The sequence below is a fragment of the Cervus elaphus genome, chromosome 26 (genome assembly GCF_910594005.1).
Source record: "Cervus elaphus chromosome 26, mCerEla1.1, whole genome shotgun sequence".
NCBI lineage: Eukaryota > Metazoa > Chordata > Mammalia > Artiodactyla > Cervidae > Cervus > Cervus elaphus.
In genome coordinates, this window is record NC_057840.1 from 21,491,374 (window position 1) to 21,733,781 (window position 242,408).

The 242,408-nt window shown below is 40.4% G+C and overlaps 1 protein-coding gene and 1 pseudogene across 1 annotated transcript; both read right to left on the reverse strand.

The window, feature by feature from the left end:
• Positions 1-5,545: 5,545 nt before the first annotated feature.
• Positions 5,546-218,890, reverse strand: MAP3K5 (mitogen-activated protein kinase kinase kinase 5). The gene is made up of 30 exons (XM_043888113.1): positions 217,702-218,890; positions 158,207-158,346; positions 140,835-140,858; positions 134,953-135,146; positions 133,554-133,722; positions 132,056-132,162; positions 129,595-129,765; positions 107,854-107,966; positions 97,020-97,179; positions 94,259-94,412; positions 88,277-88,384; positions 82,260-82,309; positions 79,816-79,911; positions 75,188-75,269; positions 58,575-58,708; positions 55,130-55,257; positions 53,933-54,069; positions 52,895-53,000; positions 45,789-45,946; positions 43,323-43,500; positions 42,572-42,592; positions 37,056-37,233; positions 36,797-36,965; positions 29,735-29,920; positions 25,684-25,789; positions 16,444-16,687; positions 9,840-9,952; positions 8,745-8,857; positions 7,159-7,235; positions 5,546-6,442 (listed from the first exon to the last, which is right to left on the reverse strand). Exons 1-30 carry the CDS (start codon positions 218,123-218,125, stop codon positions 6,382-6,384), a joined length of 4,101 nt encoding a protein of 1,366 aa, XP_043744048.1. The 5' UTR covers positions 218,126-218,890; the 3' UTR covers positions 5,546-6,381.
• On the reverse strand, positions 48,670-49,283 carry LOC122684169 (annotated as a pseudogene).
• Positions 218,891-242,408: the final 23,518 nt, after the last annotated feature.

Sequence of the window (242,408 nt, forward strand, 5' to 3'; positions counted from 1 at the left end):
TAGGAACTGGGACGCTGTGAGGATCCGTGGAAGTGAGGCGAGAGCATCCGGAAAGCTCTATTCCCCTCTGAGCTCCGAGGCAGTCTGATCAATGTTAGACTCGCCAGGGCTGGGGTTCCTGGTGACAGCCGCCGGAGACTGATGCCACGTGGAAAGCCGAACTACACGGGCTGGATTCGACTCAGCGGTCCAGTCTTCACATGCGTTTTAGCACATGGTTGCCGACGACCTGTCTTTTCACCAGGCTTCTGTATCTGATGTTCCCCAGGGCACACAACTTTGTGCCCGATGATGTAACTTTTCTTATTCTTGACTTCTGATTAGCAGCTTAGGTTGTGACTCGTGGCTGGCTCCGGAAGACCAGGGGAAAAAGCAGTAGGCAACAATTTCTTTCTTTCTTTTTAAAGAAACAGATTATTAGCTGCAGAGACATCAATTTCTGCGCTAACAAGCAAATAAACGTTAAGCAACAAATGCTGAGACGAAAAAAACAAGTAGCCTGTATAAATGGAAACATAAAGGAAAGAAATGGAGCAGAGATCAGTTCTGCCTCGTTACACAGAGATGGAGTCCCACAGCCTTGGTTGGCTGAACACAAGTCACAAGCTCCCAACAGTTTAAAATCCTCTCAAGGACTTCAGCAGAATCTAGGGGAGCCCAAGCGTGTCTGAGAACAGTGTTGGATTTCTTGGTAGGGTGACAACTCTCACCATCCATGCATGAACATCCTGCCACTCTGAGCCCAGGAATGGACTGGTTTTATTTGGTTTACTGGGTCATTGGCTGATTAGATAGAGGTTTTCATTAAGGGACACATGCTGCGATGTGTTGTTATGGATTTTCCCTCGGTGCTATTTCTATAGTAGACTAGGCAAACTGATCATCTGGCAATGTGACCTTCCTAAATCACATTCAGATCACTCTTATAACCTTTCTAATCAATAAAAATAAAGCATCAGGTGGATGGAGGTAGTTTCAGACCTCAGCTTGGGTCCAACCAAAGGTATTTTTTAATACATTAAGTCACCAGGGTTTAAGACACTTTCCTTTGAACATCAGAAAGACTCTGAATTCTCTGAAAGAAAAAGAATCAAGAATGCTCCTTAGGAAAAGGAGGCCACTTGTTTTCAATCTTCTGCTATACTATTTACTTAAGTGAACCAATGAGTTCTTCCTTTGACTTCGTTCCCTCCCAAAAGTGAAGGCTTACTGGTGTGTCTGTTTGTATGTGTGTTTGGTTTTTGTCTGTCTGTGCTCACCCCGTCTCCCCTTCTTTCGATAACTTACATTTCAGTTTGTCACAAGTTACAAAAAAATTAATGCAACAAGAAACACACCAAAATTCTGCCCTTAGACCCTGTACAGACTGTATTCCAGACCCCATGCAGTGTCTGAACAGAGTGGACGGTTGGGTGACTGCGGGGATGGGTGACATCTGTTAAATGTCGCAGCACCACGCTGTATTTCATGTTGCACTTTACTGAGAACGCGGAAGCCATCTGTCCTGAGTGCCCACATCCAACTCAAAAACCTTGCCGAATCATCATACTCCCTTTTCCAGGGGAGGAGCTGGATGTCCTCAGGCCACCCACTCCCCCTCCTGCCTCCTCTGAAACCTCATCTCTCCCTTATCCCTACTCCCTAAACGCCTCCATTCAAGGGGCTCTGCCCCAACAAATACATTCAGGACTCTCTGATTCTGAAAAGTTTATCCTTTGACTCCCTACCCTGCCAAATCTCATGATCTATTTTGTTCACCAAAGGGAATGAATTTGTGGACCTTATGCCGCCATCAGTGTATCATCTTTGTTTAACCGGCTGTGGTCTTTCTTACCTGTCTGTAAAAGCTTTCCCGCTCACAAAATCAAATTCCATTATTAATTTTTGACTTGTGTTCCCTTAGACTTTCTGCAGCACTAGAGCCTGACTGTTTTCCTCTTGGCTTACCCCACTGGCCTGATGTTTCTCACTCCTCTGTGGTCAGTTCTTTTGTCTGTTTTGTGGACTTAAATTCTTCCTCCTTCTCAGCTTGTCCCCAAACCTGCCTCCTCCCCAAATCTTAGGCCATAACCTTTCTATCTCTATTCTATTTCTGACAGCCCTCATCTACTGTTATCTCCATCCAAGTGACTCCTAAATCGAGACTCTATATCCTGACTTCAGTCCTGACTTCCACCAATACATCCTCAAGGGTCTCTGGACATTCTAGCATGTTCTCATTCATGCACATTCTAGCAGGATGCCCTGACATTAATTCAACAGGTCCCCACACCAGCACCACCCGCCCCCCCCCCCACAACATGCCTATTTTTGAATTCTCTTATCTAAGTTCAAAATCTTCATCACTGCCCAAACCAGGTTTCCAAAATTTTGTCAATTCATTGTCTTAATTCTACCCTCTCACATCATATCGCTCTGTAGCTTCCACTAGACCCTCATTCACATCTTAAACAGTTTCTCAACTGCTCTGTCCAATTTCCATTCCTTCTAATTTACCCAACACAACGTTACCAAGTTAATCTTCTAACACACACACACCTTGCTCAGAAAATTTAGATTCCCCATTTCTACATAATTAAATACTAACTCCACTTCCCTCCTTGACCATCCCCCAATTACATCCTGAGCTCTCCTATCCCATTTCCACTTTTCATCTCTATAATTCATATTTCCAGCCAAGTAAGAAGTGGCAACCCACTCCAGTATTCTGGCCTGGAGAATCCCATGGAGGGAGGAGCCTGGTAGGCTACAGTCCATGGGGTCGCAAAGAGTCGGACATGACTGAGCGAACGACTTCACTTCTTCAATAGTTAAAATGAGTTAAGATTTGTGTATACTTTAGTGCAATATGAAAGTTGTTCACTTTCTCTAGAACACCTTGAAAATCTCTTTCTGCCTTTGTTCTTGGAGCTGTTTGCCAAAGTGACTTCTCCAGTCCTAAATAATTTAATACTTCCTTTCTTCCAAGGCCCAGGTTGAGGTCCACCAACTCAGTGAGATTTATTCCACCTCCCCTGGGTCTCTTGGCAAGCTGGTCCTCTGAACATCTCCATGGTCTTCTGTACTTGTAACCTGTGCCGTCTTTAACACAGACCAGATGTGGTTTGTTACTGCACATCTGCCTCTTCAATCTGATATGAATGACTTGGTAGCAGGGGCTTCGTCTTATCTTTCTCTGTAGGTGTCCATAATGTCTGGAGCCATCAATTATTTGATTTGTTGACAGGCTGCAGATGTCCTCAGTGACCCACGTGCCTGCATTCTGAACCTGATGGGCTGCGCGTCTATCTCTCCTGCTGCTACAGCACCTCACACACAGTAGGCCTTCCAGTGGGTTCGCAGTTAATTCCTCTTTGCCAAACTGTGTCATGTGATAGCTTGGGAATGAAAGAAACACAGTATGCAATAACAGAACTAGGAAAAAGAGGTCAAACTGTGGTTTGAAAGAAACATTGGATCTATTTCTGAGTCTGCCCCTGGCACCCATGTGAATCTATTTTGTTACAAAAATCTTTCTAGGCTCAGCTCTGGACCTTCACTTTGCTGTAAAGCCTCTGTTGACCCTCTCTGGCAGTTCGATGCAACTATAGCGCTTACTGCATGTACTGTTGTTTCTATTGTCTTGATTCCACCTCTGAAAGTGAGCTTCAGGAAAAAGAACTGTGTCTTCTTCATGCACAGGATCCAGTACTCAGTACATATTTAAGAAGTACTTTGGAATGAATGATCATAATAGCAGGCAGCATGGCAGTGCTATCCATCTGCTAAGTATTGTACTAAGCAGATCCACACCTATAGGTTTAAAACAATTACTTAAATCTTACAACAACCCCATGTACTTTCCCCCGTTTCAAATGAGGAAACTGAGAGTGGGAGAGGTGAATTAGCTTGCCCAAGGTCACTAGGGAGGTGGTAGTTTTGCTCCAGGCCTCTGTGCCTGGGCTCTTTCTGCACTAAATGAACAGTGAATAGTAACCATCTTACTGCCACGTTAATGGAAAGGGCTGTCCGTGTATCTCTCCAGGTGTCACCTGGCATTAGGAGGTGGGACCTGACAGTGTTATATTATCTGTTGTTGTTTAGTTGCTAAGTCATATCTGATTCTTTTGCAACCCCATGACTGTAGCCTGCCAGGCTCCTCTGTCCATGGGATTTACCAGGCAAGAATACTGGAGCAGATTGCCATTTCCTTCTCCAGGGGATCTTCCCCTCCCAGGAATTGAACTTGCATCTCCTGCACTGAAGGCAGATTCTTTACCACTGAGCCACCTGGGAAGCCTTAAATTATCTGTAGAGCTTTGTAAAAAGATCTCTGGGCCCTACCCCAAACCAGTAACAACAGTTTCTCTGAGGTGGTGGTATCAATATATTTTTTTAAGTGTCCAGATCATGTTAACATGAAGCTGGGTTGAGAATCACGGGCCTTGATGGATGCCAAAGGCCTTTCAGTGCAAAACTTTCATGGAAATTGAGCTATAATGCAATTGCCTTCTTTTGTGACTAAGGCCCAGAATTCTGAAAAAACCCCAAGGATGCTAGTCTGGGAGTATATTATGAACCATGTAGGGATAGAGAAACATTTGCCCATAGATACAGGGGAGGAGGAGGAGGAGGAAATGCCAACCCACTCCAGTATTCTATTCTTGCTGGGATAATCCCATGGACAGAAGAGCGTGTGGCCTGCGGTTTATGGGGTCACAGAAGAGTTGGACATGGCTGAGCTACTGAGTACTACTACTACATAGGGTAGGAGGGAGATCCCAAGAGGAGATTACATCATTAAAGAGTTGACTCAAGATAGGTAGCTTGATGTGTATATACATATATGGTTTTAAAAGAAGCACCTAACCATTACAGGTGGGGATATGAACTGTGGCTTGATAAACAAGTTATCCTGTCTTTAAGTGTGAGTGAGATGATTTATGATTTCATTTACACCTCACCTCCTTCGAGATTTCGCTGCAGGACACAGCAGTGCTCTCAGGATTGGGATGGAAGAAAAAAATGCAGCTGGGCTGTTGCAGGTATCAAAGAGGAACATACTGGTGAGAACTTTTTGCACACTCTAATGCAATATGTAAAAGGTATATTGTATGTTGATTTTCACATAGAAATAAAGATGACTCCTGTTTTATTAAAGACTGTTCTGTATGGATCAAGTCATGATACAAGATCAGCTCTGTTATTTCTATATTGCATAATAAACAAGTTCCTCTGTATTTAAGACATTTGTTTATGTCATTCATCCATCTAGGAGCTTCAGATTTTATCCTATTCATATGGGCAGTCTTATAAAATATAATACATATCCAGCTTAATATAAAAATATTTACCTCAAATATGAGAACTAAAATTAAGGAGACAGAAAATGCAGTGTTCCCCAGTGGGGTGCTCTTTGCAGACCCGTTGAGATACACAGTAGTCATCCAAGGTAACTTGGGGTCTTGAGAAAAATACACTGAGTTTCTTTTATTCTGTTTTCCATGTCCTTCCTCTCTTCCCACTCAGTATCTCCAAGGAATGACTTGGACATCAGTTCTTTGAGTACTTGAAGAGAAGACAGATTCTATTTAATGTCAGAGGTGAAGGAACAGTTAGAATTTTGACACAGTAATTATCTAGATTGCCAAAACAAAATACAAATTCTTTAGAATTTATCAAAACAGTATTTTGAGAGTCTTTTTACTTTTTAGAGTAAATATGACACAAGGGATAGCTTTAGAACAAGCTAACATTACTAGGATTCAGGCTGGTGCAACTGGTACAGTTCAGTAGTACATAAATGACTCAAACGAATGTACTCTAGACCAGAAACTTAAGTTACAAAATAGAGTTAATATTACAATTAATACAGGTAAGTAAAAACCACTGCTCTCAGATTCTACACACTTAAAAAAAAAAACCCATAAACTTTATACAATAATCCAAATCACGCACTTCTACTCAAATGATCAGGGTATAATACAAACACACATAAGCCTAAAAAGTTATGGTCACATTTTGGTTTTGTTCCAGTGATGCACAATCACATGAAATGTTCTATCTGTTTCTTGTGAAATAAACATTTGGCTGAGTTATTATAGCTGCTGAATTAAAAATATTTCCATAAAAATGTTCGGACCAAAATAATCCCAAACATCACGGTGTTTGGCATTATTTTGAGAGTCCTTATAAAGAGTCCTTATGAATCATAGAAACAGAAGCAGTTAGGAAATTTCAGTGTATTTTGTCTATTCTTTTTTTAACACGAGTAAACAAATACTGGATTTAAAGTGCAGCTTCTTTCTCCTGTCCCTTCGATTCTCCCTCCCCTAGAAGAAGATCAGGTCTATATTCATTTTGAGAATCTCCACGGAAAGCTGGAAGCAAGCTGAGCGACAGTCAAGCCTGTTTGTCTCGGAAGTCGGTGATGGCTTTCCACAGTGCGCACAGCATCCCGCCCCTGTGTAAAGACACAAGAACACGGTGAAGAGATGGCCACTTGAAACAGCACCCTTGAAATATGAAAGTGACTTCTTAGTTTTCAGTGGCTCTGATCAGAACATGAAGATCCCAAAGGCTTGTCAGTCCTGGTGTATTCTTTTTGTAGATATTTTCTCCTCACCCCTCCACGCCTTTCCTCTCCACTCCCACAGACAACCAGAGCCCAAAGCATCATTTTAGATTTTCAGCACTTTTGAAATGCGTCTTTCTAGAGGCGGATAGGAACAATAATTATGTCTGTGCTTGGCCTGATGGAGACAACAAATTATTGTAAGGAACTGTGTTCAGATTATATCATGTTATTTGGATGGCAAATCAGCACCTCATCATGGTATTTTTAATAAGTATGATATGATCATGAACCAAATTAGAGCATTTGGTTTAAAATATCAGCTTTAAGATATCTGCACGGTCTTAATCTCATATGTTATCAAGAAATTCTTCTGGCTGATTTGCATTTCCTAATATGGACACATTGGTTATTAGTGCTCCCAATAATAGCCTGGTCTAAGCAACTCAGGTTACTCAGAGCAGCTGAGAACTCAAGCACTCTACCCAAGACTGGAGAGCTAGTTAGAGCTAGTTAGCAATCGGCTGGGAAGGGGCCCAGGCTTCTTGATCTCAGCCCAGTGCTCTTTCCATCATGATGAGACTGAACAGAAAGAAAAGTGGTACCTTAGTCTCAGGCATTTTAAATCATCACGTGTAACATAGTAGAGAACATCCATTAATGAATACTCCTCAGCCAAAAACTGTGGAGAAAGTAAAATATGCACAAAAGTAAGATGTCTTACGCACTTCCATAAGTAACAAACTATCCACAATGTAAACATTGGCAGTAATGAAAAATAAATCTAAAAGGAAATTCACTAAAGACAGAATCATTTGGAATTATTAGAAAACAGTCCCCCCTATTACAAAATAATTCCAAAGAATTACATCCATACGACTACTAGGAGTAGAAAGATGATAAGGAACACGGTACTTTTGATTGGTCTTCTGATGAATAGATAAGACTTGCTTGTAATTACATCTGCTGCTTATAAGATAATGTTTGTATTTAAAAGGTTTAGTGCTTTGTAACTTTATTTTTTCCCAGTGGGTAAAATATGTTGTTTACACTTAATTTCGGAAAACTTACTGATACTTACTACAAAATCAGAGTCCTGAATTTAAGTGAAGCTTTTAATTTTAAATCTTTCAAAAAGGTCAGTGACTTAGTGGGTCATCAATGACTACTCCTTAGTTTTTATTTGAGTCTAAGTTAGAGGGGAAAATATTTTGGAACATTTGATTGGATAAATTTTTCCCATAGGTGAGAAAATCCCTTAAATTTTTGTAATTTGTTTGCAGATTTCTAAGGAGACTCTTAAATTTTATTAAGTAATCTAATAAATTATCAAGCCAAGAGAAATTCATCTTTTTTCTTAGTCATTGAAAAAATTTAAATATAAAACTGAAATCAACATAATATTGTATTAAAATAAATAATGTAATATTTCCTATTTATATAAACTATTATTTCTATAAAATAATAAAAATATAACCTCTTACTGCACATATATGTGATCTTACAACATAAAGAAATCTATTCATGCTAACTACAAAAGTTCCCTATATAATATAGTTTGTATAGAAAGTGTTTCTGATATAAGTTCACTAACTTGTCTATTTTATTAAGTAGCAATAAATAGCTGCTGCCCAGTAGAGTCTAAGAATGTCACATGAGAATTTAAGAGTTAAAGAAACGAGAGAAAGAATGAGAAGCAGAAGAACTTTTTCCTTTTAGTTCTTGTCTTGATTTTTCCTATTCTTCTTTATTTTCAATTAAACAGCATAAAAATCCTTACGGGTTCTGGACCACAGAGCTTTTGTCTGCCTCACTGTCTCTGTCCTCTGCCCCGAATGGTTTTCCCTTTTTGCCTTTCCCCCATCCCAGAACAGACATACAGTTTATTCCTAAGTATTCCTTTAGACTCCAGCTCGCCAATCATCTTTTCCAAGAACCTTCCCCAACTTCTCCCTCCCTCTGTCTCCTAACACCTGATAACCTTTCCTTTACAGACTTGACCAGGACATAATTACATTTGTACACGTGGAATTCTTTGATTATGGTCTGCCTACCCTAGTCTGTGAGCCTCAGGAGGGCAGGGCTGGGTCAGAGTTTCTCACCAGTGTATCCCCTGTGCCTGGCACATAGGAGGCTCTCAGCATTAGGAAAGAAGTGAAAAAACGTTTGTCTCGTAGAACATTTTCTTTACCCGACTTATAGTGTCTTCATCGGCTCCATTCTCTCTCAGCCAGTCACTAAGTGCAGAATCTTCAGTGTTTGTGCCAGGGGAATTGGAGTGACTCAGAGGCAACCCAGGAATATCTAGAACAGAATTGGGGTGGGGGGATAAGGAGGGACATTCTTAGCTTCAGAGGTCATTTGATAATCAACATTTATTGACGCTTTAACAGACTTTTCTCCATCACAGTATAATCAATAGAAACCATTGAGATTGGCAGTCTACAAGATAATATAAATCAAACTCTTTAAGACTGCTTAATATACTAGTAAATGGAGAGTCACGAACAATAATTAATGGAACTTCTACGTTGTAGTTTCGTATCAATTTTATAGCTTCTTAGAATAAAATGATGCATCAAAATCATACTGTGTGTTTTTCAGGCAACAAAAATGAGCATAATTAGCAGAGAACCATATAATTATAATAATCTCTATTTCTCCTATTCGCAATAATATGGAAGGACCATATATCTGAACAAAAAATAATGACTTTTATTTTCCTCTAAATGGTCTAAATAAGATTGCCTAAAGATTATCTTTCATCCCCAATTTCTCACAGAATAGATTTCTTTAAAGTTCCAATCTGTGACTCAAAAAAATAAAAAAACTGAGATATAATTGACAAAACATTTTATTAAAGTATATTCAACTTATGACTTGCTATTGCTTTATCTTTATTCCACTTAAGCCTTATCAAATTATAAAACACTAGAACACACAGAATACAAATGCAAAATGACAAAAATAGTATCATATCATTCTAGTAATTTCTTTGTGAAATCCTTAAAAAGAAATAAAGACAAAAAAATTGGAGAGCCCTATTTACCTCAATAATATATAATCTCGGGAAAAGATAATTATGAATCATTTTTACTGTACTTGTAAGAAATAATAGTTTGCTACAATTAAGAATTGGATATTTTTGTACAGCAATCTCTGCTTGTAGTTGAGGTACAAGTGACGGATGCTGAATAAGCCATGACATAAAGTTTGCCTGTTGGCTTTCTAGTTTTCTGTGGCAGTCTGGTTGAACAGTATTACTTTAAAATTTTCTGCTATTCACCTATTGGCTGGGACTTCAGCTTCAGGTGTTTAATTTCTTGGTCTTTCTCTTCAATTGCTTGATGAAGGAGTGCTTGTAATTCTTTCTCTTTCTGAACCAATTCTTCCAGTAATCTGCAGAAGGAAATTATATTGGTTGACAGGATAATGAAGCGGGAGCAGCCACAGAATGACCTTCTAGACAAGGGTTCTCAAGCTAAAATGAACACAGACATCCTGGGGTTTTATTGAAATGCAGATTCTGATCCAGCAGCTGGCTGGGGAGCAGGGGTGGGTTGGGAGCTCTGAGTTTCTGCATATGTAATAAGCTCCCACATCCACAGACATCCAAGTTGAGTAACAAAGCTCTAGAAAGTGTGTTTCCAGACAAGAATTTAAAACTTGCACCCCTAATTGGCTGACAGACTCTTCAGAGATGTTGTTCTGTTTTCTTTAATGATCATAATGGCAAACAAATTTATATATGGCGTTTACCTGCAGAGCCCCTCATCAAAAAAAGTTGGTCAACATGGGTAATACAATAGGCAATGAATGCAAAGAAGAAAGGTACTCTCTCTCTTTTAAACTATGAAAATTTGAGAAGTAACTCTTCCCTGGTGGTTCAGACAGTAAAGAATCCGCCTGCAATGCAGGAGACCCGGGTTTGATCCCTGGGTCAGGAAGATCCCCTGGAGAAGGGAATGACAACCCACTCCAGTATTCTTGCGTGGAGAATTCCATGGATGGAGAAGCCTGGCGGGTTACAGTCCATGGGGTCGCAAAGCATCAGATATGACTAAGCGACTAACACTTTGACTTCACAACTACAGGGGAGGTCACCAACAGTACCTGGCACATAATCAGTCCCCAGTAAATGTTAATGAAGATTGCTTGGGTTGTTGTGTTTGTTACTGTTATTTTTCTGCCTTCTAAGGGGAGCAATGAACTGAGTAAAAGGACAGCTGTGTTCCTGGTACATTCAGTTCCCCATTGGTACCTGATACATTCTCCAAAGAAATAAGGAGAAGTATTCTTTTACATGGTTCTTACCCATGAAATGTTCATTGCATAGCTGACAGCCAAGTGGTAACCCACTCACCATTCCCACTACTGGGAAAATACTCCAAGTTGTGAAGAAAGAGGTTCTGAGTTTTTAGAAAACTATCTGAGTAACAAATTCAGAATTGCAATACTTCAAGATAGATGGGGAAACAATGGAAACAGTGACAGACTATTTTCTTGGGCTCCAAAAATCACTGCAGATAGTAACTGCAGCCATGAAGTTAAAAGATGCTTGCTCCTTGGAAGAAAAACTTGACAAATCTAGCCAGCATATTAAAAAGCAGAGACATTACTTTGCTGACAAAGTGAAAGTGAAGTTGATCAGTCGTGTCCAATTCTTTGTGACCCCATGGACTGTAGCCCGCCAGGCTCCTCTGTCCATGGGATTCTCTAGGCAAGAATACTGGAGTGGGTTGCCATTTCCTTCTCCAGGAGATCTTCCCGACCCAGGGATTGAACTTGGGTCTCCTGCATTGCAGGCAGACTTTACCATTTGAGCCACCAAAAGAATCCATATAGTCGAAGCTATGGTTTTTCCAGTAGTCATGTATGGATGTGAGAGTTGGACCATAAAGAACACTGAGCACCAAAGAATTGATGCTTTTGAACTGTGGTGACTCTTGAGCATCCCTTGGACTGCATGGAAATCAAACCAGTCAATCCTAAAGGAAATCAACCCTGAATATTCATTGGAAGGACTGATCCTGAAGCTGAAGCTCCAATACTTTGGACACCTGATGCAAAGAGCTGACTCATTTGAAAATACTCTGATGCTGGGAATAATTGAAGGCGGGAGGAGAAGGGGATGCCAGAGGATGAGATGGTTGGATGGCATCACTGACTCAATGGACATGAGTTTGAGTAAGCTCCAGGAGATGGTGAAGGACAGGGAAGCCTGGCGTGCTGCAATCCATGGGGTTGCAAAGAGTAGGACATGACTGAGTGACTGAACAACAAATATAATTATGTATAAGATCATCAAGGTACATTGTTTCATGGCTCTTAACAAGCTCTACTTGTTTTACTTTCTGAGTATTGATAGATTTAACTCAGGACCAGATTCCATTCCAAAAGTTTGTTTTTGTTTCAGCTGACATGGATTGAAGGCAGCAGAGCCCAACTGAAGACAACCCTGGGCTTGTATCCTGGTTCAGCCATAAACTTTCTGTGTTAACCTTGACAAATGACTGAATGCCTCTGGGCTTCCAGTCTCTCATTTGTAAAAAGGAAGAGTAGAACTTCCTGAGAGAATGACTGTAATCATTGATGAGAATCATCATAGGTAGAATGCCAAGCACAGAGTCTGGCCTTTAAGAAGGGCTGTCTGCTCTCTGCTGCAGCCTCAGGCCCTGGACAAAAGGCCTCCCAGGGTTCACGAGGGTTTGTCTCCCCGACCTCCAGGTTCCACCCCTTTCCCACAGGACAGAGACATGGGAGGCTATCAGGTAGAAAAAAGGGTTGTAGTAGAGTTCAGTTCAATTCAGTTCAGTTGCTCAGTCATGTCCGACTCTTTGTGACCCCATGAGACTGCAGCATGCCAGGCCTCCCTGTCCATCACCAACTCCTGGAGTTTACTCAAACTCATGTCCATTGAGTCGGTGATACCATCCAACCATCTCATCCTCTGTTGTCCCCTTCTCCTCCCACCTTCAATCTTTCCCAACATCAGGGTATTTTCCAGTGAGTCAGCTCTTCGCATCAGGTGGCCAAAGTATTAGAGTTTCAGCTTCAGCATCAGTCCTTCCAGTGAATATTCAGGACTGATTTCCTTTCTCCTCCAACACCACAGTTCAAAAACATAAATTCTTTGGCATTCAGCTTTTTCTATAGTCCAACTTTCACATCCATACATGACTACTGGAAAAACTATAGGACTAGATGGACCTTTGTTGGCAAAGTAGGTGAGTAGGTGAGACAAAAAGAAAACAATGGGAGACAGAGACAGTGGTTACAGGAAGACAGCTTGTGGAGTAAACAGCACACGCTTAAATGGATTAAGCAGTAGGAAATGAAAGAAGGAAGGAAGGAGAGGATTAAGGGAGACTTACCTACTCCAACACAAACGGTATTCAGAGAAAGTTTCGGCAGGCTCAGTATGAACTTTTAATTTGGCAATTTTTGGTCTGGCATATATTTTTGTTTTTCATACTAATCTACAGTATGAATAGCGATAGTATATTCTTACTGTTTTTCTCAAAGAACACACAGTGAAATTTTCTAGAATTTAACTGCATCTATCTAGATTATGGGCTTCCCCGGTGGCTCAGCCATAAAGAGTCTGCCTGCAATGCAGGAGCCGCAGGAGACCGTGGGTCAGAAAGATCCCCTAGAAGAGGGCATGGCAACCCACTCCAATATTCTTCCTGGAGAATTCCATGGACAGTGAGAGGAGCCTGGCGGGCTATGGTCCATAGGGTCACAGAGAGTTGGACATGATGAAGCAACTTAGCATGCACACATTTAGACTATTTATTTCCTTTTAATCCTAAAAGCCAGAACTTAATGCTGGAAGCAAAGTACTGACAGGCCACCTCATTTGTCCCAAATCCAGCCCTCAAAACTATTTTTAGGACATATCCAGTCCATCAGTTTTGTTTTTACTTTGTCTTCTGTTAGTAGGGAAATCCTTTGAAACCAAGGCAATTGACTGCCTCTCTGTGCCAGACAAATTTGGCAAGGATCAGCCGTGAGGTCAATTTTTTAACTCAAATAGGTGAGGGTGGGGAGCTGGGTTGGTGGGTAATTCCAGAATTGCAGGAAAGGGAAATCAGATAATCAGTCAGCTCCTCCTGAGTTAGATTTTAACTACCTCTGCATTTTTGTCCCAATTCCTTATGTTAAGTGAATTATTTTCAGAACATTTTAGGTAAGCATATACTTTATATTTAAGTAAAACATGCTTCCTAAAGCTATTTTGTTACTTTGTGCTATTTAATATTATTGATGATCTAATAATCAAGAGCTGGATAGATATTCATCAGTGATTATCCTAAATATAAGCTTACGATTTCTAACCTGAGGATTACACCCTTTCCTAAAAACACATTAACATTTCCTCAAGCTTATTTTGCAGTATATGTACATCTGTATATCAAGTAATATTCAACTGAAAATTACAAGGACCGGTTGTAGACATGACCAGCCCCTCGTTGGCACCTGTCCTAACACAGTTGCCCTTTCTTTAGATCCCTCCGTGAAGTGAATGTTGTACCTTGTCTCACTTTTCTAGGGCTGGGAGGAGCTGTGGGAGATTCTACTAGGAAAAGAAAAAAAGGAGGCCAGTAACCACAGAGATTTCACACATGTGAGTGTAAATACATAGAAAACATAAATGAGTGGGCTTTGTAAGAACTGCAACAGCATCCTAAAGTAATAAAGACATGGTCGTTCATGTGGGGAGCAGGCCCTCAGCTGTCTGATACCCTCAGAAAAGGGATGTGAAGAAAGCAGGCGGGGAAGGGCAGCGCCCAGGGCCCACGGGTGGAGCAAGCATGGTGGGGACCGTGGGGGTGGTGAGTCAGGGTGATGCAGATGGGCTGAGGAGAGGAGGAAGACACTGCGCTTGGGAGAGGCATATTCTGTTGACATAAGCCAGGGTAGGTACACAGAAGCTTCAGGAGCCAGGGGAGCAAATGTACTGGCTCACTGGTAAATAAAGTAGCTTTACTGTCTGGAAGCCGTGGGCAGGGCCGGGTGGGTGGTGGGACCTAAACAGTCCTGAGTGCACGCCCCTCCTCCAGAAGTCAGAGAAGGGTATGAAAACACAACTCCATTCAGGACTGGGTGCCAGAGAGTAAGCTAAAGAGAAGTGACTAAACTCAACAGCTGCTCTATGCTCTATGGAGAGTCATAATGGGACTATTGCTTGAGTGAAACTGAAAGCTGCTCAGTCATGTCCGACTCTTTGCAGTCCGTGGAATTCTCCAGGCCAGAATACTGGAGTGGGTAGCCTTTCCTTCTCCAGGGGATCTTCCCAACCCAGGGATGGAACCCAGGTCTCCCACATTGCAGGCAGATTCTTTACCAGCTGAGCCACAAGGGAAGCCCAAGAATACTGGAGTGGTAGCCTATCCCTTCTCCAGTGGATCTTCCCGACCCAGGAATTGAGCCAGGGTCTCCTGCATTGCAGGTGGACTCTTTACCAACTGAGCTATGAGGGAAGCCCATATTGCTTGAGAAGAGGAGGAAATGAAGGACATGAAGATTTAAATGAAGTCTTAGGAAAGACTCCAATTCTTTCTCACTAAGTAACAGAGGTGGGAAGTAAAGAGGTGGGTTTCAGAGGACAAGACTGGGATAAGGAAACTTCGCTGTTGGTCCAGTGGTTAAGAGTCTGCTTGCAATGCAGGGGACATGGGTTTGATTCCTGGTGAGGGAACTAAGACCCCACATGCAGTGGGGCTACTAAGCTAGAGAGTCTGCTCACCACAACTACTGAGGCCGTGCATTGCAACGAGAGATCCCGTGTGACCCAGCAAAGATCCCATATGCAGCAACTGAGACCTGATGTTGCCAAATAAATAAATCAGTATTTTTTTTTTTTAAATCCAGGATACAGAAACAAGAAAGTCACTTTCCCTTTATTCAGAAAGATTTCTGTATGTAAACTGTAGAAGCTAAGTATGGATTTACTGAATCGTGCAACTAAAATTCAAGTTTCTAAATATAGGATGAGGTTGGTTGGTACTACTCATACAAGCTTGGTATTCAAGCTTATTAAGAACCCAAACTTACGACTAGAAATAAAATATTTTTATCTCCCCGGTGAATAACTTGGATTTTCAACTAAGGTTTCTAAATATTTGAGCAATGTTTATTGATTCACTCCAAAAATATAAATAATAAAAAGGTTTTCCCTGTCAACCCAAAGTCATAATGTCAGTTGCCCACATGTCAACGGTAACCAGCACAGGAAGCTATAAATCATAAACATTCAGACCTTGAACTGTGTCAACATCTTGTGAAGCACAGGGACATATTTCCTGTTCCCTCAATAACCTGATCATGTGAGTTCTGTGTTATCAAATTCACAAAGAAAAATTAAACTCCAGATATGATACAGCATATTAAAAATAAAATCATAAATGTGGTCAATGGATCATCATTTCAAGTTTCTAAAACGAAAAACTTTTGAACCATTAGTTTTATCTCCTTAAGAACAGAGCTCTTCCTCTCCTGAAAGAACCTGATATTCCAAGTCATGGGTCTCAAGATCACAGACTCTCTGCTTGTCTTTCAGCTATCTACTGGATGGTACATGATGCTCTGAGCCTGCATCCCAAACAGTCTGTGAGGTTACAACTAAGTTATTCTGAAAATCTTAGTGCAGTGATCAAAGAAGAGATGCTGAAGGACTGAATTGGGAGAAGCAGAAAACATATTTGACTAAAGAGGCTAAAATAAATCTCTCATTTTAATAAAGAATTAAATCAAGGTTATATGAATGGGAAAAAGGAATTACCTTACGTATACTCTGTGGACCAATCTTTAAAGTAGACTCCAAACACATGCATTTATATAAAAGAAAGAAAAAAGAAACCCAACCATATTGGAATAGGCCTTACCTATTTGTTTCTATTTTCATCCTTCCAAGTTGTACATTCAGCGATCGGTGAGCACTCTGGGAGTCATGGGATACAGTAGAACTGAGCGTGCTCACCCCTGAGGTGGCCACCGCATCTTCAAGGACTGCATGAGGTCTTCGGACAGTTTGATTTGAAGGCCGTTCATCATGGTCACCTTCTGCATCCAAGTCTTCTTGATCGGCAGTATCACTCTCAGATGCAAGGCTGAAATGTGGCCTCAGTTCTGTTAAGCATATGATCAACAACAATCTTAATGAAATAAGAATGACTGCCTTAATTTCTTAAGACATGTCATCTCCCCTGCTATCAATAAGAGATGTATTCCCAACTGCTTTTCCAAAAGTGAGGATGGATTTCTGCACATTACTTCAGATTTGTTCTTCCAGTAAATTTGCAAAATTCATAAGATATGTAAACTCAGAATGATCTAACAAACAGAAGAGAAATTTTCACACAGCACATAAGATACGTGGGAAATCTGTTAAAATCAGATAGGCAATTGTGTAAAAAACCTGTTAAGAATATGAAAATTTGTTTATACAATTGAAATTTATAGTTTTGATTCTGTCAACTATTAACTCACTTAGAAATGAGGAAAGTGAGATATAGAGAGATTGTATAAACAAAAGTAAGAAGACAGAATGCTTTTTGCTTGTAATATTCAAAATGTCTGGGGGTGGGAGGGGCAAGTACTGAAAATACACACACATTCTTATATTCACTCTAGTAGGCCTATCTGCTTTTGACTTTTTGACTATTAGGTTAATTTTTAGTGTGTGTCCTACCCTAACCTACTGACTCACCACTAAGATTTAAAGTGCAGAAGTTACAAGTCTCCAGTTTAAACAGACTGCAGGCCAAGAGCTCATCTGCGGGTCACTTCAGAATTGGGATGATACCTTCTGATGGGAAAAACTATTATACATTGTGATTAGGTTCTCAAAATGGCCCCCCCAAAAGGAATTACATTCATAATTTAAGTAAAATCAGGGTAACAGAAATATTGGATCTTGGCTCCATATGCTATGATACATGAAACTTTTTTTTTTTTTTTTTGAAACTTTTATTTTCAAAGAAACATTCTTTAAATTCTTTACAATTTTCAAAAGTTTCACACATATGATTTCATATAATCCTAGAATGACCCTTATTTTCCCTGTACCCCGTATGGCCCCTTTCCCATCCCCTCTCCCCACCGGTAAACACTGATTTGTTCTCTGTATCAGTGTTAAATTCACTAGTTTATTGTCTTTTTTAGATTCCACATATAAATGATATCATACAGTATTTGTCTTTCTCGTCTGACTTTTTCACCTCAGCATAATGTTCTTCAAGTCCATTCATGTCATGTTGCTGCAAAGAGCAAAATTTCATTCCTTTTTATGGCTGAGTAGTATTCCATCACATACACACATTTACACACACACACACACACACACACCACATCTTCTTTACCCATTTATGTGTTGGACACTTAGGTGGTTTCCATAATTTGGCAACTGTAAATAATGCCGCTATGAACATTGGAAAAAATGTATTTTTTCAAATTAGTGCTTTTGTTTCTTTCCGATATATACCCAGGAGTGAAGCTGCTGGGTCATATGATATTTTTAGTTTTTTGAGCCACCTCTATATGGTTTTCTACAGTAGCTGCAACAGTTTACGTTCCCACTAGCAGTGTAGGAGGGTTCTTTTTCCTCCACATCCTTGCCAACATTTGTTATTTGTATTCTTTTTAATGATAGCCATTCCCACAAGTCTGGGGTGATATCTCACTGTGGGCATGTGGAGCTTTCATTATATCACAGAACCCAGCGAGAATCTGATGAGAGCCATATGGATTCTCCCCAGAAGAGCAGCACATTCAGACAGCATTTTCCCTGTTTCTTGGGGGCTCACTGACTCCCTGGAGCCATATGGATTCTCCCCAGAAGAGCAGCACATTCAGACAGCATTTTCCCTGTTTCTTGGGGGCTCACTGACTCCCTGGAAGCCAATTCTGAGAGTCCATGAACCACAGTTTAAGAGCCCCTGTGTTGGGGGAGGGCACCAGTGGGAGTGATGGAAGACCCCTTCCACTACGCTAACATCGCTGCTACAGCAATGCAGCCAAAGGGCCAATTCATTGCCAAGTCCTCCAGGGAACTGTTCGGTCTTTGCTTATTGACCTGTGTATGGTATAATGTCCTTAAATTTCAAGCATGCTGTTGCATGTGTCAGACTTTCCTTCCTTTTGAAGGCTGTATAGTACTCCATTGTTTGCACATACCACACTTTGTTTATCCATTCATCTGTCAATGGACACTTGTGTTGCTTCTACTTCTTTGCTACTGTGAATAACGCTGCTGTGAACTTGGGTGTGCAGTTATCCATTTGAGATCCTGCTTTCAATTCTTTTGAATATATACCCAGAAGAACATACGGTGATTTTTATTTTTTTGAGGAGCCACATATTGTTTTCCATAGTGGCTGCACCATTTTATAGTCTCACCAATAGTGCACAAAGGTTCTGATCTCTCCACATCCTTATCCTTTATCTCTTAAGGTTAGCCAAACTCCACCTCTATTCTGCTGTCTGCATTATTGCCTGCTCCTTCCAAAATTATATTTCCTACTTCATCTATGGTATTCTCTGTGTTAGTCGCTCAGTTGTGTCTTGACCCTTTGTGACAATAGACCATAGCCTGCCAGGCTCTTCCGTCCATGGGATTTCCCAGGTAAGAACACTGGAGTGGGTTGCCATTTCCTTCTCCAGGGGATCTAGAACCCGGGTTTCCCGCATTGCGGGCAGACTCTTTACTGTCTGAGCAACCAGGGAAGCCCTTTTGTCTTCATTCTGTGTGTTAGTTGTAGGTATAACTCAAGATCAGGTGTTTTTAAGTTACGTAAATCTGCTACAGGGGCTGAGCCATATTAGCTTCATAAAAAGTGTTGGCAGAATGGAAGTTACCTTACTACAATTATTTAAAAGGGAACAAAATAGTGAAAAAAAATCTTTAAAAATAAGAGGACTTCCCTGGTGATCCAGTGGCTAAGACAGCACTCCCAATGCAGGGCGCCCGAGTTTAATACCTGGTTGGAGAACTAGATCCCCTGTGCTGTGCAACTAAGACCTGGCATTGCCAAATAAATAATTTTTAAAAACATATGAGAATTCGATCTATATTAAATTAAAGCAAGAATAGGCCTTTTTAAATTTTCTAAATTTTTTTCTTATGGTCTCTAAACTGAAATTTTAAAGCTAATTTTAAAGGTTTATTGTCTTGTTGAATATAATCTCACTTTAGGAGAGGGAAAATTTCTAATACTTATTATTACATTATTACATTTAAATGTTCCCTTACATTCCTCTAACTCTGTACACTTTAAATGATCATATGTCATCATTTTACTTATGTGCCAATGACTAAGAGTTTTTCTCAATAATTCGAAGAAAGTAGAAAACTATAAGTGAATGCAATACTTTGTTATTTTGATCTTTCATGATGGCTCCCTGAGGACACATCATCAAATTAGATATTGTAAAACATGCAAATAAGAGAGAGCATCTGGTCTTGATCCTCCAAAAGAAACAACCTGAAGGAGAACTAGGGCAAATATACACAAGAGTCATAAAGCATATGCGAAGATAACATGGAATTACAAGTACAAATAAATTCAGCTTGAATATCTTAGATGCTTTCAGTTATATACCTACCTACATATATAATTCACAGGTACATACAATAAGAGTGCTAAGGGGTAAGTAAAGTATATTTGCAATGACTAAACCTAGTGTGGGGTTTACTCATTGATGGATTCAAGGAGATGGAAGGGCCCAGGCAGGTTCTGGAGGAGGGGAAAGCCTTGGGGTGGAGAAAGGAGAAGAGGTACTTGAGAGAAATGAAATGTTAGTTGCTCAGTCATGCCCAGCCCTTTGCAACCCGAAGGACTGTAGCCTGCCAGGCTCCTCTGTCCATGGAGTTCTCCAGGCACGAATACTAGAGTAGGTAGCCATTCCGTTCTCCAAGGGATCTTCCCAACCCAGAGATCGAACCTGGGTCTCCTGCATTGCAGGTGGATTCTTCACTGTCTTAAGAGAAGGAAGGACAAATGAGCCCTCCGAGGAGAATGGAAAGCAGAGGGAACTGTCCGGACACAGCCAAGTGTCATAAGAAAGGCAGGGACTCAGGGGAGCCTGGAATGAATGGACAACATTTAAGCCCATGTGTGGGAAACTCAAGGGAGTGCATGTTTCCAAAACACAAGACAGGGTCACACAGCAATGCTATCCCCACCTCCCCTCACTCCCACTCCACCCCAACTGGCAGCCTCATCAGAGGAAAATAACCAGACCAAGCTTCTCTAACACACGGTAGGATCACAATACTTGTCAGAGCGGTGCACGATCCCTGCATTAAACACTGCATGTAGTTTGGGGTGCTGGTCATTTTATATTGATGTGGACATGGGGCACAGGACTGATTCAGCTTAACAACTGGGAGTGACACCAAGGCCTCTAGCAGCTTAAACGACTGGAGTTCCCATCAGAAGTGTGCCTGCACTGTGCATCCTCTCTTCCTTCGCTGGGCCAACGCAGTCTCATGCTCAGAATTTTGCCATCTGGTCACCCACAGCCAGCCTGTACTTGAAGAGTAATGAAAGATACTCAGTGTTACCAATAGTTCACAGGCTGATCCTTGAAGATAAGTGGGAAAAGAGTCTGAGGGGAAAAAAAAGAAACTCATATGGGATTTACACAGTACTCTCTGTTCTGTGCCTTCTTTTTCGGAAGAAAGAAGATGGAACATTTTCTTATTTTTTCCTTTTCATTTTGAAATAACTTTAGACTAACAGAAAAGTTGCAAAAAACAGTCAGAGAGTTCCTTGTACACCCAGTATCAGCTTGCCCTAAATATTTGTAACAGCTTACACAGCTTTGGCACTATTACCAAAGCCAGCAAATTCACATGGATACAATACTATCAACCTAATCTACAGTCCTTACTTGATTTCACGGTTTTCCCAAGGATGTCCTTTTTCTGATCTAGGATCCCACACCACATTATTTGTCATGTGTCTCTCAGTCTTTGCCAATCTGTGATGGTACCTTCGTATTTCTCTATCCCCCAAGACCTCCGTACTTTTGAGAAGTCCTGATCAGCTATGTTGTACTGTGTCCCTCATTTTTGGATCACTTATGTCCTGTCAAGATTGGGTTGAGGCTCTTGCCTTTTTGGCTCCTATACCACAAAGGCGATGTTGTGTCCTTCTCAGAGCATCATATCAGGAGGTACCCGATGCTGCAGTGTCTTATGTGAGTGATGTTTACCTTGAGCTTTTGGTAAAGGAACCGTCACTGTTTCTTCTTTGTGGTTAGTAGATATCTTGTCGGGAGAGTCCCTGAGACCATTCAAATACCTCGTTTCTCAGCATTATTTTTCCTGCTTACCTCAGCAGCTATTAATGGTTCTTGCTGTATTAATTATTACTGTGGTGTTTGCCTAATGGTGATTTTCTATTTCCCTCATCCCTTCTACATGTATTAATTGGAATTCTACTAAGACAAATAATTGTCCTTTTTCCTCCATATACGTATTTATTCAATTACTTATATCAGTATGGACTCGTGGCTATTTAGTTTACTCTATGCATATAATCCAATATTATTTTTATTGATTTTTTGTTTAATTTGTTCTGGCTTAGACTTTTGGAAAGTCCTTCAAGCTGTCTCCAGGATCCTTTGCATCAGCTTCCATCCTTTTGGGGCACTTCCTTACTTTTTGCCATCACAGTAAGTTACAGGTTCATCTTGTATTTTCTCTGTCCCAGGCAGGCCTGGAAATCAACCATTTCTGCAAGGAGCTCTGATTCCTTTTATTAGAGAATATTTAAAAGCCAGCATCTGGGTCCTCTCAGCAAACACATCTAGGAAATGTGTGTACTGATGATGGTATACTTTTAAATTTGTTGGTTTCTTTAGCAAGTCTTAAAATTTTGGTAGGTTAATTGCAGTATTTGGTCATCTAAAAGGAATTTTTATCAAGAGACTAAAAAGACAGGCATTTTTAGTGTAGTTTCTTTGAATCTTAATTGTATAACAAAATCTTTAGGGACATTTGGAAATCAATGGAATTGTCAAATGCTTGAAATTGGTTGCCCTTGTTCATATATTTCAACATATACATATTGATGTACAGTGTATATTGTATTCCTGCATCCTGAGAGGAATATTAAAAAATATTTTCTTAATGTAATTCTCTGAAATTTCTACTTATTACTATTATTCTTGGCCACGCCATGCAGCTTTTAGGATCTTAGTTTCCTGACCAGGTATTGGACCCGTGCCCCCTGCAGTAGAAGCGTGGAATTCTAACCACTGGACCGCAAGGGAAGTCCTGTTTTTTTTGCTCACTTTTTAAAATGCTTTCAAAGAATCATTTCAGTTGTCATCAGAGACCCCTAGTGGCCTCAAAGAAACCCATTTCACAGTGGAAGGACAGAAAACTTGCTTAGCAAACTGTTTTCATAGAGTGTGCCTTCTTCTGCACACGAGCTGGGTTAGAGCAATGCCCATCACGGGAACACTCATGTGAGGAGACATGCCTCCCTGTGTTGTCCCTTGTCCCCGTCTCTCCCTCTAAGCTTAAAGTGTTTCATCTACAGCATGATAATCAGGGTGCTTTATAAACTATATTTTGGAAGAATTTTAGATTTACAGAAATACTATAAAGATAATACAGAGAACTCCATATACCTTCCACCCAGTTCACCTAGTACATCTTATGTAGCTATGGTACTTCAGTCAAAACTAAGAAATTAACATTGGTATAGTATCAGCTGTATTAAGGAAACTGGGGTACTTTCAGATTATGCTCGTTTTCCTGATGTTCTTTTTTCTATTTCAGGGTACAATCCATTGCATTTAGGTAATCCATTTTAAAAGAAGTTATTACAAATTAGATTAACAGATCATTTATATATTATTTAAATTATTTCAAAGTATAATCCCTTTCTCTTCTCCTCATTTAGACATTCTCAATTTAGGTTACTACTGGGTGTAACTTGGGGCTTCCCCAGTGGCTTAGCGGTAAAGAAGCTGCCTGTAATGCAGGAGTGGCAGAAGATGCAGGTTCGATCCCGGAGTCAGGAAGATCCCCTGGAGAAGAGCGTGGCAATCCACTCCAGTATTCTTGCCTGGAGAATCCCATGGACAGAAGAGCCTGACAGGTTAGTCCACAGAGTCACAAAGAGTTAGACACAACTGAAGTGACTTTGCACACATGGCACACGGTGTAACTCATGGCCTACACCTATACTACTCACTGACACACACTTACTTCCTTCCACCCCTTATGTCTTTTGGGTTTATAACCCCTCTTTGGTACACTTCCCACACCGAAGCTCATTTCCCTGATCAACCATCTAAACATAAGTGCATGCTGACTTCCTTAAAGCCTCACACTAGGTCTCCATCAGCTTTACATTCTTCAGGTTCACATCCAACTGCCAGCCGTTTGTTTCAAAGCCTCACTAGGGTTTCTTCTAAGTGATGCAAAGTTTTTACCCTAATTTGTTATAACCAGGTAAAACTCATCTACTGATTGCTTCAACCAATATTTATTGGAAATCTGTTAATTTCCAGGCAACATGCTGGACAACGTGTTTGACACAGAATAAAAGACATAGCTACCCTCTGGTAAGGGAAACAGCCATTAGACAAGAAAATAAAAGTAGTTTCTGACTGGGCAAATGTCACCAATGGGAAAACCATTTCCAAGGAGAGAGAGAGACAGGGAGTCTACTGTAGACTTTGGGGGTCCGTCAGGACTCTCTGAGAGGGCATCTCGTAAACTGAGACCTGAAGAAGGCAAACTTACAAGAACACAAGAGAAAAAAAAAAACAAAAACAAGAATACAAGGGGAGGTGGCCAGAGGGATGGGGGTGGGGGACGGTGGGGGCGGTGAGGTATGCACCACATAGACGAACGACCCATTCAGGGATGTTAGAACTTCTTCTATTTCCTCGTTTTATAAGAAAGAAATGTTAATCCCTCACTCTGAAACCAGCCAAGGCATTCTGAAAGAAGAGAAGGAACTCCACAACTCAGAAGGGCTTATGATAACTTGAAAGTTTGTGGTACCATTTATAAATAACATAAAATTTGAAATGTTTCATATGTATATTTACCTTATCTTTTTCGATTTCTGTTTTAGAGTACTTTATAATACATGTACAAATTAGTACAACAGAACATGTTTCTTTTATTTTAGAACACGTTTCTAATTCATATACCTCAATCAGTCTATTTCTCTATCTATACACACACAAACACACACAATGCAAGCTGGAATAGCTCCGCTTAAAATTTCTATAACGGGTACACTATCAAAACACTTTGGAAGCTTATCTTAGAACATGAGTGCATCTGTCCCTTTCTCCATAACAGGCTTCCCAGGTGGTGCTAGTGGTCAAGAACTCTCCTTGCCAATACAGGAGAGGTAAGAGATGTGGGTTCAATCCCTGGGTCGAGACAATCCCCTGGAGGAAGGCATGGTAACCCACTCCAGTATTGATGCCTGGAGAATCCCATGGACAGAGGACCCTGGCAGGGTCCGTGGGGTTACACAGAGTCATACACGACTAAAGCGACTTAGCACACATGCTTACTCCCATAACCTGGTTGCATTCATTGAGATACCCTTTGGTATAATATCTTAGTGCAAACATAGCTGGAATCTATTTAGACCCGTGATTTCCAAACCTGGCTGTATATAAAAATGACCTGGAAAATCAGATTCCTGAGCTTTATCCTCAGCAGATTCTCACTCAGTCTGGGATGGAGCTCTCAAAGCTGTAATTTTAAAAAGCTCCTGACATCACTCGATGCACTGGCAGCTATGAGAACCACTGGTAACAGATGACATGGGAGGGTGTTTTGTGGGTACAGATATCTAAATATTGAAATGCATATGTATTTGGAGCTCCTGTATCATTTTCTCTTTGTCTTTATATCCAATGATGCTCTTTAAAGACAAGGAAACAAGACTTCCTCACTCATAGTAAACATTTTGCTCAGAGTACACACACTAGATAAATATTATTTGGTGGTTTTGAAAGATGAAAAAAAAAAGGCTAAGTTGTCTTAAAAGCAGTGAGGAGACATCATAAATGATAGATAAACAGTAATTGAAAATACCAAACTCTAAATATCGGCAAAGTAGTTAAGTATTTCTGACCTGGAACCAGAATGGTAATAGCCGTCTGTACCGCCTTTCGGATGATACTGTCTAAAGCAAACATCCAGTGTGGCTTGATGTTATGATTCCGAAGAACTTTATTGACCTGGAGAAAGAGAGTGATATATGGTTTACTTTAATATTTAATTGCAAATAACCTAGCTGATGCATGCATTCGGATGATATTCTACCAATAATAATAACTAAAAGGCTTCTTCACTCTGAATTGTGAATAATTTATTTATGTCACCAGAAAACAAATGAAAAATTGCCACTTCAAAATGAAGTCTGGTGCTCCCCATGTAAGCAAGTGAGATATACCACTTCAATGAAAGGCAATCTAGTTGAAAGGGAATGTTGCCTCTTTGGGACTTGGTATCTGCAACTTCTGCCTTTTATGATGTCAGCAGATTGGATGGTGGGGGTGATAAAAGAAGGGAAAAAAAAGAGTCCACGGGGTTTAAAATGGTTGCACTAGCAGTAAAGAATCCACCTGCCAACGCAGGAGACATGAGACACTGGTTCGATCCCTGGGTTGGGAAGATCCCTCGGAGGAGGGCTTGGCAACCTACTCTAGTGTTCTTGCCTGGAGAACCCCATGGACAGAGGAGCCTGGTGGGCTACAGTCCATGAGGTCGCAAAGAGGTGAACATGAATTAAGTGATTCAGCATACACACGTGCATCGAGACTATGTATTTCCTTTTTATTCTTAAATGTTATGGTTGCTGTTCAACACAACCAAGCACTTCAGCATAATGTGACGACTTGAAAGTGCCAGTCACCGCTTAAAGGGGGAGCATGAGAACACGCGTGCTACCTACAGACCTGCCATGGTGCATGCCTTGTTTTCTACCCCACAACAGCCTCTATCTTTTTAAAAGGGGAATAAAGTGTTGAACTATTCCAATCTGTTCACATTAAAAATCTCTGTTGTAAGACTGTCTTTTTAAAGTGACTAGTAATGTTTCACTTATTTACACAGACACTGACACAGATAAATGCATTACCTTTCTTTTGAAAAATTATGCTAAAATATGCGTTCCATCAAATTTACCATCTCAACTATTTTTAAGTGTACAGTTAAAGTGGCATTTTTAAGTGGCATCGAGCACATTGACACTGTTGTGTTAGTGTGAAATGAAACATTTCCTGCTGTATCAGTGGGCAAGACATGTCACAGCCGTCAGCGATTTCAGGCCTCCTAATGTGAACGAGGGCTCCCCAAAGTGTCATCCAGCAGATGCCACCGCCCCCAACCATGGCAATTGCTGGTGGGGTGAAGAGATGGGATGCCAGAAGCAGCCATCCGCCACACCTGCCACCCCTTGAGGTAAAAAAGGAATTAAGGATCTAAAGCATCTAGAAACAGTTTTGGCCCCTGACAGCTGAGGTGCCTATGAAAGGAATGAATTCAGAGAGCCCAGAGGTTTGCATCTTTCCATACACAGAAAACACTAAATTCCTTAGCTTGAAATCTGGTTTTCCTTACTACTTAACAATGATCTTTGATGTTCAGGTTGCCTGCCCTCTTTGTTGCAAACTTGTCTATAGCCTGACTCCCTCTCCTGCCTCCTCTGAGCAGATTTCACAGAGCTACTGAGATGCTGTCTCCTGGGCTTGGAGTCCTTAACGTTCCCACCAAATAAAGTAACTCTCTACTTTCAGGCTGCGGCTCATTTTGTAGTCAACACTACCATCGCCATCAGAAGGCCCTGATGCTGGGAGGGATTGGGGGCAGGAGGAGAAGGGGACGACAGAGGATGAGATGGCTGGATGGCGTCACTGACTCGATGGACATGAGTTTGAGTAAACTCCAGGAGTTGGTGATGGACAGGGAGGCCTGGCGTGCTGCGATTCATGGGGTCGCAAAGAGTCGGACACGATTGAGCGACTGAACTGAACTGAACTAAACTGAACTGAACCATTGCTCATCTCCAGAACTCTTTTCATCCTGCAAAACTGAAACGCTACACCCATTAAACAATGATTCCCCCCTGCCCTCTCCTCCCAGTCCCTGACAACAACCATTCTACTTTCTGTTTATGAATCTGACTACTCTAAGTGTCTCACACAATCGAAATCATAGTCTTTTTGTGTCTGGCTCATTTCACTTAGTGTAATGTATCAGAACTTCGTTCCTTTTTTCAGGTTGATAATATTCCATTGTAGGGGTAAGCCATTACCTTTTTATAAATGACTTTTATCATAAGGCTAAGAGAGGTTTATTCAAAATTAGGTTTAACTCCACTAATTTCTGGTTGACATGAGTCTTTAATAAAAGACGCTATTTTTCCCAACAGCACTCTGACTAGAGATCTTAGAGGAAGCTGGGGAGAAGGTGACCTAGCTGCAACCTCACACCAGAAGCTAGAGTTCCAGTGGCTCATTCCTGCCCTTGATCCATCTTCATCAAAATCCACCAGTGTCAATGGCAGTCTGTCTGAGGAATTCCTCAGAATGGTTGTTCCCAAGGAAGTGGACCATTGCTAGGTTCCCACTTGATCTAGGAAACCCCTTCAGAATAATTTTGTCCTGGCACTTTCTTAAAGGACTCACCTGATTATTTGACTAATGTGGGTACAACATTTAGTAACTAATACTCTTTCTCTCAAGGGTCCCAAACAGAAAATGGAGACGGGGTCCCCTACCATGACCAGCTCCTCACAACCCCTCATTAAACAGTATATTACATCTGGGCCATTCTTTGGGTTCATTCCCATCCTGGACAGTGCAAGTCCATTCTGGACGTCTCTAGTCAGAGCAAGAGCAGGTAGGGGTGTGTGTGGGTGTGTGTGTGACTTGGTCTGTGGCCCAGGGTTACCACTAACCCACTCTCAATCTGAATTCTACTTGCCTATTTGCTTTCCAACCTCTAGACTGGAAGCCAAATGTGTGAGCAAGTTGCAAACTCACTGAGTTATGTGATTCTATTTGTAGATGGCTGGGGTTCCCTAGTCACAGAGTAAGTGTGCCTTTAGCATTATATTAATGACAGGCCTGGCCAGTTGCTCTCATTTCCCATGACGTCAATCGAGTCAGGAGCGTTGCCCTGCCCAGGATACAGCCCAAGACTGAGCGGCTTGCACAGAGTTCCAGGGAGCAAGAGCTCACTGAAGGATTACAGTTTAGTTTTAAATCTGGGATCTTTTGATGCACCAAATGCAACTGCCAAGACATCTTCTAGGGAGCAGCAATAAACTCATTAGGACTGAGGCAATTTGGGGAGTTTACCTAAAATGATGCAAAGTGCTTCCCTATTCACAGGGCCAGCACCTTGGGAACTCTCTTATTTCTGTCTCCCGCAGTCACTTGTAAGGGCTTCTGGGAGGGACTTTAGGCTTTTTTTGGTACAAGTTCCACAGGCAAGTCTCATGCAAGGATATCACATATGGTTTGAATCAGGCTTCTGGAAAACTGGCTTCAAGTTTGTGTTGCGTAGCAACTCGCTGTGAGAGCAAGGCACGGTCAGTGATCTCTCACCAGAGCCTGTGGATTAACTTTTATCCAGTGAAGCCCTGTACTCCAAAGTATATTGCTGGCTAGGAAGTAGTGAATATTTATTAAACAAGCATGTCAAAAATGTTCTGTTTGGAAAACAGAGCAAGGGGGGAAAAATTTGATCATTCTGATCAGTACGGTTACATTTTTCCGAGTGACCACTAGATGGCATTTTTCATATATAATAGAAAGTGCAGGACTGAAGAGTGCTCTGTTGCTAAAATCATCAAAATAAATAGTGACCAACTACATGATTTCATAAGAACAAAGTGCAGCCATGGGAGATGTCTGTGAGTGTTGTTATTTTCCACGGTGTTCCATTTTATGTGTATCTAACCTGGGGGAGATACCAGATTATATAACAAACAAAGCTAGTGTTTCGAGGCACACAGAGAGGCAACCATCTCATACTTACTCATGTTCTAAAGAGAAGAGAACTCATGGCAATGATTAAATAAAGAAAAGGCAACAGAGCTTATGTTTTTATCCTGTTTTTTCTGACTAATTTTAGCTGAAGTGCCTGGGAAAACATGGGCAAAGCATCATACTTACAGCATCTTGAAAACCAAAGAGCACCACCTGGACCTGACTGATACCGTGGCTGTCGAAGTCCAGCTCCAGCTTCAGCTTGGACAGGGTGGTGGCTATGATCTTCCGGTCCGTGGACCTCACGAATTCTCTGAGGCTTGCGACGAGAGTTGTGATGTGCTCCCATTTTAGTTTAGGTTCTTCAGCCCCCTGTGAATAGTAACCAACAGTCTATCAGTCGGTCAGATATTTCTGTACTGGATGTTTCAGCCACGGGCCTGCCGCCCTCATAGCCCCTGTTGAGAAGAACTGGACTTTTTTTATACATGGTATCAATAGCCCCCTGCTAAGGGGGAACAGCCATATTTAAACTATGGCTTGTCCCCCTGCAAAAAAAAAAAAAAAAAAAGAAAGGAAAGAGAAGTCCTTGGGAAGGAAAGAAACCCACCGCATACACTGTCCAACAGTCGTGATGTAGTCAGATGGACAAACAGGGACAGGCAGAGACTGAAATTCCACTTTCAGAAATTTTAATTGGGAGCTAAAGAGAGATTCAGGCAACAAGCCATAGGATCTCAGGCTCAAAGTCTGCCCAGAGAGAGAAGTCATAAAACAGGGTGAGAGTACATCGAGTTATAAGGAAGCACAAGGAACAGAGGTGAGAAGGACGATTGGTGGAGAGAGAAGCAGACGGAAACGGGTGCCAGCAGCAACCAAGCCAGAGAAGCACAGACTGAGGGCCTTGAAGGCCTTGGAATTACACTCCAGTTTCTGTCTCTGTGAGGCTCCGCGAGACGCTGAGAATCCATGTGTCTGCCAACATGTTCCTAGTCCATCAAGGGCCCTTTCAGTTAGGTTCAGTTCAGTCTCTCAGTCGTGTCCGACTCTTTGCGACCCCATGAATCGCAGCACGCCAGGCTTCCCTGTCCATCACCAACTCCTGGAGTTTACTCAAACTCATGTCCATCAAGTCAGTGATGCCATCCAGCCATCTCATCCTCTGTCATCCCCTTCTCCTCCTGCCCCCAATCCCTCCAAGCATCAGGGTCTTTTCCAATGAGTCAACTCTTTGCATGAGGGGCCAAAGTACTGGAGTTTCAGCTTCAGGATCAGTCCTTCCAATGCACACCCAGGACTGATCTCCTTTATGATGGACTGGTTGGATCTCCTTGCAGTCCATCAAGTGCCCTTAAAACACATCAATTCTTTGCAATCAAAAGCAGCTAGCATCAGTTGTCTATATCAATATAGATATATTGATTGATTGACAAGCATCAGTTGTCAGTATCAATAGTGTATATGTATCAATCCCAATCTCCCAATTCATACCAACCCTGCCTACCCCTCAGTATCCATACATTTGCTCTCCAAGTCTTTGTCTCTATTTCTGCTTTGCAAATGAGGTCATCTATACCATGTTTTAGATATATTCATTAATATATGATATTTGTTTTTCTTTTTCTGACCTACTTCACTCACGGTATCCTAAATGGGAGGGAAACTCAAAACGAAGGGAAAATATGTATATGTGGGCTTCCCAGGTGGCACAGGAGTAAAGACTCCACCTGCCTATGCAGGAGATGCAAGAGACGTGGGTTTGATCCCTGGGTTGGGAAGATCCCCTTGAGTAGGAAGTGACAACCCAACCCAGCATTCTTGCCTGGAGAATCCCATAGACAGAGGAGCCAGGCGGGCGATAGTCCATGGGGTCACAAAGAATCAGACGCGACTGAGCATGCACACGTATGTATATGTATAGCTGATTGATTCTGCTGTGCAGTAGAAGCTAACATAATATTGTAAAGATACTATACTCCAATAAAAATTAATTAACAATAAAAACATATAAAACATTTTGCTATTAAAAGGAGCTTGCTTCAAACTTTATCCTGGAAACCATTCCTTACACACCAATAAGGCAATCAGTAATAAGAATGGACCAAATGGATGACTTCACATATTAAAAATTAAATATTTAAACAAATTCCCTTCTTCAAGTTGAACTTCTCCTTTGAGCAAGAAACGTTATTACTTAAAGGAAACACAGTAGAATGCTACTGATCCTCATCTAACTTTAAGAAAGAAAGGGATTTTTATTATCCTCATTTCTAGCTTGTATTGTGTATTTTGTTACTGCATCATTAAAATCAAATTCCTCAACTGGGCTTTGAAAATGACAATTTCTAGGAGCCTGTTAAAATAAAAGAGAAATGCCCCATCAAGTTCGTTCTCTCAATCTACTTTCATTTGGGAGCGCCCTCTCATGCTTATGCTTTGATGAGAAAAGATTATATTGAAAAGCTTGAAAGCTATCATTAAGGGAATATTTGAAAATCAGACAGGGAACAGTTTTAAACTTTGTTTCTTTTCTTGCCACAAACTAAATTACACTCAAAGTAAAGATTCACAGGCAATATCATAAAAACATGAAAATATGTTTGAGAAGAAAAATGTGTGCTATTTAGGAATTGGAAGCTTATCTTAGTGAAAAATCAGTTACATGTTTGCCAGCAGTTTAAACAGCAAACATTCTTTTGGACATTTGCTTTGTTTTCTCAACAGAAAAACAGGCTCCTGCTGGGTTTTTGATGTCACTGTCCCTGTCCTACAAAGGAACACTATCTACCCTGGGAAATGTTTTTCATCTGGGGAATTTCATCACCTACATAATAGTCATAATAATGGTTGTTTCTGTTCTCAAGCCTGCCTCCCCACGTGTACTCATTAACATGCCTTTATGATTCAGTATCAGAAGGTAGCATCTGACAGGGTGCCTTTCCTGAACATTCAAGAGGACCATCCTAGATTCTCTGGCAAAGGGGCTCTGCCTTCTTTGTCCTTAAACTCCTTCAAAGTGATGAGTGGGTTTCAGAAGGATGTTACAGATTGAAAGTGCTTTCATGGGCCACACTTTGAGGATCTACACTTCAGCCTTGTCATAAAGGGGCAGGCTTAAATGTAAAGATGTATCTAGAAATATTTAATACAATGAAAATACATTTCCATCTGGTCATTGAAAAAAATCAGATACTAGATAACTTCTTGATGATGATGATATCAACAATAATAGTTAACATTTATGGAATTCTCCCTATTATTGTCTCATGATTCATGATCTTAGTTACTCCCCGTAGCAACCCTTTGCTACGGTGACTAACTCCATTGTTTCCTCAATTTTATGGATTAGGAAATTCAGCCTCAGAGAGGTTAACTAACTTGTTCAAATCACATAGCCTTTAAGTGGTAGAATCAGGCCTCAGAGTCAAGTTGAGGCTGAACCCAAGCTCCTAATCATTACCTTCTACTGCCTCAATTAGCTGTCTGAACCAGCAGTAAACCTGGGTGGGGACCTGCTCTATTACAAGATCACCATGGGATGCCCCAGGAAAGGATTCACAGCATCTGCAGCAGTCACCGTCAGAAGGACCCTATATCTCACTTGACAATTCTGGATTTACTAAGCAACTGTGACCAGCAGTTTCTGGTCAGAATCATACTGGTCACTTCATACTGGTGCACTGAGGCAAGCCTTCTGGCAGTCACTTTTAGGCTTTTCTTTCCTTTTCTCTTTTTTACAGAACGTTCAAGCATTCTTAAAACACTAGGAAGTCACAAACACTTGAATAGGATTGAAGTGAAGGGAAGTGAAGTCGCTCGGTCGTGTCCTACTCTTTGCAACCCCAAAGACGGCAGCCCAGCAGGCTCCGCCGTCCCTGGGATTTTCCAGGCAAGAACACTGGAGTGGATTGTCATTTCCTTCTCCAGAGGACCTTCCCCACCCAGGGATCTAACCCGGGGCTTCCCACATGGTAGGCAGACACTTTACCGTCTGAGCCACCAGGGAAGCCTTGAATAGGATTAACCAACTCCAAAATTTAGGAATTTCAGCACAGTCATGGAAGCACAGTCTCCTGCTAGGCTCTCTGCTGAGGGCTGAGACCATGACATGAATCAAAGCAGACACTTTTCTGTGTTAGGAGAGCACACCCACGGGGGATGATCGTGAGATTTAAGCATCACTGGGTTCCGTGTACTGACCTAAAACAGAAGCCTTCACGCCACAGCAGCTACTGGCGATTCCTTCTCCCAAACCCAAACCCCGTCCCCTCCTCTGCTGCATGTGTTTCTCCCAGGACCTGCCACCCTCTGGTGGAGCAGGAGGGACAGCAGTGTGGTTCTAGACAGCACAGTCCCTGGAGCCAGACTGCCTGGGTCCAAATCCCAATTCCATCATTTAGGGCTGTGTGGCTTCTGTGAGTTACTCAACGCCTCTGTACCTCCTCTGTGCAAAATGAGGAGACTAACAGAACTTTTGCGGCAGGACTGTGGTCACAAGGAGCTGAGTGAGTAGAGACACAGGAACTACTAAGAACAATATCTGGCCCACAGAAAGTATTTGCTATTATTACTATATATTTGGGTTTCCCTGGTGTCTCAGACAGTAAAGAATCCGCCTGCAATGTGGGAGACCTGGGTTCGATCCCTGGGTTGGGAAGTTCCCCTGGAGGAGGGCATGGCAACCCACTCCAGTATTCTTGCCTGGAGAATCCCATGGACAGAAGAGCCTGGCGGGCTACAGTCCATGGGGTTGCAAAGAGTCGGACACAACTAAGCAACTAAGCAGACACACACACATGATATATTTAACATATATAGTAACATATATGTAACATACATAGTATATAATAACACTTAACTATATATTTAACTATGATATATTCAACTATGCACTTAGTACATTTTTATTGCTTTTCTTGCTCTACAAGAATGTCAGCTTCAATGGGATGCATCTATTTTTTCTCATTTTGTTCACTATGGTGTCCTAGCATACCCAGCACATAGATGGGGGGATGCCTGGCATCTAGTAGATGCTCAATAAATATTTGTTGAATGAATGACCTCCAATTACTGCACAGTTGCTCCTTCCTTCTAAACTTGGTTCTGCTTCTTTATCTTACATCATCTGATTCTCAGTCCTTGAATGACCACAGTGAGCAGATGGAAAGACATGAGTGACAGCTACAGGTTCCAGACTACTCCCATCTCAGCCACATCTCCAGATTCCTCTGTGGCATGCTTAGCACTCATTCCACTTCCAATTCAGAACTTGGCTGTCCCTCACCCAGAGCACCTCCTTTCAGGGCCTCAGACTCCCTGCTCACTCCATGCAGCTTCCCTTTAGGACTCATCAGAAGTTTTCCCAGAACACATAGATGTCAGTTTTCCCTGTACCCAGAGACCCTGATGACACACACATGGTGTTTCAGCTCTTCCTATGGAATCTAAAGACGTGAATAATAGAGAATTCCTGAGGTGGTGGAATCGGCAGAGAAATTTCAGGGGCTTCTCAAGATAAAGACAAGCAAGGGCTATATAGCAAGAGCTGAGAAAGAGACAGCCTGGCTTCATTTACATTCTAATAAAAGCTGAGACCAGGTAAAGTACTGGACTGAGATGAAAACTTGACCTGATCCCTCCAGCTTCACCCTTTTTGCAGCTGTTCTCCTAGGACAGAAGCGAGGAGAGAAATTACATGTCATCATGGTGATCATGGAAGACAGCTGGTGACCACAGGTGCTGAAGCAGGTTCACAAGTCCCTGACACCCATAGAACTGAGAGAGGATGCAAGTGTGATGTCTGGGCCAGGTATGTCTGGGGAGTTTTATACTCAGAGGAGGCCTGAGCTCTGCTCCAGGCAAGCAAGCATCACCTGCAGTGTAGAGGTGGTGGACACCCTGCCTCCACTAGGACAGGGTTAGGAGGGCATTCTTCCGCATTTCTATAAGCAGAATCCCAGGGAATACATTTCTCCAGGTATTAGGATGAAACTGTGCCATTTCCCCCATCCCCCAATTCATGTGTTGAAGTCCTAATCCCTCAAGGTGACTGTATTTGGAGACAGGGTATTTAGGAGATAACTAAGGTTGAGATCATAAGGGTGGGGCCCTAATCCAACAGGATTAGTGCTCTTGTAAGAGGAAGAAGAGACACTCCCGGCACACAGAGAAAAAAGGGCAGGTGAGGACACAGAAAGTGGCCGCCTGCAAGCCTAGCAGAGAAGCCTCAGGAGAAACCAAACCTGCCAACACCCCAGTTTTAGACTTTCAGCTTCCAGAACCGTGAGAGAGAAAAATTCCCTGATGTTCAAGCTACTGAGTCTAACGTATTTTATTATGGCAGCTCAGCAAACAAATACACCAGGGAACAGAGTTTGCCCAGCTTTGGTTTTTTTGGTAGCATGTATGGCCTCTTACCACCCTAGATCATTTACTTATTATTGCCTATCTCCCTATTCTTGACTGGAGCCCTCCAAGCACAGGGGTCTCTGTTGAGTAAGTGAGGTTTCCCAAATGCTCAGAGGAGCCAATGGCAGGTGGTCTCATGCTAACGGCGGGAAGCAATTCACGTGTCTCAGTGGATGTTTATTGTCTAAATGAATAAATGAATGAAGGGTGAAAAGATTTGCAGGGACCCGCCAGAACTTCATCAACATTTTGCTTCTGACTTAAAAATAAGTGGAAAGTGAGTGTCAGTCGCTCAATTGTGTCTGACTCTTTGCAGTCCCATGGACTGCAGCCCATCAGGCTCCTCTGTCCAAGTAATTCTCCAGGCAAGAATACTGGAGTGGGTACCATTCCCCTCTCCTGGGGATTGTCCCAACCTAGAGACGGAACCAGGTCTCCAACATTGCAGGTGGATTCTTTCCCGTCTGAGCCACCAGGGAAGCCTGATGCAAAAACAACCTATGTTCTAAAACACAGTTTCTGCGTTAGGGATTCTGCCTACCCCCCGTGGTAGGTTTGTTTTGTCATCAGGAGGTGGAAACTTCTTCATGTCTTCACATCATCTGAGACAGGTCCAAGTGGACTTCTCGGTGGTCCAGTGGCTAGGACTCCACCTTCCAGGTCAGGGGACGTGGGTTCGATCCCTGGTTGGGTAACTAAAATTCCACATGCTGAGGGGCAACTAAGCCCATGTACCACAACTAAAAAAAAAAGCCCCAGCGCCATAGCAAAGAGTCAGCAGAGTCAAGAAAAGAAAAAGTCAACTCTGGGGAAATGAAGTCTCCATATAACGGCTTTTACCTGAGCCAGGGATTCCATCAAGTTTCTCACAACTTTGTCTTGGTCTTCGGTCAGAATCCTGTGAAGTGTGGCCCGTCTCTCACTGTCCTTCCTCAGCATGAAGAAGCCGGAATCTTTTTCCTCTGGAGAAGGCGGAGCACTGTGGTCTTCAAAATTTTCATCAGGGATGCTGCAATAATTCAGGCAGCACATGTTACCATCCCTGTTATCAAATGACACCCCACATACGTCCCTCACCCCAGCGAAGTCAGGTCTTTACCCCAGAAACAGCGTCCGTATGCCTTTGACGTCCTTCTCTCCACAGGACTTGGCTCTTGTTTTGAAGGAGAAGGGGTCCACCTTTAACTCCGTGTCGGGGGAGACGGAGCCGTATTCGCTGCTGCTGCTTGTGTCCTCCACCAGGACAGGCACTGGCAAGGAGATACTCCGGAGGTACTCTGCGTGTCAGAGGGGGCATGAGACAGTGAGGCTCCCAGAGACGTGCGCACCCAACACGAGACAGCAGGATGCTTGTCAAGGGCCTCATCCCAGCGAGCAGCCGCGCTATGCAACATCACGGGCTGGCCTTGGGACCACGGTTCCCCAGAGGAATCCCTGCAGGAGGTCGGTGAGGAAAGGGCCTCCTAGACCCTGCAAGAACTATCTCAGGGGCATGAAACTGGAGGAGGCACCAGGCCCAGCAGGTCTGGGTTCTCAGCCCTTTTTTTTTTAAGATATTTATTTATGTATTTGACTGTTCTGGGTCTTAGTTGCAGCAAATGGGATCTTTAGTTGCTGCATGAAAACTCTTTTTTTTTTTCCCATTTATTTTTATTAGTTGGAGGCTAATTACTTTACAATATTGTTGTGGTTTTTGCCATACATTGACATGAATCAGCCATGGAGTTACATGTGTTCCCCATCCTGATCCCCCCTCCCGCCTCCCTCTCCATCCCATCCCTCTGGGTCTTCCCAGTGCACCAGCCCTGAGCACTTGTCTCATGCATCCAACCTGGGCTGGTGATCTGTTTCACCCTTGATAGTATACTTGTTTCAATGATGCTCTCTCAGAACATTTGTTTTTATCGTCCACCTATTAGACTTCAGGAGCTTCCCAGGTGGTGCAGTGCTAAACGATCTGCTTGCCAACGTGGGACATGCAAGAGATGCTGGTTCGATCCTGGGATGGGGAAGATCCCCTGGAGGAGGGCATGGCAACCCACTCCAGTATTCTTGCCTGGAGAACCCCAGGGACACAGGAGCCTGGCGGGCTACAGTCTAAAGAGTTGGACACGTCAGCACACACAGACCCACTAGAATTTAGGAAGGTCATTTCTGAGTCTTAGTTTTTCACATGTATAAAATAAAGGACCAGATTCATAACCGATAAACTGTGCTCCTTAGAAGTTTAAGGTCCACCTATTTCTCAGGGCTGCCTTGGATGGGGTGAGTGGGTAGATTTCTGTGATCCTAGAACACAGGTTCCAACCCTGTTTTACCTAAAACAACCATGCTCCTTCAGTCATATATCAGAGCTCTGCTTCAGTTCAGTTCAGTCACTCAGTCATGTACAACTGAGTCAGACCCCATGGACTGTAGCACACAAGGCCTCCCTGTCCATCACCAACTCCCAGAGCGTGCTCAAACTCATGTCCAGCAAGTCAGTGATGCCACCCAACCATCTTATCCTCTGTTGTCCCCTTTTCTGCCTGCCTTCGATCTTTCCATCAGGGTCTTTTCCAATGAGTTAGTTCTTCACATCAAGTGGCCAAAATATTGGAGCTTCAGCTTCAGCATCAGTCCTCCAATGAATATTCAGGACTGATTTCTTTTAGGATTGACTGGTTTGATCTCCTCGCAGTCCAATTTGCTAACATTAGGAATTCAGTTCAGTTCAGTTGCTCAGTCGTGTCTGACTCTTTGAGACCCCATGGACTGCAGCACACCAGGCTTCCCTGTCCATCACCAACTCCTGGAGCTTACTCAAACTCATGTCCATCAAGTCAGTGATGGCGTCCAACCATCTCATCCTCTGTTGTCCCCTTCTCCTCCCATCTTCAACCTTTCCCAGCATCAGGGTCTTTTCCAGTGAGTCAGTTCTTCGAGTCAGATGGCCAAAGTATTGGAATTTCAGCTTCAGCATTAGTCCTTCCAATGAATATTTAGGACTGATTTCCTTAAGGGTTGACTGGTTGGATCTTCTTGCAGTTCAAAGAACTCTCAAGAGTCTTCTTCAACACCACTGTTCAAAGACATCAATTCTTCAGCACTCAGCTTTCTTTATAGTCCAATTCTCATATCCATACATGACTACTGGAAAAAAGTACTGCATGATGTACTCTGCATATAAGTTAAATAAGCAGGGTGACAATATACAGCCTTGACGTACTCCTTTCCTGGTTTGGAACCAGTCTGTTGTTCCATGTCTGGTTCTGACTGTTGTTTCTTGACCTGCATACAGGTTTTTCAGGAGGCAGGTCAGGTGACCTGGTATTCCTGTCTCTTTCAGAATTTTCCACAGTTTGTTGTGATCCACGTAGTCAAAGGCTTTGGCATAGTCAATAAAGCAGATGTTTTTCTGGAACTCTCTTCCTATTTTGATGATCCAGTGGTTGTTGGCAAATTGATCCCTGGTTCCTCTGCCTTTTCTAAATCCATCTTCAACATCTGGAAGTTCATAATTCATGTACTGTTAAAGCCTGGCTTGGAGAATTTTTAGCATTACTTTGCTAGCATGTGAGATGAGTGAAATTGTGCAGTAGTTTGAATATTCTTCAGCATTGCCTTTCTTTGGGATTGGAATGAAAACTGACCTTTTCCAGTCCTGTGGCCACTGCTGAGTTTTTCAAATTTGCTGGCATATTGATTGCAGCTCTTTCACAGCGTCATTTTTTAGGATTTGAAATAGCTCAACTGGAATTCCATCACCTCCACTGGCTTTGTTTGTAGTGATGCTTCCTAAGGCCCACTTGACTTCACATTTCAGGATATCTGGCTCTAAGTGAGTAATCACACCATCATGGTTATCTGTGTCATGAAGATCTTTTTTGTGTAGTTCTGTGTATTCTTGCCAACTCTTCTTAATATCTTCTGCTTCTGTTAGGTCCATACCATTTCTGTCCTTTATTATGCCCATCTTTGCATGACATTTTCCCTTGGTATCTCTAATTTTCTTGAAGAGATCTCTAGTCTTTCCCATTCTATTGTTTTCCTCTATTTATTTGCAGTAATCACTGAGGAAGGCTTTCTTATCTCTCCTTGCTAGTCTTTGGAACTATGCATTCAAATGGGTATATCTTTCCTTCTCTCCTTTGCCTTTAGCTTCTCTTCTTTTCTCAGATATTTGTAAGGCCTGCTCAGACAACCATTCTGCCTTTTTGCAATTCTTTTTCTTGGGGATGGTCTTGATCACTGCCTCCTGCACAATGTCATGAACCTCCGTCCATAGTTCTTCAGGCACTCTATCAGATCTAATCCCTTGAATCTATTTGTTACTTTAAGCTCTGCTTAAGAATTCATAATTTTTTAAAAAGCAGTTCTTTGCTAAACACATATTTTGGAAACCAATAGAGCAGATGAACTCTTAGGCCTTTCCCAGTTCTCAGAAGTTATAATTCTATAACAAACATAAGCTTTTATTTTATTTTGATGGAGTCTGAACTGACACAATAGGAGGTGCCTAGTTCTCATCAAATACTGGTTTTAAAATAAGTAATTTTGTCAGAAACATCTCTATCAAGCAGATCAATGTCTCAGGCCAAGGAGGCAGAACAGAAATGGATAAGTTACTGCAAAATTAAAAAGATCCAGAGAACTGAAGAGGCCTGGGAGATGTTCTGAGCGAGGAAGGTAGGGAGTTTTTAGGGAAAGAATAGGGGACTTCTGGACTGTGGTCTACAATACTAAACAAGCCACTGGGCATGGGCAGGCCACAGCAAGAAAAGCCCCACAGTAATAGTCATAATAACCACCTTAGGCAGTTGCTAAGCATGTCACATGTGTGACTGTATTTTAATTGTCACAAAGCCCCATGGGCAGTTTGTCTAACTGAACTCACTGGACAGATGAGGTGACTAAGGGTAAGTCATTTCCAGGGTCACCCAGTTAAGGCATGAACCCAGCTCTGACTCCAATGCCCATTCTCTTAATGCTGACTCTACAAAATCATAAGATTCTAAAATACCTTAAGTAAAAGACTCTAAAGCCAGAGCTGAGTCCCAGATGCTCTTGAGTCACCCTGAGTGCGGAGTGGGGAGGGTGTGTGGGAAAGGTGACCGAGCGGTCAGCAGATGGACACCTTCCACCTCAGGCTCGCTCTAAGGCACATGCTCACTGAGAGGGCTTGTGGGCAGAACTGTCAGCTTACATTCCCTCTCACCAGTTGTCTCTTGCCAAGTGTGTATAGTTGAGTTCACAGAATTTAAATGTGCGCCTGATGAGACTCTGCTTCCTGCAACAAAAACCTACCCATGTGGAAGGGATGAAGCAATCATGGATTGAGCTTCTGGGCATGGCTCCAGCTTCTTTTGGTATATATTTTTTATTTTGTTCTCAGAAGCAAATCTGTGCAGTAGGTATTGTTCCCAGCACAGAATGCCTGATGAAACAAGTAAATTGCTGCATTGTCATGCTTTTAGAGAGTGGCTCAGCTGGGATCAGAATTGGCTTCCACCTAAGTGCAAAGTGCATCGACTTCCGCTGGAGTCCAAAGTCAGGGCCCATTTTATGACATCAAAACCCAGCTGCCGGGGAGGCTGCTGAGTGCCCCGGGGTCCTCCTTGTGAAATGCAGTGACTGTGGAGAAGGGAGGAAAAGAGGGGCTCCTCTTCACAGAGTTCTTCTTGACTCTAAGAATTGAGGGGGGAAAACTGGAGAGGCTGTGGCCAAGAAACCCTGATTATTGGGCTTCTTCTCTGGGCTAACTTTGAGGCACGTAAGGAACTTGCAAAAATCTACCCCCAGCCAGTGGAAGAACTCACAGGATGCTCACAATGAACACCGAGCCCCATGTCTATTTGATCAACAACTCATCCAACTTAGGAAAATCCCAAATCATGGTCATTTCTTTCCTGTGCCTTGAAATGCATCACTTGATCTTCCTAGAGCAGATTAACCTTCCTAGTTATGATCTGCAAAGCCTAATACTGAAAATCAAAACCACATCTAGTCCTGACCAGCTAAAGTCAGAGGAAAATAGGACACCAAAGATGACAGGGAAAGGTGTCCAGCACTGAAATTTTCCCCAAGAAATGAGTTAGGTGGCCAGCTAGCTCTCAGATAAGAAAGCATGTGGGCATGCTAATTGCTTCAGTTGTGTCCAACTGTTTGCAACCTTATGGACTATAGCCCCCCAGGCTCCTCTGTCTATGGGATTCTCTAGGCAAGAATATTGGAGTGGGTTGCCATGCCCTCCTCCAGGGATCTTCCCGACCCAGGGATGGAACCCGCGTCTCTTTGGTCTCTTGCATTGGCAGGGGTTCTTTACCAGTAGCACCACCTGGGAAGCCCCTAAGAAAGCATGGACTCCTCTCACATTGAAGATTTCAAAAACAGAGTCACCATCCTGCATTTAGGAAGGATCAAAAGAAGCCTGTCTTATGACAGAGAAAGTTGAGGGGTTTCTGAAAGAATGAACCCAGCCAGGCTTGCAACCACACATCCTTTGTACCCAGGAGCCTCCTACCCTCACCCCATGTAAGCAAAGAGCAGAGGATGAGGCTCTCCAATAAGAAATCTAGAGCTTATTTCATGATGTACCAAGCTTCAGCCCAAAGGACAACATAAAAATAAACTTACCATTTGATCCAGCTGAAAGAGCTGTGGAAAGAAAAGTAAACACAGCAAAATAAGCATGCATTTGGTTTGTTATTAAACTGAGAAATCAACAAAAAGTGAAGTGAATGCTGGAAATGGGATTGATGTCCTTTCCAAACATTCATTCTGCCCATCTCATCCCACATAGACACCAAAAATGCTAACAATAAGTGAATCACTTACTTTTTCCCTTTCTGAAATGAGTTATGGAAATTATTGCAAAAAGCCAATTTATATTTTTACAGTGCTATTTTATTATAACTGGAAATCTTCTCTTTCTTTTTTTTTGGCCGGGGTGGGGGGGGTGGGGCGTTAATTATTTGGAATGATAGTCTCTAAAAGGAAATTGGTGTTTTGGACAATCTAAAATTAAAAGAACATATTATCCGGATGGTTTGGAAGCTTAACAGTCCTCTAATAACTCTGTAGTCAATCAATGGTAATTTGGAATTTCAGTTTGAAAAAACTACCTTCTACCCCTTCTGTCCTTTAATCTTTGTATCAGCAATGCTAACATATAGATGCTGGTATACTAATCCCCTACTAGCCATGTGATGGAAGATCATTATGTGTGAGGCCCTAGTATTTGTGAATTTCCTGCTAACACAGCTTCAAGATGCCAGTTTTCGGTGGTACCTTTAAACAAATTAGCTCACCTCTGGAAAAATCTTCCATCTTAAAAGTTTAGCATTTAGAGACTCTGACCTACACCCCCTTTGATGCAACCACATACCTGAAAGCTTAGGTTGTGTCTTTTTCTTTTTGCTGGAAACTTTTAAGAACTCATCCATAAGCAAGTCGTTAGCACAGTCTCTCTTGTCAGGGTCTGGTTCGAAACACTTCAATATGAACGCCTTGGCCTCTGCTGACATGGACTCTGGGATCTCTGGGTGGACTTTAAACATCCCCACCTAAGACACAGGACAACATGGCTTCTGAATAACCATCTCATCCCATAACTCGGTCCCCTAATGAGACAAGCTCCTTCATCAAAAGCTACAAACGTGTGGCTTTTTTCAAAGTGAGACAGGACCTGTTTTCTGTAGGGTATGGAAAGTTTTCAGTGTTTTTGTAACTTTATCAATGACACAGGCACAGTAATTAGCTTAAGATAGTAGACAGCGCTGCTGCTGCTGCTAAGTCGCTTCAGTCGTGTCCGACTCTGTGCGACCCCATAGACGGCAGCCCACCAGGCTCCCCTGTCCCTGGGATTCTCCAGGCAAGAACACTGGAGTGGGCTGCCATTTCCTTCTCCAATGCATGAAAGTGAAAAGGGAAAGTGAAGTCGCTCAGTCGTCTCTGACTCTTTGTGGCCGCGTGGACTGCAGCCTACCAGGCTCTTCGTCCATGGGCCTCTCCAGGCAAGAGTACTGGAGTGAGGTGCCATTGCCTTCTCCAGTAGACTGCGCTATGAAATAATAATTCAGTCCTCAGAGCTTCGTGCTTGTTTTCTTTCATTTATGAGATCTCATCAAATCCTCCTAGCAACCCAGTGGCTTAAATATGATCCCAGTTACAGCAATGAGAAAAATGAGGCTCACAGGGGTGAGGTTACATGCATATGAAAGGGCAGAGCTGGGATTTTGAACCTTCATTTGTTTGGCTTAAAGACGGTATTGTTTCTCCTGTGCCGTGATTTGTGAATGTTTTTCCCTGTCTCAAATTGCCTACCTTAAAAGAGATATTTAAAAATACTTAAAATTAAACAAACAGTATTTTTATAACAATGAGAACGTTTTCCTCATTGCTGTCATTCTAATGTCTTTCAGCGATGTTTCATGTATTTAGTACAGAGAAAATTTCCTAAGGAAATGTTTTGTTATTAAATAGCTTATATTAACTTATTATATAGATAAGATACATTTGTACTAATTATAAAGCCTTTATTATGTATCAGACATTGTTTTAAGTGCTTTTCACATATTATCTCATTCACTCCTCAAAAACCTTCATTAGATAGGTACTATTTTTCTACCCATTTTATAGATGAGGAAACCAATGCACAAGAAGGTTAAGTAATTTACTCAAAGCCAGTAAATAGCTTGACTGTGTTGGAGCCTGGATTAAAATGTTGCAAGTCAGTGCCAGAGCATGCTATCTCCTCTAAAGCATGTTGCTTAATAATCCCGCACTGATGTGTAACAGAGGAACATTTCAGAGTGAAGTCCCAGAGATTGGTAAGAACTTGAAAGACTGGCCAAGAAGAGAAAGACATCCATTCATGCCCAGAAAGGCAGATCTCTGAGACACTCTCATTGTTTTTTTCAGGTGTGGTTACACTACTCATTTCTGTATCAGCAGCAGCCCATCAGCTCGTCTCCAAGCTTCAGGTAAACCAAGTTCGGTCCAAACATAGCAGGGACATGACATGGCCCCTCATAAGAGAGGCCATTCACAAATGGAGTAAGTGCTAGAAACATGGTCAGGGGCAGGGAAAGGAATAATAAATTACAATCAAAAGTCCGATGCCTCAGAGAATAGCAGAGATGGGAGCTTCACTTCCCGGGAGACAGGGCTTCAGTTTAATATTCCTCCGGCTCAGTGGAGTGGCAGGAGCGGACTGCAGGGATTCAGGGGCCGGTCACTGTCCGGGCCCCGGATGCTGACGCTGTGCCCCCCAGGTTCTCTCAGGGCTGTTTCCATTTCACATGCTCCCTATTTTGAGAGCTGGAGCTGCTTCCTTTCCCAGCCCCCAGAAGAGTTACTAATGGGCAGAGTAACAGGCTGGAAGAGTAGACAGATGTACTAAGGCTGATGTACTTAAAACAACTATACCCTTTTATCTATGGAAACTTCAAACTACAATGATAGAGGAGAAAAGGAAAACATGTCTTTAATACCTAAATGGATAAAAAGTGTTTTCATATGTCCCTCAGTGGAAGATTTTTCAGACTGTGTTTCCCAAAGGGCTTAAATCATCTTCTGTGGAGTGGCGTGTTACTTATACTGCATCGTGAAAAGGTGGTCAAAAGGCCTTACACTGAGTCTCACTTGGTAGCTGAGAAAACGAAATGTGGAGAGAGACCCTCCACGTGAGGCTGACTGAGGGGAGTGAAACTTTAACTTTAGATCTTACATTGTGCTAGCTCAGGCTCCTTTCCTTTTGCTTAAAAAAATATGACATACACACATGGAACTCCAAGAGCTGTAAAGAGATTTAACCACTGATTTTTAGGACATTTAAGATATGAAATATGACCTTGAACATAGCCGCTTGTGGTTCCCCCAGTTCATAAAAGGGTGGTTTTCCAGTGGCCATTTCAATGATCGTGCAGCCCAGAGACCAAATGTCTGCTGCCTTCCCATAGCCTCTTGGTCCTTTATCTATTATTTCTGGTGCCATATACTGGAGGGTACCTGGATAGAATTCAAACACAGTTAGAATTTAAAAAGAGAAAACAGATGCACTAACGATGGTTTCAAGTTATTTACATAAATAAGACAATTTAAAAGCATGATTCAGGTTTTAGTATCTCATCTTCTTTAAGTCCCAGTTTTCTCTGCTGCTAATAAAAGGGGAAATAGTAGTTGTCATAATGGATTTCACTAGTGATATAAATATATCTTACTAATATTATCTGTTTATGAATAGATACTTCCTCATTTCCTAGACAGTAGAGTGTAATTGAGGCATCATTTCCCTGGGACCTCTTCAAAACTTCTAATAGTCATTTGAGAATAACAGAAAATACATCAACACACATTTTCTGTGATCAGTTTTTCAAATACATGGAGATTCCCTTTACGTATACTTCCAATCTTTTGCAGGAAAAATCTGGGTCATTCATCCATTTCCTTAGTCTGTAATTTCTCAATTCCTGATTGAATGCTCAGTTCTTCTGTTTTCATGTTTATTTCTTAAACATGAAAACATGAAGATTTCTGAAAGCCATTGTTTAAAATAATGTAAATAATTTTGGTTGTACTTTACTCTGTTAATCTAACATACATGGCTTCTGCTATGAGCCTGTGGTCCACAGAATAACAGATTTAATGGGTTAAAGTCGAGTCATGAGCCATCTGTATAAACAAGTAACTGGAGTGAAGAAGAATAGAATGAAAAAGAGAGGAAATTTAAAAGGCTTCATGGAATCAAGGAGTTGAAAAGCGTGGTATGATGCAAAGAGCACCACATGGGGGCCGAGAACCCGTGGTTTTAGTTCCGGTCTCCTACTTCCCAAGTGGACACTAACTTGCAATTGTCTTATTGGCTACAACTAGAGGCCAAATTTATATATCTAGTTTGGAGTGATTTCTCAAAATCCGGCAATTAGTCAGGAGTACAAATAGGAACAGATAATTGCCATGTCCCCAGCTTCTGATATACTCATAAATGATGTAATCAGCAAACAGGATCCAAGATGCCATAATAAATTATTTCAAATACTGAAGCATTTGCCAAAAGAGCCACTTGAGCATTTTCTTATTCATAAACAATAAGAGACACTTTGATAAATACAAGGAACACTTTCTACGAATGCTCTGTGCTTAATTTATAGGTGAAAACTGCTACACAAATTTCCTCTAAACAGTTCCTACAAAACCCATGATTAAAGGCTAGAAACTGGCTGTAATTTTTTTTAAGTGAAAGTATATTATTTTTGTCAAGTTTTGTCATCTTACCAGGCTTATCTTTGAGATCTCATCATTACATGAGAATGGCTCATGCTCATGGTCACATACAACTTCACCTGTCTGTTCTCAGCTTAAACCAGTCATATTTTTGAAAGAAAGCATTTCACCTGGTGAAGGATAAGGTAACCATGCTCCTCAAATTGTTACCCTTAGTAGAAAACTGTTACAATTTCTCTTCATTGACAGTTTCCTCCAAAGTGGTCATTTTTTACAAAGTAAACAAAATCAAGTGATCATTGAGAAAATATGAGCTGAAGCCTACCACTCTTTTATTATCTGTGGATCTAAAATGGATTTAAAGGAAGAATTTAAGTTGTTCTAATATCTCAGCAGGAATGACAACTGACCAAAAATATAATGAATTTTAAAAATTGGATAATTCAAGTAATATCTTAACAATAAATTAGTGTTTTGATTCATTAGATAATACTTCAAAGAGTGATATTTGATGACTGTGTTTAATTATCCCCCACAGATCAAGTACCAAAATGGCACGTTTAACCATGTGTTCATATCTGCTCTATTTACTCCACAAGCACATGATACAGTATTTTATATAAAGAGATTTACAGAGCTGGATAGTGAAGATCAAACCAGTGTGAACATTAACCCAAAGAGAACAAGTGAGAGTATTAACTCTAAAACCCATACCTCAAATACCTTCATTAGAATAAACAAATTACTTTATTATTTTTTATTTTTTTTACAAAACCAGAATATTTATATTACAGAAAAAAAAAAAAAGTTAAAATGCACAAGATACGTCATTCGCACACAGCTAGTGCAGTTGGCATCCTGGAGAAAGTGGGACCCAAGGTACAGTCACCCAAGGCAGCAAATAAATAAAATTGAGTTGGCCCAGAATGGGGTGAGAGTGAGCTTAGAAGCAGCAAGTCTGCAGCTGTTTCCTCAATCACCCCTTTATCTGTCATCATAATCCATTACTTGGGACAGTTCTTAGCATTCTGTCCCAAGAGGGGGTTATGAGAAGAGAAGAGGAAAACCCTGCTACCCCCCTGAGATGTTTCCTCCCATGGAATGTAGTGGCTTGTTGGTTGGGTCCATCAATCTGTTCTTCTTAATCTTCACACTCTGATATGGGAAATATTATTCCATGTTCTTCTTTAAGAGCAAAACAACTTCCGTACCCAGGCCACTTTCAAAAGCTGGAGATTCTGGGGGTGGAGACTCATATAAAGCATGCAGGGAGGGTTAACCCCCAAAGCCCTCACATGCATTTGGAAAGAGCTAACTGGAGTTTCTTTGCCTCACCCCTTCTTCCCACCAAGAGGGAAGAGGGGGTGATGCAGTGGGCTCCAGCCTCAGATATATGGCAGTGCCAGCTGCCCCCTGCCCACCCTGTCCCCACTTTCTCCACTCTGCCGATTGATGCCTGCTCCTCAAAGCTTTCTGATCACAAAAGGATAGCCCCCACCCACTGTGGCTCAATTCTGGGCCTCTGGGAGCAGGGCAGAGCTATGGATCTCTTCCTCCTCCTCCGGAAAGTAGGCTGGCTTTCCTGGGGGCTGGGAGCTTGCTGGGCCTTCAGCGGGCACGAGGCTACCATATGGTTGATGCTGGCACGAAGTGGCATTTCTTGGGCTGGGGTGGCATTTGCATTCCTTGGCATGATGGTCTAGACCGCCACAGTTGTAGCACCTGTCTCCCTTTGATCTGCGTTTCTGCATATTCTTCCCTTTGGGCCGCCTTTCACTCCCAATACAGAACACCCCACCAGGGCCGGTGACTCGGATAGATTCCAGGCCCTTGGCGGACTTCTTAAAGGTGAGCTCCACGGCCTCACCCTCCTTCAGGCCCCGGAAGCCCTCCATGTGCAGCTTACTCTGGCGCACAAAGACATCCGCCGGGGGGTCGAGCGGGACCCCTGCGCGGGCGGTCATGGACCGGAAGCCGAACCCCATGCGCACGTTGAACCACTCACAGAGCCGGCACCAGGCAGCAGCTGCGGCTCCTCCGCCGCGCGGGCCGCGTCCTCCGGCGCCTCCTCCGGCGCCTTGGCGCAGCCACCTGGGAACTGCTGGTTTGACACCGAGCCCATGGTAGTCGGCTGAGCCCGCGGCCCCGGGTCCCTGCTTGGGCGGCTGCTGGCCTCAGAGAAGTCCGGAGGCCAACAAATTACTTTAAAATCACCTATTTTAGAATATCTTTACCACTACAACCACCTGGGGAGTACAAGAGTAGCTAAAAGCTTAAACCTTGGTGTCACATCACATTCACCCATGCATTTAGTTGGCGAAGGAAATTGCAACCCACTCCAGTGTTCTTGCCTGGAGAATCCCAGGGACCGGGGAGCCTGGTGGGCTGCCGTCTATGGGGTCGCACAGAGTTGGACACGACTGAAGTGACTTAGCAGCAGCAGCAGCATGCATTTAGTGGCTTAATACTGCCCGAAGGGCTTCCCAGGTGGCTCAGTGGTAAAGAATCCTCCTGCCAGTGCAGGAGACGCAGGTTTGATCCCTGGGTTGGGAAGAGCCCCTGGAGAAGGAAATGGCAACCCACTCCAGTACCCTTGCCTGGAGAATTCCATGGACAGAGGAGCCTAGCAGGCTGCAGTCCATGCGGTCACAAAGAGCGGGAAAAGATGGAGCATCTGAGCACAGCACGGTTCTATGGGCCAGGCACTGAGAATGAAGGAGTGGCCAAAATAGACAGAAATCCCAGGGCTTGTGCAGCTTACATTGTTGCGGTGGAAGACAGACAACAAACTATAGTAAAACACGTAAGTACATGACAGAGTATGTTAGAAAGTGATGTGTTAAGGATAAAATAAGAAAAAGGCAGGAGAAGGGGATCAGAAGTGTCTGGGGAGGGCTGCCATGTAAACAGGGCAATCACAGGCCTCACTGGCATGACCTGTGAGTTAAGATTTGAAGAACGTGAGGGACTTCGCCATGCAGATAGCCGGGAGAAGAGTGCCATGGAAGGAAAAGGGTGTGCAAATACCCTGCAGCAGGATCCCGCCTGGCGGAATGAAGGAAGTGCAAGAAGGCCTGTGCAAGGTGGGAAGGGTAACAGACTAAAAGGTAACAGACTCTGAGAAGGTCTGAGCTTTGTCCATCATTGTAAGGACTGTGGTGTTTGTTGACTCCAAAAACAGAAAGCCATCGAAGTCTCTGAGTGATAGGGCTCGATTTATGTCTATACGGGATTGCTCTGGCTGTCGAGTTGAGGGGAGACAGTAGTGGAAGCAGGAAAAAAGGCTATTGAGATCATTATTGTGAGAGGCGAGGGCAGGAGCCAGGGAGACGGAGAGGAACCGGTCCAGATTTGGACACGTTTTGAAGACAGAGTTGATAGGTTTCCTTGGCTGACTGAGCTGAGTGTGAGAAAAGAGAGGCGCAGTGGATAACTCTAAGGCTGGAGTGCCCAAACGAGACAGAGGAGAGTGTGGGTGGAACAGGTTTGGGGAAAAGCTAATTCATTCCATTTGGCGTGTTAAGTCTAGTTGAATTGCAGCTCTTTGACTTACTAGCTTTGCGACCTCAGGCAAACTATTTAACCTCTTTGAACCTTAATTTTCTCACCATAAACTGGGGTAATAATATGTAAGGATTAAGGCTCAATATATGAATTTCGATGCAATAACATGTAAAGCACTTAACACAATCTGGATGCAGTAAGCGCTCCATAAAGAACAGTTGGGGCTGCCTGCCCTCTCATCAAATCACGAAGAAGTCACACAGGCCACTGTCTTTTGACTCAGCTCATCAGAGGCTGCCTGCACCCATGACGTGACCAGCGCTGAGTTAGCGCCGGGAGGCCCGCACGCCCCAGGTCCCCACGATCAGTGCTGGGGACAGACCCACGCGTGTGTCACGTATGGCACACCACGTGAGGCCAGTGTGAGAAGTCCAAGCAAAGGGCTCCTGGAGGACTGCTTGACTACAGCTTCTCTGGGGATTAAAGAAAATGTTTAAGATAAGCAGCAGATATTAAAGTGACATCTTCCCCAGATCAAGTGTCTGAAAGTCAGGATTTTCCTCACAGAAGTTCCTGAGACTTGGCAGTATTTAAAGGGTCTCCTGCCAAATGGAGGGAGTATGAGGAAAAGAAATATAAATATATTTAAAGTTACTAGAAGGCTGGAATTCATTTTGTTTAAAAAATGCATTCTAAATGGGTTTGATTGTGTCCCGAAATCCCCACTGCCGTGAGAGCAGGAATTGGATCAGAGACTTTGCTGATTGAATGTTCTGAGACTTCAGACTATCTCTTTCTCTGCCTTTCCCCTTTCCAAGCTGCCACTAGAGACACTTCAGGAAGGTGGAGAGAAAGATGGACTGGAGCAAGAAGCTCAAAGCAAAGCTCAAAGGGTGGATTAAAAATCAGTTCTATCATTTATAAACTCTTGTGACTTTCAGCTGTGATGTCCCTTCTCTCTCTCTCAATTTCTTCATTTGCAAAATGGAAGTACTGCCATCATGTCACAGAAATCAGAAATGAGGGCATTTGGACAATCTTGTTTTATATTAGACCAAAGATTATCCATTACAGTATCTTTTTTTTTTTTTCTAAATCTCTCTCTCTCTGATGATAATAAGAATTTAATTTTTACTATTATTATTTTTTGCTGCACTGCAAGACTTGTGGGATTTTAGTTCCCTGACCAGAGATTGAACCCGAGCCGAGGCAGTGAGAGCAGAGTCTTACCTGCTGGACCACCAGCGTGCACGTGCTGTGACTTTAGTCATGCAACCACATGGACCGAAACCTGCCAGGCTTCTCTGTCCACAGGATTCTCCAGCAAGAATACTGGAGTGGGTGGCCATGCCCTCCTCCAGGGGATCTTCCTGACCCAGGGATTGAACCCACTTTAAGTGGGTTTTAAGTATTAAGCAGGCTCCTGCATTACAGGTGGATTCTTTACCACCAGGGACCACCAGGGAAGTCACAATAACAGGAACTTAACACTTCATGAGAATCAGCAGAGTGGATGATGAAAACTTGGAGGGGAGAGCAGGGCTGGACTTCCAGATGTCCTCCCTATAACTGTTGGGCGGTCATTAATCTCTCCAAGCCTTGGTTTCCTCTTGGCTACTGTTACCTTTTTGGAAGTCACGTTGTCTCCACCCTCTCAGGATTTTGGTCCAGAGGGAGCTTAGTAGCTGCATTGCCTAATTTCTCAGCAAAGCTTTCTCTCCACCCTACTTCTGAGTTAGTGAGTCACTTCCTTTTTTTGAATTGAAATCTTAGTTATTTAGGTTGTGAGTAGGGGAATAGACCACAGGCAGTAAACAGATTAGGAAAGAAAGAACTCGTAGTCCAAATGGGAAGTGATTAAAGTATGAGTAAGAATCACTGAGAGGCTGGGCTAAAGAAATGTTAAAAAAAGAAATGTTGTCAGGATTATAGTGGTTGTAGACCAACCAGGAGAGAAGTAATGACATGAAAAGAAAAACAAATATCAAATTGAGAGTTAAAAAAATATATATCTTCAGCAGTATTAAGCAGGAGACTGAGTGAGTTATATAAATACAAGGTAAGAAATGGTCAGATGAAATTCTGTATAGCATTTTTCAGTGAGCATCAAAAGATATCAATATGAATGTTGGTAAGAACCCAGACTAAATTTCTCTCTCACATCATGCTCAAACACAGCAATTATTTCTTTAATTACATAAGATCTGTATCATCACTGCAAAAACATACCAGTAAAAGTTTCAGTACATGGATTGATGCCAGCAAGCCTCTTTGATGTTCCGAAATCAGAAATCTTGAGAACACCACTATAGGTATTAATCAACACATTGTCACCCTAGAGAAGAAGGAACTTCAATCAGAAATGTTATCTTTCTCCCAATACTGTTTGTTATTGGCTTGAAAATCTAATAAGAAAAAGTGTCCTTACAGCAAAAAGGATACTATTTCTATATTCTTCCTTAACAGTAACATCAGTAGTGAGTTATTGACACCATTTTTGTTTACATACTATCAGTTCACAATCTGCTACTCAGGTCACAAGATGAAACAAGGTTTATAGATAGTAGGGCTATTTGTGTTTGATATGAGTATGATTAGTTAAATTATGATATTAATACCTTCCTAGTACTTGACTTATTCTATGTTGTTTTACTTCTTTTCCTAGAATATTTAGGGGCAGCACAAATAAATGGACATTCGTGTTAGTTTTAGGGTAGTAATATTAACTTGCTTTCAATAGTCCAATTTTGTTATAAATTTATTAGTTCTAAATTTTCCCTTTTTAAGGAGAATTTAACAGATTATCTAATTTCAGTTCAACCCAGGAGTATATGATAAGTGTGAGAAGTGGGGATTTTACTTTTTTCCTTCTAACTATTCATCCATTAATTGAACAAGTATTTATTGAGTAGCTACTACGGGCAAGGATACAAAGATTAACCAGCCTTCAAGCCTCTTGGGAGCAGAGACCATATCCTTGTTAACTTTGCTCTGTTGAGCTTCCAGCCCCATGGCGCACCTCAAACAGTACCAGCCATGAAGTGGAAACTCAATCTTTGTTGGCTGAACATGATTAAGGAGTTTATTCCTTGAGTAAAAGCGATAAGACAGGACTATCAATAACTGACTCAGGGCAGAGTGATATGTATCTGCTGTTTCTATGCTTTATTTATCATTCCAAATTAGTTCTCATAAGAAAAACAATTTTTACAAATAAAACAATTACCCATCAAAGACCTTACAAGAATGAATCCTAGTGCAACCTACCTTTATATCCCGGTGAACTATTTGATTGTCATGGAGGTATTTTAATCCTTCCAGTATTTGCTTTGTATAGAAGCCAATTGTTTGCTCATTGTCCTTCAGTGGGCCCCATTTGGAACGAAGGAGAGCAGAAAGACTTCCTGTAAGTAGGGAGAAACAGTGGATAAAATCTTATTTGAATGAATTCTTTAAAACATGTTAGTATTACAACATTAAGCTAACATTTATTGGTTATTAACAGTGGCCCAGGTAATATACTAGACAGAGTACTTGGGTTCAAATATAAATAGGAAAGTCCCTGCTCTGTTGATGGTCTTTATCAAATACGGTTGAAAAGACCACACGGGGCTTCCCAGGTGGCTCAGTGGGTAAAGAATCTGACTTCAGTGCAGGAAATGCAGGTTTGATCCCTGGGTTGGGAAGATCCCCTGGAGAAGGGAATGGCAACTGATACCAGTATTCTTGCCTAGAGAATCCCATGGACAGAGGGGGCTGGCAGGCTATGTAGTCCTTAGAGTGGCAGAGTTGGACACGACGGAAGCAACTTAGCACACACACACAAAAGACCACTCAGTTTGTAAACCTTAATTCAAGACATAATGATTGATACAAGAACAGCTCTGATATTTATTTATTATCTCCCGATAAACTGGAGGGGCTTTCCTGATAACTCAGTTGGTAAAGAATCTATCTGGGTTTGATCCCTGGGTTGAGATGATCTCCTGGAGAAGGGAAAGGCTACCCATTCCAGTATTCTCTCCTAGAGAATTCCATAGACTCTGTAGTCCATGGGATCACAAACAGTCAGACATGACTGAGCAGCTTTCACTTTCACTAAACTGTAATGTAATGACATATGTCAAAATTTTATTTACATTTACACAAATTAAGACCTGTAAACTAGTAAATTCCATTCAGTTTTACTCTTCAAGACCCTAGAAACATACTTTTTTAAAAAGTTAGTTTTTTTTCCCGAGGTTTTCCTAAACTTTATTTATTATTTTTATTGAGGTATAGTTGATGTACAGTATTATATGTTTCAGGTATATAACATCTGAAGTTTTTAAAGGTTATTTTCCATTTATAGTTATGAGCAAACATTGGCTATGATCCCTGGGTTGTGCAATATATCCTTGTAGCTTCTTAATTTTATATATAGTAGAAACCTATACTTTTTTAAGAAAGAAAACCATCTCTTACCTCCTGGGACCTGCTCCATGAAGATTTTAATGAAACCATTTTCACTGAAAGAGCCCAGATACTGGACAATATTTTTGTGCTTCAGATGCTTATGCAAGGCTATTTCTTCATGCAGGGGCTGGGAGTATCTGAAAGACATGCAAATGTCAATGAGCTAATTATATCAGACGTTCTTGTATAAATTTAAGCAATACAAATGGGAAATTCCAGCTAAATGAATTCACCCATATATGAAATAAAATATGACCATCTAAGGTCTTTATTTCTCATCACATAAATTCTGTGAAGCTGGGGCCCTGGTAGGGTTTGAGGGGAACTGTGTCAGATACTAGTCTAGGTCTTTGTATATATTAGCTCATTTCGCACAACAACTCCATGAGAAGGTATTACTAAGATGCCCATGTTACAGATAAGGAAATTGATTCACAGAACTAACCTATCCAAGATTTCCAAGCTAGTGAGTAACAGAACTAAGATCTACCCAAGAGAACGGAAATCACCCACACAGCTCACTGTTACATTCATATAACCTTCTATTCCATTAGCTTCGTAAGTTTATTATTTCAGGAGATTCTTTCCCAGGAAGACAAAATTGCAAATAATTTTAATATTCATTCCAGAACTTACTGAAAAGAACAACTCTTCAGTAAAAAAATATAAAACCATTTATATGCCAAGTCTCCTTGATTCTATTCTATCCAGTTCTACTCTATCATAATTACTTTTTACTCACTCCTAGCTGAGCCTCCATATTGAAAGACCCCCTGACAACCTATTAAATATCAATCATAAATGTTTAAACATAAGATCATGAAGAAATAAATATACAACACACACTTCTTATGTAACCAAAGGATAGCTCAAAAGTTACAATAATAGAATTCATCCTAGCTGAGAATAAGGACTCTTCTCTAATGTGGAAACGATTAGTAACACCTAGCAATTCTCGCTAAATGTAAGTGAAAGTGTAAGTACCGCACACTGAATAAGCATGGAATTATAATTTGTTCAGGTCAATAAGCAATGCTTGTCTGTGGGAATTACAAGAAAATCCCATTTCTTCTCAATTACCTGTGACAACAGAAAGAAAAATGGTATAGATATTCAAAGATACTTAAATATGCACTTAGCCTTGAAAAATTAATATATCATACATGTCTCCAGAGCACCCCTCCTGAGTCAAATTCCCTCTACAACCATCCAAAGCAGTGAAGTTCCCAACCTTGGCTGGCCATTCTGCATCTCCTGGAAGGATTTTTTAAAATATCAATGTCTATGACCTACCCCAGAATTTTGGGGGTTATGGCCTGAGCATCAGTATTTTTTAAAAGTTCCCCAGGTTCCTCTAACACACAGCTGGGTAGAAATACCTGACCTAGGAAAATAGTTGACGAATGGGTAGAATGTTAGCAGAAGCCAACTCGAGATGTACAACTAGTTGGGACAAATTATGAGAGGGTCCTTAGAATCCAGCAGCTTGCTTTTATGACTAGTCTGATGCTCTAACGAAGTGTTTTTAGAGTGTAAGGGAACCATGGAAGGAGCTGCTTTTGTTGCTGTGATCCTTCACTACAGATGGCAGTGTTTAGTGTATGCTGGATTATGCATTATTCACAACCATCCTACCATCTGAGCAATTATCCTTTGTAACTGCTACCTTTTTAAAAGCCACCCTAAAACTCTCCAGGTCACAAAGGTGGAAATACTTTCTGTGTTGTATCTCACAATAACATGATAGACTTCACCTTAATCTTCTCTTAGAGGTAACAAAAAGATGCCCCACAGCAGCTGTTCAAGAGAAGAGCTTGTCATGTAAGTGTTTTCAAACAAACCACATTATGGCAAACGGATCTTCGCTGGTGTTGGTGTACTCTGTGTATACACAGTGGCAGCTGAATAAACTTAAGCTACAAAGACAGTTTTCAAAGTGGTTTTCTTCCAAGTGACTAGTTAAATTTATCTGGTGGTGGGGAGGAAGGTGATGTTGCTAAAGACAATCCTTTAAAATTTTATATAGCTTAAAAATCCACTCTATCAATGTATAATACTTAAGAACCTATAGGAATATTTGATGAAATTTTTAATATAACACACACATGCACACACACACACACACACATATCTATTCCCTTATGTATCTAGTGAATAGTTTCTATCACCATCCCAGAAGAATTCATACTTATGTCTCATGAGTTAACCAAGGAGAAATTGCAAAAATACCATAGAAAACCTAAAACTGAATTTACTGTCTACCTGCCTAATATCTGTTCCTCCCTCTTTCTGTGATTTTGTTTAGAGAAACAACTAGCCAACTTAAAAACTACTGAGTTTCTAACCTCCTTTGTAGTCAGAAGTGGTCACTTTTGGCCAATGAAACAAGAGGCGAAAATAGGCTGGACATTTCTGAGAAAGTTCATTTTCCTTTTCCCTCTCCCTGTCTGGAATGCAGAGAAGGCAGAGTGACCACCCGTCAGAAAGTCATGTACCAAGGACGGAGACTAAGGAGGGCAAGGCAGAAAGAGAACTGAGGCCTGGGACAGGCCTGACTCCCCCTGGTTACAGGGGAAAGAAGGGTGTCTTTTTGAGCTTGTGGTAATCAGAGAAGGCATCTCTGAGGGCTTGAGAACTGAACTGGGACCTAGTTGATGACAACGAGGCAATCCCGCCAATATGTGGTGTTGGTGGGCCTGATGAAAACAGGTCAGCGTGGCTGCCGCTGGAGAGGCGAGGCCACAGAGGCAGGCGGGTGTCTGTGTTAAGGTTCCCGGGTTTTGTGTTGTAAGAACTCATAGTCATAGTTGTAAGAACTACATAGTTTTAAGTAGTAATGACATGATGTGATTTCAACTTGAGAAAGAGCTCTGTGCAGTCTCTGAGGAAGGGATTTCTCTAACAGTCTTTGCGAGGATCAAAGGCTCACAAGAGTACGGGACGGCCCTACGTCTGTCTCTCCAATGTTGGGGGACAGCGGTTTTGCCCTGTGACATCACTTTTCTGATGGCTCCAAGAAGAGTCGTTGATTTCTCAGTTGGTCCAACTTTCCACCTGCAGTTTAGGATGGGGTGCTGACTTCCAATGTCCTTAACACACCGGACTGGAAACTGGAACTTCTGGTTCAAACCATTTTAGCTGGTGCTTATTCCCCATGTATCCATATAATAAACCAATCATGATGAAACATAACCTGAGCCCAACACACACAGGGCCATTCCCTTTGCTACTCTTTGAAAGTCCCAGTTGCCATGGAGATGTCATGCTTCCCCAACAGTCTTGGGCTTGAATCACTGAGTGAGTTGCAGCAGCTAAACCTCAGAGGGAGCTAATTAAAGCCATGGAGTTTTCAGACAGAGTTTCATTAATTAGAATATCACCAAAATATTTTGTAAATGCTATTAACAACTGAAATACCTTAGAAAGCAGCTTTGATTAGTCACAATTACTGTACCTGCTGTCTCTCTCTGGGATTTCCTTAATGGCGATTCTGACTTGGTTGCTCAGATCGCGACCTGCATAAACTATCCCATAAGTGCCTTTTCCTAAAACGACTCTGTCACCATTTTCGTCGTATTCATAGTCATACTACAGAAGGACAAAGGGGGAGAGAAGATTGAAACATTAGCTACAGTCCACATTTTAAACATCAACTTTTTCCAAGAGCATTTTTCCTTATTTTATCAAATGGTTTTAACAAGGGAAACAATAAGATGAGGTTCTAATGAACAGTTTCAAGAACCAAAGAATAAATTTAACACAGAGCATCGTGTGTTCATGTTTTCCCAGCTGTGACAAACGCTGGGCTGGGGTGGGGGTGCAGAGAGGGACTATGTATTAAAATCCATAAAAGCGCTTCTCCAAAAGCCCACTTGGATTCTTTACCCACTGAATCCTGTTTTTCATTGATTCTGAAGATGAGTATGATTAGCATCAATGTCTCTCAATAGCTATTACACTGAATTAACTGTTCTTTTGTTTTTCAGCTTTTGGTACCATCAAAGCATTTCTCACTCTGCCAGGAGAAGAAAATCACTGAACGGCTTTGAGTAAGAAGAAACTTTGAGGTCTTACTAGCTGACAATAATAAGCAAGGATTATTTGTACTTTACCCCTGTTCCCAGTTCCCCAAGACTAAAAAACATTTTAAAAATGAAAAATGGGGACTTCTCTGGAAGTTTGGTGGTTAGAACCCTATGCTTCCACTGCAGGGGCCACGGGTTCTATGTCTGGTCTGGGAACTAAGATCCCACATGCCTCGTGGCATGACTAAAAAAAAATAGAATAAATGTAAAATTTTAAAAATTTTTAAAAATTAAAAAAAAATTTAAAAAGGAAAAACTTCAAAATGAAGGAAAAGCTTCATTTTTGATGCAAAAAAGGAAATATCTACAGCCCTAAACCCAAAGTGGCAAGCATGTCAGTCGAATACGGAAAACAGCATCAAATCAATGAAAGGGGGTATAGTGGCTTTTAGAACTTCCCAGGTGGCTCAGTGGAAAAGAATCTGCCTGCCACGCAGAAGACACGGGTTCGATCCCTGGGTCAGAAAGATCCCCTGGAGAAGGAAACGTCAACCCACTCCAGTATTCTTGCCTGGAGAACCCCATGGACAGAGAAGCCCGGCAGGCTACAGTCCACAGGTCACAAAGGAGTGGGAAAGAGCTTAGCTGCTAAACAACAGCAACATGTGACATGTGGCAGACATCGTCTAAGACCTGGAGGCGTCACCGACACGGCATCTTTCGTTGTGGACTTAAACTACAGGACTCACAGTCATCAAATGAGCAAGCCATGTCTACGTACAAACCCAATGTAAAACTACAGACCAGCAGGAGAGACCCTAAAAACAAGCTCCTTCTTTTGTCTGTGTTTTGCTAGGGTATCAAACTAGCAGCACATAGGTAGGTTCAACTCACAGAGGGTTTGGGTTAGCCGTTTAATAAAAAAAAACCAAAAAACTGATTTCTAACATTCGTATATCAGCAAATTTAATACTAACACACAAAATAATCCAAAAGAGGATAATGATCATGGATGTTTACACTCAGCTAACATTGCCTCAAAATATATAGAGCTGATAAAATTACAAAGAAAAATATACGATATAAACCATAATAAGTTCTAAATAAAACTCTTTAGAAACCAATATATCTAGCAGACAAATTCAAAGTAGAGACCCTAATGGCACAAATACAAGTTTGGTATGGTAAATACAGAGATAGCCCTGTACCCAGCTACAAATTCCTTTCATGCATATATGAAAAATATAAAATAATTAGTCACATATTAGGCCACAAAGAAAATTTCAACAAATTTCAAAGAACAGCTATGATAAAAGACCATGATCTTTGACCACAAGATACTAAAAATAAGACAGCCAAAAACTGTATTTGAAAACTGAGCACTGCAATTTAAAATTATCAAGGATTAAAAAATAAATGATCATGGGAATTACAAAGTAGTTGAAAAAGAATGACGAGAGCATTTCATATCAAAAATTACAAATTTAGAACTATGTAGATAAAAATTTTCAGAGTTTTAAAGAATTACATTAGAAAACAGAAAACTTTTAAATGATCAAGTTAAATGATCAGGAAAATACAAAAAGAAGAATATATTACTATCCAAAGAGAATAGAAGAGTTTCTGGTTTGGGCAATATGGTAGGCTACGTACATGAAAATATTCCCACCAAAACAACCTAGACAAAATTAAATAGACATACTTTAAATGTCTAGTGTGTGTGCTCAGTCATGCCCAACTCTTTGCTGCCCACCAGGCTCCTCTGTTAATGGGATTTTTCCAGGCAAGAATACTGAAGTGGGTTACCACTTCCTACTCCATTAAACGCCTACCTGGGCTTATAAAAAAGTAAAGAAGGCTTCTAGGAACTAGAAATTAAAAGGAAAAGGGACACTAAAGGGATAATCACAAGAACTGATGACCATGCAAGCCCAAGTTCTGGGGATGAAGTCTTTTAATTTATAAATCTAGGGCAGAGGCTGGCAAACAGCTTCAGCCAAGGGACAGATATTGATTATTTTCAGCTTTGTGAGCCACACGATCTCTATGGCAGCAACTCAACCCTGCCATTGTCAGTAGCTCAGTCAACACAGAAGCAAATGGGCATGGTTGTGTTCCAATAAGACTTTATTTACCAAGAGAAGTGGTAGGCTGGTTTTGGTGTCTGGGCTACAGTTCATCAATTCCTTATCTGAGACTTTGGCCTTGGTGCTCACTGGGGATAGGAAATGAAGCCTTGTGCCTATGGAAGGTGAAGAGATGGAACACACAAAACCAGGGTCCTTGAAGGACTATAATTTGAAAGGATGGATTAGAAAAAAGTCAGCCCACTGCACTAGGAAACAAGAAAACTTTGTCTTAGATTAAGCTCTGAGTGGACAAACTCTCCTCTGAATACTTTTGACCACTGGCTGACAACTCATGCTGTCTGGAGCTCAAATGGACACTTGTCATTAAAACCCATAATCTGTATCGAGCCTGGAAAATTCCTGGCGTGACAACAGAAACAAAGCAAAACATTTAAAAGGAAGACTTCCTTAACACAGGCTATAAAGGATCCACCAGTGAAATTAAGCTCATAATCCAAAATTTTAAAATATATAACAAAATAATTCACCATCAGTGAGAATCGGTTGATTGACAAATATCACTCTAAAATAAGTACATTTAACATAAAGACATAAAATATGAAATCCAAAATATGAGGAAAGGATGAAAAGTGAAAGTGAAAGTGACTCAGTCATGTCCAACTCTTTGGGATCCCATGGACTGTATAGTCCATGGAATTCTCCAGGCCAGAACACTGGAGTGGGTAGCCTTTCCCTTCTCCAGGGAATCTTCCCAACCCAGGGATCAAACCCAGGTCTCCTGCATTGCAGGCAGATTCTTTATCAGCTGAGCCACACAGGAAGCCCTAGAATACTGGAGTGGGTAGCCTATCCTGTCTCCAGGGAATCTTCCCGACCCAGGAATCGAATCAGGGTCTCCTGCATTGCAGGCGAATTCTTTACCAACTGAGCTATCAGGGAAGCCCTGGAGAAAAGGAAAAAGACACTCTAAAAAGGGCCAGACAGACTTGAGACAGTCTGGTCTAACCTCCAGAAGTTGAACCCTAAATAGGAAAAGATAAAAATAAAATTCCCACTCAGATACGATATAGGGAAACTACAAAATATCAAAGGCAAAGAGAGGATGATAAAAGGAAGCAGAGAATTTTTTTTTAAAAAAAAGAACAAATAACCCACAAAGGCAGGTGATCTGGTTACTCTGCAAATTCTCTGGGGTACACATTCTCAACTTGAGAGACTGCTGTCACAAAGGATGAGGAAGATGGGGGGCATATTGTTACCAGCTTTATTTGCTTCCAAGAGGTTTCCAAGCCTTGAGAGAGACAATCAGGTTGTATTCTTTTGAGAACGTTATTCCCACTACCATGGCAGGACTCGGTAAACATGGATCTCCCTATCACGGACCCTTCTCTGCCAGAGGAAAGAGGCCAAGCTCTGGAAAAGCGATGTCTACTTTCCCAGTGGCAATACTTTACCCAATGTACATTAGAGAATACTCCTATTCTAGCAATCTGACATATGGCTGAAGATTGTCCTTAGACCAGAGGAGAAAAACAGTTACGTTTACAGAATGGGAGAACAGGAAACAGGGATTGTTTAGCAAATTCCCCAGACTGGAAGATACTCCAGCAAAGAGGCAGTACACACAGTCCAAAATTTCCACTCGAAGGAGCCCAAGTCTCTATACCCAACTCCTGGTCCAGACTTTCACAAAGCTATACCACGCATGCTGGAAATCTACCAGCCCGGACCCAGGCTGGCAGGAGGCAGGACAGGGACCATCATCAAAGTCCTGTAACTCATCTTTGCCAGCGTGGTCTATCAAAGGGAGGGAAACCTACCCACTGAACCCAGTACTACCACCGCCTCACATTATTGTAATGCACTGGTGGGTGTAGTCGCCAAGTTGTGTCAGGCTCTTGCAACACCATGGATTGTCAGGCTATAGTCCATGCCAGGCTTCTCTGATCATGGATTCTCCAGGCAAGAATACTGGAGTGAATTGCCATTTCCTTCTCCAGGGGATCTTCCTGACCCAGGAACTGAACTTGGGTCTCCTGCATTGAAGGCAGATTTTGAACTGACTGAGCTATGAGGGAAGCCCCTTTTATAATGCACTATATAATTTTAATTATTATAATTAAAAGAAAAAATATCAGCCTTCAATAACCTACCACATTGGATGGTCATAATAAGCTTGTGTCATAGCAGGAAAGGTCTATGATTAGCTCCAGTTTACAAATGATCAAAAATATCTTCCACTCAAAATATGTCAAAATGGTGGTTGAAACCTAGCTCACCAGATCCTACCAGTGCCGAGGACAATCTTTTCTACAGTTATCAACATTCAAAAAACTAAGATCATGGCATCCAGTCCTACCACTTCATGGCAAATAGATGGGGGAAAATGGAAACAGTGGCAGATATTTTCTTGGGGTCCAAAATCACTGCGGACAGTGACAGCAGCCACAAAATTAAAAGATGCTTGCCCCTTGGAAGAAAAGCTATGACAAACCTAGACAATGTATTAAAAAGCAGAGACATTGCTTTCCCAACAAAGATCCATATAGTCAAAGCTATGGCTTTTTCAGTAGTCATGTATGGAAGTGAGAGTGGACCACAAAGGCTGAACAATGAAGAACTGATGCTTTTGCATTGTGGTGCTGGAAAAGACTCTTGAGAGTCCCTTAGACAGCAAGGAGATTAAACCAGTCAATGCTAAAGGAAATCAATCCTGAATATTCATTGGAAAGACTGATGCTGAAGCTCCAATACTTTGGTCACCTGATGCAGAGAGCCAACTCATTGGAAAGACCCTGATGCTGAGAAAGATTGAAGGCAAGAGGAGAAGGGGGTGACAGAGGATGAGACGGTTAGATGGCATCATCGACTCAATGGGCATGACTTTGAGTAAACTCGGGGAGATGGTGAAGGACATGGAAGCCTGGTGTGCTGCAGTCTATGGGTCACAAAGAATCAGACACAACTGAGGGACCGAATAACAATAACATCAGATTCTAGATTTTCTATTCTTCATACTACCAATGCTGCAGGAAAATCTTTTTTACAGTATAAGAACTTATAAGATACATCTCAGTTCTGTTTCCAAATGCCAGTATTGTAAGGATGTTCCAGCATATTCTTGGTATCCACTGAATACCCATATATATTCAAGCAGATATAGGGCAGACATCTGTTGGCCATCTTAGATTCCATGCTTCCCTTTCTCCCCAGGTCACAATGACTGCCAGATGCCACCAGGCTGATCCTCATGGCTCTTGCCTCAGATCAGGCCCTCCTTGCTTCTGTGTGTGTGCGTGCTCAGTCACTTCAGTTGTGTCCATCTCTTTGCAACACTACAGACTGTAGCCCACCTGGATCCTCTGCCCATGGAATTCTCCAGGCAAGAATACTGGAGTGGGTTGCCATGCCCTCCTCCAGGGGATCTTCATGACCCAGGGATTGAACCTGCATGTCTTACATCTCCTGCATTGGCAGGCAGGTTCTTTACCACTAGCACCACCTAGGAAGCCCCCTTGCTTCTATTATTCTACAAATCTTCAACGGGCCTTCCTGCTACCTCCTACCCTGTTTCTGTGTTCCAACTCACCCTCCAAAAAGCTAGCAGTGAACTTCCGAAAGTCTAAGGTTCCAAAGTGAACTTTCCACATTCATACCACTGCTTCTGCTTTATGTGTTGCTCAACACTTTCAGGATCAAATTCAAACTCCTTAGCCTGGAGTCAATACCCTTCAGAATCTCTTTGCTGCCACTCTGTCCAGCTGCTATCTCATCAACGTCCTCCAAAAACTCCCAGTGAAGTTCCCCAGATCTTTGTGCCTTGACACTAAGTGTTTTCTACCTAAGGAGTTCTGCCTCATCCTTCAAAATAAGGACGCTTTCTTGAACTGTCCACCTAATCCTCAAAGCTGGGTTAGATTCTGGTCTGATAGGCTTCCAAGGCCTTTTGCCCTCATTCGCACAGGCATTTTTCACTCTTCTCTTAGCCCATCTGCATTCCAGTCTCTACTCTGAGATCTCTGAGAACCAGAACTTCATCGTGAATTGGTCTGTCCTGAGTCTTAGCCATATCTGGATTGTAGTAGAGGTTCAGTGAATATTTGCTTAATCAATCGGGCTGTAGAAAATTCAATGGGAATCTTTTCTTAGTTTGTTTTTCCACTGTGGAGCCCTAACCACTGAACCATCAGAGAATTCCCTTGATAACAACCAGGTGCCAAAACAAAACATTTGCCATCAGTATCCGTTTATTTTTCATTGAAAGGAGTTTTGCCACAGGAATACTTACTTAGCATAGTGAAGAATATACAAGCCTCAGTGAAACTGCTCAAAGTTTGCTGTCCCTCAGGAATGCAAAGCATCAAAAGACTGTTCTTTTTTTAAAAAGAATATTAACTATAGAAATTGCCTCCTGTTAGACGAAGTGGTCATAGTGACACTCAAAAGGGCTTTTAAAAAAACTAAAAACCATTCCAATGCATGATTGCTGCTTGGTTGCTTTTTTCTTCTTTAATTAAATTAATTAATTTATTTTGGTTGTGCTAGGTTCGTAGTTGTGGCTCATGGGATCTTTGCAGCAGCGTGCGGGCTTCTGAATTGTGCATGGGAACTCTTATTTGCAGCATGCCAGCTCTAGTTCTCCAAACAGGGATTGAACTAGGGCTTCCTGCACTGTCAGCGTGGAGTCCTACCAACTGGATCACCACAGAAGTCCCTTTCTTCTTCTTTTTCTTTCTAATCCCTTCTTCTTTTTCTTACAATATAGAGATATAATTTAAAAAGGCAGGCTTGAGAAAACTTCCCAGACCTTTAAGGACACAGAATTATCTCTGTGATGACCAGAAGAAGTAGAAAGACGTCCTGACCAAAGCCAAGGGTGTGTTAAATAACGAAAATGGAGGAAAAAAGGCAGGGGCTGAGGGAATCGAGTGTTTTTAAAAATAAGAATAAAATTACACTGCTTATATAGTTTGCATTCTATTTCTATGGCAATGGGTTAACAAACCAGGTGTTGCTAAGGGAGACAACTGCATTTTGAAGCAACGAAGGGAATGCTTCGAGAATCAGCCTCTCTTGTTGCCTGCCCAGAACTGTCTCAACTGGCGCGCGTAGGAAGACAATCTTGACAAGGCCAAACACCACAGTGGTGACTCACTTGGTCCTTGCACTGTCAAGGGGCTCACAGTAAAACAGCCACCTTCTAAAAAGCCATGCACTGTGGGAGAAGGTGAGGGTGGGATGTTTCGAAAGAACAGCATGTATATTATCTATGGTGAAACAGATCACCAGCCCAGGTGGGATGCATGAGACAAGTGCTCGGGCCTGGGGCACTGGGAAGACCCAGAGGAATCGGGTGGAGAGGGAGGTGGGAGGGGGGATCGGGATGGGGAATACATGTAACTCCATGGCTGATTCATATCAATGTATGACAAAACCCACTGAAATGTTGTGAAGTAATTAGCCTCCAACTAATAAGAAATAAAAAAATAAAAATAAATAAATAAAAAGTCATGCGCTGTCCTGGTATTAATGACCTCAGCTGAGTGGTCACCTCAAGGACTCAAGTCGTAGCTTTGCTGCTTTTCCAGTTATAAAGCCTTAGTAAGATGTAAATGCTAAAAGCATTAATAACTAATAATAGCATTAAGAGAAGAGTCAAAATGCAGTAGGTGCAAATATCTAATTCTATAGCTCTCTCTTTTCTCAGATCTCTACTCCCATCTTCCCTCCTCAAGGTTTCCTTGTGTAAAATCACACACCTGTTTCACTATAACTTCCTAAATCCTTCCCCGCTTAATTTTTCTCCTTTATGTTGATCATTACTCAAACATAGCATGCATTTTACTTACTTCCTGTCAGTCTCCCACTAGAGTGTAAGCTCAGTGAAGGCAGGGATTTCCTCTATTTTGCTCTCTGCTAGATCCCCAGCACCTAGAAGAGTGTCTTCCTCACAGCAGGTATCCAATCCATATTTGGTGAATGAATTGATGGGATCCACTGGGACCCCCTAATGTGGTATAAAGATTATTTTAAGATGAAAACAACTCAAGAAAGAGCTGCAGATAAAACCTAATCTAAACATATTTTGCTGACTGAAGCAAAGCCTCTTGAAAATATAGATGCCACCATCTCCTCTCCAGGAGGTTTGGGACCTTTTACACCTGGATGAGAAGTTACTAAACAAAACCTTTTTCAAAACTTTCCATACTTTCCATTTGTTTCTCGTTAGTTTCCCACCATGTTGCTTCCCCTTGAAGTCCTTCTAAAAACTTCTCTTTGAAAAATTTTTTACTGTGCTTTTTTTTTTTTCCTTGATGTGGACCATTTTTTAAAGTTTTTATTGAACATGTTACAATGTTACTTCTGTTTTGTGTTTTGGATTTTTAGACATGAGGCATGTGGGATCTTAGTTCCCTGACCAGGAATTGAACCCACATCCTTTGCATTAGAAGGTGAAGTCTCAACCACTGGACTGCCAGGGAAGTCCCAAAGACTTTTCCTATTAAGATAAATAAACTTTTAAATCTGGCTATGCAGGAATCACTTCTTTTCAGGGTCTCTAAACCTCTTGTCTTTTCTCCTGTTAATCTTTCTTTTGTCAGTTAATTTGCAGGCCCCCAATTACTGAACATGAGTTGATAGAGGAAAAAAGTTTCTTTTTCTTGCAACGGAACAAATGAATGAGTAACAAACATATTCTTATCATACAACACCATAGTGACAGCTATTCTGTGGGTGATCAGCTTCAGATCTGGTGGTTGTGGTTTAGTCACTAAGTCTTGTCCAACTCTTTTGTAACCCCATGGACTGTAGCCCGCCAGCCTCCTCTGTCCATGGGATTTCCCAGGCAAGAATACTGGAGTGGGTAGCCATTTCCTTCTCCAGGGCATCTTCCCAACCCAGGGGTTGAACCCGCCTTTCCTGCATTGGCAGGCAGGTTCTTTACCGCTGAGCCAGATCTGTACAAAAATAGAAACATGAGGCCAAAGAAAAACAAACCAGTGTGCTACTGGATGACTCTGAATTGATTTAAATGAATTCTAAACCATAATTCACTGTTAACGTTTGTGAGGCAAATCATCAAAAAAAGAAATGGTAAGGCTGCATCATCCAGCAGATGTTTGAGTGAAAGGAAAACATTTCATTTATCTTACTTGTTCCTAATCCATCACACAGGGGGCAACTTCCTCTCTAAGCAGCCTGGAAACTACATAGAAACAGGTTCACAGGGCCAGCTGCTATGATTACTTGAGGCTTGTGTCAATTGTTTGCCCATTTTGAGAAAACAGTGAGGTATAAATGCATAAAAGAAAAAGGGGCAGGACGGGACAAGGGAGGGGGAATATATGTATGTTTGGAAGAGGCATGAGGAGGAAGACAGCATACTCTGTACTGAACACCAAAGGAACTCAGTAATTTACGGTTTCTTCCAAAAAACTTAAAGAGAGGGAGAGATGAAGCAAATGGGCGGAGAGTGGCTTGATTGTGGTATTCAGCTTGATTATGATATTCATTCTTTCATTGACTTCACATTGATTAAACAGTCATCAAGCTCATTTCCCAGCATTTACTCTGCCCTCCTCCAATCTATATGCCTTTCCTCCCAGTTTGAGATATTGTTTAAACAACTCTGGTTTTGTCACTCCTCAGCTTCAAACCCTTCTAAGCCTTCTGAATGAACTGCTTGGAGGCCTGATCCCTGCAAGACGATGGGGTGAAAAGGGAAAGAGAGCCACAGTCCCGCCTCGGGATGAAAAGAGTCCAGGGCAGGCTACTGAATTACAGGGAAAGGAGAAGAGTCAGGGCAGAGGACGGGGCAAAAATGCTGTAAGGGCAGAGAAAAGTGAAAAGTTGTGGTGAAAACGGTTCAAAGCAAAAAGCACCCTTGAGTTGGATCTCAAAAACTTAAGAGTAGAGTCTCACCAAGTAGGACAAAGCAGAACAAGCATGTGGGGCTGGGCATCCGCATGCCAAGTCCAGAGGCTGGACCAGCGTGGCTGATGGAATAATGGAGAGGAGTCTGGCACTGGAGGATCACAGGCTGGAAAGGAAGGGTAGGTTACAGCCAGAGAGATGAGAACATTGTGTGGTGCAGAAATCTTCTTCTAGAAAGAAGAGCATCAAAGATTTTTATTTTTGTTTTGTAAAATGCCCTTTGCAGTGGCATGGATGGACCTAGAGATGGTCATACTGAGTGAATTAAGTCAGACAGAGAAAGACAAATATCATAGGCTTATGTGAAATCTAAAGAGGTGGTGCAAATGAGCCTGTTTACAAAACAGAAGTTGAGTCACAGATGTAGAAAAACTTGCGCGGAACTGACATATATACACCACTATATGCAGAATAGACAACGAATAAGAACCTACTGAATAGCACAGAGAACTCTATTCATTCCTCTGTAACAACCCACATGGGAACAGAATCTAAAAAAGAGTGGATACATGTCCATGTATAACTGACTTTGCTGGGTGGCAGAAACTAACATAACACTGTAAATCAACTATACTCTTATTAAAAAAAAAACTTAAGGAAATAAAAAAGCTTTTTAATTAGGGAAGTCACAGGATTAAATCTGCCTGAGAGATCTCTCCAGTGACAGCAGGGCCAGTGTTATTGATGGCAGGAGAGACAACAGGCCATATGAGAGAGGATGAGGACCTGAGATAGAGGAGTGATTGAATGGAAGGAAGGGGCTGGAAGAAACACTGGCCATAGACTGGAGCAGAGATTCTCTGAGGTATCTGGCTTGGGTAACTGTGTAGATGCCCTTGTTCTAAGTATAGACATGAAAGGCTGGGAGAACAAAAACAGGGACCACAGATGATAAGTGTTCAAACCCTTACAGTTGACTATAATCAATTGTTCAATGAGTTCAGTGTAAATTTATTAATATAATAAATTCTTTAAGCTATGGGTTCATAACTCTTCCATTTCAAAAGATAGCCCTGAATAAAAAACATGGCCTTGAATCAAAAGAAGTTGTTTCTCTCTCTGTTTAAAAACAGAGAAGTCCTCCGAAAGTGGTATTGAGCTATATTTAAGAAACCTTGTACAGTTTGTACTAATTTTCAAATTTTTTTTGAAGAAGCTAGGAGCTAGGAAAGGACATGTAAGATCTTCCTGTTCAACTCTCATTTAAGGAATGATATCATCCCAGTCCAGCAGGAGTAAGAATTATGTCCAAAGTTATAAAACTGGTTATTGGCAAAGTCAGAGCCAAAACCCAAGGCCCCTGACCCCAGCACAGGGATCTTACTAGAGTCAGGTATGATCAATTGGAAGAAGGGTCTGACCATGACCCAAACAAGGCTGAATCCCTCCCACAATTGTATCGCTCAGAGAAACAGCATTCGAAATCAGAAAGAAAAGCAAATCTTAACTTGGACTTCAGGTACGTTTTTCAAACACCAGGAAGTCTAAGGTTTAGTTCAAATTTGTGGTTTATGGAACCACATTAATACCTAATGTCTGCCAAATGCTGACACTACCCCATGAAAAGTTAAAAAACATTTAAAAAGCACATCTGATCTTTCTAACATTTTAATTTTCTTTTGGGCCAATTTGAATTCTATCTCAAATGGAGGTGAAGATCAGAAAATAATTATTCTGCATACAAAATTTTAAACACCAAAGTAATCCTTCTCGCTTATACTGTCAAGAATAGGAAGAGGAGGAATTATTTTCAGCATGTCATTCACAGCCCAAAGTTTGAGTTCAGTTTGCAGTAATGAAATTAAGGAACAAATTTTAATCAAATATTTAGAATACTAAAAATCTGATGTTAAGGCACTAGTGGTAAAGAACCCACCTGCCAATGCAGGAGACATAATCCTGGGTCCAGAAGATCCCCTGGATGAGGGCATAGCAACCCACTCCAGTATTCTTGCCTGGAGAAACCCATGGACAGAAGAGCCTGGCAGGCTACAGTCCATGGGGTCACAAAGAGTTGGACACAACTTAAGCGACTTGGCAGATGCACACACAATGTTAGTTATGAATACTGAAAATATCTAAGAAATGTGATCAAGGGTATAATGGAGTTATCATAAGTTGTACAAAAATGTAAGTTAAAGTTATTTAACAACTCATATTGTATAGGTGCTCTGGCCATGAAGGGACTGGGAGAGCCAAGATGGACATCATCATCTTCACAGCCCAGAACATCACTGTGTCCATTCATTCACGTCATGCTACCAGAACACCCAAGACTACAACATAGCAACGTCACTAGTTGTAGCAATAATAGCAAACTAAGCCAAAATACTTAAAACAAGTATGCTTGAATTCACTGTATAGACTATACAATCCACTGGGAATACTGCAGAAGCCATTCTAAGTCAGAGATTTTAAATTATTCTGATAGAACACAAATGACGTATAAAAAGTATGAGTGTTTTTCTAACATTAAAAGAATAGTGTCCCTGCACTTTCTTGAGAAGGCCTCCCAGGTGGCTCAGTGGTAAAGAATCCATCCGTCTGCCAATGTAGGAGACTTGGGTTCGATCCCTGAATCGGGAAGATCCCCTGGAGGAGGAAATGACAACCCACTCCAGTATTCTTGTTGGGAAAATCCATGGACAGAGGAGCCTGGTGGGCTACAGTCTATAGGGTTGCAAAGAGTTGGACATGACTGAGCAACTGAGCATGCACACACTTTCTTGAGAAGAGTGGGTTAGGAGCACTTTGATAAATCAGAGAGCTCTGTGGTATGAGTTGTTTTTTGTGAGGTCAGCAGACCTACTAAAATGTCTGGACATTCCTAGAAAGAAAAACTGAATGTTTCCCTCCTTATCTGGCTGGTGAGTGTTCTCAGCACTTGCAAGAGAACTGTCTAATCAGGAAGGGTATCTCACAGACCCACCCCATTGATTACCACTGCATACAGATCGAGAGATCCTGACCCTGGGTCTTCTTGAGAGCTATCTGAAAAGCAATCTGCCTATCCCTCTAACAGTATAGGAGACCTAGTCTTAGAAAAATTAGCCAGTGTAATTCACCACAAATTCTAAGGGAATTCAAGCTGTGTTATGCTGTGCCTATAGTTAAAGGAGTTTCTAGAGCAGAATCTCTGAACTGATGATTCGATCAGTTTATGAAGACCAAGCTTGCCCAACCTGGCTATCAGTCTGGCTATGCTATGTATGTTTATCATAAGATGGATTGTTTTTCAAAGAAGGATAATAAAGAATAGATATCGCTGGTTTTTTTTTTAAGTCAGCAATTTATGATATTGTAAAATAACTTCTGGGGTTTTCCAATCTATCCACTGCATAATTTATTATTAATGGAACTGTTTCATTTTCATTGTTAACTTTTACCCTGGCAGTTGCTATGTATCAAGTAATGCTAAATTTAACCCAAATAAAAATAGAGATAATGAAGTACAGTCAAAAGAGCACTGATGTGGAAGTCAAGATATCTAGTTTCTAACATAATCACTTAAATAAGAAAATATAATATTGCAAAATATTAAGCATAACAAAATACTGTCTATTACTTCTATAGACAGCAAGCTAGTACATTGGCAAGATTATTTAGTTCCAAAGTAGCTCTATCACCTTTTTATAACTTAAATGAAAAAGACTTAGGCTTATTCAGGAATAATAAAGCTATACTACTGCCGGGCTTTCCTAGGTGGTGCTAGTGGTAAAGAATCTGCCTGCCAATGGGAGACAAGGATGCGGGTTCGATCTCTGGGTTGGGAAGATTCCCTGGACGAGGATATGGCAACCCACTCCAGTATTCTTATCTGGAGAATCCCATGGACAGAGGAGCCAGGTGGGCTACATTCCATATGAGGTCGCAAAGGGTCAGACATGACTGAAACAGTTTAGCATACACACACATGCATATAACTGCTAAAGAATTACAGAATTTAATTCTAGACATAATTAACAATTGGTTATTATGTTTAAATTTCCTTCGATTGTTACCCTACCACTATGCTTACATAAGAGTATACATAAAATGTGCACTTCTAGTATACAAGATGACATTATTAAGGTGATCTAAAACATAAGTATACCAGTCAGACTGGTGCTGTAGTTCAATTTCACATTAACATTAGCAATGTAAATTTCAATATTGTTTGAATTTAGAATTCTCTCCCAAGTCATAAAATGGGAAGGGCTTGGAGGAAACAGAGGCCCATGCCATGCCTGGGGAAGTGTCACCTTTCAGACACTGAAGATGCCCCAGTGTGAGAGTCAGCACTCTTGAACCTCCCCAGGACTGGTCCTCACTGTGGTAGAACACTCTTCTACATACAGTAGACAGACAGGATGGAGAAGATGGACACAGTTGAAAAACAGGGGTCTGCAGTGTACTATATCCAGGAGGCACCAGAAACAGGCGATGGAGACGAATAGCATCGGGGTGAGTGCTATCACCTGCTCTCTTTATTCTGTTTATCTTCCATTGTTTCAGGTTCTCCACGGAAGCATACGAATGAGGGCTGCAAATGGCTCTATCATTCAGATTTTTCACGGAATTTTGCTGGTCTGAATTGCAGGATATCTCAGAGGAGGAGAAAAACGTGCAAGGGCTCTGGGACTCTTGCATTGAGGGTTATCAACACCCTCAGAGATAAAAGCACAGTTACTCTCTGTAAGTAAGACAAAAACGTGGTAGTCCTAAGAGTTCTCTCATATTTGCTTTTCAGCCCTTGTGTGTGTGTGTGGATCACAATAAACTGTGGAAAATTCTGAAGGAGATGGGAATACCAGACCACCTGACCCACCTCTTGAGAAACCTGTGTGCAGGTCAGGAAGTAACAGTTAGAACAGGACATGGAACAACAGACTGGTTCCAAATAGGAAAAGGAGTACGTCAAGGCTGTATATTGTCACCCTGCTTGTTTAACTTATATGCAGAGTACATCATGAGAAACGCTGGGCTGGAGGAAGCACAAGCTGGAATCAAGATTGCTGGGAGAAATATCAATAACCTCAGAAATGCAGACAACACCACCCTTATGGCAGAAAGTGAAGAGGAACTAAAAAGCCTCTTGATGAAAGTGAAGGAGGAGAGTGAAAAAGTTGGCTTAAAGCTCAACATTCAGAAAACTAAGATCATGGCATCTGGTCCCATTACTTCATGGCAAATAGATGGGGAGACAGTGGAAACAGTGACAGACTTTATTTTGGGGGGCTCCAAAATCACTGCAGATGGTGATTGCAGCCATGAAATTAAGACTCTTACTCCTTGGAAGGAAAGTTATGACCAACCTGGATAGCATATTTAAAAGCAGAGACATTGCTTTGCCAACAAAGGTCCGTCTGGTCAAGGCTATGGTTTTTCCAGTAGCTATGTATGGATGTGAGAGTTGGACTGTGAAGAAAGCTGAGCACCAAAAAATTGATGTTTTTGAACTGTGGTGTTTGCAAAGACTCTTGAGAGTCCCTTGGACTGCAAGGAGATCCAACCAGTCCATCCTAAAGGAGATCAGTCCTGGGTGTTCATTGGAAGGACTGATGTTGAAGCTGAAACTCCAATACTTTGGCCATCTCATGCGAAGAGCTGACTCACTAGAAAAGACCCTGATGTTGGGAGGGATTGGGGGCAGGAGGAGAAGGGGACAACAGAGGAATGAGATGGCTGGATGGCATCTCATGGACTCGATGGACATGAGTTTGGGTGGACTCCGGGAGCTGGTGATGGACAGAGAGGCCTGGCGTGCTGCGATTCATGGGGTTGCAAAGAGTCGGACACGACTGAGCGACTGAACTGAACTGAACTGAACCAAAGGGATTCTCAAAGCTGTTTTTAACATCAAGGAACAGCTGATAGACTCTAGACCCTCTATTCCTCACCACTAGTCACGTAACATGCCTGCTCTCTCTCTCTCTCTCTCTCTCACACACACACACATAGACACCTTTCCTTCAGTAAAACTTTAAATAGTTCATTTAAAAAAAAGTTAGCCACAAGAGACATTTTGTAAAAATTACCTCCAGGGAGTCACCTTCACAATCTCCTTCCTCCGTGTTTTTCCCCTTCTCTTCAGTAATGGTGTTCACCATTTCAAAAAACCTACAAAGAAAATAGGTATGTAGTCACTCATAATAGCTAACATATTAAATATATGCAAGCACATTTTAAAGTGACTTTAGAGCAAAAACTGGGACCTAGAGGAGTCAGGCAATAAAGGATGAGCTTCAGTGCGAAAAATAAGGTTTTCCAAAAAGAAAACACAGGTTGGTATAATTTGACAGAAATTTCAGACAATGTCTAACACTTCAGATAATAGTAACATGATATGTTACACAATCAGAATGGTAAGGCTAGACAAGGACAGAGAAATGTAAAGAATGTGGACTTGTGTATAAGACCAAGATTGGGAGTATTTACACGATTTGGGACAAACTCAAGAATGAGACTCATTCTTTAACTATAAGTGGGGAATGCATGAAGATGACTTGTAAAGTGCTCAAGGCAGTGCACTCCTCATTAAATATTAACTATTATTTGCTGCTATTATTTTAAATGGGACATAACAGAAACGTCCACCTTCTGAAGTAGTGTCTCTAACTCCTGAGCTGACTCTCTGACAGTGTTGGCCACTACATTTGATCTCAGTTCCTGAAACTTCTGCCTGAGCACCTCAGTATCCTTGTGGGGTCCCCTATACACAGTCTGCAAAATACTGATGTGAACCAGGAATGGCTAACTTTTACGCTTGTGACAGAAGCCACCTCTCTTTTGGTGATAAACATTTTCTTCAGTAACTGTTCTTGTTTTGTTTTCTGGAGATCATTGCAGAGCTTAAAAAAAAAAATTATGGCAAGAAACGGATTTTCCCTCTGCGCACTAGCTGAGTCTGCCCCTCCAGAGGGGATGCTAATGGTTTCTCGTCCAGACATGGAGTAAGGGAGGCGCTCTGAACAGGGGCTGATGATCTCACGGGGAGGTCATGCTGTCAGCCCAAGGAAAGAACAGGCTACTGTGTGGCAAGAAAAGCTTCCTACCACAACTCAGAACTTTTCTGTTATCTCTATACCTATGAAAGCATAGAAAACAAATATACTGGCCTCTGCCCCAGGTCCTGGGCACAGAGATCCTAAAATCCTTGTAATTTTCTGAGTGATAAGAATATGAGGAGCATCTTGTATTCTGATATTTGTCTTAGACCTCATCCCTGATAACAGGGCTCCTAAGACCTTCGTAAGTTCCTCACTGATAGAGAACCAGGAGCATCTTGTGTTCTAATGAGGCGATTCTAAGCGGGCTTCTGGATGATTCCTGGATGGGAACTGATCACCATAAATACCAAAACATGATTAAAAGCCTGGAATTTTCAATCTTACCTCCCATCCTTCAGAGATGGGAGAGAGGCTGGAAGTGGAGTTATTACCTGTTCATGCCTACTTGAGGAATGGGGCTTCCCAGGCGGTTCAGTGGTAAAGAATCTGCTTGTCAATGCAGGAGACACGGGTTTGACCCTAGGTGGGGAAGATCCCCTGGAGGAAATGGCAACCTACGCCAGTACTCTTGTCTGGAAAATCCCATGGACAGAGGAGCCTGGCAGGCTACAGTCCATGGGTTGCAAAGAGTTGGACACAACTGAGCAACTGACCACACGCACACGTGAGGAAGCGTCCACAAAATACCAATAGTAAGGGATTCAGAGAGCTTCCAGGTTGGTGCAAACATTCACACAGGGAGGGAGACCCACCCCAACTCCACAGGGACAGAAGCTCCTGCACTCAGGACCCTCCCAGACCTTCACTTCATCTGGCTGTTCATCTGTATTAGGTCCTTTAATGATCTGGTAAACATTAAGTGCTTTCCTGAGTTCTGTGAGCCTCTCTAGCAAATTAATCAAACCCAAGAAGGGTGTCACCAGGACCTCTGAGCTATAACTGGTTCGTCTAAAACACAGGTGATAACCTGGGCTTGCAACTGGCACCGGAAGTCTTACGGGACTGAGCCCTTAGCCTGGGGGATCTCTCTGCCTCCAGGTAGACGGAGTTCAATGGCAGGTGTCACACAGAATTGTTGTGGGGGAAAATCTCCACACATCTGGGGACAAGAAATATCAGAAATGAGGTGTTTTGTGAGGAATAAAGGAGACACACAGAAAAGAAACACAGTAAGGAAGAATTGGGGTTTTCCCTATATAGGAAGGAAAACAATTTTTTTCTTATACAGTGCTTTTTTTTTTTTTAATCCATCCATCCAACAAATACTCATCGAGTGTCTAATGGAATAAAACACTGTTCTGGCCTTTGGAAACATGACAATGAGCAAAATAGGTAATGCCCATTTTATTTTGTTTTTTAATACATGCGCTGAAGGACAAAGGACTCAGTGCCCAAGAGAACAGCACCCAGGGACCTTATTTAATTAATTAATTTTACATTTTGGCCGTGCAGCATGTGGGATCTTAGTTCCCTGACCAGGGGTCGAACTCACACCCCCTACAGTGGAAGTGCAGAGTCTTAACCACTGGACCACCAGGGAAGTCCCCGACAATGTCCATTTTGGAGTTGGGAGCCTCTCTCTGGAGTTTGCTTGTGACGCTAAGTTCTTCACTCTTCCTTTCTTTATGACTTCCTCCAAGAAATACATACATTTCTTGGAGGTTAATGACATGGAAAAAAAAGATCCCAAACCTGATCAGAATGACAGTATGCTCTGATGAAGATGACAGATCTTGATGAGTTAAAGACACAAGTAAATTTAACCAAAAGGAAGAAGAACGTGAAAGACCTAAACAAATTCTAAAGATCTGGGGTAAAGATTTCCATCAGCTACTCACACAAAATTTTCTAACATGAACATTCTAAGTAGAAAATAATACTTCTGGTGGGATGGGAGCACAGGTAATTTTTAGATGCTTGGATTCTGGAGTTGCACGTGCCTCGTTCAAATCCCAAATTTTATGCTTTTTGGCTATACATGATTATAGGCTAGTTAAACTCTCCAGTTCAGTTCAGTTGCTCAGTCATATTTGACTCTTTGTAACCCCATGGACTGCAGCATGCCAGGCTTCCCTGTCCATCACCAACTCCTGGAGCTTGCTCAAACTCATGTCCATCAGGTCGGTGATGCCATCCAACCATCTCATTCTCTGTCGTCCCCTTTGCCTCCTGCCTTCAATCTTTCCCAGTATCAGGGTCTTTTCTAATGAGTCAGGTGGCCAAATTATTGGAGCTTCATCTTCAGCATCAGTCCTTCCAATGAATATTCAGGACTGGTTTCCTTTAGGATTGACTGGTTTGGTCTCCTTGCAGTCTAAGAGACTCTCAAGAGTGTTCTCTAACCACACAGTTCAAAAGCATAAACTCTCCAAGACTCTACTTTTTTCTTTAACTCTTTTCAACAAAACTATTAATGTTACCTACCTAATAAAGTTTATTTGAAGATTAAAATAGATATAGGCCTATAAGATTTATATAGTACTCCATAAATCTTAGCTATAATTATCATTGAAATAAATGAATAGCCTTGAGAATTCAAGTGTAAGTAGAAAAGTCAACCATACATGTGCTAGGAATTTTTTCTTATTTCCAAGTCTTTTTTACTATATGTTTTACAATAGTAAAGATAAAACTTTAGCTAAGAATCATAAACTAAGCATACATATTTTTGGTACAAAGATAAAAAGATTGAGTGTATATTGTAGCTAGTATATCAATCATTTATAATGGGGTCAAATCGTGATTATTTGAATAAGAAAAACTCCCAACAAAATTTTCAGTCCAAGCTGGCTTTTCCTGCACTTTGGTGTCCCCACTGTAACTCACTTCTACTTGTTTAGTTGCTAAGTCACATTCAGCTCTTTGCGACGCCATGGACTGTAGCCAGTCAGGCTCCTCTGTCCATGGGATTTCCCTGGCAAGGATACTGGAGTGGGTTGCCATTTCCTTCTCCAGGGCATGTTCCTGACCCAGGGATCAAACCCACATCTCCTGCCTGCCAGGTGGATCCTGCACTGCTGAGCCCCCTTGGAAGACCCACTCATTTCTACAGGTCCCCACAATTAGGGACCGGGAAGAACTCAGTTATTAGCCCAAAAGAAATATACCCAAGGAGGTTAACACAAACATACAAAGCAGTTCATAGATTTATGGATTATCTTTTATTGGTGTAAATCAGATCACTGGTTTTTAACTCAATTTGGTCCTCCACCTAAAAATCCAATATAATTAGTCCAGGGTGCAGCTCAAGCACTTTCTAGCGCCCACCCGTTGACTCTAACATGAACCAGAGTTAGGCGTCACTGTTGTAGATAATGGTGAGAATTTCATTCAAGAATGAAAATTTTGGTAATCATAGAATACATGAGCTCTTTAAAAATGAGACCTAAGACTTGGCAATTAACTGGTAAATTTGGTTCAAGTTTTGTCTGTGGAAAAGTAAGTTATGACTAAGAAAAAGGTTGATTTATTAAAGAGAGGTCCCAAATTTCTCAGTTAAACAAGCCACATAATTATAAAATACCAACCCAAATGAAATATTTATATAAGCACATGGCCATGAATTCTCTACAGGAGCTACATGTTCATTCACTAATTAAAAATAATGATCAGGTAAGAACAGTCCTTTTCACGCATCAACAATGACTAATACGTACTTTTTACAGTGAAGTTCTGTACAGAAATAGATTTGGAAATCGTCAGAATTGTGAAGCACATACAGAAAACAGCACCGTTCTTCAAATTTAGAAATACTGAAACAAACAAAAGAGAATTATTCACAGTAATCTCAATACCTTCCATGAATTGTGATGAAAAAGGAATGCTTTTCTATTCAGTCCCAAGTATGATATCAATGCTGTTTATACCAAAATGTTATAAATAGCACTTCAAAAGTGACATTCCCTGTACCACAGTGCTAAAATTATTTAATATTCTGAGAATTGTCTTCCTACTTGTATCTACAGATAAGCCTGCTCAGGGTGCTTCAGGCACATAACCTACGTGTCCTACAACTTAGCGTGGGGACCAGGTCTTGCCTGTTGTAGCGCTAAATTGTGCACTGGGAAGAAAAACACACATATCAACTGGCTTACGGACCCTGATGATTCTGGTTCTATAAGATCTGTTGAACAATAAAATTCTTCCAAAGCTAGGAAGGCAATGTGTGGAAGCAGTAAAAGCAGCTCATTACCGTAGACAGCATACAGGAGTGAAGAAATATGAAATAGCACTTGGTTTGGACTCAGCAAGTTGTTTAGTTTACAGCAATTGAAACAATTTTGAGTTTACAGTCAGGCCATGCTCCTTTATGCCCAGGGTTGGCAAATATTTTCTGTAATGAGCCAGAGAGTAAATATATCAAGGTTTGCAGGCCAAACTACTCAGTTTTGCTGTTGGAGCAGCCTTAGGCAATACACAATGAATGGATATGGCTGAGTTCCAATAAAACTTTATTTACAAAAACAGGCAGCAGGTCATATTTGGTCTGTGGGCTATTGTTCTCCAATCCCTATTTTATGCCTTTGCATCTGCTGTTCCTTCCATTTGGAATGCACATCATTTTTCACTTCTTGCAGCAATTCTATTCATCATTGAAGGCCCAGCTTAGACCTTACTCCATCTTACTTCGCTGCTTCTACCTGAAACAGAAAGATTTCCTCTTGTCTCTCTGGTCTTTGAACATACTTCTGCTAATTTCACACTGTACTGTCATTAGCTTTTAAATGTCTATTGGCCTGCTGGGTTGTGAGTGCTTCAAGGGAAGAGTTCAGGTCTTAGTCATTTTTGTATCCTTAGCAGAACAGGACTCAACATTTGACAAATAGCTGGCGTTCAATAAATGCCAAATGAGCTGATGCAAGATAAACTGCTGACAGCTGGATTTTTTTCTATAGTTTGTCTTCTATTTATAGAGGAGGAGGCCAAGAAAAGTTAGATCTCTTTGAAGCCACGCACTGGAACTCAAGTTTCTCAACACACAAGTCGGCAGGAGCCACAAATAATCATTCCAAGTTGATACCGTCAGTCACAACAAAGGCTGTGGAGTGATGCCATACCTCGTTAGAGAAAATTAACTCATTGGAAAATAAATATGACAAAGAGAAATTTATATTTACCATACTTTCCCAGATGGATGGCTTAAAAAAGGCAGCAATAAACAGTGTCTTGCTAATGACTGGTCTTAAAAATTAAATATTAGGAGAGTAATGCTTTATCTGAAAAGGCATGGACTGGAAAAATATATAATGAGTCAGTCTGGCCTGTCTCTGTTCACATCATTCACAAGGTAACAGGTGGTTTTGCCAGGCAAACTCCAATTATCAGTGACTCAGACAACTCCACCAGTTCATGCTCCAACAAAACCAATTACCATTATGCCAAAAGCAACAAAGTATTGCATAACTGGTCTGCAGGATTTTTATTTATATGGGACAAACAGAAGTAAATGCAACTAATTTGGTTTGAAATGGGCAAGAGTTGGTTTCTCATAAACTTCTGTAAACACTTAACCACGGGCTCTTGACTCTGAAAAAGTCTCATTTCTAAATGCCAGGCATGGGCATTATGATGGCAATGTCCAAACTGAAGGAAGCCACAGTAACCTCAAGAACATGTGATGAACAAACATCTCAGGAAAAGTCATTTAAAAATGAATTCCTATAATCTCACCATGGTAGTATTAGCTAGAGGACCCAATCCAGTAGATGGTACATGTGTTTTCAATACATCTAAAGAGAGAGTAGTTACTGGTATATCAAAAAAACCCCAGAAAAATCATCCTCTAACATAAACCATCAGCTCCCCCAGCTGGAGGGGACCTCCAACAGCTCGCTTCTCTCCTTACCTTGACTCTGGTCCACAATCACACTTATCTCTCGGTCACTGTATTTTAAGTAGGTGACAAGTTACAGAGTCCATGAAGCTTTTGTTGCAAATCTTTTTGTAACGAAGATAGTGAGTCTGCAGAAGGCTGAGCATTTTCATCAACAGGAGGGTGCTTGAAGTTCTTGGCGTTTTTAAATCATGACTATGAGTCCTATTCAAGACATTCAGGCTCTAGAAAAATGTTTTCTAAGTAAACGAAATGAAGAAGACTTACCTCACACCCCTGACAGAAGAAGCACTGAAATTCCACTCGTGTATACCTTTCTAGAACACAAGGACAGAACAACAACAAAGGCTGAGTCATCCAAATGGAAATAACATAACAGTAATTTAATTATTAATAATATACTCAGAGTAATTTTTCCCAGCCCATAATTCTGCAAGGACAAACTATCCAGACGGAAACTGTAGTTCATTTTCAAGGCACAAGGGTGATGTTTACTGTACTTGATAATTTCTGTACTCCAATAAAACAGCTTCCAAGAGAATCTAGGAGAATTAGTCTCATTAAATTCTAAAACTTGACTTTTAGCAGATTAACCTATTAACTGTTGTGCCTTTCCTCTTTAGAGTGAAAAAACCCCTGATCAAAATAATTTAATTACTACAGTTGAGTGATATTTCTTTTCTGAGAAAGAAAAACATTAATTTGAACAAAATCTCTGCAAGGTTTTAAAGATAATTACTTCTGAATTATCTTTAGTTATACTTTCTAACTAAAATGGTGCTTTTATTTCTTCAGAAAATAGCACAGCAAGTAGGTATGTGTATGTGTGGTTAGTCGCTCAGTCATGTCTGACTCTGCAGCCCCATGGACTTAGCCTGCCAGGCCCCTCTGTCCATGGAATTCTCCAGGCCAGAACAGTGGAGTGGGTAGCCATGCCTTCCTCCAGGAGATCTTCCCAACCCAGGGATCGAACCCAGGTCTCCCACATTGCAGGCGGGTTCTTTATAGTCTGAACCACCAGGGAAGCCCATGTATGTGTAAAGACACATGTATACAGTGTCCATCGTTGCTATAAAGTGTGACCTAATTTATGCAAAATTCAATATACTAATAAAGTTTGAGCATAAGAAATTTGATGACCATTTGATAAGCATGAATGATTTGCAGGGCCAAGATGAAAACTAAATGTGGGAATTTATTTCCTGAGTTTATTACTAAAGCTGAGTTAAAATCAGTATTAAATTCATATGTATCAAAATTAAATAAATGACAAGATAGATGGCATTCCCTATAAAGATATAAAATATAAAAATATTTTATATTTCCTATAAAAATATTATTGTCAACAATATAGAAGTAACAACATAAATATTTTTATTGAAATAAAGCAGTTGATATATGTGTCTAAATTTATCAAGTACTATACTGTAGTCAATTCTGATTGCAATCCAATTCTGTAAATGTAAAAGAACCAGAGAAACAAGTTCTTACCCACCCACTTAAAATACTGCCAGAGGCTGAGGTCTTGGCTGGGCTAGTGAAGTGAGTAACGAAGCCTGAGACTCTGAGGTGGTCCAGAACTTTCCTTTGGGCCAAAGCAACTTGAAGAGTCACAATTTATCTCCACAACACCTGGTCCTCTGCTAGGACCGTGCATCTTAAAAACAGATCCTCTCAAACTCAGAGCTGATGTACTAAAAAACTACTTTCAGTGCACATCAGTCGGGTAACGGGGATATGACCTGAGTTAACACAGAGCAAATGTTGCTATATGTGAGGTCCAGAGAGGGAGGGGACCACAGAAAGGTACTCCTGGAACTCCGCTTTCTTAACCAGAGTACAGAAGGACTTAAATTAAAATAGCAGCCTGCAGCTTCAGCTGGTAATTTGGAAAGTGGCTTCTAAATCCTGTTGGCCTCAGGTGACCTTCTAAAAATATGTGAGCCAAGAGCTGCAGCTGTTACCTGCACACTCCTTGCACACAATGCAGCCTTATCCTCGGAGCCTGCAACTGAGCTGCTTTCTGAGGCCAAGCCCGGATCACAAGGGGGGCGCTCAGCGCGGAGCCGGCTGAGCAGGGTGTCAACCTGCGATGGGACACAGCCACTGCCGAGCACCGACCAGACAGCTCTGGTAAAATCTATCCTCCATCAGCCCCGTTCTGGGAGCAGCCAAAGAGAGATTTCCCAGATTGCCTGGGCTGGTTCTGTAGGAAAGAAGTAGAGCATTTCCAGAATGTTAGGTTCCTGGAAGGCCCTGAGTGCTGCCAGGGAATGTTCCATTTCGGTGGTGCAAAGCCCAGGGCCCGAGATGGGAGTGATGTGGGATGAGGAGTCCTCTCTCCTCACCTCCCTTGCTATGGGGACTCACCACACAGAGGCGCCGGTGAGCCATAAAGCCAACAGGTGAGGTAAACGTTTCCTGGCTCCTCTGGGAGTCTGGGGAAAGGGGCAGAGCAGAGGCCGTGCTGGAGTGATAATTAATTCCCCAAAGCCCCAAACCAACACTCAACCTGATCTGCACAAGCACCATTTTCTTGGAAATGGTTAGCCTCAGATGCTGTGCCCCAGCTAGGGCAAGGCTGAAGACAAAGTGTCAATACTGAGCTAACACGGCAGCTTCCCTGGTGATCAGCTGGTAAAGAATCTGCCTACAATGTGGGAGACCTGGGTTCGATCCCTGGGTTGGGAAGATCCCCTGGAGAAGGGTAAGGCTACTCCAGTTTTCTGGCCTGGAGAACTGTCCATGGGGCTGCAAAGATCGGACACGAATGAGTGACTTTTTTCTTTGTTTACCACGGCAGCAATTCTACTGTGGCAGACGCTGTTGGTTCCCCAGGCGACAGCCATTCCCTTCCGTCTTTGCTAAGAAAAAGCGTTTGTTGGTCCGGTGCAGGTGGCAATGTTTAGAGATGGTGAAACAGATTCCCTAAATTAGCCATGGTAAACCCATTTCCCTTGCTGGTGATTGGTTTAGGCATGGACACATGATGTAACTTTTGGTCCCGGGGAAAGGCCCTGACCTCCTTTGCATGCTATCTGTATGGAGTGATGCTTGGTGCTGCTATTTAAGACTATGAGAGAAAAAACAAGAGCACATAGAGAAGCCAGCCAGAAATCTGACACTGCTAAGCCACTGAAAGTAGCCCCCAATGACCCACCTCAGAAGTTCTTGTAATAGGAGACAATATTTCCTTATTATTTAAGCGATTTTTAGTTGGGAGTTTTGTAGTCAAAAACTTCCTTGATTGGTGAGAGCATCATATTATCAAAATATAGAACCTAGGGTAAATACATCCCCCTAATATGTTTCCTGGGTCTCCTCTGAGTGGCCACTGGTCGGAGCTGGACTAAGGGAAGTGGGGTGACACTTACTTCTCCACTGGGACCCTGCACCAGATAGACCAGAAATTCTTAGCTTCAAATTTCAAAGGACGGGAATTCTAAATAACAATGATTTTAAATATCTTGCAAATAACTTCTCTCTTCCACAATCTAGGTTTTTCTTTCATGTACACATGCAGACTTTCTTCAAGCACTAATTTTTTAAAGCAGCAACCAGGAAGAACTGTTAAAAGACTGGGACTTCAATTAATTTGTCCCTGACCACAGGGTCCCTAACTCTTGGGACTTGGTATAATGATCTTAAAGTTTTGAAAGTAGCAATATAAATTATACACTAGCTCATAAAACTATTCACCCCACATTTTAGAATGAAAGGACTGGGAGAGGGAGTAAAGGAATAAATATAATCAACAAAAAGCAACACTATGTTGTTCTACTTTTAAAGGAAAAATTTAAACATTTTATGACACCCTTCCAAGAAAAATCTACTTCTTATTTACCATTAAAACCTATTAAACCTGTTGCTTATTTGATTTAATTATAGCTATTACAGTTGCTTAAAACTAGTAAAATAGTAACAAAGTAATCTTCATTGCTTGTCCTCATTCCATTTGTATCACTTCTATTTAAGGTGAAAGTGGAATGATCTGAGAGAGTAGCATTGAAACATGTATATTATCAAGGGTGAAACAGATCGCCAGCCCAGGTTGGATGCATGAGACAAGTGCTCGGGGCTGGTGCACTGGGAAGACCCAGAGGGATGGGATGGGGAGGGAGGTGGGAGGGGGGATCGGGATGGGGAACACATGTAAATCCATGGCTGATTCATGTCCATGTATGGCAAAAACCACTACAATATTGTAACGTAATTAGCCTCCAACTAATAAAAATAAATGAAATAAATAAAACAATAGAGAAAATGGCAGTGGTAATGAACACACTATGGATAGAACTAGGGATAATGAATATAGACATTTATGTATAGAACAACAAATAAATTGACATTAATTTAAAATGGAAACAGATCAATTTTTAAAAAGCTTAAATTTTTAACAAGGGACATATTTAACACTGAAGGTAATAAGCAGTGGGGACAAAGCAAATGTAATATTTCTTGATCAAAAGATAGTAAAAATGGAAGCAGGACAATTCACAGCCTATGTCTATAACTACTTAAGACAATGATTTATGTCCTAATATATTTATTTCTTAGCATAACATAAAAATGGTCTCTACAGTTGTCACAAACATAAAAGAATCAACACAAGGCTAACTACTGAACACAGAACCTCCAGAAAAAGAAAAATAATGACAACTGGAAATAGTATTCATTTTCCAAAAATTCCTGGCTTACTTTCTGTTCTTTTTCTGTCTTCCAAGTAACTTCTGGCTCTCTACTCATTCTCTGGGACTTGCTAATCACTCATTCCTTTAGCCCCGGTCTGTTCTAAGTGTCCTTGGATAACCCTGCTCTTTCTAATCAAGCTTTTGAAAATCTCCTCTCCCAGATAACAATTTTCATGTCTCTAATCTCTTAGATTCTGTAGTTTCAACTGGATGACTACTCTACTTCTGCGTATGCATATACTTTAAAACAATGTAAAGAAAACACTTTACATTGCTGGTAAGGGATTCACCTGCAATGCAGGAGTTCAGTTCAGTTCAGTCGCTCAGTCCTGTCTGACTTTTGCGACCCCATGGACTGCAGCACGCCAGGCTTCCCTGTCCATTGCCAATTCCCGGAGTTTACTCAAACTCATGTCCACTGAGTTGCTAATGGAGACCTGGGTTCGAACCCTGGGTTGGGAGGATCCCCTGGAGGAGGGCACAGCAACCCACACCAGTATTCTTGCCCGGAAAATCCTCATAGACAGAGGAGCCTGGTGGGCTCCAGTCCATGGGGTCGCAAAGAGGACACGACTGAGCAACTCAGCACAGCAGAGAGAAAACTGCGCTTTATAAAAACAAGGTTAATAAGATGTATATAGAAAGTTATATTAGTTATGATCAATTTCGTCATGATGCCACGACTCCAAGCGGAGTACGGGTTGGAGGTTAGTTCAATCAACTTACTGGAGCAGCTCACAGAACTCAGAGAAACATTTTACTTACTAGATTACCAGCTTATTATACATGAATATGATTAAGGAACACTCAGATGAAAGAGATGCACAGGGCAAGGTATGGAGAAAGGTCTTGGAGCTTTCGTGCCTTTTCCACATATACCCATCTTTCCAAATCCCCAAGTATTCACCAACCCAGAAGTTCTCTGAACCCCATCCTTTTGGGTTTTTCTGGAGCCTTCATTACATAGGCATGTTTGATTAAATCATTGGTCACTGGTCAATGACTCAACCTCCAGCCCTTCTCCCTTCCCAGAGGTCAGGATATGGGAATGACAGTTTCAATCCTCCAAACTACTGGCTGGTTTCCCTGGCAACCAGGCTCCATCCTTAGGTGTTTTCGGGGTACTACCTCAGCAACATAACATAACAAAAGTCATCTCAGCATTCAGGAAATTTCAAGGGTTTTAGGAACTCTGTGCCAGAAATAGGGACCAGATCAAAAACATATTTCTTACTATAAACTGCAAAATCACAATTCCCTAATATAACACGAACAACCTCCCAAGTAATTGCTGCCAAAAATAAATAAATAAATAAAATTATTATTTTTTAAAAAATAGTGCCATTTTGAGTGCCCTTTGGATGGCTATGCCATCTATAATAAAAATCCAAACAGCAGAATTATATTTTATTGGGTGAAATCCATAACCAAAATTTAACAAATTTTATATTACTAAATACATCTATGCCAAAATAAATACACAGGAAGCTACTTCTTCTAAACTAACACAGACATTTGCTGGAATATATAAATGCCAAAAGGTATAAGATCTTTCACTACTAATGCTCTTGTCTTAATAACTGCACAATTTACCTTGTCATCAGGAAGCACATGCCAAATAGATATTGTCTTTTCCTCAACTTCATTGTTGATAGACAAATACGAAGGTTGATAGATTTTGGTTGGTTCTAATATTAATACCTTCAAAACATAAGGCAAAGAAATTAGTATTATTGACTTAAGATTTAAGCCATTTAGAGTTGTTATAACAACCCTGCACTGACACAAGAGGTTAACACATAAGGCTTAGTCCAAAGCTGGAGTAAAACTGTTTTAACTTCGGATTCTTGCTATCCTATGAGGCCTCTGAGCAATTCATGGTGTTAAACAGTTACCATAAGTTCCAATAATGCATCACTTTTCACTGCTAAAGAAACTGGAAATAAATTTTTGAAGTCCTTATGTTGGTTACGCTATTCCCAGGGACTCTACTAATTTTATATATATATATATATATATATACACATACACACACACACACACATTTAAAAGCTTTTATTTTATTTACAATCAATACAGAATGTATTTCTCTTTTTTAATTTTTTTTATGTTAATTTTTTTATTGAAGTATAGTTGATTTACATTTCAGGTGTATAGCAAAGTGATTCAGTTATACATATACATATTCTTTTTCAGATTTTTTTCTCATAATCAATTTCTATAAATGTAAATGTGTCAAAGCAAGGCAGCAGTGTGGTAGAAGAACAAATAATTCTATGTACATAAGATTCCATTTATAGACTATCACATGTTTATTTTACATTTTTTTGTGGCCACACCTTATCAGAAAGATGTAGTAGTATGGTTTTCATACCCTTGTAAATGGATTGAGAAAAGATTTTTACTATTATTAAAGGAGTTTTATATATGAGCCAAAGAAATGGACATAATTGTATGAAATAATAAAAATGTTTTTGCACTGCCTCCAAGATAAAACTAGTATCTTCAATAATGATATATTTAGCTTTGTGAGAGAAAAAGAGAGAAATAAAACTAGCTCCTACTTTGGAGAGTATCTGAGGATATATGATAAGTGGGATGAGAGTCTCCATCAAAGGACTGGACAATGTTTACATTATTACTAGCATATCATATTAGGAGCAAATAACACTGAAATGCCACACCTACCTTGATTTCAAAGGTGCTACAGATATTACCTTTTTGTACAGACACTTAAAGGCACCTACTCAGCTCAAATTTCCTGTGAGGTCTTAAGTAGGAATATTTGGGAAGAAAATAAAATACCAGAGAAAATGGAACAGCTCTTTTTATTCAAGTTAAGGTACAGAGAATTAGAAAAAGGGGATGAGAAAGACAACATTTTCTTTAATCAAGGGTAAAAAAACCTTAAGGGCATAAAGAATTCTTGGTCAGGCTCTGGTGATGAAAATAAGATAGCATATGCCACAAATAAACAGTAAGAGCTCGCTGGGGAACACAGTCTGATTCAGAAACATGCTGGGTGAATCAAGGTCCAAATTCCTATCAACAGAGAACTAAGTGGCACTGATTAATATGAAAATCATTACTTTTCAATCTTAGTTTGGTAAAAACAGTGCTTTCAAATGTGAGTATCCCAGTGTTTGTGAAATCAAAATAAATAATAGGGAATAAAATAGTTTCCCAAAACAGCACCCAAGACACTCCACTGAGGACTAGAACTTTCCTTGTCCCCTAAAGAAGTGAGCATGCTATCTAACGTTAGAAAAACACAGCACAGGTTATCTCCTATCTTCTTAAATGATGGCGTTACTGTTGTCTCAAATAGTTCTAACAGATAAAATCGAAACTATGCATTACCTATCTTGAGATAAGGAAAAAAAACTGGTTGCAATTATTATTGTCTAATGATTGCTTCAACAGTATGTGAACCGAGAACTTACAGATGTTCAAGCTGGATTTAGAAAAGGCAGAGGAACCAGAGATCAAATTGCCAACATCAGTTGGATCACAGAAAAAGCAAGGAAATTCCAGAAAAACATCTATTTCTGCTTCATCGGCTACGCTAAAGCCTTTGACTGTGTGGATCACAACAAACTGTGGAAAATTCTTAAAGAGTTGGGAATACCAGGCCACCTTACCTGCCAGCTGAGAAACCTGTATGCAGGTCAAGAAGCAACAGTTAGAACCGAGTATGAACAGTGGACTGGTTCCAAATTGGGAAAGGAGTACGTTGAGGCTGCATATTGTCACCCTGCTTATTTAGCTTATATGCAGAGTACCTCAAGGTACTCAAGGGAAATGCTTAGATGGATGAATCACAAGCTGAACTCAAGACTGCCAGGAGAAATATCAATAACCTCAGATACACAGATGACACCACCCTTATGGCAGAAAGCAAAGAGGAACTAAAGAGCCTCTTGATGAAAGTGAAAGAGGAGAGTGAAAAAGCTGGCTTAAAACTCAACATTCAAAAAACAAAGATCACGGCATCCAGTCCCAACACTTCATAGCAAATAGATGGGGAAACAATGGAAACAGTGACAGACTTTATTTTCTTGGGCTCCAAAATCACTGCAGATGCTGACTGCAGCCATGAAATGAAAAGACACTTGTTCCTTGGAAGAAAAGCTACGACAAACCTAGACAATGTATTAAAAGCAGGGACACTACTTTGCTGATAAACGTCTGTCTAGTCAAGGCTATGGTTTTTCCAGTAGTCATGTATGGATGTGACAGTTGGACCATAAAGAAGGCTGAGCTCCAAAGAATTGATGCTTTTGAACTGTGGTGTTGGAGAAGACTCTTGAGAGTCCCTTGAACTGCAAGGAGATCCAACCAGTCAATCCCACAGGATATCAACCCTGAATATTCATCAGAAGGACTGATGCTGAAGTTGAAGCTCCAATATTTTGGCCACTCTTCCGCAGTTCATTAGAAAAGACCCCGATGCTGGGAAAGATTGAAGGTAGGAGGAGAAGGGGACAACAGAGGATGAGATGGTTGGAGGTCATCACTGACTCAATGGACATGAGTTTGAGCAAGCTCTGGGAGATGAAGGACAGGGAAGCCTGGTGTGCTGCATTCCATGGGATTGCAGAGTTGGACATGAGTGAGCGAACGAACAACAACAAATGCTTGCTGAGCCCTCTGAACTGCTGTTGAAATGGCAAAATGTGAGGAATTTGTAGCATGCCTTGTGGATCTCACAGAAAGGCTGTTTAAAGACAAGAAAAGGATGCAATTTGATGAAACCAGCTAAATACAACTCGCTTGGGAGTATATGTTTTCTTGCTTTCAGTTTCTTGTCTTTTATATCAATTAACATTACAATTAACTGATAAATTCTGAAGTATAAAGGAAGACAGCAAGGCCTGCAGACTCTAAGAGGAGACAGTAAGCAGAGGCACATACTAAGCTCCTATAGAAACCGTGAAAGTACCACTTCCTCTTCCTCTCACCTGACATTATCAGATGGGTTGATGGTCTCCTAGCTTTTCAAAGTAGGAAGGAAAGAAAACGTACACTGAAGAGAGGTGAGGAGAAAGAATGAATCAAACTGAACCCAAATAATAATAAATGATGGTAGGATCCTTCATTTTCCAAAGAAACTTTGGTCTGTTTTCTTTTGCCCAGAGTCATCACTATTTCTTGGAAGCATGAGAATGGATGTGATAGTGAGCTAAAGGGAACCAATTAAATAATATTTTCTAATATAAGCTACCTGGTCAACCCATTTCCAATGAAGGACAAGGTAATCACCCCAATCAAGACCTAATGCAGCCTTCACAAGTGTGGGCTATAGAAGACGCTACTGTAAGGACATGAATAGTTACAGTGACTGACATAGGCCCACAGGTTCTAGAAGCTTGCCTTTCTCTACGCAATAGAAGGTGGGCAACAAACTCCCTGGTTGGAGTGAGTGGGCTGGGTAAGAAAGGGCAGTGAGTGAAGCAGAATGAATGGGATTGAAACTGACATCTTAAATGGTAGCCTCCAGTTGGCTCAGGAGATTACTGTTTTTGAAAGAAGGCAGTTATGAATTGTCCATCCTTTTCATTGTTCAAGAGCGGTTAAAACTATGGATTATGACCATTTTTCTGTTCCTTTTGCTTATCAGTTTGTGGGAGCTGTTTTGTTTGTTTGTTTGTTTTTGCATATTGGGTGCATTGATCCTTTTGCAGCGTTAGTGTTAGATATTCTCTCCCTTTCTAGCATTTGCCATATTTAGGGTGGGTTTTTTTTTTTTTTAAGATGACCAAAAATTTGAACTTTTAATTGAATCAAATTAGTTAATATTTGCCTGGGGAGCTTATAGTCCCTTTCTTGCTTAAGAGAGCCTCTCTTTCCTGGAGTATACACCTATATTCTAGCTTACCTGGTGGCTCAGGCAGTAAAGAATCTGCCTGCAATGCAGGAGACATGGGTTCAGTCCCTGGGTTGGGACGATCCCCTGAAGAAGGGAATGGCAGCCCACTCCAGTATTCTGGCCTGGAGAAGTCCAGGGACAGAGAGGTCTGGTAGGCTACAGTCCATGGGGCTGCAAAGAGTCGGACATGACTGAACAACTAACACACACACACACCCCCCTATATTCTCCTAAATTCTCTCTCACTATTTTCTGGATTTTTTTTTTTTTACATTCACATTATGACAAACTAATTCATATTAAAGTAATTTAAATTAGCTCAGAATCGCTAATATAAGTGGTTTCCTCTCATAGCCAACTTTCTTAGTCCATCAAATACTTCAGCTTTGTGTTGTCTTCTTTCACGACCACATTTACTATCATCAAAGCACCAGCTAAAGGCCAGCTGCCAGCTCATTCTGAGAGAAGTATTTTCCTAGGCTACACATTATCCAGGATAGAAAACAGAGTGAAGTGTTATAGTTTGAAAGGCTTTTCAACGAAAGATCCTGCTGAGCTATGGCATCCTCTGGAAGCAAGAGCAAAAGAAATGTGTTAATGCCAGGGATAGATTTAATTAAATGAAACATTTGATCCTACCAATGAGCACTAGAAAACAAGCTTTTATAAAAAGAATTAAGAGTTGCCACCACCGCTGAGTATGAAGGATTGAGTCTTACAGAGCTCAAACAGATTTCTGGCATCACTTTGACGTGGGAAGAAGTCTGTGTATACAGTCTGTTGCCAGTAATTCTTGAATTGGATGCTATAGCTACATCGCTTTGGATGATTTTCCAAGAACTATCAGGATGGGTGTGGAACCAGTTAAGGTGGACAATGTATTTTTAAAGTGTGTGTATGTGTGTTATACATTTAAATATCGCAATCTGATAGAAACTAGGCATAGTGAGTTGCAGACCAGAACCTGTGAAGTATTATTTCCCATCCTCTAGAGCAGCGGTCCCCAACCTTTTTGGCACCAGGGACCAATTTCATGGAAGACACATTTTCCATGGATGAAGTGGTAGGGCGGGGGGTGGAGGGGGGGAGCTTTCAGGATGATTCAAGTACATTTACATCTATCGTGCACTTTATTTCTATGATTATTACATCAGCTCCACCTCAGATCATCAGGCATTAGATCCCAGAGGTTGGGGATCCCTGCTCTAAAGCACTGTAAAAAGCAACACCACATCTAACTCTGACCCACATGGGTAGTAAGGGGTAGTGATGGAGTAACAATGCAGGGGAGCCTGACACTTTTCATCACAATAATGTTGATGGTATTGATGGTGACAAAGTTAGCAAAACTGTAGTATGAATTAAAAGCACCCATTCATCTGATCTGAAGAGATATCTTGACTTCTTGAGCTAAGAGATAATCTTTTCCTGGGAAAGCACACATCATAGATTATCAAAGGAAATTACCAAGTGTCATGGCAAAAACATGAAAACGCATCTTATTTCTCTGACTGTGACCGTTATTTTTCAAAGTAAGGTAAAGCAAACCAATTTGTTGAAAGTAAGTATTTTAACCAGATGACCATCTTCACTTGCTGTGCATGAAAAGGAGCACATTAATACCGTTACAATCACAAGTGCAAGATGTTCTTTAAATAAAGGAAACAAAACATAAACGTCCTTAGAGTTAAGTGAAGAGTACTTACTGGAAACCTAACTACGGTGACATCTGTCTTTGTGGCCTCAACCAGGAAATCCATCCAGAAGTCCACAAGTTCCTGTTTGGCCACAGGCTGTTCTGAAGTCATTTTCACAAAATGCTTATATATCAAAATTGTCTCTACGATAGACTTCAGGTACCTAAAAATTAAACGATATAAAACTTGTAATAGGCAAATTTAGAACTACCTATTCCCACATATCCCAGTCTTACTCTGTAAATGTAATTTAAACATGGCATTAATAATTATACCAGCCAAGTCACCAAACTTTATTCATTTTTTGTTACATGTCATGTAGTATCACGTTATCTCATTTAAAACTCACAAAAATGCAATAAAGTAGGCCATTTTTTCCCCATTATAAAGATGAGGAAACTAAGGCTTAGACAGCTTACATAACTTGGACTGAACAAAACATCTACTTAAAACATGACTTTTAAAGTAATGTCTAGTGACTTCTCTGGTGGTCCAGTGGCTAAGACACTGCACTTACAATGCAGGGGGCCTAATAAATAAACAATAATAAATATCTTAAAAATTAAAAAAATAAATAAAGTAATGCCTATATTCTACTCAAGAAAGTGTTAATGCATTTGCTTTAAAATATGTTCCCTTGGGAAATCTTTCTAAATAGACCCATCATAAGAAATATTATTTTGCTCTGAAGTAACTCAACTCATATGCATTATATGAACATCCTTAAATTGCAAGACAGATGGTGCCTCGAAGGAAGAAGTCAGGAAAATATGAGGAGTAAGATAATTACATGAGATAATGGGCATGCAAGCACTTTGTAAACTATAAACTACACACATGGAATTAACACTAAATTAATGGGAACAAAACATTGTTTTGTGGTTGTTTTCACTACTGCACAAAATAATGCCTGTTTTCTTGTTAACAAAGGCCAAGAGACCTCTAACTGAAACTCTTTGTATCTGCGCTCCAGCCTCCTCCTCATATCAGGATGGTCGTCATAAAGAAACAACCGATTTGACTGCATGGGATGTGTGTGCATTTACTGGTTCATTGATTTTCATGTCATTTGCTGAATGCCTGCTGTCAGCATGCTCCTGACAGGACAACCCTGTCCTCAAGCTGCACGCAGGGCCAAGGAGACAGAAATGTAAAAGGCGTTGAGCACCATTAAATAAATGCCCATGGAGCTTTAACTCACGGAGATAAAACTGACAAAAGTCATAGAGTAGTATCAGCAGACATATGACTAAACACGGAAGAAGAAAGTTTCAGGAGATGAGTGGGTCACACACAGAAGTGTATGTAACAACATCCACCATCTTCTGTCTGGCTGAGGGGCAGGGTCTTAGGTTGGCGTGGGATTTAGGAGCAGACATGACCCACCAATGCTCCCCAGGTGGAGGAGAGGGCTGGAAGACGATGCCCATCGTGTGGTGAGATGCAGCAGCACAAAGCCAGAATCTTGCATGTTCAGTGTAAACAGACGGCAGTGTAAACCCAGGGGTGTGACAAGGACTGAGGTTTAATGACTGAGGGCAAACCTTCTTTGCCACACCAAGGAGGTGGACTTTATCCCTTAGGCTGTGAAGAGTCATTAAAGTATGCTGATTTAAAGATTTCAGTGGAGGGGAAGGCTCAGACATGCATTTTAGAAAGATCATTATGAGAGTGATACTGGGAAGCATTTGCTAATGAGGGAGACCTGAATGTGACCAAACGATGTAAGAGGCCACGAACGTCTACTGTGGTGGACAAAACATCAGTGGCCTGAGTCCAGAGATGCTTTGAGCCTTTCTTGATATCACAGGTAAGCTTTATTTTTCTTATTTTTTATTGGAGTATAGTTGCTTTATAATGTTGTGGCAGTTTCTGTCATACAGCAAAGTGAATCAGCTACACATACACAAATACTCCTCTTTTTTGGATTTCCTTCCCATTTAGGTTACCACAGAGCATTAAGTAGAGTTCTCTATGCTATACAGTAGGTTCTCATTCATTATCTGTTTTATACACGGTATTAATAGCGTACATATGTCAATTCCAATCTCCCAATTTACCCCACTCCTTTTTCCCCCCTGGTGTCCATATGTTTGTTCCCTATATCTCACAGTTAACCTTTAAAAATCTTTAAAGCTAATAGTCAATCATTACATGAGATGCATAATAAAATTAGCACTAAAAATAGTCTCAAATGCAGATGGAATTTTGTTTTCATCTTTCCAGTTACTTACATCCATAGTGATGAGACTTGGGTGCATCCCAAGAACTATTTGAAAGTAGAAAAACACACATAATATATGAAACATCTAAAAGTGTCAGGAAACTCTAAGTAACAAAGAAGTGCAACTCAAGAATATGAGTCCTAAGAGGGAGGTTAGATCATGAAGGGCACATGTTTGGAGCAGAGACCGGGAAGCTGAGATAGAAGCTTGTGAATCTGCTGATCAGAGCCGCACATGTAACATTGGAGGCCTGTGTATGATCAAGTAGGAGATACTGGCCAACTTGAGCTGGTGGGTTGGTCAGTGTGACGGAAAGGCTGAGCTTGACGGCCATCGGATACCACCTGTGTCTAAAGTTATCAGAACCTACAATCAAAACATTTTGTTTATGAGCATCAGTCACTTTTTCCTCTAGATTGTGCATTTCAGTCTCTAAGCAAATAAAACCATCTAGTTGTCAGTCCAACATATTTAACCATTTAGAAACAAGTGATAGGAGCTTTTATAAAAAATAATTCTATAAACACCTAACAGGTTACTATTACCATGCAGGTGTCTTCAGTTTAAAAAGCTTTTCAGATGCTTGAATGACTCTCAAGTGGTCGTTGGCCAGGACACTGGCCCCCAGGAAAAATCCAACTTCCCAGTAGCTCTGGAGTTTTTCCAAGTTTCCCTTTTTACCAAGAAGGCTACTTAGCTTCACCCCTAGAAGATGAATAGGAAAAAAGAACATTACAAACACACCACAGTCAGGCAGAGCTGACTTCTTTATTAAAAAGCAAGCTTTCATTTTTCCTTTCAGATTAAAATACCTTTGTTAAGTTTCTGATTCTTAAAAGGGCTTAAGTTCATTGTAAAAGAAAAGAAAAAAAGACTAATCAGAAAGGTACACAGAAAAAGACTGATAAGTTCCCTTCAATTTGAAAAGCTCCAAATAACTGCCAACTTCACATTGATGTACATCATTCCAGAGTTATTATATATGTTGGTATATGGGCTTCCTTGGTGGCTCAGTAGTAAAGAATCCACCTGCTGATGTAGGAGATGCAGGTTTCTTCCGTGGGTCAGAAGATTGCCTAAAGAAGGAAATGGCAACTCACTCCAGTATTCTTGCCTGGGGAACCCCATGACAGAGAAGCCTGGTGGGCTACAAGGCATGGGGCCGCAAAAGAGTTGGTCACGACTTAGCCACTAAACAACAACAATAAATGATCTCAGACTTAGAGAAGTTTACTTGTGAATTTGTGTTTTGCTCAGTAGATATCCAAATAATTTCTGTCTAGTGAAACAATATCTAATATTTATAACCGGCTGGTCATAAACTAGCTTTTAAAAAAATCAAACTCAGAAATCTGATTGTAAGATTTCTTTGTTAAATTATGATTACCTCATCTCCAAGGAAGATCCCCTGGAGAAGGGAATGGCTACCTACTCCAGCATGCTTGCCTGGAGAATTCCATGGACAGAGGAGCCTGGCAGGCTACAGTCCACGGGGTCACACGCTATCAGACGTGACTGAATGACTCACATCAGCTTCTTAAACGCACTTTAAACAGGACATAGTTACTGTTTCCATGTTCACTGAATTAAATAGAATCTTTTATATTTTCTGAGAGTCATGAATTTACCTTTTTTTTTTTTGCTTTAATGAAACGAAACAACCTTTAAAAAGTCTTATGCTGCTTTTTATTATATAATTCCACTTAAGCCATGAGTATTTTAGGAAAAAGTCCATTTGGGAATTCTTCACATTTTGTGATGATAATTTAAAAAGAGAACAGCTTTGCCACCTTAAAATTTCATGACATGGAAAAAAACTGCACGTGTATGCAACAACATCTACGATATCCTATCTGAACAGAAAAAAAACAACAAATATAAATGGAAGAAGAAAGTGTAGGGGGGAAATTAGATACTAAAAATGTGTGTCTCTGTCAACCTCAGTTGAAAATGAGTATTTCTTTTTTTTGTTTCATACTTTCAGAACAAAGAATGTAGGACTAAGGTAGCATCAGACCATTTAAACATTTAAAGAGGGACTATGAAAGTGTTTAACAGTAAAATTATATTAGCTTTAAAATTAAAATTTAGATTTATTCTTGCATGCCAGAAGTTTACTCTATGAGGGTCATCTTAACTTTGGCCTTAGCATAATTTGGTCACATGATGCGACTCTGAATCATTCAGCATTTGGACAAAATGTATTTTTTGTTGAATGGCAAATAGTATTTTAGTATACAGATGGGTCATGGTTTGTTTACCCAAATGCAGATGGTAGCTGCTTTTTATTACTATAAATACTCTTGTACACATAGCTTTGTGCACTTGTTCAATTATTTCTTTGTAATAAAATCCTCAACTTGGACTTGTTGGGGATAGAGATATGCTCATTTTAGTGTTGATATTATGGGTAGTGGGCTTCCCAGGTTGCACAGTGGTAAAGAATCTGCTAGTCAATGCAGGAGACACAAGATATGTGGGTTTGATCCCTGGGTGGGGACTATCCTTTGGAATAGGAAATGGCAACCCACTCCAGTATTATTGCCTGGAAAATTGCATGGACAGAGGAGCCTGGCAGGCTACAGTCCACGGGGTCGAAACGAGTCGGACAGGACTGAGTGGCTGAGCACACATTATAGATAATATTACATCCTTTCATCTTTGCCAGTGTAATGGAGAACAAAAGGAAACATGCTTTTTTTTAAACCTTTAAGATTGACTCTCTTCATATTTTATATATCTTTTATGAATTAACATTTATGTTTTTTCCACATGATGTATGAAACGTGTTTCTACATGAGATAGTACTCTTTTGAGTTTGGAGTTAAGAATATGGCTCTAATTTTCTATATTTAGGATCTCCAAGCCCTCTCCACCCACACATCCAAGGAAGAGAGGAATAAGTATCTTAGTACATAATATTTGTTTCATAACTAGGATTATCTCCACTGGATAGAGTCTCAGAGGTAGTATGATGCTTGGTCCCAGGCTATAGCACTTTTAAGGTTTTTGATCACTAGAGCCAAATTATTAAAGCACTATTGCTGATGGATGATTCTATCTTTTTACCAAGTCCTTGCTATCCGGCTATTTTTCACTATTTAAAAAAATTTGGCAAAATTTATAAGCAATTAACAGCATGTCATTGCTGTTTTAAATACCAGTTCTTTGATTCAATCATCTGTTCAGGCAAGTTAAATGTTGACAATGCTCTAATTAGACCTGGTTGACTTCTAAGAATTGAAGATTTTTTTTAATAGTTTAGTTTCTATCATAGTTTTTATATTTTGCAGCAGCTATTTAACAGAGAAAGGTAGGACCTTTTTATTGAACTCTCATTATATGCCTAGCACTAGTAATGCACACTGAGAAGGTAACTCTTTCCAACCCAGACAACAGCACAAGTTAGAGATGCCAAGGGAACATTTCATGCAGAGATGGGCACAATAAAGGACAGGAACAGTATGGACCTAACAGAAACACAAGATACTAAGAACAGGTGGCAAGAATACACAGAACTAGACAGAAAAGGTCTTCATGACCCAGATAATCACGATGGTGTGATCACTCACTTAGAAGCAGGCATCCTGGAGTGTGAAGTCAAGTGGGCCTTAGGAAGCATCACTATGAACAAAGCCAGTGGAGGTGATGGAATTCCAGCTGAGCTCTTTCAAATCCTAAAAGATGAGGCTGTGAAAGTGCTGCACTCAATATGCCAGCAGATTTGGAAAACTCAGCAGCGGCCACAGGACTGGGAAAGGTCAGTTTTCATTCCAATCCCAAAGAAAGGCAACGTCAAAGAATATTCAAACTACCACACAATTGCACTCATTTCGCATGCTAGCAAGGTAATGCTCAAAATTCCCCAAGCTAAGCTTCAACAGTACATGAACCAAGAACTTCCAGATGTTCAAGCTGGATTTAGAAAACACAGACGAACCAGAGAACAAGTTGCCAACATCTGTTGGATCATAGAAAAAGCAAGGGAATTCCAGAAAAACATCTACTTCTGCTTCATTGACTACACTAAAGCCTTTGACTGTGTGGATCACAACAAACTGTAGAAAATTCTGAGACGGGAATACCAGACCACCTTACCTGCTATCTGAGAAACCTGTATCCAGGTCAAGAAACAACAGTTAGAACTGGATATGGAATAATGGACTAGCTCAAAATTGGGAAAGGATTATATCAAGGCTGTATATTGTCACCCTGCTTATTTAGCTTATACACAGAGTATATCATGGGAAATGCTGAGCTGGATGAAGCACAAGCTGAACTCAAGATTGCCAAGAGAAATATCAATAACCTCAGTTATGCAGATGACACTACCCTAATGGCAGAAAGCAAAGAGGAACTAAAGAGCCTCTTGATGAAAGTGAAAGAAGAGAGTGAAAAAGCTGGCTTAAAGCTCAACATATAAAAACCGAAGGTCATGGCATCCAGTCCCATCACTTCATGGCAAATAGATGGGGAAACAATGGAAACAGTGACAGACTTTATTTTCTTGGGCTCCAAAATCACTGCGGATGGTGACCACAGTCATGAAATTAAAAAACACTTGCTTCTTGGAAGAAGCTATGACAAACCTAGACAATGTATTAAAAGAAGGGACACTGCTTTGCTGACAAACGTCTGTATAGTCAAAGCTATGGTTTTTCCAGTAGTCATGTATGGATGTGACAGTTGGATCATAAAGAAGGCTGAGCACCAAAGAACTGATGCTTTTGAACTGTAGTGTTGCAGAAGACTCTTGAGAGTCCCTTGGACTGCAAGGAGATCCAACCAGTCAATCCTAAAGGATATCAACCCTGAATATTCATTGGAAGGACTGATGTTGAAGCTGAAGCTCCAATACTTCAGCCACCTGATGGGAAGAGCCAATTCATTAGAAAAGACCCTGATGCCTGGAAAGATTGAAGCCAGGAGGAGAAGGGGATGACAGAGGATGAGATGGTTGGATGGCATTACCGACTCAATGGACATGAGTTTGAGCAAGCTCTGGGAGATGGTGAAGGACAGGGAAGCCTGGCGTGCTGCAGTCGATGGGGTCGCAAAGAGTCAGACTCACCTGAGTGACTGAAAATAACACCACCACAATCAGTTAAAGATTAGTCCCTTTGGCAATGATGGAAAAAAAATGCTGAGAGATGTTGAGCAACTTGTTGAAGGTCGCACAGCCCCGGTGGAGGTTAGATTGTTACCAGTATAACTTTCCATTGTGATGAATTCCAAGCATACATCAAAGTAGAAAAATACCATAATGATCACACTTTCAACAGCTGCTAGCATTTTGCTATTGCCTCATCTCCCTGAATACTTCGGCTGAACCATTTCAAATAAACTTACATATTTCACCCTTAAATATTGTGTCATAGTAGAAGAATTCTCCTACTCATTCTACTTGATCATTTTTTTGAACACATGTCAGCAACTGAACAAGGGCATCTGACATCTGCCTCTGTGGAGTCTGAAGCCTGTGCTGCTGAGCTTCAACACCCCCTGAGGGGAATTCAGGGTGGACAGTGAGGCACCTGTGCTCCAGGGAAATTGGTGGAACAGGTCTTCAGATAGTTAGATATTTTTAGTAACTGATTTCATGTTCCCAAATCCTTGGTGGTGGCGGTTTAGTCGGTTTAGTTGTGTCCAACTCCTGCGACCCCATGGACTATAGTCCTCCAGGTTCCTTTGTTCATGGGATTCTCCAGGCAAGAATATTGGAGTGGGTTGCCATTTCCTTCTCCAGGGGATCTCCCCAACCCAGGAATCGAACCTGAATCTCCTACATTGCAGGCAGATTCTTTACTGACTGAGCTACAAGGGAAGCCGCATTTGATTATTGCACCTAATAAAAATAATAATAATTCTCTCATATTATTTTTTTTCATATTATTTAATATCTGGTCCTGATTCAAATTCCCTGATCATTCCCCAAATTTCTTTGGCCACCTGACACAAAGAACTGATTCACTGGAAAAGACTGATGCTGGGAAAGATTGAAGGCAGGAGGAGAAGGGGACGACAGAGGATGAGATGGTTGGATGGCATCACTGACGCGACAGACATGAGTTTGAGCAAGTTCTGGGAGTTGGTGATGGACAGAGAAGCCTGGCATGCTGCAGTCCATGGGGTTGCAAAGAGTTAGACACGACTGAGCGACTGAACTGAATAGCTTTTTGTTGTTGTTGTTCTCTGTTTTTTCAAACTGGAATCCAAACGGGGATCATTAATTGCATTTTTTTTTTAATGTCTCTAATGAGCTGACTCATTTGAAAAGACTCTAATGCTGGGAAAGATTGAGGCAGGAGGAGAAGGGGACAACACAGGATGAGATGGTTGGATGGCATCACCAACTCAGTGGTCATGGGTTTGGGTGGACTCCGGGAGTTGGTGATGGACAGGGAGGCCTGGTGTGCTGTGGTTCATGGGATCGCAAAGAGTCAGACACAACTGAGTGACTGAACTGAACTGAAATGTCTTTTAACCTAACCAATCCACCCACACTTTTCTCCATGACATTGACTTTTTGAAGAGACCAGGCAGGGAGTCCTGTAGAATGTTTTCACCTTCTGGATCTGGCTGATAGCATTTCTTGGTGTTGTCTGACTTATTTCTCTATCCAACTGTGGTTCTATTAACTGACTGTTAAATCTTAAGGCTTGGGTTAAACATTTTTAGTGAGACTATTTCACAGGACTGAGGGCAGGAGGAGAAGGGGGTGACAGAGGATGAGATTGTTGTATGGCATTACTGATTCAATGGACATGACTTTGAGCAAACTCCTGTAGATAGTGAAGGACAGGGAAGCCTGGCATGCAGCAGTCCGTAGAGTCGCAAAGAGTTGGACATGCCTGGGCGACTGAACACAGCAACATTTCACAGGAGATGCTGCTTATTTCACATTCTCTGTATCAGCTGGCAAATGTCCAGCCATCAAGCCATGCTGGGAGGATCACCGACGCCTGGACCCCTGGAGGGGATATATACAATGAATTGTACGGGTGCATTGTTCCTTTGTGATTGATAAGCAATTTGTGGGTGAACCTGGGTTTCATGTAAATATGGCAAATGAAAATTTAAAAAAAAAATCCTAATGGTGTTAGTTCTATTGATGATCCTTGTCAGAATTATTATTTTAGCATCACTATCATTATCAGTTTTATCAGTCCTTCTACTTTATCAGCTAGCATTCTTTTGAAGAATACATTCTTAAGATTATACAGTTAGTATGTAGCATATCTTAAGAAGAGCTTTACCTCCTCAACTGGCTGATCTATGCTCTACTCAATCAGGTCTGACTCTGCGACCCCATGGACTGTAGCCCACCAGGCTCCTCTGTCCATGGGATTCTCCAGGCAAGAATACTGGAGTGGGTTGCCATTTCCTTCTCCAGGGATGAACTATAGTATTGCTTTAAAAGGAAGGAAAAGTACTGTACTTTATTCCCTATCATTTTAAATTTTCTGAGAATTTGGTCACCTCCATAGACGGCAAATGAATTGTTTTGTGGTTGGTGATGGATTTTATTTTTGTTTTGATTTCTTTTTCTTGATTATCCTTTTAGAGTCATGAATTTTTATATTCAGTAACACAAATTTTATTTTCATGGCTCCCTGAATATAAGATTCAAATAGTGGTTTGTCTCAATTCCAATCACACTGTTCTCTTACTACATCATCATCTCATAGTGTCTCATTGCTGAAAATTCCACAGAACACAGGAGAAACATCTTTTATTTAACTAAAGCTTGATTATTAATTTTAAGTCTTGTGAAGCTGAAAAAAGGATAAAGATAAAAGATGCGATTGTTTCCAAATCCTAGCTCTAAACAGTAGAAACACCAATGATTATTCAAAAACTGGGATACTGAAAACACACATCATGAAACAATTAGCCATAACCTCAAACAAACACACAACTAGAATTAACAGTCTTTGGTTAACAGATTACAACAGTTAAGAACTATTCTTAACATTAGAATTCTTAAACTTAAGATAATATGTTTGAAAAGCTTCAGGCTTAATAATCATCTTATGACATCTTAATTATTGTTGTTTACCCTTTATAAGTGTAAATTTCAAAATACATCTAAAGAAAAGATTTCATAAAGAAAAATGAATACTATCAGAACTTAAGAACTGAGTTATGATTTAAAAAAGAATGCAACTACATATCTTTAAAATTATCTCAAATATGTTGTTAATTAGTAAGTTAAATACTTTAATTAATGCAATTATTATGTTACAATATTCATTTATTTAATCAACCTGTTTCTCCCTGAAAATCCCTTTAATCCTATTTTACCATATAAACGCTAACTTTAGGTCAACCTATATTTATTAGCATAATTTACGAGTAGAATCTAAGTTAGTGAGCTTTAACTGCCTTTTAGTATTGTCGTTGTTTAGTCGTTAAGTTGTGTCTGCCTCTTTTGCGAGCCCATGGACTTTAGCCCTTCAGGCTCCTCTGTCCATGGGATTTCCCAGGCAAGAATACTGGAGTGAACTGGTCTTTATCTTTCTGGCTTACTTCACTCTGTATAATGGGCTCCAGTTTCATCCATCTCATTAGAACTGATTCAAATGAATTCTTTTTAGTGGCTGAGTCATATTCCATAGTGTATATGTACCACAACTTCCTTATCCATTTGTCTGCTGATGGGCATCTAGGTTGCTTCCATGTCCTGGCTATTATAAACAGTGCTGCGATGAACACTGGGGTACACATGTCTCTTTCAGATCTGGTTTCCTCAGTGTGTATGCCCAGGCTCAGGGCTGGTGCACTGGGAAGACCCAGAGGAATGGGATGGAGAGGGAGGCGGGAGGGGGGATCAGGATGGGGAACACATGTAAATCCATGGCTGATTCATGTCAATGTATGGCAAAAACCACTACAATACTGTAAAGTAATTAGCCTCCAACTAATAAAAATAAATGGGGGAAAAAAAAAGAAAAGAATACTGGAGTGAGATGCCATTTCCTTCTCCAGAGGATGACCCAGGGATAGAACCCACGTCTCCTGCATTGGCAGGCGAATTCTTTACCACTGAGCCACCTGGGAAGCCCCCTTTCAGTTACTTAAGGACATACGTTTTATAGTATATATCACAGTATTTTAGAAGCCTAAAATTTAGCTTTTATGGGAAATAAAAATTCATTGTCAAGTCATATTTTAAGTCTGTGCAAGTTTTGCAATTTCCAAATTAAAAATTCAACTTCCTATGCTTTCAAATACTTGTTCAACATGTATTATGAATGAGCTCTTCCTGGAAAAAGCTGAAGTGTGTTTCCTTTACAAAGTTCCATTAATCACAGTTCCTCAAACCTCAGAGTGCTGACCATCCTTTTTTCCCTCCAGTTCTTCAAAGACATAATTGACAGAACATTATATAAGTTTAAGATATGCAGTGTGTTGATTTGATACACTTGTATCTGGCAAAATGATCACCACTATAGCATTAGCTAACACCTCCATCATGTCATATAATTTCCATTTCTTTTAGTCGTGAGAACATTTAAGATCTACTCCCTTAGAAGAGTGCTGACCATCTTAATCTACATTTAACTTAAAAAAGAGAGTTTAGAACAGGTACATTTCAAACCACTATGTTACTGCTCTACCTACACATGCAAATCAATGTCAATTTCTGTAATGATCTGGAGGCTTCAACCTCAAGTTCAAGAACAGAGTAATACAAGTCATTTTAGATCACTAATACAGTGACCCCATGGTCTGCAGCCCACCAGGCTCCTCTGTCCATGGTATTTCCCAGGCAAGAATACTGGAGTGGGTTGCCATTTCCTTCTCCAGGGGATCTCTCCCAACCCAGGGATTGAATTTGGTCTCCTGCATTGCACGAAGATTCTTTACCAACTGAGCTACCAGGGAAGCTCAATATGTAAAGATCAGTACAGAGTTTTAAAAATAACGTTAGATGGAGAATTTTATTATGATGATAATTTCTGGAAAGTACACAGTGCAGTGTATTTTTTCTGATTTCATTTTCCAGCTAAAAAAAAATGAATTCAAATAAAACTTTGTGCATTGAATACCACTGCAATCCAGCAGCGACAAACATTGTATCATTCTTTTAGTCTGGGCTTTTAAAAAGAATTTAATACTCAAACTTTACTTGCCTTCAAAGATTTCCCAGAATATCACATACGGTTATTTAATTAGTGCTTCCCAAATAGTGTAAAAAAACAGCCAGGGCTCATTTTTTCTTTATGAAAGATTAAAAACATTCTCCAGTTAGAAATCTTGAAGGAAAAGTTTCATCTACATAGAATTCACAGCTTTACTAAGATCATTTTTTTTTTCCTCTACAAAAACCATGGAAAAATATTTCTGTGTCTGTAGTAAAAATTCCTATGAGAGTTAGAAAGGTTCTCTGCAATAAGACAGTTCAACATTCAAGAGAGAAAAATTTGACTACCTTACACAGTATTCAGTATCTAGAACCTTAAAAACATTATCAAAGCAAGAACTAAGGAAATCACACAAAAGTTATTCACTTAAGATGTCCTAATCTTTAAAAATTCCAAAGAAGGGTCAGCATCTGAGACGATGTCCACTGATAAAAGGGACAAAAGCACGTTCTATCAATGGCTACAATTCAGAGATGGTCTCTGAGGAGACCAGTCACTGCCAAGTCTCCATCTGCTTGACCTGTTGTTCTAGGGTCTTGGGAGGCTCCACCAGTAACATGCTGAAGTCGTAGGGCAGGTGTGCATGAAAAACAGAAACAGGGAGGATCAGAAGTCTTTCTTTCCCTCTTTTTTCTTAAGCATCAGGAAAACAAAATTAATCTAAAATAGGAAACTTTCCTGATGTTCCAAAGAACACTACTTTATTTGGGAGTTGTGGGCTAAATGCAGAGCCCCTATTTCTAATATGAGTTTGAGAAGGAATGGGCTTCCCTGGTGACTTAGCAGGCAAAGACTGTCTGCCTACGGTGCAGGAGACCCGGGTTGGATCCCTGGGTCTGGAAAAACCCCTGGAGAAGGAAATGGCAATGCACTCCAGTATTCTTATCTGGAGAATCCCATGGATAGAAGAGCCTGGCGGGCTACAATATATGTGGTCGCCAAGAGTTGGACAGGACTGAAAGACTAACACACACACTGGGAGGGAATAAAAAAATATCAACTAGGGGATTTTTAGAATCAGGTGAAATAAATTAAAAACCTAATTACATCCCAATATTAAGATACTGCACAGTAGCATGAAACATTAAATAGGGAGATATAATTGTTTTTTTTTTCTTCAGGAAGTCAGATGAGACAGAAAGCAAAGGAGCTATCTATGAAAGATCCTTTTTCTTTGCACTGAGTTGGATCCACTTTCTTGATTCCGTGTAAAACATCAAGCTGTAATTACCAACTTTTCGGAGCTCAAAGGAAGATTCAAACTGGTGCCCAGATGCCAGGAGGAGGACCGCATAATTAATTCCTGACTGTAGTGTTGGCTCTGATTCAAATGCCTTTTTGAACCTATAAAAAAAAAAAAACCATAAATGTACAAGTTTACTTTCTCAATCATGAAACTCTGAGTTTGCAATAGCTTCTGTTTGCATAACTCCAAGGCCTGAGCAAGTAAAAATATTCCACTGGCCTTCACCCCAGAATCTAGTGTGCTATTAGGATTTAATGCTTAAGTAACTGCATATCCTCACCCTCAGCAACATGGCATTCCCCCCACTTAACTCAGCCTCACCATAGCAGCCCCAGTCTTTAAAAAAATCCTCTCTTCAACAGTCTTCCCGAAATGTGAGAGAATGTATGTGTGTGTGTGCAAGCATTTATAAACAGTGAAAATTTAAAGATAAGAACCCTGTGCCTATTTGTTAAGTGGTTTTTTGAAAAGTTTTATAAGTAAACAAAGTAAAAACAATACACAAAGCAGTCAGGAATATTATCTACATAACATACTGAAACAATCACTTTCATAAGAGTGATATAGAAACACAATAAAGAATGTCAATTGCAATAAGAAATTAGGAAAACAGAGATGGTGCTTGTGCATACTAGTTTTCGCTCAAAGAGAATGAGAACCATTTTCTGGATGTGCGTGAATCTATCTACCTTTAAAAATACTTCAACATTTGAAAAGTCTTCAGCGCTTGTGCATCCACTATATTTTCAAGGTAACACTTCATAGGTTCTGTTCAAGGGTCCCCTCATATACATCATTTAACAGGCAATAATACTCAGTATTATTTCATTTAAGAGCATGAAGAAGAACAAAATTAACATAAATGGCCTAGTAACTAATAAAAACTGAGACAAACATGAAAAATCAAATCTCTACTTTAAAAAACCAGATTGAGAAAAAGATAAGACTAAATACCTAGTGAATAAACATTTAATGATACAATAAAGAGATACTTAGGGAAAAACATTAAAATTTCAAGACAAAAGCATTTTTATTAAAATCATTAACTAAAAATGAAAGATGGGAATTGCAAAAATGGCCACGGGCACAATGGTGTACATTAGAGTATATTCTCGGCTATTATACATACTTGAAATTTTCTGTACTTTAAAATGGTAAGGTAAACTTCAAAGGAAAAGGATAAGTACATATTTTCTGAATACTGAGAATCATGTGCCCTTTTAAGGGTCTTACTTTTTAATCAGGAAAAGTATCTCTGAGAAGAAACAAAACCCAAACAAGTATTAACTTTAACTAGTTGGCTTGAACAGTTTTGCATGTGGAATAAGAAAAAAATATTTTCAACTGCATCACTGATGATGATTAAGAATTTCTCTTCTCTCCAGAAGTACAGGAGTTTACCAAATCTAAAACGGAAAAACCATGTAACCCAGATTGCTGATATCCAAAGCAGGTCATATCAAGGAAAGACATGATTTATAAGTTTTAGACTCATACAAAATCCAAAGGTCTTTGTGTTTTCTCAGAGGCAAGTAGAAAGTCCAAATAAAAAAGATATAGCAGAAGAAAGGAGTTAATACCTTTCTTTCTACCAGTAATTTATACTTTCTGCCAATTCATATCAATATATGAAATATCTTTCAACAAATAAATTTTTCATTTTTACTGAAAGAAAAAACCATGGAAAAATTCTCTTAATATATTCAAAGGAAGATGCAAAAAGCAAGATAATCCTAAATCATTCAATAAATACTGGTAAGTACTTCCTATGTGCCAAACTAACCAAACTGAAAAAATTAAATGGGCTTAGATCTGTTTTTCTGTTACCAAAAACAATACAATTTAAAACATTTTAAGCAAAATATAGATGCCAATAAATTAATAATTTACATTTTCTATGGCTCAGAACACTTCATAATAGGATGCATATTGAGGAGAAAGTCTTAAGGAAGTAGGAATTCTCACACATTGAAAAGTAAATTAATATACTATTTCTTGGTAGAAATTTTTGAATATCTATCAAAAATGGTAAAATGTCAATAAAAAGCAATGCATACCTATTGACACAATATTTCCATATCTATGGATTTACACTAAGAAAAAGCATTAAATATGAATACCAGACCACCTAATCTGTCTCCTGAGAAACCTGCATGCAAGACAAAAAGCAACAGTTAGAATCAGACATGGAACAACTGACTGGTTCAAAATTGGAAAAACTGTCACCCTTCTTATTTAACTTATATGCAGAGTATATCATGAGAAATGCCAGTCTGGATGAATCACATGCTGGACTCAAGATTGCCAGAAGAAATATCAACAGCCTCAGATATGCAGATGATACCACTCTAATGGCAGAAAGCAAAGAGGAACTAAACAGCCTCTTTCTTGATGAGGGTGAAAGAGGAGACTGAAAAACCTGGTTTGAAAGTCAGCATTAAAAAAACAAAGATCATGACATCTAGTTCCATTGCTTCGTGGCAAATAAAAGGGGAAAAAGTAGAAGCAGTGACAGATTTTATTTTCTTGGGCTCCAAAATCACTGTGGACGGTGCCTGCAGCCATGAAATTAAAAGATGCTTGCTCCTTGGAAGGAAAGCTCTAACAAACCTAGACAGTGTATTAAAAAGCAGAGACATCACTTTGCCAACAAAGGTCCATATAGTCAAAGCTGTGGTTTTTCCAGTAGTCATGTACGGATGTGAGAGCTGGACCATAAAGAAGGCTGAGTGCTGAAGAACTGATGCTTTTGAACTGTGGCGTTGGAGAAGGCTCTTGAGAGTCCCTTGGACTGCAGGGAGATCAAACCAGCAAATCCTAAAGGAAACCAACCCTGAATATTCATTGGAAGGACTAGTGCTGAAGCTGAAGCTCCAAAACTTTGGTCACCTGATACAAACAGCAGAATCGCTGGAAAACACCCTGATGCTGGGAGAGATCAAAGGCAAAATGAAAAGGGGGTGACAGAGGATGAGATGGTTAGATGGCAACACCGACTCAATGGACATGAATCTGAGCAAACTCTGGGAGACAGTGAAGGACAGAGGAGCCTGGCATGCCACAGTGCATGTGGTCACAAAGAGTTGGACACGACTTGGTGACTAATCAACAACAACAAAATGTAACCAGACATTTGGTTATAAGAATATTTGTTACAAGATGAAAAACTACTTCCTAAATTTCCAAAAATATTAGAAAATAAAACATGGAACAAAATGTATTCTAATTGTTGGAAAGCTATGTAACCATTTAAATTGTAGAAGAATATTCAATGTCAGGGGAAACTTGAACTTCCAAGTAAGATGCAATAGTCTACTAGGGAGCCATCCCTCCTGCTACAACAACTAGGTGGGGAAAAGGATACACATCAAGAACATATTTTTATAGTCATTGGAGATCTATGGAAGCAACAACATCTCATTGAAATAAAACTCCAAGGAGGGAAGTGTCTTTCCAAGATGAAGCACTTTCGTCTCTATAGGGGCTTTTGCTGATTCTGACCATAAGATTAAGCATAGGCTTGGTATAGGCAGAGAAACTCTACCTATTTGAAACTTTACCAGGGAAAAGAGAAACAAGTGGATTTCCTGATAGTTGCATGAGCTGGCATGACAAGCTGAAACCCTGAGGGACCCCAAACATGTAGCCGATTTTCTCCAAAGGACATTTGCTTAACACTGGCTGTATGGACAGCTGGGGATGAGGTATGGCTGGAATGGCAGTGAAATCTGAAGTTTGGCGGTGCTTAGAAGTAAATACGAGAGGGAGGAGACTACAACGAATAGCTGACAATCTCCTCCAAAGTCTGGAGCTATATAATGTAAGAGAATAAAGACTCAAACTCAAAACTCCAAAGGGCAGTTATAAAATCCTCCACATTCAAGGGATAAGAAGATAGAACCCTGCCTGGCTCTCAGTCAAAAGCTGAGGGTGGTCATATCAGGAAGCAGGGACAAAAACAGAGATAGACGGGTCAATAAAACTGAAACCGAGACCAACCCAACTCAACTGCAGTTTTTGAGGTAATCAGCGCCTCACCATGTCTGGCTAACAAAGGGAAGTGAGAGCCATCTATGAGGGAAAATAATATCATTCTTAATCTCAATAATTCTTATATATAAAATGTATGGCATACAGTAAGGAATTATGAGAACTTCAGAATCAGGAAAAAATGACCAATAAACAAAAGAGCAAAAGAGACAAGAGGACTTGACTCACAGATAATTCATATGTTGGAGTTTGTAGACAAGGACTTTAAATCATTATTACAAATATGGTGAAGAAAATTGAGGAGAAAATGGACAAATGAAGGAAAAGAAGATTTCAACCTAGAGTTGGAATCTAAAATAAAGAGAATCAAGTAGTCTAGAACTGAAATATATAACACCTGGAAATAAAAATTCATTGGATAGGTTTAAACTAGACAGCATATTAAAAAGCAGAGACATTAATTTGTCAACAAAGGTCCGTCTAGTCAAGGCTATGGTTTTTCCAGTGATCATGTATGGATGTGAGAGTTGGATTGTAAAGAAAGCTGGGCGCCGAAGAATTGATGCTTTTGAACTGTGGTGTTAGAGAAGACTCTTGAAAGTCCCTTGGACTGCAAGGAGGTCCAACCAGTCCATCCTAAAAGAAATCAGTGCTAAATATTCATTGGGAGGACTGATGCTAAAGCTGAAACTCCAATACTTTGGCCACCTGATGCAAAGAGCTGACACATTTGAAAAGACCCTGATGCTGGGAATGATTGAGGGCAGGAGGAGAAGGGGAGGACAGAGGATGAGATGGTTGGATGGCATCACCGACTCAATGGACATGAGTTTGGGTGGACTCTGGGAGTTTGTGATGGACAGGGAGGCCTGGCGTGCTGTGATTCATGGGGTTGCAAAGAGTCGGACACGACTGAGTGACTGAACTGAACTGAGACAGAGGAGAAGATGGATTTGGTGAAGGAAGAAAAAGCTCAATAAAAAGTTTGTAAACTGATACAGAGAGAGAAAAAGTGAGGGGAAAAGACACAACAGAATGTAAGAGACACATAAGACATAGTTAAATAGTCTAACATATGTATCATGGTAGCCCTAGAAAGAAGGATTAGAGAATACAGAACACAAGAAGTATTTGAAGACACAAAGTCAAAATTACTCCAAGACTGTCAAAAACATTAACACAGAGATTCAAGAAGCTCAACTTCAAGCTGGATAGGATAAAATACGCATAGCCTAAATGCTAAAAATCAAAGACACAGAGGGAAATATTTAAATTAGCCAGAGAGATAAAGATATATTACCTTCAAAGGAGGCATTTTATTGCAATTTTATAGCAATTTTATTGATAAAACTGATAGCTGACTTTGCAATACAAACTATGGAATAAAATTGATAGCTGACTTTGTAATACAAACTATGGAAGCCAAAAGATAATGCAATGACATATTTAGAGTGATGAAAGAAAAAAGAAGAGTTATAAATAAGCAAAAACTGGCAGAATTCGTCACCAACAGATCTGCATGCAAAAGGTACTAAAAGTATCCTGGCTAAAGGATAGTGATTCCATTTGGAAGCACTGAACTGCAAAAAGAGCGTCAGAAAGAGTACTGAAGGAAAAGTGAAAGTCGCTCAGTTGTGTCTGACTCTTTTCCACCCCATGGACTATACAGCTCATGGAATTCTCCAGGCCAGAATACTGGAGTGGGTAGTCTTTTCCTTTTCCAGGGGATCTTCCCAACCCAGGGATCGAACCCAGGTCTGCTGCGTTGCAGGTGGATTCTTTGCCAGCTGAGCCACAAGGGAAGCCCAAGAATACTGGAGTGCGTAGCCTATTCCATCTCCAGTGGATCTTCTCAACTCAGGAATCAAACCAGGGTCTCCTGCATTGCAGGTGGATTCTTTACCAACTGAGTTATCAGGGAAAGGCACTAGCTATTTTTAAACTACTGAATATTTATTCTGCTTTAAGTTTCTCTCCAGTCAATCCTGAAGGAAATCAGTCAATCAAACCAGTCAATCCTAAAGGAAATCAGTCCTGAATATTCATTGGAAGGACTGATGTTGAAGCAGAAACTCCAATACCCTGGCCATCTGATGCAAAGAACTGACTCATTGGAAAAGGCCCTGAGGCTGGGAAAGATTGAAGGCAGGAGGAAAAGGGGACAGAGGATGAGATGGTTGGATGGCATCACCGACTCAATGGACATGAGTTTGAGCAAGCTCCGGGAGTTGGTAAGGGACAGGGAAGCCTGGTGTGCTGCAGTCCATGGGGTCTCAAAGACAAGACTGAGTGACTAGATGGCTGAAGTTTCTCCTCTTTAAGGAAGTGGTAAAATACAAATTTAAGGTAGACTTTAAGAGTCAAGGATGTGGATGGCCATCTCTAGGGAACTCCTAAAAGCATAACATAAAGAGTATTGTGTGTGTGTGTGTGTGTGTGTGTGTGTGTGTGCGTGTGTGCATGCACTCATGTGCTAAGCTCTTTCAGTCATGTCTGACTCTTCGCAACCCTATGGACTATAGCCTGTCAGGCTCCTCTGTCCAAGGGATTCCCCAGGCAAGAATACTGGAGTGGGCTGTCATACCCTCCTCCAAGGGATTTTTCCAATCCAGGGATTGAACTCGCGTCTCTTACATCTCCTGCATTGGCAGGCAGGTTCTTTACTATGACTAAAGTGTTAATAGAGTATAAAATGCAACAGTAAATTAATAGAAAAAATGGGGGAATGGAGGACTAAAGAAACAAAGATATGAAATAAACAGAAAATGAATTGCAAGACATAAGCACAACTAGACAAAAAATATCAGTGATATGGAAGGTTTGAATGTTATGATTAAGCAAGTCAATCGAACTATCTTATGTGAACCACTATATCCAACAATGGTGAACTGTTTTCGGGGCTATAAAGGCACCTCTTATTACAGTAGAATTAAACCAGAGAACAAGAAAGGTACATCTGTATATTGGGCAACCTACTTCTGAATAAGCCAGGGTTCAAAGATTCACATTGAAAATTAAAAGGTATTTGAGCTAAACTACATTGAAAGTTCAATATATCAAAACTTCTGGGATGCAGAGCAATTTTTATCTTTAAATGCATATGCTGGGAAAGCAGCAAGGGTGAAAAAAAAATCAATGCTCTAAACTTCCATCTAGAAACAAAACAGAACATATTCCAAAATAAAGCAGAAGGAAGATATAATAAAGAAATCAATGAAGCAGAAAATAGATGTGCAATAAAGAAAATGAACAGTGTCAAAAGGGGAAGATTAATAAAATTGATAACCCCCTAGATAGACTGCTCATCAGAGAGAGAAAGAGAAATGAAAAGGGGTACATTAGTATAGGTCCTACAAGCATTGACGGTCAGTTGCTCAATCGTGTCTGACTCTTTGCAACCCCATGGACTGTAGCCCGCCAGGCTCCTCTGTCCATGCAATTCTCCAGACAAAAATACTGGGGTGGGTTGCCATGCCCTTCTCTCAAAGATCTTCCTGAACCAGGGACTGAACCCATGTCTCCTGCAGGCAGGCAGATTCTTTACCATCCGAGCCACAGGGGAAGTTTCCCAGGTGGCGCTAGTGGTAAAGAACCCGCCTTGTCAATGCAAGAGATTTAAGAGAAGTGGTTTCAAAAGTCTGTTCTGTACTCCTGTGTCTCTTTTTCTGTTTCAGTCCCTGGGTCTGAAAGATCCTCTGGAGGAGAGCATGGCAATCCACTCCAGTATTCTTGCCTGGAGAATCCCATGGACAGAGGAGCCTGGAGGGCTACAGTCCATAGGGTTGCAAAGAGTTGGACACGACCGAAGTGACTTAGCACACAAAGTGATACAAGCATTAAAAAGAAAGTAAATGGATATCTGGAACAGCCTTAAGCCAATAAATATGGCAACTTAGGAGAACAGGAAAATTTTCCTGAAATTCACAGATGAGTATGATACAAGGAAAAAAAAAAGGAAACAATAGTTCTATGTCTATTACAAAATTGATAACAATCTGAAATTATTCTTTTTTCCACCTATCTCTCATATTGTACTCACTCTGACAGCAGGGGCCTTGCCTGCTGTCTTGTTGAGGACTAAATCTTCAGCACTCGACTTAGCAGGAGCCCGACTCACTGCAGGTGATTTCAAAATACCTGCTGCGTGAAGAAAACCTGCATCCACCTCTTACCAAGAGCCAGGCTGTGACAAGTGATACATACAGCAGGTCATATAAAAAATAATCTCCTCACTTCTTTAGTAGTCTAAATCCTGACCTTGACAAAACCATAAGCCCAGAGAGCTACTGCCTTAGCCCACATTACTGAACTGCATAGTACCTTCACCACATTCTATTTTAATGTTACTAGAATGCATTATTTAATAAAAATATTAAAGATATTGTTTGTATAGTTTTCATTGTTGCCTACTTATATGAGAAACTACTTTAATTTATTATTAGGGAGAGGATAGCCTCCTCTGAAAAAGCAGCATATGGTTCATTTTTCATGCTATTACTGAAGCTTATTTTAAAGAGCATGTTACTCCTTATCACTGGCGTATCCATGTCCCTTGGTGCTAACTTTCCAAGTATGTATTATCATTTCACTGTTTCTTTAAATTCAAACTTAATAAAAATGCATGTGCTGTGCCCAGTCGCTCAGGTGTGTCTGACTCTGCAACCCCATGAACTGTGGCCCATCAGGCTCCTCTGTCCATGGGATTCTCCAGGCAAGAACACTGGAGTGGGTTGTCATGCCCTCCTCCAGGGGATCATCCCAATCCAGGGATCAAACCCAGGTCTCCTGCATTTCGGGCAGATTCTTGACCGTCTAAGCCACCAGGGAAGCCCAAGAATCACTAGAGTGGGTAGCCTATCCCTTCTCCAGGGGATCTTCCCGACCCAGGAATCAAACTGGGGGTCTCCTGCATTGCAGGCGGATTCTTCACCAGCTGAGGTACCAGGGAAGCCCAAGAAGAATGCATACAGAGGCTAAAATAATGAAACAATCCATTGCAGCTGAAGAAGATGTATCAGTCATTTTAGCATAAATGTGCCAAGTATCAATAACAAACCCCAGTGGCTTGCCAATTTCTGCATCAGCTGGCTCGGCTCTGCCTGACACTTTTTTCCCTCTGAGACCTAGCCTGATGGAGCAGCTTTCTCTAGAAAATGGCTAAGGAAAAGCATATTCAGCACAACCAAGACATGGCTTTTAAAGCTTCTGCTGGTAAAAAGCATCAGCCAACATACAAATCAGAACCTGGTATCATGGGGTGGAAACATATAACCTTCCTATGAGCAGAGACAGTGTATTTCTAACAATACAATAGAGCGCTGATGATATTCTCTACCACAGGAAGCTGTGGTTACTGCCAGAGAGTAAAAGACACAAAAATAATAGCTGCCTCTCATGAGCGGGCACCTACTAGGTACAGGCATTGCACTTGACACTTCAAGCATAATATTTCTAATTCATACACCTCCTTACAGGCAGGGAGGATTCTCTCAAGTTTTCTAATCAGAACTCTGCAGCATAGAAATACTAAGCCATGCGGTTTAAAAGTGGTTGAGGAGGAACTTGACCCACTTCTGCCAGATTCTAAACCTGAGCCCTCCCCTCTGTATAACTTTGCCTACCCTTTGGTGTGTATTTAAAAAAAATTTTTTTTAATCCATTTTCATTACTTTGGCTTTTGTTTTTTTAGTAAAAAGGAATTGGGTGAAATAGGAAAAATAATAACGAGAAATGAAAATAGAACTGTTTTTACATTAAAAATAAAGTTTGGATTCTATACAGAAACCGGTATTGATGTACTCTTGGAAAGAGTGGTGTTTGTCACAAAATGTACTTGATCCATCTTATCAGATTGGAGACTAAATTTTTAAAAGACTGGCATGGCAATACCACTGGATGTGCCCATAGAAATGAATCAAAGAGGGCTTCCCTGGTAGCTCAGTTGTAAAGAATCTGCCTGCCAATGCAGGAGATGAGGGTTCGATCTCTGGTCTGAAAAGATCCCACATGCTGCAAAGCAATTGAGGCCCTGCTCCACAACTAGTGAGCCTGCTCTAGCGTCCTGGAGCTGCAACTACTGAGCCCTCCTGTCGCAACTGCTGAAGCCCGCATGCATTAGAGCCCATGCTCCGCAGTGAGAGAGACCACTGCCATGAGAAGCCCGCACACCGCAACTAGAGAGTAGCCCCTGCTTGCCACCAACTACAGTGTGGCCCACACAGCCACGAAGGCCCAGCACTGCCAAAAATAAATGAATAGATCAATAAAATTATTTTTAAAAATACACCAAAGATGTTACATGCCATTGAAAACTTGACAGTTTAACTAGCAAGAGGATAAACGAACACGAACAGTAGATTAGACCTTCCACAAAGAAATAGATAAACAATGATTAATAATATAAAACTATAAAAATACAGCAATAAAATGATTAGAGGGCTTCTCCAGTGGCTCAGTGGTAAAGAATCTGCCTGTAGTGCAGAGAGAGACAGGAGACACAGGTTCAATCCCGAGTTGGGAAGATGCCCTGGAGAAGGACAAGGCAACCCACTCCAGTGTTCTTGCCTGGAGAATCCCATGGACAGAGGAGCCTGGTGGGCAAAAGTCCATGGGGCAGCAAAGAGTCAGACACAACTGAAGCAACTTAGCATGAAGCTAAATTAAGACTTCATGAAGGAAACAAATCTTAAGGATGGCAACAGACATCTCAAGAAAATTCTAGGGAGTATATTTGAGTAACTGAAGTTATTTATACTATGGTTGATTTCTTTCTACTTAGTCCTAAATATGTGTTGAAAGAGGATAAATAATTTGTAATCTTCAATTCATTATTACATTGAAGAGATGCAAAGTTACTGTCCGAGTTTTCAGAGCAACAGATTTTTGTTCAAGGACTGCCTTATGTCAGCAGTGTATTTGTCACTTGATTGCAACTAGCTCTAAGAAAGCTAAGTACTTGTTAATAGAGTGATGAGTCTTTAGAATAAAAACTTGGCTCACTTTTTGCATTTGTACTGAGATGTGCAACCAAGTAAAGAATAAAGGAAATATTCTTGAATCAGTTGTTTCTAGCTAAAGAGCATCTATTTCCCACCAAAGAAGAAACTAAGCTCTAGTTCTTTCTATTTAGCTGTCATTTTCCTCCTTTCTGATATAAACAGCTGTGATTCTTTCTGTAAGACATACAAGTAATTAAATTAGAATTTCACAGTGCTTTACATCTCTAGGGATATTTCTGAAATTATCACTCACAAAATAACTCAGAAGGAAAGCAAGACAGCATGAGACAAAAATTAACGCTGAATCACTCTGTTGATTTTATCTGGGGATGGGGAAACCCTCTCCAATTCATACAATTTATTTGTATATAATTTTATTGTAATAGGAAAGTCAGGATGAAAAATATAAAAAGTCAAAATTCTAGCTATCTCCTTTCAGTCCTTTTACTATGTACATATTTTTCCAAAAACAAGAATCATACTATTTTAATTACCTGTTTTTTAAATTTTCATATGATATCATGATGCATGTTACTATTAAATATTTATTTAAAACCACAATCGTCTTTTGGGCTTATACTCAAAAGAATTGAAAACAGAGGATTCAAATAGATATTTTTACACCCATGTTCATAGTAATATTTATTCATAATAGCTAAAAGGTGGAAACAAACACAAATGTCCACTGACAGGTGAATGGGTAAAGACAAAGTACATAAAATGGAACATTATTCAGCCTTTAGAATGGAGATTCAGACACATGCTACAACATGAAAGTGAAAGCTGCTCGGTTGTGTCCAACTCTGCAATCCCATGGACTACACAGTCCATGGAATTCTCCAGGCCAGAATACTGGAGTGGGTAGCCTTTTCCTGCTCCAGGGGATCTTCCCAACCCAGGGACTGAACCCAGGTCTTCCACATTGCAGGCAGATTCTTTATCAGCTGAGCCACAAGGAAAGCCCAAGAATACTGGAGTGAGTAGCCTATCCCTTCTCCAGCGGATATTCCCAACCCAGGAATTGAACCGGGGTCTCCTGCATTGCAGGCAGATTCTTTACCAACTGAGCTATGAGGGATGCCCCATTGCTACAACCTGGATGAGCTTTAAGAACGTCATTCTAAGTGAAATAAGCCATTCACAAAAAAGATATATACTGTATGATTCCACTTATATGAGATACCTAGAGTAATCAAATTCATAGAGACAGAAAGTGGAATAGTGGTTGCCAGGAGCTGGGGGGAAAGGGGAATCCAAAATTGTTTAATGGGTATAGAGTTTGAGTTTTGAGAGGGGGGAGTTTGTGGGGCGGGGAGTGGAGCATTGTGAATGTACTTAATGCCACTGAATCATACCTTCAAAAATGGTTAGAATGGTAAGCGTTATTTATGTATATTGCTACCATCAACCCTCCACACACACACCTTTGAATGAATGATATCCCATCACTTGAGGGTATCCTTCCATTTAACAGCTTCCCGACGGTTGGACACTTAGGTTTCTTCCGGTTTTTCATTACCATAAAATTTAGTGTAGTGAGCACTGTAAACATATCTTTATTTCCATATCTGCTATTTCTTTTGGACAGTTTACAAAGGATGTAACTGAACTAAAGAACATGAATTATTTCAAGGTTCTTGATACATCATGCCAAACTGCTTTCCAGAAAGGTCTTACCAGTTCACATCCCCAAGAGCAGCATAAGAGAGAGATTTTTACCTTGCACTCATGCCAAAATAGTCTCATCTATTTTCATTTTTGCTAACTGATAATAACAAGAGAGCACAGCTCAGGATTTTAATGGGCACTTATCTGATTGCTCCTGAGAGTGAATAGTTTTCAAATGTTTATGACCAATCTAAATGTATCCTTCCAATAACTGCCAATTCTCTTAAATTAAAATGCAAAACCCATACTCTTAAGAACTCTAGGAAGACAGGAGGAGATACATTTGGGAAAGTTCTGAAGAGGAGGTAAGGCCAAGGGTTTAAACTTAATCTTTAAGGATATGAAGAACAGTAAACATTTAGGGAGAAGGAACTGGCAGTAAAATCCAGGGAAAGTCTAAATATTTAATTAAAAAAGAATAGTCATATTACCAATTACGGGTTAGCTATTCAATAAGATGGATCCATTAAGCGAAATTTCCAGAGACAGAGAACTCTGCACTGTTGAAAAACTCCCCAAGCAGTTCTGATAGTCAGCTAGATTTGGAAACAACTGCTTTGGTTCACCAAGCAAAATCACTACTGTTCTTCCAAATGCTCCTTCCATTTCATCATAATACCTGGCAAACATCCAGTTCTCGTTCTCACTCAACCCTCTGACAACTTGGTTACAGAGAGCAAGCCTTAGTTTCTCTCCTTAAGTGCTTATTACCTGTAAAACACAATTAGGAAATCTCCCAGTGACTTGTTAAATATTACCATTCTTGGACTTCGACTTGGTCATGCCACAATCTGTCATCTGTTGAATGGCGTGTTAAATCAAGGTCAAGGCATGAGACCAGTGTACCAGGTTGCTTGTTTACAAAGCAATCGTGGGTACATGGTGTGTTCTCCCCAAGTCTCCAGGTCATCTTGGAATTGCTGGTTCCTTAAGAGCCCGCTACCCCTGGACATCAATGAGCTGGGTGTCATGCTGAGTTATTAAGAACTCTTCAGGTTTTGTGTTCTGAGGATAAAAATCATCCAAATTTGGGAAATTTGATTAATAGATACAACCAAGGACTAAACGAAAATGATGTCAGTGGAATAACGGTGAGATCAAACTTGGGGGGTTAGGAGGGTAGTGGAAATAGAGATAACATGAAGAAAGATATCTCGAAGCCAAGATAAAGAAAAAAGGGCAAATCTGGCAAATGGAAAATAGACATTGGTCTTTATTTGTATGTCAGTTGGTTTGTTACATAACTCTTCCTAAGTAAAGCCAACTCCATTAATAATGTACAAAATAAACAGTTATTAGGCACGATCACTGTTTGAATAGCACTGTCACTGACGTAAAACAAAATCAGTCGATAAGGCAAAGCTGTCTGTTCTTTCCCAAGCTACTATGGAAAATGAACACATAAATGCTAAAAACAGACTTAATGCTTTTAGCTTCCTAACTATGGATTTTTTTGGCATTACAACAGGGGAGACCTGATTGTTAATATAGAACAGCACCCAATTTCCTCTCAAAGTTCTAAAAATGACTTCTATCTCCCCTTAAGAATGACAATACCATCATCTCTAAAACCAAGTATGATTTCAAGCAATCACTGCCTATCCCAGGTGACTCCATGATAGCTATGGTATATGAAATTCTATCAAGTCCTATGCAAAAAATGCACACACTCTCTTTCCCTCATTCGCTAAAATGGTCAGCTAGATTCAGAAAGAAGAGAAAGAAAACTCAGCAATATTTTAGGGACAAGGAATCTAATCAGTATCCATTAATCAAGTCTATATCTACTTTGAACATAAGTATAACATTATATGCAGAAATAAAAAATATCTTCACATATTATATACGAAGGATATAACTCTAAGGGTTTACTAAATTCCAAGGCTTGAACATATGTTGCTTCATTTAATCCCTCAGAGGATCTATTCTTCCTAAAGTGATGAGTCTAAACCATCTGTAATCAAACCATCTACCTTGCTAGTGATTTGTGTAGTATTGGGCTGATGATGAAATACTGGAAGCATAAAGAAATGTAAGGAATGTGTGAGATAGGTTTTTTACGAGTATTTTCTTAGTCCTAAGAGAAAGATACAGAAAGAGATGGCCTCCTTTTCTCTCATCTTAGATCTCGGCATAGCTAAGTTAGATTGATACCTGAAATGGCCCAAAGGTACCTTGTAACTAACTCTAAGAAAGCCAGACTGAGGGCAGTCACCCACAACAATAACAAGGAAACAGATGCGGCTGACTTTTAAGCTGCTGACTCAACTACCAGACCCAGCCCTATTTCTGAACTTCATGTTTTAGAAGTTACATTTTCTTTCTGCTTAAGCCCATTGAAGTAAGCTATTCAGCTACTTTTTGGATACCAAGAGCATTCTAATTCATCCAGGTAGGTATTATTCTTATTTTTCAAATAAGAAAACTGAATTTCTTAAAGATTAAGTCATTTGCCTAAGATACACTGTTTCCAAGTATTTAGTCAACATGTATTCCATGTGGTCTCTCACAAGTCTAGGCTTCTTCAATAAAACAGTACAGATATTCCTAGAAATGCCTGTTCCTGGAAATTCCAGGAAAGAGAGGCTAGAGTGTAGTAAAAACAACACTGGATCTGAAAAAAATTAGATTTGAAATTTTATTAACCATAAAACATCATGAATTCACTTAAGTTCTTTGAGTTTCATTTGCCTTAGTTGTAAAATGGGAAGAAAAATATCAGCTTTGCCCACCTTACAAGGTGCTTATAAGCTAATCGCTAATAACATATACAAAAACCTTGTGTGAACTCTAAAATTTAAGGAACTGATTATTATTTCTACCCACTGAACAAATACTGTATATATCAAAATGTTCTCAGTAAGTCATGCTGCATATGAATTCAGCATAACTACTTTGTGGTTTTTTGGTTTTTTTTTTTTTAGATTAGGTTTAAAAAGTTGTAGAGATAAATTTGGCAGTGAACTTCCCATGGCCCTCCAAGTCATGGTCCATAATATTGCCTTGGGTCATTTCAGTTCAGTCTGTCACTTCAGAAACTCTGTGGGTTTTGTTTTTTGTGGGTTTTTTTTTTTTAAGATGTGAGTCTAGGCTCTTGAGTCACAATATTTCCTTTGAAAGCTGGCTCTCCTCGCAGCTTTGCTCTCTCACCTTCCTCTTTATCCCATAACAGCCCCTAAAATTCCCCAAGCAGCACTTATGACAGGTACCATTCCTGCTTGCTTTAACTTATATTTAAGTTTATATGGACCAGCTATGATGAAAGGCTTTTAATAACTGAAAGTCAAACTCCAAAAAATGCATTTTTCATAATTTGGATTATAGAAACTTACATAAAGAAAAGAATAGCGTTATAGCCATCTGTAAGAGCTTCAATGACCAAAAACAACTAAGGAAATGACCATGAATTTTATACTTAAATCAGCAGGATGTGTTCTTTCAAACCCTTCGCCCTATGTCCCGGATAAGATTCAGTATGTAAAGTTTGTTCTACAACATACTACAATTCTGCAAATTTAAAAAATCTAAACCATAAACTTCTTTCTTGTTTTGTATTTTCATCTTCTCAGTCCCAAGTAAACCTCTCAGAAAATAGACCTGCATTACAGTCTCCCTAAAAGCAAAAAAGTGCCCTGGGATAGCGCTCATACCAAATATTACAATGAATGCGCAAGAATAGTGTCTGACTTTCTCCCTGTGCTGTAAGTCAGGAACAGTCAACTCATGAAAGATGTTAAAAAGGGGAACTTTGAGACTTCTATGTGCCATTGTAAACACAACTGCATGGGGCTGTTTTTCCATCGAGTTGAAATTCTTATTCCTAAACTTTTCATGCTTAGTAAATAAATGACTGTCCATTCAAGCCAGCAGAAAGTGATTCAGGTTGTGGGCATGGAAAGAAGCTTCAGGGACACACTGCCTGCCACTCACTGCTATCCCACCCAGGTACCTGACAAGTAAGAGCTCAGAGAATTTTGGCTCAAAAAGGGTAAAAAATAAATAAATAAATAAATAAGACAGCTGAAAAACTCTCTGGAACCCAGGACTCAGGAAACGCAAAACCTGGAATAAGCCTGGCCAGCAGCCTAATAACCTCAGCAACGAAACTCTTGGGTCAGCACCTTGACAACGCACTTTTACTTCAGCTGTGACATAGCAAGAGATTACAGATGATGCCAACACACCATCACAAATGAGTGGGAGTGGGTTGGATGGAAACAGTAAGAAATACTGAAGTGGCTTTACAAGTGTGAAGGCATGAAAAAACACTTTTAAATTAGGGGGGGAAATCTTCATAATGACCCTTACAACAAATGGATATAATGACAATATGACAATAATGGCAGGTTATAGGCCTGTAATCTACAGAAGTGACATTCTTATATTATTCAATATATCAGTGGGTGATACACCCAGATCAACTCCTGAGGCTCCTCCCATGAAAAGGCTTTGAGTTCTAACAGCTTTCCCTGTTCTTACTAGAAAATCAACCAACAGCTTAAAATGAAATCATTCAAAGCCCGACAACTTCAATTTGACCTGAAGACTTAAAAGACAAAGCTCTTTTGAGAGCTAGTTAATGTTCTTCAGTTTAATAGGAACCATAGAAAAGGAATCAGAATTGGGAAGTATAGAAAGACAGAACAAAAACACAACCAGAAAAAAAACTGTGTTCCTTTTGACTGAACTTTACGTGACCTTGAAAGCTCCCGGTAGTCTAAATTGTTTGGTTTTTCAAACGGGGAAACACTTCTATTCCTCTGCACGAGGCACATGAACTTCATAAAAGATGTTTTCCATTTTAATTCACTGACCATGAAAATCAGACTTCCAAAGATTATCTATGCATTTCACTATCACCATTAAATCAAAGCATTTATACCAGCACAATGCATCTAAATATCAGATTCTAATGTTCCTACAATTAAGATTCTTCTTAAAGATTAAAGAAATCTTCTGTCTTCTTAAAGAAGAATTTATTCTTAAAGAAATCTTCTGGTAATAAAAAAGGTTGTATAGTTACATTTCTCTTTTATGACAGCAGGGGGGAAAAACTGGTTAAGGGAAACAGTAAAACTCTCTGTTGATTGCAATAAAAATTTATAATTCAAATTTAAAAGTCCAAACCAATCTGTCCATGAAAATCCAGAAAGTCACTGTCCCCAAATTTTCTTCCCTGGTTATAATCCATTATCCCAATTTCAGTCCCTTGCTAAACTGGTAGGAGGACACAAGATTTTGAAATGTTAAGATTTCCGTTTCACAACTTAAAAAATGTTATGGCCATTACTAAGGAACGCCTGAACTATGTCAATTGCCCTTTTTTAAAACTGAAGTATAGTTGATTTACAATGTTGTGTTAATTTCTGCTGTATAGCAAAGCGACTCAGTTATACAAATATACATATTCTTTTCTACTATGATTTATCATAGGCTATCGAATATAGTTCTCTGGGCTACATAGTAGGACCTTGTTTATCCATCCCACATAAAATAGCTTACATCTGCTTATCCCACCCTCCACATCCATCCCTTCCCCAGGCCCTCCCCCAGGGCAACCACAAGTTAGCTCTCCAAGTGAGTCTGTTTCTGTTTTGGAAATAGGTTGATTTGTGTCATACTTTAGATTCCACATATAAGTGATATCATATGGTATTTGTCTCTTTCTGTAAGTCAAGCTTCTTTAATTTTTTTTTTTTAGAATCAGAGACTATTTGGGGGAACATTTTAGAAACTAAAACACAGAAGAATAATATAAGCAACATTTTCTACCCACATACCCACCACTCAGCTTAAGAAATAAAATGTATTAAATATTCTTGCAGCCGCATGTGAAATATTCCATGATCCCTTTTTATTCCTTCCCTACTGGTAACTATGATACTATCATAACTATGATACATCATAAATTGGGGATTTATGATGTACATTCATGCATCTATACTTTTACTAGATGTGTATGACTGGTTTCAAAGTTTCTATAAACAAAATCATACTCTATGTATCCTTCTGCCATGTGTTTCTTTGCAGTATATTCCTGTTGACTGATGTTTTTATTGTGGATCACACTTTCCTATCTTCACAAATCTAGTACTTTCTGATGGGGTGGTAGGCATTTTGGATGATACATCATAGAGTTTGGATTCTGTTATCTTCCTCTTAAGAGTATTGAGTTTTGTTCCAACAGGCACCTAAATTATTGTCAGTTCACCTTGTTTTTGTGGAGTCTTGGTTTGGGGTTTTATTAAGGTGGTGCTTAATTGATTTTCCTCTTCATTTTAGTACCCTTCCTTAGTCCTTGGATGTGGTTTTTTCATTCTGAAATCTTGGACCTACTGGAGTTTCAGTGGAAAGCTCAAAGTGTTTATCAAGCCCCTCTAACTTGGTGAGATTCAAACCCCAAACTCTGTCTCTCCTACATTGCATGGCTGCTGAAATCTTAGTTCACCTCTAGCCTTCTAGCTCCTATTTTCTGCTGGACTCCTTTGAGTTTTACCACATGTGTGCAGAACGTCAGGGGTCAGCCAAGAATGGAAGGTGGCTTCTATGCATATTTTGGGCTCTCTCTGTGGCTCCTTCATGTAAGGGATCTATCATTCAATTTGCAGGCACTAGTCAAAGCTATGGTTTTTCCAATAGTCATGTATGAATGTGAGAGTTGGACTATAAAGAAAGCTGAGTGCCAAAGAATTGATGCTTTTGAACTGTGGTGCTGGAGAAGACTCTTAAGAGTCCCTTGAACTGCAAGGAGATCCAACCAGTCCATCCTAAAGGAAACCAGTCCTAAATATTCATTGGAAGGACTGATGCTGAAGCTGAAACTCCAATACTTTGGCCACCTCATGTGAACAGCTGACTCATTTGAAAAGACAGTGATGCTGGGAAAGATTGAAGGCAGGAGAAGAAGGGGATGGACAGAGGATGAGATGGCTGGATGGCATCACCGACTCAATGGACATGAGTTTGAGTAAACTTCGGGAGTTGGTGATGGACAGGGAGGCCTGGCATGCTGCAGTCCTTGGGGTCACAAAGAGTTGGACACGACTGAACAACTGAACTGATCTGAACTGGCAGCCACAAACTAACTCCTTCAACCGGTAAGACTATGGTTTTCTTCTTGAGTTGTATCTTCCTTAAGCCTGCAGATTTGAGAGCTCCCTCAAAGGAAAAAGCATATATACGTGGATCTTATCTAATGCAGTACTCCTCATCTAAGAATCAAAAACTCTCCAGCTTCTGACTATCTTTAGTCACTCTTTGGTGCTTTCGAACTTTTTAAAAAGTGTTTCCCCAATGTTTATAACTGTTATTGGCAGGAAGGTCAGTGCCATAGGAGCTACTCTTTCCCAAAGAGTTGATGAGCAGATGCAAATTTTAATGGGCTCTAGTTTCCCCAATATCTTATGGTTTATGGTATTTTTAAGCCTTCTTTAAGACAATTTTTCCCTTTCCAAGTCATAAATCCATTTTGTGTATTGTATTATAAAATTTTTTCCAAATAAAATGTTTTGATCTTTAATTCACTTGGATTTTATTTTTGTGTGTGTGGGTTAAACTAGGGATATACTTTTATTTTTACAGGCAGGTAAACAAATTTTTCCAGTATCATTCCTAGAGTCCATTCTTTCCACTCTGGCTCATGAAGCATAGCTGCAAGTTGCTCAGTTGTGTCAACTCTTTGCAACCCCATGGACTGTAGCCTGCCAGCCTCCCCTGTTTATGGAATTCTCCAGGCAAAATTTCTGGTGTGGGGAGCCATTCCCTTCTCCAGGGGATCTTCCCATCCCAGGGATGAAATCTGGTCTCCTGCCCTCATGAAGCATATCATATCATAAATCTAGTCATAGGCACACAAACTGATATGTCTCAGGCTCTGTTTTCAGTTTGTTTCTCCCAGGCTCTGTCTCCCCTTTCAGAGTTTTATTTCTTTAATTGTTTCAGTTTATTGGAGTATAATTACTGTACAATGTTGCTGTTAGTTTCTGCTGTAGGACAAGTGAATCAGCTATTTATATACATATATCCCCTCCTTCTTGGAACTCTCTCCACTCTCCACCCCCATTCCACCCATCTAGGTCGCCACAGAGCACCAAGCTGAGTTCCTTGTGCTATACATCAGGTTCCCACTGTGCTCAGTCATGTCCAACTCTTTGTGACCACATGGACTGCAGCACACCAGGCTCCTCTGTCCATGGGGATTCTCCAGGCAAGAATACTGCAGCGGGTTGCCATGTCCTCCTCCAGGGCTATCTATTTTACAGATGGTAGCATATGTATGTCAATCCCAATCTCCCAATTTGTCTATGCTTGCACTCACATTGGGCTTCCCTGGTGACCCAGTTAGTAACCCTGGTGACCCTGCAATGTGGGAGACCTGGGTTCAATATCTGGGTTGGGAAGATCCCCTGGAGAAGGGAAAGGCTATGCACTCCAGTATTCTGACCTGGAGAATTTCATGGATTGCACAGTCCATGGGGTCGCAAAGAGTTGGAGACAATTGAGCGACTTTCACTTCACTTACACTAATAATGTAATACCTTAATTGTTACACCGTTACAGTACGCCTAATCTGGGAGAGCAAATCCCTCCACCTCATTCTCCAAAATAGCTTTGCCCATTCTTGACCCTTTATTTTTTCAAACAAAGTTTAGAATCAATTTGTTGAATTTCATGAAAAGTCCTGCTGTAGAGAATTAACATCTTTAAATCAAGTCTTCTTGATTTAGCAAGTCTTCTCATCCACATACTTGCTATATTTTTCCATTCATTCAGGTCTTATTTCACGTCTTTCTGTAAAATTTTATGAATTTCCCCCAATTATACTTTTATTGTATTATACTTTTATCTTTTAAAAATTCTGTTTTCTTGAATCATTATCTTTTCCTCCAATTTATCCCAATTTACTCTGCCTTATTAAATGAATTTCATCAAAATTATTTGCTAAAGCTATAAATTCTAAGATTTATTTTATAATATACAATCTAACAAATGAAAACAATCATTTAATACTCATTTACAAATGATTTTTTTGTGTCATGGACTTACCAAATATCTTATCCTGTACACTTACCAAGAAGCTCCGTGGTCTCTACTTTCAGTGTCCATGAAATTCGAGTCCAAAAACATATCTTTGTAGATTCGACCAACGAGGCAATACATATCTGAAGCAACCTGCCCTTCATTTTGCACCAGAGGGATCATAATGTCAAGAGCTTTTGCTCTATCTCCAGGGAGGTTTCTCCTAAGTAGAGAAAGGGAACATCACTCTTTCTGTATAGACTACAGAAGCAGTTTAGGCCTATCATCTTTTTAAAAAGTCTGTTTAAAACACTGATTCACATTAATAAGTTTGGCAGGATAAAAACAACAATTATGTTTTGAAAGTCTTCTGCAACTCTTTTTTAGCCTACTGCATGTCTAATAATCTAAAAAGGATTTATTTAGAGCTGGTTTTTTGCTGATGTGATGATTTGTGCTTATCCATCCACAGTCATTCCAGTTTCCCTGTGGTCTCTGTGTGGGTTCAAGCTGACAGAGTCAGATTAAGAATGCAGCCTGTGGCCGTGAATGGGACAGAGTCAAGGACTCCAAACAGGGGCAAAACCCTGATGCTATAGGTTTCAGTGGCTTTTGCTCCAAAACATTGAGCAAACTAATTCATAGACAATACCAATAAAGCAACCTGAGTTGACCAATCAGTCACCTAAGGAAGCCGCTTTATATAGCTCATTTTAAAACTGATGAGTACATACAGACTGTTCTCAAAGATAAAAATTCTCTTTAAGAGTTATTTATTGAACCTTGAAAACATTTACGCTAAATTAAAGAAGCCAGCCACAAAAAGACTATATATTGTACAATCTCATTGCATGAAACATCCAGAATAGGCAAATCTATGGAGACAGAATGAGATATCTATGGTTGCCTAGGTCTGGATTTGGGAGGAATGGGAGAGTGTCCTACCCCCGCTGGAGCAGGACTGGGTGTGGGTGGTTTTGGGAAAGGTAATATAAATACTTTAAAACTCATGGTATTGATGGTCACACAACTCTGTTAATACATTAAAATCCATTGCATCATACACTTTAAATAAACTTGTATGATGTATGAATTACACTTCAATAAAACTGTTACATAAAAGAGTTATTTCTGTTCTCAATTACTATTTTAAATCTTTTTGTCCATGAAACTCCTTTTTACATTCTGTACTAAATGCCTTCAGTTTAGAATAATGCTCCATACAAATACATTTATCATTTCATTCTATTCTATCTTAGGAAAGACAGAGATGAAATATAGATAAAAGAAAATATAAGAGGCTCTTAGGGACTTTCATTTTTCATTTCAAAATATAATATATTTCATTCCATCTTCCATTTCATCTTTCAAAAAAGGATTTATTTGAAAACCAGTTGGAAAAGTTAATCTCTGGAGCTTTCATCTCTCTCTGCCAAATCTAAAGAAAACATGCTTAATAAATGCAGAGATAAAATTGACTTTCATGATCATATTGATAAAGGTAGCACATTGTAGAGCTTGGGCAGAAGAATAAAGGAAAGACACAATATCTGGTTGAAGAGCATGCTGACTTTTCTTTGGAGACAAAGGCAGGAGAACTGAGTGGGGGAGAATACAAGTGCCCGCATTGGCTTGCTCTGGGTCTAAGCCTGTGTTATGACATAACCACGAGCCTTGAAGAAAAGTCACTCAAGCACTTTAGTTTCCTCATTGGTAAAATAATTAAGACTTCACGGCAAATGAAAAATAGATGTGAGGCTCCCCTCTCTCTCTCTCTTTTTTTTTAATCATTCTCTTCAACTGTAGTGATTACATACATATCCAACTCTCTACCATCGAAGAGAACAGCAAAACTAAGTTCTGGAGAGTTTAGTGCTTTAGGCCTCTCTATGGCCAGAGGAGGGATGGTCTTCCATGGTGACTCTGGGTAGAAGTGGCACTGGGGTAGGTGTCAGTCATGATGCGGACAGAAAGCACAGAGGCAGGACTGGAAGCAGCACTGTTAGTCCTGATCCTAGAAAATTCATGGACACATGACCTAAAATGTGGTCCACAGAGTTTTGATTATATTAATAATCAGGTATATTCAGAACAATCTCAGTGAACATCTTCTCTGATTAGGAATATGTTCCCCTAGATATAACTATCCCTACTCTAGTTAGTTTTCATATAAATAACCACTTGGCGTTCAGTCTATTTAAAGACAATATCACATCCATGTAATTTTAAAAATCCCCCAGATATATTTAAATAGAAAACACAAACTTTGACAGAGAAGCAAAAGAATTTTAAGAATTTAGATATATAAACATTGAGGGTACTTCTTTTACTCATGAAAAGTGAGACAATCAGAATGAATGCTTCCTATATTTTATATGGTTGAAGTAGAAATATTAACAATACATTATAGTAGGAGTGGTTGCAAGGCTACACGAAAAACAAATCATGGAAAGAATATGCAGGTTAAAAAGTAATACATTAGGCACATTGTGGGGGGAACTTTTTCTTCTTACCGATTCAGTGCAAATGCATAGTGAAATTTCACATGGTGATGGGAGGCCAAATCAAACGTTGGAAGCTTTTCTAAAGTCTCTACCAGCTTCACAATAGAATCATAGTCCTTTCAAACAGGAGAAGAATAACACAGAATTAAATCTTTGGGAGAAAGTCCTGACAATGAAATGCCTTTGAACAACCAGATGCCTGAAACCAAGAAGGGTATTAAAAAGGAACTAGAACCCATGAAATACCTTAAAGAATCTAGAACCAAGAAGAAACTGTTTGTTCATTTGCTTGCCTGAATAAGGGTTTTAGATTATATAGATAAAACACTGGAAATATTGAATTACCATCTCTGACCTACAAAACAATAAACTCTCTAGCATGGTAATACTACATTTTCTCAGTACAGGTGGTTTACTTCTCCCTGGAGCTAGATTCCTTGTATGCAGGATGTTTTCAATTACTTTCAGGGAGACAATTTCCAAGATATCAGGAACATGGAGCAACCGATAGAACTTCTGTTATAAATAACAAAAATATTTGGTTTCAACATTAGAAGGCTCTCCAGCCATGGGATCTTAAGTGCCACGCATCTCCCTGTATGTGAATCTCTGTTATCCACAAGAAGCTTTACTCAAGCCTGAATGGGTAGGAATAGGAAACCACAAGTCACTTAAATTTTATTGTAAAAATCCAACAGCAAATCCCCAACTCAGAGAGGATTTCATTCTTCTTGTGTGTGTTGTATTAAGCTGCTTCAGTCACGTCCAACTCTTTGCCACCCCATGGACTGTAGACCGCCAGGCTCCTCTGTCAATGGGATTCTCCAGGCAAGAATCCTGGAGTGAGTTGCCATTTCCTCTTCCAGGGGATCTTCCTGACCCAAGGATCGAACCCATGTCTCTTATGTCTCCTACATGCGCAGGTGGCTTCTCTACCACTAGCCCCATGATTCTTCTTAGCGTAATTTAAAAAATTTTAAGACTTCCCAATAAAATAATATGTCACGTTTGTGTTTTACATTACTCATTTTTAAAGTTATTTTTATAACTAATCAATTGCACATTTCTCACTTTTGGCTAGTTAGATCCAGCACTATCAATTCCAAGCAACACAATTCCAGGAGTAAGAGATATATCTGGAAAGCTCTAAAAATGTCTGTTCTTTGCTAAAACAAAGATTTCACTTAGTGACAGGCAGGTGTGCCTGAGGCTAGCAGAGCAGAACAGCCGTCTGTGGATTAACTATGCATGCAAATTTTTCTTTCTGTTCTTTTGCAGGAAAAAGGCAGCCCTTTACCGTACAAGACTTTCATAATCACTGATGGTTAACTTATATGAGTCTGTTTCATTTATCATAAAATCTCTGGATGGAAAGCTTAGGAGAGTCAATAAAAAATTACATGTAGTAACATGAGTGACTTATTAGCTAACTGAAACTGGATATTAACACTCCCTTATTCCTCCAACATGATACACAACCAAGACTTGATTTTGAGCATCTTCTCACCTGGATATCTCTATATGAAAGTAACAGATTTATGACAATATCTGCTGTCAAGACTTCAATATTATCCACTCGCTGTCGAATTCTTGCCAGTTCAGCTGCCAATTCTTTGCCAGTATATAAGTTACGAGCTTTCCTGATATCGTTGAGTATAGACTCCCGGATATACTGGCTGGTGGAAAAACACACATTTTTAAGAGTCGATACTAGAAAGTATTTCAATGAAAAGCAGTGACCTTGTAAGGAAATAAATGACACCTGCAGCATTCGTACCTTTCAGACCATTAAGATGTACAGAACGAACACCTCATCTAGCTGGTATTATTAAAACGTTGGGGCATCCGAATATTTTACTCCAGGAAGAATGAAAGGTAAAGATACTCCACGTTAATGAGTTGTCCGAGGGCCTGCAGTATTCCAGCTAAAATGCCAAAACTTTATTTTTCATTTTCCTGTCTTGAGTAGGAGTTGTTCTAAATAAATTAGGTGTGCCCATGATTCGAACATAATATAACATGTACCTTCTGATCCAGCATCATCATTTATCAGCATAAATGACTCCTCTTAACTAAAATATAATAATGCTTTCAACAATTTTTAGAGAGTTCTTGTCCTTACACTAAAAGTCCCTGGACATTTTTTCAGATAATGTTTCTGTACTTACATGGAATATATTTTTAGCTCTAACATTACTATAACACAGATAGCAGTCTTTCTTTTTTCTGATTTCAAGTTGTTCTCCTCTGAATAAAGTGGACAAAATTCAAAAGATAGACTATGCTACACGTATTTTATCCACTTAAAGGGCACTATATATATATTTACCTGGTTCTTGACTGAGTATTATATGTAAGAAACATCTGATAAGGTGCACAAATACAGAAAGTCCCCGACATACGAATGAGTTCTGTTCCGAGAGCACATTCATAAGTTCAATTTGTTCATTAAGTCCAACAAAGTTAGCCTAGGTACCCAACGAAAACAATCGGTTGTATAGTACTGTACTTTAATAGATTTATGATACTTTTCACACAAATAATGTGTAAAAAATAAACATGAAAAATAAAACATTTTTAACCTTACAGTACAGTACATTCGTATAATACAAGAGCTGGCATACAGAGATTGGCATCAAGTAAAGAGGTAGGAAGAGTTACTGATGGGAGAAGAGAGAGAGTTGGGAGATAGCAGAGCTGAAGGATCGTCAGCAAGAGGAAATGGAGGGCAAGCTGCAAGTGACAATGTACGCCACGTGTGTAAACCAACTTATGCGGCTGAACGTACAGACTCACGTTCACGTCTTCAAAAGTTCACAACGTGCAGGTTTGGATGTAGTGGACTTACATAAATTAAGTACACAAACACTTCACTATCACTACCAAACGGCATTATTAAACTTTACCTGGAACTTGCTTGCGCCACCTTCAAAAGCTGAATGAAACGATCCACAAGAGGTAAGCAGATGGGTCCCAGAAGCAGCTCAAAGTTTGGCTGCATAAGTTCAGTCAAGCCCTTCATGAAGCTGCTGTCACAGCAGTAGACCTTGTTATGCGGCGTTATCATGTAAGGAATAAACGTGTAGTTCCCAGTGCACATCTGCGGAAAGAGGAAGCACCACGAGGTGGTGAGCTGACCTGCTGACCCCACACTAACGTCACCCCAAATCTGACTTTTAAATAGTAATCCTAAATGTGAAGGGGAAAAAAAAAAAAACAAAAAACTTCATTTCCTATCCATGACCTATGAAAATTTCCTCCAATTTCTCTAATTGCTTACTTCAAGTAATTCAGACTTACACATGATAAAAAAATACAGCATGGCACCGTTTCTATCAATCCATTAAATATTTATCCATCATTCTCTTGGCTACAGTACTATGATATATGCTGTAAGTGAAACAAGGTAGTTTAAAACACAGCCCTCAGCCTTCAGAAAACTTGTCAGAGACACAGCATAAATACATGGAAATGATAAGAGCTAACATTTCAGGGCTGCCCACATAACACCGAAGTGTGAGCGATGCCAGAATAAGCTGATTCCCTCCAGGCTGCTCGATCGCAGTCATGGCTTTGCTAGCATCTCAGTTACTAAATCGAGAGACCCTACATATTAAAAAGCAGAGACGTCACTTGGCCAACAAAGGTCCATATAGTCAAAGCTATGGTTTTTCCAGTAATCATGTACCAATGTGAGAGTTGGACAACAAAAGAAGGCTGAACGCCAAAGAATTGATGCTTTTGAACTGTGGTGCTGGAGAAGACTCAAGAGTCCTGTGGGCAGGAAGGAGATCCAACCAGTCCATCCTAAAGGATATCAACTCTGAATATTCATTGGAAGGACTGAAGCTGAAGCTCCTATCCTTTGGCCACCTGATGCGAAGAGCCAACTCATTGGAAAAGACCCTGATGCTGGGAAAGACTGATGGCAGGAGAAGGGGGCGACAGAGGATGAGATGGTTGGATGGTATCATCGACTCAATGGAGATGAGTTTGAGCAAACTCTGGGAGATAGTGAAGGAGAGGGAAGCCTGGCGTGCTGCAGTCCATGAGGTCGAAAAGAGTCAGATACAACCTTGCAGCTGAACAAGAGACCCTGAAGTTATCCTTGATGCTTCCATTTCCTCCACCTCCCACAAACTATCAAGGTCCTGTCTATTCCACCTCCAAGATACATCTCCTATTTGTTCATTTCACTCCATCTTCTCTACTAGCACTGCAGACCATGCCACCATCATCCTGGCCTGAGCCATTGTAACTGGCTTTTACCTGGGCCCCCTGCTTTTCCTCTTGCCTATCAATCTGTTTTTTTACCCAGCTGTCAAAGGGCTCTTTCAATAACATATATCAGATGCCTTCTCTTGGCTGCTCAAGCCCCCTCCCTTGCTCCTGGGATAAAGATAAAATAGATCACTGTCACCTACGAGGGCTTAACTATCCAAACCCTGCCTCTCTCTCTAGCCTCAGCCTGTATCCCTCTCCACTCACTCAGCACGACCTTCTATCTGTTCCTGATGATGCCAAGGGAGGGGGCACTAGTGCAAACACAAGCGGAACTGGGAAGAATGAAGGAGACATCAGACTGGATGCCCCTGAGGAAGAGAGCCTGACTGGAGCTTAGGGGTCAGGGAAGGGAGGTGAACACAAAGCCAAGGATTTCAATCTCTGTTCCGGGCAGTGGGAATCCTGGAAGGATTCAGAGTAGGAAAGAAAACATAACTAAAGCTGTGCATTTTGACAGTCTGGGCAGAAAACAGAATGCACTGAGAAAGAAAGAAATGAGATTTAAGGAAATTAGGTGGGAAGCTACAAAGCAAGACCAGATCACAAAAGCTGATGCATGAACTTGATGTTAAGAAGAAAGAATCACTGAGACCAGCCAACTGGTTACAGATATTGAAAGAGAGGAAGAAGAAGGCATTGAAGGCCACTCCATAGTTGTAAATGGGGCTCCTTAAAAGAGAATGCGATCCTTAACAAAAAGCAAGAATTCAGAAGCAGAACCAGACTTAATAATATTTATGAACAAATTACATTTGGGGGCATTTCTTATGTATTAGGTAATGAATCATAAACAGAGACTGACTTCTATTTAAAATATGAGATGAACTTCAAGAGGGTGAGATTTGATTTGGTGAGTAGAGTGACACGCACAGTTTTGAAAGGTTGGGATTTAAGGGGAACAGGACTTCTAAAGTGATAACATCCAAGAGTTCCAAGCCAAAATGCAGACCTGGAAATTATCTGGTATGGCTGAGTCTGAGGAAATGAGAGAGACCTCTACAAGAAAAAGCTGGAGAGAAAGCAGAGGGCTGAAAACTATAATGAGATGGGGAGAAAAGTCTATTTATCATTCTTCCAGGGAGTCCAGGAGCCCAAATCATATGTTCCATGTCAGCAGAATGGAGAACAATGCATTGCTTCTCTTATCCTTTAAACTAAATGAATGATAGTAAACATTTATTCATTACGTGCAGGTGCCAAGGAATGAATGGTCATATGTTTACCACAGCCCACTGATGGAAGGAATCTTGTCTCCATTTCACAGGTGAGGATTCAGGTAAGGCTTGCAAGGTCACACAGCTGAGCTGTGATGTGTCTAGGACACCAGTCCATGGACTCCTTTTCCGGAGGGCCTGCCATTATGGCCAGGGGGCTGAGCAACCTCCCGAGTGTCCTTGATTCACTGGCACACCAACCCTTTGCTTCAGGTCACCTTGCACGGACCCCTGCATGAGCCAACTTACTGCCTCGTAGCAAACAGCCAAGAAGTACCAAATGCCCTCATGGCCCCACTTGATTATTTATGACCATGTTATTCTCTGAGACACTTGTATCTCAGGTAATGAAGCAGAAACTGGGCCGGAAAGTATGAGAAGAACCTCCAAAGGTTGCAATTTGATTTTTAAATCAAGCACATTAAGGTGTTCTTTTCACAAGTTCTCCTTCATGGAACAGTAATTGGAAGACTAGTCAGGAAGAGGAAAAATAAACATACCCTGCTTCTAAAATGTTACCAAGATCTCAGAGAGGGTTCACCAAACTAATTCTTTGACCCAAGCTACTGTCTAAGCAGAAAAGAAAGGCAAGCATATCAAGAGATGGCTTTTCCAATCTTCTAGAGCTTAAACTTTTGAGGGAGTTGTAAAAGAGCAACAGAATCAAATACTCCTATTTTTGAAAAGAATTTTGACTCAAAACTACAAAAGAGAAGGCTCCAAATCTTCTAAGTTACAAGGTAAGGACAAACAGGTGAGAAGCCATTACACCAGAAAAGCACTATTGGAATTTTGGAATATTATTCCTCTACTGCTGGATACAGTTCTGTACCTTCAGAAGCCTTAATATCATGTGTATTTGTGTATAAGATAAGAAGTAGAATACATTATTACTGAAAGACTGGGCATTGAGAAATAACATCTGTGTAAAACATTCTGAGAGAAGAGGAATATCAGATGTCTGGGTGTGTATTGAGCAGTAGGTAGGTAAAGAAAGAAAGATGACTCATGCAAATAGCAGAGAAAATCAGATTCCAACTATCTTCAAACCCCATGGGATGAGGTTTCGGAATCTTTGAAGGTATTCCGCATGCTGAGGCTTTCCCAAGTTCCTGGTCTCACTGTACTTTTTGGAATCTCTTCTCTAAGGCAGTACTGTTATTCAATGTCCCATTGTTGGTGACCAAAAAAAAAAAAAGGGACAAAGAAGTAAGCAGCAGGAGGCACTTCTGGGCCTGAGCTAAGAGCCAACCCAGCAAGCCTGCAATGGGGAGAAAGAATGGGGGAGTGGTTGTGGATGGTGTGTTTTTTAAAAGGATACCAGCTATTGAAAAAAGCACCTTTTCACAATGATGAACACTAATAATATGGGAACATTTATTTCCCAAGTTGGCTCACATAGAGCTTAGAAATACCATTACGGCAATTTCTATTTATAGATTGCTGCCAATCCTGATTTTGAAATACCTAATAATCCAAAGCAAATAAAAGACTGTGATCAAGAACAGACACTTTAGGTGCAACAACTGTCTTTTATTAATAAGGTACTAATTCTAAAACAATTAAACCTGCTTCTCGAAGGAGAAAGACCACCTTTCCTTAAGTTTCAAAACAATGAGGCATGGTCATAAAATAACAAGACTGGTCTCTTCAGCCCACACTTGTTTTCATGGTTATAAAAACACATGGCTCAAAATTGAGACGAATTCTCTCCGATTATCTCTACTACTTTTGTTTAAAAAATAATAATGCCAACTCTGTTTTCAATTTTTAAAAGTTACATAAAGGTGAACATAAGTACGTGTGGAGCATGAATTAAATTTCTGGAAAGACATGCCCTCAGCCACCAAATATAACTGAAATATATGCCCCAAATACTCAGCTTTTGAGAGGGACTTAGCACTGGAAACACAGCAGCTGACTTGAGTCAACGGATGACTTGTTCATAATGTGTAATATTGGGTCAACTCACAAACCTGCTTCCCCACACGTCCAGACTATCAGTGGGAATGATCAGTCCTTCTCTGCCATTCAGGTGAATGCTACCTCCTCTGAAAAACCTCCATGACCACTGGAGGGATGGGCTACCCACTCTTTGAGATATTGCCTTATGCTAATTTCTAATTTGTTTGTTTGCTTATTTGCTTGACCATCCCCCCCACCCCCAGCAACACTCTGGCATGTCTCAGTTGTCTCCTGGGACAATTATGAAAGAGTTGTCTCCACTTTCAGCCTCCATAGTGAGTCTCTTGCAGCACCAAACCCAAAACCTGGCACAAAGTTCATGTTCCATCAATATTTGCTTCATAAAATCTGTTACACTGAACTGATGCATGAAGCAATCCTTGTTCTTTTCCTGTTGAGATGTGAAGGATAAGTTTATCATGGCAACATTATTCATGCTGCAATGAGTCCCTGACCTGAAGTCGTAAATTTCTTAAATCTTAATTTCTTCAACTTCTGATTTAAGGGAAATTTACCCATTGTACTTTTAATCTTATCATCATAAATGGAAATATGTGCAGATTTTTATGCAGTATGCTATTTCCACTCTACATTTCAGAAATACATTAAGGTTTTAAATACTGGCTTACTTTCCAAAATGAAAACATGACCATTGACATAACCATGCTAATTCCAAAATACAATTATACTTTATGCATTTAAATTTCTTAAATTTATCTTTATCACTCTTTAATTTTTAATTTTCTGTGGAGGGTAAGAACTTTGTAGTGTGGTTTCCAAGGTCTTAAAGTGTGCTCTATAATACTTAGGAACTTAAGTCAATCTCAATGTAAAGATGATAGAGATATGTAGACATATCTCCATATGTGTGTGTATGTGTATATATGTGTGTATATGTATTGAAACATTTATAATTCATTTATATAGTATACATATAGATATACAGTATATATATATCAATACTTGTGTATCTGTATATATAGATATGCACACACACATATGTGTGTTTATCAGTGCATTTATATATACATGCTGCTTTAGTAACACTCATAATTATACAAAATTGAATATACTATGTAGTTTTGTTCTAAATATAATTATATATAGAAAAAAACAGGCATCAGTGTCATCTCCCTCTAGTATAAATAAAGTTTCACTATAAAGGGATACTTATGTAAAATAGCCATATTTATATTGATACATCAGAAACTTTAAAAGGAAGAGACAGAAATTAATTATTTGTGGAAATAGAAAATATACCAGCAATTAACTGATAAAAAAGAAAAGATAAAAACATTTATGGAAGGGTTAAGTAAAATACTCACAGTATTCTTCTGGCAAATGATTTCCTGAAAAAAGAGAAAAGAGAAGAATAAAGCAAAAGTTAATACAAAATTAATTAATTCAACTAATTAACTGAAATATTCTACATGGCAAAATTTGTATTAACAATTTTATTTATTTATCACTAGCAATTAGAAATTCAGAATGTGAAGAATATAAGGTATCAACTAAGTTCCTGCATCTGAGTTTACAGTCTGATGAAGGGCACAAGAGTGCACAAAAATATCAACTATGGTTTAAGGAAGACACCATAAACATGTAGAATCCAAAACTGAAATCTGAAAATCATTTCTGCAGAGTATGTATGCGCAGAATTATCTTATCAGCTACAATCTTTGGGGAAAGAGATTAAAATGAGTTAGCTTTCCCAAAGCACAGTCTCAATCATGCCCTGAGAAGGAACCCAGCAGCATGCTTGGAGAAAAGCTAGAAATAAAGGGTGCTGGCTACTGGGCGGTGGGCAAATCATATGTAGACAATAAGGACATCTGACAATAACTAGTCATAAATGTTATGTATTGTTCTGTAAGAAGTAAAATATGATAAATACATTGCAGGTGGTGCCCCATCTTCTCGATTATGAGAAATAAATGCGATCATGGGAATAATGTGGCTATATCATATCTGGCACATAGAAAGCTCTTGATAAAGCCAGCTATTATTATTCCTAGACTTCAAGATGAGTAGAGACGTGGAAGAGACAATCTAGAAGAGTCTGGGGCCTAAAAGCTTCATGAGGTTGGGGAACCATGATTGAGAAAGGAGAGAATGGGACTGTGTTTTAGAAAAGATGGCATGTGTGTTGCCGGGGAAACAGGAAATGTGAGGCATTTGTGGAGTCTACAGTGTGGTCCATCTGGCTAAGACCAGAAGCGGAACCAACCCAGGCGAGGTACGAGAGGAGCAGAGGAGTGATGCAGGCTGTCACTCACCCCAGGGGACCGGCTGTCATTCATCCCAGGATCGACGTGGGGCAAAGGGGAACCTAGGAGGGCTTCAGCTTAGGGCAGGAGGTAAGATTTCTGAATGATTAAGGGTAACAGATGAGTAAACAAAAAGAGGAAGGGATTGTGCAGGGTAATTCTGAGAGCCATAAAGATGTATATAAAATACTAAAAGAGGCCCTTCAGTACTCACAATCTTGCTGATGAAAAAAAGAACACATACACATGTAAAAAGAAACTTAAGTCTCTGCATACAACCGTGTATGCATATCTGTCCTACATCCAAAGAGCAATACAACAGTAAGAACTGGGGTTTCTGGGGAAAAGATGTTCCTAGGGACCGAAAAAGGTTGAAGATCAGCAAAGAAGGTGGAATTCAAGAGGACAGTCATATCTTCCAAAGACAAAGCGGGGAGGTAGGAATCCAGGCTAGAGGACTAGGAATGCAAAGGCCCATTTAGGAAACAATAAATATTATTCCTGGGGCTAAAGAAAACAGCTCATTTTTTTGAGAAGTATAGAAGAGAGAAATAAAAGGGTTTCCTTTTATTATTGAAAAGATCTTGAATTCAATCATTGGGCTAAAACAGAAAGTTCATTTTGGCACATACTGATAATAATATAAAGTTATTTGGGGCCTAATTGAAGAAAGCCTTGAATGCCAAAATAAAGTTCCTCTGTTGTGTGGGCATTTGGGCATATGAGAGTAAAAGTGTTTTTTCAGGTGAGTGACAGACATATAAAAGTCTCTGCACACACTGGGACATTGTTTGTAAAAGCAAAGGTTGGGAACAACACAAATGTTCAACTAGAAACTGGCCGACTAAACTATGGTTCCTTGACACGATGGAATACAATGCAGCTGAACAAAAGATGAGAAAGTTCTCTATGAAGTGATATGGAAAGATCTCCAAGATACACTGCCTAGCGAACAAAGGGAAAGGACAGAATGGTTGTTACCCTGTTTCTACTTATGTATCTAAAAGGGAGAAAAATAAAAATCCTCATTTGTCTACTTCTAAAATCTCACTAGAAGGATATACAAGAAACCAATAACAGTGGCTGCCAATGGAGAGGGGATCCGACTGCCTGGAGGACAAGGATGAGAGGACAGCTTTTCAATAATATATTCTTTTCGTAGTTATAAATGTTTATATTGGGTGAATGCATTACCCAAGAAAGACAAGTGATTAAAAGGTAAACCTTGTAAAAGTCTTAAAAATATGAATTAGATGGTGGTATTTAGTATTTGATGGAAAAAAGCATTCAGGTAGTTATCGCCAAAGTCCAGGAATGTCTGGACTTTGGACTTGGACAATGGTAGTGCCCTGGGGGATGGAAATCAAGAGACAGATGAGCAATGATGTAGAGGAAAGGTGAAAGTGTCTTTTCCCACAATGTTTCACAGGTAGTTAATGCATCTCTCCACCTCCCCCACTACACTCGCACGCACATGCACACACACACACACACACACACACACACACGGTTCATGAAAAACACAAAGCCAGGATAGTCTAGCTATCCTGGCTCAGATAGTCACAAAGCCAGGAATATAGTATGCAGAATTTTCTGAACTTGATTTATGGAGCATCTCTCCAGAATAGCAAACCACACTCTTTCCTAGATAGTCATAGCCTTCTCTCATCCCTCTAAGCAAAAAAAGAAAAAAGAAAGAAAAGGAAAACAACACTCTTCTCTTAATCGTGTACCACACAGCATCCTCTGCATATTGCACAGGAAACCCTGTTCTCTCGTGACTGCCTGCAGTGATACCTAACCTCCTAACAGAAGCAGCTGATGTCCTTATCTTTGCCCTCATGACTCCGCATACAGACCTCTGAGACAGCACTGGATATACCACACTGCAATTACCGCTTTATATGCTTCTCCTATCCTACATCATGAGTTCCTTGGGTGCAAGAGCCATGTTTAGTTCATATTTGTATCCCCACTGATTGCCTAGCAGATTACAGGGCATATAGTTGGTGCTCAATAAAAGAATGAATACATTAACTAATTCATGAATGTAAAAAATATTGGACTCTGAATTAGGATAGATAGGTGTAAGTCTTGGCTCTGCTCCCGACTGGCCATGTCTCATCTCACCTCTCTCTACTGTAACTCACTAAGAACTGGAGAGAGGGATTGTTGGTCCCTTCCGGTGCTGTATCCTATCACCTACTTTTGGTTAAAGGCCTATCAGAGTCAGCATTGTTCTCGAGCCACTGGAAGGAGCGATGTCCTTATGCCCAGCACAGGAGCTACTCAACCATGATTTCTGTTTGGCGAACCAGACACAGAGATGGAGGTGGTGATGAAGGGAGCTGTGATGCTGGCTGAATGAGCTGAAGGCTCCCTTCTGGCTGTCACCAAAGGAAATAACCACGGTTGTTACTGGCCTACAGCCAGTATGTTATGTCCTCCTGAAGAATTACTTATTGAAGTAATAACCCTCTTACATGTCTTCTTTGCTTCCATTTCAGGTAATGTACGCATCATAAAAAATTCTAAAACTATATTCAATCATCCTTATAGCCGTCCTACTGAATTTTTATTAACTGCTTGCTCACGTTTTTATAGAAGCTAAACGGGTACAAATGGTTCTCCTGAAGAAGAGCTTACTCACAGCTTACGATGTAACCTTAAAGGAGGCATCAACTTTAAAGAAAGAAAGGTACTATTTGTGCATTTTAACTCAGTACAAATAAATAGCAAACAAGACCTGAAAAGGTATCTAACCACTGAGGTGGAACAGTGAATATTTGCATGCGTGCGTGCTCAGTTGTTTCAATCGGGTCCAACTTTTTGTGACCCCAATGGACTATAGCCCACCAGGCTCCTGTGTCCGTGGGATTCTCCAGACAAGAATAGGGAGTGGGTTGCCATGTCCTCCTCAGGGGATCTTCCTGACCCAGGGATCAAACTTTCATCTCTTGCATCTCCTGGACTACAGGTGGATTCTCTACTGCTGAGCCACCGGGGAAGCCGCAGTGACTAATCTGTGCTAAATCCATTGAAGGGGAATAAAAAGGAGGAAGGGGAATAAATTTAACAGGCAACTGCAATACTTCACATCACTCAGTGGAAATGTCTTGTCTAAAGAGCCTAAAAATGAAAAAACAAAAATCAACATAAACTCCAGGTCCTTAACCGTGAACTGTTTCTGAAGATGCATCACCCCACTACAACTTCGTTCTTGCCTAAAGTCTTTAGGGGACCTTTAACCAATGTACTCTCTGGCTGTACCAAAAACATCCTCAAATGTTTTCTCCAGGATGCTTTGATAACCAACCCAGGAAGCAAGGCAAACCAGACAATCTAGCATAGGTCTCAATCCAAAGGAAGACAAAGACAACTTTTGAGAGCTACTTGGGACAATGTAACACTGAAGAGGTCATCATAAGGATAAATAAATGTGGAAGAGTCTCCAAAATTGGAAAGTTTCTCTGCCTAACATTTAGGTAATTACAGCCAGGGGAAGGAAGTGGGAACAGCTGGTGTGAGGTTGCCAAACCAAATGGACACAGGGTGGAAGAAAGAGTTAGCAACCAGGATCTGTTTCCTGAAAGAAAAGAAAGGCACAGGCTGGTGGTTTTTGGCCAGGGAAAAAGACCATGGCTCCCTGCTGGTGACCTTCAAGGTCTTCTCTTCTGAGATTGCTTTCTGTCCCAATGGAATGTGGCAAGTTTTCCACTGAAATTGGGGAAAAAAGGAATCTTTATTGTACTCCCCAGCTCCATCTTCTTACTGAATTTCAATGCCTCAAAGCTAAACAAAGATATGTCATATGGGCTGAGGTGAACACCATGGGCCTCACTGAGAAGATGGGGCTGATCTTTACCCTTCTACATGCTGGGTGGGCTTAGGTAGAACACTCCAACACAGGTGTCACAGAACTGGTTCATCTTTAAAGTCGGGGAACCAGGCACTCTTGTGTTTACATGTTATGCTTACATAAAAGCTCAAGGTAAAAAAAAAAAAAAAAAACTCAGTCTAACAAAAACCTGGAAAATCATATTTTTAATGGACATATGAAATCTGTGGACAGATATACAGGAAAATATACCTGATGACAAGTCCAAGAATATAGGGTTTTTCCTACTCTGATGCTTGACTGTGTGTGTACCTCTAAATCATTGCATCTCTGTGGATTTAGTTCTCATGTGTAAAGAAAGTATCTTCCATCTGCTCAATCTGCATAGTAACGGCACTGCCCATCTCAATGGGTCTTGTTTAAAGACCAAATGAAATAAATTTATGACAGACCTTTAAGCATTTAAAGTCACATGCAACATGAGGTATTAATACTATCAAGCAGACAAGCCCAACTCATTTCCTATGTTATCGAATGCAGAGGCATCTTACACCTGCGTTCTTTTCCTGGGAAGGAACACATCAGGATTATGGAGAAGACATATGAGCAACTGTTAATAAAAACAACCTGCATCCAAAATCAGGTTTAATGATACCCAAACTTGAAAATGATCCTAAAAGAAATTCTAGACTTTCCTCTCCTCCTCTATTAATTTTGTTTCATGTTAAAAAAATATATCTTGGTGGGAAAACTCTTACTGCAAGTAGATACGTATCTTTAAATGGGGCTAAGATGCTGAAGAGTGACATTTTATACATACAGCACTTGAAGGAGCTTCTTAACACAAACTTCTTATAATATGCTGTTATTATTATAATCAACTTCCTCTTCTTTGTCACCATCACTTCTTTCAGCGAGGCATAATTGGACCTTATTATTCAAGTACAGGTATTTCTATTTTTAAAAAACTGTATTATTGAAAAGTTACAGATATAATGAATTCTAGCATGGTAAATTATACTTTACACATAGATTTTAGCCAAACTTTCAAGGATGCTTTCTTAAAAGACTCAAATAGGATGGAGGTTTGCAGTGCCACAAAGATCAACTTTCAGAGAAAGAAGCATTTATTTATAACGAACAAACAGCTCTAGAATTCAGCTGGGTGGGAGGTAGGAGGCTTTCAGACTCACACCCTCTGTGTACAGAGGTATTCCTTCTTGCTTTTTAAGGTATTCAAATTCATGAGCCTGTGATGAAAATCTCGTCAAATGAAGAGAATACACCCAGAGATGTGATGGCATCCTCCGCTCACTACGTAGCCTAGATTTCCTTCTCCTTTGGATGAGATGGCAGTAAGATGCTAGACGCAATGAGATGGGGGAGCGGAAAGGAGGTCAGGAAGGAAAGCAAGGGCATCCTTTATCCAGCATATACATAATTCCTTTGAAGATGTAATCTTGTTACCTGACATCAAAGAAAACTGGATTTTCCAGTCACAAGCCCTTTCCAAAGCTCAGAGATACAACAGCTGGAAATCCACTCCTGCTAAAGACATCTTCATCTAGTTTGTCAATTCAAGATCTTGAGAGAAAATCTTAATAACATAGTGCTCACAGGGATTTCTTCTCTATTTCTCCCCCAAATTACCTCCCTTTCCCCCCAATTTGACATGGAACTACATAGCTCAGAGGAAAGTTAGATCATTTCTAAAATAAGTAAGATAAAAGAACTAGAAGTTTTTTCTCTCGATAGAAAATATTTTTTCCATGAAATATTAACAAGGATATGTGATGATTATACTGGACAGAGGAGATACAGAGGGCCATGGTTTACAAATCAATGGCCAGTTATTAAGTCAGTAAGACACTTAAGAAAATGTCCAGGAGCAGCACTGTTCCATGGGGCACAGCCAATGTTTCCGGCTCACAAATCGTTAAGACTACTTTGTAGGATTATATCCTCAAATGACTTTTTTTCCCTAACGTTTACCATGTACTTTGTACCACTAAGTTAAGTGCTACTTTAGAGTGCTGAAAAGAATGTAGTAAAAATTCATTATTAAACTAAGAGAATTATAAACCTTTGGGAAAATACCAATCTTACTTTCCTACTCAGTTCAATCTAAAACTAAATTCATCTTAGTTCTTTATCTTGGTAAAAGAGATAAAACTTTAAGAAAAGGAAGTAGTGGTATAACAGGAAAAAAAGTTTTTTGAGTTTAAGAACACTCCAGAATCTGAGCTAATTTGCCAAATACATGTGAAAATTTAACTTAAGTTCAAGGTTGTTGTTGTTTAGTCACCGAGTCGGGTCTGACTCTTTTGCCACCCCATGAATGGTAGCCTGCCTGGCTCCTTGGTTCATGAGATTTCCCAGGCAAAAACACAGGAGTGGGTTAGCATTTCCTCCAGGAGCTCTTCCTGACCCAGGGATTGAACCTGAATCTCCTGCACTGCAGACAGATTCTTTACCACTGAGCCACCAGGGAAGCCCTAAGTTCAAGGTATTTATAACAATATTACTTTGATCTCCTCAACAAATTACTAGAAACTAGTATTAGGCTGGTCAGAAAGTTCATTCAGGCTTTCCCATAAGATGGTATGAAAAAACCTGAATGAATTTGCTGACCAACCCAATATAATCACCAAAATTCACGGTATTGACATCATTGCCTGGTCTTCTAAAAACTATAACCATTTGCTTCAAGTGGAAATGAATATTATCAGCAAAATGGACTCAATATCCAATTTCTCGCATACAAACTCCAATGGAGATTGAGTCCCTCTGTACCTACAGATAAACATCATGGGTCTAAGTACCATGCAACTTTTGAATGAGCAACTATGACAGTCCTCAAGGTTCATCCATGTAGTAGCATGTGTCAGAATTTCCTTCCTTTTTAAGGCTGAATAATATTCCATTGTATGTGTATACCACATTTTGTTTTATCCATGCATCCACTGATGGACATTCAGGCTGCTTCCATATCTGGCTATTTTAAGTACTGCTGTTATGAACATGGGTGCATAAATATTTCTTTGAGATCATGCTTTCAATACTTTGAGGTATATATATATCCAAAGTGCAATTGCAGGATCATATGAAAAAATGGCCATATTGTTACAAATCACTGATTTTTTAAAGGGGTAATTTAGTGATAACGTTACATATTTTGGTTTGTGCACACACAGTTTCATGCTAGTCAGATCCCGGCCTAGAAAATACTAGTTGCATTGAGGCAGAGGAAGAGTTTCAGCCACCAAATATACTATATTCAGTGAGATGGCAAAAGATTAAGCATGTGGATAGACTGCTGTAAAGAGCAGTTTATGAAGGCAAATCCCACCTGGAAAGTGACATTTCAAGCAACAGTTACAGAGGAAAATACAACTAAATTTCTTGAATAAGGAATGATCTCACATAATCATAATGTCTCAACATAGGCTGTGTCACCACTAACTGGTATGCATATCAATCTCTAGACATTTATTCTGCAACGGATAAAATGGGAACAAAGCCTATCTTAGTGAAGAAAGAATAATTCCAAATGCATGTGAGGCCTTCTAATCACAGTTAGAACATTAGGAAAAAAATATTTTGAGATTCAAATGCCAAAAATATATGTAAGTTATCCTAAAGGACACAGAAAGTAACAGACTATAACAATTTTTTTCATTAAAAACATTAGTTATGAAATATTTAAAGAATATAAAACTTAGTCACTCACTCCTTTAGCACAGCAAAGAAAACCACCAACAAAATAAAAAGGAAATCTAATAAATGGGAAAAGATAATTGCAAATATATCTAATAAGAGGTTAATATCCAAAACATGTAAAGAACTCATACAACTCAATTTTTAAAAAATCAATTAAAAACTGACAGGAGATCTGAAATAGACATTTTTAAAAAGAAGACATACACTTTTCAACAGGCATATAAAAGATGCTCAACATCACTAATTATCAGGCAAATACAAATCAAAACCACAATGAGATATCACCTCACATCTGTCAGAATGGCTATTGTAGAAAGACAACAAACTGTTGGCAAGAATATGGAGAAAAGGGAACCCTCATACACTGTTGGCAGGAATGCAAATTAGTGCAGTCTCTGTGGAAACAGTACAGTGGTTCCTCAAAAAATTAAAAATAGATCTACCATTTTTGTTGTTGTTCAGTCATCCAGTAGTGTCCGACTCTTCACGACCCCATGGACTGCAGCATGCCAGGCCTCCCTGTCCCTCACCATCTCCCAGAGTTTGCCAAAGTTCATGTTCGTTTCATCAGTGATGCCTTCCAGCCATCTCATCCTCTGATGCACTCCTCTCCTTCTGCCCTCAATGTTTCCCAGCATCAGGGACTTATCCAATGAGCCATCTGTTTGCATCAGATAACCAAAATATTGGAGCTTCAGCTTCAGCATCGGTCCTTCCAGTGAATATTCAGGGTTGATCTCCCTGAAGATTGACTGGTTTGATCTCCTTGCTGTCCAGGGGACTTTCAGGAGTCTTCTCCAGCACTACAGTTCGAAGGCATCAATTCTGTGGTGTTCTGCCTTCTTTACAGTCCAGCTCTCACAACTGTATGTGACCACTGGGAAAACCACAGCCTTGACTATACGGACCTTTGTCACATACGATATGATCCAGCAAATTCACTTCTGAGTGTTTATTCAAAGAAAATACAAACACTAATTTGAAGAGATATATGCACTCCCATTCACTGCAGCACTGTTTACACTAGCCAAGATATATAAGCAACCTAGATGTCTATCAGTAGATGAATAAATAAAGAAGATGTGCTACACACACACACACACACACACACACACACACACACACACACATAGGAATACTACTCAGCCATAAAAAGAATGAAACTGTGCCATTTGCAACAACATAAATGGAGCTAGAGAATACTTATGCTGAGTGAAATAGTCAGACAGATAAAGACAACCTCCATATGATGTCACTTATATGCAGAATTAACAAACAAAAAGAGGCAAATAAAACATAATAGAAATAGACTCATAGATACAGAGAACAAATTATAGTTGCTAAAGGGGAGGGATGTGTGAAGATAAGGAAAATTCGTGGAGCGGATAAAGTGGTACAAGTTTCCAATTATAAAATAAGTATGTCATGCGCATATAGTATATAGCATAGGGAATAACAGGAATAAAATACTTTGGCCACCTGATGCAAGGAGTCAACTCATTGAAGAAGACCCTGACCCTGGGAAAGATTGAGGGCAGGAGGAGAAGTGGGGGGCACAGAGGATGAGATGGTTGGATGGCATCACCGACTCAGTGGACGTGAGCTTGAGCAAACTCTGGGAGATCGTGAAGGCCAGGGAAGCCTGGTGTGCTGCAGTCCATGGGGTCACAAACAGTCAGACATGACTTAGTTACTGAACAATAGCAACACAGGGAGAAATATGGTCAGTGACGCTGTAGTGGACTGTGTATAGAGACAGATGGTAGCTAGACGTGCGGTGATCATTACTGTGTTATACACCTGAAATTAATACAATACTGTAAGTTGATCATACTTCAACTTAAAAAATTAACAAAATTTTTCACACACCCATGGATATACCATCCAGACTTAGAAATGCAATACATATAGTTGAATACTCCTTAATTCTATTCCACCTATCCTTCAAAGAAGTATTCATAATTTATTTATAATCCTCATATATACTTCTATCCTTTTATTACACAAATGTATAAAGAGCACTGTCTTGCACGTGGTGACATTTTGTATAGATGGCATCATACTGTACTCACGTTTCTATACTTTGTTTTTTTTTTCTCTTAACACTGTTTTTGAGATATACTAATAGTGGTACTGAAAGCTCTAGTTAATTCAATTTTAAGTGCTCTAAACAGTCCATTAAATGACTAAACCAGAAAGTATTTTTATTCATTCTTCTGTTGATAGATATTCACCAATTTCTGTGACAGGAGGATTACCACAAACAATGTTTACATAAGCTTTCTTGATTATATCACCTTGTGCATGCTAAAGACTTCTTTAAACAGAAATGATCTTTATTTTTCTCAAAAAATAAAAGAATCGGAACTTCTTAACGTTAAAGATCAGTGCATTTAAAGAAAACTACCACAACCTACACATTTGAAAGAGTTAAATGAAAATGACAAACTGAGTAAGAAAATCTTCTTTCTATAACTTTCAAAAGTAAATTTAAAATGAAATTTTAGAGGATTTGACATGATTAATCTATGTGGAGTAATTTTCCTGTGTATCCCAACATGGCTTTATTTAAGATTTTTTTATTACTTTATTTAAAAAAATTTTATGAGGCATAATTGACATGTAGCATTATATTAGTTTCAGGTGGGCCATATTCATGGTTTGATATTTGTGTACATTGGAAAATAATCATTTCAATACACGTAGTTAATATCTGTCACTACAGCTACTTACAAAATTGTTTTATCTTATAAGAACTTTTAAGGTCTACTTTCAAAAAATGTTTTTTAGAAGAGAAAGAGATTAGTTGAGACTACTAATCTGGGCAGAAGAAATATCAGTGGAACTATAAATATTCCATTAAATGACTATAACAGAAAGTATTCATATTCATTCTTCTGTTGATAGATATTTACCAATTTCTCTGGGGGAGAGATTATCACAAACAAAGTTAACATAAACTTTCTTCATTATATCTCCATATGCAAGCCAAAAAAAAATTTTTTTTTTTAACAGCACACATCTAGAGACAGAACTGCTGACTCTTGGTGATAAAGTCAGTTGATACTATAAGCTATTGCCAAATTGATCTTCAAAAGGTAGTGCCAACATTCTCTTCTACCAGCAATGCATACACTTCCCACACTTCAAAGCCCTGCCATTGGTATAATAAGGGCTTTTAATTGTTGACTAACTGATAGTGTGAATGATATTCCCTTGTTTTGTTTTGCTTTGCTTTCATATGAAGCATTATTTAAAAGTGAGTGGGGAGTGGCCTAGCGAAAAGAGAGGGAGCTAAATAAGGGAGAAGGGGTAGGAGTCAAGATTTATGGCTGAGAGGTATTGTTATAAAGGAATTTCTTTTTGTTTTTGTCTTTATTTATTTTTTAACTTTTTATTTTATATTGGAGTACAGTTATTAACAATGCTGTGGTAGTTTCAGGTTTGCAGCAAAGTGATTCAATTGTACACATCTATTCTTTTTCTGCTCAATGTTATGTAACAACTTAAACAGGAGAAGAATTTATAAAGGAATTTCTGATGAGAGAAGAAATGGTTCATTAAAACAACTTCCTCACTCTACACAACAGCCATTCATTTCTCCCAAGCTCTTTCTGATGACATATGGACTCCATGTTATTTGTCCCACAGACTATCAGCCAATGGTTCCAGACCTACAGTCCCATTTACTGAGAGATCCCAAATGAATATCTGATCACTTCTATAATGTACCAAAAATCAGAAAACATTTGTTACAGCAGTTTCTGATTTTCAAACAAACGTAAATCTCAGCAGAGTCTCATTAATAGGCACATAAGATGTTTTCATGTTATCTATTTAAAGAAAATTGTGTTATTACTTTAAATAATTTTTTTCCTATTTGCTAAGGAAAAAATATCTATCAACTTCCCTTTCTCAAAGGGGAATGATGATCTTCTTTTTGAAAAAAATTATTTCATCCTTGCTACAGTGAGAGAGTATTTGCAATTTAAAACTGATACAAATTCTATTGCAAATACATGATCTGATTAGAGTCTAAATATCCTTTCATTTGAAAACTGAGACATAGATCTTAAGTACTTGTATGGTTCCTATCTATCAGGGGCTTAAACTTTAAAAAAAAAACTTTCCTGTGATTTCTTCCTAAGAATTTGCTGCCAAAGAGAAACAATTCTTTTCAACAAAGAACAGTAGATGAAAATAAAACTGGTACAGGTGTACTTTCTAGATGTCCAAAGAACCAATTTGAGTGAAGCTAGATATGCAACAAGAATACCATTCTCATTCTGTCTTGACCTGTGGAAACAGGCAGATACTTCATTTTTATTTTATTTACCTAATCCATATATAATATATTATTTATAAATATCTCTTATTTTGCCTATTTCACAGCAGCTTTCCTGTCTGTTGCTAGATGGTAGGGATAACAATTTCACTTATAACTACCTGCAACAGAAATAATTTTAAAAAATTAAAATACACACACACACACACAGACCTTTCTCAGTAGCAGAACCCAAGGAACCTCCAGGGCTCAGAGGAGGTTGTTAGACTGAAGGAAAACACTTTCTACCCCAGAACTTTGTGCTTTGCAACCAGATACTTGGGCCAGGTACACACTACATAAGAAAATAACAAAAGCTTACATTTACTGGAAGGAGGAAGACAAAAGAAGGGATGGATGTTGCATGAAACAACTCAGGACGTATGGTTGATGGGTTTTTCTAAATAAACACACTTAGGAATGTCTGCTATCCTTCTAACCAGAAGTAATTGGAGTCAAGTTTAGTGGTCAAGGGGGCCAGACTTTGGACTCAGGCAGACCTGGACCCAAATTTTCTACCTCACCTTAGGCAAATGACTGAATTTGTCAGAATTGTAGTTTGCAATCCTATAATTTGGTGATGGTATATATACCTCAAAGCTCAGGAGACGCAGGTTCAATCCCTGGGTCGGGGAGATTCCCTGGAGGAGAGCACGGCTACCCACTCCAATATTCTTGCCTGGAGAATCCCATGGACAGAGGAGCCTGGTGGGCTACAGTCCATAGGGTTGCACCGAGTCAGACATGATGAAGTGACTTAGTATGCACACATGCATATACCTCAAAGTGATGTTTTGAGGATTAATCCAGCCCCATCACTTCATGGCAAACAGAAGGGGAAAAAGTAGAAGCGGTGACAGATTTTATTTTCTTGGGCTCCAAAAATCACTGCAGATGGTGACTGCAGCTGTGAAATTAAAAGATGTTTGGTCCGTGGAAGGAAACCTATGATAAACCTAGACAGCATATTAAAAAGCAAAGACATCACATTGCTGACAAAGGTCTGTCTAGTCAAAGCTATGGTTTTTCCAGTAGTCATGTATGGATGTGAGAGTTGGACCATAAAGAAGGCTAAGCACCAAATAATTGATGCGTTTCAATTTTGCTGCTGGAGAAGACTCCTAAGTCCCTTGGACAGCAAGGAGATCAAAGCAGTCAATCCTAAATGAAATCAATCCTGGGGGACTTAATCTGAAGATGAAACTACAATACTTTGGCCACCTGTTGAGAACTGACTCATTGGAAAAGACTCTGATGCTGGGTAAGATTGAATGCAAAAGGAGAGGAGGACAGAAGAGAATGAGATGGTTGGATATCATCACTGACTCAATGGACATGAGTTTGAGCCAACTTCGGAAGATGGTGAAGGACAGGGAAGCCTGGCGTGCTGCAGTCCATGAGGTCGCAAAAAACTGAACATGACTTAGTGACTGAACAGCAACACAATAACAAAAGGGCTGAGTACCTAGCACATAGTAAGTGCTCAATAACAAACAGCAATTAGGTATTGTACACAAGAAATGTGCATATTTTAGATAGACAAGCCTCTTGAAAGAACTATTTTATTCAAATAGCAATAACACATTTATACAAAGGCTGGCTGAAAACAAATCAATCAGTTTATTTGTCCCACACAAAGTTCTGATAAGATTAGCTTTATCTCTTCTCTCAAATGTAATTTTAAAAAATTTCCCTAGGAAAGAATGGGCATAAAATTAAATCACTAGATACCAGTAGGACAAGAATAAAAATACTGTACAGTGAAAAATGTCCAACACAACACTGCTTGCTTAAAATGAATTTACTGCAAAGAAAATGGAATAGAAAGAGTAAAATAACCTTTTCATCAACTTGCTAATATAAGTTTCAGTTCAGTTCACTTCAGTCACTCAGTTGTGTCCGACTCTTTGTAACCCCATGAACCGCAGCACGCCAGGCCTGTCCATCACCAACTCCCAGAGTTCACCTAAACTCATGTCCATTGAGTCAGTGATGCCATCAAACCATCTCATCCTCTGTTGTGCCCTTCTCCTCCTGCCCTCAACCTTTCCCAGCATCAGGGTCTTTTCAAATGAGTCAGCTCTTCGCATCAGGTGGCCAAAGTATTGGAGTTTCAGCTTCAACATCAGTCCTTCCAATGAACACCCAGGACTGATTTCCTTTAGGATGGACTGGTTGGATCTCCTTGCAGTCCAAGGGACTCTCAAGAGTCTTCTCCAACACCACAGTTCAAAAGCATCAATTCTTCAGTGCTCAGCTTTTTTTTTATAGTCCAAACTTCACATCCATACACAACTACTGGAAAAGCCATAGTTATGACTAGTTGGACTTTTGTTGGCAAAGCAATGTCTCTGCTTTTTAACATGCTGTCTAGGTTGGTCATAACTTGCCTTCCAAGGAGTAAGTGTCTTTTAATTTCATGGCTGCAATCACCATCTGCAGTGATTTTGGAGCCCCCCAAAATAAAGTCAGCCACTGTTTCCCCACCTATTTGCCATGAAGTGATGGGACCGGATGCCATGATCTTAGTTTTCTGAATGTTGAGCTTTAAGCCAACTTTTTCACTCTCCTCTTTCACTTTCAAACAGTACTAAATCTCTTCATCAACCTGCTAATATAGGTTGCTACTATAGGTTGCAAAGAGTACTAAATCAAACTCTTTAATTAAAAATGTGTCATCATGAAATGTATGTACATTAATTAAAGGGGCAAATCTGGGGTAAGATTAAGTTTTTGCTGTTGTTTAGTTGCTAGGTAGGGGTTTCCTTAAAGAATTGCTCCAGGTGAAAAACAGATTTAGACAGATGGGGAAAATCTCTTACAACTGTTTCAGAGTATTCTGGAAAGGAATACCCAATCAATCCCCAGCACAATGGCCTGGCATGCAGAAAAGGTATTTGCTAAATGATCCTGCATATTTTTTAGAGAAAGCCATACAAGCTTTAGATACTCAGATAAAAGCAAAACACGACTACATTTTTTCCCTTGGGTTTTGGGTTAGAGATCTTCATATACCAATTCCAAAGTGATAGAAGCATCGTTCTGGGTTTCAGGACTCCACATCCCAAGGTTGGGTTTTTTTTGTTTTTTTTTTTAATTTTTATTGAATTTTACCAAGGTTCGCTTGGATTTGGAAACCTGGAGTGATGAATGAGAAAAAGCCACAAAGAGCTAGATGGAAGTTTCACAAAGGAAATGACTGATTATGAGGTTCAGAATGAGTTACATGCTAAACTGTTAGATGATTTTCAAAGAATCATACAGTGTAAAATCATTTGGCATTGCAACAGCATTTTAGGCAATCTTCTTAAACAGAGAAAATACCCTCCTATCATTAAGTTACTATCATGGAGAGAATGCCATGAAACATGTTGAATTTTGTTGACAAATATAAGATCATGGTATCTGGTCCCATCACTTCATGGCAAATAGATGGGGAAACAGTGGACACAGTGGCTGACTATATTTTGGGGAGCTCCAAAATCACTGCAGATGGTGATTGCAGCCATGAAATTAAAATATGCTTACTCCTTGGAAGGAAAGTTATGACCAATCTAGACAGCATATTAAAAAGCAGAGACATTACTTTGCCAATTTGTTGGTCCATCTGGTCAAGACTATGGTTTTTCCAGTGGTCATGTATGGATGTGAGAGTTGGACTATAAAAAAGCTGAGCAACGAAGCACTGATGCTTTTGAACTGTGGTATTGGAGAAGACTCTTGAGAGTCCCTTGGACTGCAAGGACCAGTCAATCCTACAGGAGATTAGTCCTGGGTGTTCACTGGAAGGACTGATGTTGAAGCTGAAACTCTAATACTTTGGCCACCTGATGCGAAAAGCTGACTCATGTGAAAAGACCCTGATGCTGGGAAAGATTGTGGGCAGGAGAAGGGGACGACAGAGGATGAGATGGTTGGATGGCATCACCGACTCAATGGACATGGGTTTGGGTAAACTTTGGGAGTTGGTGATGGACAGGGAGGCCTGGCGTGCTGCGGTTCATGGGGTCTCAAAGAGTCAAATACGACTGAGCGACTGAATTGAACTGAACTGATGGTACGTTTTTCTTCCTCCTCTTTCCACTTTAACTGAAATCATATTCCAGTGACAGAAGATGGCAATTTTCGGGTGAGAGAGAATTTGTACTCAGAGCACTTTCAGTAGACAGCATACTTCTAGTGGGAGTCAAGTGTGCCCCAGGAAACCCCCAGGTGACAGAGCATGCACGCTGACCATGCATTAGGTACCCTCTTCTTTCTCCAGGGTGTGCATTGACAACTTCCTGTTCACAACTGTCTCCTCAGCTGCAACTCCAACTGGGGCTCAGAACTCAACACTAAGTTTTCCCCTTAGCTGGGGGAAATTTCCACACTCAATTCCAGATAAACCTCACAATGCAACAGTAACTAGTCACTGTTGCATAATTATTTGACTGACAATAACATCCTTCCACAAACATATGCTACTTCATTTTTTCTTTCTGGATGCTGGAGAGGTATCCCTAAAACGGGGGCCTAAAGTAAATATTTAGTAAACAAGGGAAGTACCTTCAGTGACTGCAGAGAGTCTGAATTAGTATCACAGTAGAGGATGATGTTGTTGGCCATGCTGAAACTTTCTCTCACTCCAAGGTGGTAAAATAAGGATGGTTGTCGGAAAGCATCACTCATCTCCACCACGGCGATATCTGAAAACAGAAAACAAAGTCCCCCAAATGATGACACCCAAATAATGCTCAGTAAGCACTTTTTTTGTTTCAGTAACTTAGTATTCAAAGAGGAAATGATAGGGATTTTCCCTCTTCATTTACCACTGAATTTTAAATTAGCCGTTCTATCGGAAGTGGTTTTACAAACTGCAGCAAATCTGCATTTTTGTTTTTTTTTTTTTAAAAAGAAAAGGATCATGTAATTACTGGAAACTAAGGAGAGTCTGCAATGGTGGAAAGTGGGGCTAATGCACTCTGTTACATTTTAACACTGAAAACAAGTTAACTAAGTTTCCAGAAGTAGATCCATGGGAAACAGCAGCAATAATAAGGATAAATTGAGATTTTAAGAAGCAAACAGGTAAAATTATGACTCAATCCAGAACTGAATTTTATAATAAATATCTAGCAAGTCCTTACCAAGTATAATCAAGAAAAAGAGGAAGGCAAGGTGTAGAAATTATGACTAAGAAAGAGAATACAGCTATAGATACAAGTTCTTCCAAACTTCACAGATGACTAACACCAAGGTAGCATAAACTCGGTAACAAAATTTGACAGTGCCACAAAAATAAAATTCAGATTAGTTTCAAACTCATTTATATATAAAGACAGAAACATGAAAGAAAAATGAGCAAGATGCACCAAGCACTATATACTATAAGAACACTAGATCATGGATTTAAAATTTATTTAGGGAATGCAAGGATGGCTCAGTGGAAAAAACTCATCAGTGTTCCCAAAGATGTCCTTAGTACTTTATGTAAAATTTAGAATCCACTTTTCATTAAAAATACCTGCAAACTGAAAATATAAGGGCACATCTTTAAATTGAGAAATAATATATATTTCATAACAGCTTTGTACTTATAGGTATTCTCATTAAAATCAGGAAAAAGATGAGGCTGTCAACTATTCTTACTACCAGTACACTATCTGAAAATCCTAACTGATGCAATAAGATTTAATGAAGCATGGACATATAATTCTATAAAATAATTATCATTACTTGCAGATGTTATGGATTACCAACCAAAAAACCACAATAGAATCAATTAAACAACTGTTGTAAGTATTAATACAATTTAACAAGATGTCAAGGTGCAAAATTATGAAAACAACTTCCTTTAAAATCATAATAAGCTTCTGGAAAATATAATAAATAAATCCTACTCAAAATTAAAATAAAAATATTAACATATAACAAATTTAACAAATGATACTAATTTTTTTAAAATATGTGCAATGTGTGATAGATGAAAGGTTAATATCTTTATTGTTATCTCTTAGCTCTTTATCAGTTCAGTTCAGTTCAGTCACTCAGTCGTGTCCAACTCTTTGCGACCCCATGGACTGCAGCACGCCAGGCCTCCCTGTCCATCACCAACTCCCATGGTCCACCCAAACTCATCTCTACTGAGTCAATGATGCCATCCAACCATCTCAGCCTCTGTTGTCCCCTTCTCCTCCCACCTTCAATCTTTCCCAGCATCAGGGTCTTTTCAAATGAGTCAGCTCTTCACATCAGGTGGCCAAAGTATTGGAGTTTCAGCTTCAACATCAGTCCCTCCAATGACCACCCAGCACTGATCTCCTTTAGAATGGACTGGTTGGATCTCCTTGCAGTCCAAGGGACTCTCAAGAGTCTTCTCCCACACCACAGTTCAGAAGCATCAATTTATCCCTTATTGGTCAATTTAAAGCAAATAAGAAACCATAAAACATTACAATATTATAGAAAACTAGGCTGTGGACATAGGCAGGTAAAATCACAAAAGTGTAACTAAAATGGCAACATCACATATAAAAATATTCTACATCTCACTCCTAATAAATGAACACTAAACCAATACAAAGTTTTTTTCCTATCAAGGGGCCAAAGATATTTCAAAATACCCAATGAAGATGCAGAGAAATGGTATTCTTACATGCTATGGGGAAGTGTAAACTCTTAAGGAGATCTTGAGTCCTTAAAATTATGCATAATCTTTGACTCAATAATTCCATTCCTAAGAATTTATCCTGAGAAAATTCCTATACATGTGGCAGATTTACTTGTAAGTATATCTACTGAAATATTATTTTTGCAGTAATGGAAAAATGCCTAAATATACATTATTAGAAAAATGACCACACATACACACACACACTATATTTAGGAAAAAAGTAAAATATACACATTATAATGTATAGCATACACATTAAAACATAATGTATACATTATAATCAATTGATTATTATATATATTCTATATGTATAGATGTACATGAATAAAAAAGTTTTGGAAAGTTGTACAGCAAAATATAAACTGTGATAACAACTGTGTAATGGAATTATCACTTATCTTTTCCTTTTTATGCCTTCTATATCTTGTACAACTTCTGTTATGAACACTGATTACTTTTGTAATTTAGGAACCCACCAAAATATAAAAAGAGCATTGAAGACCTGTGTGCAACCGAAGTGCAACCCTTTTATAAAAGGAACACAGACCCTCAAGAGGTTGTTTGATACAGCCAGCCTTATCTAATGAATATGAAATTGGAGTCTACATTCTGTGAAGGAGAAATAAGTCAGATCAAATGAAAGCTAAAGACCCAGAAGATTTAGTGAGGTTATAAAAGGGGAGGGCAAGTCAAAGGACCTTCAAAAGATACTTTTCAAGGCTAGCCATGACTTCAAGGCTCTCTAAGACAAATAGAGAGTTTTCTTCTGGGGTCCTTAACATTTCTACATCAAAAATCAACACACACAAAAAAAATGAGTCACTGCATCCCACCCACACGGCCCATCTGCCTCAGGCACCCACTCGGCTTCCTCCTCCCACAGATGCCAGCCACTCACCGTCAGCCACCCCGCGTTAAAATCAAGAGACAGCATGCAGTGAGGCTGAGAAAAACGAAATAAAACAGCTGCTGATGAGAAAACAAATGAGAGATAGCAAGGAAAAATACTAAATAGTGACAATAGTGGGGGGAAATGGGTTCTTTCCAGAGAACTGATATGTGGAATCTGTTGCTAAAATAAAGTAGAAATGCTGCAGAAGGCCTTCAGATTAAGAGAGAAATGAGATATGTAAAATAAATGGTACTAGTAGACTAAAGTATATTCATTAGATCTGAACGTGGAAACAGGGACAGACCCATGTGGGATGCAATATACAACATTAAAAATGCTTATTTGTGTAGCGATTTTAAAATACCATAAGACAGTATAATCACAGAGGAAGGCATTCTCCCTACTTTAAATTCAGTCAAATGATTTGTTCTGATGTATTTGTATTTTTTCCTTAATATATTTTTAAAATTTCCATAGCATAATATTCACTCTTTCATCGTCTTTGGTAACATGTTTAAAGCACGTGCCCCCCCCCCACCTTTTTATTGTTGAGCTTGTTTTCTTAAAGTGAGTTTTGTCTGTTTTTATATTGATATTTTTCCTTTGTCAGATATGTGATTTACAAATACTTTCTCCCTGTTTGTGACCTGCCTTTTCATTCTGTTAAGTGTCTTTAGGAGAGAAGAAAATTTTTACTTTAAGCCAAATTTGCCAATTTTTTCTACTATGGATTGTGCTTTAGGCGTGGTATCTGAAAAAAATCTTTGCCTAACCAAGTCACAAAAGTTTTCTCTTATGCTTTCTACTGAAAGTGTTACAGCTTTTATACCTTACATTGAAGCTTATGATCCATTTTGATTTTCTCTTCCAAAAATTTTTGGATGTTCTATTCTATTCCATTGATCTATGTATCTACCTTTTGCAAATACAGATGTTTCTCAACTTACAATGAGGTTATGTCCAGAAAAACCCATTGTAAATTGAAAATACTGTAAATTTAAATACATTTAATACACTTAACCTACCAAACATGGCTTAGAGGTTAAAGCATCTGCCTGCAATGAGGGAGACCTGGGTTCGATCCCTGGGTTGAGAAGATCCCCTGGAGAAGTAAATGGCAACCCACTCCAGTATTCTTGCCTGGAAAATCCCATGGACAAAGGAGCCTGTGTGGGCTATACTCCACAGGGCAGCAAAGAGTCGGACACGACTGAGCGACTTCACTTTCTTCACCAAATATCATAGCTTAGCCCAGCCTGCCTTCAATGTGCTCAGAACACTTACACTAGCCTATAGTTGAGCAAAATCATCTAATGCAAAGCCCATTTTATATTAAAGTGCTGAATATCTCATATAATTTATCAAATAGCATACTGAAAGTGAAAACAGAATGCTGTGGGTACAGAATGATTGTAAGTGTATTGGTTGTTTCTCCTCCTGATTGCTTGGCTGACTGAGAGCTTTGGCTCTCTGCCCAGCATCACAACTGAGAATGTATCACTAAGCTGGGAAAAGATCATAATTCAAAATTCAAAGTCTGGGTTCTACTGAATGGGTATCATTTTTCCGCCATCATAAAGTAAAAAAGAAATCATAAGCTGAACCATTGTAAGTCGGGGACCATCTGTGCTGTATACACTGTCTTGTCTGTTGGAGCTTTACGGTAGGTACTAGAATCAGGCAGTGTGAGTTCTCCCACTTTTCTGTTTTCAGAATTGTTGTAGCTATTTTAGTTCTTCTATTTTCTTTCCTATATAGATTTTAGAATCAATTGGTAGTTAAAAGCTATCCATTGATAGCTACAAAAGTTTCCCCCAGAATTTTGACTAGGATTATGATGACTGCAGGGCTTCCCAGGTGGCGCGAGTGGTAAAGAACCTGCCTCACGATGCAGGAGACATAAGAGACTTGGGTTTGAGCCCTGGGTTGGGATGGTCCCCCGGAGTGGGCGTGGCAACCTGCACCCGTATTCTTGTCTGGGGAATCCCAGGGACACAAGAGCCTGTGGGTCACAGTCCATAGGGCTGCAAAGAGTCAGACATGACAGAAGAGACTGGGCATCCACTCATGATGACTACAGACCATTTCCAAGAGAACTAACACCTTAACAATATTGAGTTTTTAAATGCATGAATAGGCATACCTCTTCACTTATTTAAGTCTTTGATTTTGTTCATCAATATTTTGTAATTTTCAATATACAGTTCCTATACATACTTTGTTAAATTATACCCAAATGTGTCATTTTGGGGTACTATCATAGACGTACTCTTTTTAAAATTTCAAATCCCAATTGTTTGTTGTAGTATATAAAATAATAGTAGATATTTGTATATTGACCTTGTATCCTGAGACCTTACTAAATTAACTTATTAGTTCAAGAAGCATTTTTTGGGGGCATGTGTTTTGGGATTTTCTACATGGACCATTATATCATCTATACATAGAAATGGTTTTACTTCTTGCTTTCCAATCTGTATGTCATTCATGGTTTTTGTTTTCCGGTTAGTTGTTTTTTGTTTTGCCTTGTTATACTGGCTATGACTTCCAGTTACACAGCATTTTTTACACAATAATATTCTATTATCTAATTAAAGAACATATTATGGTTACCTTCTGACTCTGATGCATATCTTCTCAAAAGTAATAAAACAAACAGGTGAAGATTATCTTCCTCATGAAATCATCCTAAGACATGCTAAAAATGCACAAGATGATGTAATTATAACAAACTACACAAACACCTTGCTGTTGTCCAATCACTAAGTCACACCCAACTCTTTGCAACCCCATAGACTGCAGCACACCAGGCTTCCCTGTCCTTCAGTATCTCCTGGAGTTTGCTCAAACTCATGTGCGTTCAGTCAACAATGCCATCCAACCATCTCATCCTCTGTCATCCCCATTCTCCTCCTGCCTTCAATCTTTCCCAGCATCAGGAGAACTTTTCCAATGAGTCAGCTCTCCGCATCAGGTGGCCAAAATAACAAACACTTGATACTGCACAATTCTTGAGACTCACTTATATGAGGCACAATTTATCCATTTTATTTTACAAACATGTATTTAGTAATTACATGTGTCAGATATCATATGCTTTTCAAGTACTAAATTACTTAATCTTCATAATCCCCCTTTTGGGGTAGGCAATGTTATTGTTTCAGGACATTGAGGTAGAGAAGATAAAATAATCGGCCCCAAACCAGTCTGAAAATGCTAGCACCATGATTCAAAACCAGGCAATCTGGCTGGAAAATCCATGCCCTTAATTCTGAAATAAGCCACATGCTACATTTATGGGATATGGAGGTTCCAAAGATCAGGACATGAATGAAAAGCAAAAATAGATCTGGAGACTGATGCATATACTCTTGTAGTATATTTCCATGAGTAAATGCACTTAGTAATTGTTTAATTGAGTTTCTGTGGTAATATTGTGAGTAAAACTGCCACATTTCAAAATTTAAGGCTAAGTCAGTCATTTAAAAATGTGCCTCTTACAACTTTACATGAGGTGTAGTTTCTTTCCTTGTTCCAATTCAATTAATGCTAAATGGAGCATCTAATTAGGTTTGCCAGGAGTTTATTAAAGCATAATAAATTTCGAGGACAATCACATAAAACTGTTGTGCCTAATTGCATTTCAGTCAGCAAATGGCAGTGGTTCATGGTCTTTTTTACTTTTTTTATTCAATTTTTCCATGATAATACCATATCTGTTAGTTAAATATCTCACAAGAGCTGCCTCTGCTTGTGAAACGCAGCACTGAAGGAAAGACATTAATGTTTACTTTCTATCTATTCAGTTTTTTTCCTGAGGCCTCAGGATGACTGATGACAATACAAGAGCCCAGCAGTGATTCAGCTTATTCTACAGTCTATAAGGTGCTCTGACATTCCATAATCACTGGAAAACTTCCCAAGTTATCACACAGAACTACCCATCCAGTCGTGACAGAGTAATCCCTGCAGTGATCCATTAGTTCCAGTTTAATTAAACAAACGTCCTGAGCACCTATTATATAAAAGTTTCCTTGGTGGGATGGATGACAGAAATCTACGTGGGTGAGGCATCAGCTGGTAACGGAGTCAGAAAGTGGAGTACCTTAAAGTGCAGATGGAAAACTGCAGCCCTGGCACATCTAAGGCACTGTGGAGGAAGCCAAGGAAGGGAAGGGTACGGGGCTTGGTTGAGAAATTCAGAAAATCGCAACAGAAAACTAAGTCAAGGACTTCCCTGGTGGTCCAATGGCTAAGACTCCACGCTGTCAATGCAGGGGGCCAGGGTTCGATCCCTGGTCAGGGAACTAGATCCCATATGACACAAGAGTTCACATGCCACAACTAAACAATCTCACACGCCACAACTAAGACCCAGCATATCTAAAAAACAAACAAACAAACAAACAAAAAAAAAACACCTAAATCAGTCCCAATAGGATCCTCAGTGGATGAACCAAGAGAGAGTCTCTAAAGAGCAGACACTAATCCCCAAATGATCATCCCTTCCTAATTCTTCAGGGAACCATAATCTGCATTCCATAGATTTTTATTTCATGAATGAATAAGGGCTACCTGCAAGTGATCTACAACATGAAAATTACTAAAATGTTACTCAGAGCCTAAAAGTAATGCCCCAGTAGAGTCTCCTGAAGGTTCTAAGTCAGTTTTCTTAAGTCTGGTAGGGATACAATGTTGAGAGATTGCAAAACTCCTTCTGTACAACTAGAACTGTTGAGATTTTCTGGCAGGACAGAAGCATAATCCATCATCATGTTGTTTTGAATGGGTCATGGTTTGGAAATTCCTGCTATAAATTACTACACATTTAGTTTCATCAGCATCCTTTTATTTTCTTGTATGGTGTTTGGTGAACTCTACAGTGCATAATGATACATATTTGTATCAACAATAGATTTGGGCCCACAATTTCCTCATCCCTAAACTACAATAAATATATGTATAGTGATTCAAACATGAATCATTCACATATTGCTCACCCCCACTCCAGCACTAATTTACTTATTTGATTATTACACTGAGGTATCGCGGGTTTTTTGAACCTGAAAAGTGAAACCTGCAAGGTGAGTGATCTGAGGGACATTGTGCACTTCCAGAGGTTGATCTTTCAAAAATGCTGAGAATCATGGCATCTACCCAAGGAAGGGCAGGGAGGGCGGGACAGGGCGGGGAGAGGACAAGGGAGAAGCCTGCAGAGGAAGAAAGAAACAGGAGAGAAAGGGAGGAAGGAGGAGAAGAGAAACAGGAAAAGAAGGAGGGAGCAGAACCAAATCAAATTGGCGGTGTAAGAACTAAAGTCCCCTTGCCCAGGCAATAGCTGCCAGAGTTCAGTTCACGATGCGCCAGCTTCAGAGAATGGGAGGGGAAAACCACACATGTGCAGATGGGCGGGACCTAGAATCACAGCTCTCTGTGAGGAGGAGAGGCTGCCTCAGGACAGCCGAGCACAGAGCTAAAAGCTGGAAGGGAGGCCTCCTCATCTCCCATGGCCTTGAGAGGCATCATGAATATGCAAAAGGCAAGCAAGCTGAGTCGTGATTTCCAGTGTCTGAATCCTAATTAGGTTTCTGGCTGGATAACATTAGACACCTTAAATTCTCCAGGCTTTGGTGTCCTCAACTGTAAACTGAGGATAATCACACAGGTATTTACCCCCACAAAGCTGTTGTGCGGGTTACATGTATACCACGCACAGGAAACTCTTAATACATGGCCATTACATGGAGCCACTGTAGGAAACGTTCATCGGAAGCCCTTTGAGCAATTTATCATAAAAATGTTATTGAAGACAATGTGAATAGATAACTCACTACCACCTGGTGAAACTTTAGGTGAATAATTACTCACAGAAATGATGCTGAAATCAAATTATGAGGCATAGAAAGTCAACATAAGGAATTCTGACTTGATTTTTATAATCAATGGTGATCCATCCATGTCCGTGAGTTTTAAGAAGTGGTGCAGCAGGATCAAAGTTTGTAAGGATAAACCTAGAATTGGTAGATGGATGAGCATCAAAAGAGACTAGAAGGTGGGAGACAGTTAAGGAGTCATTCAAGGGACAGTGTACCCGCAAACTAATGTAGAGACAGCTTGGTGGGAAATCAGAGTGGAAGGGAAGCTTCAGAGATTTGGTGGATGCAGGATAATCAAAGAAAGAATTAAAAATGATTCTGTTTCGAACTTGAATGGTTAAGACTGATGACCTGTCATTAACACAACAAATGACAAGAGGAAGAGCCACTTTTCTGGCAGTAACTTATCTTTAAATTGGAACACACTAAACATTGTGTTTGTATGTGTGTGTGTATAATTGATGGCTGTCATTTTATATCTAAGCAGGAAGATCAGAATCAGACTGAGAGATTTTAAGAGTGAGAATGATGGGGGATAGCTGAGGTAGAATTGTAGATGAGATTGTCAACTTAGTACAGAAAGAAATGACAAGGCATCTTTGACTCAGAAAATCTGTTCCTCATTATCTACCCAACAGAAACACAAATAAATGTTCACCAAAAAATCCATAATCAATATTCATAACAGCAGTATTGGTAAACCATCAACAGCTGAAAAAATAACATGTGCTCTATACAGCAATGACAATTTAAAAATCTATAACCACATAGGACAACATGGATGAACCTCACAGACTGTTAGAAGAAAGAATCCAGATACAAGAGCTAGGTTTATTCTTCATGATGCGGTTCATATTAGGTTCACAAACGGGATAATTCAAAATAGTGAATTCTTTGGTAGGGACAAAGGCTGAAAGGGGACTCTGGGGGTCTGCTGGAGAGCTGATAAGAGTCTCCTTCTTGATCAAAGTCTTGTTTACTCAGGCATGTTCACTTTGGTCAATAATTTTGTCAAGAATGTCCAAAGATGGCTATATTTAGCTTCCTATAGCCATCTTGTCCCTTAAGACAACAGAAATTTATTCTTTCACATTTCTGGAGGCTGAGAGTTCAAACTCAAAGTGTCAGCAGAACCAGGGTCAGGTGTCCTCAGAGGCTCCAGGGCAGAAAGTGTTTCTTGCCTCTTTCAGAACCTAGCAGTATCATGCATTCCTTGCCTTGGGCTATGTGTGCCTGTGGTATCGAATTATCCTCGCTTCTCTGGCTCATGAGAACCTGTGTGATGGCATTCATGGCCTATTCAGATAATCCAGGGTCCTCTCATCTCAAAACCCTTAATCACATCTGTTATCAAATTTTCCAAATAAAGCAGTATTCACCAGTTTCATTTTGACATAGACGTTGGAGCGTAGGGATGAGGTCATTTTTCAGCCCACCACAAGAATTATAAAGAAGCCACAGGATGAGGAAGGTGAAAGGTGAGTAGAGCAGAACTAAAGGTGTTGAGAAAGAGCTGAGGAAATGGTGGGAATAAGCACAGACATTCCCTAGCAACGAAGAGGATTAACACTCACAAAGGTCTAGAGGAGGGATTTTTATATTCAATAAGGAAACCGAGACACCAGACAACTGAAGGGGATCTGAAAGCTAAAGGTGTTTAGTTTTAGGATGGTGCACTTGACCATTCGTAGAAAGATTAAGATTTTAAAGAGGGGAGCTAATTAGTGGAGACTGCTTCTATATTCTTGGATAAGACAGATGGGAGGGGATCAAAGATGAAGGGGAGAAGTCAACCTTGGAAAAAAGGAGGGATAACTTTAAAAACAAGAAAAAGGAAAGTGATACAAAACAAAGACTGAGAAATGATAAAGCAGAAGGAAGAAGACTGTGATCTTTCAACTTAGGTGATAACTCTTTTAGGACAGAGCCGGGGTGCTGAGGGCCAATAGAGAAGACAGACCATCCAGGGACAGCAGGAGCAAGCCTGCGTCCAGGGGACAGCTCGCGTGATGTGCCAGAAGGCAGCACCACCTCTGCTCTCCAAAGTCAGGACTCCAGTACATTTCTTTTTTGGGAGGAATTGTTATCACTTGTGATAGTAAGAATGCTGTTACAGCTAAGGAGCAGGATGTGAACCCAAGCATAAAAAGAACCAAAAAATTCTATTTCTTTGCTTCCTTATCTATTGCCTGAAATGTAGTAAAGGATTATCAGATGAAAAGAGGGATGCCAAAGAATAGAGTTCAATTTGAATCTACTTACTGTGTGTGTGTGTGTGTGCAAAGTCACTTCAGTCGTGCCCAACTCTGCAACCCTATGGACTGTATGTAGCCCACCAGGCTCCTCTGTCCATGGGATTCTCCAGGCAAGAATACTGGAGAGGGTTGCCCTGCCCTCCTCCAGGGGATTCCTGACCCAGTAATCAAACTCAGGTCTCCTGCATTGCAGGCAGATTCTTTACCATCTGAACCACCAGGGAAGCCCTCTGCTCACTAGCTATAGACAAAAACCTCAACCAGACATTAAAATTTCAATCTTACAAATGCATATTCTTGGTCACAAGGAAGACTGGCCTAATGAAGAATCCTTTCCTTCCTATTAAAGAGGAATTTCAAACTCACAATATTTTGATGGTGGTTTGGTAAGTGTTACTAAGTCATTTGTCATGTGCTCATTCAGTTGTGTCCAATTCCTTTGCAACTGCATGGACTGTAGCTGGCCAGCCTGCTCTATCCATGGGATTTTCCCAGCAAGAATAGTGGAGTGGGTTGCCATTTCCTTCTCCAGGGGATCGTTCCCACCCAGGGATCGAACCTATACCTGCTGCATCCCCTGGACTGGCAGGTGGATTTTACCACTGAGTCACCCGGAAAGGAAGTATTACTAAGGGAGCCCTGTGAGTACTCTAACCCTGTTTAGTCTTGAAGTAAATCTTTCACTATCAGTGCACAGACCAAGGAAGGTAGATAAGTCACAATTTTTATCTTTGATGAGTGGCAAATACTTTATCAAATGATACTTCCTGCTCACAGGTATGTCAATTCCCTACATAATTTTGCTTATTAAGTTAAGTGAAAGTCAGTCATGTCCGACTCTTTGCAACCCCATGTACTACTATACAGTCCATGGAATTCTCCAGGCCAGAATACTGGAGTGGGTAGCCTTTCCTTTCTCCAGGCGATCTTCCCAACCCAGGGATCAAACCCAGGTTTCCTGCATTGCAGGTGGATTCTTTACCAGCTGAGCCACCAGGGAAGCCCATTTTATTAAAGAAATACAAATAGGCCCTACATCAAAAAGTATTAACTCTCCAAGTTAAAAAAAGGGTCCAGTTTATAAGTCAAGAATTTATTTTTTAATGTTACTGCAGTAACAATAGAGTTGGCCAATGATCCATAAAGAGTATGCGATATAAGAAAAGTATGAGTCAAAATTAAATCTAAGGTTATTGATGTGACAGGCCTTATGGCATCTTATAAGCAGCAATGGAAAGTGAGGCTGCTTTGATGGTTAAAATGTCTATGTCACCACTGAAAACTATTTTTCTCCTTGAAATTATTCTGTTTCCTGAAGCTATATTGGGTTTAAGGGTCTATAATCACAAATTTAGATCTCTATAAACTCATTGTAGGTACTAAATTTCAGTCCTGAAGTAATCCATCTGTTTTCATTACAGGCTGAAAGAGCTATTCAGAAAAATGTGAACAGCCTTCTTTAGAGTTTAGTTTTTATGGTGGTTTCAGTACATGCCATTTTTTTAGGTCTCTCATATTTAATTTTAATTAAATCTTCATAGCTGTCTGCTTTTATGCTTCAGTGAAGTTCCTAAGCACACAGCATTGCCCTCTGTCACTGTAAGACTCTTACAAGAGTCATCCTTGCCCATCAGATTAATTAGCACTGGCATTAAGTTGTGTAACTTTACAAGAGTCCATTTATGATCATTTTTGAAAAAACTCTGATTGCTCCTCACAGATATGCATCCTGAGTGACATCCTCTTCCCTAATTATTTCATACCTTTATGACTTTTTCACACAGAGACAAGAGACAGTGGCCAAAGAACACTTGAACATTATCCCACGTGGTTCTAAAGCAAAAATGACTGTGGCAATGTCATTCTCATCTGAGGCTGTTCTGATTCAGACGAGGTTTGTCTCACTCTGGGGAGGGCAATAGCTGTAGGATGTGTGTGCTAGATCTACATAAACAACAATAGTGATTGAAGCAGTGCAACGCAGGGATGCAATCAACAGAATTCAGACTATGGAAAATTCTATAAGAAAATGACCTGGTTTCCTCAACAGAAACATTACAGGAGGTGAGGGAGAGTGATGGAGGGAAAAATTAGGTATGAAAAGAGACTTAAGGGATATTATCAATTGCAACGTGGGAACCTTACTTGGATTCTAACTAAAATGAATCTTAAAAAAATCACGACACATAGGAGACAATTTGACAACTGACAGGATAATTGATGATATTAAGAAATTATTTTAGGTGTGATAAGGGCCTCTGGTAGGAGCATGGTAATTTAATCCTATATTGCAAAAAGAAAAAAAGAGTTAACTGCTAATGTATGCATTTTCTTTTTTTCCATATGCATTCATATGCATTTTACATATGTATTCTTTATATATTTTTACATATGCACTTTTAAATATGTGTTTTACATGTGTATATATGTACATACATATGTGCACTGACAATATGTATTCATACACATTTTTACCTATGTATTTTTTTCTTTTTTTAACAAATATGCAAAAAAGTGTTAGTCACTAAGTCATGTCTGACTCTTTGTGACCCGATGGACTATAGCCCACCAGGCTCCTCTGTCCATGGAATTCTCCAGCTAACAATACTGAAGATCCCCTGGGGAAGGAAATGGCAACCCACTCCAGTACTCTTGCCTGGAAAATCCCATGGAAGGAGGAGCCTGGTAGGCTATAGCCCATGGGGTCACAAAGAGTCAGACACAACTGAGTGACTTCACTTTCACTTTCATAAGTACATACATATGTGCATTGACATATGTATTCATATATATTTTTACATACGTATTTTCTTCTTTTTTTTTTTAACAAATATGTGAAAAAATGTTAGTCATTAAGTCATGTCCGACTCTGAGACCCCATGAACTGGAGGCCAGCAGGCTTCTCTGTCCATGGAATTCTCCAGGTAAGAATACTGTCCATCCCCTTCTCCAGGGGATCGTCCCAACCCGGGGATTGAACTCCAGTCTCCTGCAGTGCAGACAGATTCTTTACTGTCTGGACCCCCAGGGAAGCCCATCAAAGAGTGTTATTCCTCAGCAATAAGAAATTTAATTGCAATCAACAAACACGGTCCTGTTCCTGCTGTAGAAAGCACATAGGCAGTAAGATGAAAGAAGCTCAGCTTACACAGTACTTGTTTGGCAGAAGTAGTGACTCAGCCCAGTAAGCAGGCCGGTTTGAGAAGGTTTTTCCTTCTTGCATGTACGGCTATCATGTCTTGTACTCATAAACCCAACTGGATCTAAGAAAACTGGGTGAGTGCCCAGGAGCTCCACGGTGCTCCCGATTCTTAAAGTGCACACAAATGGAAATCTCCCTGAATTAGGATTATTCTAGAACACTTCTAAATGATGTCAAACTGTTGCTTTCTTTGTACACTGTCAAAGTCACTCCCAACACCTAATAAGGAATCAGCAGCTAGTCAAAATGTGCACTATTTCAATTCAAATTTACTTTATTCTTCCTCTAAGAGTATCTAATTCTCTTCACACAACAGATGTGTAAATAAGATACTGCCAGTAATGATTTCACTCTGCAGCTTACATGCCGACATTCCATTGCAGTACAACAATTCATTTTGGGTTTTCTTTAAAACGATCTACTAGAGAGAAGCAGAACTGAAACTATTCATTGTTAAATAATCCTTTTACTGCTGTCAGATTAGGTGGTTGACCTTAACTGACTGTCATGAAATAGTCTGGGTCCTTTTTTTTCCTTTTCACTAAGGCTAAGACAGAGGATGAGACGGTTGGATGGCATCATTGACTCAATGGACATGAGTTGGAACAAACTCCGGGAGATAGTGAAGGCAGAGAAGCCTGGTGTGCTGCAGTCCATGGGGTTGCAAAAAGTCAGACACGACAGAGCGACTGAACAGCAACAAAGTTAAATCTGTCAGTCTCAGGAGTTCACTTACTCTCTAGGAAAGTTATGGTTTATTTTAATGCAACAGATTTGTGGGATGATAAAAAAATGTCACTGAAAGGAAGAGCTGTCAGTACAGCTCAAAGGCCAGCCACACACACGGAAGAAAAGCCAGCTTCAGCAGCTCTGCAGTGGGGAAAATGGGAAATGCCTCTTCCACAGACCCAGTGATAAAGACGGGGGTGGGGGGACATGATGGGCAGCCCCTTCCAGCATTACCCCTTAGGTCACACCCTCCTTCCAGCCGTCCAACAGCTTCTTATCACCCTGCATCGTAGGATCAGGCTTCTTGAACTGGTTCCAATCCCAGTCATCACAGCACCCTGGAAATGCCCCGCTTTCTCTGATCCCACACTGCCTTATTTTAACAAGCATTGATTATTCTGTGCAAGAGACATGAAGAGGTCAGAGAAAACTGCAACAGCCCTTCAAGTGCATGTGAGCTGTGCAAGTCCCAGGTCAAGTGGAACAGATGTAAAGGCCCCCCGGAAGCACAGAAGGAGGGGTGGTTACTGCTGATGGGGGTCTCAGGACAGGCATTGCAGTGGCAACAGCTTTGAGGTCAGCCTTGAGAAATAGCATATTTCAGTAAACAGAGACTGGAGGGAAGGCCATTTCTGGCTGCTCTGTGATTGCATAATACAGGAGTTTCTCTCCACCAGAAAAATTGCCCCACCACCTAAGAATGGACGTGGGCACAGCCTCCCACTGACAGAGGAAAGGCTTATCGCTCCATCTATCTGGTCTCTCTGTGGGAAGTTTACAGACAGTAAAATAAATTGCATAACTAATGGGTTTTTTTTTCCCTGGAATTCTTTTCAATAAAAACTTTTCTTACCAGGAAGAGAGAGATTTCATTTTGCCTGTGCCCTTACACACTCTAAGCTATGTTATGAAATATGTCTTCTTCCCTTACATGCCACTAGGATGCCCATGTTACCCTCTCCCCTACTCCTTGGTCCAAGGTGAGTTTCCCTTGCCTTTCCATAGCTCCCTCTGTTCACAATCCGACAGCTTCTGTCTATGCATGAGAAGGTAGGTGATGCCTACAAGTTAAACAGAAAACGCTGGTAAGGAGTGACATTTAATGCATGTTGTTGAAGCAGAGACAAACAGGAAGAGTCTTCCAGGTAGTGCTCTGGCTAAAAGATAAGCCCACCAAACATCATCACAGCCATGGAGAGTATTCAGAGGCAGTGAGGAGGACAGAAAGTATATTTGCTAAAAAGCATTAACAGAATTAACTCGCTTCAAGGAGAGCTTATATACCTCCCGAAGTCTCAGCATTTTTTCCTATGTGTATATTAATAACCAGAAACAGAAAGACCTAAAGAACCGAAATCACAGTGAAGAGTCCAGGCAGTGTATGCATCTATTCTTGGAGCATCTGCTATTGGACTCAGAGTAACCTGTAGCCGTGTCAGCTCTGACACATCAGCTACCAGTTCAGCCCATCAAATCTCTGCTATGAGTGAGGCCCAGGGATACAAAAGTCAGACGACACACGGAGTCGTCCTCAGAAAGCTGATGTTCTAGTGTGGGGACAATCAAATAATCATACAAAAGCAAATGCAAATGATAACACACAGGGTGTTTGGGAAGGATGCTTTGAACTGTGGTGGTGGAGAAGACTCTTGAGAGTCCCCTGAACTGCAAGGAGATCAAACCAGCCAATCCTAAAGGAAATCCACCTTGTCTGTTCATTGGAAGGACTGATGCTGAAGCTGAAGCTCCAATACTTCGGCTACCTGATGCAAAGAGCCAACTCATCGGAAAAGATCCTGATGCTAAGAAAGATTGAAGGCAGGAGGAGAAGGAGACGACAGAGGATGAATTGATTAGATGGCATCACGAACTCACGGCACATGAATCTGAGCAAACTCCGGGAGATAGGGAAAGCCAGGGGAGCCTCCAGTGCTACAATCCATGGGGTTGCGAAGAGTTGGACACCATTTAGCAACTGAACAACACAAACAGAGAGAGCTAATTAATTGGTGGGGCTCCCCCGACAGAGTGATGGAATCTGAAGGAGAAGCAGAAATACAGGGAGACCAAAAATAAATGTGGCCTATCAGTAGTGAGAACCGACCAGGAATTACAAGCAGCCAGGGCACCCCCGCCCCCTCCCCTCAGGTCTGCCAGAGTCTGCACTTCATTTGTGCAGCCCTCGGCGGCCTGAAACCCCCCTTCACCCACCAGGTTCCTCATCCATCGCCTAAGAACAGCAGTCCCTGTCACAGAAAAGGCTGGGCGACCACAAGCCCTCAGCGACCATTAGCCATTATTACAGAGCCATGGACTGGGAGGGAACTTCACACCCTATTCCCACCACGGAGAACTGTCCACCACTTATACATAAGTTCCTGCCCTTTTCCTATCTGATAAACAGGAGCCATAAAATCCATAAGATGAGTTTCCTTCTTCTCAACAGGCGCTTGCTGCCTTGACAAAATCTGTAGTAAAGAATATCTTCAAGAGAGGCCCTGGACCCTATGGGAACAAGCTAACAGGGGGTTTGAAGAAGGCAGATGAGGGCGAATAACTGCAGAGCCCTCAGAAGGGGCTGGAATGGACAGCTGAGTTCACACCCTGGTTGGCTTCAGACAAGCCCAGGGCATGTCTGCCGGCCCAGGGTGATTCCTGGTGGAGCACCCTTCAACCCCAGCCTGAGCCGTGCTCCCTGTCCCACCGTGTGGTCACCGTTCACAGGGCGCGCCCGCAGGGGGCCCGTGAGCTGTCAAAATCTCAGCAAGTACCACCTCCCGCATCCCACTAGGCTTGGCCCTGGGGCTTCCACTAGATGAAGACCTCAGCCCTGAATGTTCAAATGACTTTCAGACAGGAGCTGCTTTTCCAAATCGTTCCAGTCAAAATAACAGAGGAAACTATAAAAATGGGATGGAGTAGAATCAGGCAGTTTTTGAACTCACAGCCTCTTGCTACTCCCAATGAACGAAACTTCATTTGTTGGGATTTTTCACCTTTTCTTTGGTGACTGTCTGCATTATTGTCTGCATTTACATGCATGTGCGTGCGCACACACAGGAAACTGTGTGTGTGTGTGTGTGCACACGCATTTCCTTCTTTAGACCTGGCCTCCCTTTCCCTCACAGCTCAGTCGGTAAATCATCTGCCCAAAATGCAGGAGACCCAAGTTTGATTCCTGGGTTAGGAAGGTCCCCTGGAGAAGGAAGTGGCAACCCATTCCAGTATTCTTGCCTGAAAGAAGCCCATGGACAGAGGAGCCTGGCAGGGTTGCAGTTCATAGGGTCTCAAGAGTCAGACAGGACTTGGCGACTAAACCACCCTTTCACTCTAATCTTGGTTTTCCTTTTATGGAATCTGCATCTTCCTCCAAGAGCTTATATTTGTCCTCTCATATTTCTACTGTTTACTTATCATTTCTATTGAAAATGCCTGTGCCAGGGTTAAGTTGCTTTTAGACATCAACAAGCTAGAGCTGGTTTTACAAGAGACCACGTGTCCCCTGGGTCTGGGACTAAAAGTCCCAGTGGCCTTTGGGAACTAGTTTAAACCAGGCAGACAAATCTGAAAGACTATATTCTCCCCAGTTATTTCTACTCCCATGTGATTTCAGAGCAAGGTTGAGACAATGGGGGAGAAGGAAAAAAAAAAACATAAAAATTACCTGAAATTATACCACCCATAATCACACCACTATTAACCCAGATGCTATTTTTACTGTGATTCCTGAATTAGTTTTTATGTTAGCTTGCTTTTAGAAAAACTATGACACAAATTCTTTTCTTAAACTGCCCAGGTCTTCCTTTTACACCACTGTAATAAACAATAAGGCTTGTGAAATGGTATATGCGTGATTTTCAGCCATTTATTTGGATCCGATCACTCTGAAGAAGATATACATTTTTCCCTCTTCCTACAAATGTAGGTTAAATTGATGGCAAATGTTTTTCACTTCTGGAGCCACTATTTACTTCACATGCTGAATTTCCAATTCTCATCATGTCTCATTAAAATACATGCACTTCCTTTTCTATCAGTAAGACTGCCTTGATTAAAATTAAACATACTATCAACATGATCCCAGCAATGTGACTCTCTTTACTAAACTCATCAAACAACAAAACTATATCCAGGTGAGTGGTAAAAATTTAAATGTTATCAGCTCTCAAAAATATATCCAGTCCTCACCATCAAAGAAGTAAAACACTATGCATATTAAAATGATCTATTATTAAAACTTACCACAAAGAGAAATTAAGTACTTTGGTACATTTGTTTCTTGGCTTTTCCCTATAAAATTATTACATGTACAAACATACACATATACATATGTACACATACCCATATGGTATGGGGGCAAACCTGCAATTATTCTACATATAATGTTCCAATAATAACTACTTCTGCTTTACACTTAAGAAAGTTGAGTTTGATGTTCATAATTTGCTGTTGAATCAAGATGTTAAAAGTCTGTGTTCAAACATGTACAAAAACACTAAAGTTAACAGTACTTCACGGTGAGAAACTTGGAAGTTTCTCCACTAAGACCAGGAATTGAGCAAGAATGTCTCTCCCCATCACTCCTTTCTATCATTGGACTAGAAGTCTTTGCTAATGCAAAAAGACAAGAAAAGGAAATAAAAGGCATACTTCTGGGAAGGGAGAAATAAAATTGTCTTCACAGATAACATAATTATCTATGTGAAACATCTGAAAGATTCAACAAAAATCTATTAGAACTTACAAGTCATTATAGCAAAGTTGCAGGATTCAGGCTTAATACACAAAAGTTAATCACTATCCTATTTACCAGCAATGAACAAGTGGAATTTGAAATTAAAAAGAGAATACTATTTACATTAGAAACTTACACATGAAATACACATACTTCTAACAAAATATGTAAAATATCTAAATGAGAAAAACTACAAATCACTGATGAAACTCAACAAAGAACTAAGAATAGATAGATATTCCATTCCATATGTATGGATAGGGAAACTCAGTATTGTCCAGATGTCAGTTCTTTTCAACTTGATCTGTACTGTATGGTATTGCAAACTATACTCAATATTTTTTAATAATCTATAAGGGAAAGAATCTGAAAATTACACATATATACATGTATAAATGTATACATGGATATTGTATAACTGAATTACTTTGCTGTATTCTTGAAACTAACACAACATTGTAAATCAACTACACTTCTATACAAAACAATTAAAATGACAACAACAAGATACCACTTTGCAGCTATCAGAATGGCTAAAATTCAAAACACTGACAACATCAAATGCTGGTGAGGATTTAGAGCAACCAGAACTCTCATTCATTGTTAGTGAAAATGCAAACTGGTACTTTGGAAGAAGTTTCATGGTTCACAGAAAATTAAAGATACTCTAGAGACATGATTCAGCCATCATGCTTAGTACCAAAAGGAGCTGAAAATTTATGTCCATACAAATGCCTGTATATGGATGTCAATAACAGTTTTATTCATAATTGCCAAAACTTGGAAGCAATCAAGATATATTTCAGTAGGCAAAAGAATAAACTGGGGTACATCCAGACAATGGAATATTACTCAGCATTAAAAAATGGGTTATGGAGCCATGAAAAGGTATGGTGTGGGGCTTAAATGCCTACAACTAGTAAAATAAAGACAATTTGAAAAGGCTATACATACTGCATGATTCCAGCTATATGACATTCCAGAAATGGAAAAAATTAAGGAGACAGTAAAAGGGTCAGTGGTTGCCAGGAGTCAGGGAGGGGATGGGGATGAACACGCAGAGCACAGAGGATTTTCAGGCACTGAAACTACTCTGAATGATACTATACAGGGGGATACTGTATTATATTATATTCTTTTCAAAACCCACAGAATATACATTATATTCTTTTCAAAACCCACAGAATGTACATCGAGAGTGACCCCTAATGGACTCTGAGAGATGACTGTCAATGTAGGTTCATCAGTGGTAACAAATGAACCACTCTGGTGGGGGATTGTGATTTGGGAGGGCATGTGTATTATCCTTTGTGACAGCAGGGGGACATGGGAAATCTTTGTACCTCTTGCTCTACTTTGCTGTGACTCCAAAACAGTTCCACAAAACAGAGACTATTAACAAAGGAATCCTAGAACCCACTCCCTCCATCCCTGGGCTCATGATGTCAGTCATGTACAGATGTGAGAGCTGGACCATAAAGAAGGCTGAGCATCCAAGAATTGATGCTTTCAAACTGTGGTGTTGGAGAAGACTCTTGAGAGTCCCCTGGACTGCAAGGAGATCCAACCAGTCAATCCTAAAAGAAATCAACCCTGAATATTCATTGGAAGCACTGATGCTGAAGCTGAAACTCCAATACTTTGACCACCTGATGCAAAGAGCTGACTCAGTAGAAAAGATCCAGATGTCGGGAAAGATTGAAGGCAGAAGGAGAAGGGGGATGACAGAGGAGGAGATGGTTGGATGGCATCACCTACTCAATGCACGTGAGTTTGAGCAAACCCTAGGAGACGGTGAAGGACAGGGAAGCCTGGCATGCTGCAGTCCATGGGGTCACAAACAGTCGGACATGACCCAGTGACTGAACAAAACAAAGAACTGATGTCAGACTTTATACAGAGGGTTCCTTCCGCAGGAGCCACGGAGCTCCCACGCACCGGAGATTGTGCTGGAAGGTGAAGCAAGGCCCTGCCACCACATTGTGGAACCGATCATTCCACTCCAGGAGCAGAAAGCGGGTCCCGTGTGCCCCAGTGAGAACTAGCACCCACATCCCGCCCAGCCCCCACCCACCCCACAGCTGGGAGTCCTGCTCGGATGTGGGGCATTTACAAGGCCTCATCATTTAAACATGAGTCATAGTCTTGGCTTCAGGTTGCAATCACCTAGAAGCTTCCAAAAACAGCCTGAGAACTTGCTCCAGAGATCCTGATTTACTCGCTGTGGGGTGTGGTGTTGGCATCGGGACTTTTAGAATCAGGTGATTCTAATTTTCAGCAGGGCTAAGAACCACCAATTTGGAAGCTGATTTAAAGATGCTCACTCATCCATCAACCATGCAACTTGCCTGGAAGCAAAACATAGACTGCTTATTTCAGCATTTGGACCCATGATTGTGCTCCTTAGAAATGCTGGCAACAAATACTCATTTGCATACTAATGAAAATAACTGGCTTTTATAATGAAGACGAGTGGAAGCAGTGTTTGGATGGAACTTAATTTATCCCGTTCGGAATGCTGACAGGGCAGCAGCTGGCATACACTTGGCAGTTATTAAATATTTTTATTTTTTGAGCAATTTAGTTTTAATTGGAGCTTTTGCATCTGTTATGTATCCTGTTTAGAAAAGTTTCGTTAAACTAGTTGAATAACAACTACTTTGCCCCTTTCCTGTATCAAATTATTAACAGTGGGAGAAACATAATTATAATCATGTAATTCACCAATATACACATTTGAGGGAAGAAAACAAGTTCCCGGCCATTTTCAACTTCCTATCCTCAAAACATGAACACATCTTTCAATAGAGAAATAACACTGATGTGGTCTAGAAAAGAGGTTTTATCCAGGCACACAAAGAAAGGGTTAAAGCAAAGATCAGCCAGCTCTCTGCTTGTGACTGCTATGGGGTGGGAGGGAAGAAGGGGAAACTCTACCTCTGAATGGATCTTTCTCCCCCTTTTCTGAGCTGGGAGACAGGCCATGACCCCCAGCACATCTACACTACCAACAAGAAAATCACAACAATCTGTTCACAAAGCAGACTTTGACAGTAAAATCCCTTTAACTCATGAGCTTGGCTTCTGCCTTTGCTTGCATCTATTTTTCTGCAGGTATTCGGCAGGTTTCTACTGATTATTTCTTCAATGCTTTCCAGCTACATACAGAGAAAAAGGCAGCATGTGTGCATGCACAAACACACACAGACACACACGGGAAAAGGGTGAAATCTGTGTATGCTATTTTGCAATATTATCAGTGAAGGCATGTATTATGTGTTCTTTTTTGAGGCAGATAATTCAATCTAGATAATTTCAAGGACAGTCAGTGTGATTCAGTGATTTCTTAGTCACATTGCAAGTTGATAAGGTGAAATCAATCAGGTTGATTTCTAAAGTTTTCTTCTTGTTAAAACCTGGATTGAATCTGGGAAATCTGCCTACGGGACTCGGGTTTGTAGGGGGGCTGCTACAGGGGGCTGGAGAAGGCAATGGCAACCCACTCCAGTACTCTTGCCTGGAAAATCCCATGGACAGAGGAGCCTGGTAGGCTGCAGTTCATGGGGTCGCCAGGAGTCGGACACAACTGAGCGACTTCACTTTCACTTTCATGCATTGGAGAAGGAAATGGCAACCCACTCCAGTGTTCTTGCCTGGAGAATCCCAGGGACAGGGGAGCCTGGTGGGCTGCCGTCTATGGGGTCGCACAGGGTCGGACACGACTGAAGTGACTTAGCAGCAGCTACAGGGGGCACAGCCTGGAAGCAGGGCAGGTAAGAAACACAGAAATAAGCCAGGAGGTAACTGCCTAAGTCCAGGTATGAGAGGAGGATGTTATTACAACCTGGGGAGGTAGCAATAACGATGGAAAGATACAAAAAGGTTCCAGACACATTTTGAAGAATCATTGACACTTAAAATGATTTAATATCTAAATTATTTTTATCTCCAAATTATGTTAAGTAAATAAAAAATAATACACGAGATGCATAAAATCAAAGTATGTTATCATTTTCTGTATGTACCTACAGGATACAGAAGAAATGAATACTGTCAGTTGCATCTGTACAGAAACAAGAGTGGGAGGGTAACTCTTCTTTGTATATACTTTTGTGCCTTTTGAACTTTGTAAATGTATTACCTATTCAAAAATTTCTTTTAATTTTTAAAAGAAAGAGGAAGATAATAGTGAAACATTGCCAGTTTTGAAAAAATCTCATCTGTATCATTTTATACACCTCCACCAAAACTCAACTGGTATCCCAATAAAAACCCAATAAAATTCAGACTTAGTATCTAAAACTCTTGACTTCCTCAACAGAACAAATACTGGCCACAATAAATACAGCGGGTTTATGGCCTAACAGTAAAATCAAGAAGGCTTCCCTAGTTTGGTGTTACAAAAAACTTGGCATAAGAGAATCAAATGGAAAAACATAAAATTCTGGATGGCCAGAAAAATTAAAATATGTTCATTTTTAGGTCTGTGTAAAATGATACACATAGAAGATAATCTAAACCCTAAAAAGATATCTGACTAGGAACTGTTACAACAGTAATTGTAAATTGGAGATCTAGGAGTTCCCAACTACTGTTTCCTGATATTGGCTGCATGATCTTAGGAGAAGGTGACCAGGGAAGCAATGAACAGCACAGAAAGAATACTGGATAAAACACTGAAAGTAGCATGTATCCTGAAAACCATCCTAGTAGGAAGCTATAGCCCATCCATACAGGAAAGCCATACAGGGTGCTAATGCCCAAGAGAGAAAGACAAAATCTACGTATAATCACTGTTTCAGAAAGGAGAAAAGAAAGAATTTAAAAATGCACAATAATGTTCTTTCTTTTTGGCGACAACAACAAAAAATAAAGATGATAACAATTTGCAGAAATCACCCAGTCATCTTTCCCCCAATACCCTTCAGCGCTCCCAGAGGCCTTGGCTCAAGCACTTTTTGTGTAATAAGGATGGTCAGCTTGCTCCAAACATCTAGTTTTACATGTAGTTGGAAGAAGTATACTCCATTGTTGTTGGAATATTCAAATTCTTTTTTTTTTTTTTTTTTTGGCTGTGTTCCCATGGCCTTTGGGATCTTAGCTCTTTGACCAGGGGTTGAACCTACACCTCTGCATTGGAAGAGCGGTGTCATAACCACTGAACCACTAGGAAAGTACCTCAAATTCTTTTTTAAAATCCTTCTCTATACAAGTACAAAATCTTCTTTAACTTCTACTTTTATTTCTCCTTCCACTCTCCTAAACCTACACTGAAAAAAAATTCTTCTTCCTCTAAAAGCCTTCAGGCATTTAAGAACAACTATATTGACATCTCTGACATGTCTTTTCCCCCCAGGTTACATACATCTCTAGTCCCTTCAGACAACAACAGGATTTCCACTTGTTTACATGCCTGCTCTCTGACCCTACTTTGACCAAGGAACATATAAGGAGCCAATGACCAATGAAAGGGTTTTCCAGGGTGAAATGAGATAGAACTACTTTTCAAAGTGTAACTCCTAGTGGAACTTACAGAACTGATTAGCCATCAAGATAGTACATGCTGAAAATGTATGACAAAGGCTGAGAAACAGTGTGTGTGTTTAAATTAATAGATCATAAGTGTTTTTCATAAGATTGGGCGATTAAAGACAATAAAATGGAAAGTAAGTGGGAGGTTCCGAAGTAAAAATAGTGAGTGCAGTCCAGGGATCTCAAATTTAATGTGTTCATGAATCACTAGATCTTATATAAAAAAAAAAAACAAAACAGATTCTGATTCAGTCATGGGTGGAGGGAGTGATGAGATTCTGTCTTTAACAAACACCCAGGTGATACCCAGGCTGCTGGCACCGGGACCACCCTTTGAAGCAACAGCCATACTGTAAATCCATTAACAGGATACAGGGGATGTTTTAGTATAAAATGAAACAAACTTGGTCCAACGTGGCAAACACTGCTCTACCAAACAAAATCAAAAACAACTCAGGTCTATTGGATATATGGTAGCCCAAAAGGGTCAATAACATCGACTACCATGATCTAAGAGAGATTTCAAAATGCCAAGTTTCTGAAAGAAGCACATTTCCATCTTCTGTCCCAAAGTGAGAAATTCTAATAAACCATTACTCCTTTTCTTTTTTTGTGGCTGTGCCATGGGGCACATAGGATATTAGTTCCCCAACAAGTTAGTCAGTTAGTTCCACTTGCATTTGGAAGTGTGAAGTCTTAACCACTAGCATTCCTTGAGTCATGTGTCAAGCTATGGATGAACATAGGTAGGGTAGTGTGTGCAATGTTATCCTTTTCATATTCTTACCCAAATGTCTTTATCCCAACTTTTTGCATCAGGCATGAAGATCTCAGCTGACAAGATCTTTCTTTCTGAAATGTGTTCAGATAAAGGAGGCACTTGGAAAAATCTTAATATTTACCACTACCTATTCATATCTGGGCCTTGTAACTATCCATAAGAATCCCAAATATGCCTATTTATGTCTGCTTGCAAAAATATGTACTTATTCAGAAAAAAACAATTGAAAGAATTTTTCTTTGAAAAATGGGGAGGGGTTCTTTATAAAACATGCAAAGAAAAGGCACAGGGCAAACAAAATCTAAGAAAATGTATTAAAGATTACATGATGTCATTAAGATAGTGGGGGGGGGGGTATTTTGTTTCTTTTGTGTTAGAATAATGGTGAAATTACATTCCAGAACTTAACACTTGGAATAGTACAATTAAAAAATTACCTTTGAAATTAAGAATCTAAAACTGAAGGCAAATTTAAGAAAGTTAAATGCTGAAATAGACATTTTATAGAAACTGTGATTAAAAAAAAAGAGAGAACTACTTCTAAGGAAAAAGTATAGAAAACTTTAAAACAACCTTAAATAGACCAACAACAATTAAGCTTCTTGGGTACCTGCATATGTGTGTGTGTGCGCTCAGATGCTCAGTCGTGTCTGACTTTGACCCCGTGGACTGTTGCCTGCCAGGCTCCTCTGTCTATGGGATTCTCCAATAAGAATACTGGAGTGGGTTACCATTTTCTCCTCCAGGTGATCTTCCTGACCCAGGATCAATCTGCATCTCTCACATTGTCTCCTGAATTGGCAGGCAGATTCTTTACCATGAGCACTTCCTGGGAAGCCAGGTATGTACACATATACACATTTTATATATAATTAAGAAAGAAAAATTAGGCCAGGGGAGGGGTTTCTTCAGTATCTTTTTTTTTTCAGTATATTTCTTATATATTTATAGGCAAATTACTGATCTTAGTTAAGAAATAAAAGTGGAGCAATAAAGAAAATTATATAATATGGTTGAAAAGTTGTAAAAAAAAATTATGACAATAACTACTGGGGGCCCAATAAGATACCTCTGTTAAGGTGACCAGTGAAGATGAAATCACTCCATGCTAGCTGGTTGTCTAATGTTAACCTAGACTTTAATATCTCAGGACCATGTCCATACCCATAGCTAGATGATCTTTTTCAGCACCTATAGAATGCTCATTCATCTTCCAAAAGGTTGAACTCAAAAGTGACCTCCTATTAGATCTTCTGTCATACACAGTACAAAGTCTAGTTTGCAATTACCATGAATCTGTCATTTATTTATCAGTCTTGTCCAACAGGATGTGAGCTTCCACTAAAGGAGTCTAATTCATCAGCATCATATAAGCCTATGTGAATGTCTATTGAGTGACAAGTGACCTAGTGAATAGGGCTGGAAGCCAGAAGCCAGAAATGAAGAGGGTTCCTGGGGGTTGTACTTTGCAGCAAATCTCCATCCAGAGTTTAAAGAGCTGCCCAATAAAGCTCATGGTGAGCAGCTACATAGGTGAACCACCTACTGATGCACCTTTCAAAGTCATTCTCTTCCAACTTATCAACATGTAAATGACTACCGTTACACAAACGCCCCTACATCAACACACTCATCAAAGCCGACATAAGAGACAAAGTGTGATCACCCTCCCTCCTTAACCCATTGATTCTGGGTCACAGTCACAGTCCCCAGGCCTTCCATTTTTTCATTAGCCAACACAGAATGGTTCAAAAACACCTCCTACTGTCCTCTGAGAGACAACAAACACCTCTCCTCATACCGTTTGGTGTCTCTAAGAACTGTTGAGGACCAATAGTTCTCCTGAATGATGAAGGGATGGGCTGTTAAGAGTTTATAGTGCATCAAAGTATTTATGTTGTCAAAAATAACTTGTCACATTATTCCCTCAACAAGACCACTTGGTATCTTTAGGTACATTTAGAACATATTACTCTTAAAAGGTATTTCTGAATCTAGACTAAAAAACTGGGCTCTTTTCCTTCCCAATTTATCTTTGATTTCAATCGATGGGAAGAAAGGGGGTCTTACACTTGTCAAAAGTTATCATCACACACATTTCATTTTCCATCATCTTCAATTAAGTAGTTCTCAGACCTTGTCCAGCACTATGCTTACACAGTTGCCTCCTGCTTCTAAAGATCAACTGTTAAATGCAAAGCTTTCCACTAATCTCACTTAGTATTTCAGGGATGTTGAAAATTCTGGATTTTCTGATATAACTTTAAAATTTTGCTTGTCAGAATGACTAAACAAAGAACTTGTTCCTCTCTTTGGGGACCTCATTAGGTCGTTTTCTCATGACTTCTAACTCCAGTGAGTGCATTTCATTCTTTTTCTCTTTTACTCCCTCCCTTTTCTCCACTACTTAATCCTTCCAGAGCAGCATTCTTTTGCTCTAATTCAAGTACTCTACAGAAATCTGCTCATCATCTCTGCTTCTCCATGGGCTCTGGCTGCTCTTTTGGTTTACGATTTTACCAACTTCATTTTGGATAAGGTCACCAAAAGACCTGCCATCCTGCATCTTCCCATGCATGCTAAGCTTTTATTTGGGGATTACAGCAATATCATTCTGCAGTTTAAATCATAGATTAGTGAAAAGAAGTGAATTCCAGATTGCATTACTATAGCCCATGGGAATTTGGGAGAGGCAGAGTTTACTAGCACGAAAGAAACACAGACACAAACCACTAACAGGATGTTAAATATAGTTATGAGGACTTTGGCCAAATATAGTAATATTTTCACAAAGAAATGTACTGGTAGATAATGATCTACTTATTTCTTCCTTCTATCCAGCCAACATAAAAATACCAAAATGCCTCTACAGTAGAAATCTGCTGGCAGTTGCAGCCTGCAGGTGCTGAATTAAACAATCCTTCCCCACCCTACTCAACAACCAATTTAAAACAGCAATGGTTTAAAAAGGTGACCTCAGCCTAGAAAGGCTGTGAACACTGCTTGGGAAGAAGATAGCATTTTGTCACAGTTCTTGTTTTCTGGCTCAGAGTATTGTTTCCCAACCCAGGCCGCTAAAGAAGGGATGTGGTTATACAGAAAGTAGATTCAGGCTTGCATTCTTGTCATCCAACCCATCAAACATGTAAAATATCAAAAACACACTGACTTAAAAGAAAAAGCTAAGCCACTCCTACTTTCAGAAGGTTACCACCCTAGAAATAAAAGTGAACCTTTAGTTTGGTTATGCCTTGATGGCATCCCCAGGACCATGGTACTCAACTGGGTTCTAGCTCAATTTATTTTTTTCTTTTAAATTTATTTTATTGAAATATAACTGACTTACAGTGTTGCATTAATCTCTCCCTATAACAAAGTGATTCAGATATAAACATATACATTCTTTTTCATATTCTTTTCCATTACAGTTTATCATAGGATATTGAATACAGTTTCTTGTGCTATACATTAGGACCTTGTTGTATATCCATTCTACGTGTAATAGTTTATATTCATCAATTGAGTTCTAGCTCAATTTATGAAAACACCTCTAGTATTACTTTAAAGTCATCTTGGGTGGTGGTCCCCCCGTCAAGAGGGAGGGGACATATGTATACTTACGGCCACATCATACAATTGTAGGGCAGAAACCAATACAACATTGTAAAACCATTTTAAAAGTCCTCTTTATTTACTTTTAGTTCATCTTTTTCAGTGTGTTTCAGACCTTCCAAGAAAGGTTTACACTTTCATTCTCTGCCTCCCTTCATCCCTCTCTCTCTCCTCTTCCCTCTCTACCTCATTAATTCAAATATTCCAGTTTTTTAGCACCTATCATGCCCCAGGCATGGTCCTAGACACTGGAACTATTAAGATGATTAAGCTGCTGGGATGTCAAAGGCTTACAGTCTGGAGCGGGAGAAGGCCAATCAATTGCAATTCGCATCAATAAAGGTTATGTGCTAGGGAGCTGTGGGTGGGAGAGTGTGTGGATTACAGATGACATTTCAGCTGCATTCTGCAGTGTGGTTTCACCAAAGAAACAAGAGGAAGGGCCCTCTAGACAGAGGAAATAATGCAAAGGTATAGAGTTATGAAAGGGGAGCAGCTCAGCACGGCTGGGACAGGGGCTGGATGGAGGCAGAGGCCAGGCAGAGGTTTACAGGTTTGAGGATCAGGGTTCAAGTCCAGTGTAGGGTTTGGAAGGTGGGCTCTGCCCCCTCTCCTGAGACATGCTCCCCCCAGATCTCTGCATGGTTCCTTAACATCCATCAGGCTCTGTCTCAGTACCACCTGCTCACAATTCTTGCCCCTGCATCTACTATTCCTGGCTTCAGCCCACCTCTGCCCCGTGCTAATTTTTCTTCATGGTATTTATCCAGGGGCTTCCCTGATAGCTCAGTTGGTAAAGAATCTGCCTGCAATGCAGGAGACCCTGGTTCTATTCCTGGGTCGGGAAGATCCCCTGGAGAAGGGATAGGGTACTCACTCCAGTATTATTGAGCTTCCCTTGTGGTTCAACTGGTAAAGACTCTGCCTGCAATGCAGGAGACCTGGGTTCAATCCCTGGGTTGGGAAGATCCCCCAGAGAAGGGAAAGGCTACCCACTCCACTATTCTGGCCTGGAGAATTCTGGTCGCAAAGAGTCAGACACAACTGAGTGACTTTCACTTTCACTTTTCATCCACCCCAACACAGAGTCAGAATTTGTTTACCTGTCTGCTTGTTTATTGAGTGACATTTTCTTAAGACACACTGCAGAACCACAAATGCTATATAAAAGAATGCTTACATTTCAAATATTTTTTTTCATATGTGGGAAGCTTGCATTTAAATAAATCAGAGTTATCAACATAAAAGAGTAAAAGAGGTCTTTATGCTTTTTTCTCCTGTGAACACTGAATTTTCTACCATTCCTTCCTGTGAAATGATATATGAACCCAGCACTGGGCAGTTATATGAACTACAGCAGGACTGTATGTCTTTCTGCGTCCATAGAGGCTGGCTGTAGGCACTCAGATGAATGGTAGAATAAAGGGGCAAAAAATCAAAGATTTCTAAAGTGTCCAATCTGAGTGACTGGAGAGAAAATATCATCAATGAGCAAAGGAACACAGGTTTCAGACAGAAGATGATGGCATCAATTTGAGGTCGAAAGAGTTGTCCGTTCAGTAGATTTTTGGATACATGGAAATGGAGCTAAGGAGGGAAGCATGGGTTGTGAACATAAACTTGAAAGTTAACAGCAGAGAACAGTGAAATGATATTTTTGGATGTCTGTCTTTACAAATAGACTATTAGCTCTTTAAGGGTTATATGAACTCCATGGTGTCCTGCTGCTATAAACTGAACATTTGTGTCCCCTCCCCAGTTCATACATTGAAACTGAATCCCCAAAGAGCTAGTATATGGAGAATGAATCTTTGAGAGGTGATTAGGTCACAAAGATGGATCCCTCATGAATGGGATTAGCACCCTTACCAGAGAGACCTCACAGAGTTCCCTCACCCCTTAAACCATGTGAGGACCACTAGTCACGAACCAGGACACAGGCCCTCACCAGACACCAAATCTTCCAGTGCCCAGATCTTGGACTTCCACCCTCTGGAACTGTGAGTAGCAAAAGTTTGTTGTTAAGCCATCTAGTCAGCCTGAACTGACACCAGCTTTTCATCCCTGGTACCCTAAGGAATGAGACAGCAGTATAGGAAGGCAGAGGGACTGGTCAGCCTCATGTCCTTTCCTGCTGAGGAGAATGAAGACAGAAGGCCGTATTATTTGATGCTTGAAGTCTCTGTGGATTCATCAGAAGAAGTGAATTTCTAACAGATGACAGGGGGAAAGACAACCATAAGAGGTGAAGAACATAAGTCGGAGAGCAGAGATTACTTTTCCAAGGATTTTTAAAAAATCCTTGAGATGCGTCAGCCTCATGAGTGCTAATGACCCAGTACGTGGATAAGATCTCTTTTTCCTCTTCCAACTTGTCCCAAACATGCTTCCAGGAGACTCTTTCTCAAATGTATTGTGTACATGGGCTTTTCCTTCAGATCCATTCTAGGTCTTGAAGCAAAGCTCCTTTCTGCTCCTCCAGCATCTTCATGGACTTCCATTCAACCAGGGTTGAGACCTGAGGAAACTCAGGTTTCAGTGCTGTAGTAGAAACCGACAGGAAGACTCTTTGACCTGCTTTGGTTCTAGATCATTCAAGCCACCTAGTCCAGAGAAGGAGATCTTCAAGGACTCCAACTTAGCTCATCATTTTTACATTAGGGCCCAGGGCCAGGGCCCCATGTAATAGTCAAGAGATGCTTTGCCCTGCTGTATTTTTCTGCCCAGATAGCTACCTCTGGAACCTCTCAGGAAAATAACAATAATTTAATAAAATAATCCTTCCAGGGCAAGACTGTGGTTTCCTCAGGAACCCAGCCAAATACAACTATAACAGCATTTCAATCTCAACACAGCTTATAGAAAGAGAGTCAGGGCTGGGTGCATGGAGAAAGAAGGTCAAGGGAGCTATCTGAAGAGCTATTATAAGAATCATCTGTGTTATCAGACAGCACCACAGATCCATAAATGTTCAAATATTAACTGTTGACAAGATTCCCTTTTGCTCCTATGTTTACCCTGTTAGAAAAATAAAAAGTTCATCAGACATATTCATCAGAGAACTCATTCTGTAGATTTTAGAGACTTCTTTCCATACCTCAAAACATCTAAATATATTTTAGATAGAAAATAAAGAACATAAAAATAAAACCATTTAAAGTGGTAGTCGTTAGTATTAAAATACTAGAACTAAAGTAATAGTCTTTTGTAAATAATTAAAGCCTATTTTAATACAGGCACTCAATGCAAGACTATTGTTTCAATATTTTAGTACATTAGGTTCTTTAGCAATTCAGGAGCAAACACTATTTTGATTTTACTTTCAGTTCAATGCACTCTATCAGTGTCCTTATATCATACTAAAATTTAAAGTTAAAAAGCCTTCATGCATTTTAAAAGTTAGCTTCCTCACTCTTGAAAAGTTTATTCTTACATAACATTTTAAAGCATTGCAAAGAAAATCAGTACACAACAAAGCTTTGGAGTTTTTCAGTCACTTTTATTATTTTGATTAATTTTTGTCTTTTATGATGTTTAAATAAAAGTCTTATAACTTTATATAATGAAAACTGAACCAAAATAAAAATAGTCTCTGAATTTATGCTGCACTTACAGTTCTCTGAGACATTCTTCCAGGAATCTAAACTATTACTATGACTAATAATATCTTTTGCTTCCCACTAGTAAAACATGAGCTCTGCCCACCCTCCCATCCATTTTAAAGTGGTATATCAAATAATTTTTGTAGTTAGGGTAGTCAGTCCAGAACTGTAGATTTTTGGAAGCAAAACATTTTTACCTCTCCCTTATCTGAGCTTTATAAAAATCAATAAAATACAGACAGACCAGTAGGAAGCAACTGGCAAATTAATAAGTGAAGGCTTTGTTTATACTTTAGTAATTTGCAAGTCATCAATTATTAGGTTTAAGTGTATTCTGCCATGATTAAAACTGTTAGTCCCTCTGAGAAAATAAAAATGTTTTGAGTTTTTGCACATCTTACATTCACAGTAGGAATCCTGGTTTTTGTCCATGTTTCTATGTGCCAAACCTTTATTAAGTAGAGGCTTTTGAAAGTAAATTGGTCTCTGTTCAGCCTTATTTACTTGTTCAAGCAATGAATATTTATTGAGTAAGTATTGTACGGAAGGTGCCAAACCATAGGCACAAAGATGAATAAGAAGTTGATTCACAAATGTGCGCTATTTCCCACTACTGTTGATAGGCAAGAATCAGTAACAAAAATCTGTGCTATAACCCAAGAATAACAAGCTCCTGAGAAGGTCTTTAAAGAAAGCTTCCTTAAATAACAATTACACTAAAACTATACATAAAGCTGAAGGATGTAAAAGACCACCCATACAAAAACTATCCCCCATCTTTAAAGAACTGTGTTTACTATGATCATGAGGAAAGTCCATAGAATTTTAAAGGGGAAATGAAAATAAGCTAAAACAACATTCTACACATGTTTTAAGTTACTGAGGCAGGGAATGGGTCTTCAAAAGCCTTTACCTCGTTGTCTCTGTCTGTGAAAAGTGAAAACATTAGTTGTGTCTGACTCTTTGGGACTCCATGGACAGTAGCCAGCCAGGGTCCTCTGTCCATGGGATTCTCCAGGCAAGAATACTAGAGTGGGTTGTCATTCCCTTCTCCAGGGGATCTTCCTGACCCAGGGATCAAACCCAGGTCTCCTGCGTTGCAGGCAGATTTTTTTACCATCTGAGACTCTAGGGTAACCACTATCTACAAGCTCCAAATAAATGCAGTAAGCAAGGAGAAGAGACTGCAGTCACTGACTAACTTGTATCCTGCTCCGACAGGCAGGATGGAAACCACATGGGATGAATCAATCAGTTCTCTGTCAACATGTGGTAGAGCGATACAATGTTTTTTAAATGTACCCGGTCGGGATATTCCAACTGCCATCAGATGGCAAGAACTTCTGTAGCCTTAACAGCAGAGAATAGTCAGCAGTCGAACACATATCTGTCATAAGCCTATGTGCGTGAGTGCTAAGTAGCTTCCGTCATCTACAACTCTTTCTGACGCTATGGACTGTGGCCCTCCTAGCTCCTCTGTCCATGGGATTCTCCAACTAAGAATACTGGAGTGGGCTGCTATGCCCTCCGCCAGGGGATTTTCGTGACCCAAGGATCAAACCAACCGAGTGATCGAACCCACATCTCTTACGTCTCCCGAACTGGCAGGCAGGTTCTTTACTACTAATGCCACCTGGAAAGCCCGTCACCAGTCTAGATTTTTTTTAATTTCAAAAACAATAAAGGCCTTAAAGGCAGTTAAGACTAGTAAATCCTATACTAAATGCTATTGTGCATATTAATGAGCTTTTCTTTTTAGCCACAAGCCACAACTATCAATAGGACAAAAAGCAAAAGATTTTCTGAATAAAGTGCTTCCATAAGACATTGACTATGTGACAGGGAAAGTGCTGGTAGCTCAGTCGTGTCTGACTCTTCGCAACCCCAAGGACTGCAGCCCACCAGGCTCCTCTGTCCATGGGGATTCTCCAGGCAAGAATACTGGAGTGGGTTGCCATGCCCTCCTCCAGAGGATCTTCCCAACCTAAAGATGGAACTCAGTTCTCCCGCATTGCAGGCAGATTCTTTACCATCTGAGCCACCAGGGAAGCCTCCTTACGTCAGAATGTTCGACAGATTTAATTAACAGCACTATTTGTTTACCTAGTCAAGAAATTCTTATTGAACAGCTATTACAGGTGAGCACTAAGGACACAAAAATGAAGAAAACAGACCTCAACCTAACTTAAAAAACTAAGTCTTGGGACTTCCCTGGCTGTCCAATGCTTAAGATTCCTTACTTCCAATGCAGGGGGTTCGAGTTTGATCCCTGGTCTGGGAACTGAGGTTCTACATGCCACAAGGTGCAGCAAAAACAAACAAACAAACAAACAAACAAACCTAAAAATTAACAGTCTCAACAGGGAGACCAATCACATAAGTAGAAGCCAGCAGCTGGCACTGTGAGAAGACAAAAGTTACTAACTGCCTGGGTGGGGACGCTTGTTCAGTTCAGTCGCTCAGTCATGTCCAACTCTTTGCAATCTCATGAACTGCGGTATGCCGGGCATCCCTGTTCTTCACTGATTCCCAGAGCTTGCTCAAACTCACTTCCATCAAGTCAGTGATGCCATCCAACCATCTCATCCTCTGTTGTCCCCTTCTCCTCCTACCTTCAATCCTTCCCAGCACCAGGGTCTTTTCCAATGAGTCAGTTCTTCACATCAGGTGGCCAAAGGATTGAAGCTTCAGCTTCAGCATCAGTCCTTCCAGTGAACATTTAGGACTGATCTCCCTTAGAGCAGGTCTAGAGGATGCAAAGGAGCTCCCCAGGAAGGAAGGGAAGTGAATTCCAGGCAGGAGAGAGTCTAGAAAACCAGGTCTCACTTCCCAAATCACTGGGTCTAGCAACTATCATCACAGTAATACTATAGAACTTGAAAGGGAGGAAATGGAAAAACAAACAGAAAATGACACTTGCACTTGAGAAGAGAGAGATCCCTGAGCTTAATTTATTAGAGAAACGGTCCTGAATCTAGGTCTAATCACAGGGCTTGTGAGAGGCACCTGCCAAAGGGGTAGATGGATGCCCAACCTGGGCAAACTTTGCACGCTGTGCTATAACACATTTAGTTTCCTCCTGCCAACACTCAGGAGCCCTAAGCAAGAAACTGCATTGGAGAGAAAGCATTTCTTAGCAACTACTCAGACAGCACCAAACAGAAGTGATGGCAGATAAGAAGGAGCCGCCAAATAGCCCTCTTGAGAGCAAATGCAGATGGAATGAATACATTTGAGGGATACTGGCTCAGTCAACAATTCTACCAAAAATTCAAGATTACTGGTGTCTTCACTCACCAACAATGCGCTAGAAAAAGGAAACAAAATAATTTAAAAATTAACTCTTCAAGTTCTTTAAATTTACAAGCCATGGCCTTAAAGGCAGGCAGGCAAATACTTCTTTGGTTTCTGATTTAAGCAGAGAATATGGTATGCTTGGATTAAGGGAAAAAAATAAGAAAGAAAAATCTACACTGTTGGCCCCACCAGAGGAGACTTGCAAGAAAGAGGCAGCTAGCAAGCGGAGAAGGAAGTTGGTGTAGGAAAGAGCACACAGAACCACAGAGCTCCTGACTTTGTCTCGTTAACGCCTGCACACATTTTGTCTGCTGAGTGGAAGAGCCAATGCTTTTTCCAAATATAAACAGTGAATTTGATAGGATACCCAGCCAAGAACCGCCTGTCAATGTTTGCACATGACTCTCAGGTGTTCTGTGGGCAAAGATTAGAAAGAAAGGTTGGCTCATGCTCCTCACTGGGTCAGCCACCCAGAAATAAGGCAGAGAGTGGGTAAGGCAAGAGGAGGGCTTAGATTAGGAAAAGTACAAACAGAAAAGTCAACTTCTGGTTGAGTTCCTAAGGCCAAGTAGTATTAAAAGGTGAAAAGCAACAAGGAGAATTATTCAAGAGAAAGTACCTCCTGGACTCTATCTCTCTGGAAACTTTAATGCTGGCTGCAAACCTCTCTTGGGATAGGCAAGTTGCCTGCAGATTAAACCAGTCCATGAACCACATGCCTATATCTGCACTTGACCCTCAAGGAAGGTCTCTCCCTCCCCTTTCCTATTCCCAGTCTCCCGAGGTCTCTTGATTAACAGTCAGGCCATTGCTATCACCTGGTCCTCTCTGTGGCCCTAATCCTTCCTTGCCTTTCTTTCTGCACAGCTAGAGGCAGAAAACGACAAATTCTGCCCATTCTCAAAGCTGAGATGTGGTGGTGAGTCTAGCATGTTAGTTTGCATGGATTTTTTAAAAGCATCAATCTCTACTTTCTGCATAATGAGTCAATTAAGATCTGGAGTCTTGGGAGTTTCCTTGTGGTCCATTGGTTAGGACTCCATGCTTTCACCGCTGAGGTCATGGGTTTGATCCCTAGTCAGGGAACTAAGATCCCACAAGCCTAACAGTGTGGTCAATGAATGAATTAATTAACAAAAAAGATCTGAGGTCTTAGATGTATAAACAGGATTTTCACAAAATTGTTCACTGCCTTGTTCACTTCAAGCAGCATCCAGGGCAAATCTTCAGCTATCTAGTCTCTATTCAACCATCTAATCCCAATAGACCCAAATATGTGGGGAAAGAGGTCAGCTTTCAGGCAAATGTTCTTCTGGTGGACAGCAGAAAGTCTCAGGACAGTATTTCGACACCAAATTTTCTACCATCCCTAGCTGTAGAGGAAAAAAACAAAATCTATAGGGAAAAAAGTGTATTCTTGCTGAATCCGTTCAGGTACCTTCCATTTTGACTTCTAATTGCTTCTTTCTCAAAACCCAATGACTCCTCAAGGCCAAGGTCTTGGTTCTCCCTACGACATCACTACTAGATGGACATGAAGTAGGCAGAGAGCTACTGATCAGCCGTCTGCACGTGTGCACACCCACACGGTGGCAGAAGTACGCCAGGACAGTCAGACTGTGGTGGATGTTTCCAAGGAGGGCCGCCATCAATTCCTTACCCGTGGTCAGCACAGGCCCACTTCTCCATTGAGCAATTCCCCTCCTCTTGAGTTGTGTTGGTACTATGACTGCTCTGACCAACAGAATGTAGCGAAAGTCCTGAGAATTCTGAGACTAAAACATACAAGAACTAACCGCTTCCACTTCCTTCTTCTGAGAAACAGTCCCTCTCAGAATGCAAACACCGTGTGACAAGTCCAAGCTGGCCATGTGGAAAGGCCACCAGAGGAGAACTGAGGCCACCGCAGAAAGCCCACACCAACATCCAGGGATGGAAATGAGCCTTTCTGGAAAACCCTGCCCAGTCCAGCCTCCAGATGACTGCAGAACCAACCAGCTACATATGAAACAGAAGAACCACCCTGCAGAACCGAGTCAATGCCCCGCCTTGTGAAGGAAAATAACCCTTTGTTATTAGAAGCTACTGCATTTGGCATGGTTTGCGATGCAGCATAGAAAAAACTGAAACACACATCTCTCAAAATAATAAATCAAAGCCCTTTCATGTTTCACTCCTTTCATGTTTCTCAGTTAATCCTCAAAGCAATAGCAAATATAGGCTTTCTCATTGCAGACAGGATATGTGAGGCAGAACTGAAACTCAAAGCAAGCCTCCTAACCCTAAAGAATGTATTCTTCCCACCACATCTCAGGGGCTGAGACGTGTGAACTCTGTGGAGTCCCCACTTGGCTCCCTGCAAATCTGTCCCTTTGGGCACCACGTGCAACACTTTGGGCACACATTTGCTTCCAGGATTGTGTGATTCCCCCAGCCCCAAATGCCCAGGCAGTGGAGACTTTTTTAAGCAGTATCTTACCAAAGTCAGGAGTCATCATTAGATGCCTGCCCCCATCAAAATCAAATTTATAAGGGAGTATGCACAGGCCTGGAGCTCTAATAAGGCCAGTGACTACAGCTGGGTATGTGACCGATGACCCCTGAAGTTTCATGAGTATGAGAACAAGGAAGAGGATCTAGAAAGTCAAGTGAGTAAAGGCAACTCCCTGAACTTGAGGTCCAGAGTTATGACCTGGACAGAGGCACCCACAGCTGTGGTGACAGGTGGGGAGAACCACAGCATGAGCCTGGAGCCTCTGCAGTTGGCCAAGAGCACAGGGTGAGGAGGCTACTGATCCCGCATCATGCCTGCTGTGGACAGCCTGAACTTGGCCATGGCTATGAGCATCCTGCTCTTTGAAAGGAAAAGACAACACCAGGTGAGGGTGGAATGCTAGAGCAGGGCAGGAGTTACCACTGAGAGGCAATGTAGAAGCATCTTCAGCTTAAGGTTATCTCTGTGGTTACTGGGAAAAATAAGAACTTCCCTGACTTTCTGCTCAGCCTCAAAAATAATGAAAGTCAAAGTTCCTCCTGAGATTCTCCCATCTTCCCACCAATTTTTATATGTGTGTGCATATAATTATATGCTTCCCGGGTGGCACAGTGGTAAAGAATCCACCTGCCAATACAGGAGACACAGGAGATGTGGGTTCGATCTCTGAGTTGGGAAGATCCCTGGAGTAGGAAATGGCAACCCACTCCAGTATTCTTGTCTGGAAAATCCCACGGACAGAGGAGCCTGGCAGGCTACAGTCCATGGGGTCACAAAGAGTCAGACACGACTGAGCATGCACAAAGAAATGCTATGTTTATAAATTTCGCTTAGCTCACAGGTTGGTTCCTTTTTGTCAACTGCAGTACTTTGGAATACAGACTCGTTACTTTTCCTATATCATTACAAAATTAATTCAATATGGAGGAAGGAGTCAAGTGTAAAAAGAGAATTTTTCTAGAAGAAAATACAAATGACTAACTCTCAGATCTACGGATAAAGCAAGAATCTTCACTTAAAAGCAACAGTGGAATTCACAAATGATAACAGTTTTGACTATAAAAATGTGTCAAGATTTCACATAATAATTAAACTAAACATCAAACCAAGGAAATAAAGTAAAACATTATTGGGAAAAATAAAAGACTGCTATTCTTGACCTGTATACAATTTGTGATTATTTTAAAAGAATCTGGATCAGGTTTCTGGTTTTCATAATTGGGTGCCATTTAATGAAATGTTAGGAACTAGAGGAGGGAACCGACTTCTGTAGGGAAATGAGTTTGAAGGTATCTCTGGGATGATAGGAAGGTGTGGAGTACAGATGGTTAAACCTAGAGCTCTGGGGTTCTGGGCTAAAAAGACATAGTAGGGAGACAGAGAGCTGATACCAAAAAAAGGCATTCTGTTCACTTCACTTGGACAAAAGGAATGAAAGCCAGCTAATCCCCCATATTGTTGCTAGAAACCTGGACAACTAAGCCTTTCTACTCTAATCTTTTTATTACTGTAATTACCACAGTTATTATCAAAGAAGATGCTATACTATCCTGACAACCCAATATTTTAAAAATTAAGTTCTCTTTGGAAACGCTCTTTTAGAAAATTCAAGTTTCACTTTGAGAATTGATTTTCAAGGGAAGTTTTTTAAAAGACTGGACTCTGTCAAGGTTTCCTGTTGTAAGAAAGAAGGAGGGAGGGAGAAAAGATGGAGAAGGGGGAGGGGGTTGTGAGGAGGGGAAGGGAAAGGAGAAAGAAGTCCAGTCATCCACAGGTACATGAAATGTTTCTAAGTAAATGTGTTTCTTCTCTCTCCTACTCCAGTAAGTGGGACACAAAAGATGAAGGGAATATCATCAGAAACATGGGTCAACATCAGACACGGTGTACCCCTCACAGGATGCATAAAAGATAAAGCTGAAGGGAGCTGATTCCAAGATAAGCCAGTAAAACAACAGTAACTATTGAGATAAAGTTTTTTTTTTTGTTTGCTTGTTTGTTTTTGAGAGGGATAAAGTTTCTTTTGGAATGAACCAGGCAGAGAATACAAGTGAAGCAGCCTGTTTCATAACAAGAGTATACTCAAAGTAATCCAAGGATTATACCAGTTCTGCAGTCAGAGCAGCCTTCCACTCGGGGGAGGTTGGGAACCTAAGGTGAAGAAAGCCTAAAAAGCAATCAGAGTTTCTTTCGTTCCTTTTTTTTTTCTTTTTAAAATGTGTTTTCATTGTACTGGGTTGGCCAGAAAGTTTGTTTAAGTTTTTCCACAGGATCATAGTGTTAGGGTTAGAGTCTCATGGAAAAATATGAATGAACTTTTTGGTCAAGGCATAGGTTTATATCACCACATGGCCAACACCAAGACCAGACTGATTATATTCTTTGCAGCTAAAGATGGAGAGGCTCTATACAGTCAGCAAAAGCAAGACCAGGAGCTGACTGTGGCTCAGATCATGAACTCCTTATTGCCAAACTCAGACTTAAATTAAAGAAAGTGGGGAAAACCACTAGACCACTCAGGTATGACCTAAATCAAATCCCTTATGATTATACAGTGGAAGTGAGAAATAGATTTAAGGGACTAGATCTGTTAGACAGATTGCCTGATGAACTATGGACGGATGTTCGTGACATTGTACAGGAGACAGGGATCAAGACCATCTCCAAGAAAAAGAAATGTAAAAAGGCAAAATGGCTGTCTGAGGAGGCCTTAGAAATAGCTGTGAATAGAAGAGAAGTGAAAAGCAATGGAGAAAAGGAAAAATATACCCATTTGAATGCAGAGTTCCAAAGAACAGCAAGGAGAGATAAGGAAGCCTTCCTCAGTGATCTGTGCAAAGGAATAGAGGAAAACAATAGAATGGGAAAGACTAGAGAGCTCTTCAAGAAAATTAGAGATACCAAGGGAACATTTCATGCAAAGATGGGCTCAATAAAGGACAGAAATGGTATAGACCTAACAGAAGCAGAAGATATTAAGAAGAGGTGGCAAGAACACACAGAAGAACTGTACAGAAAAGATCTACATGACCCAGATAATCACGATGGTGTGATCACTCACCTAGAGCAGGACATCCTGGAATGTGGTATCAAGTGGGCCTTAGGAAGCATCACTAACAACAAAGCTAGTGGAGGTGATGGAATTCCAGTCGAGTTATTTCAAATCTTAAAAGATGATGCTGTGAAAGTGCTGCACTCAATATGCCAGCAAATTTGGAAAACTCAGCAGTGGCCACAGGACTGGAAAAGGTCAGTTTGCATTCCAATCCCAAAGAAGGGCAATGTCAAGGAATGCTCAAACTACCGCACAATTGTACTCATATCACACGCTAGCATAGTAATGCTCAAAATTCTCCAAGTCAGGCTTTAGCAATACGTGAACCATGAACTTCCAGATGTTCAAGCTGGTTTTAGAAAAGACAGAGGAACCAGAGATCAAATTGCCAACATCTGCTGGATCATCAAAAAAGCAAGAGATTTCCAGAAAAACATTCATTTTTGCCTTATTGACTATGCCAAAGCCTTTGACTGTGTGGATCACAATAAACAGTGGAAAATTCTGAAAGAGATGGAATACCAGACCACCTGGCCTGCCTCTTGAGAAACCTGTAGGGAAGTCAGGAAGCAACAGTTAGAACTGGACATGGAACAACAGACTGGTTCCAAATAGGGAAAGGAGTACGTCAAGGCCATATATTGTCACCCTGCTTATTTAACTTATATGCAGAGTACATCATGAGAAACGCTGGGCTGGATGAAGCACAAGCTGGAATCAAGGTTGCCAGGAGAAATATTAATAACCTCAGATAGGCAGATGACACCACCCTTATGGCAGAAAGTGAAGAAGAACTAAAGAGCTTCTTGATGAAAGTGAAAGAGGAGAGTGAAAAAGTTGTTTTAAAGCTCAACATTCAGAAAACAAAGATCATGGCATCCGGTCCCATCACTTCATGGCAAATAGACGGGGAAACAGTGGAAACAGTGGCTGACTTTATTTTTGGGGGCTCAAAAATCACTGCAGATGGTGACTGCAGCCATGAAATTAAAAGACGCTTGTTCCTTGGAAGGAAAGTTATGACAAACCTAGTGAAGTGAAGCCGCTCAGTCGTGTCTGACTCTTTGAGACCCCATGGACTGTAGCCCACCAGGCTCCTCCTTCCATGGGATTTTCCAGGCAAGAGTACTGGAGTGGGCTGCCATTTCCTTCTCCAGAGGATCTTCCCAACCCAGGGATAGAAACTGGGTCTCCTGCATTGTAGGCAGACGTTTTACTGTCTGAGCCACTAGGGAAATCCCGATGACCAACCTAGACAGTATATTAAAAAGCAGAGACATTACTTTGCCAACAAAGGTCCATCTAGTCAAGGCTATGGTTTTTCCAGTGGTCATGTATGGATGTGAGAGTTGGACTATAAGGAAAGCTGAGCACCAAAGAATTGATGCTTTTGAACTGTGGTGTTGGAGAAGACTCTTGAGAGCCCCTTGGACTGCTAGGAGATCCAACCAGTCCATCCAAAAGGAGATAAGTCCTGAGTGTTCTTTGGAAGGACTGATGTTGAAGCTAAAACTCCAATACTGTGGCCACCTGATGCAAAGAGCTGACTCATTTGAAAAGACCCTGATGCTGGGAAAGATTGAGGGCAGGAGAAGAAGGGGATGAGAGAGGATGAGATGGTTGGATGGCATCACTGACTGAATGGACATGAGTTTGGGTAAACTCCGGGAGCTGGTGATGGGCAGGGAGGCCTGGTGAGCTGCGGTCCACAGGGTCGCAAAGAGTCGGACACGACTGAGCTGAACTGAACTGATAGGTTTACAGGGCTTCCCAGGTAGCACAGTGCTAAAGAATCCGCCTACCAACACAGGAGATGCAGGTTCAATCCCTGCGTGGGGAAGATCCCTGGAGTAGGAAACGTCTACCCACTCCAGTCTTCTTGCCTTCAAAATTCCATGGACAGAGCAGCCTGGCAGGCTACCATCCAAAGGATTCACAAAGAGTCAGATGTGATTAGTGCGTGTGCATTCATACACTCACACACATACACGCACACATTTACAAAGTGAGATAGCATTATGTAAAAAAGATCTCATTTAAAGAAAGAATCATTTTTACTAATAAGTGGCCAGTCAGATGCAACGAAGTGTTTCAAGTGGCTGAGGAAATAATAAAAGCATTTTTTGATCTCACTTCTTATTCTTTGGGCTTCAAAAATCTTTGAAATCCAGCCACCGGAGACAGAAGAATGAAAACCTTACTTACCCAGCCTGAGCTCTCCATTGTCTTAGTAAACAGTTCACCTCCTAAACAAGTTCTGCACTTCTGTAAACTGAGTTCTACCAGTAAAGAACCCTCAACTTAAAGCCCATACCACTGTGAATTCAAATTTATCCAAGTTATAGAACTTCACAAAGAAAAGCAACTCTACTTTCAGCCCTAATTGCAATTAGCCAAGAAAACAAGCACACTTGCAAAGGGTCATGCTCCGAAGTTCTTTCTGCAAGAAAATGGTTGGGAATTTGTATTCCACGTTCCCACAGAAACGATGTTAAATAATACGTGAGCCCACAAAGGCTTACTGACCTCATCGTGTCTCTAAGGCATAAAAACAACTGGCAGGACCAGGCAAGGTCCCTCAGCCCGGGAGGAGGGAGTGCTCCTTCTAGCACCTGGCTTCGCTTTCTGTTTCTCTCACCAACACACTGGTTTATTTATTTTTTCCATTTATCTTCATTTATTATAAATTATTTTCATTTATCTTTTTAAAATTGAAGTATTGCTGATTTACAATGCTGTGTTAATTTCGGGTGCCCAGCAACATGATTCAGTTATACAGATATATGCATTCTTTTTTACAGTCTTTTTCATTATGGTTTATCTCAGAATATAGAATATAGTTCCCTGTGCTATACAGTAGGACCCAGTTGTTTATCCATTCTATATGTAATAGTTTGCATCTGTAGCCCCAAACTCCCGGTCCATGCCTCCCCCAACACCTCGGCAACCCCAAGTCTGTCTCTACATCTGTGAGTCTTTTTCTGTTTCACAGATAGGTTCATTTTAAAGACTAATTTCTGTTATACGCCTCCTGCAGTTCAGCAGCAATCACTCAAGAGGCTATTCGGGACAACCACTGCCACCTACTCACATGGAGCTGCTCTGGCAGAAGTTATTAGGGGCTTTCTAATTTCCAAGTCCAGTTATTTTTCTGAAAAATTCAAGTTTCCTGACTTCTGACCTCTCTGCTGTTTTCAGCTAGCTCCCTCGCTCCTTCTCACTTCCTCTCTCTGAACTTTCCTCTATTCCTGTCTTACCTCTCGACCACTTCTCTTTCTCACTGGTTGATGGCTTCCTCTGTCCATCTTTAAATGCTGGTGTTGTCTGTGTTCTCCCATAGGCCCTTTTTTTATTCTGCCTCTTTCTTATAGGGAGACTCACTTGTCCTCATAATTTAAAATGCCTGACACATGGTAAGTGTTTTCACTGTTATCCTTCAAAACCCAATGTAAATATCACCTCTTGCCCAAAGCCTTAGCGAACCTCCCCCACACTCCCTTCTTCACTAGAAGAATCCTCTGTCATTTGTGTTCTCCAAGCACTTAATATAAACTTTCAGTACAGCCATCAGCAATCAGCATAACCTATTATATCTTCATAGGCTGGTATCCTGCACCAAACTGGGAGCCCCTCAACAGAAGGGTTAGTTTCATTGAATTCTATCCCATAAGCATCAGTAAGTGCGACCACTTCATGATCAAGCTCAGATCTACAGGTCAAGCAAAGAAATGGAAGACCTCGGGCATGTCAAGATCCATAAAATGTGATCTTTGCCACCAAGGAACTTAAGTCACATTTGAGTAAAAAAGACAGATATCAAAATCAAGAACTAAACACCAGGAGGGGGAAATGCAATATTCATTCATTCAATCCATCCACAGATATCAAGTGCCTTTTAAGTGCCAAGCACTGTATAGGGTACTAGAGATACAGGATAAACAAGACAGACAAGGAAAGGAGACGTGGAATTATATTTTAATGATCCTTTCAAGTACCTGAAACTGCTGCTTCTATGTCAGACCTTTCTAACAAAGGATTTCTCATTATCCTTCTACATTGGACTTGACTTTTTCGGTTGTTCCTTCTTAGTCATTTCACATATGATGCAAGACTTATGAAGCAACAGCTTTTTCTTTTATATCTCCCAAAGAATCAAGTAAACAAGTTAAAATGTACTTAATAGCTTTTAGGGGATTATTTTAAGAGGTAACAGACTAACATAAACATGTAATAAAAACTTACACAAGTCTTAAAGAGAGGCTAAAAAATAAAAAGTTAAATAGTTCCATGATTATTCTTAGCTTAAATGAAAAAGCATGCTAAGCTCCAGCTCATAAATAACTATACAATATGTTGGGCTCAGGAAGGAATTTTCCTGGCGACCACATATTACGTACACATTATAGCTCAAATGTTGGGCAATACTTTCTTCTGTGGCTAAAGGGGACAATTACAAGACTTGAGAAGGTAATTCTCATAGACTAAATATAAAGTCATCAGAAGCTTATAAGTCAGTCCAAGTCTTAAATGAAGCTTTCAGAATTTAGACCAGGTAACTGAAAACTGAAAGCAGATCAGGACCTTGGATTCTCCAATCATAGGTTTTTGTTTTTTTTTTTCCTCTGTTAATGCTCTTAGAAAATCTTCTCAAATTAAGTTGGCTTATCCTCTGGCATGGAATCTGTTTAGGGAACATACTCTAGCTCCCCCGACAAATACGCCAAGGAGAATCAGCCCCAGGAAAGTGAAATTTAAAAACAGAAAAATCAAGACTGCTTCATACATCTGTCTCTGCAAACTTATTCCAATATGTCTAATGATATTTTCAGAGGGAAGCACAAACCTATCAAATAATGGTGGGTCCGGGAAAATTAAGGCATGCCGACACATAAATATCATAGTGTAATTTTGTTCAAAATTCCCAAATGGTGTCACAACACAGCGGCACGAGTTTTTTTTGTTTTGTGTGAACAACTTACTTGTTTCTAATGATGGTGTCTGGCCCCTCTAGGGCTATTCCAAGATTGAAAATGAATGGAGGGCTTCCCTGCTGGCTCAGTGGTAAGGAATGTGCCTGCAATGCAGGGGACATGGGTTCGATTCCTCATCGGGAAAGATCCCACATGCCACAGGGAAACTGGGCCCATCCACCACAACTATTGAGCCTGTGCTCTCGAGTCCGGGAGCCTGAGCAGCCTCGGGCCTGTGCTCCACAATAAGAGAAGCTACCCCAGTGGGAAGCCCATGCACCACAACTAGAGAGAAGCCCAGGAGACTACGAAGCCCCAGCAGCAATGATGACCCAGCAATAAATAAATCTTTTAAATGAATGGAAATGCTAACCTCTCAATTCATCCTATCATGTGTAAAACTGACAGCTAGTGGGAAGTTGTGGTATAACACAGGCAGCTTAGCTCTCTGATGACCTAGAGGGGTGGGATGGGGTGGGGTAGGAGCAAGGCTCAAGAGGGAGGAGATATATGTATACATATAACTGATTCACATGGTTGTATGGCAGCAACGAACACAACATTGTAGAGCAATTATACTCCAATTTCTGAAAAAAAATGAAAGGAACTAAGCAATAAGGAGAAGCTACCAGCCTTGGATAATCAAGAGATTATCCATCATGAAGAATCTTCATATATATTTAACAAGATGAAATCTGCTTCTTTAATAAAATCTGACCAGATGCAGAGTCCCGAACTCAGTGAAGCTTAAAAATTGTGAAGGAGCACTTTTCTTATCTAACTTTCACCAAACAGTGAAAATATGTCAGTGCTGGAGGAAAACTAAAGAGCGCCATATCTTAACTTTGGCTCCAAGTGTTTAAGCGATTTGGCTGATGTAGAAAAGTGTCGCTCTCATGTTATCAAATTTTACCTTCTCCAAGATTTCCTAAAGGGGCACTGAATGATAGTTATAAATGTAACCATAAAACTCCATAGAGGTTACTTAAGCTCAGTCACCTACAATTCTGGTCTGCCATTTGTCTGACTTCTGTTCCCTTAAACAAAGAACCAAAAACAGAATTTTGTCTGAATTTTTAAACGTTCTATAAATCCAAGCAAGCCATTCCTTAACCCTGTTATTCGTGAATACTGATGAATATTTACACGTTAACAGCTTGTAAATGCTCCTGCAATTTACCTTCTTAATTGGCACATATTTGCATCTAACTCATTTCTTCAAAAGAACCTTAAAAAGTGAACTTTGTAAACATATTATGCTTGTGATAAATAGATTTTGTCATTCATACCTTGATGTGCGGGCTTCCCTGCTGGCTCATTGGTAAAAAAAAAAAACAAAAAAAAAAACCTGCCTGCCAATGCTGGAGACTTGGGTTCGGTCTCTGGCTCGGGAAGATCTCTTGGAGAAGAAAACGAAAACCCACTCCATTTGCCTGATAAAATCTACTTCCCTGGAAAATCCCATGGACAGAGGAGCATGGCAGGCTACCCAGTCCATGGGTTCACAAAGAATCAGACATAACTTAGCAACTAAACAAGAATAACAACTTTGATGTGACATAAATCAATCAAAATTAACACTTATGACCAAGGATGCCACTTATTTGAATATATGCTCGAAGGACCAGTCAGCACTAACAAAATACTCCTGGAAATTAAATGTTAAGTCAAAAGCATAGCTGACTGTGCAAAAGATTTCATAATGCTGACAAGCCTTAATTTTAGACTTTGGAAACAAATCAAATGCAGATGTGCAGGTCAACATTCTAGTAAACACAGCAGGATCAGTCCTTGGTAACCCACTCACGTGTCATATTTAATGATTAAATAAATGTTCTACACTACTGCATTTATAAAGGAAAGAGGAGTCTAGGACTCTGTCTAGAGTCAAGCCTGGCATTTCCTTTCCAACTTTATTTCAGATTTACCAACTGCCAAATGTACTTTAAGCACATAGGCTATTGGCAGTACTAAGTTGCTGGGCAAGAAAAGTTAAGCCAACTATTCTCACCATAACTCACGTGCAAGCTACAACACTGTTCTCAAATTTCACTAGGTCAAGCCAAGCAACTTACACCCCAATCCTGTTTTGCAACTAACAACACACACATACATACACAAACACATAAAGAGATCCATTAGGTTGTAAAGCCAGATTCTGCCCCTCTATATGGCCTAGAAATCTTTTCTTACTCTGACTGTATATAAATAGTTAACAGTAAATGGACCAAGAATTAGTTTTCAAAAAACTAAAATCTTACTGTCCAGATTTGATGATATGGATTTTCACTGGATCAACAAAGCTAGTTTCCCAGATCAATTTATAGAAATCTAGAAATTGTATTGATAGAGCTAACATACATCAACTGTGTGTGTGTGACTCAAAAACAATTAGAAAGGTTGTGTAAAGTATACATTAATAACTATGATTAGGAACTTCAAAGGTAGCCCAGATTTCAAACTCAGTCATTTTTACATATACTGTAATACAGATACAGTTCTGCATGCATCACTGTATCTAATACATGTTTGCCATTCAAATTCCATTATCTAATACTACACCACTGGTGTGTTGCAATTACCTAAAATAGCCTCAATTTTTTTTCACAAACTAAAAGGACTAATACAAGAGAATTCTGAGCTAGATCAAATTTCACTACTATAAAAACAAAATATAAAAAAAAAAAAGATTCTAAGTCTCAGGTAGTAACTCTACTTGTTTCTACGAGTCAGTATATAAGAATTTTTCTTTGGTAAAGAATTATTTACAATACTTCCTTGAGGTCAATTTAGTGAGATTCTGTCAATATTTATAAAAGACCTTAAAGGTTTTTTAATACAACTGAGTACTTATCTACATAATTTTGAATATGATACTGATTTCACATAAAAATAAATGAAGAGCCTAATGCATAGTTCACAGATGTGTAAGATTTTTGTCTTCAATGCATTTTCACATTTATTTTCACAGTAATGAACATTGTTCTCATGTGTCCAATTCGGTGAAATCATTGACGTCTGTAAGAGTTTCCTTGGAGTTTTCACATATCACTACTTAGAGTATCACCTTGCATTTGATAGGCTTATTAAATAATTACTTATTAAATTGTTGAATTCAATGGGCAGACTGAAAGATCATAAAAGGCAGAAATTACACTCAGCCTAATTCTGTGCAGACCTTGGAAAGAAATCTTGCAGATTTTTAAGTAGTCAACTTTAATATCTATGATAAGAAGGCTGTAATTTAAATATTCTCAAACAGAAAACTTATTTCTAGGAGACAAGAGAGCATAGTTGTAAATGAACAGACTCTGAATTTTCCCTCTCAGCTTTAAGTCCCTCATCTATTTGGATCTGATTTCCATATATGCTGTGAGATAGGAAACCATATTCATTTTTATTCAATTATTAAGCCCCATGAGTTAAATACATTCTCATTTCTCAGTAAATAAATGAACAGACTCTGGGATCAGACAGCTTCAGATTCAAAACTTGGTTCTATCAAGTGGCACTGGGAAAGTGATGACCTCTGCTGGGTCTCAATTTCCCCATATGTAAAACTGATCTATTGATGCCATCTGCCTCATCAACACTGAATAAGGAATATGATTGGGCATGTGAAGTGTTTGGTATGGCGCCCAGCACACAGTAACATGGTGTTCATCTGGGTAGCAATGGCCTTAAATTGGGTTTCCCTGGTGACTCAGACGGTAAAGCAACTGCCTGTAATGTGGGAAACCTGGGTTCAGTCCCTGGGTCAGGAAGATCCCCTGGAGAAGGAAATGGCAACCCACTCCAGTACTCTTGCCTGGAAAATTCCATGGACTGAGGATCCTGGAAGGCTACAGTCCATGGGGTCCCAAAGAGTTGGACACGACTGAGCAACTTCACTGGTTGGTTCACTGGTCTTAAACTACAAAGATCAAAGTAACATATTTGGTATATATAGTTTTACAGCAAATTTACCAGTCCTCTAAAATATTATAAGCATTTTTTCCTTGCAAAAAAGAAACCTATTTGAAGGTGTCTGGACTACTGAAGTTCCTATTAGTAATAATGATTTGCCAGTATATGAATAAAGCTGGGTTTGCAGACACTGTAAGCAACACAGCAGTCTATTCTGACTTGGTTCTGGTCAAGCCATGCTCTGGGAATTATCTGATTTAAAAAAAAACAAAAAACAAAAATACCTTTGATTGTCCTTCTAGTGATAAAACCATTTGATAATGCTTTGGGGATAAATATTAAGTTGTATAAAACTGATAGTAATGCAAATAATATCCGTCTGCAGCAATACAAAGAAATATTCTTTGGTAGAGATACAATTGATTTCCATCCTGTAGAAAAGACAACTCCAACATTTATACTTAAGAATTGTCTTATACTTAAGAATTATCTTACAGCACATTAGTCAGTTTGGCATCTATTAGCAAATCATTTCAGCATTCCTGATTGTGTGTGTGTGTGAGAGAGAGAGAGAGAGAGAGAAATCTCGGCTCTTCAAATTCTCCTTATCATGGACCAAGATATTAGAACTGATCCTCTTAAACAGCATGTGTGTTCTGAAACCTTTTTCACTGCGAGGGGAAAACACCTTGATTATTCGGAATTCTGAAGACATGAGTTTGACTCCCTACTCAGCCAGCTGATTTCTTCTGGCCAAAGTCAAATACCCTTCTCCAAGGTGGAGTTTTCTCAACTGTGACGTATAGAACAACTACACCGCCACATCTATTTATTTTCTGGAGCACGTAAGATAATCAAAAGAGGACTCCATTGCATAAAACAACACACATTTACATTATCACCCTCATCTAGCCACATGACATCACCTACACCCCGGTGTGAACAAACTATAAACCTGGAAAACACTGGAGAGATAGGTAAGACATGCCATGGCCCCAAGACAGCGGGAATCACACTCCTGGTCCTCGATAGCCTCAGCTCTAAACTGATCTTTGCACAAGAAACTGATTGGAAGGACTGATGCTGAAACAGATTGGAAGGATTGATGCTGAAGCTGAAACCCCAATACTTTGGCCACCTGATGTGAAGAACTGACTCATTGGAAAAGACCCTAATGCTGGGAAAGATTGAAGGCAGGAGGAGAAGGGGGTGAGAGAAGAGGATGAGATAGCTGGATGGCATCACCAACTCAATGGACATAGGTTTGAGTAAACTCTGGGAGTTGGTGATGGACAGGGAGGCCTGGAGTGCTGTGGTCCATGTGGTTGCAAAGAGTCAGACATGACTGAGCAACTGAACTGAACTGAATGTGATATCAAGAGGTACTTGACATGTCATAGCCTGGGTTTCCTTAATTCTTTGGGGGTGACTTTCAAATAAGAAATAGGAGAAACTAAGATTTTGAAAGGACAGTGAATTCTCTCTGAGCTTCCTCAAAGACACGGCTTCCTGGGTTTGATTCCTGGGTTGGAATGATCTCCAGAGTATCCTTGCCTGGAGAATCCCATGGACAGAGGAGCCTGGCAGGCTACAGTCCGTGGAATCGCAAGAGACGGACACGACTTAGCAACTAAACCACCACCAGGAAATACCCAGTTTTACATGGTTTGGAGTCAACAGTCAAATGGCCTGACATCCACTAATAATTCACTAGGGTAGTTCTCCGTTTCTGTCTCTTAAGAGGTCTTAGAAGAGACTAAAAGTGTTGGAAAATACTAATTGGTCAGAACTACATTTAGAGCCTTACTGTACCAAAGAATACAACTCGCTTCCTGTATGAATCATATACCAAAGGCAATTGCTTTGCCCATGGTTGATTACCTATTGTAACAGAAAAGGCTGGCATAAAATGGAATGTTTACTGCTACCCTGTGCAACTCCGGAAGCATTTAAGTTACACAGGTTGGCTCTGCTAGGGTTTCTAGTAGGAGACTCTAAGAACATTTAAATTTTTTCTCCTCTCTTCTCTGTCTCCTAAGAAGACTGCCACAAGGTAGCCTGGATTCTGTATCTTTTAGTTTTTATGTTTTCTTCAGAAAAAAAATTATAAAATAAAACACATTAAGATGTTAGGAACTCACTTTAAAGTTTTTTTTGGTAAGATTTGACAAGACTTTAAAACTCAGCTTTGCCTCACTCATACCCTCTCTCCTTCTGTAATAATCTGACACATCTTTTGATGAGTTCCTTAAGTCAACATCTCCAGCCAGAGATAAAAGCCAATATATTAAAACAACAAAAGCAGTCAGTGTATTTGAATCATCAGTGGATTTTAAAATAATTTATCATTTTGCTCTGCTTTCCTAGCTTTCTTTTATGCCACTAAGAAAACTTGCAAATCGAACTTTGCTCCCTGAAAATAAGGGGAATCTTTCTTAAACAAAGCCAGTTTCCCCACTTAACTATATCCAGTTTACAGGAAGGCGAGGCGGTTTTCTTCAAGATATACCTTTCCCAAGGCTGTTGGTGATTGGTTTCTTCCTGATACCCACATAGCTGTAGTTCCTGCAAAAGTGTCCACTCCCACCTCACTTATTACAGTCTCAACTCTCATCCTGCCTCAGGCAGAGTGGGATGCTGCTCGAGGGAACACTTGGGACAACTACTTGCAAAGCAGAACCAGTTGGTACCTGTTGGTGGAAACTCGCATATTCGTTGGGCTTTGTGCTTGTCGATCTCCCACTGCTCCACAAAGAAGCAGTGAACCAGGTTTATCCTGCAAACCAGAAACAGGAACTGAACGGGCTGCTAACCAGGCCTCCAAAACAGGAAGCAGGGGACAGTCCCCGTAGCCGCCGGAGGGGAACTAACTCGAAGCAGAGGACTCCCAGAAGGCTGGCAGCAGCCAAGGCCACTGGTGAGACAAGGCCAAGTTGTGTGCCTATAATTAGGCTTCACCTAGAGTTGGAACCGACTGTAATTCAACTGACGACTCTCTGAAGCAGACCAAAGGTGACCAAGTTGAGCCAAGGAGCCAACAGCCTGGGAAGCAGGATCAGTGATGACAATCTGCACTTGACTCTTTGGGGTAAGAAATGAGTGCTCTACAAACAAATGTACTTTGTGTTTTGGAGTCTTCTTTTTAGCTGTGCTTTTTTCCAATTTTCTAGTAAAATCCTTTTGGAAAAATTTTAATTTTGCCTCCAAGAAAGCAAGAGGAGGCATAGTGCTCTGTGCTCCCACAGGGTGGACAAGGATATGCCAGCAAAAAACATGAGCGTGGCTCCACTGGGATAATTTTTTTTAACCCCTTCCTAAACTAGACCTTTTTTTTTTTTAAATGAGTTTGCCAACATTTGCTCTTTTGATAATTTTCTAAGGTTGTTCCTTGGTTGAAGAAAGACTGACTGAAAGTGGGAAGGGGCTGTAGGTGGTCTAGATCAGAGCTTCTCAAACACCATTCTGTTGATTGGCATAATAGAGTTTTTATCTATAATAAAATAGAGTTTCACCATCATGGTGAAATGGGAAAAATAATAATAAATAATGCATTTTTCCATATATTTACTATATGTAAAAAGCTATTCTTTAAGATTATGTTTCCCTAATTTAACATTAAAAAAATGTCTTTTTAAGAAATAATGGCAGTGGTTGGCTGGTTGTTGAGTTTTCTTCTTCTTTTTAATATCCTTACTTGGAAAAATAAAATGACAAATTCATGTCAGTCTTCAATTTTTTAAAAACCAGCTCATGGGAACCACTATTTAGGAAACACTGACATCACCTTCTCTCTCCAAATATATGAGACAGTATGGATAAAAGCCTCACTGGATTTAAAAGCAGAAGATGCAGAAGTGGGCTGGAAGACTCTCAGGAACTTCTCATTCTGAGATATACAGGATACAAAGGTTATGTTTGCATTGTTTTGTTATCAAATAAGATTGGAAGTCCTAGGGAGCTGTGCTGGAAGCAAGTGAAACCAAACCCAGAAAGTTCAGATGCCTGTCCAGTGACATGGCCAAAAAGGAGACTGTTATCACAAGCAAGGCGGGAACACTACACCCATGAAAATATAAAGGCTAAATTCTTAAAATTTTGACTTGCATATGTTTCCTTCCTGTTCCCCACTTGCTGCTACTGGGTGATAGGCTGAGTAAGAGATTGCAATCTACAGAGAGCCTGCCTAAGAGAAAGGCCAGGGGATACAATGGTAGTTGTGGGGGGTGGGGGGCGGTGTGGAGGCAGGGAAGGGGGAAGCAGGCAGCCATCCAACTGTGAGCCCCAAGAAGGAGCGAGGTGGCCGTGAACAGAACACTGTCCCTGGGTCTTACATCAGCTGGGATTCAAGGACCATAAATAGGTTTGGAGGGGATGAAGGTGAAGGTGTTCCGGATCCCCTGCTGGTATCGCTTCCTCCTTCACTGAACATCCTTCTCCCTCCCTCACTGTCCAGCCTCCCTCCTCTCCCCGAAGCTTCCCAAGACTTCTTTTGTCCCCTGCCTCTCCACAGCCTCTCCTTCCAACACCACCAATCCAAAGTGATACTCCTACATCCAGCCAAGATGCTACCACAAGCTAGGTGAGCACAAGTTACCAATTCTAACTCAGGGCAAGATGGACTCAGTTTTAGGTTGGCCAGCAACACAATTTTACTGCTTAAATAGACAAAGGAGCTCCAGACTTCAAGTTCACTGAGTTAAGGAGTGTTCTTGGCTAGACCCAAATCTAACTACCATCTATAATACTGTTTCTAAGGAAAAGTGTGCTTCTGGTTCTAAGCAGCAACCTTAAATCATTTAGGCTGAACGAATGAATATAACTCCTTTACGGTTCAGTTTTCTCATAAGCAAGTAGGGGAATAGTAAAGTCTATCACAGCTATACTTTGCAAAAGTACTGTTCATTTTTTAAAGAAAAAATTTGAGTCCCTGCCATTTAGGGCCTGTCTACCTCAGTGGAATAGCTCTGCATCACTAACATCTGTATCACTGACATTTGTATCACTGACATCTCTTAGCTTTTCAAGAAATTTACTGTCTATAATGCAGGGGCCTGGGAAGGGGTGTTATTAGCCTGTCAACTGACATCTCTGAGTGCTAGTCTTATATATATGATGAATTTTCATAAAATCTTGGATAGAACACTAGTTTCAGGATGGAAATGAAAGAATGACAAGAGTAGTCAAAGGACAAACTTGATTATAGTTGAACAATAATCAAATAGGAAAAATCAGTGAAAACCTGTAACTGCAATCCATGCTTTAGAAAACCCCCGTACACATAGAGAGCAGAAGCTTGTAAAAATGTAATCAAACTACTTCAACACCAACATTCCATTTTAAATGTTGAGGCCCTTGCTAAATCCTCCTTGTTTACCATTCTATCTCAGGTTGGAGGGGGACACCTCTGACCCACCCTTCTTCCGGTTTGATTCCAGAGGCTATTTCCTGGAAGCCCAAGGCATTCCACTGAGGACTCTCACAACCAGAAATCTGCACTTGAATCTGTGCTGCTCACCAACCCTGAGCTCCTGGAGATGGCAACATTATCCATACAAGCAGTTCATTCATCTCTATGAACTGAAGTGATTCCTTTTTAAATCAACACTGTTATAATTTTAAAGTACAGAATTTAGGGCTGGAGGGAATCTCAGAGACCAGTTATTACAACCCTTCTCTGAGATTTTAAATGACTTGCTCCAGATTAGAGAAGAACCAAGATCATGAAATCCAGAATCCAGATCCTGAAACTCTTGTTCAGATGCTCTGTCGTAGCACACCTTGCTGCCTTCCTTTGCAAACTCATAGAATTACATGAGAAATTCCTGGAAATTTAGTTTCATTTCCCCTCTCCCCCTCCATCCCTGGTCCAATTGTTTAGGCCACTGAAGGAGACAAAGGACCACACTCACAATTACATGGTTCAGAGAAGAGCCAGGATGAAGACTGAGACCAGACTAGAGGGATAAAGTTCTTCCCACTATGTCATAACGATTCAACTTTCAAGTGGCAGTACTAGATGCAGAGAAGAGGTCAGCATGGGGCCAAAACCTTACCAGGCCTGTTTTTGCAAGGCCTGCAAGCTAGGAATGGTTTTTCTATTTTTTACATGGTTGAATATCACTTTGTGAATAATATGATATAAATTTCATAAATCTGACAATATCCATTAACAAAGTTTTGTTGGAATACAGCCAGGATGATTTATTTAGGTCCTCTTTATGGCTCCTCTTGAGTAACACCTGCAGAACTGAGGAGGTGTGAGAGACACCTCCAGCGAAATCTAAAACGTTTATGCCATCTGGCTCTTTACAGAGGACAAGCAAGTGCTCTCTTAGAAATCAGAAGTTGAGTTCTACTGCTGTTCACCTTGGCCTCCCTCGGTTTAGAAAAACAAAACCGATACCATTTTCATTCTGTCACCTCGTCAACGTTTTCTTGCTGAACGAGAGACCTGAGGGTTCAGGTCACAGGCAGGGGTGAAACTGGGGCCTGCCTAGGTTGAGCTCAGCAGTGGGATGGGCCAGAGCTGGCCCGGAAACACTGGTCTCCCTAGAGCGTGTCCTCCTCTCCACTATTCCACATTGCACACGATGGCTCACAACATCCCCGCCAGCTCTCCATCACGAGTTCGATGCTTCCCGTTCTTAATTCTGAGAATAAATCAGTACAGCTAAATGGAGGTAGCAAGGGTGAAGCCGGACCTTTTACAGTCAGGCACCCAAAGTGGGACCCTCCATTGACCAGTTATTACCCATGACCTTGAGCCAGTGATGGAGCCCCTCCATCACTGATGATGGTTTTCTCATCTAAAGAGAGTAGCTAAATACTTCCCTCATAGGCTTGCTTGGAGGATTAAATGAGATACATTTCAAATGTCTGGTACCATTTAGTCTTTCTCTCTCCCTTTCCCAGAGGTAGTATTTGGAGAATAAACATTACGTGAAGCTTGTTAGGAAAGTCTTTCAAATTAGCTTAAAGATTATTTTTATAAAAAAATACCCAATCTATCAAAGCAATAAAAATAGGTTTAGCACTTCATTGGGTGTCTTCCTCATATATCTTTTAGTTCTTTGAAGCTTTTTCCAAATTATAATCCAAAAATAAAAATGCTATAATTTTTAGAAATGTTATATTTATGTAATTTTTATAGCAAGTCACACAAAGACCCAAGCTAAACTATATTCTACCCATGTCCAGTTATGAAGACTAATACTGTAAAATATACCAGAACCAGAAAGTCCTAGTTTATTTAATCTGGCTTCCTTCACATGAAGTTCTTCTTGTTCTTAAAATATTCAGTTTTGGCTAAATTCCAAGGCTGACATAAGCCTACTTCAGGTGTTCTAAAAAGACTGAAGAGAATCACAACTGGAAACAAGATTGGAATATAAAACCTTCTATGCGATCACAGTGCAAGAAACTTATTGTCTGAAAGCACCATTAAATCAAATTTTATGCCCACATTTACAAAAAAAATAAATATGTATATATTCTCAACATTGGTTGTACAGGGTGCTAAAGGTTAATTTCAATAACATGCTTTTATCTCTAACATTTGCTAACAGATAGCAAATTGCTCCAGTCACTTGAATTGCAATGACACTTTCTGAAATCTGTGGCTGAAAATAATTTTTTTCATGAATTACTCTAGCAGTCACTTTAATGGGCACACTTTAATGGCCAATCTAACTTAGTTATTAAAACTGGGTATCAGCGTTTTACATAATGTTAAATTATATACTTGCCAGCCCATCGGGGGTATATGGAGTCATAAAAAACAGACCCTGCTCTTCTTCACCAAAATTCCAACAGAGATATCACTTAAGTTCACTGTCAAGTTACAAAAGTTGCTTTTGAAAGTAATTACTTGAAAATTCAAATTGGTAAGAGGTGGGAAATCAAGCCACCAAACTTCAGGGAAAGGGAGTTGGGAAGATCGTGACATAACATGCAAATTCATACAGATCCGCTCTGCGTGCAGCTGGCTGCGTGGCACAAGTCAGAATTTTTGTACTCTCAAAAGTACACGGAAAAAAAATGAGGACATCTTCTAAAACAGGCACAGGTATATATAGAAGGAAAATGTGGGCCAAACCTAACAGAAGAGAAACCAAAACACTGGATAGAGCAGGGCTGACTGGGACAAAAAACTCGCAGTGCAGGCGAACCGAAGTTCTTCAAGAGGACCACACGCACCCCGCGACTCCCAGCGCGGGCCGGCGGCCGGGCGGTCAGACTCTGCCCCGAGCTGCGAGCGACCCGAGCAGTCACGCAGCGCCGCTCGCTGCCCCTAAGGTGGGGCAAGAAGTAAATAAATGAGATGCTCGACTGCTGCCCAGAAACTGATCGATTTTTCTTTTGGGGGCGGGGGGAGGGGGAACAACAGCTTTCCCCCTGCGGTGGCCCCTGACCGCGGAGGCTGGGGCCCTGCACTGTAAAATCGCACGCACCTGCATTGTAAAATCGGTCCAGCACCGCAGTTTCCCCAAAGTCCAGTTTCCCAAAATGCAGGGTCTCCAGGGCGGCGCCCACCGTCTCGCACGCCTCCCGCAGGCACTGCAGGGCCTCGCTCTCGGCCACCACCAGCTGCCCCTGGCTCGCCTCGTTGATGACATAGGCCACCGTGGTCCGTCGGCCGCCTCCGCCCCCAGAGTTGCCCCGGCACCGGGTGGCGCTGCTCCCGGAGGTGGCACTGGGACAGCCGGCGCCGGGAGCGGCGGCACTCTCCACGTTCCAGAAGCTGCCCGGTGGCGGCGGTGGCAGCTGGTTCTCCTCGTCCTCGGCCGCCGTCGCCGCTCCTCCCCTCCGGTAGCTGCCGCCCTCGGCGAAGGGTGGCACGGAGAAAGTGATGCCCTCGCCCGCCTCCGCGCTCATCTCTCCCGGCCGGGCTGCCGCGGCGGCGTCGCCCGCCCAGCCGCACCGTCTGGCCAGCCACAGCTCGGGGCTGCTCCGCGCGCGCCGGGCTAAGCAGCTGCCATCCCGCGTCGCGCCTTCCGCGCCGCGCCGCCGCCTCCTCTCCGGCGCCCTCTCCCCCGAAGGGACGCCGCTGCCCGGCGGCGGCTCGCCCCTCCTCGGCGCCTCCGTGGCCGCGCCGCTCGCCCGCTGCAGGGTGTAGAGTACACGGGGTGGGGAGCCGGGCTGAGCGGGAAGGGACCGCGCTTCCTTTTCTTGGCCGGCCGACAAGTAGGCTCGCGAACCTGCTGCGCGGTGCGGCTCAAGGGCGCCGCTCTCGGGGTGCGGTGCGCCCTGGCCACCCGGGAGCGCGGTCCCGGCTCCTTCCGTGCCGGGCGCCCTGGGAGGGGCCGGGGAGGGCGCCCTCTGGGTGGGGAGCTACCTGGCCAGCACCTCGCGGGCGGGCAGACTCCCTGGACCGCGTCCCGGAACAGCGGCAGCGGCCGCCGAAAGGATCCGCCTCCTTCCTCGGCGGCAGCTCCCCTTCATCGGCTCTATTTCCTCCTCCTGCCCCGGCCCCGTTCTCTTCCGATCGCCGCGGCCGCTTCGTCCCGGCACCAGCCCGGCCGCTCGAGTCTCGCCGCTCCTTGCAGCCGCTCGCCCGGTCCGCCACCGGCTTTTTGCCGCCCACTCGTCGCGGCCCCGAAAGTCTGGGCCCGCCCCGGGGGAGGGCGCTGCTGGGAAGCTCGAGTCCGGACGAAACCGACCGCGTCGCGGCTCCCGGACCGCAGCCCAGCCCGGAGCACCGCGCGAGGCCAAGGTTCTCCTCCGTCACCCACTGGGCTCCCCACCCAAGACAACCTGGAGTCGGCAAAAGCCCGGAGCGCACACGACTATAGGATGGCGCAAAAAATAAAGTCTCTCTTGCGAATACTCGGGTCTTCTCAGCCAGCGCCAGGAGGCACGCGCCACGTTCCCCGTGACCACGGCGCCCTCCTCCGGCCGGTGCCAGCCTAGCTCCGCCGTGCGGTCGGGTCCCCTGTGCGGCGCGGGGAGCAAGAGGGCCGCGTGGGGAGGCCCGCGTGGCGCAGGGCCCGAGGATTTTAACTACGGTCCTGCAGGCGGCATCAGCAGTGGCTCTCCGGAAGTGGCAGGCTGAATTTATAGGGTCTGCCCGTGGTCCTGGAGAAGGAAATGGCAACCCACTCCAGTATTCTTGCCTGGAGAATCCCGTGGACAGAGGAGCCTGGTGGGCTGCCGTCTATGGGGTGGCACAGAGTCGGATACAACTGAAGCGACTTACCAGCAGCAGCAGCCCCTGGTACTTTACGTTTGCAAGTTTTCAATAGCTCTGCTATCGTGAATAATTGATTAGCTCCAAGTGCTGAACGGTATAGTATTTGCATTCCCATTTGAGTTCATAAAATTTCCCCCAACGCACCGATACTTATTTGAGATAGAAAACCGGTTCTATCCTGGCCTTGGCAAATCATCATCTATCTGCCAGATGAAAGAGGGAAATTAAGCAATTACTTCAGTTTTTTAAAAATTGCACTGGGGGTGGGGGTGGGGAGCGGGGAATGCCTGGCTTGCTTAAGAGCAATCAAAGCGTATCTACTTATTTGGGAAGTAAAAACATATGTGCAAGTTCTCAGAGAACTTCTCCAGAATGCTATAACTTTAGGAGAACCAGTGGAACCTACAGTGAAATTAAGTAACAGGTTTGGACTTTCCATCTCCAGGAACAGAGATGAATAAGTTCTATGAAAAAGATAGAAGAATACTGCAAATTACATGCAAGCTAGGCGGGAAGGGGGCTTCCTTGGTGGGTCAGTGGGGAAGAATCCATCTGCCAGTGCAGGAGTGGTGGGTTCTGTGCCTGAGTGGGTAAGAAGGAAATGGCAACCCACTCCAGTATTCTTACCTGGGAAATCCTATGGACAGAGGAGCTTAGCAAGCTACAGTCCATGGGGTTGCAAGTATCAGACATGACTTACCGACTAAACAACAGCGGGGAAGGAGGATAAAACAGTTGAGTAGGAAAGGGTTAAAAGAAGAAAGGAAATAATGTGGGGAAACACCGAACAACTGTATCTGCACAGTTGTATCCTCAATGAAGCCAAGCGAACTTAGATTTTTCTAAAGATTTGTAAAATGATGGAAGTAAACTTCTAGTAAGGAAACTGAAATCTATGTGATCCACATCTGCTTTTGAACTTGATACCATAGGAAAATAGATATTTAATGAATTGCTGATCATACAGAAACAAAACATGGGTGGATTACTGATAAATATATATTCTTTAATATTTCCAACAACTTGTCAAACCTCCAAACTTCTGTGAAAGTATGCAATCCTCTACCCCATCCTGACCCAAAACAGAAAATGCAGGAGAGTCTTTGAGACCATATCTGGAAAATTAGAATGCCCAAATTCTCAAATAGCTTTTGACTACACAAATAAGGCCCAAGAGTATTCATAAAGCTGTTTTCTAAAAACCATAATTTTTAGACTATGTCACCTTTGCTTCCCTTCCAGATTTTTTCAGAGACACCATTCCCACACAGTTTGTTTTACTTTGGTCAGTTTGTTTTATTTAGAATTGATTTAATATCTTCAAAGATGTTACTGATTACTGGCACCTAAACTCCAATACAATGCTGGAAGAAAGAGCAGTTCTTGGTCCCAAGGCTCTCCCACCTAAACGGGTATGGTTTAGCTGATTAACCTTACACAACCTGTTTTAGATGAATCCAGATGAAATTTTCATTTTTATAGCTGATAAACAGTTCAAAGTGTATAAATTCAAATGGTTCAGTTCACAACTCAAATTGAACCCTGTGTGTAGGCAGGGACACCATGCCGAGGGCATGGGTGTGGTGCTGAAATCCCCATAGCCTTAAGTTTGCCATGCCTGCCTCAGGGTGTGTGGGTCTGGAGGAATGAAAGCCTTTTTCTAATTGGATCACCCAGAAGTTGCTTTTTGCACTTCATCTGTATATAAGGAGCAGGTTTTCTAATCCAAAAGCACATCTAACATGGTAGTGGTGGACAGGAGAGAAATCATTGCCTGGCTTGGGCTTCCAGGTTTACTCTTGAAGAGATAAAAGGGAAAACTTTAAACCTGAAATGGCCAGGTGTCTTCTAGCTAACTTAGCTTTTACTTTAGGTGACAGATTTGCCCCTTTCTCTGCATCCTTAGGTAGATAAGAAGGAATATTATATACTCTTAATTCCAAAAAGTATTAAATGCTATGTACAAAGCAAGGTAAATATAATTTTAAAGTATCAGAAATGAAAAAGGAAGCTAGTAAAAGGTATCAAGCAGCTAGGATAAATTAAAAATTTGATTGCTAAATTTAGCTCTGTGTTTTGACTGTCAAAAAGAAAACACATAAAAGTACATAACAATGTACTTAAAAAGAAAATACATGTGTACATAAAAGTACACATATTCATATGAACAGTCAAGTCTTAATCTGGCATGGAATTCTATACTTTATTACATAGACTCTGATATGGAGGACACTGGGCAATACAATGCAGTTGAATATGGATTTGTAACAAGTATATATGTTTTTCAAACTTAGATTTAATATTTTTAAAGCCAAGGTCATAATATTAAATATTAATTCAGTGAAGGCATTTCAGAGGAATATGTCAGATACAATGCTTTCTAGTTATATTAACTTAAAAAAAGAGGAATTGGGGGGATTATATTTTTTATTGCAAGCTCACAAATTGGCATCCTGCATCAGGGACAAAAATAACTCAAGGAAATAGAGAAGTAACATACTGTTTAGATCCTTACCAAAAATAGAGGGCTCCTTAGAAGCTCTTGGCAAAGATTAAACCATACTGAATGAACGATAGAATTATAATATGAATAGTTTGTGACATCTTTATTTTTTAATTTTTAAAATTTATTTTGGCCTTACTGGGCATGTGGGATCTTAGTTCCCTGACCAGGGATCAAACCCATGCCCCTTGTGGCAGAAGCATAGAGCTAGAACTACTGGACTATCGGGGAATTCCCCTGTGACATCTTTACACTTTAAAAAGGCATGGGAGCCTGAGTCTGAGATGAAGGATCTTGCAGACCATTAAGCTACATGTATTTTCTCTGAATCAGTACAAACTCCTAAGCACAGTTGTTTCTGTAATTATGATACACTGGGAAAATTCTCTGTGTTCAATGGCCCTCAGACTCACACTTCTACCTCAGCAGTCACATGTCAGCCTAACTCCACCCTGTGCCCTAAATCTCTGGTGTCATTAAGAAGCTGAAAACTTCAGAAAGCAGATTGGCAGCTGTGATGTATAATATAGAATATTTCAGGAAAAAAAAAAAAAAAGCATGGCAGCAGAACTGAACTTTATTGGTTGAAATTATATCCTCATTCAGCATCTATCACACTTCCACTTAGAGATTATCCTTGGGACACCTTTGAGAACACCTACAGGTAAGGTAAAAATTTTTACTGAAAAAGAGCTAGAGAAATATAAAGGAGAGATTTCTGCTTCTGATTATGACCAGTTTAGATAATACTGATCAGCCCTCTCACTAGAGAAAACTAAGAATGCTGGACAAAATTTAAAACAGAGGTTATCAAAGAACTAATGTGAGAATGAGGAGCTATCGGACCAGATTCTCGAAGAAAGGACAAGGATTCAGAGGGTGTGCCTACAGTTGGGCCTGCTTCTGGCCTGACAATTTTTATGAACCTGAATTAGGCAACTGGGAGGCCGAACTACATTTTTGACACCTGGAAGGGTTCAAAAAAAGCAAGGATGACATAGTTTAGAAGTAGGTGTGAACTGGACACAAAATGACACTTTCATGGCTAACAACTCTTCCTCCAGATATCTGAGCAACCCAGGAAAAAACATCGCAAACCCTGAAACTGGATTAAGAAAATTCCAGGCATTCAACAAACAAAATTCACTCCAGAGGAAGATGACATTATCCTGGCCTGTGAATTACTAATATAAGATCCATGGATGTAGACAAGCATTTGAACGCATGGAAGAGTGGTAGGGTAGGAGCAAGAACCTGAATCCAATCCCGCCTCAGCGCCCCGTTCCTGAGTTCTTCTCTAGATCCACTCTCCATTCGTATCTGCGTAGTCGCTGCCTTCGGAGGCTAACCTGTATGAATTAAATCAATGGGCTTCCTTGCTTTCTGTTTACCAACTGGGTTTGGTCAATGGGGAGTCCAGGCAGGGGACCTGAGGAAGGACGGATATCGTGACCCATGAGTTATGTCAGGCTGGCCATATTGCTCAATAGGAAGTCGTTGCTCTTCTCAAGGTGGCAGATCCCACAGGAAGTGCCCGGTTTCATACTGATCCCTCACCTTGTCACCTTGTCCTCTGACACCTAGAAATGATGATGGCTCTGAAGCTGCTAGCTCCGAGTTCCTGCACAGCTCTTTAAAGCTTCTCTATAACTCCTCTGCACCTTTGCAGTTAGTCTTTTTGTAAATAAAGCCACCTCAAATTGTCTTGGAAACAAGCTGAGATCATTCTGTCATTTTTGAGACTGCACCCAAGTACTGCATTTTGGACTCTTACTGACTATGAGGGCTACTCCATTCCTTCTAAGAGATTTTTGCCCACTGTAGTAGATAGAATTGTCATCAGAACTAAATTCACGCATTCTCATCCATTTTACTTCACTGATTCCTAAAATGTCAATGTTTACTCTCCCTTGGACAACAAGGAGATCAAACTAGTCAATCCTAAAAGAAATCAACCCTGACTATTCATTGGAAGAATTGATGCTGAAGGTGAAAGCTCCAATACTTTGGCCACCTGCTGCAAAGAGCTGATTCATTGGAAAATACCCTGATGCTGGGAAAGAATTGAAGACAGGAGAAGAAGGGGGCGACAGAGAATGAGATGGTTGAATGGCCTACTAACTCAATGGACATAAGTTTGAGCAAACTCCAGGAGATAGAGAAGGACAGGGAAGCCTGGCATGCTGTAGTCCATGGGGTCGAAAAGAGTTGGACACAACTTAGCAACTGAACAACAAATTGAATTGTATCCTGCTGAGACTCTACTAACTACCATGAGCTTTTAGAAATTGGAAAACTGATGTAACTTCTTTAAGTTTATTTCTTCATCCATAAAAAAGTGCTGCTGCTGCTACTAAGTCACGTCAGTCATGTCTGACTCTGTGCGACCCATAGACAGCAGCCCACCAGGCTCCTCCATCCCTGGGATTCTCCAGGCAAGAACACTGGAGTGGGTCGCCAGCGCCTTCTCCGTAAAAAGAGTGCTGGATTAGGTTAAACTGAAACTCCTTTAAAGCTCTAATATGCTGTTTAAATATACAGTTAGGATACCAGTTCTTCTACCAACATGAAATGTGTAAAGAATGAAAATACTACTGGGTAACCACAGTGGATGAGGGAATGTTATCTTTATAGAAGTATTTCATATAATACATATAGAGTCTAAGGTGGTTAGAATTTTCAGCATTTTGCAACTCAGTAAATTTGGATTCAGGTACGGATGATCAATAGTTACTAATATCCCTAAGGGAGAGAGAACCAGAATTATGTGCTTCCTGATAGAAAAACAGACCACCAATTATGAGGTAATCATACCAAAAACAGTAGGTGTGATTCTCATCAAAACCCCAGAATCCAAAGCTGAGATTCAATAACTAATTCCAAGAAATACATAGAACCATAAAGCAGGTTAAAATACTCAGGAGATGCAGTGAGTAAAATCTAGATAGTGAGAAATCTACAATCAAAGGACTCATTTTAATGTTTGCATAATAAGTTACTTCCACTGTAACTGATGCCAAGTTGATTTTCTAGTAATAACATGATCAAATGTGTCTTAGAGCCATTTCCATTTGGAAAAATAACAAGTGCCCATCTCACCATGATAACTGCTTTATAGGCATATCTCACATTTTTATGATAAGGACTCCAGGAACCCAGAGGGAAAAGGTTACCCAATGTCAGATAAGTGAAGTAGTGAAAGTGTTAGTTGCTCAGTCATGTCCAGCTCTTTGCAACTACATGATCTGTAGCCTGCCATGCTCCTCTGTCCATGGGACTCTCCAGGCCAGTATACTGGAGTGAGTAGACAATCCCTTCTCCAGGGAATCTTCCTGACTCAGGGATCGAACCCTGATCTCCTGTATAGAGGGCAGATGCTTTACCATCGAGCCACCAGGGAAGGCCCCAATGTCAGATAAGGAGTTAGTAACAAGACCAGGGTTCCATATAGAGCTTGTGCTCTTTATTGTAATGGGAGGATAAGACCATCACGTCACATCTGCTTTTTTCATTGTGATGTGAGGACCAGTTCATTTTGCAACTCAGTGAATTTGGATTGGTGTAACTTCTTTAAGTTTGGATATGGATGATCAATAGTTACTAATATCACTAAAGGAGAGATAACCAGATCTATCAGGTGCCTCCTGATAGAAAAATAGGCCACCAGTTAAGAGGAAATCATATCAAAAACAGTAGGTATGCATAATATAACCAGTTCGTTTGACAGCTGCATAACGTTTAAAAGAAGAAGGCTGAGAAGTTAAGACAGTCTATCTGTCAAATTTAAATACTAAAATATCACGTCAAAAGACCATTCTTACTTCTTGTTCTGGAAGCTGTATACAGTAGCTGTGTTTCCAAACTTCTCCCTTCCAAGCCAGGGAGCATGAAGTCTTGAGAAATAATTTGAGGTTATAGTCCACAAGGGTGAATGTGGTTTGTTTGCATCTGTTTGATGCCTCTGTTTTGTCTTGATGTTTGCCATTTATTTCATAATTAATGCCAATTTATTTTAATACAGAATCATGTTTTGAATTCCGTAATTCTCCAGGAAAAAATCTATAGTCCTGGAAAATGAAGTTGGTTTCTTCCCTTATCCAACAGCTTCTAACTCTCTCTCCATCCATTTCAGCAAACACCAGGAGCAGCGGTTCTTAGCCACAGGTGCAGATCAGATTTAACTAAGGACTTGTACACAAATAAAGACCCTTCACCGAACCCCCACCCCCGACCCCCAGAGATGTAATTTAAATAAGTTTAAGCACAGGACACCTTCAATATACCTATAGGATTTGATAAAGCAATTTTGTTTACTACTGCTACTACAATTAGAATACATGTCTGATATGATAGTTGTTCAGAAACAAGTACGGAAACTGAGGCTGAGGCTAGATTTTGAAGCATCTTCAAGAAAGTTAAGTTCAATTTCATTCTATAAGAAAAGGAGACATTCCAGGGTTTTAAGCAGGCCCTTCTGTCCATGGGATTCTCCAGGCAAGAATACCGGAGAAGGTTGCCATGCAGCTTTCTAACCCAGAGATTGAACCCGTGTCTCTTAGGTCTCCTGCTTTGTCAGGCAGGTTCTTACCACCCACCACCTGGGAAGCCCATAAGAAAAGGAGACAATCAAGGGTTTTAAGCAGAGGAGTAATACAATCCTATCATTATTTTAGAAAGAAAACTGTGGCTCGACGGAGATGTTTAGGCCTGTACCTAAACCCAAAAGGAAATTAAGATGCTTCTGGAATGTTTCAAACCTGGTCTCAGAAAGGAGCAGTGATCTTGCAGCATCTCAGTTCTCCTCAGGCTGGAATGATTTTTGATATAATCATTGAAATGCTTCTTTTTAAAGTATAGTTGCCAACATTTTTGTTTCTATTTCTGTCCTAGTAAGTTATAGCAGTTTTCAAAAAGAAAGGCCAGGTTTTGCTCCATGCTGACAACTGTCCAGTCGTGTTCGACTCTTTGCAACCCCCACGGGCTGTAGCCCGCCAGTCTCTTCTTTCCATGGGATTTCCCAGGCAAGAATACTGGAGTGGGTTGCTATTTCCTTCTCCAATTGCTCCATATCCCACCCACGCATTCACTGTTTCCCAGACTGTCACTGTGTCTCCTTCTTCCCTCATTTTGACTACAATTCTCACTGTTAAAGGCATCTCTTTAATATAATTTAGATAAACAAATCGTAGCAAATACAGAGAGCCACAGTAAGACCTTTTGTGTAAGCTTTGGAAACCCAACTCTGACTACCAAAACCAAAAAATGAATTTTTTGTGAGGGTATTAGAACTCATGCATCAATGCTAGGTTGGCATCCAGGCTCAGCAAAGATCGAAATCAAGAACCCTCAAAGGCCAGGAACTATAGCTGAGGTCACTCCACTGGAGTAACAGCTGTGACTTTGTCCCAAGTAGTCACAGCTATTTTCTGTGACGTAAGGCTTCTAAAATTAATAGTACTGCTTCTTGAATAAATAGATAAATCAATGAGACAGAATAGAAAATCCATAAATAGATCAAATTACATAGGAAAATTTAGTATAAGAAACAGACTTTTAGAGTACTGGATCAAAGGGACTTTGCAAAAGTGGTGTTGGAGTAACTACAAAGCCATATGGAAAAGATAAAATTAGACTCATTTCCCATACCGTACACCAAGAAAAATTCCGTTTGGATATAAGATCTAATTATAAAAAATGAACATGGAGGAGGCTCAGAAGTAAATGGTATTTTTGAAGGCCAAGGAATAAAGAAATCCTCTGGAATGTCAAACTTTGTATGTCAACTTATCTGGCTGAATATAATCCAGACCAGAGAAAGAGGTTTGCAAGTGTTTAAGCCCCTATTTTAAAATAGAACTTTTTAAAACCCAAGACTGCGAGCCACGCGGCAGAGCAGTTCTCCTGGGTTCCCTTACCCTCCTGCTCTCCACCCGGGTGCCCTTTCCCAATAAAATCTCTTGCTTTGTCAAAAAAAAAAAAAAATAGAACTTTTTTGCTGCAAGTTCTTTTTCATTGTAAACTTGATAAAGAGATAAAATATGAAAAAAATGGAACTATATGAGCACTCAATAAATTTGTGTGTGTGTGCGTGTGCTAAGTCACTTCAGTCATGTCTGACTCTTTGCGACCTTATGGACTATAGCCCACGAGGGTCCTCTGTCCCTGGGCTTCTCAAGGCTAGAATACTGGAGTGGGTTTCCATGCCCTTCTCCAGGGATCTTCCTGACCCAGGGATTGAACCTGTGTCTCCTGTGGCTCCTGCATTGCAGGCAAATTCTTTACCACTGAGCCACTGGGGAAGACCTTCAAAAAATATATGGGTATATTTTTTTCAGCTTAGGAGCAAGGAAAACTTTTAGGACTATGACTCAAAATTTAAAACCGAAAGAGGAAAAATACATAAACTCAATAACATAAAAATAAAAAGTCTTCATATGGAAAGTGATGTCACAAACCAAAAAGATGAATAGCAAACCAGGAAAAAATATCTGCAGCTGAGAGCACAGCCCTTAAAATGAGTTTCTAAAAATAGAGACCAAAAGTCCTATAGAAAAGTGAGCTATAGAAAGCTACAGGCAATTCATAAATATGGAAATACATGTGTCTTTTACCATATAAAAAGATACTCAACCTCATTCATAATGAGATAAATGCAAATTGAAATTATACTAGTATTCCGTTTTTCAGTTACTGCCTGCATGCTAAGTTGCTTCAGTAATGTCCGACTCTGCGACCCTATGGACTGTAGCCCGCCTGGGTCCTCTGTCCAGGGGATTCTCCAGGCAAGAATACTGGTGTGGGTTGCCATTGCCTCCTCCAGGGTATCTTCCCAACCTAAAGATCAAACCAGCATCTCTTATGTCTCCTGCATTGGCAGGTGGGTTCTTTACCACTAGCGCCATCCTTTTTCACTATGTTGCCAAAAATCAAAAACTTTCACAACACACTTTGTTGGTGACACTATAAAAAAAGGGGGGGGGCATTCATTCATTTCTGGTGGAATGAAACAATGATAAAATATATCTGCAGAGGGAAATTTGGCAGTATCTAGCAAAAGTGTATATCCACTTACCCTTGGCCTGCATGAGTGTACTAAATGGCCTCAGTCATGTCTGACTCTGCAGCCCTATGGGCTGTAGCCCACCAGGCTTCTATGTCCATGGGATTCTCCAGGCAAGAATACTGGTAATCCAGTTTCTAAAAATGTATCCCAAGGTTACATTGGTGAAATTATGAAAGACATTTTTACAAGGCAGTTCATTTTAGTACTGTTTGTGTGTGCGTGTGCTAAGTTGCTTCAGACACATCTGACTCTTTACGACCCTATGAACTGCAGCCCTCCAGGCTCCTCTCATGGTATTCTCCAAGCAAGAATACTGGAGTGATTTCCCATGCCCTGCTCTTGGGGATCTTCCCAACCCAGGGATCTAACCAGCATCTCTTATGTCTCCTGCATTGGCAGGTAGGTTCTTTACCACTAGTGCTTCTTGGGAAGCAGTACTGCTTACAATAACAAAAGATTGAAAATCATCAAATGTTCTCATTCAGGAATTGGTTTAATAAACTATGATATATTCACTCAATGGAGTACTATGCAACTGTTAAAAGGAATGTTGACTATCTCTAACCGTAATCATATTTTTCTAGTTTTCTGGTTATTTTCATTGGGAGAATAATCCCAAGTCCTATTTCTCTGTCATGGCTGGAATCAGAAATTCAAGAAATAATTTTTTAAAGTAATTTATTATATTGCTGAATTTTGTAATATAAACACACACACATGTATATGTCTCATTTTCTTAATATAATGGTAACACATGCTATACAATTCTTTACTCCCTGTAGTTTCAGGTATTTGACAACAAGCAGTACACAAATTGGAACCCTGAAAAAAGGGCAAAGAATGAAGTGACTTTTCTGTCAGAAGGCATTTTCTGTACAGTAATGTAAGGAAGGAAAACTTCAACAGACTCCCAGTATCTAAATATGAAGATAAAAAGACTGGAATTTGAGGAGGCTTAGATGGTTAGAATGTGAACATGTATCTGAGAGGAGAAAGCTATACAGAGAGAGAATTCTAGAAATCTGCATAGAAGACCCTAACTTTCTCTTAACTGAGCTTAGAAATTAGAACGTTCTCCCGTAAGTAGATTTACTTATTTATTAAGTAGGTAACTACTTGTCAGAAAAGGTTGATATCTGCAGGGAGCCGGCCTGAATGTACAGGCCCCTTACGGCCCTAAGAGAGATCAAAAGGTCTCTCTTTGTCCTGCCACCCCTTCTTGTTAAAGTATAGACTGGCATTTGTCTCCTTCAGGGAAAAAACACACCGGTGACCTTTTTGCCTGTTTTTCTGGTGCTGATAAACTCATCATGCTCGAAACCTGTTTTCCATCTAATGTTCTATTGATGAAGCCTGTTTTCTATCTAATGTTCTAACGATCTTAATCATGTTGGGCGCTAGGGTAATTAATGCTTTACTGATCTTAAGTGTGGGAATTTAAAACATCTGTAGCTCTGCACGTATGCAAAAAACCCTCGATCTATTCTTAGTAACTCCTGTTAGAGTATATATAGGCGTGGTATTCTTCAATAAAGTTGGCGGAGTCAGACGCAAGCGGACTCCGTCCCTCTCAACCCCATCTTTCTCTTTCTGAGTCTTCTTTTTCCTAGGTACTCTGGTAATTGCGTTCTCGACCAGTTCGTTTGCCAGCAGGCTCCGGCAGATATCCTCTAAAGAAATGTAAAAAAAAATATAACACTCAGGAAGCTAGAACAAAGTGAAAAGTAAAGTCCCATGCTGTAAAGAACAATACTGCATAGGAACCTGAACTGTTAGGTCCATGAATCAAAGTAAATTGGAGGTGGTCACATAGAGGATGGCAAGAGTGGACATTGACTTTTTAGGAACCAGTGAACTAAAATGGATGGGAATGGGTGAATTTAACTCAGATGCCCATTATATCTATTACTGTAGGCAAGAATCTCTTAGAAGAAATGGAGTAGCCCTTAAAATAGTCAACAAGAGTCCAAAATGCCATCTCAAAAACAACAGAATGACCTTGGTTTGTTTTCAAGGCAAACCATTCAACATCATACTAATCCAAGTCTATGCCCCAACCACTTACACTGAAGAGGCTGCAGCTGAACAGTTTAGACCTACAAGACATTCTAGAACTAACACAAAAAAATATGTCCTTTTTACCATGCGTGTGGCTCAGTTGCTTCAGGCATGTCTGACTCTTTGCAATCCCATGGACTGTAGCCCACCAAGCTCCTCTGTCCATGGGATTTTACAGGCAAGAATACTGGAGTGGGTTGCCATTGCCTCCTCTAGGGGATCTTCCCTAACCAAGAATCAAACCTGTGTCTCCTGCGGCTCCTGCATTACAGCTGTATTCTTTACCACTGAGCCACCAGGGAAGCCCCCTTTTTATTATAGGGGATTGGAAATGCAAAAGTAGGAAGTCCAAAAATACACGGAGTTACAGGTAAGTTTGGCCTTGAAATACAAAAAGTAGTGCAAAGGCTAACACAGTTTTGCCACAGCAAGAACACTGATCATAGCAAACACCCTCTACCAACAACACAAGAGATGACTACATATGGACATCCCCAGATGGTCAATACCAAAATCAGATTGATTATATTCTTTGTAGCTGAAGATGGAGAAGCTCTATATAGTCAACAAAAACAAGACCTGGAGCTGACCATGGCTCAGATCATGAGCTCCTTATTGCAAAATTCAGGCTTAAATTGAAGAAAGCAGGGAAATACCACTAGGCCATTCAGGTATGAGCTAAATCAAATCCCTTATGATTATACAATGGAGGTGATGAATAGATTCAAGGGATTAGATCTGGTGGACAGAGTGCCTGAAGAACTATGGACAGAAGTTCATAACATTGCACAGGAGGTGGTAACCAAAACCATTGCAAAGAAAAAGAAATGTAAGAGGGCAAAGCGGTTGTCTGAGGAGGCCTTACAAATAGCTGAGAAAAGAAAAAACAAGCAAAAGGCAAAGGAGAAAAGGAAGATATACTCAACTGAATGCAGAGTTCCAACGAATAGCAAGGAGAGATAAGAAAGCATTCTTAAGTAAACAATGCAAAGAAATAGAGGAAAACAATAGAATGGGAAAGACTAGAGATCTCTTGAAGAAAAGCCTTTGACTGTGTGGATGGCAACAAACTGTGGAAAATTCTTAAAGAGATAAGAATACCAGACAACCTTACCTGCCTCCTGAGAAACCTGTATGCAAGACAAGAAGCAACAATTAGAACCAGACACATAACAACTGAATGGTTCAAAATTGGGAAAGAAGTATGACAAGACTGTATATTGTCACTCTGCTTATTTAACTTCTGTGCAGAGTACATCATGGGAAATGCCGGGCTGGATGAATTCCAAGCTGGAATCAAGATTGCCGGGAGAAATATCAATAACCTCAGATATGCAGATGATACCACTATAATGGCAGAAAACAAAGAGAAACTAAAAAGCTTCTTTCTTGATGAGGGTGGAAGAGGAAAAAAGAAAGAGGGTGAAAAAGCTGGCTTAAAACTCAACATTCAAAAAATGAAGATCATGGCATCCGGTCCCATCACTTCATGGCAAATAGATGGGGAAACAGTGGAAACAGTGACAGATTTTATTTTCTTGGGCTCCAAAATCACTATGGACGGTGACTGCAGCCACGAAATTAAAAAGACTCTTGGTCCTTGGAAGAAGAGCTATGACAAACCTAGACAGCATATTAAAAAAGCAGAGACATCACTTTGTCAACAAAGGTCCATATATTCAAAGCTGTGGTTTTTCTAGGAGTCATGTATGGATATGAGAGTTGGACCACAAAGAAGGCTGAATGCCGTAGAATTGATGCTTTTGAACTGTGGTGCTGGAGAAGATTCTTGAGAGTCCCTTGGACTGCAAGGAGATCAAACTAGTCAATCCTAAAGGAAATCAATCCTGAATATTCATTGGAAGGACTGATGCTGCAGCTGAAACTCCAATTCTTTGGGCACCTGATACAAAGAGCCAACTCATTGGAAAAGACCTTGATGCTGGGAAAATTTGCGGGCAGGAGAAGGGGGTGACAGAGGCTGAGATGGTTGGATGGCATCACTGGATCAATGGACATGAGTTTGAGCAATCTCTGGGAGATACTGAAGAAAAGGGAATCCTGATGTGCTGCAGTCCATGGGGTCACAGAGTCGGACATGATTTAGCGACTGAACAGCTACAAACTAGAACATGTTTTATTTAGCATCCTATCAAAACTTGCCAGACAAACAAAGGAAAAAAATCAGTTGCAGCAATAGACACAGAAATGGCAGAGACAGTGCAATCATTGAAGACATTGAAACGGGTATTATAAATATACCAAAGAAACGTGGGTGAGCATAGTGAGGATAAAATGGAAGATATAATTAACAACAAAACTGAATTTCCAGAGAAGAAAAATAAAATTAAAATTAGTGGACTTCTCTGCTGGTCCAGTGGCTTAGACTCTTTGCTTCCAATGCAGGAGCACCGGGTTCCATGCTTGGTAGGGAACTAGATCCCACATGCCGCAAGTAGGAGCTGGTATTCTGCAGCTAAAGATCTCACAGGCTGCAGCTAAAAGATTCCGCATGCTGCAACAAAGACCTGGGGTAGTCAAATAAATAAATTAATATAGTTTTAAAAATTAAAATTAAATTGAATGGGATTAATGGCAAATTGGATAATACTGAAGATGAGTGAACTTGAATAGGAAGCACATTTATCCAAAATGAAGCACAGAAAAAAAGTCTGAAAAAAAAAAACAAAACCAGCAGAGCTTAGTGATCTGTGGGATCTTGAATGATCTAAAATATATACAATTTGAGTCTCAGAACTGCTAAAGGGGAGTTTTCAGGTGAAAGCTTTTAAAAATCACTTTTCCCTTTTATGAGCTACAAGTCTCCTTCTTTAAAATGACACATCAGTTTTTGTCATGTTATGTGTTATTGTTATATTTTAACAGTATAGTTTGTGGGACTTCCCTTGTGGTCCAGGGGTTAAGACTCCGCACTCACAATTCAGAGGACATGGGTCCAATAACTGGCCACGTGCTGCCACTAAAGATCCCACATGCTACAACTAAGACCCAGTGCAACCAAGTAAACAAATATATATATATTTTAAATTACAGTTTGTAGAAATCTAAATGATTTTCTTAGTAATATCTTGACCCAGTACCAATTATAATCTTTCATTTCCAGTGGGATAATCAAAGTTTATCTTGATATCTTGGAATTCTATATGAATAGCAAAGATGGATATATATAAAGTATAGGTGGCCCTTGAGATAATCTGAAATCCTCTTTTGATGTAGGGACCAAAATGTCATATATATTTCAGCTGTGTTTATTTTAATTAAAGATAACCAATCTCTAGTATAGAATTCTATTTTAATAAATACAAATACTTTTGTCTTAATGATTTGTGAACTAAAACCTACAAAAGTCAATCAAGAAGAATTTGTTTAAATCACATTTTATTTAGATAATAACATTTAACTAAGTTGATCATTGTGACGATTAATTTTATGTTTCAATTGACTAGGCTATAGTGACTAGTTGTTTGAGCAAGCCCAAGTCTAGACATTGCTATGACAGTATTGTGTAGAATGATTAAAATTTGCAATAGCTGACTTTAAATGGATTACCAACCATAACATGGGTGGGCCTCATCCAATCAGTTGTAAGCTTTTAAAGCCCAGATTGAGGTTTCCTGGAAAAAGAATTCTGCCCTAAGATTCAAACATAGTTTCTAACCTGCCCCATATATAGATAGATAGATAGATGCACATATAACTGCCCCATAGATAGATAGATAGATGCACATATATGTATATATATAAATGTGTCAAATGCTAAACATTTAAACTTACCCACAGTTTCAAAACAAAGTTTTCTATAGATTCAGGGAACTTTCAATTGTCTCAACTTATATTAGAAATAATTCACAAAATATCAAATGTTTATATACATCAAGCACAATATGTTTCACTTGAAACCTCATGTTTTTCATTATATTTACATAAATTTAACTATTTAATTTTAGTATACAATTCAGAATTTGTGCATGCCATCAAACATGCAATATCCCAATTCCCAATTTGGTATTTTTTTAGTAAATGTACTTGTCACTACTGATAAAACCAGTAATACTATATTTCTTTAAATATTAGGGTAAAAATTTAAGTCTCCTAGATTCTTTGTAGACTATTTTATATCTTTAGATATTAAAATATGTGTAATACAAAATATCCAAATTTGGAATGTTAGAAAAAATTCCTGGAATTCATAACTCATTTTTCTACTTTCTACCAAAAGGGATGGGGGGGGGGCTGGTTTAATCTCTATCTATATAAAACCAGAAATTTTATTTTAAACTAGATAATGTTTAAAACTATCATTTTTTTCTCCTTTATTTCTTTGGAGTTCTTTCTAGTTCCTATCTTTGAAGTCCCTTTGAAGTGCCTATTCTTTTACTGTCACCTGTAACGTTTCTTATTTATATTTTTGAGCTTACATCTGATTTTAGAAAAAATATATTGTTTTTAAAAGTTTATTTTACACTACTTTTAGCTTCAAATACATTTACAGTCCCCCTGTCCCTCCCCACTTTTGGATAAAAGCAATTTCAAGTACAACAGTCAGCCTCCAGTTCTTTTTATTTCATGTATTTTACCAATCAAAGCTTCTTAATTACATTTAAATCATGTTTGGAATACATGTGTCAGATAATCATTCTTGAGCCCTGAGATCTCTGAATACCACTTCCAGTTCAATAGACTTCTACTATGTTTGTGTGATTCACAGCCTTGTAAGCTCTTTTTGGATAGAATAGAAACTTGTATCTGTATAACAAATTACCCCACACTGTAAAACAGAGTCTAAACATTTATAAATATTTAAAATTCATCAACTGCTCACTCACTGCCTTCTGTTTCACTGGGATTCTGTATTTCAAATATGGACAATTCTTTACTCTTTGTAGTCTAGGCTTATTCCGACTTTTTCTGACTTATTTCTGAAGTACTAAGCTTTAGACCATGAGGAAATTAATTTTAGTACATCTGACCTCTTCTGGGGAGATGTCTTTCGTCCATTTAAGATTGGTGGGACAACTCCAGGGGAACACAGCACTTCTATAAGGCCTATATGCTGGTAATTCTGGACTTCCCAAGTGGCACTAGTGGTAAAGAACCAGCTTGCCAATGCAAGAGACATAAGAGATACGGGTTCAATCCCTGGATCGGGAAGATCCCCTGGTAGAGGGCATGGTGACCCACTCCAATATTCTTGCCTGGAGAATCCTCATAGACGGAGGAACCGGGCAGGCTACAGTCCACGGGGTCACAAAGAGTAGGACATGACTCAAGTGACTTAGCATGCACGCCTCCTGGTAATTCTGCTTCTATTATTTCTATGATGTTTGCTAGGATATTCAGGGAAGCTTCTCCTCAAAGTGGAAAGCAAATAGAAAAAAAGTGCCAGGGCTTTAATAGTGTGGCTAGGATCATGTGCAGTGCTTGAATGGGACTGTCTCTGGCTTAGAGACCTGGGAGAGTCTCAGCCTTGGTTTTACACCCAGGCCTGTGGAATGAGGGTAGAGAAAACAGAAGTCAGCTGCTATAAGAGAGGGAGGAAGGGGTGTTGAGCAGATCGGATTAATAGCCAGGGCAGAGATTTTAAAGTCACTACCTGTAGACTGAAAGTACTCAGTCTAAGCTGCTTTTGCATAAATTCCATTGCATGATGCCCATCAGGATTTCCTGGGATCTGAGCTTTGTAACACTGTTACTTTGCTGAGTACTCAAGTGTCAGTCACAGGAAGGAGATCCTGCTTTTACCACCAGTTCTGCTACCCAGCATGAAAAGGATTAGATAAGAATAGTTGGTCACATAACTGGAAAATGAAAGCATTCCATGTTTGTTCCCAAACGAGCTGAGATATCTTTATCACACCATTATAGTCCTTTATAACCAAATGCAGAAATTATAGTTTTGTCACCCATGTGTGGAGGTGATGCTGATTGCCTCATTTCCAAGTGTAGGTATTGCTCTGTTGAAAGGAGTCCATATTGAGCCAAAGGATGCAGTTTCAGTAAAGACGAGCCATGAAAGTAATGTGCTTTGTGTCCTGTTGCTCACTTTTAGTCCTTTTTATTATTATAAATTTGTGGAGAAAAAAGAGAAAGTCTGAAATGTGGTTTTCCTCTGACAAATTTTCTCGTCTGTAGCCTCTGCAGATGCATGTTTGCAGCACTGCTAGTGTGATTGTGAAGCTCATTTCACAATGTATAATGTAACAAAACAGGTATAGATATATACATTTTCTATTTATCAAGTATACCAATTTAACAAGTATACCAATTTATCAAGTATACCAATATCAAGTATACCAATAAAAAGTATACCAAGAAGAGTTCCTATACAGTGTGCATGACAGGCAGCAACGCTATGCCTTAGTCTTCCTGACTGTGCAGAATCTTAGAGATCAGCCTGTTTAATACCATAAACATTTTCAAATTTTTTTCCTGCATGAGCTCCATAAATGTCATGGTTTCATAAGTGCTTGTGCTCAGGCGCTAAATCGTGTCTGACTCTTTGCAACCCTATGGACTGTAGCTGCCAGGCTCCCCTGTCCACTGAATTTTCCAGGTGAGAATACCGGAGTGGGTTGCCATTTCCTTCTCCATCATAAGTGTTTAGTCAGCAGTTAATATCAACATCAGGGAATGAATGTAATCACACTGCATTCATATAATTCCAGCATAAGAACAAATAAAATTAGAATTTCTGACTAGCCTTTGCTGCAGAATTATAAATGTGCAATTCCCGTTTGGCTTTTGAAACATTTAGATTAGTTTCTCTATTGCTGCTACAGTCTTCAAGACCTCCTAGCTAGAAATGATTGATCCACTGGAAATTTCCATTTTACATCAGAAGAAATAAAAATGTAGGGGAACTATGGAATTGACATTAAAACAAATTGACATTAAAGCTCAGTATTCTTTGTTCCATAACTCATTTGCACTTAAAAAAGAAGTCTTCAAGTAATTAATTTTAAAAGTCACAGAGAAGACATTTCTAGTACTGGAGTTTTAGGCAGTCCTTAACTCTACTTTCATCCATACCTCTAGGAAACCTAGACTCCACATTGGAAAGTTCCCGTGTGGGGAGGGATGTGAAGAGGGGGACAGAGAGATAGAGGAGAAGACAGATATTTCATAACTCCTGTTCCTTAATTTTCCAATTCAACTCAAGTCGTCAAACATTGATAGCAGGCTTACTGTACATGGAGAATTCTTTAAAATTCTGGAGATAAAAACAAATTAGACCTGGACTTGACTTTTAAGTGCCTAAAATCCAGCATACGAGTGTGGTTTATTTATATGTAGGTCTAATTGTTTTTATCCTAGGAGAAGGAAATGGCAACCCACTCCAGTATTCTTGCCTGGAGAATCCCAGGGACGGGGGAGCCTGGTGAGCTGCTGTCCATGGGGTCGCACAGAGTTAGACACGACTGAAGTGACTTAGCAGCAGCAGAAAACCTAGTCTGTGAGATGAAATATTTTACAATGCTGTAGTCACGTATTGGTCAGGAAGGGTGGCTAATATCTCGGAGTCCCTTGGAATTTCTTCCACGGTCAGGACCATCGGAAACAGTTTACCGCAGCTGGAAGCAGCTTCTGTGCTTTCCAGAACCACCACACTATTTTTAGCTTAGACCGGAAACCTTCCTGTACCACTCCTGGCCAAGGTTCCAAGCTGCTTTGTGCTTGCTCATTTCAATATTCAATTAACTTTTCTTTGGCCTTGCAGAAAACTCCAGAACGTTCCTAGTTTACTTTTTGCACTATTACAGAAAATACAGTGAAGATTTAGGCTTGTTGACACTGCAGTCACGCCACACCAGTATCACTTGAATGCCTAAGTCAGGTACTAGGATATGCCAGTGAACATAACAGGCAAAGATTCCTGCCCTCATGGAACACACACTCCAGTTATTACATATAATAAAAAAATCCAAAATAATCGAGGCTGGAACGAACATAACTTTTTTTCTCATATAAAATAAGCCTAGATTTAATCACTCCAGGTCTCCATTGGTGGCTCCACTGTTGCTCAGGTTCTTGATTCCTTCACTGTTTTTTCTTCTCTCAGCCCGATCTCATAGCTTTGATCCTCAGAATCACCTCATGATCAGAAAATGGCTGATATAGTCCGGCCATCATATCCACATTCTAAGAGGCAGAAGGGCGGGGAGTGAAGGCAAAAGACCGTAACTTCATGCCAACCAGCTCTTTACAAGTAGCTTTCCTAGAAGCCTCACCCAATTATGTCCAATTAGAGAAGGGATATCCACCAGGCGGGCTGGAAACTGTAGCTTTAAACATAGCCCATACGCACAGGCAACAATTTAGGGGGTTTGTTACCAGGGAAGAAGGAAAGAATGGATGTAGGATAAGCAACAATCTTTCTCACATATATCTTAATCTTCAATATAATGTGTGTGCATGTGTATATATTTATCTATAAATAGAGAGATGATAGGTAGGTAGGTAGATGGATAGAAAGATGTACAAGGAGAAATTTTAGAGCATCATAAGGGGGAATTATCACATGTATGTAGTGCTTTGCAGTTGTTGTAGGATGTTCAAGCTGGTTTTAGAAAAGGCAGAGGAACCAGAGATCAAATTGCCAACATCCACTGCACCATCGAAAAAGCAAGAGAGTTCCAGAAAAACATCTACTTCTGCTTTATTGACTATGCCAAAGCCTTTGACTGTGTGGATCACAATAAACAGTGGAAAATTCTCAAAGAGATGGGAATACCAGACCACTTGACCTGCCTTTTGAGAAAACCTGTATGCAGGTCAGGAAGCAACAGTTAGAACTGGACATGGAACAACAGACTGGTTCCAAACAGGAAAAGGAGTACATCAAGGCTGTATATTGTCACCCTGCTTATTTAACTTATATGCACAGTACATCATGAGAAATGCTGTGCTGGATGAAGCACAAGCTGGAATCAAGATTGCCAGGAGAAATATCAATAACCTCAGATATGCAGATGACACCACCCTTATGGCAGAAAGCAAAGATGAACTAAAAAGCCTCTTGATGAAAGTGAAAAAGGATAGTGAAAAAGTTGTCTTAAAGCTCAACATTCAGAAAACTAAGATCATGGCATCTGGTCCCATCACTTCATGGCAAATAGATGGGGAAACAGTGGCTGACTTTATTTTTCTGGGCTCCAAAATTACTGCAGATGGTGATTGCAGCCATGAAATTAAAAGACTCTTACTCCTTGGAAGGAAAGTTATGACCAACCTAGACAGTATATTAAAAAGCAGAGACATTTCTTTGCCAACAAAGCTTCATCTAGTCAAGGCTATGGTTTTTCCAGTGGTCATAGATGTGAGAGTTGGACTGTGAAGAAAGCTGAGCGTCGAAGAATTGATGGTTTTGAACTGTAGTGTTGGAGAAGACTCTTGAGAGTCCCTTGGACTGCAAGGAGATCCAACCAGTCCATCCTAAAGGAAATCAGTCCTGGGTGTTCATTGGAAGGACTGATGTTGAAGCTGAAGCTCCAATATTTTGGCCACCTGATGTGGACAGCGGACTCATTAGAAAAGACCCTGATGCTGGGAAAGATTGAGGGTAGGAAGAGAAGGAGACGACAGAAGATGAAATAGCTGGATGGCATCGCTGACTCAATGGACATGGGTTTGGGTGAACTCCGGGAGTTGGTGATGGACAGGGAGGCCTGGCGTGCTGCGGTTCATGGGGTTGCAAAGAGTCGGACACAACTGAACGACTGAACTCTTGTAAAAAATCATATATATAAAACCTATCTTTAAATATTAGACTTCTACCTATCTTTAAGTTTTTACAATGCTGATAATCCCATGTCATTATTATTTAAGAAGTATCAGTTATGAGCTGTCACTCATTAATTGAATGAAATCCACTATTCTTAGTTCTCAAAATAATCTGCAAATTTTATTCCTTGTTTATAATCTCAATCAAAAAGATCTCAACTGATGTCCTAAATAAGAGAAGAAGAAAAAAAAAAGAACTTCTCTGAGAGGTCCTGTATTTTGTTCAGGTTAAATAGGTTAAATAATGTGTCCTTAAATCTTTGGCCTCTTAATGATGTAGCGGGGAGGTGAGAGTGAAGTTAGTTTCTCCCTTCCTTTCCTCTTTACTGCACCCTGTAGTCCCAGGAATGGAAGATATCCACGGCTCTAAAGCAGTGGGTTTAATGGTGAGAGCTCTGTGCAGGAGGATTATTCTTAGTTCTGGCTCAGTCAGGAAAGAGTTGACTTCGTTTCTTTTGGCCGAAGTGTCCTAATTTGTAAAATGAAGGTGATTAAGTTAATTACTGTCTCAGCATTTTATTTAACTGTTAGAATAATCACTAAATAATTTCTTGAAAAGATTCTGAATTTGTACTGTCTATATTTTTCTTTCTCTCTCTTTTTTGTCTTAGAAACACTTTTGGTTGAAGACAGGCATATGCATCTACAAAAGCAACAGCATATTTTCCAGATGTCTTGCTGGGGGGGAAATTCCTTCAATAGATATTAGTCTACTAGGCTGCTGTAACAAAATACTGCAGATTGAGTGGCTTGAACAATAGCCATTTATTTTCTCACAGTTCTAGAAGTCCATGATCAAGGTGCTGGCAAATTTAGCTTCTGGTGAGAAGTTCTCTTTCTGGCTTGCAAATGGCCACCCTCTTGCTGTACCCGCACACAGCTATTCCTCACTGTATGCACAGAAATAAAAGGACACTGATGTATTTTCCTCTTCTTTTAAGGACTCCAATCCTTTTGGATTAGGGCCCCACCCTTACAACTTCATTTAACCGTAATCACCTCTATAAAGGATCCATCACCAATTTTGGTCACATTAAGGGTTGGGGTTTCCACATAAAAATTGGTGTGTGGACAGGGGGAGACACAAATCAGACCACCACAATAGTAACACAGAGAGCAATATTCTATCATCATTTCCTGATAATTGTGACACTGCAGTAGATGAAATACATAAGCTATTTACATTAGTTTAATGCTTCCAATAGCTTCCTCACTCGGGGCATAAATTATTCAAATTGGATAGCATGACTGACAACAAAACTGTATAATCACTTCATGTTTTCTCATTTAACCACCTGAAAAATTAAATACACGCCTCCTTTCAAAGGGTACATGACCTTAGCTACCATTTAACACTTTTCAGAACTCATTTCTTCAGAGCAAAAGTCCACTACCAACACAAAGACAGTAATAATTAATAACAACACTAACACTATACATTTGTCTTCCTATTTTAAGCATTTAATTAACTTTTCCAAATTACTAAAAAGCCAAAAGAGAAAAAAATCTAAACTTCACTGAGCACTTACTATTTGGCATAATA

What these genes read in the sequence shown, in the direction of transcription:
- MAP3K5 (XM_043888113.1), bottom strand. Translation starts at nt 218,125, where the DNA reads ATGAGCGCGGAGGCGGGCGAGGGCATCACTTTCTCCGTGCCACCCTTC. An exon ending in AAACTGAAGACACCTGCATG is followed by an intron (nt 94,413 to 97,019) that starts GTAATAGTAACC and finishes TTTAATTTTTAG; the next exon opens with GTACCTGAAGTCTATCGTAG. An exon ending in TAGTTCACCGGGATATAAAG is followed by an intron (nt 53,001 to 53,932) that starts GTAGGTTGCACT and finishes CTTCTTCTCTAG; the next exon opens with GGTGACAATGTGTTGATTAA.